Source organism: Amblyomma americanum, chromosome 9, assembly GCF_052857255.1.
Source record: "Amblyomma americanum isolate KBUSLIRL-KWMA chromosome 9, ASM5285725v1, whole genome shotgun sequence".
Taxonomy (NCBI): Eukaryota; Metazoa; Arthropoda; class Arachnida; order Ixodida; family Ixodidae; genus Amblyomma; species Amblyomma americanum.
Genome location: NC_135505.1, coordinates 151574282 through 151862639, shown reverse-complemented (window position 1 = coordinate 151862639; position 288358 = coordinate 151574282). Strand labels below are relative to the sequence as shown.

The 288358-nt window shown below is 47.0% G+C and overlaps 1 protein-coding gene across 1 annotated transcript; it reads left to right on the top strand.

The window, feature by feature from the left end:
• The first annotated feature begins 78613 nt into the window (after positions 1 to 78613).
• Positions 78614 to 237557, top strand: LOC144103790 (QRFP-like peptide receptor). The gene is given in 6 exon segments (XM_077636443.1): positions 78614 to 78652; positions 78655 to 79046; positions 210638 to 210847; positions 219405 to 219555; positions 233874 to 234161; positions 236429 to 237557. Coding segments are annotated over 6 exon segments (1257 nt in total). The 3' UTR covers positions 236606 to 237557.
• Positions 237558 to 288358: the final 50801 nt, after the last annotated feature.

Genomic DNA, 288358 nt, shown 5'->3' with positions numbered 1-288358 from the left:
GCCGTCGAGGCCGGCGTCGCCGTTTCGGCAGCTGACGGTTGCGATCGCATAGGCCTAAAGTGTTAGCTCTGAATTCGAGCAACTCGCATGCAGCACTAATTCCTGAGCAATGAATCGTTCTGTCCTTTAACATCTAGTCGAGCTGTAGTGACGAAGGCCGAACAGCACATATATGCACACCAACGACCGCGCGGTTCTGCCGCCGTCATGCGAGAAAGGCTGTGTCCGAAGTTGTCCGAGCGAGAAATTGGTGCTCTTCAAGGAAAGAAAACAGCGTACTTAACCAAATATACAAACTTCCACAAAGCTCTCAAACGTTTACCACCAACAAAATGCTCGAAGCAAAGCCAAGAGTTGTCCGTGGAGCTCGTAGCGGATCACAACGGCGTACTGTTTTCCCTGCTTACGACTTGACAACACTCGGAACATGTTGCATTCCGTTGCATTGAAGTTGCTGCAGTTTGAGGGAGCGCACAACACCTCTTTTTCAGTGATGTGAGCGTTAGTATTAAGGTAAGAAATGTCGAAACCGTACGTCTGCAAGAAATGCTCACGCGAACGGAAGCGCAGGAACGACACAGAATTCCAAATTAACTTGACAAAAATTAGCCATTACGCAATATCCGCCGTATTTTGGACACCTACTTACGGGGTGCGTACAAGCGTCCCTGTTAATCTGCCCGCGAAAGATTAATTCCAGTTAGCAGTAATAAGAAAGAAGCTAATAGCAGAATTCAACGCAAGCAACACTTACGGTGGCGAATTTTCTTCTATAAAAATTCTTTTATTTGCTGTAATAAAACAAAACTGAAGGCAAAATTAAAGCAAGCATTATTTTCTTTGGCGCATTTGATGTGAAACAATGCTTACCTTTGCAACTCTTAATAGAGGGCACGTGCAAACTTACAACTTCTTGCTATGTGCTAATCTGTGTTTGTTTGTCCATATGTTATACATAGTGAAAAACAAGAGAAATGACATGACCAAATGTCTGAAGCCCCCCCTACTAACAGCAGGAGTACAAATGTCTCCCGTAATCTACCTGCTTAACGGTATTTTATGTTGAAGTAATAAAAAATAGCTAATAGCAAAATTAAGCACAAACTTTTTTTTACGATGGCGCTGTTATTGTAGAAAAATACTACCTTTGCAACTCTTAACAGAGGGCAGGTGCAACCACACAACTTCTTGTTATGGGCAAACTTGTTCTTAGTTCTCCATATATTATACATACTTTTGTACAAGAGAGATGACAAGCCAACTTGCTTGAAGCAGTCTACTTGCGGAAGTTTTATTTCAAGTTCCAATAATAAAGAACAAACTAATAGCAAAACTAAACGCAACCGCTACTTAACTTGGCTGATCTGATTAAAAAAATACTTTAGTGGTGCTCAACCTGAACGAGCAGCAAGGTATGTTGGGTGTTCCGACTTCTTGGTCGTTGGGCGAGGTGCGCTTTGTACGGCACTCTGCCTTGAATTGCGGCGCTGCGAAGCTTGAATTCTGATTTTGCTGTGTTAATATGCGCGAATGAAGTCGTAAAAAAGGTCAGCATGCTCTACGTGCATTAATATATCCGTGTTCTACGTTCAGTATTCGAATGAAGGGCGAAAAAGCGACGAGGCTGTAATAACATGAATTCATAACTACTTCTTCGAGCGCCGCCAGCGTGTATATAATAATTGGTTTTTAAGGAAAGGAAATGGCGCAGTATCTGTCTCATATATCGTTGGACACCTGAACCGCGCCGTAAGGGAAGGGATAAAGGAGGGAGTGAAAGAATAGAGGAAGAAGAGGTGCCGTTGTGGAGGGCTCCGGAATAATTTCGACCACCTGCGGATCTTTAACGTGCACTGACATCGCACAGCACACGGGCGCCTTAGCGTTTTTCCTCCATAAAAACGCAGCAACCGCGGTCGGGTTCCTTCGTTTTTATGGAGGAAAAACGCTAAGGCGCCCGTGTGCTGTGCGATGTCAGTGCACGTTAAAGATCATGTTGACAACTTGAGGTGACACCAGGGATCGCTCTTAGGACCGTTCCTGTTCTTAATTTATATGAATGACATGTCACTAAATATCTCTTACAGTGTACGTCTGTTTGCATATTATTATTATTATTATTATTATTATTATTATTATTATTATTATTATTATTATTATTATTATTATTATTATTATTATTATTATTATTATTATTATTATTAGACTGCATATTGTATAGAAAAATTAAATGTGCTTGTGACGGTGTTCTGCTAGCTCCAAACTGACATATCCATCCTTGGCGAACAAAATGGAAAATGTATTTCAATACGGAAAACTGTGTTCATCTTTGTTTTTCACGAAAAAGATCAGAATTCACACTCAGTATTATATAAATAATGTGTTGCTGAGCCAGAGATGTACGTACATGCACATAATTGGGCGTTATAGTGTCGAACGACTGTTCACGGAATACACATGTGGATTACGTGATTACCAAAGCTGGTAGGGCACTGAATTTCATTCAGCGAAATCTACGATGTTCACAGACAAATCTCAAGAAAACCGCTTTTCTGTCCTGTATTCGTCCCATTATGGACTGCGCCTGTATTGTATGGGACCCTGCAGAGCAATTATTAATTGACAAATTGGAAAAAAATTCACAACAGCTAGGGCAGCAAGATTCGTCTCGGGCAGGTACGAACGCAGCGATAGTTGTAGAGAAATTAAATATGTTTTGACGTGGGAAAGTTGTGCTACTTCTAAACGGGATGGCCATTCTTGTAAAATTCGCGAGTACCGTACCAGGGCGAACTTGTCGGTGAATTCATTTTTTGTTTAAACGTTGCAGCAGTGGAATCGACTTTAGGAGGCTCAAGTGTGCTCTGTAAACGATCGAAGATGTGTTTTTGCCAATCTGTGACCCCCTGCTATAGCGCCCTCGGGCAAGCGGGGTAATTCTTGAATAAGCATACAAGTGCGAACTTTCCGGCGTGCGTCGTCTGTTCGCACAGAAGTTTAGGGAGTGGTTTAGCACGCTTCAGTCACTCGCTGCAACTGTTACAGCGCGGCTGCTACATTTTTCTCTAACATATATTAGAGTAAAAATTTCCTAGAGGTCTCGCGCTATTCGGAGCTGAATATTTGATGTACCAGGCCACAGCTTAACATTACGTGCGACCACTTCTTGTAGCAGATTGGCAGCGAAGAGAGCTTATATCATTCAAATCCTTGGAGGAATTTCGGTACCTTTACAACACCTGTTTCGCCGGTTCAATGGGAAGAGTGCTCGGCGACTGAGCCGACGACTCGGGTTGAATACCGTTGCCGCGCGTTCCCATGAAGGCGAAAGGCACGAGTGTGTTACGTGAAATGCAAGATTCTTAGGTGGTCGAAATTAATCGACAGTCCTTCGCTGGGGCGACCCTCACAGACAAGGTATCGCTTCGGGACGTGCCCCATTTTTTACAATTTTTGCACTTTTTCTGGTGTTTGCAAAGCTTTCATGCGCAATGCATCGGAGCTGCACGGGTTCCTTGCCGCGCGGCGTATCGTGAGCTGCCTTCGCCTGCAGACGACCACGACATGAATACAGACGACCAGTTACGGTTTCGATATTCGAAAGCTTTGTTCTTCCTTCGATATCGCTTTTTATCTGTTTTAAACAGCGAGTATGTTTCCGAAAATGTGCCTTACATTGCACCAGAAACTTAAAAAGTGAAATATTGCCCACTGATACTGCTAAATAAAAGCCACCGCTTTCAGTTTTGAAATCTGAAAGCGCTTAGTAGGCTTCTATTGATAATGCTGTTTAATCTCTATTTCGAGCTTCTGGCCATACCGTTTACGTTTAATAATTCTACAGTGCAATCAATGCTTTAAAAAGTGTAATGGCCGACCAGACTGCGCTGAAATCGGGCGACCTGGTTCGGTTTCGATGTCTGAAAGCTTAGTTCGCCATTCGATGTCGCTTTTTTCAACTATTCTATAATTTTAACTTCTTAATTTTCATTTTAAACAGCAAATGTGTCTCTAAACAGCTTACATTACAAAAAAGCTTGAAAAGTGTTATATAACCCTCCGTTACTGCTAAATGAAAGCCAAAAACTTTCGTTTTTGAAATCTGAAACCGTTTTTTCGCTCCTTTTGAGAATTCTCGTAAATATCTATATCAAGATTCTGGTTAGTCACAACTTTTGCGTTTCTAGAAAGTGGCGTTATTTGTTTAATAATTTTACAGTGCAATCAATGCTTTAAAAAGTCTATTTGGCTACTAAAGGGCGCTGATATCAGACAGCCAGGTTCGGTTTCGATATCTGGAAGCTTTGTTCCCACTACGATGTCGCTTTTTTTATCTTTTTCAAAGTTCTAACTACTAAATCTTTGTTAAAAACTGGAAGTATGCTTTTTAGCAGCTTACATTGCACCGAAGCCTTTAAAAGTTATATATAACCCTCTGTTACTGCTAAATGAAAGCCAACACTTTCGGTTTTGAAATCTGAAAGCGTTTTTTGGCCCCTTTTGATAAAGATGCTTCATGCCTATACTGAGCTTCTGGTTCGCGGCAAATTTTACGGTTTTAGAAACGGGCGTTATGTTTTTAATAAGTGTACGGTGGAATCAATGCTTTAAAAAGTGTATTTGGCTACCAGAAGGCGCTGAAATCAGACAACCAGGTTCGGTTTCGATATCTGGAAGCTTTGTTGACCATACGATGTCGCTTTTTTATCCTTTTGAAAGTTTTAACTTATAAGTATGTGAACAACTTACAATGAACCTAAATATTTGAAAGTGATATATAACTCTGTGTTATTGTTAATGAAAGCCAACACTTTCGGTTTTGAAATATGAAAGCGTTTTGTGGGCTCCTTTTAATAAAGCTGCTTCATGTGTATAATAGGCTTCAAGTTAGTCGCATTTTTATTTTTCAGAAACTGGCTTTATTTTTTTAATTATTGTACAGTGCAATCAATGCTTTATAAAGTGTACTGAGCTATCAGACGGCGCTTTAATTCGACGACCAGGTTCGGTTTCGATATCTGGAAGCTTTGCTCACTGTTCGATGTTGCTTTTTCATCTTTTTCAAAGTTTTACTTCTAATTCTTTGGTTTAAACAACACGTATGTTTCTGAACAGCTTACAATGCACCAAAACTATTTAAAGTGATATATCACCTTCAGTTACTGCTAAATGAAACCCAACACCTACGGTTTAGCAGCCTGAAAGCGTCCTTTGGCTCCTTTTGATAATTGTGTTAAACTTCAATATCAAGATTCTGATTAGTCGCATCGTTTGCAGTTTTAGAAACTGGTGTTATATATTTAACAATTATACAGCTAGTATACAGCGCAATTAATGCTTTAAAACGTACATTTGGCTACCAGAAGGCGCTGAAACCAGACAACCAGGTTCGGTTTCGATATCTGGAAGCTTTGTTCACCGTACGATGTCGCTTTTTTCATCTTTTACAAAGCTTTAACTGCTAAATCTCTGTTCTAAAATGCAAATATGTTTATGAACAGCTTGAATTGCACTGAAGTCTTTAGAAGCGATATATAACCCTCTGCTATTGCCTGACGAAAGCCAACACTTTCGGTTTTGAAATTCGAAGGCGTTTTTTGGCTCCTTTTGATAAAGCTGCTTCGTGTCTATATTAAACTTCTGGTTCGTCGCAATTTTTACGTTTTTAGAAACTGGCTTTATCTTTTTAATAATTCTACAGTGCAATCAATGCCTTACATTGTGTGTAAAGTTTTAATTTCTAGATCTTTGTTCCAAACTACAGGTATGTTTCTGAACAGCTTATTACGCACCAAAGCTTTTAAAAGTAATATATAACCCTCTGCTATTGCTAATGAAAGCCAACACTTTCGGTTTTGAAATCTGAAAGCGTTTTTTGGCACCTTTTGATAAAGCTGCTTCATGTCTATATTGAGCTTCTGGTTTGTCGCAACTTTGACGGTTTTAGAAACTGGCGTTATCTTTTTAATAATTCTACAGTGCAATCAATGCTTTAAAAAGTGTATTTGGCTACCAGACGGCGCTGATATCAGACAACCAGGTTCGGTTTCGATATCTGGAAGCTTTGTTCACCGTACGATGTCGCCTTTTTCTTCCTTTTCAAAGATTTAACTTCTAAATCTTTGTCCTAAACTGCAATTATGTTTCCGAACAGCTTACAACGCACTAAAACTTTTTAAATTGATATATAACCCTCTGGTATTGCTAAATGAAAGCCAACACTTTCGGTTTTGAAATCCGAACGCGTTTTTTGGCTCCTTTTGATAAAGCTGCTTCGTGTCTCCATTGAGCTTCTGATTCGTCACAAAGTTTACGGTTTTAGAAACTGGTTTTAGCGTTTTAATAATTGGACCATGCAGACAATTCTTTAAAAAGTGTATTTGGCTACCAGAAAGCGCTGATATCAGACAACCACGTTCGGTTTCGATATCTGGAAGCTTTGTTCACCGTAAGATGTCGTTTTTTTCATCCTTTTCAAAGTTTTAACTCCTAAATCTCTTTTATAAACAGCAAATATGTTTCTGAACAGCTTACAATGCACCGAATTCTTTAAAAACGATATAAAGCCCTCTGCTGTTGCTAAATTTAAGCCAACACTTTCGGTTCTGATATCCGAAAGCGTTTTCTGGCTCCTTTTGATAAAGCTGCTACGTGTCTCCACTGAGCTTCTGGTTCGTCACAAAATTTACGGTTTTAGAAACTGGCTTTAGCGTTTTAATAATTGGACCGTGCAAACAATTCTTTAAAAAGTGTATTTGGCTACCAGACAGCGCTAAAATCAGACAACCAGGTTCGGTTTCGATATCTGGAAGCTTTGTTCACCGTACGATGTCGCCTTTTTCTTCCTTTTCAAAGTTTTAACTTCTGAATCTTTGTCCTAAACTGCAAGTATGTTTCTGCACAGCTTAAATTGCACCGAAGCCTTTAAAAGCGATATATAACCCTCTGCTATTGCTTAATGAAAGCCAACACTTTCGGTATTGAAATCCAAGAGCGTTTTTTTGGCTCCTCTTGATAAAGCTGCTTGGTGTCTATATTAGGCTTCTGGTTCGTCGCAACTTTTACGGTTTTAGAAACTGGCGCTAGCGTTTTATTAATTGGACCGTGCAAACAATGCTTTAAAATGTATTTTATGCTACCAGAAGGTGCTGAAATCAGACGACTAGGTTCGGTTTCGATATCTAGAAGCTTTGTTCGCCGTTCGATGTCACTTTTTCATATTTTTCAAAAATTTAACCTGTGCAATAATGCTACGCAAGGATGCATTGCAGTGAGAGGCAGTGCCGAACTGTCGAGCCCTGAAGTGCAGTCGCCAGCAGTGAACGTCGCTGAACGGATGGCCTTTGCGCGCATGATGAGTTGATGACACAATAGCTGTTCGCGCGCCCGAGCAACAAACTCTAGGAATGTGTCGGCCTTCTCGACGAGACATCCGTGTGCACTGGCGCACTATCTGATCACAGCGGTGTCAGCAAGAGAGCGTAAACGTCTGCCAGGAAAGGTACATTGTGACGCCTCCAGTAACATTGAGGCAAGGAAAACGAAAGGCTAGCGGTGACAGCTTGTATAGCATCATTCTCATTAATTTTCCATGCAGGCTGAAATTGACTTTAAAGCAAGCAAATTAGTATGTGCAGCACACAATCTTTCCCTTAAGTTTGGAAGACAAATTGCGTGAAAGCTTAAAGGAATACTATAATTACCGGGCTTAAGGATTACTATAAAGAACATAAAGGTGATTTCGCTACTCAAACTCAAAATTTCATAGCAGTGTTACAGCATCAGTTACACAGCTAGCAGTCACGTGGAAATGACCGCAGGAGGGCGAACTTTTTTTTTCTGTTATTATTTCTGTAAGGCCACGCGGAAAACAAAAATGATGCGACTCTTTTACGTTTTTTTTACAGGTGTGCTGTTCCTGCCGGTGAAGGTACCAGCACACACGAAGTGTGTGTGGGATCCATCCATGACCCATTTCTGTGGAATATCTCTTCATATTCCTGTTCTGCCCGCATGTAAATCGTCAAACTGGTGAGCATGTACTTATAGTGTGTTGTGGCAGTCATGAAGGGTTAACGTGTTTACCTGGTGTAGGATTGCATGCAGCTAGTGATATCTGATTGCATTTATACATAGTTAACTGAGCAAGGAAGGACAGTGTAAATAGAACTGCATATCAAAATAATGTAAATGAATCATGTCTATAGTTTTGAGATGACAACAGAGATAGGTGTGGGGGACAGGCAGTGTTGGTCTGTGGATTTGGATTTCTCTTACTGACCACAGTGTCACGGGAGCCCCATTTTGATCAGTGCAAAATGCAAAAGCATGCATATACTAAAAAACTGTAGGTAGTCACAAACAATTCAACTTGTGCCCTTCCCTGCAACATATGGCAAGAAAGAAACATCCTATCCACTTTACTTACTCTGCCTGCGGCACTACTATTTTGGAAGTCGAAAAATACAAATATTTAGGTGTTTTAATAAATACACAGCTTAACTGGAGCAACCATGTTGATTACATCTGTTCATCTAGGTTATAAAAACTTGGACTTTTGAAACACAAGCTCAAGGGAGCACCCAGTCACGTTAAGCTATTAGCCTATAACTCTCTTATTCGGCCCAACTTGAGTATGCGGCTATTTTGTGGGACCCTTACACCAAAATAGATATAGCAAAAATAGAAAATGAACCAAGGAGGGTTGTGCGATTCATTTACAACAAATTCAAGAGAACTAATTCCCCATCTGCTTTAATGGCGGCCAACGAAATTAAACCTCTTCATATAAGACGGAAAGTTGCTCGACTAATATTTCCTCATTCACTCATCTAGGGAAAGTTTGGAATTTCTTCTTCACCATATATTACACCTTCAACCACACGGAAAACCCGTCACCAACATACCCATGCCCAAACACCATATTTCGAGAAAACAAACTAGCTTAAATACTCATACTTTCCGAGCGCAATAAATGAGTGGAATGCACTGCTTGGAGAGATTGGCTCAAGATAGAGTTTTGAAAGGACTCTTAGCAATGAATTTTGATCTGGAATGTATTTCCTTTGACTTGTTTCGATCATTTGTGTCATGTGTCGAGCATTTTTTCTATGTACTAAATTTATGCCGTTTGTAAATATGCCTTGTTATCTGCCCTTCCTGCTTGGACCACATGAGGTCTGCAGTGTTATGTAAATAAAAAAAATATTTTTTAGTGGTTTTGTTTACCGAGTATTATAAAAAGGCTCTGATATGAAATTATTTGTGGCATTGGTTTGAAAGTCTGCAATCAAGTACCTGTAGGTATTACGGAAACAGTTCATTTTGGTACTAATCATTGGTTTTGCACTCAGCATATTTTACAATCATACGTGAAACTAGACTGCAGTTGAACTTGCAGCTTCAACAATTTCACATATTTGGAGACCCAATGTCTAGCTTGTTCCAAGATCTTAATGTACAACATTAACTTGCAGGTGATGGTGTGCGTCAAATGCAGATGTGGCGGGCCGTCTCACCATGGGATCCCGTGCCTGAAAGCCCCGATTCCAGATTCATCTTTGCTCACGTCTCGGCTGGACTGGTTACCTAGCTGGGTGGCCGCACCAGGCTCCTGAATGATGGAAACAGTGTCTGCATAGATTTCAAGTGCTGCATGGCATGGTGAAGAGTTCTCTTTGAAGATCAGCACAGCTTGCATTGTGTAACAGAACGCATTCATCCACACTCAGCTGCAGGATCGTGACACCGCCGGCGAGTGGTTATAATAACAGGAGCATCAACATCTACAACAAGGAGGAGGACACAGCACCATTTGGGTTCTACCTGATAGACAGGAAGTGCATGATCAGCTGCGTGTGCGAATTGCACTCACTGTCGCGGTTTTAACATGTAGCTCTCTATCAAGTTCACATTTTCTCTCTGTTTAACAGCATACTGCGAAGCAGCTGGTGAAGTCTTCTTCAATTTGGTGCTCTTCTATAAGGACTACCATATATTTGGCTTTCAATTATTAGTGGTATGCATGACCACAGAGGCTAGTTTCAAGGTGAAAGCCTTTAAGGCTCATGTCTCGCCAGCGGGGATATTCGCAGGAAAGTGTCACACTATAGCTATCGATCAATCGTGGTTGAGGTGTAAACCGAGATTTCTAGTTGTGAGAGCTACTGTGTCCTTCCCTCAAAAATCTTTCCTTTCCTCAAAACACATGCTTTCGCATGCATTCCTCCACGTAAGCAGGCAAGTGTCTTCACAGTTAAATAGTAAATAGTTAATTAGCAACAGTAGTGCTTAATGCCTGCGCTTCAGCCTTCTGCACATGTGTGTGACGTCATTGAATGGTGCCACCATCGTTCGAGAAAAGCGCTTCCTCTTGCCAGACACCTCCTGAATGCCGACCTGGAAGGGTGCCACCCAAACGCTCTCCTGTGTCTCTTAGCAAGCAAGCGTGCTAATTGCGAAAGTGTTATGAAGCAAACAATTGTGTAGTCTTTAATCAACATCTTCACCCTACATCAGAGACGCAAGCAGCGACACCGTGCTAAAAGGTTTCGCCTCACCACAATTTAGGTCACAAAGTGCACCCCTGATTTTGTCTCGGGTGCTGCAGTTTTTTCTTGCTTCAGGAAGTGTCCCAAGTGCTTTCCGTCTACCGTCCGCCAACCTGCTGACTGTGTGCTTCAACACATGCTTTGGTGATATTGAAGAAATGCCGTTGCTTGTAGTGCCTCCTTACGTGTTCTGCTTGCACACAATGCACATTTTATTTGGTGCTTCAGTGAAAGACAGGAAGGCACCAAATGTTTTCCTCCTAGCGTCATAGTGTTGACTGGACATCCTTTCACCAGTGCTTTTCTGTTTGCTTTGGTGTTTGTGGAGAGGCAGCGGTTTACATGCTCAACATGCATGGTCGCTGCGTATGCAGTCATTTACAGCATGTCTTCAGGGTGCCACACATCTTGTGTGGCACTGCTTGTGTGGTAAGATTGCAATATGCTTTGCTTAATGGCATTTGGTTGCGTCTGTGTGCTTGCTTTGGACTGCCGCTTTCACATGCTGCATGTGGCTCTACAGCAGTGAACTGTTTTTCTTGAGGGAAAAGTCAGCCGATTGCTTCATGGTCATTATCTTCGAGATGAAAATGCAAGGCTTGGGCAGAGTTTTGTCAGGCTGCCCGTTGGCATCTTCTGAAATTTGTACCCCTGACGAAAATCTACAAATTGTGCATTAATTCAGTTGAAGGTAACTTGAAGTATCTAATGGGCATCTGGACGTAATTTCAATAATAAAGCTACACATGGCATTTTGCAGCTGGTAGGGTGTGATCAAGTTCAGTAATCCAGCTGGAAATTTACAGTAATAGTAAAAGTAGTCAACTCTGTTATTGATCTTTCTAGGTTACTCAGGTGGTATTCCCAGGTCCAGGATCTTTTTCGCTATTCGGGGTTCGGGGTCCTTGATAATTTTGTGTGCTGGGCTATCAACCTCCCAGTCAAACTGTGTTAGATGCCATTTTCATTGACTCAGCCATTTGCACTTTGCTTCATGTAAATCGGTGATGTTGTTCGGTGGCTTTAAAAAAAATCCCAGACAACCTATTTATCCTCTACACCCTTCGTGTGACTGGACCATCAGTGTACGTGCTTCCACTTTTTTGTTTAGCAAAGGCGACTGCTGGGTACTCCTCTCTGCAAATTAAGCAACAATAATGTGCGTGAACACCACTGTTGAACGTTTATGGAAGGCGGGTCTGTCCAAAAAAATTTCTTATCTTTGTACACGAGGCTTAATGTTCAATACGTAATGTTGCAATAGGTAATGATTTGCAATTAGGCTGCATAATGAATTCTAGGATTCATGAGGGAGAGTAATGAAAATATATTATTTTGGCAATGCAGGCTTCCACTAACTTTTTACTGTCATGTAAAACACACCTTACTCAGACAAGTTGCAACACCTATAAAGCATAGGAACTTGTCTCGCTCCCCAATATAGTAGGAGGACACTTAAGCTCAGCATTTGAGGGCAGTACGTGACAGTGTTAATGGCTCCCTGCAGTTGTTTCTCTTCTCATACACGGTCACTGTTCTTCATTCATGTTTGCACATGTATCACAATTATCTCAACACAGGTTCCACATTCTTGTCTTTGAACTCTTGCACACTGCAGTTTGCCTACGTAATATTACTGTAACTGGTTTCTCACTCATTGGCACATCTCTAGTTCACTGCACTAATTAGATTATTAAGCTTCAAATGAAGCCAACAGCACCCTCCCTCCCCCTTTGTACCTCAGTACAGTCAATGTGCCTGCATGGTCTAGTTGGTGGAGTGTGCCTGGCTGGTGACCCAAGGGCCTTGAAGCCAGACTGAAATTTAATCAGATTTTTTGTCTGCAAAATCTTTTACTTTATAAGGTGAAGTAGTTTTCAGACATGCACTGACATACGATTTAAATTACAAATCCTGTTTTCAGTGACTTTTATTCCGGAGATGCACGCATCTTTTCAGGATGGCAATCATTTTGTGATGGGGAAGAGCCATAAAATGTGGTTGTTGTTCGTCCGTGGGGTCACCCACCCACCATGGAGCCCAACAAGGGGACGGGACAGGAACGTGGAAGCAAGTCCTGCCCACGCCAGCTGTACACCGCCGCTTTAACCCAACCTGAAGTAACTCAGGGTAGTAGTTACTCACACAGGGTTAACCCTCGCCGCCAGGAAGAAGAAAAAGTAATTGAGAGGAGAAGACAGGAGAGTTGTGAGAAAAAAGATAAGAAAGTGAAAGATAGAGGGGAGGACAGGAAAAGGTGGCTGGCCGATTTCCCCCAGTCAGGTCAGGTCGGAGGTGCCGTCTACAGGAAGCTGGGGCCAAAGTGGTGTGTTGCCTCCGGCGAGGGGCCTTAAGGGTCCAAACGCTCGGCCTCGGCTCAACCACCAGGATCCCCTTTCCGCCGGACACGGCGATGCCACGCAAGGCTAGGCATAGGTGCTCGGGTCCGTGGTGATGCACTGTTCAACAACATCCCTTTGCGGGGATGACCCTGCGGATGCTCGGGAACCCGTGGTGTCGCCACTCACCAATGCCTGCAAGCTGCAGACGCCCCTCTGCGGGGACGATAATGCATGTGTATGTGCACATTAAGATAACTTGCATGAAGCAAATAAAGCAAGTGTCTTGCGCACTGCATGAAGCTGTAATGTGGCACCACCCTCCACCTCTGTATTCGTCCCGTTCCCCCAAGGTTGAGTAGCATATGTGAAGACTTTTTCCAGGTCACCACTTCACCTTTCCAAACATTAAACCTTTCTCTCTGACGTGGAATGTTGCTGCATTAAAAGGAGCTGCCTGTTGCTGCTGCAGGTGCATAGCGGTTGCCTTACAGCAAAGGAATCACTGGGCTCTGCAAACATATTTTATTCACCTTGTGCATTGTGGTGTTAACTTTCATCAGATGTCCAGTCATCAGCATCAGCCTGACTGCACCCACTACTGGGCAAAGGCCTCTCCCATGGCTCTCCAATTATACCTGGCCTTTGCCAGTTGCGCCCACAGCAGCCACCTTTCCTCGGCCGATATATCACCGGCCACGTGGGCCAACGCGTGGTGATTCTGCATCAAAGTTGAGCAGAGCTTTCAGTTGAATAGCGCCGCAGAGTGTGCACAGGCACAGAGCTGCTCGCTGTCGCCTTCACTTCTTCCCCGAGCAGGGTCCATTTTAATTCTGGCGCGATTGCATGCTTCGTAGAGCTTTTCCCCATATATGTTCTTAGCGAAGGTCCGTGAATGGACAAAGGTAAACATTTTTCATGTGAGTTGTTTTCTTTATTACACTTTTTTCATGCGACGAAAATAAGTTACAAAGGAGTTTGGTCGAAGAAGAAACACCAGCCAATGCACGGACAGATGTCCCCAATGGTTGGCACCTCAGCTGTTGATGCATGTGTACAGAAATGTGGAAATATAAAACATAAGCATTGTATGCCGAGTGTTCAAGGTAAGGTAGGTAAGTAATAACACAAGCAGCTAGGCAGAAGATTAGCTTGCCTTGTATTTTTCTTGATGAAAACCCCAAGTGAAAACAAAGCATCAAAGCCTGCCACACAACTTTGCTACAGGCACCACAACATAAGCAAAGTCAGGCACAAAGACAGAACAGAAAGCAGACTGCAGCCAAAAGCAGAACTAATTCTTCACATAGGCAGCTTTACTGTTAAACTGCAAGGTGAGAAAGTTCATCGGCTGCTAATTGGAAACTCTTCTTGTCATGTGGGTAGTAACGTGATATAACCTTTGTCATGCAAGAACTCTTGTAGGCACAAGTTACACAGCACAGCAAGCTATGATTTTAATGCACAAGATCTGAGTGACAAATAGTGAATTAAAATAAATAGCATAGCAGAGCAAAAAAACCATGCTTCGGCTTTTCCAGCACACACAGAGGCTTGATACGACTTGTTTTCAGCATTTTCTACAAGTTCCTTTGACTAAGTCTTGTGCAATGTTGAACAAAAGGTATTCCTGTCCTGTTTTAGTTTCGGCGTGAACACTGCGGCATAGCTTGTAATTTAACTGACATTGGTAAACCGTCCCCAAGACACTGGTGATGCCAAAAAATTTGGAATGTCTGTGAACAAAATGTTTTCCTTGGCTTTTTGAAACTAGCAATTTTATAGCATGCTTATTACTCTTTATCCTTACAGTTAATTGACCGAACAACAACCAGAGGTGGACTCTGCCGTCCTTGCAGCATTTCGCACCTCTTGAAATCATCAACGTCCCTATCAATAAGTCAACCATTCAGTGCAATATTCCTATAAGCATGCATGCATCACATGTAAGCTATAGACACAGACATTTATCTACTTCACATGTATGTTCAGCACCTATGCAGTTTTCAAATGCTGCTTTGCTGCACAGCGGCAGTTCAGTATTACAACATTTATCTCGCATGTCAATTCTCCTACATGCTGTACAATGAAAGGTGAAAAACAGCTAGACTATGTTCACTGCTATATAAATTTATTTTAAGGTCGGTTACCCTGAAGTGAATAACTTACTGCCTCACGGTATGGAAATAATGTGGTGAACAATTCTTATCACTTTGTAAAGTGATCAGCTTGTCTGTCACCCTACCTCTCTGCACAAAGGAAGCGGAGAAACATAACTGCAACATACAGGTCCACACAGACGGGTAAGTTTAACGTAACAACTCGCTTATAATTTCTCCACACCTGCTGTGTGCACATGTTGGGAAATATGTTCTCATAAAGCGATTCATAAATCCTAAATGTGCTCTTGGGATGGGACCCCGCGGTGCCGTCGAGGCCGGCGTCGCCGTTTCGGCAGCTGACGGTTGCGATCGCATAGGCCTAAAGTGTTAGCTCTGAATTCGAGCAACTCGCATGCAGCACTAATTCCTGAGCAATGAATCGTTCTGTCCTTTAACATCTAGTCGAGCTGTAGTGACGGAGGCCGAACAGCACATATATGCACACCAACGACCGCGCGGTTCTGCCGCCGTCATGCGAGAAAGGCTGTGTCCGAAGTTGTCCGAGCGAGAAATTGGTGCTCTTCAAGGAAAGAAAACAGCGTACTTAACCAAATATACAAACTTCCACAAAGCTCTCAAACGTTTACCACCAATAAAATGCTCGAAGCAAAGCCAAGAGTTGTCCGTGGAGCTCGTAGCGGATCACAACGGCGTACTGTTTTCCCTGCTTACGACTTCAGAACACTCGGAACATGTTGCATTCCGTTGCATTGAAGTTGCTGCAGTTTGAGGGAGCGCACAACACCTCTTTTTCAGTGATGTGAGCATTAGTATTAACGTAAGAAATGTCGAAACCGTACGTCTGCAAGAAATGCTCACGCGAACGGAAGCGCAGGAACGACACAGAATTCCAAATTCACGTGACAAAACTTAGCCATTACGCAATATCCGCCGTATTTTGGACACCTACTTACGGGGTGCGTACAAGCGTCCCTGTTAATCTGCCCGCGAAAGCTTAATTCCAGTTAGCAGTAATAAGAAAGAAGCTAATAGCAGAATTCAACGCAAGTAACACTTACGTTGGCGAATTTTCTTCTATAAAGATACTTTTATTTGCTGTAATAAAACAAAACTAAAGGCAAAATTAAAAGCAAGCATTATTTTCGTTGGCGCATTTGATGTGAAACAATGCTTACCTTTGCAACTGTTAATAGAGGACACGTGCAAACTTACAACTTCTTACTATGTGCTACTTTGTATTTGTTTGTCCATATGTTTTACATAGTTATATGCAAGAGGGATGACATGACCAAATGTCTGAAGCCCCCCCTACTAACAGCAGGAGTACAAATGTCTCCCGTAATCTACCTGCTTAACGGTATTTTATGTTGAAGTAATAAAAAATAGCTAATAGCAAAATTAAACACAAACTTTTTTTACGATGGCGCAGTTATTGTAGAAAAATACTACCTCTGCAACTCTTAACAGAGGGCAGGTGCAACCACACAACTTCTTGTTATGGGCAAACTTGTTTTTAGTTCTCCACTTGTTATACATACTTTTATACAAGAGAGATGATATGCCAACTTGCTTGAAGCCGTCTACTTGCGAAAGTTTTATTTCAAGTTCCAATAATAAAGAACAAACTAATAGCAAAACTAAACGCAACCGCTACTTAACTTGGCTGATCTGATTAAAAAAAAATACTTTAGTGGTGCTCAACCTGAACGAGCAGCAAGGTATGTTGGGTGTTCCGACTTTTTGGTCGTTGGGCGAGGTGCGCTTTGTACGGCACTCTGCCTTGAATTGCGGCGCTGCGAAGCTTGAATTCGGATTTTGCTGTGTTAATATGCGCGAATGAAGTCGTAAAAAGGTCAGCATGCTCTACGTGCATTAATATATCCGTGTTCTACGTTCAGTATTCGAATGAAGGGCGAAAAAGCGACGAGGCTGTAATAACATGAATTCATAACTACTTCTTCGAGCGCCGCCAGCGTGTATATAATAATTGGTTTTTAAGGAAAGGAAATGGCGCAGTATCTGTCTCATATATCGTTGGACACCTGAACCGCGCCGTAAGGGAAGAGATAAAGGAGGGAGTGAAAGAATAGAGGAAGAAGAGGTGCCGTTGTGGAGGGCTCCGGAATAATTTCGACCACCTGCGGATCTTTAACGTGCACTGACATCGCACAGCACAAGGGCGCCTTAGCGTTTTTCCTCCATAAAAACGCAGCCGCCGTGGTCGGGTTCCTGCCCTTTTATGGAAGAAAAACGCTAAGGCGCCCGTGTGCTGTGCGATGTCAGTGCACGTTAAAGATCATGTTGACAACTTGAAGTGACACCTGGGATCGCTCATAGGACCGTTCCTGTTCTTAATTTATGTAAATGACATGTCACTCAATATCTCTTACAGTGTACGTCTGTTTGCATATTATTATTATTATTACTGTTATTATTATTATTATTATTATTATTATTATTAGACTGCATATTATATAGAAAAATTAAATGTGCTTGTGACGGTGTTCAGCTAGCTCCAAACTGACATATCCATCCTTGGCGAACAAAATGGAAAATGTATTTCAATACGGAAAACTGTGTTCATCTTTGTTTTTCACGAAAAAGATCAGAATTCACACTCAGTATTACATAAATAATGTGTTGCTTAGCCAGAGATGTACGTACATGCACATAATTGGGCGTTATAGTGTCGAACGACTGTTCACGGAATACACATGTGGATTACGTGATTACCAAAGCTGGTAGGGCACTGAATTTCATTCAGCGAAATCTACGATGTTCACAGACAAATCTCAAGAAAACCGCTTGTCTGTCCTGTATTCGTCCCATTATGGACTGCGCCTGTATTGTATGGGACCCTGCAGAGCAATTTTTAATTGACAAATTGGAAAAAAATTCACAACAGCTAGGGCAGCAAGATTCGTCTCGGGCAGGTACGAACGCAGCGATAGTTGTAGAGAAATTAAATATGTTTTGACGTGGGAAAGTCGTGCTACTTCTAAACGGGATGGCCATTCTTGTAAAATTCGCGAGTACCGTGCCAGGGCGAACTTGTCGGTGAATTCATTTTTTGTTTAAACGGTGCAGCAGTGGAATCGACTTTAGGAGGCTCAAGTGTGCTCTGTAAACGATCGAAGATGTGTTTTTCCAATCTGTGACCCCCTGCTATAGCGCTCTCGGGCAAGCGGCGTAATTCTTGAATAAGGATACAAGTGCGAACTTTCCGGCGTGCGTCGTCTGTTAGCACAGAAGTTTAGGGAGTGGTTTAGCACGCTTCAGTCACTCGCTGCAATTGTTACAGCGCGGCTGCTACATTTTTCTCTAACATATACTAGAGTAAAAATTTCCTAGAGGTCTCGCGCTATTCGGAGCTGAATATTTGATGTACCAGGCCACAGCTTAACATTACGTGCGACCACTTCTTGTAGCAGATTGGCAGCGAAGAGAGCTTATATCATTCAAATCCTTGGAGGAATTTCGGTACCTTTACAACACCTGTTTCGCCGGTTCAATGGGAAGAGCGCTCGGCGACTGAGCCGACGACTCGGGTTGAATACCGTTGCCGCGCGTTCCCATGAAGGCGAAAGGCACGAGTGTGTTACGTGAAATGCAAGATTCTTAGGTGGTCGAAATTAATCGACAGTCCTTCGCTGGGGCGTCCCTCACAGACAACGTATCGCTTCGGGACGTGCCCCATTTTTTACAATTTTTGCACTTTTTCTGGTGTTTGCAAAGCTTTCATGCGCAATGCATCGGAGCTGCACGGGTTCCTTGCCGCGCGGTGTATCGTAAGCTGCCTTCGCCTGCAGACGACCACGACATGAAATCAGACGACCAGTTACGGTTTCGATATTCGAAAGCTGTGTTCTTCCTTCGATATCGCTTTTTTATCTGTTTTAAACAGCGAATATGTTTCCGAAAATGTGCCTTACATTGCACCAGAAACTTAAAAAGTGAAATATTGCCCACTGACACTGCTAAATAAAAGCCACCCTTTCAGTTTTGAAATCTGAAAGCGCTTAGTAGGCTTCTATTGATAATGCTGTTTAATCTCTATTTCGAGCTTCTGGCCATACCGTTTAATAATTCTACAGTGCAATCAATGCTTTAAAAAGTGTATTGGGCGACCAGACTGCGCTGAAATCGGGCGACCTGATTCGATGTCTGAAAGCTTAGTTCGCCATTCGATGTCGCTTTTTTCAACTTTTCTATAATTTTAACTTCTTAACTTTCATTTTAAACAGCAAATGTGTCTCTAAACAGCTTATATTACAAAAAAGCTTAAAAAGTGTTATATAACCCTCCGTTACTGCTAAATGAAAGCCAAAAACTTTCGTTTTTGAAATCTGAAACCGTTTTTTGGCGCCTTTTGAGAATTCTCGTAAATATCTATATCAAGATTCTGGTTAGTCACACCTTTTGCGTTTCTAGAAAGTGGCGTTATTTGTTTAATAATTTTACAGTGCAATCAATGCTTTAAAAAGTCTATTTGGCTACTAAAGGGCGCTGATATCAAACAGCCAGGTTCGGTTTCGATATCTGGAAGCTTTGTTTCCACTACGATGTCGCTTTTTTATCTTTTTCAAAGTTCTAACTACTAAATCTTTGTTAAAAACTAGAAGTATGCTATTTAGCAGCTTACATTGCACCGATGCCTTTAAAAGTTATATATAACCCTCTGTTACTGCTAAATGAAAGCCAACACTCTCGGTTTTGAAATCTGAAAGCGTTTTTTGGCCCCTTTTGATAAAGATGCTTCATGTCTATACTGAGCTTCTGGTTCGTGGCAAATTTTACGGTTTTAGAAACGGGCGTTATGTTTTTAATAAGTGTACGGTGCAATCAATGCTTTAAAAAGTGTATTTGGCTACCAGAAGGCGCTGAAATCAGACAACCAGGTTCGGTTTCGATATCTGGAAGCTTTGTTCACCGTACGATGTCGCTTTTTTATCCTTTTGAAAGTTTTAACTTCTAATTCTTTGCTCTAAACTGCAAGTATGTGAACAACTTACAATGAACCTAAATATTTGAAAGTGATATATAACTCTGTTATTGTTAATGAAAGCCAACACTTTCGGTTTTGAAATATGAAAGCGTTTTGTGGGCTCCTTTTAATAAAGCTGCTTCATGTGTATAACAGGCTTCAAGTTAGTCGCATTTTTTTATTTTTCAGAAACTGGCTTTATCTTTTAAATTATTGTACAGTGCAATCAATGCTTTATAAAGTGTATTGAGCTACCAGACGGCGCTTGAATTCGACGACCAGGTTCGGTTTCGATATCTGGAAGCTTTGCTCACTGTTCGATGTTGCTTTTTCATCTTTTTCAAAGTTTTACTTCTAATTCTTTGGTTTAAACAACACGTATGTTTCTGGACAGCTTACAATGCACAAAAACTTTTTAAACTGATATATCACCTTCAGTTACTGCTAAATGATACCCAACACCTACGGTTTAGCAGCCTGAAAGCGTCCTTTGGCTCCTTTTGATAAGTGTGTTAAACTTCAATATCAAGATTCTGTTTAGTCGCATCGTTTGCAGTTTTAGAAACTGGTGTTATATATTTAACAATTATACCGCTAGTATACAGCGCAATTAAAGCTTTATAACGTATATTTGGCTACCAGAAGACGCTGAAATCAGACAACCAGGTTCGGTTTCGATACCTGGAAGCTTTGTTCACCGTACGATTTTGCTTTTTTCATCTTTTACAAAGCTTTAACTGCTAAATGTTTGTTCTAAAATGCAAATATATTTATGAACAGCTTGAATTGCACTGAAGTCTTTAGAAGCGATATATAATCCTCTGCTATTGCCTAACGAAATCCAACACTTTCGGTATTGAAATTCGAAGGCGTTTTTTGGCTCCTTTTGATAAAGCTGCTTCGTGTCTATATTAAACTTCTGGTTCGTCGCAATTTTTACGTTTTTAGAAACTGGCTTTATCTTTTTAATAATTCTACAGTGCAATCAATGCCTTACATTGTGTGTAAAGTTTTAAATTCTAGATCTTTTTTCCAAACTAAAAGTATGTTTCTGAACAGCTTATTATGCACCAAAGCTTTTAAAAGTAATATATAACCCTCTGCTATTGCTAATGAAAGCCAACACTTTCGGTTTTGAAATCTGAAATGGTTTTTTTGGCACCTTTTGATAAAGCTGCTTCATGTCTATATTGAGCTTCTGGTTCGGCGCAACTTTTACGGTTTTAGAAACTGGCGTTATCTTTTTAATAATTCTACAGTGCAATCAATGCTTTAAAAAGTGTATTTGGCTACCAGACGGCGCTGATATAAGACAACCAGGTTCGGTTTCGATATCTGGAAGCTTTGTTCACCGTAGGATGTCGCCTTTTTCTTCCTTTTCAAAGATTTAACTTCTGAATCTTTGTGCTAAACTGCAAGTATGTTTTTGAACAGCTTACAACGCACCAAAACTTTTTAAAGTGATATATAACCCTCTGTTATTGCTAAATGAAAGCCAACACTTTCGGTTTTGAAATCCGAATGCGTTTTTTGGCTCCTTTTGATAAAGCTGCTTCGTGTCTCCATTGAGCTTCTGATTCTTCACAAAATTTACGGTTTTAGAAACTCGTTTTAGCGTTTTAATAATTGGACTGTGGAAACAATTCTTTAAAAAGGGTGTTTGGCTACCAGAAAGCGCTGATATCAGACAACCACGTTCGGTTTCGATATCTGGAAGCTTTGTTCACCGTAAGATGTTGTTTTTTTCATCCTTTTCAAAGTTTTAACTCCTAAATCTCTTTTATAAACAGCAAATAGGTTTCTGAACAGCTTACAATGCACCGCATCCTTTAAAAACGATATAAAACACTCTGCTATTGCTAATTTTAAGCCAACACTTTCGGTTCTGAAATCCGAAAGCGTTTTCTGGCTCCTTTTGATAAAGCTGCTACGTGTCTCCACTGAGCTTCTGGTTCGTCACAAAATTTACGGTTTTAGAAACTGGCTTTAGCGTTTTAATAATTGGACCGTGCAAACAATTCTTTAAAAAGTGTAATTGGCTACCAGACGGCGCTAAAATCAGACAACCAGGTTCGGTTTCGATATCTGGAAGCTTTGTTCACCGTACGATGTCGCCTTTTTCTTCCTTTTCAAAGTTTTAACTTCTGAATCTTTGTCCTAAACTGCAAGTATGTTTCTGCACAGCTTAATTTGCACCGAAGCCTTTAAAAGCGATATATAACCCTCTGCTATTGCTTAATGAAAGCCAACACTTTCGGTATTGAAATCCAAGAGCGTTTTTTTGGCTCCTCTTGATAAAGCTGCTTGGTGTCTATATTAGGCTTCTGGTTCGTCGCAACTTTTACGGTTTCAGAAACTGGCGCTAGCGTTTTATTAATTGGACCGTGCTAACAATGCTTTAAAATGTATTTTATGCTACCAGAAGGCGCTGAAATCAGACGACTAGGTTCGGTTTCGATATCTAGAAGCTTTGTTCGCCGTTCGATGTCACTTTTTCATATTTTTCAAAAATTTAACCTGTGCAATGATGCTAAGCAAGGATGCATTGCGGTGAGAGGCAGTGCCGAACTGTCGAGCCCTGAAGTGCAGTCGCCAGCAGTGAACGTCGCTGAACGGATGGGCTTTGCGCGCATGACGAGTGGATGAAACGATAGCTGTTCGCGCGCCCGACCAACAAACTCTAGGAATGTGTCGGCCTTCTCGACGAGACATCCGTGTGCACTGGCGCACTATCTGATCACAGCGGTGTCAGCAAGAGAGCGTAAACGTCTGCCGGGAAAGGTACATTGTGACGCCTCCAGTAACATTGAGGTAAGGAAAACGAAAGGCTAGCGGTGACAGCTTGTATAGCATCATTCTCATTAATTTTCCATGCAGGCTGAAATCGACTTTAAAGCAAGCAAATTAGTATGTGCAGCACACAATCTTTCCTTTAAGTTTGGAAGACAAATTGCGTGAAAGCTTAAAGGAATACTATAATTACCGTGCTTAAGGATTACTAATGAAGAACATAAAGGTGATTTCGCTACTAAAACTCAAAATTTCATAGGAGTGTTACAGCATCAGTTACACAGCTAGCAGTCACGTGGAAATGACCGCAGGAGGGCGATTTTTTTTCTGTTATTATTTCTGTAAGGCCACGCGGAAAACAAAAATGATGCGACTCTTTTAAGTTTTTTTTACAGCTGTGCTGTTCCTGCCGGTGAAGGTACCAGCACACACGAAGTGTGTGTGGGATCCATCCATGACCCATTTCTGTGGAATATCTCTTCATATTCCTGTTCTGCCCGCATGTAAATCGTCAAACTGGTGAGCATGTGCTTATAGTGTGTTATGGCAGTCATGAAGGGTTAACGTGTTTACCTGGAGTAGGATTGCATGCAGCTAGTGATATCTGATTGCATTTATACATAGTTAACTGAGCAAGGAAGGACAGTGTAAATAGAACTGCATATCAAAATAATGTAAATGAATCATGTCTATAGTTTTGAGATGACAACAGAGATAGGTGTGGGGGACAGGCAGTGTTGGTCTGTGGATTTGGATTTCTCTTACTGACCACAGTGTCACGGGAGCCCCATTTTGATCAGTGCAAAATGCAAAAGCATGCATATACTAAAAAACTGTAGGTAGTCACAAACAATTCAACTTGTGCCCTTCCCTGCAACATATGGCAAGAAAAAAACATCCTATCCACTTTACTTATTCTGCTTGCGGCACTACTATTTTGGAAGTCGAAAAATACAAATATTTAGGTGTTTTAATAAATACACAGCTTAACTGGAGCGACCATGTTGATTACATCTGTTCATCTAGGATATAAAAACTTGGACTTTTGAAACACAAGCTCAAGGGAGCACCCAGTCACGTTAAGCTATTAGCCTATAACTCTCTTATTCGGCCCAGCTTGAGTATGCGGCTATTTTGTGGGACCCTTACACCAAAATAGATATAGCAAAAATAGAAAATGAACCAAGGAGGGTTGTGCGATTCACTTACAACAAATTCAAGAGAACTAATTCCCCATCTGCTTTAATGGCGGCCAACGAAATTAAACCTCTTCATATAAGACGGAAAATTGCTCGACTAATATTTCCTCATTCACTCATCTAGGGAAAGTTTGGAATTTCTTCTTCACCGTATATTACACCTTCAACCACACGGAAAACCCGTCACCAACATACCCATGCCCAAACACCATATTTCGAGAAAACAAACTAGCTTAAATACTCATACTTTCTGAGCGCAATAAATGAGTGGAATGCACTGCTTGGAGAGATTGGCTCAAGATAGAGTTTTGAAAGGACTCTTAGCAATGAATTTTGATCTGGAATGTATTTCCTTTGACTTGTTTCGATCATTTGTGTCATGTGTCGAGCCTTTTTTCTATGTACTAAATTTATGCCGTTTGTAAATATGCCTTGTGATCTGCCCTTCCTGCTTGGACCACATGAGGTCTGCAGTGTTATGTAAATAAAAAAAATATTTTTTAGTGGTTTTGTTTACCGAGTATTATAAAAAGGCTCTGATATGAAATTATTTGTGGCATTGGTTTGAAAGTCTGCAATCAAGTACCTGTAGGTATTACAGAAACAGTTCATTTTGGTACTAATCATTGGTTTTGCACTCAGCATATTTTACAATCATACGTGAAACTAGACTGCAGTTGAACTTGCAGCTTCAACAATTTCACATATTTGGAGACCCAATGTCTAGCTTGTTCCAAGATCTTAATGTACAACATTAACTTGCAGGTGATGGTGTGCGTCAAATGCAGATGTGGCGGGCCGTCTCACCATGGGATCCCGTGCCTGAAAGCCCCGATTCCAGATTCATCTTTGCTCACGTCTCGGCTGGACTGGTTACCTAGCTGGGTGGCCACACCAGGCTCCTGAATGATGGAAACAGTGTCTGCAAAGATTTCAAGTGCTGCATGGCATGGTGAAGAGTTCTCTTTGAAGATCAGCACAGCTTGCATTGTGTAACAGAACGCATTCATCCACACTCAGCTGCAGGATCGTGACACCGCCGGCGAGTGGTTATAATAACAGGAGCATCAACATCTACAACAAGGAGGAGGACACAGCACCATTTGGGTTCTACTTGATAGACAGGAAGTGCATGATCAGCTGCGTGTGCGAATTGCACTCACTGTCGCGGTTTTAACATGTAGCTCTCTATCAAGTTCACATTTTCTCTCTGTTTAACAGCATACTGCGAAGTAGCTGGTGAAGTCTTCTTCAATTTGGTGCTCTTCTATAAGGACTACCATATATTTGGCTTTCAATTATTAGTGGTATGCATGACCACAGAGGCTAGTTTCAAGGTGAAAGCCTTTAAGGCTCATGTCTCGCCAGCGGGGATATTCGCAGGAAAGTGTCACACTATAGCTATCGATCAATCGTGGTTGAGGTGTAAACCGAGATTTCTAGTTGTGAGAGCTACTGTGTCCTTCCCTCAAAAATCTTTCCTTTCCTCAAAACACATGCTTTCGCATGCATTCCTCCACGTAAGCAGGCAAGTGTCTTCACAGTTAAATAGTTAATTAGCAACAGTAGTGCTTAATGCCTGCGCTTCAGCCTTCAGCACACGCGTGTGACGTCATTGAGTGAAGCCACCATCGTTCGAGAGAAGCGCTTCCTCTTGCCAGACACCTCCTGAATGCCGACCTGGAAGGGTGCTGCCCAAACGCTCTCCTGTGTCTCTTAGCAAGCAAGCGTGCTAATTGCGAAAGTGTTATGAAGCAAACAATTGTGTAGTCTTTAATCAACATCTTCACCCTACATCAGCGACGCAAGCAGCGACACCGTGCTAAAAGGTTTCGCCTCACCACAATTTAGGTCACAAAGTGCACCCCTGATTTTGTCTCGGGTGCTGCAGTTTTTTCTTGCTTCAGGAAGTGTCCCAAGTGCTTTCCGTCTACCGTCTGCCAACCTGCTGACTGTGTGCTTCAACACATGCTTTGGTGATATTGAAGAAATGCCATTGCTTGTAGTGCCTCCTTACGTGTTCTGCTTGCACACAATGCACATTTTATTTTGTGCTTCAGTGAAAGACAGGAAGGCACCAAAATGTTTTCCTTCTAGCGTCATAGTGTTGACTGGACATCCTTTCACCAGTGCTTTTCTGTTTGCTGTGGTGTTTGTGGAGAGCCAGCGGTTTACATGCTCAGCATGCATGGTCGCTGCGTCTGCAGTCATTTACAGCATGTCTTCAGGGCGCAACACATCTTGTGTGGCACTGCTTGTGTGGTAAGATTGCAATATGCTTTGCTTAATGGCATTTGGTTGCGTCTGTGTGCTTGCTTTGGACTGCCGCTTTCACATGCTGCATGTGGCTCTACAGCAGTGAACTGTTTTTCTTGAGGGAAAAGCCAGGCGATTGCTTCATGGTCATTATCTTCGAGATGAAAATGCAAGGCTTGGGCAGAGTTTTGTCAGGCTGCCCGTTGGCATCTTCTGAAATTTGTACCCCTGACGAAAATCTACAAATTGTGCATTAATTCAGTTGAAGGTAACTTGAAGTATGTAATGGGCATCTGGACGTAATTTCAATAATAAAGCTACACATGGCATTTTGCAGCTGGAAGGGTGTGATCAAGTTCAGTAATCCAGCTGGAAATTTACAGTAATAGTAAAAGTAGTCAACTCTGTTATTGATCTTTCTAGGTTACTCAGGTGGTATTCCCAGGTCCAGGATCTTTTTCGCTATTCGGGGTTCGGGGTCCTTGATAATTTTGTGTGCTGGGCTATCAACCTCCCAGTCAAACTGTGTTAGATGCCATTTTCATTGACTCAGCCATTTGCACTTTGCTTCATGTAAATCGGGGATGTTGTTCGGTGGCTTTAAAAAAAATCCCAGACAACCTATTTATCCTCTACACCCTTCGTGTGACTGGACCATCAGTGTACGTGCTTCCACTTTTTTGTTTAGCAAAGGCGACTGCTGGGTACTCCTCTCTGCAAATTAAGCAACAATAATGTGCGTGAACACCACTGTTGAACGTTTATGGAAGGCGGGTCTGTCCAATAAAATTTCTTATCTTTGTACACGAGGCTTAATGTTCAATACGTAATGTTGGAATAGGTAATGATTTGCAATTAGGCTGCATAATGAATTCTAGGATTCATGAGGGAGAGTAATGAAAATATATTATTTTGGCAATGCAGGCTTCCACTAACTTTTTACTGTCATGTAAAACACACCTTACTCAGACAAGTTGCAACACTTATAAAGTATAGGAACTTGTCTCGCTCCCCAATATAGTAGGAGGACACTTAAGCTCAGCATTTGAGGGCAGTACGTGACAGTGTTAATGGCTCCCTGCAGTTGTTTCTCTTCACAAACACGGTCACTGTTCTTCATTCATGTTTGCACATGTATCACAATTATCTCAACACAGGTTCCACATTCTTGTCTTTGAACTCTTGCACACTGCAGTTTGCCTACGTAATATTACTGTAACTGGTTTCTCACTCATTGGCACATCTCTAGTTCACTGCACTAATTAGATTATTAAGCTTCAAATGAAGCCAACAGCACCCTCCCTCCCCCTTTGTACCTCAGTACAGTCAATGTGCCTGCATGGTCTAGTTGGTGGAGTGTGCCTGGCTGGTGACCCAAGGGCCTTGAAGCCAGACTGAAATTTAATCAGATCTTTTGTCTGCAACTTTATAAGGTGAAGTAGTTTCAGACATGCGCTGACATACGATTTAAATTACAAATCCTGTTTTCAGTGACTTTTATTCCGGAGATGCACGCATGGTGCAGTTTTCTGACACGTTGCCAGCTGGGTAACGCAGTGTGTTCTGTTGGATGGCAGACTTAATGATGCCATGTTGTAAACCTCTCCTTGACAGTGGTGTGTGCAGGCTTTCCATACCTTTCTTTTCTGGTTGTACATATCGCCCAATAGCATCCTAACACTAATTATGATGCCATCACATGCCGCACAGATATTACCTGGCAGTAATCTCAAAGAAAAAAATTTTCCTGACAGTCCAAAACAAAATAGCAGCCTATTTGTACGTGACTTGGTTTGGTTTCATACTTCTGCTCGAATTGCAAGAGAAAATAGCCTGCAAAGCTGTACAAGAAACTGTACAGGAAGCCTAAATTTTATGCACAAGCACTTTCAATGACTCCAAGTTCATCATTTTGCAACCTGTTCTACCACTAAATTCGTGCAGAATACTTTCCGTTCATGCCTCTTGGAAACTAAGAGTCAGACTTCCTCGCCACGTTTCAAATTGCCTTAATCGTGCTGAAAATACAATTTACCCTCCATGTGCACACACCACTGTGCACCCTAAGTGTTCCATTTTTTTTTTCTTTCACGTAATCAAAGACTGTAATAGCCTTCTTGCCAATGCAGTTCACCACGGTAATCTTGCACACTTTGAGTGCTTACTTGAACAAATAAGGTTTGCAAAAATAGCTGTCGCTGCCTGTGTCAGGGGGGTGGATTGCTCTGCCGCTGTTTCACTTGGTGAGGCCTGGGCACGCGTTGAAAACCGGTGTAGTGCACCAACCCATCGCACCGCATCGGCGATGTTTGTATTAGGAGCTAGGAAAAATTTGCTGGCTGTGACGCGTCGCTTTGCTTCCTTGAATGTTATATTTTCATTTGTTTTGAGTGTTATTATTTCCTTTTCTACTTTCCACTGTGAGGATGATCTTGAGTAGGCTGGGTGATCCTTGCCGCAGTTTGCACAGTGTGGAGGAGCAGTGCATTTATCAGAGATGTGATCGTTTGAAGAGCATTTTGCACATTTTTCTTGACCACGGCAGCTCTGTGAGCCATGGCCAAATCGTTGGCACCTGAACCAGCGGTGGGGGTTAGGGATGTATGTTCGGACTGATATCTTTGTGTAGCCTACGTCTATTGAGTCGAGAAGTGTGCAGGAAGCAAAGGTGAGAACTTGATGCTTAGTGGGGATTTCCTTGTTTTCTTTTCGGATTTTTATTCTGTGGACATTTGTTACATGCCCTTCTACTATTTCTTCCTCTGTCAGGTAGATGAGGTAATCTAGCAGAACTTTTTGCTGGGCTAGTTGGTCCATTCTGACAATAGTGAAAACAGCGCTAAAGAAGAAGCCAGAAGGCGAAACGAGGAAGTGACAGGAAAGAGCGCTGACTGACAACTGAATTTATTGAGCGAAACTCGCGCAATATATAGGAAGGCAGTGGCAAAGATAGTCAGATGCAGTCAACGTCACATGATGCAAAGAGCCAAAAAGCGATAAAAAACAAAACAAGGTGATAAAGCCAACAGTGAACTGAATCTCGAAAGGGGTGGTAACAAAAAGGAAACTACACTCAATGACTATACACAGTTAATGTCACATGGTGTAAAGAGCCATAAAAGCGATAAAACCACAACAGGGTGAAAAGGCTAAAAGTCCGCAGAAACTCAAAGGGATGGTAACAAAAACTACATGTTGACTTAAACAGTTAATGTCACAAGGTGTAAAGAGCCATAAAAACCGATAAAACATCCATAGCAGATAATAAGGGTAAAACCGATAAAAACTGAAGAAATGGAATTGTGGAAAGAATAAAAATTGACAGAATGTAGCAACGTAAGGCTAAAAAATTCACAGACCGTAACAAAAAAACGATGCAACAGTGACACTCAACGATTGAAACATGCGTAGTTAACAATAAAAATTTTAGCAATGTTGTTCCAAAAAGGCAAGTTCACTTCCGTACAAGGATTTAGACGCGTCACTGACACATTCCAAGCCCTTTTTTTTTATAAAGAAAGCTTCCTTCAATTCCCGGGCTACACTGTCTCTACTCCTATCAAGAACTACAGTTTCGCGTAAACGAGGCATGCATTTACACTCCTTGCAATGAAGCGCTAGATTAGAGCCAGTGCCTTTTTCAAGTCAGCGCTCATGTTCCCTTAAACGTTCGTTAAAGCACCTTCCAGTTTGTCCAATATAAACTTTGTCGTATGTAAGCGGTATCTGGTAAATCACCCCTACCCTACACCTGACGAACATGTTGGCATGCTTTACGCCACAGGTTTGCTGTCTCGGCTTTTCGTTATTTATACTGTGACACAATGTAGCTAGCTTGCAAGGGGCAGAAAAGACTACGGGAATCTCATATTTATTCGCAACCTTTTTCAAATTATGTGCTACCCGGTGGGAATACGTGATAACGGCTGGCCTCACCCTCCTATTGCTTTCCTGAGTAACTTTCTTCTCCTTGCCTTTAACTTTTTGAAGCAGAGTTTCAGTCACTGCCGAAATCACAGTCTGCGGAAAACCTGCCTGCAGTAACCGTGCGGTCTGCAGTTGGAAGCTCTCTTGCATGCAATGCTCGCATGATTTTGTTAGTGCAGATCTTAATCCGGATGTGGCTATGGCTCGTTTAACTGTTTTTGAGTGAGCTGACTCGTAGGACAACAGCTCTTGTTGACTTCGAGGCTTGTACATCCAACAGTATCTATATCGTACCAAGGATAGTTCCAAGTCCAAAAACTGTAACTTGTTGTTCTGAGGAAATTCACAAGTGAATTCCAAACCATGGCTCAGTTCATTAAATGTATCTAGAATTTCATTTACAGTGGCTCTATAAGCTGGTGCGTCTTGCTTGGCTAACACAACTAAAAAATCGTCGACATATCTGAAAACCTTTAAAACTTTGCTCTTGTCGAACCTATCGTCCAGATTTTTGTCAACTGCTGCGAGAAAAATATTACTTAACACTGACGCTACACAGGACCCTATACAAATTCCTTTCTTCTCTATGTACACCTGATTGTCAAACTCGACCACAGTAGCACTAAGGTAGAATTCCAACAAAAAAAGAAAACTCTCCATTGAGATACCCGCTGAATTTTGAAACAACACACCTTTCTTTTCAATGCAAGACTGAACAGCTGAGAACAACTCTTTGTGTGGAATGGAATAGAAAAGGTCCTTGGAATCTACCGAAAACATGTTTCCAATGCCTTTGCAGGATTGAAAGAAAGCTATAATTTCCGTCGAGTTCTTCGTACCGAAGGGATCATCAACGACAAGCGAGTTTAAATGCCTTAACAGGCTTAATGCCCTAACATGGCTCTTTACACCTTGTGACAATAACTGTTTAAGTCAACATGTAGTTTTTGTTACCATCCCTTTGAGTTTCTGCGGACATTTAGCCTTTTCACCCTGTTGTGGTTTTATCGCTTTTATGCCTCTTTACACCATGTGACATTAACTGTGTATAGTCATTGAGTGTAGTTTCCTTTTTGTTACCACCCCTTTCGAGATTCAGTTCACTGTTGGCTTTAACACATTGTTTTGTTTTTTATCGCTTTTTGGCTCTTTGCATCATGTGACGTTGACTGCCTCTGACTATCTTTGCCACTGCCTTCCTATATATTGCGCGAGTTTCGCTCAATAAATTCAGTTGTCAGTCAGCGCTCTTTCCTGTCACTTCCTCGTTTCGCCTTCTGGCTTCTTCTTTAGCGCTGTTTTCACTATTGTTAGATGAGGTCATTGTCTGATATTACGCCACGCACAGTATTAAGCGACCTGTGGGGTGTTACAGTGACTAGCGTTTCTCCAAACGCGGTTATGTTTGAGAGTTTGGGCAGTTGGACTTTATCGCGTATCTCAAGTAATAGGTCACCACTGGCTAACTTCGTCGCCTTGTAGCCAGGGCCCAAAGTTTCTGTGACTGTCTTTTCAACGAGAAAACGAGAAATCATTTGAGCTGTTTTTTCTTTTGATTCGCTGTGTACTATGTGGAAAATTGGCAAGAGGTTCTTTCTTTTTGCTCAGAAATTGTGATGCCACGTCTTCGGTCCGCTTTTATTATTTTGAGGATGGCAATCATTTTGTGATGGGGAGGAGCCATAAAATGTGGTTGTTGTTCGTCCGCGGGGTCACCCACCCACCATGGAGCTCAACAAGGGGACGGGACAGGAACTTGGAAGCAAGTCCTGCCCACGCCAGCTGTACACCGCCGCTTTAACCCAATCTGAAGTAACTCAGGGTAGTAGTTACTCACACAGGGTTAACCCTCGCCGCCAGGAAGAAGAAAAAGTAATTAAGAGAGGAGAAGACAGGAGAGTTGTGAGAAAAAAGATAAGAAAGTGAAAGATAGAGAGGAGGACAGGAAAAGGTGACTGGCCGATTTCCCCCAGTCAGGTCAGGTCGGAGGTGCCGTCTACAGGAAGCTGGGGCCAAAGTGGTGTGTTGCTTCCGCCGAGGGGCCTTAAGGGTCCAAACGCTCGGCCACGGCTCAACCACCAGGATCCCCTTTTCGCCGGACACGGCGATGCCACGCAAGGCTAGGCGTAGGTGCTCGGGTCCGTGGTGATGCACTGTTCACCATCATCCCCTTGCGGGGATGACCCTGCGGATGCTCGGAAACCCGTAGTGTCGCCACTCACCAACGCCTGCAAGCTTCAGACGCCCCCTGCAGGGACAACAATACATGTGTTTGTGCACATTAAGATAACTTGCATGAAGCAAATAAAGCAAGTGTCTTGCGCACTGCATGAAGCTGTTTGTAATGTGGCATCACCCTTCACTGCCCACCTCTGTATTCGTCCCGTTCCCCCAAGGTTGAGTAGCATATGTGAAGACTTTTTCCAGGTCACCACTTCACCTTTCCAAACATTAAACCTTTCTCTTTTACGTGGAATGTTGCTGCATTAAAAGGAGCTGCCTGTTGCTGCTGCAGGTGCATAGCGGTTGCCTTACAGCAAAGGAATCACTGGGCTCTGCAAACATATTTTTTTCACCTTGTGCATTGTGGTGTCAGCTTTCATCAGATGACCAGTCATCAGCATCAGCCTGACTGCACCCACTGCTGGGCAAAGGCCTCTCCCATGGCTCTCCAATTATACCTGTCCTTTGCCAGCTGCACCCACAGCAGCCGCCTTTCCTCGGCCGATATACTATCACCGGCCACGTGGGCCAACGCGTGGTGATTCTGCATCAAAGTTGAGCAGATCTTTCAGTTGAATAGCGCCGCAGAGTGGTGCATAGGCACACAGCTGCTCGCTATCGCCTTCACTTCTTCCCTGAGCAGGGTCCATTTTAATTCTGGCGCGATTGCATGCTTCGTAGAGCTCTTCCCCATATATGTTCTTAGCGAACGTCCGTGAATGGACAAAGGTACAAATTTTTCATGTGAGTTGTTTTCTTTATTACACTTTTTTCATGCGACGAAAATAAGTTACAAAGGAGTTTGGTCGAAGAAGAAACACCAGCCAATGCACGGACAGATGTCCCCAATGGTTGGCACCTCAGCTGTTGATGCATGTGTACAGAAATGTGGAAATATAAAACATAAGCACTGTATGCCGAGTGTTCAAGGTAAGGTAGGTAAGTAATAACACAAGCAGCTAGGCAGAAGATTAGCTTGCCTTGTATTTTTCTTGATGAAAACCCCAAGTGAAAACAAAGCATCAAAGCTTGCCACACAACTTTGCTAAGGCACCACAACATAAGCAAAGTCAGGCACAAAGACAGAACAGAAAGCAGACTGCAGCCAAAAGCAGAACTAACTCTTCACATAGGCAGCTTTACTGTTGAACTGCAAGGTGAGAAAGTTCATCGGCAGCTAATTGGAAACTCTTCTTGTCATGTGGGTAGTAACGTGATATAACCTTTGTGATGCAAGAACTCTTGTAGGCACAAGTTACACAGCACAGCATGCTATGATTTTAATGCACAAGATCTGAGTGACAAATAGTGAATTATAATAAATAGCATAGCAGAGTGCAAAAAAACCATGCTTCGGCTTTTCCAGCACACACAGAGGCTTGATCCGACTTGTTTTCAGCATTTTCTACAAGTTCCTTTGACTAAGTCTTGTGCAATGTTGAACAAGAGGTATTCCCGTCGTGTATCAGTTTCGGCGTGAACACTGCGGCATAGCTTGTACGTTAACTGACATTGGTAAACAGTCCCTAAGACACTGGTGATGCCAAAAATCTGGAATGTCTGTGAACACAATGTGTTCCTTGGCTTTTTGAAACTAGCAATTTTATAGCATGCTTATTACTCTTTATCCTTACAGTTAACTGACCGAACGACCACCAGAGGTGGACTCTGCCGTCCTTGCAGCATTTCGCACTTCTTGAAATCATCAACGTCCCTATCAATAAGTCAACCATTCAGTGAAATATTCCTATATGCAAGCATGCATGCTTCACATGTAAGCTATAGACACAGACATTTATCTACTTCACATGTATGTTCAGCACCTACACAGTTTTCAAATGCTGCTTTGCTGCACAGCGGCAGTTCAGTATTACAACATTTATCTCGCATGTCAATTCTCCTACATGCTGTACAATGAAAGGTGAAAAACAGCTAGACTATGTTGACTGCTATATAAATTTTTTTAAGGTCGGTTATCCTGAAGTGAAGCTTTTCATAACTTACTGCCTCACGGTATGGAAATAATGTGGTGAACAATTCTTATCACTTTTGTAAAGTGATCAGCTTGTCTGTCACCCTACCTCTCTGCACAAAGGAAGCGGAGAAACATAACTGCAATATACAGGTCCACACAGACGGGTAACTTTAACGTAACAACTCGCTTATAATTTCTCCACACCTGCTGTGTGCTCATGTTGGGAAATATGTTCTCATAAAGCGATTCATAAATCCTAAATGTGCTCGTGGGATGGGACCCCGCGGTGCCGTCGAGGCCGGCGTCGCCGTTTCGGCAGCTGACGGTTGCGATCGCATAGGCCTAAAGTGTTAGCTCTGAATTCGAGCAACTCGCATGCAGCACTAATTCCTGAGCAATGAATCGTTCTGTCCTTTAACATCTAGTCGAGCTGTAGTGACGGAGGCCGAACAGCACATATATGCACACCAACGACCGCGCGGTTCTGCCGCCGTCATGCGAGAAAGGCTGTGTCCGAAGTTGTCCGAGCGAGAAATTGGTGCTCTTCAAGGAAAGAAAACAGCGTACTTAACCAAATATACAAACTTCCACAAAGCTCTCAAACGTTTACCACCAACAAAATGCTCGAAGCAAAGCCAAGAGTTGTCCGTGGAGCTCGTAGCGGATCACAACGGCGTACTGTTTTCCCGGTTTACGACTTCAGAACACTCGGAACATGTTGCATTCCGTTGCATTGAAGTTGCTGCAGTTTGAGGGAGCGCACAACACCTCTTTTTCGGTGATGTGAGCGTTAGTATTAGGGTAAGAAATGTCGAAACCGTACGTCTGCAAGAAATGCTCACGCGAACGGAAGCGCAGGAACGACACAGAATTCCAAATTCACGTGAGAAATCTTAGCCATGACGCAATATCCGCCGTATTTTGGACACCTACTTACGGGGTGCGTACAAGCGTCCCTGTTAATCTGCCCGCGAAAGATTAATTCCAGTTAGCAGTAATAAGAAAGACGCTAATAGCAGAATTCAACGCAAGCAACACTTACGTTGGCGAATTTTCTTCTGTAAAGATACTTTTATTTGCTGTAATAAAACAAAACTAAAGGCAAAATTAAAAGCAAGCATTATTTTCGTTGGCGCATTTGATGTGAAACAATGCTTACCTTTGCAACTGTTAATAGAGGACACGTGCAAACTTACAACTTCTTGCTATTTGCTAATTTGTAATTGTTTGTCCATATGTTATACATAGTTATATGGAAGAGGGATGACATGACCAAATGTCTGAAGCCCCCCCTACTAACAGCAGGAGTACAAATGTCTCCCGTAATCTACCTGCTTAACTGTATTTTATGTTGAAGTAATAAAAAATAGCTAATAGCAAAATTAAACACAAACTTTTTTTACGATAGCGCAGTTATTGTAGAAAAATACTACCTCTGCAACTCTTAACAGAGGGCAGGTGCAACCACACAACTTCTTGTTATGGGCAAACTTGTTCTTAGTTCTCCACTTGTTATACATACTTTTATACAAGAGAGATGATATGCCAACTTGCTTGAAGCCGTCTACTTGCGAAAGTTTTATTTCAAGTTCCAATAATAAAGAACAAACTAATAGCAAAACTAAACGCAACCGCTACTTAACTTGGCTGATCTGATTAAAAAAAAAGTACTTTAGTGGTGCTCAACCTGAACGAGCAGCAAGGTATGTTGGGTGTTCCGACTTCTTGGTCGTTGGGCGAGGTGCGCTTTGTACGGCACTCTGCCTTGAATTGCGGCGCTGCGAAGCTTGAATTCGGATTTTGCTGTGTTAATATACTACTGATCCGGAGTTCCCGGGTTCGAACCCGACCGCGGCGGCTGCGTTTTTATGGAGGAAAAACGCTAAGGCGCCCATGTGCTGTGCGATGTCAGTGCACGTTAAAGATCCCCAGGTGGTCGAAATTATTCCGGAGCCCTCCACTACGGCACCTCTTCTTCCTTTCTTCTTTCAGTTCCTCCTTTATCCCTTCCCTTACGGCGCGGTTCAGGTGTCCAACGATATATGAGACAGATACTGCGCCATTTCCTTTCCCCAAAAAACCAATTATATTATTATGTTAATATGCGCGAATGAAGTCGTAAAAAAGGTCAGCATGCTCTACGTGCATTAATATATATGTGTTCTACGTTCAGTATTCGAATGAAGGGCGAAAAAGCGACGAAGCTGTAATAACATGAATTCATAATTACTTCTTCGAGCGCCGCCAGCGTGTAGTCATGTTGACAACTGGAAGTGACATCAGGGATCGCTCTTAGGACCGCTCCCAGTCACTCAATATCTCTTCAAGTGTACGTCTGTTTGCTGATTATTATTATTATTATTATTATTATTATTATATGACTGCACATTCTATAGAAAAATTAAATATGCTTGCGATGGTGTTCAGCTCCAAACTGACTTAACCCTTATCCATCCTTGGCGAACAAAATGGAAAATGTATTTCAATACGGAAAACTGTGTTCATCTTTGTTTTTCACGAAAAAGATCAGAATTCACACTCAGTATTACATAAATAATGTGTTGCTTAGCCAGAGATGTACGTACATGCAAATAACTGGGTGTTATAGTGTCGAACGACTGTTCACGGTATACACATGTGGATTACATGATTACAAAAGCTGGTAGGGCACTGAATTTCATTCAGCGAAATTTCTACGATGTTCACAGACAAATCTCAAGAAAACCGCTTTTCTGTCCTGTGTTCGTCCCATTATGGACTGCGCCTGTATTGTATGGGGCCCTGCACAGCAATTATTAATTGACAAATTGGAAAAAAAAAAATCACAACAGCTAGGGCAGCAAGATTCGTCTCGGGCATGTACGAACGCAGAGGTAGTTGTACAGAAATGAAAAATGTTTTGTCGTGGAAAAGTCGTGCTGCTTCTAAACGGCATGGCCATTCTTGTAAATTTCGCGAGTACCGTGCCAGGGCGAACTTGTCGGCGAATTCATTTTTTGTTTAAACGGTGCAACAATGGAATCGACTTTAGGAGACTCAAGTGTGCTCTGTAAACGAACGAAGATGTGTTTTTCCAATCTGTGACCCCCTGCTATAGCGCTCTCGGGCAAGCGGCGTAATTCTTGAATAAGGATACAAGTGCGAACTTTCCGGCGTGCGTCGTCTGTTAGCACAGAAGTTTAGGGAGTGGTTTAGCACGCTTCAGTCACTCGCTGCAATTGTTACAGCGCGGCTGCTACATTTTTCTCTAACATATATTAGAGTAAAAATTTCCTATAGGTCTCGCGCTATTCGGAGCTGAATATTTGATGTACCAGGCCACAGCTTAACATTACGTGCTACCACTTCTTGTAGCAGATTGGCAGCGAAGAGAGCTTATATCATTCAAATCCTTGGAGGAATTTCGGTACCTTTACAACACCTGTTTCGCCGGTTCAATGGGAAGAGCGCTCGGCGACTGAGCCGACGACTCGGGTTGAATACCGTTGCCGCGCGTTCCCATGAAGGCGAAAGGCACCAGTGTGTTACGTGAAATGTCAGATTCTTAGGTGGTCGAAATTAATCGACAGTCCTTCGCTGCGGCGTCCCTCACAGACAACGTATCGCTTCGGGACGTGCCCCATTTCTTACAAATTTTGCACTTTTTCTGGTGTTTGCAAAGCTTTCATGCGCAATGCATCGGAGCTGCACGGGTTCCTTGCCGCGCGGTGTATCGTGAGCTGCCTTCGCCTGCAGACGACCACGACATGAAATCAGACGACCAGTTACGGTTTCGATATTCGAAAGCTTTGTTCTTCGTTCGATATCGCTTTTTTATCTGTTTTAAACAGCGAGTATGTTTCCGAAAATGTGCCTTACATTGCACCAGAAGCCTAAAAAGTGAAATATTGCCCACTGATACTGCTAATTAAAAGCTAACGCTTTCAGTTTTGAAATCTGAAAGCGCTTAGTAGGCTTCTATTGATAATTTTGTTTAATCTCTATTTCGAGCTTCTTGTTGGTCACAGCTTTTCGTTTTTATAAACTGGCCATATCGCTTTAATAATTCTACAGTGCAATCAATGCTTTAAAAAGTGTATTTGGCTACCAGACTGCGCTGAAATCGGACGACCAGGTTCGGTTTCGATATCTGGAAGCTTTGTCCTCTGTTCGATGTTGTTTTTTCACCTTTTTTAAAGTTTTACTTCTAATTTCTTGGTTTAAACAACAAGTATGTTTCTGAGCACCTTAAATTGCACCGATATTTTGAAAAGTGATATATCACCCTCAGTAACTGTTTAATGAAAGCCAACGCTTACGGTTTTGCAGCCTGAAAGCGTCTTTTGGCTCCTTTTGATAATGCTGTTAAACTTTGTTATCAAAATTCTGGTTGATTGCGTTTTTTACATTTTTAAAAACTGGCAATATATATTTAACAATTTTACAGCGCAATCAATGCTTTAAAAAGTATATTTGGATACCAGAAGGCGCCGATATCAGACAACCAGGTTCGGTTTCGATATCTGGAAGCTTTGTTCTCCGTACGATGTCGCTTTTTTCATCCTTTTCAAAGTTTTAACTTCTGAATCTTTCTTCTAAAATACAAATATGTTTCTGAACAGTTTAAATTGCACCGAAGCCTTTAAAAGCGATATATAACCCTCTGTTATTGCTTAATGAAAGCCAACACTTTCGGTTTTGAATTTTTGGTTTTGGTTTTTGGGGGGAAAGGAAATGGCGCAGTATCTGTCTCATATATTCGTTGGACACCTGAACCGCGCCGTAAGGGAAGGGATAAAGGAGGGAGTGAAAGAAGAAAGGAAGAAGAGGTGCCGTAGTGGAGGGCTCCGGAATAATTTTGACCACCTGGGGATCTTTAACGTGCACTGACATTGCACAGTACACGGGCGCCTTAGCGTTTTTCCTCCATAAAAACGCAGCCGCCGCGGTCGGGTTCGAACCCGGGAACTCCGGATCAGTAGTCGAGCGCCCCAACCACTGAGCCACCGCGGCGGGGCAGGTTTTGAAATCCTAAATCATTTTTTTTGTATCGAAACCGATATCGAAACCGAACTTGGGTGTCTGATTTCAGCGCCTTTTGGTGGCCAATTACACATTGTAAGGCATTGATTGCACTGTAGAATTATTAAAAAGTTAACGCCGGTTTCTAAAAACGTGAAAGTTGAGACGAACTAGAAGTTTAATATAGACACAAAGCAGCTTTATCAAAGGGAACCAAGAAATAATTTCGGATTTCTGATTTCGGTTTTGAAATCCGAAATGATTTTTTGGTTCCTTTTGTTAAAGCTGCTTTGTGTCTATATTAAACATCTGGTTCGTCGCAACTTTTACCTTTTTAGAAACTGGCGTTATCTTTTTAATAATTCTACTGTGCAATCAATGCCTTACAATGTGTAATTGGCCACCAGAAGGCGCTGAAATCAGACAACCAAGTTCAGTTTCGATATCTTGAAGATTTGTTCACCGTACGTTGTCGCTTTTTTCATTTTTTTCAAAGTTTTCATTTATAGATCGTTGTTCTAAACTAGAAGTATGTTTCTTAACAGGTTAGATTGCATCAAAACCTTTAAAAGTAATATATAACCCACTGCTATTGCTAAATGAAAGCCAGCTTTTTCGGTTTTGAAATCTAAAAGCGTTTTTTGGCACCTTTCGATAAAGCTGCTTCATGTCTATATTGAGCTTCTGGTTCGTCGCAACTTCTACGGTTTTAGAAACTGGCGTTATCTATTTAATAATTCTACAGTGCAATCAATGCCTTACAATGTGTAATTGGCCACCAGACGGCGCTGAAATCAGACAACCAGGTTCGGTTTCGGTCGGTCAGTCAGTCAGTCAGTCAGTCGGTCAGTCAGTCAGTCAGTCAGTCAGTCAGTCAGTCAGTCAGTCAGACAGTCAGTCAATTTTTCGCATAAGAAAATACAGCGAAAAAAAGGTGACTGCAGAAAAAGCCGCTTTGTTGCTGCTTGGCTAAGCTCCAGTCACCCATCACCCATCAGCAGTGACGAACGATGCTCTTACATGAAAATATACAAGCGTAAAGAGAAGAAAAAAGAGAAACATACAACATCAAAAAATACTGGAACTACAAAAACAAATAAAAAAAAAACAAACACGGGAAATTACATCACTGCAGTGTGCCAGTGGCAGCAGTATACAAAATTTATATGCACAGTTCGGTGATACGTTTAAGGGATAGTTTTTCAATGTCAATTTGGGATGCATCCGAATAGTGATTTAATATTGTTGGTAAACTATGTTGAGTCATCGTTTTACCGCAATTAGTTCGTGATGATGGAACTAGCCAAGGTGATTGATGACGAAAGCAGTAGTTACCCAAAGGTTTTTTAGTTGCGCTAAATCGAAAAATACATCCAAAGTACCTTTAATTGCCCCTTTGTATTTGCAAGTAATTTATGCACGTATACATGTCTTGCACCTTAATGATCTTATGTTTATGAAAAAAAATTAGCAGTGGCTTAGCTTGGCTATGCCAGGATATACGTAGCGTGAGCTGCGCTGAGCCGCTGAGCAGTAACTTCGCTCTCCTCTCCGTGGCTACACCACACTGGCAAACACCGCGCTATATGTATACCTCCACTGATAGTCTGCGTATGCGCACAAAATGAGAGGCGTTATCAAGCGGCTCCGGCGCAGCGTCAGAATTAATTGTATCAGGACCGACGTTACGCTAATTCCTGCGCCCTGGGCTCCTGTTGCTTTTTATTATAATTTGTTTGTCTCACATTACCCGCCGCGGCGGCTCAGTGGTTAGCGCGCTCGGCTGCTGATCCGGAGTTCCCGGGTTCGAACCCGACCGCGGCGGCTTCTTTCCGCCTCCATTGAAACGCAAAGGTGCCCGTATGATGTGCGATGTCAGTGCACGTTAAAGATCCCCAGGTGGTAGAAATTATTCCGGAGCCCTCCACTACGGCTCTTCATTCTCTCTTTCTTCCTTTCACGCCCTCCTTTATCCCTTTCCTTGCGCCGCGGTTCGGGTGTCCACCGATATATGTGAGGTAGACACTGCGCCATTTCATGTCCCCAAAATGCTCGCGCATGCGCAGCACGGCTCTCCAGGAATTACGTGAAACAGCTCAACCTCGGTCGGTGTAGCTCACTCTACAAAATGGTGCTGCGTGTTCCGAGAATGACACTGCACGGAGGGCTCGTTTCTGGAGAACGGAAATTTTCTGCATATTCATTACAGTGGTGTTGCCCCATACTATAACAAAATAACACAGGTGGGAATGCAAAAGAGCATAATAAATCACGCGTTATATGTCATTTGGAAGGGAATGGCGGCACCGGTTTATTATTCCCACAGCCCTGCTTAATTTTGATGAAAGGTAGTTGACATGATCATTCCATGACACATGCTTTGAAAAAATCACCCCAAATGATTTGACACATTTTTCGGTTGTGACTACATACGGTCCCATAACAAAGGTCTTCGGAACATCAATTGATGAGCCGCGAGCACGAAATAGTATGCATTTCGTTTTCGATTAGTTCAGAATCAGCGAATTGTTTTTACACCAAACTTGCAGTTCACAGCAGAAAGCCGGCGCTTTTGTTTCAATTTCCGCCATGTCCTTCCCAGAGAAAACAAACGGTACAGTCGTCCGCGTAAATAACCAACTCGCATTCATCGCCTAGTTCTACAATATCATTTATGTAGTATAGAACCAAAATGGGCGCAAGGATACTTCCTTGCGGAGCCCCTGATTCTATACGTCTGAGCCGCGATTTGCGGTTACTGTGTCAGTGAATTGTAATCGGCCTGATGATAAGAGTGCATCAGTTTTTGAGCAGTTCCTCTAAACCCACATATTTCAAGTTTATCTAGCAAAATTGTACGATCATTTACGCACTCGAAGGCCTTACTAAAATCTAGATATAGTCCAAAAACTAATAATTTATCTTCAAAGTTCTTTAATATCATTTTTGCGCCAATAACGCTGTTTCTGTTGTACGGTTCTTTCTAAAGCTACATTGGTACCTGGTTATGAGTTCAAGTTTTTGGGAAAAGTGGTCGATGCGTATTTTGATCACCATAATTATCAAAGCCCTTAGAGCAAACCGGTAGTATGGAAACTGGCCGGTAGTTGCCAAAAATGTTTTTGTCACCATGTTTGTGGATTGCGATTACCCTTGCGATTTGCATATCATTAGGAAAATACCTGTGGAAAGTGAGCAGTTGTAGATGTGGGTTAGTGCAGGGGCAATTATATCAATGACGCATTTAATCGGTCTTATTTGAATGTCGTTAGCATCGAGGCTGTGACTGTTTTTAAGGGCTTGAAAAAGGGAAGCAACTTCAGGGGTGCATGTAGGCTGGAAAAAATAGACTGTAGTAAAGGTGAAATGCACCATGCCGCTTCAGGAGAAGGATTAGAGCTGCCTATTTTGATGAAGAAGTCATTGAATTTATCTGTAAGGCTAGCGCCAGTGACTTCTGCACCATTCAAAACAATGCAGGTATTGTTGCTAATTGCCTTTTCCCTATTTAGAGCCTTTTTAGATTTTTCCACATCTTATCACTTTTGTGATGGCAGCAAGGCTCAAATATTTGTTGTCATTTTCTCTTTAATTTTTTTATGGGCTTATTTAATTTTTTCAAAAAGGCTTTGTACTCGCGCAACTTCTGCTCATCACGAGAGAGCATGAAAGTTTGATACATCTTATTTTTCGCACGAATGAGTTTAGGAGGTCCCTGGTAATCCACGGTTTACGCGAGTTTTTATGTACACGATGTGTTTTTATCGGGAAAGATGCGTAACAGTGTTTTTTAAAGATGTTTAAAAACGCATCATATGATTCATTGGCGTTCTTAAGGGATAATATTACGCTCCAGTCTTCAGATGAAATGTTTTGTCTGAAAGTTTCCATCGCGTGATAAGATATTTCCCGGTGCGTGACTTCAGGCATATGACAAATGCTGTTTCGAGGGTAGAATGATAGGTAAATGGTCACTGATGTCAGAGCTAAGGACGTTAGTTATGATGCAATCATCGGATGTATTTGTAATAAACATGTCAATCAAGGAACATGTCGCGGGTGTAACACGAGTGGGAGCTGCTATACAGTTGCGATAGTTATTGCACTCTAAATTCATTGTCAGCTCTCTAGCAACGTTTGAAGTTTTCAAAATGTCAGTATTTAGACCACCGCAGATAGTTAGTACATATCCATTCATATTTGCAAAAGACAGTACGACCTCTAAGAGATTTAGAAAAGCTGCCACATTTCCGTGGGGAGGGGGGGGGGGGGGGGGGCTGTACAGAACAGCAAGCATATTCTTTCCCTTCAGGATGCACACTTCGTAATCGATAATAACTGATCTATATTCAGATACGATATTAAAACCGGTATCTAAAGCGTGCACAGCAACCCCGCCTCCTCTACTGCCTTTTCTCTTCAGGAAGAAATAATTGTAGTCGGGTAACACTAAATGTTCTGAATCATCACTATCTCAGGTCTCCGTGAACATCAGTATAGTCGAACTTTGTGCCACATGACTCCAACAGGAGCAGTATGTCATCCAATTTTGGTCGGACAGGTGTGGCGTTTGGCTGAAATATTTTGAACCAGTTAACGGCTTGGTTATTTTGAATTGTTTTTGGAGATATTCTGGAAGAATCGCCATGACTCTGCAACGAGAGCTTATACGAAAGCTTACGAAGAAAGATCAGAGACGTCATTGGTAGCGCATATCTTGTCGAGGTCGCTCTCATGTTTGATTGAAATCAGCGCTGACGTTTCATTGTGACGGGCAAAGATTTGTCCATTTCTTACCCACACAAATCGCCAGCTGTGCTCACGCTTGCGGGCAATGGCTGTTCCTAGAAGCTTCTTGAGGTAAGGACATAGGTGTTCATTTACATATATGGGCAGCTCGTTTTGGGAACCAGAATGTTCCTCATCTGAAGTCCCGTTGCGCAGGCCGAGAGTGGCATTTGTGATTTTTTTGCTTTTTTGCCTTTTCCAGGATCTTGTCACGCTTTTCTCGTCTTTGGAACTGGACGACAATGTTTGAGCTGTTTTTGTACTTCGTCGCTACCCTGTGGCATGCGTCAATGTCAGTGCGGGTAATTGTCTCTCCTATCGCGTCACCAATTTTTTTCAAGATTTCAGGAATGCTTTCGTTTGGGTCCTGCAGCACACCTTTAATTTCTAAATTCCTGTTCCGTGTGTATTGCCCCGATTTCACTTAGACGGTTTGGGAATCATTTAACTCCTTTTCGAGGGCCTGCAGTTCCCGCCTCAGCATTTCATTTTCCTTCTTCAGTGCGCTGTAGTCTGTTACAGTATTTCCAAGCAGTTTGCTTCATCAAGCCCCTTACTACAAAAGTCGAGGCTTGCCTTGATCTCTTCAAGCTCAGTGCGCAAGGTGCGTTCATCTGAGCGGAAGTTTCTTTCCATTGTTTCTCTTTGCGACTTCAACTCTGCTTTCAGTTCATCTCTCAATTCGTTAAAAAGCTTGGCGATTTCCTTTGCCATATTATGTAGGTGAAAAAAAAAAACGTTATTGAGAAACTAAGCACTCAGCAGTCACTAAAAACTCTCTAGGCAAAAAAGTCACTCATGCATGGGCAGCAGTCACGGCGATAGCAACAGCAACGCGTGAAAGCTTCTCATAAAGAACAGCGCGAAAAGATAAGGACGGCGACTGCACACACAAGTGATGACCAACAGCTGTTCCTGCTTATTACGGAGCGGATAGAAGACGCTGGCTGAGACAAAACAGAGGAAAAAAAAAAGGCTCTTTCCGTGTCTACACGCAACGAAAGGAGACAAAAGAAAAACAATAAGCTGAAGAATTGCTGAAAAATTGGAGGACGCTTAAGCTTCGCCCTTGACAGTGGAACACCATAGCGTGTGGCAGCGCTGCCAGGGAGTCCAAGGAACGCCATCGTCCGTTCGGCCCGACGCCTTGCCCGTTGGAAACACCTTTGAACGCATTTTACATTTTCCCCAATTGTTTCAATTAATTAATTGATCAATTACACACTCTATGTCATTAAGCATTGACTGTTTTATTATGAGAATTTTGACACCTTTCAACCATCCTTTTCCAATTTTTCATATCTTAATTTCTACATATGATTAATTAGTCAATTAATTACATTTATTTCATTAACACGTAATCGCCTCTCACACATCAATCAATCCTCAATCACGGGAGCCACAAATTGCCATGATACGATTTTTTTTTTTTTACGCAGTCACAGATTATTCCCGACACGCGACTATGGCTACGCCGACGGCTTTTTGACCGAACGAGGTGGATACGCTGTCGCGTAATGCTACAAGATGACAATATGTTGGAAAACAAGCCAAAGTTCGCTGGCAGTGAAAAACCTTTCTTTTTGCAATTGGTAGCAGCTGCCAATGATGTCAGCCCTCCGAAGACGAAGAAGCAATGACGCTCGCGTTGTGCTGTCACTGCCCTGGTTCGTTATTTGGTTGAGTTACACTGCGAGCCATCTAGGCTGTCTCGGGACATAGATACAGGGTTTGCTAAAAGTTCCCAGTCTCATTTTGAGCAGTATATGCGGTCACTTAACGCACCTATGAAGGCGCTAAGGTTTTCAGAGGTGAGGGCGAGACTCTGACTATACGGGACCTTGCGGCCTGATGATTTTTGAACATCCCTGAGTAGGGGGCCAACTTCTGCCACTCGGTCCTCTGCGAAGAACACGCTCAAGCTCAAGCTACGGAGCTCTGTAAGTTGGTAAGCTTGCTTCATGGTAGGCGCCATTAAAAACAGAAACCGATAGCGTGAAATGATCACCCACGAGTTGCAGGGTGGTTTCGGGCTCGGACGGAGCTCAAAGCACTGCCCCTTTCTAAGCCCATTCCAGCATGAAAATTACTCGCTGGTGGCGGTCACCCCATCTCTGAAAGTTTAAACATTGCCGATCTCCTATATAGCACTCAAGGAAAAATACACCGCTTTTATATGCTTACGACTGAGTACATCAAATCAATGCTGACTGCTAATATGGCGTTTAAAACGCAACACTCGATGTTTCAGCCAACGTGTGCCAATATTTAAAAAAAAAATGCAATGCTCGATCACGATCTTCCCAGTTATCTGTCAAGCTCAAGGTTTATTTTACATGCAGGCTACACTACCATCTTTAGCTCTGATACTGCATCACACGCCTCATTTCTAAACTTAACTTTGACCTTGAAAATGCCCTTCGGTTGCGCAACAACAACATTCTTCACATTGCTGAAAAGGGAACAGCGCAAACACAGGACGAAGAGAGGAACGTACGACACAGGCGCTGACTTACAACTGATGTTAATTCGAAAGGTGCAAACACATATAAGTAGTCTCGCGGCAAACTGTCAGCTGAGTCAACATCAGGGGCGGTGTAAAAGGCCGGATAAAAGCGATAAAATTTTAAAAGTTATAAAATTTCTAACAAGAAACGATGCCTGTGGGAAGGGTGACATGAGAGAAAGCAAACAAGATGCAGGTGAAGGATGGATGATGGAACATGCGGTCAGGTAAAAACGGGAACGGGGCTAACACTTGGTGTAAAATGATTAAGAACTTAAAAAGCGAGATAAAATCCCTTGTCTAGATAGGCAGTCTCCTTAGACGTCAGGTTGATGGATGGACTGCTGACACACGTGTTGCCCCGGTTTTGAATTAAGTTAGCTCCATGTATCTCACGTGTGCGCTTTTCGTGGTATCTTTTAAAGATCTTTGTCTTGTCCAGGGCTGGCACGCAGGAGCATTTCTTGCAGTGAATGGGCAAGTTGCTGACTGTGCCGGTCTTGAGTGAAGTCGAGTGTTCCATCATACGCTCATTGATACATCTTCCTGTTTGTCCAATGTAAGACGCCCCGCACGATAGCGGTATCTCGTACACAGCGGAGGTTACACATGGTTTTAAAAATGGCGTCCTGTGCTTAAGCTTGCACGCGCTTTTTGGCAGATCTTCTTGGTTGACTCGTCTGCACAGGCCTCCTAGTTTGTTGGGCGCCGAAAAAGTCAAGCGTATTCCGTGCTTCCCGGCTATTTTCTTAAGTCTGTGGCGTGGTTCGTGTACATAGGGAATTACCGTTGTTCTTGACCGATCCGGGCTGCTGTTGGCGCGATGAGAATGGCGAAGCTCTCGAAGTAGTTTTTCTGCCAAGCTAGCGAGGAGCGAGAGTGGGAACCCCGCGTCTGTCAACCGTACGACTTGCGCCTGGAAACTGGTCGGGATGCAGTGAAAGCAATATCTTTGCAGTGCGTTCCTTAGCGCTGATGTGGCAATGCTGCGCTTCACAAGTTTCGAGTGCGCTGACGAAAAGGGCAGGAGGCTGTTCATTGAGCGTGGCGCGTATCTCCAGCAGATGTGATCTGGAGTTATGTTGAGGATCATTTAAGGAACCTGAGTTCATTGTTTTCCGGAAATTCTGAAGTTAAAGCGAGACCTTGCCGTTTTGATTTAAAGAGGCCTATGATGCCTTCCGATGTTGCGAGCTTGTTGGCGGCGTTCGGTTTGAATAAGATCAGGTAATCATCCACGTATCGCATTATCGTGACTGCCCCGTAGTTGTTAAGATTAGGGAGTAATCTCCTGTCAAATTTGGCCAGCAACAGGTCGCTAAGCACAGGTGCTAAGCAAGACCCTATGCACACGCCATCCTTTTGCTTATAAAGGTCCCCATCAAAGCATACTGCAGAAGATTGAAGGTAGAGCCGGAGCAGGTCGAGGAACATGCTGGCACTGATGCCACAGCTGTTTTGAAAGCGAGAAGTTCCGTGTTCTTCTATAGCTTCGCTGACGGTTGCTAGAAGAGTCGGTTGCGGCAGAGAGTAGTAAAGGTATTTGATGTCTATGGAGAAAACGTCCAAACCTTCAGGGCGTTCCTGCTGCAGGTAGCGCGATACCTCTTCGGGGTTTCTGATGAGGAATGGGTCACCAATTGCTAGTGCCAACAGCGATTTCTGTAAATAGGTGCTTACCATTTGCTGCCAGGTGCCTCGCTCGGAGACGATTACACGGAAAGGAGAAGCTTCTTTGTGGGTTTTTGCAGTGAAGAAGGAATTCCAAGTCAGCCCTTTGCAATTCTTTATATTTGATGCCAACTTTTCCAAGACTGCTTTCCAGCACAGTGCTTCAGCTTCCGATTTTTCCTTATTTAGGGCTCTTCCTATGACCTGTTCAAAATTCTCTCCTGGTGGCTGTTTGGCCTTTTGGGAGTACGACTCATTGGCTGCGACGGTGAATCCGCCTTCTTTGTCGGGTAGAAGTAGCTTTGACTCATTTTTTCGCAGTACAGGTACACCCTTGGTGGTGTCAATTGCTCAGCCCGTGCATGGCTTTTTGAGCAGCGCACCGACGCCTAGGTGTGTGACGGCATTGATGTCCTCTGCTTTGGCTTTTGAGGCTGTAGTGCGGCCGATGCCAAGGAGCTCAGTTTTTGCCAACTGTGTCGAGACGCAGAACTTTGGTCCGAGGCTGAGCACATTCCTAACGTGGTTAGGAACGACGGGGTTTCCTAATGTTCGAACTTCTTGAGTACGGGCTGGTGGGCGCACCTTCCTTGGGATCCCAGTTAGCATCTGCCTCCAAATGAACTCCGAAGTCTGGTCCGCCGTCTTGAGCTCTTGAATGTAACGGTGCTCGTAGTGACCGGGGCTCAACGATAGGCACAAGCAGAGTCTTATCAGAACTTGGCGGAATAGCATTGTGGAGGCCCTCGGCACTAGTACGACGGAAGACTGCCTGAGTAAGACATCTCAAAAAAGAACTCCATGTTCTTCGCTTTTGTTGTCCCTGGTTTCTTTGCTATTCCGCTAAGTTCTGATATGATTCTGCTTGTGCCTGTCCTTGATGCAATATACCCCTATGCGCGCTCCTTTGTCCCACACGTGTTGCTCTGTGTATTGTGCGCTCTTTCTGCTTCTTAAGGTGGTGTACCGCTTCAAGTTCGCGCTCGTGTGCGTGGACGCGTTTTTCCCTCCCGTCCTGCGTTAATCTGCACAAAGCTCGGTACCTGAATATGTCACTTCTCATCAGCGAAAGTTAGCCTCGATTACATCTATCACTACTGCTAGTTAAAACATTTTACAATCTAACACTTCTATGATCTGTGGCGATCAGCTAGATAACCATCTGAAGTATGTCATATGCTAAAGCACGTCCTTACTTTAGCTTTAGCACATTGATCGCGTTGCCTCCCTGGTCTGTTCAGTCACATCACGTACGGGTTAGCATACTGGGGAAATGCGCACTGCTCTCACCTGGCAACGCAAGTAATTCAGAACATAAGAATTATTACATCCAGCCCGTGTATTGGCAATTTCAGATCTCTACTGTATGTGAATATTATCCCAGCAGGTATAGAGCTCATGAAATTTCAGTCGGGTGTTTTCTCCTACAAACTCATCCACAACCAGTTATCATTCAGACTCGCCAATTCTGACAATACAAGATGTGCTTCTAACAACCGTTTACTTCTGCCAAAGGTTCGTACTATGGTAAGCAGACTGTTCAGTTTCCATGAATATCATCATGCAACATCTTACTCCAAATATAAAAAAAATTCACGCATATTACTTGATTTTAAAGCGACACTAAAACAACACCTAAAAACCGTGAGTTTACCATTAGATTATGTTAATTTATTACAGCTTGTGTTCAATGTGTCGAACCGTATGTATTATGTTTCAGTTAGGCGTCACCTTTCGTTCCTGAAATCCTGCACATTGTTTTAGTCATTCCGAGGCTATTATGCACTAGAAGCCCTTTCAGCCGTCAACTATGGGACCTCCTTCTGCATATCAGGCTGAGTTCATCCTCTTGGACATCGCAGACCCCGCTTCTGAACTGCCCTTCTGCCCTGCTTTTGCTACCGAGGACACATTACTTAATTTGCTGCTTATTTGCCCTGGGCTTCGGGAGCCACGCGAGCGACACCTCGGCATTCAGGGTTACCACCCAGGCGACCACAGGACACTCGACCCATGGGCTTTGTTGGCATTCATAGCCGACACCGGCCGCCACATGTACCACCTCGATGGAAAGGAACGCGAACAACCCGGCGCCAACACGCCCCGCTGTTGGAATTTATTTTCATCGCGATTTTAGCTGTGTGGTACGAAAAAGACATTAGAGTCGTCCTAGAATGTATCATGGACGAGTCTAGGGTATTTTTGCTGTCACCGAAGTAAAAGCGCGGCGAAAATAAATTGAAACAGCGGTGCGTGTGTGCGCCGGGTTGTTCGCGTTTCTTTCCATCGAGGTGGTACATATAACCCTGTTATGCCCATGGGCATGTTTGCGCAATTAAAAGAAGAAACTAAGTGACTAAGAAAATTCTGATTCTGAGTATGTAGAGGGACAGGCAGCCGTCATGATTAGGTCAGCGCATTTCCAAAAATTCTCTTAATATCCTAATTAACAAAGCTAAATTACCTAAATTTTTAATCACCAACTAAGTAACCCTCTCAGTTACATAAGAGTTATTTAGAGGGCTGAGAAATTTCCATTTCACTTGTTTTCTTCAAAGCGACTTTACCGCAGCTGCATTTTTTGAGCCTCGAATAAAGTCCGCGAGAGGTGTGAGAAGTGTCATGTGACTATGAGCACATGAATTTACAATAAATGATCACAAAAAGTGGCAGTGAACGAAAAGCCAGAGGTAGGGTGGTGGCATGGTCACGCGGGTTCAGTGTACCACGATTTTATCAAATGAAATGCCAGCGTTCATCGCTGAACCACCTAGAGTTGCGACCGGCGGCCTTTCATTCATTGTGGCGTTACATAACCGTGAGTGTGCTAACATCGCCACGTGGGAGAGCATAATCGAGTGATAAAACGAGTCACACTTAAGTTTCTTCGATGAAGCTATTTAAATGGGTAGTTTTCAACTTGCTCGGCAACATTTGCGCTAGCGGTAAGTATAAAAAGCAAGGTAATTTATCTCAGGTGCTCTAAAAATATATGGGCAAGACGACTGCTTATAAGCCAAGAAGTACTTTGATTTGGGCTAGTTGGTTCATATCTTGAAAGAAGTTAGGACGGCGCTAAAACGACAAAGACAAAGAGGCCCCGTCCTGTTGTGTTCGTGCCTCTTTGTCTTTGTCGTTTTAGCGCCGTCCTAACTTCTTATAAGCCAGCTGTAGTCGAACCTTGGTAGACCACGTTGTTTTTTAAAGCTTGGCACAAATTAGCTGAAACACCCTGATTTATAAGGACGTACATCTCTCTCCCAATGTTTTCAGAAAGCACCATGCACAGGCACAGTACGCAATTTGAAGACCGATACATGACGACGCTGTTAGTTTGTTCTCAACGTGAGCAGTGAATAACTGACACAAATTTGTAAAAAGGTGCCTAAAAGCTTCGTGATCAGGAGTGGCTAACTTCATCTGCATAAGATGCAAATGAAAGAAGGAAATGTGAGCGCAATGGTGGCTGAACGCAACGCTGTGGCAGTCACTAAATAAATCTCTCGGCCTGCCGCAAAGAAAGCCACGTCCCAGGGCGCCGCCGAACGACGGCGGTGGAAAAGGTTGACGGCGCACCTCCGCTGAGGCGGACGCAGTGTGTGTTGAACCGTCTCCGCGCACGCGTCTTACACAGCGCCATGGCTCTATGTGAGTCAAAAGGTGCCGATCGCATTACCCCTGTTTATCACAACTGACTCTGAAGTTAAAGAGGGCTGTCTCACAAACTATGCGCCTGTCCTTTTCACACGGAGATCCTTCTTCAACTTCTTCTTTGCCTCAGTAAACCGACCGACCGAATCAATCAATCAATCAATCAATCAATCAATCAATCAATCAATCAATCAATCAATCAATCAATCAATCAATCAATCAATCAATCAATCAATCAATCAATCAATCAATCAATCAATCAATCAATCAATCACTTTCCTACCTGCTGTTAAACCAATAAATTGATCGACCGATCGATCAGACAACCAATCAATCAGTGGTTGTATGCAAAGTAGCCGGAGCCTGAGCAGCGGTTAAATAGCTTCACCTACGGCACGTAATTTCCAGAGGTACGCTATAGCTTTTGTTCGTGTCCAACACTTAGGCGCCGTGTTTAGGAGATGCCTGGCAACCTCAGTTTTGCTCACGTCAGTTTGAGGAGATTTGGTACCTGAGAGGAAATGAGGCTGCTTCGCTCCTCGAGAAATCACCGATTCCTCGTTTCGCTCGCCAGCTTCCTGGGCATGCGTGCCGCTAGTTAGCAGTGGTAGCGAGGCGCAATGATTGGTGCAGACAGGCGACGCTGATTACGGCAAGAAATGCGGCGAGAACGAAGCCAATGTCATTACAGACATGTTAACGCTACAGGTCGATATTGCGCCTGTCTTGGCTCCAAATCGAATTACTTGTTGGAACTGACGCAGAGCGGCGCCTAGAATGGGGCGCTGCCAAGACGGCTGGGACAAAGCATCTGGTTTGGTGCAAACCGTTAGCCTCCTTTTTTCTTATCGAACGCGTAGGCACGGTGGCGTGGGTTTTTGTGGGTCAGTATTTAGGGCGTCTTTAGCGGTCGGTCAAAAAAGAAACAGGCCGGCAAACGCACTATACAGCCACGAGGTTTTGTCTCTACGCCTAAACATCGCATTGTAGACGGGGTATTGGGTCATGCCGTGTTTTCAAAGAAATTTAGGACAGAAAATGAGGGCATAAATTGCGACATAAATATCCGAAAACGTTGCACAAGAACATAATAATAGTGTCGGCAGAACAGGCAAATAGCATCATAGTTAAATGAACAATGCCACACAGAAAAAAGGGGAACATATTGGTCGCCAAATGTGGCAACCCTTATAGAAATAGCTGTTGCGTTTCAAATTCAAATTCAATTTATTTATACTTGAAATCACAAAAAGAAGTGTCCAAAATTGTGCGGACCCGTAGCCGTAGGCTAGTCATGGGTCCGAAAAATTAAATACAATTATCAGACACTCCTGTACAATACACCTCTAACTTGGTACAGCGGGGAGAGAGATATATACGCGGATGCAAATGTAGAAATAAAAAGACATCACAAGGAACAATCGCATAATATGAACAAAAACATGGTCATGTTAAAAAAGATCGAATGCACACAGCAGGTTGAGTAAGCGCAAGCTTACAGTATAAGCATGTGAAGAAATAAATAAATATAAAGAAAATAAAGAGCTATTGACTATGCATAACTGGGCCTATTGAGAACAAACTGATTCCGAAGCGACAATTTCTATCGAGTTTTCATACGAAATTGGCCCCCGCATTTCAACCGACGTCCAGTTGACCGTTCTCGGGCCAGTTGGTTATTACGGATAGAGGGGAGAGCTAACATATGCCACACCACATGGAAAGGGCGCTTGTGGTTACCTCTGTATTTTGTGTAATGTTCGAGCTCACCTGCATCCGTAGATTTCGATAAGAAGATAGTTTTTTTGAAACAGTATAGACTACGATAGACCTCAATAAGCGGTTAATTCACAACTCAATACTCTTCCTGAAGGGTAGCGCTTTTATGCCGAAAGAAATAATTTTAATCAGGGGCTCGAACAGCATGCTTGCGAAGAGTGCCCCACCGATTCACTCTGCTTAGGAGAAAGATGAACGTGTGGCAGAAAATGCGGGCTTTTCAATCAGTTTCTTTATCTGGGAGGATTCTGGTGAGGTTCACGCTTCCAACGACACAGATTGACAGAGCGCAACGAAACGAGGAAGAGAAGAAGACACACAGGACGGGCGCTGCATCTGGGCTTTCGGCTCCGCTTCACCTGGCAAGCTTTCTAGTCCCGTGTTACCGTAACGCCACCAAGCCCTCCTGAAATGATTGCGACCATCTGCTGGGCAGATCTCAGTACCCTTCGACGATGCCTGCTTTCCCTCTGCAAGTTCCCTTTAGCTCTGCTCAGAGTTCAAACAGAGCGCAGCTGGAAGCGCTTATCATCAGATCTCGAAGGCTGGCGAGTGCCAACGCGTTTTCAAGCTTCAGCTCAACTTTAACAAGACGAGCCTCAAGAACGCGAGAATCGACGTGCTGGAGCTCTTTAATGACACGAAGCCATAAAGGAGCGGATCGCTTTGGACGAAATGGCAGATCGATGAAGCAGGATCGTTGCCTCACAGCCGCCGCCGGCTGTTGCCTTCGCTGGTTGGTAACGACTCTCACGCTATTAGCCTCGCCACTGGTGGTGCAAGAGGCGACAGCACTGATCGCGAAGTCGGACGAATCAAGAAAGGAATGCAGTATGTAAACTGCAGCTGCGTTTTTGGGGCAAACAGAGTACTGTCAGTAAACACACTTACACCAAAAGCATGTACAAAGACTTCGTTAAGTGCACGATGCAGCAAAATGCTTAGTGTTTCCAACGGGAGTGGTGTGGCGCCTAAAGTAGCGTATCGTTTACGTGGCCTGCTATAAGACAGTTGAGGGGTCGTAGGCAGTCAGAGGCATCTTTACACACTCATCTATACGAGTTGCGATAACAAGTTGTGCAAGCAACACGCTCAACTTGCAGGGAAGCGTTCAACTCAGCCATTATCGGCTGCACGTTGCCGAAACGGAGCCTAGACAACGTCTTAAGGAGGGCGACTACAGGAGGGGCCCTGTTCATCTCTCAGCGAAGCATTGGTGATCAGCAAAGCCTAGGCCATTCGCACGATACGAACAGATCAGTCGAATCATGGAAATGTGGCACCATTTGGGCTGCGCGTAAGCGAGCGATACCATTATGATATTTCCACATAAACACTGCCCTGGCCGCGGCTCGTCGGGACGCTTTTGAATTACTCTGCAGTAGAAACTGAACTGTGGCTATAGCCTTCCGTATAATCGCATCGCGCATAAAAGCGAAATTTTCAATAAAATATTCTTCCTCATCATCAGCCTAATTACGCCCACTGCAGGGCAAATGCCTCTCGCATATTTCTGCAAATAACTCTCTCCTGTGCCAGCTGCGACCACCTTAACTCAGCAAGCTTCCTAATCTCATCCACTCACCCGAATCTCTACCGACCCCTGATACGTTTGCCTTCTCTTGCGATCCAGACCGTTACTCTTAAAGACCATCGGTTACCTTGCCTTCGCATTACACGCCCCGCCCAAGCCCATTTGGTTTTGATCAATTAGCTTGCGTTTGTTCCCTGTGCTCTCTTCCTTTCTCGTAACGTTACACCTATTGCTGTTTTTTTCCTCTATTGCTCACTCCGCTGTTCTCAATTTACATTCAGTTAGCGTCCACATTTCTTCTCCATAGGTATACTTTCCCCTTCAGTGATAACGATAAACTGTCATTAATGATCTAAGAGCGCCTGTCAAGTGCATTTTGCTCCGTTCTTACTCTTCCGGTTATTTTGCTCTCGTGGTCCCGATATGCGGTCACTGCCTGCTATAAGTATATGAATTCCCTGACAACTTCCAATGCTTCGCTGCCTATCGTAAACTGCTGTTGTCTTCCCATGTTGTTGATATTAATTTTCAGAGCCACGATTCCTGCTTTCCCCGTCCAGGTCCTAAATCATACTCTGAAATTTGTTCTCTGAGTTCTTAGCAAGGCAATGCCAGTAAATGGGCGATTACTTTTTGTTCACTTTTGTCCCAATAGAATTCCAAGAATGCCTCCTGAAAATTAACGCCTCATGTAAAGAATTCATAAAAGAATGCTGATTTACAAATATTATGCAGGTAGAAATATCTTAATTTGCGAAATCTTAGTTCGCTTTCTCAACAGCGCTGCAAAATAATGCAGTCAGAGAAAAAGAGAAAGGCCGAGATTTAATCGTCCTCCTCCGTTTTCATACCTTCGCATTTCTGCGCTCTCATTCCAAACAATGGCAGTGTTGAAAGGCAGCGGCTGAATAAAGCATCCTTTGGAACATACGGGGCCTTGGTAATGTATTGGATGAGATTCAGTAGTACTACAGCGCAATGAAGTTCCCAACTGGTCGCCTTTACTGGCACTCTTCGGAGTACTGCACTGCCACTATACGGTCACGCGGCGCTGACCAGAGCAGCAGGCCGAAAGACGAAGGGCTCGCTTGTGCCCCGCAAAGCAAAGAAAACAATTGGGCGCCGGCGATATGCAGCAGCCTGTGAATTTGGCGGCCATCGGGCGGAGAATACTCGCCACTCTCGGCTGAAAACCATTCCAAGATGGCTGAGAATTTTTGAGGTGACTAACCCACACGTCGCACAAAGCGCCGCCGCGAATGATCACGATAGTTCTGTTCGCGTCACTCGCTGATCATGTGGCCTTTTTTATACCCGCTCCTCGTTTCCACACACATACTCGACAGATCTGAGCAGAACTTTGTTCTTTGTTTTCGTGAAAGTAAAGAAAAAAAAATCAACTTGCTGCCGTACAAAAAACGTGGTCTCACTCACTCTTTATGACCTTTCTCCATATGCTCTGTGCTACCGGTGCTTACAGAAACACGCAAATATCTTAGGACGCATATTTAGTTAAACAAATATAGGCTGCAGAGTACTTACTCGAATACCAGCGAAAGCACGAGACAGCAAAAGAAGAACACAGGACAGCGTTGTCCTGTGTTCTTCTTTTCCTGGTATCTCGTGCTTTCGTCGGTGAAGTTATGTCTGAAATACCCCAACTAGCCCACATGGTTACCTTGTTTCAAGAATACTTCTATGTGCGGTGATTCCCATCTTAGCGTTTTTTACAGGGATAGCTAGTTCCCGGAAGCCCCCATGAATTCAAAACATTGAGAACGCCTCTTGGATATACTAAGGAGATAGCAAGTGTGTGTGTGTGATCTCGTTTCTAATGTCCTCACCTTTTTTGCAGTTCTACATTCATTTTTTAAATGAATTCTTTCGTTATTGCTCATAAACCTTTTGGCACATTCCCACAACCAATGCCTATGCGCTGTCCCACGGGGTGACCCCGCACGTGCGCTGAGCGAGAAATACACTGCGGGAAGAGGAAACTGCACTTACTGCCGGTCAATTTTGACGAGCTTGATTGGGCCGCCGTTCGAAAAAAAAAAGCAGTGCAGTGTGGTCCTCGGTGAGCGTGCCCAAGTATTCGCCTCATAGCTCGAGGGATTAAGAATAAACGGCAGTAACAGAAAAAGCAAATAATAAAATGCGCTCGAGCACTAACGAGTAGTTGAAAGATGTGAGGCTAAATGTGAGGAAATATGAACACGCGGCGGCAATCGAAAGTGGTTATTTGATTTGATTTGATTTATTTTTTAGTTTTGACAGTACACAGACTCCCAATCGAAGGAGAGCAAGCTAAAGGCGCCTAGAAACGCCTGAAAGAGGCCTGCCCTCCTCATGTAAAATAAAACAAAGTGGCACTTGGCAATGGTACAAAATTTCCATAAGTAACACTAAGTACAATGCAGCGGACATAGTGGCTACACAACGATGATATCAGTCATGCATAATACTAAGCACTACGCAACTGACCTGGTTAGGCCGAAAAGACACCACAGTTATCTATGACAGAAATATTCGTGAACAGTTTTCCTATATCTGGCCTCGGACATATTTTGTAGCGACAACTCAGTTAAGCAAGGGTAGATGTTTAATGTGTGAGGAATTACGTGCGTTAGCTTTTGGAACCCGTAGCTTGTACGAGATGTGGATGCATGGTATTGAGAGTACCTAAAACTGTACAATCAAATGCTGGGAACTTGGCCCATAATTTGCTTTTACTATCCGCTAGGCACACGTCGTCATTGACACGAGCGAAAGGACAGAAAATGTGGAAACCTCTATGAAAAATGTGCTACTGGCCGAAAGCAATGGACCAGATCTACGTCGGCGCAGACAAATAGAAGGGAAAACAGGCAGCACACACGCTTGCAAAACCAACTTGCCGAACTGGACGGGTGTCCTCGGAACGCCGCTTGGCCGACGACATTTACCTGACCACGGCCCAGAGCGATTCGCCGAAGGAAGCGCGGGCGATAAACTAGGGACTTGGCGTATTGGCCGCTTGTCTCAGAGCGTGGTTAGCCGAGGAGGCAGCCATTAGAAAGCTGCGACCGGGGCGGCGCAACCGTCCAATACCTCAGACCCAATACATCGGCAATTTACGGCATTTCTACACTATACACGAATGGCTGCGATGCCAGGTAGGACGGTTGTAAACAGCAGTATACGGGCAGACGAGCCGCTGCCAGTCTTTTAGTTGTTGGTGACAGAGGCCTGTATTGGCTTCGCGACGGGCCTGCCTCCAGGCTCTCAAATGGGCTTCTCACGCCGAGTTGGTGACCGGAAGGAAAAAAGAGAACAAAGGAATTGCGGGAACAGACAAATAAGGAGTGAAGCTGCAGTGTGTGAAATTCGCGGCCGGGGGAAATGGTTACTGGGAACTTGGGGCGACTGTGAAACGAGTTACACTGCCACCCAAGTTCCCCGAAAATATTTTCAGCAGCCGCCAGCCGCAAGGGTATCAGGAGGACACCCCGCAAACCGCTTTCCCAGAAGCGAAAACACTTTTGAAAGAAAACCTAATTGGCCCAATTTTTACAACGAAGAAAGTTTGTGAAATGCGTGCGTGAAAATTAACCTAGTTTGTTTGCTGACAACCGCGATCACGGATGCTCAATTCTGCGTGCACGGGGGATTCCTTGCAAGGCCGCACTGCGGTTTAAGTTCTTAGAAGTGTTCAGTCCTGCATTGCACTCCGTATAACGCTCAATAAAAGCTGCACTAACGTCATGTATTGTTCTTTTCGTACGCAAGGCTCACCATTTCATTCAAAGATCGTGTTTCACAACACATTCCTAAAAACAAATTTAGTCGAAACCTCTTCTAGGATAGACGCAAGCGGCCTGCTGTGAGGTAACGCTCTGAGAAAGGTTACCATCGGGACGAAACAACCCGAAATTTCAACGCTCGCCTTTTACTTTAGCAGTTGATGGAGTGATTTCGAATTTCCGTATTGGCGTAATATATGTTCATCTCCGAACATGTGTGCGCAGCTTCATAATTTTAGGATATCAAGAAATCAGCCGTGGTCGATAGTTTTTTTTTATTATGAGTAACATTACTTTCTCAACAAACCGGAGTGTTTTCTACGCCTGCAATGCAGGGGCCAGAAAAAGAGATAGGCTAGAAGCTTAAATATTTTGTGCCACCTTTCCAACGCCGGTTAATTAGAGGCTAACCCTGTATTTCACCTCGCATCAAGTGCATACGTATTGTCATGAGATCAATAAATAGCCAGTTCTACGTGACAAGGAATATCAGGTCTCCGCAGTATAACGCAAATCGCGTTTTCTAACATTTCTCAAATAAAAGCCAAAGCCTAAGCTGCCAAAGATGCTCAAAACAGGCTTTACGGCGACTCTCCAGAAAGGCTAATCCTAACCTCGAGCGCTAGTCGCCACCGAGCTGCGAGACAGATAGACCCGATTCTCAGCAGCGGTGTCGCAAGCATCCTCAGCCTCACACTCAGCGTCTTGACAAAAGGAAAGAATGCGATGACAGCGACGCCGAATCGCTTGGGAGGAGACGCAAGCTCGTCGTCACGATTGCTCTTCTCTCTCCGCTGACCCGTGTTGGGCAGCTATTTTTGAGCGCGGGGTCTGAGTGCCGCAGTCAGATGAACGACGCAAAAGCGGAAGGAATTCCTGTCCGAAGTTCCCGTAATGCGGGGAATGCGGAACACGCCGACGCTGGCAAATGGAAGGAATGCGGCGGCTGGAGCGCGGAGGGTTAAGGACGTCGTTTATTTCCACCTGCCTTTGCAGATTCTGGGAAGAGAACAAGCGGCGCTCTAAACAACATCACCCAAGTTTTATTTTTATCGGCGGCTTCTTTCAGCGCCCAATAACGGTCGCGGACGGGCGCTTTGTCGCCCTCGTTAATTTGACGCAGGGATGCGCGACATGAAAGCAGAAAGCACTGTTGGTGTAAATTGGATAGAGAGATAGAAAGAGAGCTATATCTTTGGACACAAACTGAGAGAACAGGAAAAAAAAAATGATTTCACCTGTAACGAATAAATTCAATGCGATCAAGGCGGAAAGCTGGGCAAATTGGTGTGTCATCATAAATTAAAAGGCTAGCCCCTATAACTAGGACACAGACGTAAAAGAAGACAGGACGAGCGCTAAACATCAACTGAGGTTTTACTGCGACAGAAAGGTACATGAATGCACTTCGGTGGTGCATTCGCACACTGGGTTGTAACAATACATGCACAATCTAATCAAATGTGGCCAACTGTTCCTTAGGTACATTTTTTCTTCTTTGGACAAGGCACGTGATGTCGTGCTCACACAGTTATACCCTTCCCTGTTAACGTGATATGCCTCTCAAATCTCACGGCCTAACCTTGTGCCTCCTCTACCAAGCACACACGTGGCATCAAACGCCGCCACGCACCCGCACCGCTTACACTGCTGGGCCAAATGGCCGCCCCCCGCCAATGAATCTACCAGCATGCGGTGCTCTCGTAGCCGTACTGCCGCACGTAGCATCTACCACACGAGAGAGGCATGCGGTGTACGACGCCAGCAGTGCAAGGTACAAACTTGCATTCGTGTTTTACGGTGCAGACCGGTTTTTTCTTGTTCCTCCTGGAGCTATGTTTGTTCTTTGGCACGGGGCACATCTGTTGGTCATACCAGCCAAGCACAAAAAAGGAAATTTTAGCGTATAATTCGGCTCACTCAAAATTGGTCAAGTGGGGCATTGCAAAAAATTGCTTGCGTGGTGCTCTCGAGTAGTCATGCCAGCATAAAATTGAGATCAGTTTGCAGACGCAAGTGCGCCAGTTGCAGAACGCCGGTTTCCCTAAGGATACTGTGACGGCTGTGGCGCAATGCCTCCTGAAAGAAATCAGGGCAGGTGGCCGCCCAGGAGTGGCAGCCGAAAAAAGTTGCAGAAGGCTGAGCCGTACAGCTATACCTTTACGCGCACCAGTTATCGCACCGGCTGAGAAAAGTTGGAGAGAAGTGCGGTGAGGACGTGTTGTTCACTGCCCCCGAAAAGCTTGTGCGCATGTGCAAAGCCGTCAATGAAAAAAAAAAAAAAACCGGTCTGCACCGCGAAGCACGAATGCAAGTTCGTATCTTGCACTGCCAGCGTCGTATACCGCATGCCTCTCTCCTGCGGTAGATGCTACGTGGGGCAGTCTGGGACGCTGCCTAAACAAACGGCTACGAGAGCACCGCACGCTGGTAAATTCATTGGCGGGGGGCGGCCATTTGGCCAAGCATTGTAAGCAGTGCGGGTGCGTGCCGGCGTTTGATGCCACGTGTGTGCTTGGTAGGGAAGGCACAAGGTTATGCCGTGATATTTGTGAGGTCTATCACATTAACAGGGAAGGTGATAACTGTGTAAGCACGACTTCACTTGCCTCGTCCAAAAAAGAAAAAAAAAATGTGCCTAAGGAACAGTCTGCCAAAATTTGATTAGATTGTGCATGTATTGTTACAACCCAGTGTATGCATGTACCACCGAAGTGCATTCATGTACCTTTTTGTCGCAGTAAAACCTGAGTTGATGTTTAGCGCTCTTCTTGTCTTCTTATACGTCTCTGTCCTAGTTATATGGGCTAACCTTTTAATCTATGAACTAATAAATTATTAGGTCAGTCCATCCTTATCAGCGACTCCAGAATTATTATCAGCACCACCAACACCAACATTCCCCACCCCTCTTCATCACCAGATTTATCAACATGATTGAATATTTCTCTTATCTATGTAAGAATTAAAGGTCCTGTTTAGGTTTCGTTTGGTTTATGGGGGTTTAACGTCCCAAAGCGACTCAGGCTAAGCGACTCCACTTTATGATAGGAGTGATGTTATACAACGAAATGCGAAAGAAAAGAACAGACCACAGTGCACCGTGGTGCAATATGCGGATAATGAAGCGAACCCACTTGCTATTGCAAGCATGATGTACCAAGGACGAAAGGCTTTTCCGACATTCAGCAACGCGTTCTTGCAAGTCGTTCGAGTTTCACGATGTTAACAAGAAAAAAAAAAAGGCCCTTGAAACGATGCTTCGGATATTTTCGTGCTTTGCTGGGCGTAATATTTGAGGGTCTTTTTTTTGTCGAACTCTGCTATTGTCCTTTTGTCGCATGCTTTCTTAATGAGACCTATATTGGAGCACACGGTCGATTTAAAAAAACAATCAGAGGGATTTCAAGTGACATTACGTGTTGGAAGTCCGCTAGCAACTGAAGCTGTTGATGCCGAACGTGGCTAATGAAGGCTCCTCTCCTTGACCACCACCTGGCAACTGGGAATCATGTTACGCCACTTTTATTCCCGATAGGCTTCTACTATGCTCTCGCATTAAACGCACGCCTTGTCTGCAGTTTTTGTTACGAGCATCTGCCTTTTCCACCTGCGATGCCTGGCCTACTCGTACATGTTGTCGTATTTCATTTATTTAATTATTTTGTACCACCGTCCAAAGGGCCAGTGAACCCTTTTGCGGCTTCTGCCTTCGCAACCCACGCAGGACTGCCTCACCGTCCGTCGACCAACCACCGGCCTCTCTCCTCCCTGACCTCACCTGAAAGCTGAGACCCTGCGCCACTCCGTCTCACGACCACCGTTGGTGCTGTGAACACTGCACTCGAAGCGTCTTTGCCCCCGGCCCTCATCCGACTACCCCTGCCACATCAGTGACTCTCGTGCTGCTCTCTCGCAACTCCTTCATCCGGATCGCAGTGCAACGTGTGTACAGTGGCTCCACCACAGACTGTGTACGCTCAGTGCGCGCGGCTGTGATATTTTGCTGCAGTGGGTCCCATCCCATGTGGGAGTGCCAGGAAACGAAGCTGCTGACCGACTTGCCAAGACACTCCACTCCAAACCAGCAGCTCCAGTTTGTGAGGCTATCTCGGCCTTTGACGCAGCGCGTCACACACTGCGCTGCAGGGTCGCTCTTTGCCACCCAGACCCCCGCGTCGCATCCGGCAAGCTCCCAAGGCCTGTCCCGTACCTTGCCTTCGGACGCGCGGCATACTCTCTACTCCTGCGCATCAGGATTGGTTGTGTCTTCACGGCAGACCGACGCCACCGCCTCATGGGAGAGGCCGGCACAAACTATATTGACTGCGGAGACACAGAAAACGTTGAGCACTTGCTCTGTGAATGCCCCGCTAATGCTAACGTGCGCTCCACAGCCGAATACAGCAAGCTCGGCCTGCCGTCTGCCACTGCCGGCGACCTAGTCTTCCCTGAGGCATCGCCGCACAAAAGGAAAACTGCCCTGTCCGTTCCCGACTCCTTCGTCGATGAGGCAGGCCTTCGCAGGCGCATCTAGTGTCATCCCAGTGCTTTGTGCTGCGTGCTGTGAACACAAACCTTCTGTGCATTGTGCCCAAGTGTGCTGAATTTTCACCAACGCTCGCTACATTGTGTGTGAAGCAGAATCCTTTCCAGAGACTCTTTCGTGTCTCCACTTCCCCTTCTCCTGCACTCAAAAGCATATTGTGTTCAATAAGTGCATGGGCGTCTTCTGACTCACACCAGTGCGCGCTTCGCAATGTGTGCCCACCCGCAGTTTCTCGTGCCAGTGTATCGCACTCTTCGTGCCGCATTGTGCCGTGCTCTTGCCGTCGTTTCCGCCTCCGGACCCGTCCTCTATTCTATCTCTTTAACTCCCCTCCCCTAACCCTGTGCAGTGCAGCGAAGGTGTTCTCGAAGAGACAGTTCCACGCCCTGCACACAATTTTTCACCAACATCAAGAACCACTTATCTGCCACATCAGTGTTGACCTGAAACCATGACAATCGACCGTGGGCCCAAATTCGACTGCGCCCTGATTGCTCACGTAAACCGCATTCTCGGCGCCAGCCATTGCCGCACCACTGCGTACCGCCCTAGCTACCTGTCGCAATTGCGCCACCTGGGCTGCTGCTGTGCTACTTGGTTTAAGGGCCATCCTCTGAGCACACCTACAGCGTTGTGCAGCAGAGTTGGTGTACGGTACTTCTCTCCATCTCCCCGGAGACTTCCTCCCATCAGCGCCGCAGCAAGAGTGTCTCGCGGACTGTGTTAAAAACCTCTGGTCTATTCTGCCTTGCCCTTCCCGCCTCAACACCATCTTCGCTCACTTCCGCACATGTTTGCGCTCGCCGCGACGATGTCCGGCCACCGCGGCCTACGACGGGCCATTCCGTGTCCTTCGTCCCATTCTGATGCTTACCGCGGCCTACGACGGACCATTCCGTGTCCTTCGCCCCATTCTGATGCTTCGGAATGGTCGTGAGAAAGACAGTCAGTGTGCACCGCCTACAGCCGGCGCACCTAAAGAGCGCGATTGAGTGCCTCGCCTGACGTCGGCGACCCCCCGTCTCAGACTCTCCGTTTCCCTTCCAGCGCTGCCGCACCTCAGTTCGACTTCCAAGTCTAGGCGGGTTGGGGGACGTTGCTGCGGCGGTGCGACTCCAGAACGGCTAAGGACATCCACGGAAACTGCGGCGGCCCTCCCCTCCCCCTTCATCCCCCCCCCCCCCCCCCCTGGTCCCCAAGAGTGATGCCCTAAGGGCCAATATACGTCGGGACCAGTATACCCCTCCCCCACTTCATAACAGCCACCACCACCAGGCTGTAGCGCCCTCCTCTGGCTGCGCCTAGAGCACGGCCAACGCGCGGCCGCACGAAGAAGCAGTTAAAGGCGACGCCTGGCTGTGGAGCCACGGCTGGCAGTTCTGTTCTGGCCCAGATCTAAGTCACCAGCTGTCTCGTTCCTTCGCTCCTCAGACATAAGCCTGCAATATGATACGGCCGATCATATGCAGATCCAAGCATATCAAATGAACAGGTAACAGATCCAAGGACAACAAGTAAAAGGAACGACTGAAAAAGAAAGCACGCAAAATTCCTATGCGTTGTCAGTCATTTTGTCGGTGAATTCGATCGCCATATATTGTATGCGGGAAAAAGGAAAGTTTATATGTGCCAGCTCGAACAACGAAGGAGTTAGAGAACATGGCGTCCTTCGTGAAATGTTCATTTACCCGTACCTTGTTCGTACGTTGTACGTATCATGATCTAACCAATAATTTTAAACTAGAGAGGAGAACTTTCCCTCCTTCGCACAAAAGCCTGACTAAAGAACAATAGGTTACGTGGCGTCGTCTACAGACGAGATCGATATGCACCCCATCACTCCTCGCGCACATTTATCCTGATCAATACAAGCCGAACTGTAAGCACTGCGGCCAACGAGTCAACTACGATCATATCGTATGGGTTTGCAATATAGAGCCACTTCCGGGTGACCTAGTTACCGACCCTTTTCTCGAGCGGTGGGAGACCGTGCTGGCTAGCTCTGACCCCAGAACGCTAGTTCTGGCGGTGGAGTGGGCAGACAAAGTCGCCCAGGGCTGTGTGCTCTCGACCGCTTAGCACCTAGCTCTTTCCGACGAATAAAATGTTTTACGATAAAAGCGGGTAAGTGAACCGGGATTATGGTGACGTGCTAGGCGTGTAATAAAAATGTTACGCACGGTGGAGGATGAAACGCCAATGTTATTTGTTGGCATTATTTTCACTACTGTTCATCTGCAATGCAGGCACAAACAAAAGGAAAGGGAACAGCGAAAATAACAAGCTGGCACCTGCCACCTGGAAGGCACAGTCCCTAGCTGGCCCTTAATGGGAAGAGCAGGAAAGGAAGGAAGAAAAATGAATAGAAAGGTGGGAGGGGTGAGAAATGCAGAACGGGGCAAGCGCCAAAAGATATGCCTTGAAATCAGTGTGTGATTATATTCACGAATATATAATTGCATCAAGTAGATTTATCTGTTAGAATGAGAATTCACTGCTTTTTCTTTTCCGTTTTCTTTTCTATTGGTAATACAAATGCGATTTTAGGACACAAAATTATCCAATTACCACTCCTTGCCTATGAGTGCGTTTGTATCCGCAATGCACCCTGGCCAATCCCCCGCCGTTGGTATGCGCCGTTAAGCCTGGGATTATCGTCATCACCAAAACACAGGCCAGTGCGCATTTGCAACGCACACTCCACACGGCAGCACTCGCACGCAGCATGGCACAAATAGGGCCCAGTTACCTCATGTATTCTATTTACTAATACAAAGCCAATCAAGAGAAAAACGCCACGAGAGAGAACAGCAGGACACGCATTCTGGCGACCAGAACACACCTTAAAGAGGAAGACGATGCACGTAAAAAACAGCAGTCACCAGCATATTTTAACGAAATTTTCAATATTATTTTTATTCTTACAATTATCATTATCATTTAACCACTCGGCTATAAACATCAGACTCGATCTCCTGCGTGCGTTATGCATTTCCCGTTTCATTTCGTTGTCCCTTTTTGTTTACTTCTTCCTTCCTTAGCATTCATTTATTTTCGTCCAGGAAATATTTACCTGAAGAACTCTCTGTGCCCCCCAATGAATTTTCGTCCAGGAAATATTTACCTGAAGAGCTCTCTGTGCCCCCCAAATCTTGGCCGATCCTCCTATGTGAGCATGGGCCATTGTATGAGAGTAACAACAGCGTCACCATTCGAATCCCTCGCAAAGCATTCGTGCAACAGTGTTTTTTTGAGGAAAGGAAATGGCGCAGCAACTGCCTCACACATCTCGATGGACACCCGAACTGCGCCGTAAGGGAAAGAAGAAAGAGAAAAAGAGGCGCCGTAGTAAAGGTCTCCGGAATAATTTCGACCACCTGGGGATCTTTAACATGCACTGACATCGCGCAGCACACAGGCGCCTTTTGCGCTTCGCCTCCATCGAAACGCAGTCGCCTGGGCCGGGTTCGAACCCGGGAACACCGGTTCATCAGCCGAGCGTCCTAACCACTGAGCCACCGCGGCAGGCGTTACCAACACTGTGGGTGGCCACGAGTTTAGGCCGGCTTCAGCAGCTTGCGCAGGAGAAGGAGATGAAGAGGAAAGGAGAAGCGCGGTATGCTACTTACTCCTGCTTTAACTCTGGAACCACGCAGTGCCGGAAGGAAGTAGTTCAAACACGTGCCGCGAATTTTCGCTCCTTAGGAGGCGAAAATTGCTAGTGCGGAGAGGCGGCGGAATCTGGAGAGATATAGCATAGCGGAGGCGCACTAGCGTAGACGTTCACCGGAATAATGTCTCACTCGGTGGACACGTCAACCGGGAGGGAAGGGATGAAAAAGGAAATTAACGAAGCAGAAGGAAAAGAGGCTCCGTAGTGGAGAGCTTTGGATTATTTTCGACCTCCTAAAGTTGGCCTCAATTATTCCGGGGCCCTCCACTCGGGTGTAGTAACAAAGGGGATGGCTCGGAGAAGGAAGGAAGGAAGGAAGGAAAACTTTTATTGAGCTCTGGAGAGTAGGTGAGCAATTTGGCGGAGTCAGGTGTGTCGTCCGTCTTCTTAGCAAAGGTCGTCTGCCCCTAGTCCAGGGCTCCGCTGGATGCCGCTGCCAGCTGTGTTCGCCGGATCAGCCCAAGTTGGACGTCCTGACGGTCGCTGGAGAGCATTCCTTCCCATTGCTCCGCACTCGGGTTTGGTATTTTTGGTGCCACCTCTATTTTCTGGCAGGCCCACGTTATGTGATAGAGCGTGGGTGTTTCATGGCACCATGGGCATTTGTCTGTGTATTGTGTGGGTTGTATTTTGTTGAGTGTATTTAGATTCGGGTATGAGCCCGTCTGTAGCAGCCTCCAGGCGACGGCGTCTTCCCTGGAGAGAGATTTATGTGGTGGGGGTACCGTTTCCTGCAGCCCTTGTAGTGGTTTAAGATTGCCGAGCAATCTCTAGGGACAGGTTCGGCTTCCTCGAGGTCGCTTGTGGAGGGAGCTCGGTAGAAAGTGTACCCTCGAGCTACCCTGTCGACCGCTTGGTTGCCTTCCACTCCCGCGTGTCCCGGCGTCCATACCATCGTATGTTTTATTGGTTCTTCTTCTGTGCTTTGTTTGGGTCGGTCCCCAGAGCGTAGTATGCGGAGCGCTTTGTGACCTATTCTGCCTAACATGAAGTTTCGGCATGCCGTTTGAGAGTCGGTTAGTATTGCTAAGGATCGCTTAGTCCGGTAGCCCTCCGCTGCCGCTAGAACGACGGCCACTTCTTCAGTCTCGACTACCGTGCAGTCCCGTAGCGACGCGCTGATGATTTCCCGCATGTCCGAGTTTATCACAGCCGCTACCGCGTTGGGGTTGTTTTGTCCCGTCCTTCTGGGGTATGTGGCTGCGTCCACATACACCGTTGTTGTCTGGCGGGCTAGTGATTTTTGGATGTACTCGGCTCTCGTCTTTCTGCGTTCTTCGTGGAGGTTGGGGTCCATGTTCTTGGGGATGGAGGTCACTCTAATTGTGCCTCGTATGCCGTCCGGGATAGTCGCGGTTCGCTGGATTTCTTGTATTTGTTCGTTGCATCCCAATTTCCGCAGAAGCTCCCTGCCAGACGGAGTCTGCTGTAGTCTCCGCAACTGGGCGACGTGTTGTGCCTCTCTCAGTTCTTCAAAGTTGTTATGAAGTCCTAGTGCTAAAAGCTTCTCTGTGGATGTGCATTGCGGTAGATGGAGTGCTGTTTTGTATGCTTTGCGTATAATCGCATCAATCTGTTGGATTTCGCTTTTGTTTGGGTTGTAGTATGGAAGACTCTAGGTGACTCGGCTGATCACCAGGCTTCTGACCAGCTTTAGCGTGTCTTCTCGCATGCCCGAGCGTTTATGGGAGACGCGCGTGATCATGCGGGCAACCTGTAGGGTGGAAGCTTTGAGTAGAGCAAGTGCATGTGTACACCGTTGGTTTGATTGTATCCACATGCCCAAGATTCTTATGAGTGTTTTCTTTTGTATGGGTTTTCCCTCTAGGTAGACGTTGAGCCTAAGCTCGTCGCTGTTCGGGACTGTGCGGTTTTGTTTCCCTCTCCAGACTCTGAGCAGTTCTGATTTTTCGGTGGAGCATGCTAGCCATCTCGCTTTTACGTAGTTCTCTACGCAGGTCGCGGCCTCCTGTAGTCTTTCTTCCTTTTCTTTTAGTGACCCCGTATTTGTCCAGATGGTGATGTCGTCGGCATACATGGCATGGTGTATTCCTTCGACTTCCTTAAGTTGTTTTGCAAGGCTGATCATTGCAAAGATAAAAGCGTAGGTGAGATGACCGAGCCCTGGGGAGTTCCCTTGTTAGGGGTGTGGAACTTCTCCGAGCGGAGTTCTCCCAGCCCTATCGTCGCTGTTCTATCTGAGAGGAAAGCTTTGACATAACCGAAGACCCTCCTGCCGCAGTTCAGATTGTCCAGGCCTGTCAGGATGGCTTCTTGGCTTACGTTGTCAAAAGCTCCTTTGATATCCAGTGCCATTATTACGTTCTCTTGGTCCCTAGGGACGTTACTTAGAACTCCTTCTTTGATTTGTAGAAGTACGTCTTGGGTCGACAGCTTCGCCCTGAATCCGAACATACTGTAGGGATAGAGTTCGTGATCCTCCATGTATTGTTGTAGCCTTAATGTTACCACTCTCTCGTACAGCTTGCCGATGCACGATGTGAGGGAGATGGGTCTTAGGTTTTCGATTTGTAGCTTTTTACCCGGTTTTGGAATCATAACCACCTCTGCATTGCTTCCAATCCTCGGGAACGGTCTCCGCTGCCCAGTGCTTGTTGAGGAAATCGGTTAATTCTGCGACTAGCTCGTCACTGAGGTTGCGGATGAGTGCGTTGTTGATTTTGTCCGCACCCGCTGCCGTATTCCTAGTTGTGCTTCGAATTGCTGCATAGACTTCTCGTGTAATGGGTCTATCTAGGTTTGGATTTTCTTTCCCCCGATAATCTCTTGCATAGGTTCTCGGGTTTGTGTCCCCGAAGCACTTGATGCGCACTTTGTCCAGGAGTTCCTCATCGGTTCCTTCGAACTGGTGGATTAATCGGTATATTGCTTTATTGTTTTCTGCTTTGGTTTTGGTCGGATCGATGAGCGCATTTAGGATATGCCATGTCCTAGCTGTGCTCAGAGTTCCGTTGAGGGAGTCACTGAATTGCTGCCAGTTCGTTTTCGCCAACTGTACTGCGTACTCCTCTGCTTTCGTTGTAATTTCTGCTATTTTAAGTTTGAAGCGTAAATTGCTGGGCTAGTTGGTTCATAATGTTGTCAGGGTGGAACCAGCGGAACACAGACGCAGGACAAGAAAAGGAGGTACACACACCACACCGCTGGACTTGCAACTGATTTATTTCGAAGAAAACCACCACATTTAAAGGATTCCCTGCGCAAGCGCACACTCTGGATGAAGGGAACAACTGTATTAAGATAAAAGAAAGTTATATTCTTTATCCGTGATAAAAACCGAGGGATCGCTGACACACTTTTCCTTGTTTTTCCTGATTAGAAACGCTTCAAGAATTTCACGCTCTCGTCTTGTTCTCCCCCGACCGATAATGCTCGTGCGGTGAAGCAAAGGAGAACATCCCTCGCATACCTTAACATGCAAGGCTAAATTGCTGCCAGTGGCTGAATTGAACGTTGTTCGGTGCTGCCTCAGACGTTCATTGATGCACCCTCCGGTTTGCCCGATGTAGGTTTTCCCACAGGACAATGGGATGCAATATACCACCCCTACTTCACACGAAGTGAACCTCGTCTGGTGCTTGGTTTTACAGGTCCCCTTTTTCTGCGGACCACCAGACATACGGGCGCACAAACCAGATAGTTTCCGGGGGGCAGAAAAAACCGCAGTGACACCGAATTTTTGTGCCACTTTTTTAGACCATGCGATGTCTTGTGGCAGTAAGGAAGCACTTCAATCTTCTTCCTGTTCTCTTGCGATGGACTAGCAGACTTAGCCGACAGTTTCTTCATCTTATTCCCCAGTGATTCAGCCACTGCAAGCAAAACCGACGAGGGAAACCCAGAATCTGACAACCGCGCGACCTGCTCGGCCAGACTTTGCTGCATGACATGTGGGCAACTTTTCTTGAGAGCGTTCGAAAAACACAAATTTGCGATGCTGCGCTTCACCAGCTTCGAATGCGCCGATTCATATGGCAAAGGCGACTTTTTAGTCCTGGGCGAATATTTCCAACACACGTGCCCATCGAGTAAAAAAGTCAATTCTAAATCAAGGAACCTAATGGTCTTGTCAGATGGAATCTCTTTGGTAAAAGCCAAGTTGTTAGAGCATGCGCTAAAAACATTTAAAAGCTGGTCTGCCACAAGAGTGAGCTTGTCGGTTTCGTTTAATTTTAAAATGACAAGAAAATCTTCCACATATCTGAAAACCCTAATAACACGTGTGTCTTGAATGGAATCCTGTAGAATCGAGTCAATTTTTGCTAAAAACATTTCGCACAGAAATGGCGCTACACACGAGCCAATGCAGATACCTCGGTTTTGCACCACGTACTTGCTGTCACATTGAACAATTGTCGAATTTAAATACACCTTCAACAGCTCAAGGAAAGATTCCAGAGATATGCCACACTTGTTCTGGAAGGAAATTGTCCCCGTTTTTTCAATTAATTCGCGTACAGCACAAAAGAGTTCATCATGCGGAACAGAGTAAAACAAGTCCTCAATGTCCAAAGAGAAGGCTGCATTGGCACCGGGAAAACCGGAACAGAGGCACTCCACCAGGTTCAGTGAGCTCTTCACCCTAAAGGGATCAGTCGGCACCAGACCATCGAGGGAAACCTTGAGGTAGTTGGAGACCACTTTTTGCCAGGAGCCTTCTTCTGTAACGATGGCCCTGAACGGATAACCAGGCTTATGAGTTTTAGCGCTGAAGAACACCCGCAGGACGTCTTGATCACTCTTCCGAACTTCTTCTTCAAGGCGACGCAAATTCAGCCGATTTAAAGGCTAAGGCTCTGGCATTGGGGCTATTAAATCGGCTGAATTTGCGTCGCCTTGAAGAAGAAGTTCGGAAGAGTGATCAAGACGTCCTGCGGGTGTTCTTCAGCGCTAAGACTCATAAGCCTGGTTATCCGTTCAGGGCCATCGTTACAGAAGAAGGCTCCTGGCAAAAAGTGGTCTCCAACTACCTCAAGGTTTCCTTCGATGGTCTGGTGCCGACGGATCCCTTTAGGGTGAAGAGCTCACTGAACCTGGTGGAGTGCCTCTGTTCCGGTTTTCCCGGTGCCAATGCAGCCTTCTCTTTGGACATTGAGGACTTGTTTTACTCTGTTCCGCATGATGAACTCTTTTGTGCTGTACGCGAATTAATTGAAAAAACGGGGACAATTTCCTTCCAGAACAAGTGTGGCATATCTCTGGAATCTTTCCTTGAGCTGTTGAAGGTGTATTTAAATTCGACAATTGTTCAATATGACAGCAAGTACGTGGTGCAAAACCGAGGTATCTGCATTGGCTCGTGTGTAGCGCCATTTCTGTGCGAAATGTTTTTAGCAAAAATTGACTCGATTCTACAGGATTCCATTCAAGACACACGTGTTATTAGGGTTTTCAGATATGTGGAAGATTTTCTTGTCATTTTAAAATTAAACGAAACCGACAAGCTCACTCTTGTGGCAGACCAGCTTTTAAATGTTTTTAGCGCATGCTCTAACAACTTGGCTTTTACCAAAGAGATTCCATCTGACAAGACCATTAGGTTCCTTGATTTAGAATTGACTTTTTTACCCGATGGGCACGTGTGTTGGAAATATTCGCCCAGGACTAAAAAGTCGCCTTTGCCATATGAATCGGCGCATTCGAAGCTGGTGAAGCGCAGCATCGCAAATTTGTGTTTTTCGAACGCTCTCAAGAAAAGTTGCCCACATGTCATGCAGCAAAGTCTGGCCGAGCAGGTCGCGCGGTTGTCAGATTCTGGGTTTCCCTCGTCGGTTTTGCTTGCAGTGGCTGAATCACTGGGGAATAAGATGAAGAAACTGTCGGCTAAGTCTGCTAGTCCATCGCAAGAGAACAGGAAGAAGATTGAAGTGCTTCCTTACTGCCACAAGACATCGCATGGTCTAAAAAAAGTGGCACAAAAATTCGGTGTCACTGCGGTTTTTTCTGCCCCCCGGAAACTATCTGGTTTGTGCGCCCGTATGTCTGGTGGTCCGCAGAAAAAGGGGACCTGTAAAACCAAGCACCAGACGAGGTTCACTTCGTGTGAAGTAGGGGTGGTATATTGCATCCCATTGTCCTGTGGGAAAACCTACATCGGGCAAACCGGAGGGTGCATCAATGAACGTCTGAGGCAGCACCGAACAACGTTCAATTCAGGCACTGGCAGCAATTTAGCCTTGCATGTTAAGGTATGCGAGGGATGTTCTCCTTTGCTTCACCGCACGAGCATTATCGGTCGGGGGAGAACAAGACAAGAGCGTGAAATTCTTGAAGCGTTTCTAATCAGGAAAAACAAGGAAAAGTGTGTCAGCGATCCCTCGGTTTTTATCACGGATAAAGAATATAACTTTCTTTTATCTTAATACAGTTGTTCCCTTCATCCAGAGTGTGCGCTTGCGCAGGGAATCCTTTAAATGTGGTGGTTTTCTTCGAAATAAATCAGTTGCAAGTCCAGCGGTGTGGTGTGTGTACCTCCTTTTCTTGTCCTGCGTCTGTGTTCCGCTGGTTCCACCCTGACAACTTTAAGTTTGAACTTCCTGTTATGTTTCTGTTTCTTCCACCTCTTGATTAGACCACATCTGGCTACCCATAGCCTAAGGAGCCTGGCGTCTACTTCGGGTGTCTGTGTTGTTCTCTTGATCTCTTTGGAGTGCTCATTTTGCCTTTGCTTGAGTATGTTTCCCCATTCTTCTATCGACTGAATCCCTCCTTTGATGAGGTGTTCGTCGCATGCTTCTCTAAAGGCGTTCCAGTCTGTGATTTTAACAGTGCCTAGTTGCCGCTTTAGTCGGTCGGAGGCCACTTGGGTTTTCATTATATAGTGGTCACTCCCCAGATTTTCCATCAGGTTTCCCCATTGCGCCTGTCCCGGACCCTTAATGAAGGTGAGGTCCGGGCAGGTGTCGCTACTGACACTGTTGCCTATTCTGGTCGGAGTCTCTGGGTCTGTGAGTAAATTGTAGCCTGCAGTTTCTGCCGCTTCCGCTAATGTCTTTCCTTTAACATTGAAATTCTTGTATCCCCAGCTTTTATCCCGGGCATTAAAATCGCCTAAGACGACTAGCGTGTAGCCCTTTGCCAGTTTGCTGGCGCCTTGAAAAAGCTCTTGGAATTTCGCTTTCCTCTGTTTTGGCGGGCTGTAGGTATTAACGATGAAAATGCTGCCCCTTTTCCTCTGTTTCTGTGGAATAATTTCTATGATCACATGCTCTATGTCCGTTTCAGCTATCCTGTCGTGGCTTATGGCTATGATCGCTTTGTTGACTAGGATTGCCGTCCTTCCTTTTTCCTGGGTTTCGTAGCCCGTGTATCCTCCTAGGGTTGGGGTGATGCCCGTTTCCTGAAGCACTATGATGTCGGGTGGCGTTTGCTGTGTGTGAATGTACTGTTGAAGTAGGTATTGCTTCCTCCTATAGCCTCTGCAGTTCCATTGCCAAATTTATAGGTTTTCTTGTTTGCTTAAGGTTTTGTTGGCCATGTTTAAGGTTCCGTGTTGGTTGTTGTCGTGTTGGTGAGGGCCGCCAGCGCGGGTCGGTGATATGCCTTCTCTCTAATATTCTCAGTGAATTTTTGCTTGCGGACTGAGCTCCGTATCTCTATAATTTGCAGCTGCATCTGTTGCATCATCTGCAGCATCGTCTGCTGCATTTCAGCTTTGAAGTTGTTGAAATCCTCATTGCCTGCTTAAGGCGAGGGTGGCGGTTGGAATTGCTCGGGTTGCGGCTGCCGAGGGCTGTTTGGTCTCTGTTCCCTAACTGCCTTCGTGAGCTCGGCTACCTGGTGTTCTAGCTCGCTCTGTCTGACACGGGCGAGCTCTAGTTCGCGTCTTAGGGCTGTGATAACTTTGTTCGCGTCCTCCTGCTGCTTGGGCGCGTTATTGTTGTTTGTATTTGTGTTCTGTTTAGCTTCCCCACCCGAGTGCGAAGCAAACCAAGGATTTCCTGCTCCCCAGCTCACCTTGACTCCGGTGTTCCTTGCGGGTTTCTTCTGCTTTTGCTGCTGTTGTTGCTGGCCAACCAGAGGCACCAGGGGCGGGAAGGACCGTGAACGGCCCCTCGACCGGCTCCGTGACGCCCGGGATCTCGAACGGCTCCGCGAGGTCTCCCCCTCAGAGCTGAACCAACGCGGATTCTTTCCGCGGTCGTCCTGACTGCGTCGTCTGCCGTCGTGGCTGCCGCCGCCGCCTCCGCTGCCGCCGTGGTTGTTGCGCAGTTCTCTAGTCTTCTTTAGTTTGTCCTTGCACTCCTTGGCTCCGGTGACGTGGCTGCCGCCGCAGATCAAGCATTTGGGTGTGCATTGGTAGCCCTCCGCCGGATGTTGCGTGCCGCATTGCTTGCACGCCTTGGCTTCCGGATTCGGGCACACGTCTGACCGATGGCCTTGTTGACAGCAGATGTAGCATACCTGCCGCGTGGGGCGATACGGGTAGCACCACATCTCGCCTCCATAATAGATGACTTGCTTCGGGACTATGGGACCGTCGAAGGTGATGACGGCCGACTTGGATTGTCCTAGCATTCGAGCGCTGTGGATTTTAACTCCTTGAGTGCGCACTCGTAGGTTGGCTTTCAATTCTTCCAGCGATGTCCCGGGGTCCACTCCGTGTATCACATTGCGGCGAGTGTCTTCCGGGGCTGCCACGTAAGCATTTACTTCGTATGAGCTTTCCCCCAAAGTGAGACTGCAAATGCGTCTCACGTGTTGGGCGGCCATCTCGCTTGCCGTGCTCGCTATTATGATGTTGGAACCGGTGCGAAGCCTGATGATCAGATCTTCTCCTTTACATTCGTGGTTGCATGCTACCGCTACGGCGCGGGCTACTTGATGAGCCTGGAGCGACTTGACTGCAAGTCCCTTCGGTCGCAGAATGATCTTGAAATCGTCTTTGGGGAGTGGTGGCAGCCTCGGCCTAGGCCGCCGAGGTGAAAGTTTCCTTCTCGATGCCATGCTGGCTTTAATTGGATCGTGACTTGTGGTTTACGGCTTGTGAGTGCGCCGTCACTCGCTATCTTGGCAAAGAAGACGGGTTTCCCGCCTAAGTATTACCTGAAAGGACTTGGCGAACATCGCCGCGAAAGCGAGCGACGTTTATTACCCGAACATTCAGGGCGGCGCTCCCGTCAAAGCTCCAGTGTGTGAGCCTGATGTTCGAGGCGGCGGTGCTGAGAAGACGAGACAACTCGGATGAGGAAGTGCACGCATACGTAGCCGCTGGACGCAAGGGAGAGGCGAACCATGACGGCGCCACACGGGGGTTTGAGCATCAGTTCATCGTCCACCCGTTCGACTTTGCGCGTCTGGTCAGTGATATGACTCACTAAGATGCTGCCATTTCGACGGCAGCTGCAACCTTAATCACTCCATTCATCGGCAACATCTTTGGGAGGCGGGGCTTGTTATTAATTATTCATGTCACATACCCTCAAGTGACGAGACATCAGAGAACGGCCACAACTGCCGCAAAGAATATAATATGCACAAATGCCAGGTCACACAATGCCAACACAAAGGAAAAAAAATGTTAATGTGTTAAAATAAAGGTGCAGCGTATTTATTCCCCCAGACCACTAAAAACAATGTAACCAAGCAAGGCCTTGCACATCGGCCGTTTAATCAATCATATATGCCAAAGCAAAAGAACAAGTGGCACTCTAAAGAATATCGTCCGTCAGCGCCCGTGCAAATAACAGTCGGGGGCATCGGACAATATTTACGCCATTTAAAAATGCTTTTTTATCCCTTAAAACTCCTCCTTTTCGTCCTGAATCCATTCAAAAAGCGGCAGTGAGCACTATCACAACGGCTGTAACCAACGTGTCCCTGAAGAGAAGGAGCCAGCAGCGAGAGCATTGGCCCTTTGTAGAGCAGCCGTGGCGAAGAGCGCAACAGGCTGCCTTCATCAATCATCCGTCCTCGTCTTGTGCCTGACACCTTCTCCTTGGCGGCTGGGAACGCTCGTTAGGCGCGGTCTTCCCCAATACCGCGAGGGAAAACAGGGAAAGCATTTGCTTAAGCCTGCCTCTCCTAGATGGCGGCACCTGCCTAGGCGCTGCGGAAATATCGGCGCCTACATTGCTCAAAGGGGACGAAGCGAAGCAGTGATGTTGGTAAAGTGCGCTGCCCATGATTATAAACAGAGCGCAGCTTAAAACAGACAAGTGTGCGTCTGCACTCGTCTTTGTGCTTGTCCGTTTTAAGCTGCGCTCTATATTTTTAATCGGGGATTACCAACTAGCCCGCACCCTTACCCTAGCGCTAAGACAGTCTAGTGTCTGCCTCACCTCTCCCCTTCGTCGAAGCGTTTCAAGCAGCTTAGGCCACCTCAGAAACATACGAAAAAACAACGCAGAAACCACGAAGAAAATGGCACTTGTTGCGCCTTTAATATAAGGCGCAAGTCGACGTATATGCGGCTGCACTATCTGCGTATGCAGGCAATCAATCAAATTATTCACTTTACAAACCATTCAAGTTATATTCGTCATGGCTCGTTGTGATGCTTAAGATGATAGCTCCAACAAACTAGGTTATATAATTTCGAGTTCAGTATGTTTTCTGCTAACGCTGTAAATAACATGACGCACGGTGTCAGATTCTGCGGGACTATAACTACCGAGGAGGCATGTAACGAGGCAAGGGGTAGTCACTATGAAATAGTTTTGCGCAGGGATCCCTTTTCGGAACTTGCAACATCCCGCATCAGTCACACTTTAATTCACCGCGTCATTAATAATGCCGTATGCTGGTTTCGGGGTTGGTGAACACGTTCAGTTAGCACGATGGAAAAATTCCTATTCGCACTGTGTTGACAGCCAGGACCTAGACTATCGAAAACGAGCGCGCCGATGAAATGAAAGCGACAGAATCGAGGGGAAAACTTCCTTTTTCAACAGGTGAATGGGGGAGCGGTCGGCGCGCCAGGAGAAAGGGGAATGAACTGCACGCAAGGCAGCATTCTCTCGCCCTCGCAAGGAGAGCCTGTGGATAGGGAGAAAAGGGAGAGCCGGGTGCGTGAGAGGGAAACGAAGGCGGGACTCCGTCGCACCCAAACTTTTGCCCTCTGCTTCTTCGGGCGGGGAGAGAAGAAGGAAGGAAGGAGTCGCTCGACGGGCGCGCGCCCAGTTTCCTCCGGGAATCGGCGGAGCGCGGGAGGTCGCTGACGCTTTTCCCCAAGTTCCGCGCCAGGACGAGAAAAAGCGCGCAGTTCTGTGCCGTGCTTGGTCTTTGCTTTGCGTGTCCCGATGCCTCCTTCGCCGGCCGGCGACTGCGGGGGGAACGCGTCCGTCGTCGTCGATGAGGTCATCGCGTCTCTGTCTCCCTCGCTCCCCAGAGGGTGGAACGCCACGGGTGGTCCGGAGCAGCCAGACCCTCTGCTAGTCTACCCGGGAGTGCCGTACCCCGACCTGACGCAGCTGCCGGGGGTGTGCAGCGTGTTTGTCCTGCTCTACCTGGTGGTGATGGTGCTATCGCTCGTGGGGAACTCGATGGTGTGCTACACGGTGCTCTCGGACCGCAAGATGCACACGGCGGTCAACTACTACATGGTGAACCTCGCCGCGTGTGACTTGGCCGTCGGCGCGTTCGTGCTGCCCGTCAAACTGATGGAGCTGGCCGGACCGGCGTCCTGGTCCCTCATGACCGACTGGCTGTGCACGGCTCTCCTCTACTCGCAGACGGTGGTGGTGTTCGCCTCGGTTCTCACGCTGGTCGCCACCTGCCTCGAAAGGTAACACAAGCCGGTCTCTGGTCACTGAAATCTCCACACGGGGCAGAGCTCAAGGCGCGGTTTTCTGGCGGGCCAGTCGGTGCTTCTCGTTCGTGATTAAACTGCGCGAAAGATGGGCGGACAGAGACAAGAAACACGCACACACACAGAGCGCTCTGTGTGTGTTTCCTGCCTCTGTCCCCGTTCTTTTGCGCAGTTTAATCACGAACAGGGATAGCTCGTTGTAAGCTCGGCTATTGGTGATCAGAACTCAAAAGGGGTCGAGAATTTGTCAGAATCTAGGGGCGACTTTTAAATATGCAATCTTGAAGAGACGGGAGCGTCATGTTGAGTGAACCGGTAGTTGAAATTAAGCACGTATGAAGAAAAATGATTCTGCACTAATATGAGTCCACGGTGTGAGTATGAACGCGCCGACCCGGAGCGCACAACATAGCCGCATTTTTTGCAAGGCGGACAGAGGATGACCGATTAAAAACTCACTTTGGTCGGCGCTCTGTAAGCCCATTTGAACTAAGACGCAAATAGAAACAATTAGAAAGGCTGAACAAACCTCCTCTTAGATCTGGCAAAATCAGTCGGCGAATCGCACGAATAAAGAAATGCTTTCATCGGTACCAACTTTCAACCCATTAACAAAGGGAGCATACTGGCGGGTCATTACCGCGGAAGGAGTTGTTAAAAGAATCAAACGGCTAATTAACGTCCTTGCTAGCATTTTATTAAGAGATATTAATAAATCTTCGAGGCAGGGGATCAAGGCAATTGCAACACTTAGCAATATTGCGACGTAGTACACAGAACATCGAGATAGATAACTGGTGAATTTAACTACATTTGAGTGATTTCTTATCAACCATGGGTGAGTCAATAAATCGTCTACATGTCAACGAATAATAAAAGATAATGAATTATTAAATCACCCAGTCAGGCACTGGTACTATAAGCAAGAAACTGGTGATTTAGGTCATCTTCTATAGATGGCATCAATCCGTCTTCGAGCCAGACATATAAACTAAAACACCAGCGAACTAAGGCACCCGTAAACCCCTTAGACAATAATGCTAATAAATTTTTAATTTGATGGCAGTGGTGTTTTCCCGAAGATATACCGAACGACGATGTCTGAGCAATGCTTCTTTGTGGTAAATCCGTAAGAGCATTAAATTCTGCGACCACACAGCCGCACTGCGGAGGCCCTGTGTGCCGCCGCCCCGCGCGAGTGCGGCTGCCTCCTGCAGCTCGTATTACTCCCACAGAGCGGGAGAAAAGCAATATGATTGGCAGATATTAACTCACACTAATTCGAATCCCCTCTTCTAGAAAAATGCATGCAAAGAGTAGAAAGAAGAGGACCCTGAAGTAGAAGCTTACCGTAGTCCCCCAGGTACCAGAAATCCGCGCTTTCGCTCTGATTGAATGTTGTAAACACTCTGTCTAGTTTTTTTTGTATATACTTGCAGAAACCAATCCCTACACAATTAGAATGAATGTATAATGGTACATACCCCGTACTCCTACTAGATGAGGCAAATAGATGCTGAGACGTCGTATTCTCCACATGTTAAACCGGGACATCACAGATTCACCACACTGACCTCGTATAGCATACAGTTTATCACACAGCGTAACATTATTTCATTTGACGCTTGCATTTCGCTTTTTTGTTTGTTTAAAATTTATTGCCAAATTTTCTTTGGAACCATGCCTTTAAATTTTCTGCTCGCACTTTTTAAATGTCTGCGACTGCGCGTTGTTGTGTTATTTTGACATTAGTAAAGAACGACGTATTTGATGCGTGCGTTACCGTTGCCTCGTAAAGGGGCACAGTCCCCGTCAAGCCACTCACTGGCTTCTTGACTGCGCCCCCCAGCATCCGCGATGTTAATACAATGATTCCATTTGAGCTCGGCGCAGGGGGGATCAGAAATCTGCAAGAAACTTTACAGGCGGTGGTTAATACTGGTTTAACTAAACTGCCGGAGGAAAAGCATATGCGTATGAACAAAACGACGTGTACTGCGCATGACTGTTTCGCTCTTGTAGCCACATGCCATATTACACATGCTATTTGTGGTCGCCAATTTAATGGCCTGAATCGCGGTATTAAACCGGGTGCTTAAGCGTCACGTTTTGCATTGAATGGAGGTAAAAGTCCGCAAATGTTCAGGGCAAAAACGAAAAGAAAAAGAAATGAAAGCTTTAAGGGGGGGGGGGGGGGGCAAAATTTTCGAAACTGTTAACAGTCGTCCAGGCAAAGCCGCAAAAGACTGAAAATAAGCAGTGAAACAAAGAAATAAGTAAGCAAATTTTAACGGACATAAACGTTAGACGATGCTGAAGAAGGGATCTGAAAGAATACCTGCCAAAAATTTAGGTTGTCACCGCAAAATAAACCAGTAACCGCAGGCCAGTTTCAGTGCGCCCGAGGCTTCGAATAAATGACCGCTGAACAACGCGCCACCATAAGGTGCTGGAAAAAAAATCGCTGAAATACGAATATGTAAGATGAAGTACCTTTAAGAAAAGGCGGGCTACCATGAAACGAGACGTTGTAGTGTTTTTTACGCTACCAGCAAATGAAGGCTGAGTGGCGTTTGGAGACTATACTGCTACTTATTAGTTTAAAGGGGTAACATTTGACGAGAAAATTGGTGCAGGAAACTTACAAAGTAGTTCAGTTAACGTGTGCTCCTTTGCGGGACCAAGAAATAATGAGAGAGTGGCGCGGAAAGACTATTACTAAACAAGCAGAAATAAGCCAGAATAAATTTCAGAATTGGAAAGAGTCGAGGCAGTAGTTAGAGAAAAAGAAAATTTTGACAATGGATTCCAGGAACCACTTTGGGAGTTATAAGATCACTGACAGTTACACCCCCCCCCCCCCCCCCCCCCCCCATGTAATACCCTCCCAGCCATGGCCTTTAGGGGTGACGCAAATAAATAAATAGGCAGCTCCTAAATATCTATTAGGAACAGTTTTTCTTTTTTGGTGAGCTTACAAATTTGTGAGCACCAGTCATCTTGCAGTGCAGAAGATTATTACAAACTCCATTCTTTATTTATTTTTTCTGACTGAAGCAGCGGCAGATCTCTCAAGTAATTTGCCAGTGAGAACATCTTTGTTGTGCTTTCCTTTTTGTTACTCAAAAAGTTATGCAGTAATTTCCTTCTACATGGCTTCTCGTCCCGGCGTCAGACTGGTTGACGCGACAAACTTACTTCAAATCGCGCGCTTGCACACGCGATGTATTCACGCAAGCGGAGCACACGAGTACCGTTTAAACTTCAAGCGTTGCTTTCGGTTAATCCTGGGATTAAAAGCGTCGAACACGTGATGTTGCCGTTAACCAGACTTTGAAGGTTCATTACCAAATGTGTGAGTGAGTGAGTTCTGAACGGTCAGCTCATAATAACTCTTATGAGCGCCGTGCAGTTAGTACGTAACAATGTGGAGTATAGACCCCGTTGCAATTTTTGACAGTCCGCAAAAAGCGAGACTCTTCCATTTCCCCTGTTAATAATAATAATAATAATTTTGTGCTCCGGATTCCTTTAGCTCGAAACGGTAGTCAAAGGGTTGCAGACGTCGCACGATAGCCGCGTAATCTTCGATTCCGCCAGTGCTACGCCTGCGACCGACGTCGCGCGCACTCGTGACTGATGGTATACACTGTGTCGCGCGACATTGCGATTTCACGACGGTGTGACGTCACTTCGTTTTACTGCGGAAGCAGTGCCAGCGTTTGTACGTCGCCTCGGAGAGTGGAACCTCCAGAAGCACCAGCCAGCGGACCCTCCTCGCTTAAAGGGGCTCTGAAACACCCTCTGAGGAGGAGAGTACACAAACGGGCTCAATCACTGCATTCTCTGAGCCACTTGTACATGCGCCAGAGAACCCACAATCGCCAGCGAAACTTGGCGAGTCCTTTCCCGCGATTTTTCACGCTCCTCGAGCCCTGCTCCGTCGCAGCGTAGTCCTGTTACGAGACGGCTATTGGGTAGACTGTTCAGGCGCCACGAAGCTACCATGGCTGCGGCCAGTCAGGAAGCTCCGCCCACTCCGTCCTTCGCAGCCGGTGGAGGAGCGCCGAATTTTGAGCGTGTAAGAACTGACGAGAGGGGAGAGGGAAATGCGCGAAAGACGCTAAAGTTCAAATTTCGACCACAGATAACTCAGCTTTTACAATATGCATTTAAAAAAATGCTTGGCGGAAGATGTTCGTGAGGCGGCGTCTTTAATGTCCCACGAATAGCACGCCTTTATTCAGAGTCTGCCCGCCTTACCCCTCCGCCACTGTCTCCCACAATCATTCCTCCACAAGGCCCAGCGGAACGAAAAAGGGACGGCAGCCAGCTGCCCTCACCCTCCCTTGACCCTCAAGAAAAAGTGCAGCCTCGACTTGAAGAAAAACATCAAAGTAATCCTCGAGAGTAAATCCACTCGCTTTCGCAGACTTGTCACGCCAGATATCTGATCGTCGTCTGGCAGCTCTTTTCGGCGCAGTCGACGCTCAGTCGAGGACAATGCTCGACGGCCATGCTTGGCGAGTATTTTGTTGTTATATTTGTTGTTATATATTGTATTTTGTTACACCTAATCACCCACCCACGCGCAGTCGTACTGCTGCAAAGGAAAGCTATACAGCCTCCATACGGTTGCACTTGGGTGAATGCTCAAGAGTAATTACTCCCTTACTACAAATATACTCAACCATTATGGATTCCCCTCAACATCGGACAAAATGCATTTTGTTCTTGAAACAACGTCTCACCCTACAGTATGACGCGACCTTTGCTCCATTTCTCGACCGGTTAAACCTCCACGGGCATTGGCATATACCGCATTTTCCGGACTATAGTCCGCGGGCTATGCGTGTTTAAACGCTGAAATTTCGCGTGGTGTGGACTATCTGTGTGGACTGTATACATGATTTATTTTGTTACGCTCGTCTGTCGGAAACGCAAGAGACTAGCGCTGCTGTAAAAGTAAAAAATAAATGGTAGCCCGACTGCGCCTCCAAAAGTTTACCGTCAGCGTCGATTGCAAGCGAATGCTGCTAGCAGCACAGAATGTCTGAATTTGCATGCTTGGGTTGGGAAGCACATGCGGTGAACCGCGACGAATGCAAATAAATCAGTAAATGCGGGAACGCACAAAACCACAAATAACGCCAGGGGCGGTGCCGTCCATATTGAAGAAGGGTTGCGATCAGGCTTCTACGGGGTCTAGTAAGAGGCACATAGTTTTATTGCTTGACAATAAAATTTTTGTTTACCGATGGTAATCTTCTTGCGGACTATCTAAGAAAACCTTTTTTCGGAAAAAAAATTTGCCTGTGGATTGCACACCCGGTACGGACTATCTAAGCAAAAACTTTATTTTAAGCCAAATTTTGCACCAGGCGCGGACTAAAGTCCGGAACACACGATAGTTCTCTCTGCGTAGAGGCTACGAAGACGTGACTTCGACAAAGCGCACTTTTCTTTAGCGCCGTGCGAGGAACATGTCTAATTGAAAAGTTTCTGGCCGTTAATTTCCGGTGCGTATACTTACTATCCATCACAGCGTTTCTCGTAAGTGCTGACATTGCTTGCCACGTCTGCCAAGATGATGGACGCCCGTGTGCCAGGGTTATGAGGGAATAACTCTGAAGTGTATGTGACTTCGCTGAAGGTTATCGATGACCGGCAAGCACAGTGTACAAATACGCAGACACACAAAGAGGACTCCTGTGAAGACTCTTTGTGCTCAGACATCGCAGGAGACAGCCTTTATCTCGAGCTTTTTCGCTGCAGCTAGGACAGCCTTCTGGCAGGAGTGACCGGCGTTCGTTATGTCTACTATCCCTCTAGGAGTGCTCAGCGCCAACGTGGCGTGGCTTTTTGGAAGGCCTGAACAACTGAGCTACGCCGAGGCGCTGTTCTCGAAAGGAAGTAGGTCAGCACATGAATAGCAGAAGGAGGTGATCGAAGAGCACGTTTTATACTCGTGGAGGAAGAGAGAAACGTTAGGTACGGGAAGAGTTAGCCTTGCAAAGGGCGCCGACTACAGCTCTGATGCTGCATCGATCGCCTGTAACGTCCGCCTTGAGTATTCTGACACTTTTACACGTTACACTATTGAATCGAGAGAGTACAGCACGGGTTAGTCCAATTGCAGCGATAAGTTTTAGCAGAACACCAGACAAAAAAAGAAATGACACAGCATTCCCATACCCACAGCAACGGCGAAGCACAGCACAGGCCTGGGGGAGTGGGGGGGGGGGGGGCACTGAAGGGCGGAGCGTAGGTGTTAATTCCACCAAATAGTTGGGCAGCAGACGGTGCACGTCATCCCCTGGCGCGTTGCTATTTTCGCGGTTGCTCCACTATGGTGCAACTGGCGCCAACAAGGCTCTCCTACGAAGCCGCTGCAATCAATTAGCACAGTCGAGCCCACGCGTAACGAACCTGGCGGTCACGCGGACTGCGTTCGTTGCATCCGACGTTAGCAGCGAAAGGGCTCCTCATTCAACAGTCAGAAGTACCAAGTGCGACGAAAGTGGCGTGTATTTCTGACTAAAGTTCGTTATGCGCGCAGGCTTCTTCAAAGGAGACCATATTATGGCTCTTTCCAAGCCATTGGTCGTACATTATGTTCCTCGCCGAGGCCCCAAGTTAGGCGGCTTTAAGAACACGATGAAGTTAATCGTGCTTAATAAGCTCACGTCTACCAGCGCCACGTCGGCGCATCAGATTCCAGGCAGTGGTTCGCGTACGGTAGCGTATGACTTTGCAGTGATAATCCGCACCAGCTAAGTCATCTCAGACGAAATCAGGTCTGGCCACCAGCGCATTAACAAGGCGTTGCTACAATTCCACGTGCTCCTAGCCACGCGGATGCTCCACAGTGTTCTCAGTCGCTCCTTGGGTCATAAAGCATGCAAACAACTGCCCATGCACTCCGCTGTCCACATGGCCTTATCCATTTCTACAGCAGCATCCGAACCGGAGCATCGCCATGTGGTGCGTGAACTGCTGCTATCAGCGTGAGCTGGACCGATGATAGGACATCTTGAGCGCGTGAATGGCGCCCATGTCCGGCGGCTCTGCTCTTGCACCTGGAATTTGGTGACCAGAGGAACGTTGTGACTACAGCCACACAAGTCAACACCGGGTGCGTTGAAAAGCTACCGAGCACGAGTTCGAGCTCTTATGTGTTTCGCCAAGCCATGGTCGGTTTTTTGCAGATGTAGTTTGTATTTTGTTTACATTTTTGTTTTAGCAAATTCAAATGTTGAACACGTACCGCACTGTGCGTTTTCATATATGCGTAGTCATAGTCGCCCGCTCTTGCCCTAGCGCTTCATTGCGCCGTAGAATGCATGAATAAATTCATAAATCCAACAAGCCACTCGGCGAGCAGTATCCGTCACATCCTTGGAATGTATGCCTGGTTTCACGCTCGTCGCATGAGAACAAAAACACGCGTTACCCAGGGGGTTGTGTTCGGGCTGTAGCGTACGAAAACATGGCTGCCAAAGCAGCGCAGAGCGCCAATGAAGAAGGGCCGCCGCCGACGCTCCTCGTGCACAGCAGGACGTGAGCGCGAAAGCTTGCCTCGTCTTTCACCAGTGCAGGCGTCGCCTTTCGAGGCATGTGTTTTCGACCGCAGCATCTGGTAAAACTGCCGTTTTGTCAGCGGCAATGGATAGCTATAGGCGGGCAGCCGTACGGCAAGCATACGGCGACGTGAGAATGCGGTTGCCTCGGCGATGTGGCCCAACAAATTCTGGCTATTTAGACGAGTTCCGTGCGCTAGAGGGAAGGGAAAAGAGCTGCTCGTCATGGCATGTATGGCGGAAGCCAACAGCCACCGAAGCAAGCAGCATAGGAGAATTTTGTTTGTAGTTTTTCATCAAAGAGAGACTAATAAAAGCAGAGGAAAAACAACCGCATGCCGCCGGTGGGATCCGACACCACGACCTCCGAATTTCGCGTCCGGTGCTCTATCAAGTGAGCCACGGCGACGGCTGCTTGGACAGCAGATTGGACGAGGGCCTCGGTTCTGGCAGTCTTGACGCCGTAGGTAGCATAAGAGGGCTCTCGCACAGCTTCCGCCCTCCCCGTTTGATCGCGTTCCGACGTGGCGCTAATACAGGGCGTACTACGTCCGCCGCGATGGACGACGGTGGCGCTGGTGAAAACTCTCAAGGTTCACTTACACTACACATAAATAGCCCCGAAAGCAGAAGATTGGACAGCCGCCGCCGCAGCTCAGGTGGTATAGAGCACCGGATGCGAAATTCGGAGGTCGTGGGTTCGGATCCCACCTTTTATTAATCTACTACTGATGAAAAAACTAAAAATTACAAGAAAAAGATCCGCTATGCTCCTTGGTTTCGGGGGCTGTTGGCTTCCGTCATGTGTGCACTGGAGTGGCTGCTCTGCCAGCAGGCGTTCCGAAGGCGTATATATTTTGCTGCGATGCAGCAAAAATTTGTTGGGCCACAGCGCCGAGGGTAACTGCATTTTCGGAATTCTAGAAACTGCAACGGATATTGCTCACGGTGGGATACACGCCTCCCAGTAAATAAGCAGACTAACAGTAATGGTTGTGGAAGGGGGTTTGTACACAAATAAGTCAGGGGAAAGAGTTCACGGCGGGCGACACAAAACGACGAGCAGGACAGCGAGCAGCGCCGACGGCCAGTCGTTGTTGTTGTTGTTAGCCTATCAAAAGATGGCACATACCCACACTGGGGGATCGGCCAATAATCGGGTGGCTGTTCACCTGAACGCAGTTAATAAAAAGGAAAAGCACGTGCGAGCGCAACACCGGTGAATTCTTCCTCATGAACAGAAAAGGACGGCCAGTCAAAAAAACAAACAAAACCAAGCGATCTCGTGCAGCGCGGCGAAACTTCGTCTTTCACCGGCGCCTCGTCTTCATCGGCGCTTGGTCAATGATCTGCCTATGCGGCACCAGGCCCGGCCTTCATGGTTCGCTACAGTTGCAAAGTTAACCATTCAGTATTAGTTCACCAGCCTACTAGTTAGCACGTCTTAGCTCTGTTCTGATGCGCGGTACCACTGACAATGCTATGCCATAAAAAACGCTTTTCCGACTCAAAAGGCCTATTTTTAAAAATTGCACAGCATCTTGGGTGAACCACCTGGTATAATTTAATTGTTGAATAGAAAAGAGAACTTAAAATAACGCAACTTAATAAGAAGCCAACTTTTCTATCGCAAAGTGCAGCTGCAGTTTAAACAGCACAGCAGAGAAGTGAACGAAACCGAAACGGAGATAAAGCGCCCAGGAAGCCCACGACGTCATCACACCTACGTCGCCGGTTTAAATAGAAGGGGCGGTGAAAAAATCATCGAATCTTAACTGAGTGCTTGTCGCCAACGAAAACGTCCTTTACTGCCGAACAAGTGTCAACAGTCATGAAAGGCCCAGCTATCGCATATAATAGCATGACTCGTTAGTGTTTTTAGTAGGAAGATGATGATGAGTTTTTATGGCGCTAGGGCATCGGTGACCAAAAGAGCGTCATGGCCCCAGGCGTTTTCGTCTAATCACGGTAGGGTCAAGGACCTCCGTGTCTACAGGGGCACAAGACAGCGCTTTGTTGTGTACCTGCGTGCGTCCTTCTTCTATGTCCCGTTCGTCGCGATGTAGCCATGGAATATAGCCACCAACTCGCCCAGCAGCTTACCTTGTCAGACACCTATTTCCCAAGTATTTCACCTACAATGAAGCTGGGCACCATGCCAGGGGAAAGTTTGTATGCATTGTATAAACTGGCGGCACTGCATGGGGATCGAACACTGCACCTCCCGCACGAGAGGCGGATGCACAAACCACGTGGTCACCGCTGTGGCAGCGTTGCCCTCAGAGTGCCTCCTGGACGCCCCTGCTGCCATTTCGTGCAACGCCATGAAGGATGCAACGGCAAAGGGAACGGCCACTCACCTGAATAGGTTTCCAAATGAGGCACCGGGATAGCGCTTTGCCAAAATGCGAATTTTCTATGACATCGACGCAGCCTGCCACGGGAGATCACGTTCAAGGTGCGCAGAGCTGATAAGAGAAACAAGCCTGCATAATTTTGCTGACAATGTTTGCATACTGAGCTGATTGCTAACCACGCGTGGCTTAGTAAACGCGCTCCATTCCTCACTATCTTGTGTACAGGCGCTCCCGAGTCGTGCTTAGGAGGCAAAGAGGAAAAAAAAATGCGAGGAGTGTTTACAAGCCACTCTCTGGGGCTTCCAATCGAGGGTGCACGCTTAAGTTCGTGTGCGTTGCTTTGCTTATGCTTATTATTAGTTGATTTAACCTCCAGCGTAGAAAAGAGAGCAGAGCGAGGCAACCCTGATAAGGGAAAACTGTGGCCGTTCAAAGCTGCGTTGACTGAATACATTGTTCCTTCAAAATCTGAAGGCTTCAGCGCCGCTTTTTACCTTGTTTGCTAACTGTCGCGAAAATGCGCGAAGCGCTGAAGGAATACTTTGGCTGCATGAAGAGCAAGTAGGTTTGATGAACAATGCTCGCCTCCGGGATAGTTTGTCATTAGTTCTGAAAACGACGGAACTAGAGCAGCGCAAGAAGAGAAACACAGGAGAGTGTACGAGACCTGTGATAACTTTTACATGTTTATTCTAATTAACTACAAGCCTTCCCTTTCGTTTAAGTCGCATAGTGGGGCGCTTAGCACTCCTGTAGCTCAAAGTCTCTAGACAGATGCACAGGTGCGAAAGCGCCCGGTTATAGCACTGCAAAGCAGACTCCAGATCTGTGTCCTGGGGTCCTTTGTCGCGCCCTGTATTTTTGCCTTCACGGTTTTTATTAACCCTCCACGAACCAAATGATGAAATGATTCGCGTTCTACATATATCTTAGAAAATTATTAATGCGAAAGCATTAGAAAGGTGCGTTGCTGGGCATGTTGGTTAAGAATCATTTTGAGAAGCACAGCTGCTGCAGCTGTGCGTCCTCTCTTCCGTTGTCTGCCAGCGCTGTGCTTCGCAGAATGAAAGCATTAGATGGCTCGTCGACACGAAATCCTGGCGTCACCCCCGCCAAAATAATGATGCTCGATTAGCGTAGTTGGGCCAAAGGCGAATTAGGTGCGCGGGCAGTTCGGTTTCCACTTCTGTTCCGCTGTTCAGATCTAGTGTTCACGGACTTCAGATCTAGTGTTCACGGACGGCAGTTGTTCGGGCAGCGACAATGGGTTAACGTCTATATATATGCGAATTGGTCATTCTCTCCATTCATAGGTATACCTGCGAGATTTCCTACCACTCCTGGCGCAGTGGTCGAGCGATGCGACGCTGCTCTTCTCTATGGCAGGTGAAGCCATCGGCGAGACCCAGGGTGCTCTTCCCGGGCAGCCTCTGACGATTAATTGAGCTGCCGCCTGACACAACTAGCCCTGGTATATATACATATACATGCACACGCACCACCCGGTGGACAGGTGAGCAGCATGCAAGAAAACTGGCTTCAGACAGAAAAACACACTACGGCTAAATGCGGGGAATGGCCACTACCAGGGCTAGTGCACTGAACTGGGCGGCGTTACAAAACTCGCGGTTGGTCAAAACGGTGTGACGCCATCAAAGGCGGGAAAATACGAAATATTTTCCAGTGATAGGTTTGGTTTGTGTGGGTTTAGCGTCCCAAAGCGACTAAAGGCTGTGAGGGCCATCGTAATGGAGGGCTCCGGATAATTTCAACTACCCGGGTTTCTTTAACATGCACTGTCATCGCAAGGTACACGGGCCTCTAGCATTTCACCTCCTTCGAAATGCGACTGCCGCGGAGGGATCGAACCCGCGTCTTTCGGGTCAGCCACCGAGCGCCATAACCACTGAGCCACCGCGACGGCGCCAGCCAGTAAAAGTCAGTACAAGTACTTACAACTGTACCAACTACAAACGAATAAAATTGGAATAGAATTAGAATAGAATTTCAAAGCTTTGGCAATGCTTGCACGTAAGTTCCTTAAGTGCCACTGGTAATTTTAATATTTACTATATCTCGTGGTTTGAGCTTAAAGTTTATTAGCATGAATACTTAAATATTCTCTGCACTCATCCCTTGCTACCTAACAGTCAGCACTGCTCTACTACTACTGCAACTAATAAATGAGAGTTAGCAGATGCTTGGTTGTTTTTAAACAACTGACCCATATTAAGAGCGCTGCATTCACGCAGCCTAAAAATCGCCGCAGATTTGGTAATGATGAATTCTTCTTTGTTTATTATAATGTAATGTAATGCAGTCAATTAACCCATAAATCAATATTAATAAAGTGCCCAGGAACAACCTCTTGGTCTTGGTACTGGCGCACTAATAACAGCAAAATGAAGCAAATGCAGAAAGTTTAAAAGTTACAACTATATACAGCAAGAAGAAAGGACAGGCACCGGGACATACTTTTAAAAAGTTCCGCATACTACAGCGAGTGTACATAGGAACATGATATATACGAGAAGCGGCAACGAATAGCATCATAACTGCAAAGCAACATTGGTGGAAAATATACATGAGGGTTTAAACCGAGTGTAGAGTTCAAGATAAATGCGTAGTAGTTCAGGGTAGCATAAAACAAAGAATTAGGAGACGCTTAAGCTCCGGCTTAAGGATATGCCCCGATAGCGTAATGGGTTGATTCCCCATATACGCAGAAGGTCATTCTCTACTTGGATCCCTGGGAGTCCTGATACCGCTCCTGGCACAGCGGTGCAGCGTTAAGCGATGCGCCACTGCCCTGCAATGGCAGGTGCTCCCACCTGTGGGTCTAGTGCGGCCCAGGTTGCTTTTCTCGAGCAAATAATCATTAATTTATTTGCCACCTGCCACGGTGGGCAGGTTGTGATGACGCCACGAGGTCACGTGATTGAGGTGGCCCCCTAGGTTGCTCCCTGGGGACCACCTGCCAGAGCCACGCCCGTGATTTGTCGCTCACAACGCCGACGCCAGATTTTCTGGGCAACGGGGCCTTCAAAGCTATCGCGTGAATACAAGGTATCGAGGAAATATATAATACAGGACTTAAACGCAGTTTTACTGAAATAACTGCCGTGCGGCGATTTTTCTTGTCGTCGGACGCGAGGAGACCGAGTACGGGTTTCTAGCACGGCGCCTCGAGGAATGTGCGATCGTCGCTTGCCGAGTACGTCAACAGAAGACATGCAGTGATCAGTGAAATATGCCCGGATGTTCGGAATGTGCACTATGTTTTTAGAATGCGTGCGATTTCGTTTCTGGCGACGCTTCGCCCGTCATGGAAACCTATAAGTTCTTGTGAGCTTGAATAATATACACTCTAAACAGGAATGACGCGAATAAAAGGGAGCAGGCTGCCCGCTAGCCCTTTTAGAGACTTCGGAGTAGACTTCGATTATTAATCACGCGGAATGCTTATACTCCTGGCAACGGAGGTATGTTCGCATTGCGACACACTGTAACCGGATGCAGTTAGCAATGGGTTTTAAACGCGGCACCGGAGGTCCTGAGGTAAGCAAAAGAAGGGCGTCGGAACCTCGGTTAAAATCTTCGTAACTTCCCATGTTTTGAAGAGAGCATTTGTTTTTTTGCCTAGCCGTAAGTATTCGGCATTTTTAGTGATGCGAATCTACCCCAGGGCTTGGACCCTGCCCCTTAGAGTGTGCTAGAGAACAGCTTTTGTGTTTGGAGTGTAGCAGGTTGTGGCCAAGCACTACACCGCGGTGGCCGAATCCTGTTTTGGTGAGAGAGTCCGTTTCGGCTCTGCTAACCGCGGCCAGGCCGCATACCTCAGGCCTCGTCATTCAATTCAATCGACACTCGTTTTTTTTTTTAACCAGGCGGAGAACTGTAAAGGGACCCAAATTCGAACCATAGTCCCTCCTCTGCCTACGGCATAGCCGAATACAAAAACAATATAATATAATACAGTATAATATAGTGCAATAGCAGCTGGCAGAGGACAAATAAATGGAGATATGGGAGAGGCCTTTGTCTAGCAATGGGCGTAGTTAGGCTGATGATGATGATGATGAATTTTGTCACCGATAAACGGTCGAAGCACAGACCAGGTTTAACTGGACTTGTTGGGCGAGACAGACAGCAGTGCGCTCGAGCGAGGAAGATGACAATCCTGTAGCCCCCTAGAATGCGCAAGGCATGTCAAGTCCCAGCTAAAACAGTTCGGCCGCAGTAAGGCGCCACTGGATGGATTGGTACTGTGGCATTACTCCCCCTCTCTGAAGGGCAACAACTCGGTGCCGTAACAACGAGAAGCACGAAGACAAGAGACGGCGCATGTGTCTGGCAGCTGGTGTAGACACGCCTGAAGCGCTAGCGGGCGTGGTACGGCTTCATCCGTGCGATATGAACAACTTCGGAGGTCGGCAGTCTAGAGGAGCGAACTGTTCCCTGGGGGAGAACTTCATAGTTCACCTCACTGAGTTGGCGGAGTACCTCGTAGGGGCCAAAATATCGGCGCAGAAGCTTTTCGGAGCGCCCACGCATGCGTATTGGGCTCCAAGCCCAGACTTGTTCGCCGGGCTGGTAACTAACAGCTCGGTGGCGGAGGTTATAGCGGCGAGCGTCGAGGGCTTGCTGGTGCCGGATGCGCTGTCGGGCGAGTTGGCGGGCGGCCTCGGCGTGACGAACGAATTGGGCAGCACCCACAACAGATGAGGTACGACTAGTCGGAAGCAACATGGCGTCCAGCATGGTTGTGGCTTCGCGACCGTGCACTAAACGAAATGGAGTGAAGCGCGTCGTTTCTTGTAGAGCAGTATTATAGGCAAATGTGACGTAAGGGAGTATGGCGTCCCAGTTCCGGTGGTCGGCGTCAACATACATGGAAATCATGTCGGCGATCGTCTTGTTGAGCCGTACGGTGAGTCCGTTCGTTTGAGGGTGGTAAGGGGTTGTTTTGCGGTCCTCGTAGTCAGAGTACATGGGACGCTACTCAGCGGCTCCACCAAATGTCACCGATAAACGGTCGAAGCACAGACCGGATTTAACTAGACTTGCTGGGCGAGAAAGACAGCAGGGCGCTCGAGCGAGGAAGATGGCAAACCTCTAGCGCCTAGAATGCGCAAGGCATGGCAAGTCCTAGCTAAAACAGTTCGGCCGCGGTATGGCGCCACTGAATGGATTGTTACTGTGGCAATATAGTGCATTATAATTCGCATTATAACGTATTATATTACCGTAATCTGAACGAAAGGAGAGCCTGGCTTGCACTTTTCCCGCTGATCCGGAAGCCGGGACATCACGGGTCCACGCCATCTTCGAATAGGGTCGCGCTCAGCAGCCTAGGGAATGAGCAACGGCGCCAGATATCCCTTGTGAACTGTGGTGAATTACAAGGAGGCATGCTTCTGGAAAAGAATACATTTCCTTCGAATTACGAATCACCTCGTAGAGAGTTACGCAAAAGAAAACGATACACGTTATGCTCGAAGAGGCACCTTTGATATGCGGTGCCTTTTCAGAAAGCCTGGACTGTCTGAGCAGTTCATGAATAAATTCACACCCATCTAGGAGCGATATCTGACGCAGTGGTAGTGTAAGTTTAAAATGTCGTTTTCGGAACCGTCCTTGCTTCAATTTTAAAAGCACCGCCACAACGCTTCACTGAGCAAGACCTGGTTTCTTGTTAGTTTTTATCGACTGTACCAACTTTCTGTCTCGAAAAAAGACGGTTCTGTCAAGAAGACATCTCAGCAGCGCCGTTTCGTCATGTGCGCACGTGCTGAAGACCCGTTTCTTAAGCGAAGAGGTCAGTCCCATGCTCCGCGAAGCGTGTTGCGGACGCTCTGGCGGCAACGCGCCTCGCATTTCGCCGCTGCGGTTTCTGCGTAACTCTGGCAACGAAAACGAGAGCAATGTGTCGGGTCGAGTTGACGTCACAAGCTGTCCAGGGAGAATTATTCCAACACGATCGTATTACGCGGCGACCGTGGAGAGCGGCCGTTTGATGAACTTTAATCTTCCAATGATTTGTATTTTTCAGCAGCCTTTTTCGGCGAGCAAACTGCCACGGTGGGCAGTTTGCTCATATCTTTTGGACAGGTTGCGATGATGCCGCAAGGTCACGTGACCAAGGTGGCCCGGCTGCCTCCTAGGTTGCTCTCTGGGCGTCACCTGCCAGAGTCATGCTCCTGCTTTTTCGCTCACAGCACCGACGCCAGATTTCACGGGTAAAGGGCCTTTAACGCTGTCGCGTTTAACAACATAATTTTATGACAAGTGTTCTCTAATTGTTGAAAAGAGGCGCCAGTCACTTGTGCCGTTTTCAACAGATGCCGGCAACCATTCAAATGTCAAGTATTACCTCGATAAAGTTGATAGCTAGATGAGATGGGCCTTGGTGCAGCCGCCGCATTACTCATAAGCTGTCCAACTCACTGGGTCAGCATTTATTAACAATAAAGCGAGTTTGCCAGACACGAGTAGGCACGCTCGCTCTAAACGCTGCACCACGCATGTCTGCTGCTTGCAAAAGCGTCAACTTTTCCACATAACTTGGATGCTTAGGAGAACAATATGGGGACGTATACGCGAAACCCTGGGTCCCGTAGAAAGCCGGTATGCAGTAACTCCAACCACCTTTACGGCCACCCTTAGCCCACCGATTAGCATTCGCGGACGGTCTCTCAGGTTTACGTTGCGCAAGTGTTTTGCTGCCAACTTTCACTGCGTACTTCTAACGGGAGCGCATGGTGTACGTACGTTAGTGCGTCCTGGATTAGGTGAGCACTTATAAAGTAACGTGAGAATCGTTAGCAACCACCTGCCTCAACCCCCTGATGTACGACTCAACTCTGACATATTTGCAGAGACTACAGCCGTCGTGCGCTTAATTTTTTGCACGATGCACCCTATTTTCACGGATAACAGCCGATCAGTTCACCCAGAGCTTTCTGCAAAGAAAGAGGAAACATCTCATTCGCCTGTTGCATCCGAGTAAAGAGCGCCTGCTTCCTTTCTTCATTTTCATTTGCTTCCTTCAAGGTTTGAGAGTATGGCGAATCCAGCAGTACTCAAGATGGCTGCAGCGGTTGCTTTAGGACGGCAAAAATTGATTCTGAAAAGTGACGTTTGGCAGAAGTCACAGAACTGTGCCCATTGACAACTGAGGTGACTTCAATTTTCTGCATTTCAAAATGTTTACGGTGCCAGCGTGCCGGTGTCCCCTTGTTCTCAGCAGCTCCAGACACCGAACTTCTGTTCAGTTTCATGCGATTCAACTCGATCGTGGCGTAATTCCAGACGTGTAAGCCTAGGCGTCTTTAGCGCAGAAACTGGTTTGATCGCGGGATATGAACTGCCGCAGGCTAGAAAAGGTGGAGTAACATAAATTTAAAAGCTGGCATTCTTGAATTGCTTGATAAGACAGATATCGGCCGCGGGAATTACATTTCTCGGTCTCTTACTAAAAAATTAAAGTTTCGAAAGCAACACATTTTGTTCGTTTGTGCAGGAGAATGCGGAAAGATTTCGATAAAAAAAGTGAACGAAAGGTGCTAGCGTAAATGTGTTAATGCCATTTGTTTATCAGCCGTCAAAGCAACCTCAATGACAATTATGAATATTTGGTTGATTGATTTATTGACCTAATTGATTCCAATATCGAGATAGTTAACCTCATAGAAGTCTGTGAAAGTAAAATCAACACAAGTGAGTTCATATTCAAGTTACATTCAAGTTCATATTCAGAACCGTTACAGTATGCGGCACATCATCCATATAGCGAAGGAATTTTGGGGTGCTTGAAAGTCTGTATGTTCACACAAGACTTGTTAGAAAGTAGAATAAAACAGAAACATACAAGCTACTGGAAGATGTCTACATAGATTCCTCGCATGGTTCGTTTTCTGTTTCCGAAGTTCCTTGGGCCGTAGCTCTCAGTCGCACCTGTAACGCCCGTAATCTACAATGGTTAGATACTTTCATTCGGCGCTAGTTGATTAGCAAACATCTTCAAGCTGGCTGCTCGATGGTACTTCATCGAACGACTTTATGCAGTGCACGTCGTCGAATATACAAAGCTTAGCTAGTCACACCTGCAGTAAGTAAAAGCTCTCGCTTGCTACGAGCGACACTCGTCGCGGTTCTGACGGCGTCGCTTTAGCGCCGACTGCCGCAGGCCGTGCCCCTTGAACTAAGGAAGCGAGATTGACACAGAGTGTGATCGCCTTGGTTCGGCATACACATCCCCACGGGCATCGATCTGACATTTCAAGTGTAAAAGCCTAAACAACGTCCCCGATCTGTTTCTTGTTTCCAATACCTTGCTCAGTGCTTCTTTTTTCGGCCCTGTATCTCTTCTTCATTGTCTTCTCGTTAGACGTCCCGTCAAAATACGCCACATGAGCGGAATAAAAGTAAATGTTTAGGTTTATAATATCGCTGAGATGCGCTGAAAGCGCGACGAACTTCGTAATGACATTTTGCGAAATTGCATGCACTGCTCTAATTTCCTTTGGAAAATACTTATGCTCTAAAACGTCTTACTAACGCACTGAGAAATTGTACTAACAGGCACATGAGAGGTCAACAGATCTTTCACGTCCAGAGTATGAGGATTAAAGGCCACTCCATTGGTCTTGACGTGCACTGAATAAATAAATAAATAAATAAATAAATAAATAAATAAATAAATAAATAAATAAATAAATAAATAAATTTCGCCCCATTAAAATGCAAATGACTCGCAGAGAATCGAACCCGCAAAAATCGCTCTCGGCCTCAGGAACGCCATGTCCGCTGCTAAACTATTGCAAAGGGGCATCGCAATGCCATCGCCCGTGATTTTAACAGCCCTGGCCATTACGCAATCGGATATGCTCTGCTGGTTCTCTCCAGTCAATGGAGCCCCCGGTGGGCAGGTGTAAACCTGCCCACCCGGCCACGAATGAACTCAGTATGCTACCTATACGAACTTAGTATATTATGTCGGATATAACAAACCTTAGTATGCCACATCCGGCATAACGACCTTTCGTGTGCTAACCTCGCATATACCGAAGGAGTATGCCCCCTCGGATACAAGGAAATGTCGCGTGTAAACCACACGCGTGTGTTGGATCACACAAGACGATATCAAGTATGCCACCTCGAATATAACGAATCTAAGCGTGTCAATCTTAGCGGGCCAACCTCGGACGTAACGAACGTCTGGCTGCTAACACATTCAGACCACCCACCGAGGATCGCCGTAAGAGTTTTTTTTTTTCTCTATTTCCCTCCGTAGAGTAGGAGGGGTAGCAAACGTATACTTGGGAGCTAGATGCAGTAGACGTGTAGGTTTTACAAGACATTCCTGCAAAAATTACTAGCTTTTAAATGTATATGAAAATCGCGAATCCGAACGGAAATCGTCGTTCAAGGCGTAACAAAATTGTAATAAAACTGGAAAAAACGAAACGATGCTTCCGTTGGAAAGGCTTTGCCGTTTTCCTTACATCATGCTGACGCCAATCGTGTTAAGTAATGGCCCACGAGATAAGTCACTTTCAGATGAGGGCAGTTAGAAGAACGTCTTGCTGGGCAAGTTGAAAACTGTACATATTTTTGTTTACAGGCGCAAAAACAGACACAACACAAGGCAGAAAGAAGGGACGGAACGCCACTCACAACTGATTTGTTCGAAGGCAACACGGACATATATACATACCATCTTACACGCAAGGAATACTATCATTTTCAAAGTTGATATGATAGCGAACGAGTGAAGAAGTCGTTCTCAGCCTTATACAAAGACATGGACGTGTCGCTGACGCACATGCTTCCTTTCTTTTCAATGAAAAAACCTTCTATTAATTCCCTGGCTTTTGTATCTTTGCTTTTTGATAGAAATCGAGCACCGGAAAAACATGGCTCACAAGTGCGTGACGGGCAGGACCTTATGTGCTTAGGCATATTTGGGCCATCTTTATCTTGCTCAACGTTTCTTTCGTGTTCCCTGATCCGCTCGTTAACGCAGCGCCCAGTCTGCCTATGTGGGAGCGGCCGCACTAGAGGGGAATTTCATCGACAACACCTTCGGCGCACTTCATGAACGATCGCCCATGTTTGGTGCCACACCCTCTCTCTTCTTTTCGGTCTCTTTCAATACGAGAGGAAAGGCTTCCGAGCTTTTCTGGGGCTGAAAAAAACAAGCGGCACACCATGCCTGCTCGCGACCTTCTTCAAGTTGTGGGCTAACTTGTGCACGTAGGGCACCACCACAGGTCGCACCACCTTTCCTCGAGGGACATCTTGCCCAGCTCTCACAGCCCTTCTCTTCATCTTCTGTAGCTGGTTTTCAGCGACCGCCGTTACGAGCGAACCAGGGAACCCAGCTGAAGACAGCCTGGCCAATTGGTTTTGAAAACTTGGTTGCATCTTTTGAGAGCATGATTTTATGAGGGCGGATTCGAGACAAAGTGAAGCAATCCCCCTTTTAAGCAGTTAGCTCTAATGACAGGAGTGCCGCGCTCGGTGAGTGGTGACGTGTTAATTGTGACTCGCAAATGTTTTTCCGACGTCACATAACAGACGCGCAAACGGGCACACGAAGTCCGCTGTCCTTTGGGCTATTCATGAGAACTGTTCGAAATGGAAAGAATGCCTATACAAGGACTGCATGGCGTAGGCTCTCTGTTTCTTAAACAAAATTAGTGGCAGCATAAAGAGTACAGTGCCAGGGAATACAAATATGGACACCTTTTTTGGTGTTGTCACGTATGCCAACTGTGTCGTCGTTCATTTCGCCTGCGCGCAGATTCCCTACGCAACGGCATGAGGTATTGATGGCAGTCTTTGATAGCGAACACTTCAAAGAAAGGCACTCTGCGTGTCGCAATGGTATCCAGAAACTGAGCCCTTCTCTTTCGTGGCATAGCAGAGCAGTCGATGCGCTGCCACTTGCAACGACAGGCGTGTCATTAGGACGTCGGGCCAACACGCCGCGCCGAGGGGACGCTGTCGGCGCTACGTGTCCACGCATTCTTTCGTGCTCTTCGCAGGCCAGACTGAAATGCAGCTCGAGCGCTTCGGAACACTCTACTGCAGCTGGCACGAAACGCTTACAGACCCCCCTAACGGCTTTTGTGCCGTTAGAAAATGAAAAGATAGTTCCCAATACGCTTGCTACTAAAGCAGCATACGAGCTATACGTCTTACGTAGTTAGAGAATCAATTACTGGCTAACGGGACAACTTGAGAGGGACTCTGTGCACAACTCCGTCTCATCTTTGTTCTCATGGAAAGACGGTTCTGCGGCTACTTCTGGTTATGCTTACATTTGTTCGGCAGAAAAACACGGATTTTGTAGTCGAAAAAAATCTCCAGCCACTCGATTATAACTCATGACGCCGAGACTAAAAGGACTTCGCTATCACCGTTTGCGAGTGAATAGCACCAGGGATTCACGATTAAAAAAAAAAAAACTGTCTCGAAGTCTCCGCACTTTGCTTCAGAAAACGATCAGTGGTGCAGGCACCGCTACTTCATCTTTTTATAAAACCTTTTCTAGCTTGAAAGGGCTTCGTTTTCAAATAAAGTAATCCGTTCTTCAAATGTGTGTTCAGAGTCACTTTAATGAAGACTTTGCCAAATGTCTCAGGTACAAGACCTGGCTGCCAGATCTGATTACTGTTATATAATTAGAACAGCTCAGTCAGCACTGCTCCTGCGCCGCAGGTACCGCAGTGAGTGGTTCACCTACCGATAGATGATACGTGATGAAAAGCGCACAAGAAGGCGGGGTTCTTACGAGTGTCGGGCCTGCACGACAGGCAGTGACTTTGCCGAGGCCGTTTGCCTTCTCTTATCACTCCATTTTCTCCCTCACCTTTCTATCCCCTCATCTCTATACCCCGAGTGCAGAGTAGCAAACCGGTTTCATCCACCGGTTAACCTCTTCTCCTTCTGCGTCTGCATGCAGAGAAGAAACCCAACATTCTTGGTTCTTCATTACTCGGAGTGCCCATGGCCCGGAATTAACTGGGCTCAAAAAAGAGCCCGAATCAGCAGCGCAGAGTTCCCCGAAAAGAAATAGGTACTGTATCGCGACCTTAAAGAAAGTTGATCGCATGCAGTGACACTGCAATTCTTTTTTAAGGAAGGCAGGCGGCAGAGTAAGTGGGTGCAAAGTGCGAGAAAAAGACTCAGCAAGGTTGGGGGAAATACAGCAAGCATAACAACAGCCCTAGCGTGCTCGAAACAGCCGTGTCGTTCCAGCTCAAAGAACCTCTCGTCTGAAAGAAGCCAAGTTTTTTTACAGTTCTTCAGTCACACCTGGATATAGCTTAGTGATAGTTACCAGGAGCAGTGATTTATGTTCGCTTATAGCGAACTAACGCAAGTTGATTATTTGCTCTAAAACGAACACTTTCAAGCTTCACATCTCATCAACCACGTCTACCAGAACACGCGTGTACTGCAGTCCGGTTTTTACGCATGAAGTGCCGGAATTTTATTCACAGGCTACGGGAGATTCGCGCACAGAAAAAGTAGTTTGTTGTTACTTAGGAATTTACCAAAAATGCAACAATGGTGATGATTTAATGTATTTTCAAACTTTCATCCAAGCAATTTTCATTATTTTTACTATTGCTATTGGCTCAAGTTACTAATTTTTGTTTCTTACTCAAGGGTATATATTGGTTTAGATTAGGTGCTGGCTGTCGTCCACTCGTATGCATTGGTGTTATACGCGTAAATATTTGCGCGGAATGTACTGATACACGAGTAATTTGTTTCGACCACAAAAGAAGACTTGTTCGCAATGCGCCGCTTTTAGAACGAGGTAATGCGTTGAAAGAGAATCTAATGCCCGAGGGCACCTGGACTCATTATTTTCGCGCCCCTATTGACTGGACCCGCATTGCATGCTTGTCGCAGTCCTCGCATTTCATAATTAGTTGGGCTGCAATAAAGGTGCTTCTAAAGCGGGCACATCTCCCTATACTCGAACCCACGACAGCATGAATCTCACTACCGCAGGAGGAATTAAATACTTCGCAAAACTGCGAGCTAACACACCGGCACCCGGTACAGGATATGATGTGTACAAGGACATGCGCTTTCCGATTACCCCCATCAAAAAGCACTTCGTAACTCAGAAATTAGCACTGGATTTCCCAAAAATGTCCCTGATTACAGAGGGGCTGCGTGGAGCTCTACCTCATCTGGGGGGGCCGATCACTTGCGCATAAAAATAAAAAAAGGTGGGCAAAGAAGCCATTCAAGAGACTGCGCAATACTTTGACACGTAACTGCTGCCAGCGGTACGACGCGGGCTGCCGGTATAGGCTCGCTCGCAGTGTTGTTTCTTTTTAGAAAATGTACTTTGCGAAAGCCTTGGGAGACGCAGCACTTCTAAAATTGATTAATTTTTCTTTGGGATTTCAGCGCCTCTTGTACTCGTTTACAGGCCACTTACAGCAAGTTTAAACTGCTGACCAGGACAGCAAAGAAATTAACAGAAATTGATCCATTGTTGCATTGGGCATGAGAATGTGGCAGATAAACCTTTGCTCGAAAATTTTCCCGCCATCCCACCCTTATTTTTTTGTGTTACACACCGAACGAGTATTTTTAAAATAAATTTCTGTTGCCTACTTTGAACCTGAGCTATCTGCTGGTGTGACGCATAATAGAGCTGCGGGATTACATCAGGGGAATTGCTGGCGCCAAACTATGGGCGTGCAATACTCGGAGAATTATTGAGCTTTCAATTATCGCCCGCCAAGTTATCCGTTTTCTCCCGTAACGGTTCAGCTGTCCATCGAAAGGCAGTTGTGGCGCCTTTCCCTCACTTATTGCGACGGCGGAGGACTTTGTTTAAGTTGAGATCTCCAGCAAGGCGCTTTGGCTTGTGACTGGGTTATACTACATTAAAAAATAGACGATTTAGTGGCTAGTGATGCAGCAGATCGTAATGTGCTACTTAATGGTATGTTGCATTTTTGTTGCACTCTTGCCTGAAGCAAAAAATAAGAAACGAGAGACACAGCAACTGTGTACTACACTGAACCATAAAGTCATACTAAGTACTTCTATGTTACTTTATTCCACCTACGTTACATGTAAAATACCTATACTACTTATAGTTCAGCAGTTTGAGGTACAGTTAGCTCCAATTTTAAAGGGAACTCATGATTAGCAGTGAGCCAAATATTACTTCATCACTATGAGATTCCTCAATAACTATAACCTTTTCCTTTGATCTAAATTGTTTTGCTCTCGACGGATATACGACGTTTTCCCTTTCACTTTAGGAATATTAACAGAGTTTGTTCTCGTGCGCAAACTGATTGCTCCCTTTCGTACAGCAGCAGCATGACTGCAAGACAAAGCCATCTTGCATATCCCTCCAATTAACCCTGTCTCCTGCCAGCTGAGGACAACTTATCTGCGCAAAATTCCTAATCTCTTCCGCCCACCAAACTTTCTGTAGACTGCTGCTACGCTTGCCTTCACACCTGCACATTACTGCTGCGTAAACTGGACAGCTCTATTTCAGTGGGCCATTTTTGTTTACTTTCTATTAATGCTATTTGTGCGTTTGATCCATATCTCTCAGGCTGTCTGTTCAATTTTATGAGCCTATTCCCTTTGTAACGCACTGTTCTAAGGCTTGAACAGAACTAAACAATATCAACAATAATAAATATTTTTATTTCCTTTGAAAAGGAGGAGTACGGGACTAAAATATTGAACAGCTTTGCGAGATGCCGACACCTTACGACTCTGCAAAGCAGGAAGATGACGGCCAGATGCAAGAAAATTGAAAATAAACGAACAGAGTGTCGAGTAAAGTAGAATAAAGGTAAACAGAACGGTTAACAAACAAAAATAGCAATAGAATTAATCAACAACAAGAGCAGCAGTGGTCAACCAGAACGCGGATGGAAGTGGAAGGTTCTACTAGTCCTGCAAATACGCAAGGTGGCGAAAGCGTTTAATGAGATGATTTTGGTTACAAGAAGGATCAAAATATTCTGGGTTTAAGTTTAGCAGTGAAGGTAGCGCGTAAGACAAAGATTTTTCATCATGTGATGTTCTATGGGTGGGCACGAACCACATTTCTTCGTGCCTGGTGTGAAGACCGCTGGCAGGGTGAACTGTATCATCGATACAAAATTTAGCGTAAGTTTTATAACACAACATCGACCTATAATTGAACAAGGAAAACACTGGAAGGATAACAGATTCACAAAAAGTGGTTTTGTGGAGTAAGACTAATGTACATCAGCTATGTAACGCGCGGCTCTTTTATGTAGCAAATGTAGCTTTCGTAAAATCTGTTACATCAGTTGTGCCCCACCCGCCGCGGTGGCTCAGTGGTTAGGGCGCTCGACTACTGATCCGGAGTTCCCGGGTTCGAACCCGACCGCGGCGGCTGCGTTTTTATGGAGGCAAAACGCTAAGGCGCCCGTGTGCTGTGCGATGTCAGTGCACGTTAAAGATCCCCAGGTGGTCGAAATTATTCCGGAGCCCTCCACTACGGCACCTCTCTCTTCGTTTCTTATTTCACTCCCTCCTTTAGCCCTTCACTTACGGCGTGGTTCAGGTGTTCAACGATAAATGAGACAGATACTGCGCCAATTCCTTTCCCCCCCAAAACCAATTATTATTATTAATTATTGTGCCCCAGGCAGTACTGTATAAGAGATAGCACTAAACTATTTTAGCATAACCTTCACCTTAGTAGGGAGAATGCCTCGCGAACGTGCGAAGATACGAATGGCACATCACAGACATGAATTGGAGGCAGCCTGCATGCTCACTGCAGGTGAGGTACTTTTCGATCGAAAGGCGCTCGCCTCTTCTTTTCGAAGTACCTTGAAGCTCAGTAGTTCGCTCAACAGCTTCGTTTTCTGCCGAATATCTGCGTCCGTCCTTTCCGTCGTCGTCGCTCCTGTTATTGTCCAGAGCTGAGGCAATTACGCGGGCAAATATTTCTTCTTTGAAATACGCGTTTTCGGTCCACAAGCGCTGTTACCTGCTTTTTCTTTCTCCTTGCAGCCGACAGGAGGAGCCCTCTAACTCCATTAGCTGCGACGGAGGTTTGGAAGCAGAGAGTTTTATACCGGCTGTACAGCCCCTGAAAGAACACCTCGAAGCACTCCACTTTTGACATTAGAAGCTAACTTCATTTATAATCGGCTCTGTCCATTCGCGGAGAACCTTTTCTCGAATCTCTCCTTTCGGGGACGGCCAGCATTAGGCCTGTGTGCTCGCCGACTGTACGTACTTGTCAGGGTTTTTCCGCACGTTCAATAAGCTTGGTCGACGCAGTTGGTAAGAAACGTGCCGAATGCGAACAGGTAAAAAGCAAGATAAAACTTGTATTCACGGGATAATGAAAAAGAAAACGGCATTCGATTTTCTTTCTGTGCAGGGTAGAACATTCACAGGGCCCGCTACCTTCGTCTCCCACTGGAATCGTTTTTAAAGACGTCAGAAGAGAGCGGCAAACCTGCGCGGAGAGGAGAGAGGCACTTATCTGACTGGCTAATAATAATAATAATTGGTTTTCGGGGAAAGGAAATGGCGCAGTATCTGTCTCATATATCGTTGGACACCTGAACCGCGCCGTAAGAGAAGTGATAGAGGGAGTGAAAGAAGAAAGGAAGAGAGAGGTGCCGTAGTGGAGGGCTCCGGAATAATTTCGACCACCTGGGGATCTTTAACGTGCACTGACATCGCACAGCATACGGGCGCCTTAGCGTTTTTCCTCCATAAAAACGCAGCCGCCGCGGTCGGGTTCGAACCCGGGAACTCCGGATCAGTAGTCGAGCGCCCTAACCACTGAGCCACCGCGGCGGGGCCTGACTGGCTCCCATTGGCCGAGGCACTGAACTGAGATATGTCGACACTCCTGGCACTGCGCACACGATCGCGACGACGGTAATAACTAGGCCGATCACAGTTTGCAACATCTGCACTGATAAGGAAGATGACGACCACAATTTACAGGGTGTGCTGATACGTAACACCACGGCCTCAGTTCCAGGTGAGGACCACTGCGTCGCTTTTGCGCCCAGGTTGCAGTTGTGTGCCGTTCCGACATTACCTGCCACTTAAACACCTGCCCGTTTGGCCGATGTACACACTCCCGCACTTAACGAATCTCATACGTATATAACACACATGGCAAATTCCGTAAAAGGATCGACGTGTTTCTTTGCGCACGGCTTCTTCTTTGCTTTGGCCAGCAAGGTACAGACCTTCGCAAGTGTGCAAGGGGCCGAGGAGACAGCGTTAGCGCCACTTCGCTTCCAACCTTCTTTAAGCTTATGAAGGCACGGAAGAACAGCTAGCGGCTTCTTCCTTGTTTCCTCTGGCTTGTTACCCTTCTTGCCTTCAGCTTCTGACGCAGGGTTTCCGAAACGCTACACAGCAGGTCTGGAGTCCAGCCTGCGCTCTACAGACATTCGATCAGTGCTGCAACACTGCTCTGCTCATTATGCAGGCAACTTTTTGTCAGCACTGCTTGGTCAACGGAAGACACAATACCACGCTTAATCAGAGTGCGCGCTATCTAAGTGCAGCAGTCCTTTCTTCGAACGAGGGTGGTATGTCCAACAGGGCTTTTCGGGTTTAAAAGCGATTAAAAATTCTAGAAACAGAACAGAAATGCCTTTCGGAGGCTCCCACGTAAAGGTCAGCCCTCCGGAATGCGTAGAGGAAAGGATGCCAACATCGGTTATGGTCCGGTCGAGGGAGTCAGTAAAGCTGCTTTTGAGGATAACAAGGAAATATTCCACATACCGAAATATGGACGAGACTTCTGTCCCCGGAAGATTTTCGCGAATACGCTTGCCTACTGCGGCAATGTAGATGTCACATAGAACTGGGGCGACTGAAGACACTGTGCAGATGTCACTGCACTGTACTCCTATGCACTCAAGGTATAGTTCCAGTAAACGGAGGAAGTTTCTGCCAGTGGCACCTGAGGTGCTCTGAAATCGTAGCTCGCCCGAGTGTTGGATGGCGTCACGCACAGGTCTGAGAACGGGCCGCCGTGAGGGACAGAGTAAAAGAGATCTTCAATTGTGAATCCGATGGGTTGCGTCCTTCGAACCTTCACTTTGTTGCTGAACTTCTTCCGACGAGCCCCTTACGAGAAAGGGTCGTCCACACTCGGGCTGTCGAGGTGATCACACTGCAGGAAGACGGCGACATCAGCTGGCCACGGAGCGGGCACCAGCGTCTCTTCTATTTTACTGACTGACAAAGAATATCGCCTCCTAGAAAGTTGTGAACTTTCACACAGATTTTGCGTTCATGTAGTGACTTTGCCTTGCCGTTATTCCTTTATTTGCTCGTTCTGGTTGAAACTGCCTCGTGTTCGTTGTTGTTATGACTGCGCAGTTCTGACTCAGCTTACGCTCAGTTCTGTTATCCTTGTTGGGAATGTTCTTGATTCTGTTATCTTTTACCTTTATTTATTTATTTGAAATACCTTCAGGGCCAAATGCCTTACAGAGGGGAGTGGCCAGTGAAGAAAAGTGCATTTATAAATGGCTCCTAGTTACACAACGTTAGCCAAAAATTGTTTACAAAATGTGTTATATTTCTAAATTGTATAATCTTAGCCAAGGCACTGAAAAACGCGAAAGATCAACGATAGAAGTCAACAATCCAGGAAGTGTCTTCAAGTGAAGTACAGCCGACGAAAGACGGGAAGTTTTCATGTGGTAAAAAGCGACGCCAACTTTTTGAGCGTGATGAATGCGAGGAAAGATATACAGGGGAGAAATAAGGAGGCCATCATGCAGAAGAGGATTATAAAAGATTTTGTGAGGTAAACACAGACGAGAAAATTTACGATGGGATGAAAGTTATGTAACATCCAACGAGTTTTTCATTGAGGTTACGCTAGCCATGCGATTATAATTACTGAGAATGAATCGGGCGGAGTTATTTCGAACGAGTTCAAGGGAATAAATCAAGTTTTCTCTGCTTGGGTCTCAGATGGATGCGTATTCCAGCTTTAGTTTTAGTGACACAGGGGCAGTGAAGAAGTTACGGCGCGGTTATCTTAGCATGCGGTTAGCACTGCTAACTAGTTTACGAATATGTAATGTCCAGTTGAGAGTAGAAGTGGCATGAACACCAAGGTAACAATATGAAGGGACATATTCCAGGGTCTTGTTACGAAGAAAGTACGAGATGGAATTAGTGGAGGTGCGAGAGACGTACACGCGCATTACCTTGCATTTAGAAATGTTTGGTTGCGTTAACCAGCGGTGACATCAGTTAGAAATTGTATTTAATATCATTTTGCAGTATGATGGCATCATTCAGGTTGTTAATTTCACGGAAAGCAACACAATCATGAGTGAATAAATGAATATTAGAGGACACGTATTGGGTTGAGTCATTAATAGAGATAAGGAATAACAGGGGTCCTAAAACAGCCTTGTGGCACACCGGCATATAGTGGGGGAGTCGAAACCATCAACTGAGATGAACTGCGATCGGTTAAAGAGAGAATGTTGTTATCTAGGTTTAACTTGCTTAGTTTAGAAAGGAGGAGCTTACGCCAGACTTTTTCGAAGGCTTCAGAAAAGTCGAGGAAAACGCAATATGCTCTGCATGGATCGACGGCCAAGAATAATATGAAGTTCATCGGGGAATGACGCAAGCTGTGTTTCGCAGGAAAGATTTTTGACAAAGCCGTGTTGCGCACGTGTAAAAAAAGACTTAGTTTCAAGAAAATTTGCAATGCTTGTGTAAAGTGCGTGTTCAAGAACTTTGCAGGGGATGCTACGTAATGATGTAGGGCAATAACTGCAGGGGATTTTTTAGATCCTGATTTATGAAATGCAACTACCTTGCCTTACTTTATGATGCGTATTTTGTTCCTGTGAACTTTTCCTTTTGACTTTAAATTTCGTCCTCGACACAGCTCTGACTCGCGCTTTTGCTTCTGCCCGTTTTCACTGTTTTCTAGTTATCTACTGGTCTCGGTTTGAGCTCACCGGGTCTGCTGCGTGTTGAATTTTTGCTGAAGTCGTGCCAAACGTTTGGTAAGGCTATTGATGGATGGCCTTTTGATACGAAGATTTATTTGCCTTCTGTGCTGTTAATGTTTTTCTGGTGCCGCCTGACTCGCAATTAAAAAGCTACTCGTCGCTCTCGAAACATTGCTGGTAGCAGTTCGGCTCCTGCCCTCGTGGCGTCTGTGTTCGTCCTCGTCTGCTTCCTCTAGCCATGAGCGAGAAATGTTCTCTTAATATGCTGGATTAATAGCTTTTTAGGCGATATCACTGCATTTTCCAAATCCTTTTGACTAATATACATTTTTTTAACGTTTACATATTTTGATCTTAAAACCTGTGCGAAATCCGCCGGTGCGTTCTCTGCAGGCGGGCTGTGCAGTAAGGCTGACTATATATGTAGGTGATAGAGCTCCATAATTATGCAGCTATTAAGCACGAAATGCCTTTAGCTTCCGTCGTTGGTGACCTTGGCGCCAGAAAAGAGGAGAGCACTGAGCCGAACCTAAAAGGACGGAAGGACTGACAGAAAAAGCTGGAAAAAGGCAGAAAAAAAAGCGACAGCTGGCCCTCCGAATGTGACCCGGAGAACACCGCCTCCCAGTTCTTAAGTTTTTGGTTTATTGATTCTTGGTATAACTGGGTTTTTCTGGCATGCCCATACCATACGGCATAAGTCAGCCACTTCACCGCAGAAGGCGTAGTACGAATTCTACGAATTTGTAATCACATAGCTGAATTTGGCAGCATTTATATAAGTATTCGTTTGCAATTTCATTAAAATGACCCCTTGCTCCCTGTTGATTTTTGTGCGGTTCGGCGTATACTTTCCTCGTTAATATCAAATGTTGGAGTAAATCCGTGTAGCTGAACAGTGGCTCAGAATAATTATATTCGTGAGAATGTTGGGGAACCGGGGGCGATTGCACGTGGGCAGCGGCGTGAGCGCCCTCGTTTCCAACATGCCCAGAATATCCTGCAAGTATATATGACTGTGGATTTAAAGTCTGCATCCTCTTTAGTTCTGAGTATTCCGCTTGAGTGTTTACCAACCTTCTGCTTGTATAGTTACGACACGCAGTCTGGGAGTCCGTAATTGCACACGAGACCTTCCTGGAAACCATCGCCAAATCTGTCGCCGCTTCCCCCAGCCCGGGCGATTCTCTGGCATCGAATTGATGCCCCATTAACTTATTTTCCTTGCGCATCCGTGCATGCTATCGCTGACATCCCGTTGACCAGTTCTGCCGCGTACACGTTAATTTTACCTTCCATCGCCCTTAATGTTCTTCTGATGGCGTTCGCCCTAGACTTCCTTCTTTTATTGTGATATTCAGGGTTCATATTTCTCGGAATGGGCTGCATCTCCATCTTGCTTCGAAGCTGATCTCCCAAGCCCTCTCTGTCTTAGGCAGATCAAATGCATGGGAGCCCTAGTCTATCGAGTACGTCTCTTCCTGTCCTGCTTCCTGACAGCCGTATCCTCTCCGGTATCGAATGGCCTTCAGTAATTCCACATACAGTAGTGTGAATGCCCATGTGTAGTAATATTTCTGTTCCTGCGCTGAGCGGGATACCGAGCGCTCTCTTATATACTTTGCGTATTATGACGTCCAGCTTGTTCTCACTTTTTGCATATTTCAGATAAGGTGCTGTGCAAGCTATCCTGCTCGCAATAAAATCCTGTATTAACTTTATGGTTTCGTTTTCTTTAAATGCATGCTTGTAATATGATACCCTACTAATAATTCTCGCCACTTGCTCAGTTTCTTGCAATCGCCTAATCACTTCCATGTTGTTGCCCTTGGCGTCTCTTAACTGACCCAAGATTTTCGCAAGTGGCGCAATTTAAAGTTGCGCTTCCCCCACAAATACTACAAAAATGTCAGAGTCTCCTTTCTCCCGAAATATTAGTAACTTCGATTTGCTGGGCATGCATTGGAGTCCACAGCGTATTGTTGAACGGTATCCGCCGCACATTGTAGTCTTTCCTGCATGCTCCCAACTGACCCCCCGGAGGTCCAAATGGTAATCTCGAATTAGCGAAGCTTTCAGTTCACCCCCCCCCGCCCCCCCCCCCCCCCCCCCCCCCGGTGCCTAGGTGCTGCGCTGCCACAGCGCATGCGTCGACAGCAGCGTCTTCTTGGGTGGCAAAACACAGCGTGTGGCGCGTAGGAAACTAAGCTCTGCACTGCGGCCCGAGAGACGTCCTCGTGGCACTTGATGAGCGAGGCGACAGACAGCGCCGTGCGGGTTGCCGCCATTGCGTAATGCACGCGCCGACGGCACAGGCTCCTTGGCGCCATCCATCAGCGCTGCTAGAGTCGCCATGCATAAAAGCTGGCAAAACAAGGCAAGCGCGCTGTCGCTCGCGAAGAAAAGCTGAGGAAGAGGCTTACATAGGACGCTACCAACGACTCAAGTACGGATATTCATGAGCCGTTCTAGAATACGCTATGCCTTTCTTAAGGTGCATTCCGTGCTTATATGTACTCTCGACGGGACAGCCTGTGATTGTATTCTGCTAAAGCTTCAGTAATTCATATTTTAAGTTTTAATTTTAGGAGGCCGTCAATATTGAAGATGAGCCCAGTTTTTAAATTTTATTGATCGGCAATGTGGTTCGAAATATCAAACGTCAAAGTTGTGGTTTTTAAAGCTCGTCGAGTTAGCTTTCCCCAAATTGAATATTTTTAAAATAGTGCCACTGCTCGTAGTATCGTCGCGTAATCACTTTCACTGCTTCTACGTCATAAGATACACAAAATGCGGCTGCATTTACGGCATTAGAAATTCGAGCGACAACACTTTATAAACCTGCGACAGAGGGAAGTCAATAAGAATGCTTATTTTTGACCGACGTCGCGGACCACATCGCCGACAAAAAAAATTAAAAACCAGACTCACCTTCCACGTTGACGACCTTCAATTTCGCAAAATAATTTTAAAATAAAAATACATGGTTATTAGCTAATTTTAGGTAATTAATCGTGCACTTATAGAGCTCTATCACGTACATAATGTCCTCATCGCTGTAAAATCCGCCGGCACCTGACCGCACATATGTATCTCTCATAGTTTTTAAAATAATAATCTGTTCGCGTTAAAAGAAATCACCCCGCATATAAATGGTCGGACGAAGGTTTTGTAAAAATACCCACCTCCCCCCAAAAAAGTAAAAAATAAAAAAGGATTACTAAAAGTGAATTCCCAATTCCGCGGCGGTCACAACAATATATATCTTTACGCGCATGGGGCAGTTTTATTATTCCCTGCACAATGTTTTCTACAGCTACGGTGAAGCGAATTCCCGTGCCTTGCAAGCGCAATTCCGCGAGACTTTAGTCGCTGAAACGGCGTCCATACTCTAGCAATATTCTTTTACGGGCGATCTCTCGCGCTGCGATCGAAGGAACTATACTTTAGATCTAATGTCAAGAAAAAAGTTTCCCCAGCAGTGTGATCAATACGCGACAAGAAACGGACGGTATTCGTGGGTTGGCCCCGTTTATTCCCTGGCAAAGTTTGGAAGTGTCGTAGTCACGCTGATAATAGTTTCCGCTGGTTGCACGAAGTACATCAACCTCCGAGGGAGAGCTTTGATCCCAAAACTATAGGTTTTACAACTTGCGGCTCGCGGTGTCGTAATTCACATTCTTTTTTTCTAGCGTTGCTCTCTGGCACTGCCAGCTACGTCTAATTCGCGCAGGACATTGCACATGTCGAATTTAGCGCTACTTCCTCGCACAGTGTATATTATCAGGCAGCCTCACGCAGGCCAGAATTTTATGCGGTACCGAAACCGAAACTTGCATGTGGTCGCGAATCAATTTCCAAACTATGCTATTGCAGCCCCGGCGTACCCGCTTTCTAGTCGGATTATCTGTCGCATTCGTGCACCGCTCAAAAGCGCGGTTGGTAGGTCGTCACAGATATTATAAAGTCGGGAAAAACTGAACGATTTGTCGGACTGCCTCCTCGCGTGCCCGCGTGCTTTGCAGCAGCGAGCAGTGAACCTGAGAAACTACGAAATTCGAAAGTCTAGTCTGTGACCTCCCTGCAGAACCGGTCAGGTCGGCGCGCACAATTCACTCTTGCCGACTGCATCCACGCAGATTGCTTGCGGGCATCTGCGAGAGGCGGTCGCAAGTGGCCCGCATCGATTATTCGGTTTTTCTTTGACTTTTATTCGCAAGTTCGGTAGGCAACGAGAAAGTGAATAAGATACATTGTAAAATAAGAAATGAACTTGTTGAGTTGCTAGAAATATAGCTACTTAGCGACTTCTGTAGGCAATCAGTCAATCATTGGATCAGTCGTGCGATCTGTTAGACACTCAGCCGGTTCGCTAGCCGCATATAAAATTTGGGCACGCTCGGAATGAACCTTCTGCTCACACCGGATGACTTTGTTTGAATATCCATGACTTGATATTACTGGAAGCCTGCTTTACGCCGTAGTAAATTGTCTTATAATTTGTAAACAAATCAGTAATCAGTAAAAATTAATAATCAGTAGTTCCGATGTTGTTCTCACCGTTCGCATTTGTACAGGCGCTGGTGATCGGGCTTGACCTGCTCGCGCCTGCTTCATCCACAGGGCTCTTCATGATGGATGCATCAACTCGGACTGCCGCCACTGCAATGGATCATTGCGTCGTATCCCCGCCTTCACGGCCACTTCTGGACACGGAGGTCGGCAACGCAGAATTTTGTCGGCTGATCATCCCAGTGAAAAGGGCGGCCACATCTTCGACCCGTCGGACCACGCAGTTGCAATGTTGATCTCACCGTTTCATTTGCACAGGTTATCAAGAGTCGTATACCTTCCATGACAGCAATGTCTGCCTTAGCGGAGTCGTGGCCACCCGATTGTTGCAAGCGTTTTCGTTCAATTGCGTTGTACCTGCGGCGTCTTTGCGGTTGGGTGGTGATATCGAGGGGAACCTCCGTCCGACGAACAATGCGCAAGAGGACAAGCTTGACGCAGTGTGCGATGCAATCCAGCGTCTCGAGGCAAATACCGCAAGCCTTCTGGATTCCATCAATAAAGTTCCAGAGCCGCGTATCACTCTTATAAGTGATTTAGACACCCACCAAACGCGTCGATGACCTTTAATCTACATTTTTGCTTACGTCTTGTATGCAGCTTCCAGAAACTTGCAATAACGCTGTTTACAAACTCCCAAGAAAAAAAAAAGACGACCTCGAAAACCGTTAACGAAGGTGGAATGCATTGATTTTTCGCACTGAAGACACAAGCTGTTCAGAAATGCGGAAAAGTACCAATGCTGTAGCTCGCGAATATAGTAAAAATAAACTAGGTCTTTCAGTCGAGTCCATTGTGAGGGCTCACCGCTTGGGCCTCTTCCCAACTGATAAATATCGGCGAATAAAAGAGAAATTCTACAATGAAAAAGAAATGGAGACTCTGATAAGCAATGACAGCAAGCTGAAGGGGACCCCTTTCAGGATAGCATGGGACTATTCGGCTGCTGTGCGCGACAAGCGTCGAAAACTCTGGTAGTTCTCGAAGTCGATAACAAACGAGGGTGATCGTCTCGCTTTGTCTCCACCAAGCCTTTTGTGAATGGCGTCCGGGACACGGATGGCAACTGCGCAGTTTGCTTGCACACGTCTGGATAAGGTGCACCACGAGTTGAAGATCGAGCCGCGGGAAGTGTCGAAGAATGACCGAATCTTCAGCCTGCCGTAGCACAATCGACTAACCCTTCTTCGCCTCGCTTGATAAGCATAGTAGAGATAACACTATGTTTCCTCTATACAAATACCAGAAGCATGCTCTCGAAAGCCGCCCCTATTTCCTCGCTCATCGACTGATGAGCTCACGGAAACGTGGCTTTAGAGACAACGTTCTCGACATTTTTTTGACTGAGGCGACGTTCGATATGTTTCGCTGCGACAGAACGAATCAGGGAGGCGGTGGTGTTCTCTTGGAAATAAGAAGAGAATTATCCTGTATACCCATCATAATTACTGCATTTATTGAGTGTCTATGGGTGTTGTTAAAAGGTGCTGACATGACATGCTTACTGGTGTTTTTTATCGGGTATGGACAGTGTTCCCGCTAAAGAGTCATTTCGCATTCTGAGTGAAGTGGGTGACCGATTTCCAAACTGTTAATAACTGGCGCCTTTAATCACCCACCAGACTATCTGTCGAGGCGAGTGAAAGAGAATCTCAGTCATGCTTATGTCTCGGTGCGAAAACACCACTGCAGAGGTACCAACAGAGCAAGAATCTCGTCTTGTGCACCGTGTCCTCTGAGGAGTTGCGCCAGCTAGGGCACGTGACCTTGTGGCGCAATCGCTATCTGCCCACCGGATTACGGGCAAACTGACCACCGGGGCAGGTGGCAGCTCAATTATTGATTCCCTGCGAGGGATTGCTCGCGAAGAGAAACATCGGCGGCTGTGATAGAAATATGTCCACCTGCCAGTGCAGTGGTGCATCGCAAAAGCGCTGCGACACTGCGCTGCTACTGGAATGAGAATTCGCCGGCACCTATGAACGTTAAGCTAAGAATGAGCAATTCTGGATACATGGGCGTCAACCCACTAAAGCTACCGCGTCATACCACTAAGGCGGGACCCGCCGCGGTGGCTCAGTAGTTACGGCGCACGGGTGCTGACCCGAAAGACGCGGGTTCGATCACGGCCACGGCGGCGGAATTTCTATGGAGGCGAAATTCTAGAGACCCGGGTACTGTGAGATGTCAGTGCACGTTTAAGAATTCTAGGTGGTCGAAATTTCCGGAGCTCTCCACTACGGCATCCCTCATAGACTGAGTCGCTTGGGGACGTTAAACCCTAATAACCCAAACTAAACCAAACCATTAAAGCGGATATTATGTGTCCCCTTATATTGAAGAATGAACACATCCGTTTCACTTTTGTCATTATCTCAACTAAATGCGCAACCCACACGGAGCACTGCCGCACGCTCCAATAGTCTCATCTGATCTTTACTAATATTCCTGACATTTACGCCAACTTCAGTCATTTAGAGGAGCTCTCCGATCATGATGTCGTCACTGGAAACATGGTTTGTGCACATAAAATTAATAAAATGATTAAAAAAAATTACATGCTATAGCAGAGCTGACTTCGTTGGAATGAACACTCAATTATCTCTTTTTGCATAGCAGATATTAAACAACGCGTTCTCGTCTGCATTCAGCCGCCAGGACGTCCCAAACATGGATTCACTTTCCGCTATCACCATGCCGCAGATAATTGTTAGCGAGTCTGGTATCGTATCACTTCTTAGTAATCGTAGGTATCATCTGCGTCTGATCACGTTGGTTTCAACCAGTTGCTTCGCACCATCGGGGGCAAAAGTAACAGACCATCCCCCTCCAGGTTCCGACCCGTGCCACTGTGTGTGGGGGCGCCACGTGTTCTTCAAAACACTACTGGTGTCGAGACGTGCGCAGTGGGCCCGTTCCGAAACCAGATGTGTTTTGTCAGGTGGCGCCCCCACGCAGAGTGGCACGGGCCGGAACCTGGAAGGGGAGGGTCTGTTACTTTTGCCCCCGATGGAGCATCACAAAGCATTTCGGGAATCTCATGTTCTCTTATTTTCGAATCATTGCCATCAAGCCAAAGTCCTAGTGATTGGCGCGCTGTCAACGTCATCCCAATTTTCAAATTCGGCTATCACTCATCACCACTTAACTACCAGCCCATTTCGTTAACTAGTACTCTCTGCAAAGTACTAGAACATGTTGTAGAATCGCAAATCACAACCAACTTAGAAGAACACGACAATCTTCAAATATCACCACGGTTTCCTGAAGGGATATTCGCGCGATAGGAAGCTAGCTGGATTTACTAATGACGTGATTTCATGAATTGATGCTGGCAGCCAAAGCTGGCAACCATCTTCTTAGACTTTTCGAAAGCTTCTGATAGAAGATATATCATACCCAATTCGCAAATATTAATAACTCAACTCCTCTTTTATTGCAGTTACGTCCGGCGTTCCACAAGGGAGCGTGCATGGTCCTTTGCTTTTCCAGTCTATTTCAATGATTAGCATAGCTGTATATCCTCCGAGGATTGCGTTATTTGCCGTAAAATTACCACTAGCAGTGACCATCAAGCGCTGCAATCAGACCTTAACGCATTAAATGTGTAGTTTTTAGGCTATCAAATGACCTTAAATTTTACTAAAACTACGGGCATGTAATTTACACACCCCTCAACCCGTATTCAAACCTCATACTTTGTTGATAACAATGTTGTAATTGTTTGCTACCACGTACAAATATCTAGGAGTGAAATTTCAATAGAATCGAACATATGTCGTCATCCACCTCAACTTTACTCTTGCATCTGCTAACCGCCCATTCGGAACAAACAGACAATAGCAAGCGCCTTCACACTAAAAAAAAAAAAACTCGAGTACACCACAATGCAAAAAAACAGCGCGAACAAACGGGGACTAGACGAAGAATACACAGTCTAGTCCCCGTTTGTTCGCGCTGTTTTTTTGCATTATGTATCACCAACTCGCCCGCTTATCTATCCTGTTGAGTACACCACATTAATCATACTTCGATATGAATGTGCCATCTGGCACCGAGCCAAGACTACATCGTACGTAACATTGAATCCCTGCAAAGCCGTGCTACACGCTTTATTTTTTCAGGCCATTCCCCGTACTCTAATATGATGTCTTTAAAAAATCGTGCCGAACTGGATTCCCTATCACTACGACGTAAACACGCTCGTCTATCGCTCTTTCATAAACTTTATGATCACGACTTCTTTCAGCATGGCACCATGTTTCATTTCCCTCGCCGAGATCACCCTTGCAAAGACAAACGGCTAGCGTGTCACTCAGCTCATTACGCGCAGTGATTTATACCCAGAGACATAGTCGACTGTAATAACCTACCATATGTTAACCCCGTTTGATTTCAACAAATTCTGCGTAATTTTATCAGTATGGTATGGGTTAGTTTTGTTTTATGTTCCACTAATACCTTTGACGTCCTTCTGATTTTATATTTCAATTTTGCTCTTTTTGTGTGCATTTTAGTATTTTGAATCCCAGGTGTTTGAATTTCACGATTTCTTCCCATTTTATTCAATATTGGCTCTTCGATATCGGATATCGAAGGAAGCGTAAAACTCCCCGTGTCAGAGTCACGAATGTCACGTGGGCTGCTCTTTTGCACACATATTCCTCTATTAAGCGACATCGAACGTCCATTTTTTGTACGGCAGAACGGAGTGCACCAATATGATCAATTGCGAAATGCATATGTTGAAAAGGTGCCAGCGGCACCCTTTCGCTAATTAACAACTGGGTGCGTAACAACTTCTTAAGGTTAAATACTAATAAGTCTGAGGCAGTTATATTTCATACACGTAACGCGAATATTTAACTTTCTCCCCTCTTGCTCAACGATAATGTGCTTAAAGTTGTAGCTTGTTATAAGAATTTAGGAGTTTACTTCTCGGAAAACATGTCATGGCATAAACACATTGAACATCGGTCCGGTAAAATATCTTGCACCATTGGTCTTATACGTCGGTATTGGCCGACTTTCCCAACATCCGTTAATACAATCCTTTTCTTCTCCACTTCTGTATTGTTCATTAATTGTTATTTCTTTCTGTCTGCGGTTGCCATGTAATGGTTTCCTGGGCCTTCGTCGAGCTGTTCGTAGAGATTTTAGCCCAGGTGACCACCCAGGTACTTGCTGGAGAATAAAATCTGATTTGATTTGATTTTTCAACACCTCGTTCGTATCTTTTATCAACTACGGCATTCTTTTGTGGTAAACTACAGCAACTGAAAGCATATACAAGTTGTTCGTCTTGCAAAAGCGTGCCATACGAATTATAAGCAATGTACCCTACCAACATCCTACAGGTGGTTTATTCAAGAAAATTAAATATTACTCGCGTGGGCTCACTATATGGTTTGAAATTATGCAAATGTTAAGGCTAAACGTAAAAGAAAAAAAATCCGAACCCTGGCTGAACTAGCCGAGTTAGAAAGAAACGTAGTTTCATTGCCCACACGTCATCCTGAATTCTTAAGCGTTACCAAATGTCGTACTAATTATGAAAAACAGATGCTAATTCACTCTGCCTATTACCATAAATCAGCTCTTATGAAACGACATCGATGTTACGAGATTGTCTGCGACGAAGTTGCGCCATATCTTTATTTAAATGCGCGTGCGTTTTCCACTTGTACCAATTTTGTTAACTGGTCATCTGTGTCTTTGGAAGTACGATATTTGTTTCATGTTTGTTTTTCTTTTTGTTCGTGTATACTCCAAACATCAACTGATGATGAATAAAGATGAAAGGAAGGAAGAAAGGAAGATAGAGATAGACAGAAATAAATAAATAAATAAATAAATAAATAAATAAATAAATAAATAAATAAATAAATAAATAAATATCCACTCAGTACTGAGCAGCCTCTATAGAACTGCCGCGTTATAAATGGACTGAATGCATGCATATCACATGACGATATAAGCAAGGAAGTATTTCCTTATTAGCAACCACCCGATGAGTGTCATACGGGTGCACTTCTTTTAATAACACCTTTTTTTTTTCAAATGTGCTCCAAATCGGGGATTCACCTAAAAACACGGGGCAAGTGATTGGAGACCCGTGCTCCACACTATTATGACGCCTCTGGCGGGCGATCTCCACAGTGTTATTACAACACAGAAAGTGCATTAACCAATTCATAATAATTAAGTGCGTAACCAAAAATTTAGAGGTATAGTTGAGTGAGTGAATGTATGGCCGAGGGTCTCCGTCAAGGGAACTACACGAAGAGCTCTTATTGAAATGGCGATTCAATGTTTTGTTTCTAATGGGAGTAGTCCGTTGTACCTCGGAGACGTTGTCGTTGCGGGGGACGTTCCAGTCTGCGGCTGCACGTGTAAAAGTCAATATGAGCGTGTTGACAACTTGGTACACTCTGGGGACGAACAAAGTTAACAGGCACACGCATAAGCACTAGGTGCAGTCGTTGGCTCGTTCGTTGTGTATGACATTGTCACAGCGAAGTGCCTCTAAATGGCTCAGCCTGCAGGGTCAGCCCGCTGTGCGTAGGCGGCTATTCGGTTGGGCTTCGCTCGGTTTTCTTCAAGGCCGCCGTGCATACTCGAATGTGTTCTCCTTGCTCCTTGCCTCTCATCGACGCATCATTTTACTGTTCGTAACTCGCTGCGCTGTTTTTAGTATAATTTCAGCCCTTTCATCTAGCCTCCTAGTTTCAATGGTTCACAGGGAAACACTGGCAGGATGACGTCAAACAAGAAGGCCGCGAAACAAAGCGCACAACGCGCTTTAACGCATCTCCGCGAACTGGGAAAATGGGTGCCCTTGTCGCGGCATGATCCGCCTGGGAAACCAGCCAGCTGCTCACCGTGGCGCTGACCTCCGCTGGTGGTCGTTTCTCGCAGCGGACTGTTCTCCACGCCCGTCAGAAAAAGTGCGAGACCCGCGCTTCTCGGAGAGCGGGGGTTCGTGCACCTCGTCGCAACTTCCAGCGCCGAATATCGCGCTTCCCGCGGCGAACTCCCCTTCATTGCATACACACGCAACCGCACTTCACGGAGAACGGTGCATTACAGCCAATTGTAAATCAAGATTAAAATATTTCTCGGACATTAATGGGTAATACCGTTAGAAGAAAGCGTAAACACAGTTGTCTGCGAATTAAATGACACGCATATCAATTCCGTTAGCATGCACACCTGGCATATCTCCTCCCTTGTTCTCGTTTCTAAACAAGGCTAAGAATTTTAAAGCTTGGTTCACCATTCAACCTGACAACGCGCACTGTATACGAACAAAAGCCTCTCCCATGCCTCATCTCTTCCGCACTGTTCCAGCTGCGGCCACCTGGACTTCCGCCGTCCGCTGCTACGCTTCCCTCCCTTTCCTCCCCCGCTCTCGCCGGGGCCGGTGGCATTCGGTGACAGGCTGACCTGTCAGGTGGCGCGTTACGCTGCCTGGCTACCCTCCGGCATCCTCCCCTGGCAGCCAGGAGGCGTTCCACTCCGCTACTGGCACAACCGGCCACGCCGACGACGGCGGGGAACGCAGCAGCAGCCACCTGAGAGTTGCGCTTTGAAATGAAGTAACCCGACAATTAAGCAGCTTCACTGACTCTAGTTCGACGAATCGCACAGCCGGCAGAAGTATATGCCGACGCGCACTTGACTAGTTCTTTTCTCTCGACAGAAGCGTCGGTGCCGACGCGGTGGCTAAGTGGTCACAGTGCTCGCCTGCTGATCCGAAAGACGCGGGCTCGATCCCGGCGGTCGAATTTCGATGGAGGCGAAATTCTAGAGGCCCCTGTACTGTGCGATGTCAGTGCACGTTAAAGAACCCCACGTGATCCAAATTTCCGGAGCCCTTCACTGCGGCCTCCCTTACACAGCCTGAGTCGCTTTGGGACGTTAAACCCGCACTAACCATGAACCAGAAGCGTCGGTCAAAAGCAGCCTACTTCGCAAGTGTGCAAGTGGCGGAGATGTGAATGCGCAACGAAATTGCGCGAAGTTCGCTTGGCTGTCCACTTGAGCAGCCCGACACGTGCAAACTGTGCAATGCTCGTCTTCGCCTTGGTCGAAACTCGTTGCTTTCATTCGTGGTGATGCGGGTTCAGAACGAAACACAGCAGCGTGCTTCGGAAACCAGGAAAGCCATTAGTTCACGAGGGTGTTGTTGGGCGCTAGTTGGTTTAACACAGGATGAATAGAGGAACGTGCAACACAGGCGCTGTGATAGCGTGCCCTGCTCACAACCCAAATGGTAGCTGCTCAATTCCCCTCGGCCACTTTTTTTTTTTGTCAGTGAAACTGCTTTTCCAATTCGGTGCCGTTTCGACCAATTAGTGTTCTCTAGTCTCGAGACGACGGGTTGTCCGCCGAATGGGACTTTTGACGCTATGCCGCGCTAATTACTCCCCAGTTTCCCGGCATTCTGCATCACGTTACTTGCAATGTTTACTTAGATATGCATTTTGCCACGCATGTATTTTCCTAAATATGGGTCATATGACGTTGTGCGCATGTTCATGAAGGCATAGACGCGCGTAGCGCACAGAATTGAGCAACGCCTTAGAGAAAATGCCGTTAGACCTACGGCTGCAAAATATTTTGCGCACATTCGAGAAGGCACTTGGTTTTGTGAAATATCTCTTGATTAATCATGACTAACAAAACATTTGCTGAGTTCTAAAGAGGAAGGAATGACCTTACTGAGAAGACCATTCACATGGTTGTAATCGTGAAATAAGTGAAAGGACCTGACCGTAGCGAAAACAACGAACTTCTGTTCAGTTACATGTATGAACAGCACTTCGTGTTTTTCTTTTTTCTTTGCGGGGGGCATTAAACTAAACTAACTGAAGACGAGGAAGCATTTTGAGCGCGTGCTTCAGAACTCCGCTCCTGATTACCCAGCGAATGCGCGACATGTAGCGACCGTCAAGTAAGGCTGCGAAAGAGGCGTCGTATATCTCCACTTACAGAGAAGGAACGAACACAGCCAGAAAGAAAGTTTGTCTTGATGCAGCTCGTAAAAGGAACGTCAATTGCGCAAGTACCCGACTTCTGGAAGACAAATCAACAAACACGGCCCTTCTTTGAGGACAACTTACTGCACAGAAAGAAAACCACCTCCAGGGCGATTCCAGAGGCGAGAAGAGGTTTGCTTGTAGCAGTGACTCAACGCACGGCATTGCTGCTGCTGCGCGTTTGTGAGGTGGGCGAAACCTCACCGGAAGGTTAGTCGAAAGGTAGGGCCGTACTACTTTTGCTTTCACTTTGAATAACTGAGGCTTGCTTACCTTAACGTGCATCACCGTCGCATCATAAGTGGAAGGCAGCCCTGAAAATGAAAATAAATAAGATAAGAACCAAAGGACACTTTTAGAGAAGTCCATTAAATGGAGGAAAAAATATAAACGAAGTACAGCCGGAAGATTGCAGCGGTGTGGTTGAGGGAACCAGGCCCGTTATGTGTTCTTGTGGCCGCAGTTTTGTACGTGGTTCTAAGCAGTCCATTGATTTCTTCGCTTCACTGTGCAAGTGAAGTTTATTGCTCAGTTAGATGACTGTTCTGCTTGAAGTGACATGCATAATATTGTGCGATTTTTTTTTCGCCTGCGATGGCCTGGTTTATACTAGAGTGAAATACCACGGGAACCAACCTGACGAGAGTTCTAAGATGTATTTGCTGTGGTAATGGCTATAATGGTACGCAGCATCTGTTTTGACGATCAGGACTAAATATCCAGCATTTAAAGCGTTCTTGAAGACGGTTGTTTCACAATAACGCTGACTCCTCCACCTATTACTTGCATCGTACACTTGATAAGAAGCAGCAATTTTCAGCTCAGTTTTGGCTTTTGATTTTGTGCACTGGAAAACCAGAAGTCATGGCGCTACTTCAACAGACATTGTTGCCGTCTGGATGCAACTGCGACAAAGGCGGGTGCGAAATGTTATGCGTTCGGCTACAGTCCAGGCCGCGCAAGCGACCTGCGCAGCCGTTCCAGCCTGAACCAGGTAAGGCATTCCGCAGTTTCTCTAAAGTCTGGCACTGCAAAGGTTCGCAGCCTGCCTGGTCGTTTCGAAATTGCGGTGCCCGCAGTTTCACGCACGAAAACTGCTGTGCGCCTACGGAAATGATGCACTCTGATCAGAAAGCAGCACTTGCATGCAATCCAAACTGCTCGCTGAACTTCAAACATTGCAGCCTGCTGAAATTCTTCCGACTAAAATTCATTTGTGTTACACAATGTTTTTTTTTTGGTGAAGAATTTGGCGCTAAAGTACTGCAGTATTAAAAAAATATTACTACGCAAAAATGTGGAATGCGACGCAAGAACATAATTTAAACAGCAGAAAAGGTAGTGTCGGAAAAATAAAAAAAAAAGGTTCACCTATGATTAAAAGCATCGCTTAGCCCGTTTCATTGAAGGCCTCCGTCCGGAGAATATACGCAGTAGAAAATAAACAGAAAACACGTGTTTGCTGTAGACAGGAAGAAATAACAGGTATTGAACGATAGAGAGCATTTTATGACAACAGCACCAGCAGCAGTAGCAAAAACATGATTAGCAACAATAACAACAAAGAGAGCGACAACAACGATGACAAAAATATCCACAATTTATTGCGTTTAATAAAAACACATCAATATTATATAGGGCTGCCAAAGCCCGCTGCGATTTGTCATTAATTGAAATAGAAACACTAATAACCAAACACCCTTTATGATAATCATTATTGTTGGGCTCATAATACATATGTTATTACTAATAATAGACCTCAACTCTCCGCCGTTCTCTATAGAGGCGAAGTGTGGTGACCTCGATCGCGTTAGGCCTTTTGCGCGCAGAGAAATTGCCTCTGAAGATTTTCTCGTCCAAGGGAACCACAAAAATCAGGGAGAAAAGTGGTAATTTAAAACTCTCGAAATAAAACAGATAAAAAATTCGACCTGCAACGCAGCAGCTGGCATAAAGCATGGCGCTGAGTAATGCAGCCGCTTTATTGGAAACATTTGTCCCTTCCAGGAGAGGAGAAGAGCTTTTGTCTTGCGCGGCTCTTTGAAATGTGCCGCCTTGTCGTCGCATGCTAGGCGAGTCCCTTCCGCCGGCGGTTCTGCAGCGAAAGCGAACTAAGCATTTTGAAGCGGAAGCGAGCACGCGCTGAAGCGCTTCCATTTGCTCGAGCTCAGAATAATCGCGTGCTCGACATGCCTCCTGGAGGATCAATCTGATTAGTTCCCAGTGCATTACAGCCAACGCCTTTTTGTTTGTAAAGTTTTGTAAAGAATTTGCCCGAAATAACTTTTGGTCCTTGTTGCTTTTTTCTTCGCTTTCTACAAGGAAAGAATAATTATGAGTGAATGTACGTGAGCACCGCCTTATGGTTATAAAGGAAACGAGTGCGTCATTTTAAAAAGTTTTAACATGAAGAAAAAGTCCTCCAGCACGAACTTGTGTGCTTATATTCAGAAGAGTATTAGGCCTTTCTTTCAGGGGTCATATATTTCGAGGCATTTCTGAGAGTTTATGTACCTCATTTTTTCTAGAATATATGAAGCATGTGGTAGGCGCATGTGTGTATGAGGAGTCATTTTGTGACCTCTGTGTACGTACGAGGGCGAGTCAGATGAAAGTGAGCCAACCCACCCCGGGCTAAAATGATTCGGTCCATCATCTGCGAGGCATGCGCGCAGCACACAGCCATCTCTCATTTGCGAAAGTGACGCGCAGGTTTGAGGACAGAAGCGTTCTTTAATGCCCTCATACACTGGGCTGAACACGGTTGCGTGACATGCTCCAGAAGTTGAGCAGCGTGGTTTCCCGAGGTTTTTGACAGCTCAAGGCGCTTCCCGGCGAGAACTTAGTCGCCGTATGGCTGCCGTGTATACGGTGAACGTTGCATTTCATTGGCCTCTGCCAAGCGTAGTACTCGTTCAGAGAAAAACATGCAAGTCGCAGAGACGATCTAAGACCGGGCCAAGATCGCCCACAACGCGACTGCAAAGCTCGATGAGCTGATCAGACAAGAACCCAGGGCAAGCCTCGATGAACTGGCAGGGCGTGCGAACATCAGTCGCAGTTCGGTTGTTCGCACCGCAATTCATGCATCCATCTCGGTTGTGTGCGCAATGGGTGTCCTCTTAGATTGTGAACGACCGCAAGCAGACGAAGGACGCTGCCTCGACCCATATCTGATCTTGTCTGCGTGCATTTGTGACCGGGGACAAATCACGGTGTGCCTCTACTACGAGCCTCAAACAGCTTACAGTGGAAACATTCCAGTTCGCCACCCGCAAAGAAACCAAAAGGAGAACAGCTGGTCAAGGGAGCCTGATTCGTGTCGGACGATGACGTGAAAGAGTAAGTCGCAGACTTTTTGAAGCACAATTGACCCAAGGAGTTTCACAGGACGGGAATCACGCGACTCCTTAGTCGATGGGACAGATGTCTGAATGCTCATGGAGACTACTTTCAAATAAAGCACCCCGTTTGTCATACGTCGCAATGGCTCACTTTCATTTGACTCGCCCTCGTAGTTTGTGCATTTGGATCTAGGAGGGCGTATATGTACTGACGACTCGATCAGTTCGCCCATAAGGTGCTGTTAGTGCGTGTGATCTTGGACTTAAGAACTAGGTATGATTGACGCATCTGAACATTTAATAGCTGCATTATTCTTAGGTGTGTTGCGAAGATTCCGCGTGGAAGTTTATTTGTGCGGAAGTACTCATCAGCTGTTACCACGGTTTTGCTGCACTAAACATTTATTGCATTTCCTTATTGCATAAGGGAGCCGATATCTCCCACCGTCTTCGGAAGGACAGAGTAACATCCTGGTCAGGGGATCAAACCTGGAACTGTTGCCCACACTGGGCAGTCGCTGTACTAACTCAACTACCCAGAATCACTGAATATGGCAGTTGTGAGGCACGTTCCGTAAATAGCATCAGATATGAATAATGTTACATAAATGTGCAAAATGAAATTTGCGAGTCAACTAGATAGGCAACGATTACCATTGTTTCGTTTATGTGCGTGTGCGTGCGTCCGTTTGTTAGTTTAAACCAATGCGATTGCCGAGCACGCGCCCGAAAAAACGCATGATATCGCCTGGGACAACGCCGCAATTCTTTCCAAAGAGCGGAACCTGACGGCACGGCTTTTGCTTGAGTCATCATTCATCCAGACGACACCTGATACTATGAACCGGAAGGAAGGGACGATGCCACCCGTGTTCATACAGTCATTACGTCATATTCTGGGTATTTAAGTTTCGACCACTGCCATTTTAGCCTCATTGTGAACAAGGAACCCGTACGGGTTCCGAAACGTCAATTTGTTATTACTTTGACTTGGTCAGTGACTGTAATCTTTTGCTTCTACTAATGCCTGACCAGACGAGCTTTCGTCGAACCCTTGACTATAACTGCTTATCCACTGGTCCGAAACGCCCACCTCTAAATGAAGATAAAATCTTTGGTTCAAACAGCCCCGGCCAGTCTTTAAACAAGAAAGACCAGTTTAAGAGGGAAAAACAATGCAGAAACACGGCACAAAACGATGTTCTTTCTCGTCCAGTGTTCCTGCGCTGTTTTTCTTTTCTCAAGTACGATGTCTCCGCCTTAGAGACCAGTTTACTTTTTTGGTCGAAGGCAGTACCGGAAAGGAGGAAGAAGACACGAACAACAAACCTCCAACTGTTTGAACTTCAGAGAGACCAACGTTTTTGGGCTGTCACGGCTAGTTTGCCGCGTCCTAAGAGCTCTTAATGCACCACAACGTAGCCAGAAGATTAAGGGCTGCAAACATCAGTTCTGCTTGAAATACTCATGTAAACTATTTCGAAATGACATTCATCAGACTTCGACATCCAGAGGACAATTACGATGCCTTATACAATGGAGTTACCCTTCACTAGTGATTTTTTTTTTAAGAACGCTGAGGAGCTGCCAAAGTCCATTTCTTCCTCTAATCAGTCGCTGCTACGGGCTTGGCGCATGCGCATGCTAAAGCAGTGCCGATGCCTTAAAAAGCAGCGCAGAACTGACATTCGAGATTTACTGCGCCAAACGCAAGATGATTATGACGTCGTACGTAGCCAAGTTGGAGCTCCAAGAGGGCTCCCCTCGAAGAAGCCAGCCAATAGACTACGAGTAATTTATAGCTCGTGACAAATCCTGTTCTTCCGTGATTGCCTGAGTCCACCCGCTGCAGGCTCGTTCAGAAACGTCGAGTGATTTTATGGCCCGGAAAGGGCGGATATTTAGGTGGCCTGCCTGTTCGCTAAAGGTTGTCGGAAAATCAAATTTGACATCTTGCCTCGTTGCTCTTTACACGTCGAGCTAGGGCATAATTTCTTTGCTTATTATTGCATTTCCTGGTAACTCTGCCATGTTGAAAATATGAATCCTGCTACTACTTTACGCAGTTACGTTTTATTTATGTATACTTTCGTTTGCAAAGAATGGCAAACACCACGGCCAAACACACATTGAAATTTATTGCCCTGGAAAGGCAATGAACTGCTCCCTTCCGCTCGTGGTGTTATTCAGATAACTATTTAGGATTTTGCTGTTTTGCTCATTTTTATGCAAGGCGTAGCGAAACACCAAGAGTCGTTGACACCAGAAAAAAATTCTTAAGGCGAGCGTTTGTGTGTCTTTGTTCACGGGTCATTTCATGAACACAAGTTTTTATGTCGGGCTCAGCACACGCATGACAAGGAGTTAATGGTTATGGTTATCCGGCTAATAACTAAAAGTGTTTTAATTATTTTTAGTTATTTATGATATCGTTCCCCTTGCGAGGCACCGCGATACCTCACTGGCTATGGTACTTGGCTACTGACCCGAAAGACACGGGATCGATCCCGGCCGTGGCGGTCGCATTTTGTTGGCGGCGAAATGTTAGAAGCGCGTGCACTGTGCGATGTCAGGGCACCTAACGAAAACCATGTGGTCGGAATTATTCGCAGTCCTCCATTACAGAGTCCCTCAAAGGGTTAGTCGCCTTGGGACGTTAAACATTATAAAACAAACCAAATGAAACTTCACCTTGCAACAAAATCTTGAAAGCTGTCCAGAACAGATGTTATTGTAGTTTAAAAAACTTGATGAATGACAGTTCACATGGACCTATTCAATTATCAGCTTTGCGCTTTATTTTGCTGCCCTGTGAAGATAATCGGCCTAAGCCTTTGCTTCAGAAGGGTGTCTGTCAACAGAAGCGGTTCCGTGAGGGACAATCATGTGTGTCACATGGAACCAAAACGCTCGGGTATAAAATAAAATCCTCACGAATCCTTCAAATTCAGCTCCCCCCCCCCCCCTTTTTTTTTTAGTATGAGTTATGCGCTGAATACCATCCGAGGTAATTTGTCAGCCTTCACATCTATAGCTTACTCCACGTATTGTAGCGACTGCTACACAGCGCCATGGTTGCCCACACAGCGATATTTGTGTACGGTGGAGAAGATCCCTGAGATGAAGTGGCTTGCTCGACTTCCGCTGCTGTAGCCGATGTTTTTTTAGACACGATGCTGGACTTCTCGACGGCGCACAGCCTACCACGTCCCTTTGGTCCCGCTGATGATCTCCGTGCCTTTGATCCGCATAGAGCACGGAATCTGTGGATATCGTCCCCGAAGCGAAACCTATTTCAACCGCTTATGTCGGTAGAGGGGGACACTAGGAAGCATTCTGTAAGTGAATGCATTTAAAAAAATCTCAATCGATGCCGTTTCAATATATGTAGCCTAAGTGGTCGGCTTACAGCTTGAAATATGCGCAGCTCCTGTATATACTTTATCCAGATTTATTGTCGGAATCACCCGCACCCTTGGGCAGTTCCTCCCGACGTCAGAATTGTGGATCGGTTCCTCTTCGAAGATTTTCGTCTGACTTAAAGCTTAATCGAACTAAAGTTGGATGGGGCACCCACTTAATCTTCCAGCTCCCAGATTCCAAGATGAAGGCAACCGAGAGCCTGCTCTCTCGTATTTTTTAATTCATTGTTATGGGGAAGCGTACTACCATTGAGAAAATAAAATAGCTGTATTCTTTACGCGAAGTGTTCTTGAAGAACGCAGGACTCCTTAGAAGCTGCTTTCTCACAACGCTTGTGTGATGAAAATATTGATTGAGCAGAGAACGCTAGGAGGGGCTCGGTTTCAGTGACCATTGGCTTCATTCATACGGAAATACTGATCGTTTTTGGAGATAATGCGTTTCAGCTTAGTGAGTTAATTAGAGCATTATTGAAGGAAAATAAAGGCTGATCATAGACATTTAAATTTTCATATCGAAAGCCGTTCGCTCAGATATTTATGTTACACAGGCCTCAGCAACTGCAGGGGATGTGGTGGTAAACATAGGATAAATACAATGAAGCAAAATTTGTTCATGGTTGCTTGGTAGGTGCTGTTTACGTGGTCAGTATGATAGGCGAATGGTTTACCTCGGGTATAAAAGACGGACCCTCACGTACGCACATACATACACAAACACACAAACAGGGAAAGAGGCAGCAGAGACGGGCGAAATGGCTCAGTACTCTGCCATTATCGTTAGGGCGTTGAAACAGCTTTCCAGTCACGTGCATTTTTGCGTTTGCTTTTTGCGTTGTTATATTTTCCTGCTTGGACTGTGCCAAAATTGTCGCTGACTTTGATCGTAAAAATCCCTCTTGTCCATGTGTGCCTCTACGCTTCCTCCACAAACAGGGTGAAAAAAAAAGCCTCACTACTCTCGACGCGAGCTCCACTTCTTTTATCTGCCTTTCAGAAACATCTCATATGGCTCTTATGAAACCACCAGATGAGTTTAGTGACGGCAAATTCGAAATGTGCTTTAGGCAAAAGCTTCATTTTCTTCGCACATCCTTCTTGAATGAGGCGGTTTCCCCGCATCTCGCTGGGTGCTCTGCTCACATGGCAAAGAGAAAAAAAATGGGGGACAAAGACGAGTGTTAAAGAACAAAACTAGCCTAATGCGCCACTGCATGTCAACTGCCACAAGCCATCCCCGTAGGCGACTGAAAGAGAAACAATCGATTTGGAAAGGTTGACGGGCGGTCGGCAGAAATTGCTAGAAACGAGTGAAAGAGTGGGCGGCAGTCAGAACACTTGCAGGCTCTCGGTGCTTCTCGAAGAGCTCTATCCTCGAAGGGCACTCACAGCCTTGCGTGCCACTTGTCACTGGGGCGTAATGAAACAGCGGTCTTCTCTGCTAGCCCAGCAGTTAACTATTAATCATTTTCTGATGATTTACATTTTAACTCGTGTTCTGCGGTAGGAAGGAACGACTGGTCTTTAGAGCTCGAACAGAGACAGGGCTGCACAACAGTGGTGGAATAAGCGGCCTGTATATGCTTATGTTGAATGGTACGATTAGGTCATACACGCCTTATACAGGTTTGTCTGTAGTAACACTATACCGAAGGACAGGGAAGAACGGACAATCAACTGTTCCTGGAGCAAATAAAAACCTTGCATGAAACTCCTGTAATGTTTTACAGAAAAGGAAACATCGAATAACCGAGGGTAAAGGTCAACATTACAGCAGCAGATAGTAGGCCAGGTTTCAAGCTTACTTAACCATTGAAAAACTTGCGCACGAACGACATCAATCCACCGCAAGTTTGAGAATAAAGGATCGTTCGCGCTTTGCGATCAGTCAATCAAATATTTATAGAAAGCATTCAGATATTACACGCACAGAAAAAAATCTCTCGCTGGAGCTTGATTGTGCTCCTGCACCTCCGCACAAGATTTAAGGTATTGTTAAACGTCACGTATTGGTAACAACAAAACGAGTAGCAGGTTATATCAGTTTGGTAGAAGAATCCTGTTTCGTTGAGTGGTTGAAGTGCCAAAAATTCTTAGATGTTTGTGAACACGTACTATAAAGATTAAATAAAGGATAAGAATTAAAGTTAACTGTTTAATAAGGTAATCCCTGATAGAGTCCGGACCACCTTAGACTTCAATCAAACAAATGATCACGCAGGTTATCGCAAAAGATTCTCGACAATATACCATATTCACACGATCACCAAGGTGATAGAGAAACGCGCAGAGTATAACCAACCCTATATATAGCCTTCATTGACTACGAGAATCATTTGACTCAGTGGAACCACCAGCAGTCATGCAGGCACTGCGGAATCGGTGTAGACCAGCCTTATGAGAAAAAAACTAAGAACTCTCTAACAACTGCACAGCTACTATAGTCCTCCATAAAGTCAGCAATGAATCTCCAATAAGGAAGGGTGTCAGGCAGGGAGACACGATCTTACCAATGATATGCAATGCTTTTATAAAGGAGGTGTTCCGAGGCCTGGATTGGGAACAGTTGGGGATAAGAGCTAATGGAGTATACCTTAGTAATCTGGGATTCAGGGATGACATTGCCTTGCTAAGTGACTAAGAAGATGAATTGCAAAACATGATCAATGAGTTATACAGGCAGAGCATAGTGGTTGGTCTAAATTAACCTGCATAAAAACAAAGTAATGCTCAATAGTCTCACAAGGAAACAGCAGTTCACAATTGGCATCGAGGAGCTGGAAGTGGTAAGGGAATTCGTCTAATTAGGGCAGGTAGTGACAGCTGATCCGGATCATCAGAAGGAAGTAACTAGAAGGATAAGAATGGGGTGGAGCGCATATGGCAGGGTCTCTCAGATCATGAATGGCAGTTTACTAAAATCCCTCAAGAGAAAAGTGTACAACACCTGTATCATACCGGTACTCACCTACGGGGCAGAAACGTGGAGGCTAACGAAAAGGGCGGCAGCTTAAGTTAAGGAGAACGCAGCAAGCTACGGAAAGAAAAATTATAGGTGTAACGTTCAGAGACCGGAAGCGGGCCGAGTGAGTGAGGGAACAAACGCGGGTTAATGACATTCTATTCGAAATGAAAAGGAAGAAATGGGCTTGGGCAGGGCATGCAATGCGAAGGCAAGATGCCCGCTGGTCCTTGAGGGTAACGGAGTGGATCCCAAGAGAAGGCCAGAGTAGCAGGGCGCGAAAGAAAGTTAGGCGGGCGGATGAGATTAAGAAGTTTGCTGAGATACGGTGGCCGCAGCTGGCAAAGGACAGCTTTAATTAGGGAGACTTGAGCGAAGCCTCTGCGCTGCAGTGGGCATTGGCAGGCTAATGATGATTGTGATGAGTTACAAACATGGCCTATAAAGTACGCTGAACGGACTCCAGAAGGCGATGGGAATTGTATAATAAATAAATAAATAAATAAATAAATAAATAAATAAATAAATAAATAAATAAATAAATAAATAAATAAATAAATAAATCACGCTATCGGTCAATGAATGAATATATGAAGGAATAAATCAATCAACCGAATACTTTTGCTGTTTAACACTGCTGCTGTTGTGACATCAGGTCAAGCAGTTAGCGAGAAAATAAGCATCGTCTACTGTGACGTCACATGGAAGGCTGACTATCAGAAAAAGGCAGGGGATTGGAAAATAATTGTTAGAAAAAAGCGAGAGTTTTTCGCGTTTTTTTGGCTTGCACTGGGAAATACCTTTCACGCATGTTTCGCAACAGGTGGCCGAAGCGTATTCTTTAATCCTCTTTGCTGACATACCGTTTCTGCGCTGTTTTGCCGTTGGGACAGTTGAAAAACGCTTGTCCCCAGAAAGTGGGTTGCGAAGACAAAGTGCGTTTTATGGCCGCGGGGTCCAAAAAGTGGGCTTGGGAGCGAAACAAGGAAGTGCTAGAAGACAGTTTTCATGTCCCAGTGGGAAGTAAGTAGAACGCGAAGGAGTGGGAAGAAAAGAAGGAAAGAAAAAGTTGTGAGAAAAGAGAGGAAAAGAAATGTTGCCAGGTCCCCTTGGGGACAGCAGGAGGCGAGCCACCAGGCACCTCTGACACGCAGGCTCGTGCACAATACATGCAGCGCCATTTACCCTCGGGTGAAAGATTGAGTAACAGGAAATTTGTGGAAAGAGATTTTCTGAGGGGCGAGGACCCCAAGTTTTGTTCGACGTTGCCCGGCGTGAAATTGCCCCCGAGAGCTCTTACTTCACACCTCTGCAAAGTGCAAAGGGCGCCTCCAGTGGGATGGGCAGCAAGGTCAACAGAGCACTTCGAAACAGGACTCCCGGAGACTGCGTTGCGCAAAGGCTCAGATTCTGTGGGAGATTTTTCAACTGAGGTCTCTCCATGCTAATAAAAAGAAAACACGGCCCGAAACAGGCAGATCGGTACAAGGGGCATCTGCTGAGCGGGAGCCCTTGCGACGGCCCGTCCATCGCCTCAAGAGGCTCTTTGTCCTCGCATATTAAAAACGAGCTCTGATTCGCGCCGTCTTCTGGCTGTGGAGAGAAAAGTCAGCCGCGCGGAGAAGTGCTTTGGCGCATGCGAAAACACACGTGTGTCGATACTGGATTGCACAAAACTCGGCGGGACGGGACTGCGCGGCATGCCTACAAAAGAAGCGCTCATTGTCTCCGCGAACTACAGGCGACAGGCGTTTTGGCATGTGCCGGCGGCTGAGTGGAGAGATTGTAAAAGCTTAGCCAAAATGTGCTGGCATATTAATTTTGTCTATTAGTTTACACGCACGCACGCACGCACGCACGCACGCACGCACGCACACACACACACACACACACACACACACACACACACACACACACACACACGCACGCACGCACACACGCACACACACACACACACACACACACACACACACACACACACACACACACACACACACACACACACACACACACACACACACACACACACACACACACACACACACACACACACACACACACACGCACGCACGCACGCACGCACGCACGCACGCGCGCGCGACCATAGTACGGACATCTAATTCATCACATATGCGTGTGTGTGTGTGTGTGTCCACATTTTATTTTCTATCACTTGTCCTAGAGTACATCAGGGTGGCTGAGACAGGAAAAGAAACCGAATAACTTCACTCTTTCTTTTCGCTCCTTATCTGTGTACCCACTGGAAATCATCAAAGGATGGCCTTCGTTTTCGTATAAATGACCACGTGAAGCTCTTCAGTGTTCTCAGGTAGCGATCTTCATTGTCGTATGTTGTTGCCTTTTCTTCTTCTGATCAACATTTGGCTGCTGTGAAAACGCCGGCAGCTAACTTCCACCCTCCCACTTTAAATAAACGAAAAAAATATTAGTAGTCTGTTTCGTAACGAGACAGTTCGGAGCCTTTTTATCCCACTGCGCTGGAGCTGAGTGAGGTGAATACGAGCACTCGTTTTACCATTTTTTTTTCGTTGCACGTGGACTGGTTGCAGGATGAACCCTTAAGGAATGTCACTGCAGGAGGCTTCGCTCAACGACCGGCCTACAAGGCAAACCTCCGCTGACGCAGGAGTGCCAAACCCATTTGCTGCGATCACTGCATTTAAAGAGGGCTCGTTGCAACCTCAATGCGGCAACATTGCAAAGAAGGTGAATATATATATCTGTTGTCGGCAATTTAAACTGTTTGCAATGAGGTGCTTTGACTGTTTCTTGTTATTCCTGTTTCCTTTAACTGCATATTAGCTTTCGTCGAGCAGTTAACACCGTGACTTTAGGAAAGGCGACAGTCTGGTGCTGAGTAATTACCCCTTGGGGATTGTTGCCATAATCAACTGTGATAAGAGGTCCTTCACGTTCGTGCCCAATATTTTCTTATTCAGTTTAGAAGTGTTATATTCCTTTAAATACCCGGTATCAATGCCGTCTACAGGAAAAAGCATGTGGTTGTTGAATAAAAAACAAAAGAAACGAAGAGCTTCAATAAACCCACTCACACTACCGTATTTTTTTTTCTATCGCTCCTATTTCATCTTGGAATCGGCAACCACGTGGAACTGATTAAATAAGATGTCATTAATAGAAAGGAGAGGGTTCTGATTCATCAAAAAGGATCTGTCGCCGAAAGTACCTCTTGGCAGTGCAGCTTCGATGATGCAAAATAAAAATAAAATACTAAAGAGTGCAGCACGAAGGAAAACGAAAAAAATTTCGCGGAGTCCAACCGTATACCTGCCGGACACACACAAATTGCCAAGTGTGCCTGGTAGAGAAAGAAAACAAAACAAAACGCAGAGATGATCACAGAGATGCACAAACAACTGTGCGAAGTAAATCCCTCTTCATGTGCCCCACGGCTCCCGTTGGATGAGCACCGCAAGCCTTGTCGTACGTCACAAGATCACGAGCCTGCACGAATCGCAGCAGTAGGTTCGGTTCACGGTGAGTAGCCACCCTACATTGTTATTCTGGTCCAGAGATGGCGCTCTGCACAATGCCATAGATAGCTGAGCCCACCCAACTTCAGGCCCGGACCAACTGCGTTCATTTGTCTCACTAGGACCGGTCACAGTCGACCACGCGCGAAAGCGTCGTGGGAAGCTTCGGCAGGCTGATATTCCGGGCCAGGGCGAGTAAAGCAGGCAAATGATTGAGCGAGCGAGGGGATTAAAGAGAGGCAGGAAGGGCTGTCGTCGTCCCGTTGTAATGGAACCGTCCAAGCGGGCCCATTCGAAGATAAACGAAAAATTCGGCTCGCCGAACCCGATAATCCAGCGTGTAACTCAAGGACAGCGCCGGGAAAGGGCTTCTCCTTCTCGGAACAGTAAGCTTCATCTGCGCGATCGCTGCCGACTGCTAATGCCGGGCTGGCCGGAGGAGGCGCACTGAATGCCGCACCCTGTTGCGTCTTCTGTCCGGGAGCGAGGCAAAGAGAGCGCGGGCAGCCAGGCGATAGGCTCACACTCACAGGAATAAAAACCAACAGCTGAGTGACGTCAAAGAAGAGCAGACAGAACTCCAGATGCTCGAAGGCAATCGAAAATAGGCGACTGGATGGCAACATTCGCCCTTGCGCGACAGAGCGCTTTCTTTCTTACTTTTTTCATTGGCCATCCAAGTTTCTTAGCCAGCGCTTACCCGATGGGATGGGAATGGCCAGCATGGACATCGACAGCAGTCTTACAACAACAACAAAAAATTACAGCAGATTTAGCTTACTTGACAGAATGTGAATTATGTGCGCTAGCATGTCGCCTTTCATTTCGCATTCGGTTCGGGTTTCAAGGTCAGGTTTCAGGCAGTGATCGACGAAATCGGTGATTGGTGACCTTAGTTATAGCGCACTGCAAAATTCTGGGACCGCTTAATTAACGCACATTAAGGGAGTACTGCGATAGCGCTGCGTGCTGGATCCACTGCGCACGGATGGAAGTTGACGAAGACGACGACATTTAAAAGCACAGCGCGAGAGAGTGGCAGTTACACACGAGGGACGATGGTTGCGGCGACAGCTCAGAGCTCTCGTGAACTGCGGCCATCGAAGCTGACCTGGTTGCGCCGCCGCGGATTCGAAACCAAGGCGCGGCGCAGTCGCGGCTGTATTTATTAATGCGAGACCATTACTTGGCTCGTGCGAAAAACCCGCTGTCATGGAACCTCGCGGACGAAACGCGTCACGCAAATGACGTCATCGACCCTCCTCGCCAGGCACCTCAAAGCGCGATCGAGGTGTCCACTGACCCAGGGAGCCAGCTGAGCCCTTTTCCTTTCCTCACCATCAGCAGACTTCCGCTCATTTCGAGGAATGGAAAGGCGCATAACTGCCGCAATTCGTAGATTAGGCGGTGAAAAACCATATCAATTTTCATTTTCACCGCCTAATCGAAGTACGATTGAAGTGTCCACTAAGCCAGTGAGTCAGGTACACTTGCTCTGACATTTACACAACATAAGAATTGCTTCGGTGCCCCCATAGTGTTTTTATTTTGACAGGTCCAAGTGGCTTTAGGCACTCAGACAACGGGTTTTGTTCGAGAACGAAAGCCTTACTGATAGCGCACTTAAAAGGAAACAACGCAGAACAATATATTACTCACTAAAAGGAAGGTGACTCGCTCTTAGGCAAGAACAAATAAACTCGAAACGGGTGTAGCGGAACTCGCTGACAACCATGTATCACAAATTTCCCTGAAGTTTCCCTTTTCCTAAGAGCAAGGGCGCTAGAAAAGCAGAGCCGACACATTCAAAACACAAGCCGAGTGTGATAGCCAAATCTTTCGCAGGAGATTACGACCCGTGAGTGGAGGCTCTTCGAGGCCAAAAATTGAACTACTTATATGTGTATGACCCTCATGACTTCCCTTGCACAGCTGCCACAGCTATTCGGGTCGCATTACGTTGATCCTCCTGAAGTTCTATCGTTAATTTTTTATTAATTCCGCCGACGTCTGGCTCACAGCTGCGCCGTCAACAAACACTGCACATGGCTTAGCCGCTAACCAAAGGGTAGAGTAGGCGTGAGCCATTAGTTTCGTACAGTCGCATCTCATAGACTAGCGATGAGGGGTACCCGCAAGGCTTAGTCGATGGGTCTTTCACTGCTCCTGCATTCTTCTGCCACCCCCTCCCCTCCTCTGCTATTATTTGCACATTTCCTTTTTGGACTCCTTTGCAGTGCATCAAGAGATGCACAGCGAAGATGGCGCAGTGACCCCTCCACGCCAAAGCGACGCACACACTAGACTCTTTGTGCCTGCGTGTTGCGTACGCAAGCCTTTTTTTTTCGGCTGATGAAGCGAGTCGGATTTAGGGGCTTTGGTCGCCACATTGAGTCCGAGAGCGGCGTTGCGGGAGGAATATCCCACGCCCCCATTAAGCAACGCGTGGGCTGCTCGGCACAGGGAAGCTGGTCGCGGAACAGGCCTTCGCATTGCTTGGAACATTCCGTGTGTTTTCTTTTTTTATCTCGCACATGTCTCGTCTCAGAAGTGAGTCCCAAAGAACCGAACGAAGAAGGAGTAGCGCCAGCAACAAAAGCACTGTGCATTCCACTTGCCGATTGCCACTGGCCCTACTGACCTCGTTTTCTTTTGGTTCGGGCGGAACTGCTGCTTTACTCATCCGAGCAGGTTCTTTCCTGACTGCGAGATTACGGCGCTGTGACGCACGTCTGCCACGCACGTTTTGACAGTGTTTGGTGAATAAAGCACAGGTAGAAAGAGCAATAACGGTTCTCTTCGTTGCTTACTATTTGGCCAAAGCCCGCCTGAAGACGTCAAAAGATTGTTATTGGCGGAATTAAGCGGGATACCGGCTACAGGCCATCCTACGAGGAAAGAAACTCTAAGGGAAAAACCTGTTAAATAATGAAGTGTTTTTGAAGTTGAAGATAGAGGCATAATATTATACGGCTAAGGCCATCAAAACAACACTATAAGCTATGAGACATGCCACAGTTGAGCAATCGATAATTTCAACCAACCGGGTTCTTTTGACTTCCAGTGACATTTCAGTGCCAGGACGTTTTTACAGAGCGAAAGCATTAATGTCATAAATGGTTTTCCAGGCGTAACATGTTAATGACCATCTACACCACCCTGCAAAAGGAAGGGGGGTGGGATGGAAGCTGAGAGGAAAAGGGAGAGAGGAAAAAATGCAACGCTATGATATAATCCCGCGACGCTGAAGAGACGACGAAGAGGCGAAAAAAACGTGGAAGAAGATCGTGGTCGGATCGCTGCCGAATCCTACCCTTAAATTTTTATTTGCACAGGTCTGGGTTGGCGCTTTACCCCGTCTGCGTATTCTGTGGTGAACATGAAACCATAGACGATTTTTTGTTGTTTTGTTGCCGCTTTATTATGAGGAGACGACGTTTGGCCAGCAAATGCTTGCACATACATACTCTGCCCACTCTGTTAAACTATTTTCGTTAAAATGAAGTTGAAAATGTAAATAAGAAAACAATACATTCATTCTTTCTCTCGCAAAGGTAATTTTTTTCTGGTTTTCCTGTAGTGTGTTCCTCCTGTGCCTTTTTGGATATTTTGCGGGTTTGTTGCTATGTACAATTGCTGTTATTCGCTGATCATGTTTGTCATTCATATTGTTCCTTACCCTTAAACAACAAAAAGATTGAACTATGCGTAGTAAGAGCTACAATGTCTGTAAATGCACTGGGATGTACTGCCTAAATTGTAAGTGCACCAAATATTATAGCCGACACCTCGCTGTTTTGCCATGTAATGGGGCCCGAGCGCCGTCAAGTGAATTAACGCTCACTTTTTGTCGCGGGTTCCTCATTTCTCACTGAAATGGAAATATACTTCAAACCTGCACACTCAGTATGAGAGACCTAATGCAGGCGTGCACATCACACCAAGCCTTCACAACCCATGATTGAACGCAATCACAGCATGATTAGAGAACTGCGTAGTTATGTTCGCTTGTAACGATATCGCCTACGGCCATGCAGGCCGCAGGGATGGCGTCGCAGTCGGGCTGCCAAGGCGGGAGAGCTGGATTTATTTGACGGTGCGCATAGAGCCTCCTTGTTGGCAGGTGCAACATGACTGGTTACACATGCGCAGACTCAGAAGCCAAAGGAGAAACTCCCGAACTTTCAAGTGCTAGTCGGAAGAAAACGTTTCTCTGGGCAGCTAATTTACAGCACTTGGTGCAAAGCTCTAGGATTGGAAGCTTATCGCTGGCGTGAATGGAGGAAAAAAGCGATTGCGGGGCTGCAGAGCTTTGCTACTTGCTACATAGGCCACACAATATTCTTTGCATAAAAGTACTTCAGCACACTAGTCTGCGAAGACGACATTGAAAAGTGCTGGGCATGTAAGGGGGGAAAGGCGCTGACATTATCATTCATTGACCTTGTAATATACTGTTAATATATTATGGCAAATATCTAAACCAGAAGAAAACGATTGTTTGTAGACGCGAGAATCGTTGTCGTGCCACTCAGTAAATACGCTGTGAACATGTACGCCTTTCTATCGTTGCACATGCACCCTTCAACTTGCTGCAGTACGATAGAAGATAAAAAAGCAGACTTATGAATAAACTTCAGCAATATTTGTTGTTGGGCTAGTTGTTTAGAATCCATTCTAGGAGCGCACTAAGGACGAGGCACAAGAAGAAGGAGTATGACGGGAAGACGCGCTGAACTATCAGCTTTTATTTTGCTAGACGAGGCGGACCAGTATTTAAGAAATGCCCTATCAGGCCACGAGACCACGAAAAAAAACAAATAAAAATCACACGAAAGATGACATAAGAACTTCAGGTACGAAGAAGCGAGGGCAAGGTCTCACGTGACTAAGAAGGAAAATACACAATCAGAAGAAGGCAGAAATAGCTTGGCTTTTGGGGGTTTAACGTCCCAAAGCGACTCTGGCTATGAGGGACGCCGTAGTGAAGGGCTCCGCAAATTTCGGCCACCGGGGGTTCTTTAACGAGGGCTGATATCGCACATGCACGGGCCTCTTGAATTTCGCCTCCATCGAAATTCGACCGCCGCGGCCGGGATCGAATGCGCGTCTTTCCGGTTAGCAGCCGAGCGTCATAACCACTGCGCCACTGCGGCAGCTACAAGGCAAAAATAGTTGTACTTCTTGTTCTTGTGCCTCGTTCTTAGTGCGCTGCTAACATGAATGGTTATGAATAAAGCGACTAGAAGATTAAATAGAAAATTAACGACAGATCGCGAGCACCCAACATTTGCCTTCGTGCGTGACGACTTAAGGAGGACTGCTGTGAAAGCGGAGGTTTGCCCTACCATCGGCTAAACCACGCTGAGATATGTAGCTCGCTAGTATTCTTTGCTAGCCTCGGATACTGATCCGGAGTTCCCGGGTTCGAACCCGACCACGGCGGCTGCGTTTCGATGGAGGTAAAACGCTAATGCGCCCGTGTGCTGTGCGATGTCAGTGCACGTTGAAGATCCCCAGGTGGTCAAAATTATTCCGGAGCCCTCCACTACGGCACCTCTTTCTTCCTTTCCTCTTTCATTCTCTCCTTTATTCCTTCCCTACGGCCCAGTTCAGGTGTCCACCGATATGCGAGACAGATACCGCGCCACTCCCTTGCCCCCGAAACAAATTTTCAATTTTCATAGTTCTTGTTTACTGTCACTTGCTTCTAAAAGGAAAATAGCCGCGGAGGAGAACAAAAAACAAGGATGAAAGCGTGGCGAACTTGCAAAGCGGCATTGTCTGGTAGCTAGCGCAGAAAGAGAACACGCAGCTCGTCTTGGTCAACGAGGAGTAAGGTGTAATAAGCGCTTCATTTGCGCTGTCGAATAAAATGGCATTCTCTCTGAAAGAAGGATCCGCAGAAAAGCGATCTGTGTTTCGAACAAGAAGCACTTCCGTCAATTTTCTTCCGAGTATGCCTGAGTCTGCGCCACGCTGCCAGCTACAAGTTGATTAAGAGCACCAGAAATCTCATCAACAAATCGGTCAACAAGTCCAGCTTTTGCAAGTCATGCCAGTGCCTTACCAGACGACTCGAAGGCGCTAAACAACGTGTAGTCAGTACTTGCACAAACACACCAGTGAATTCGTAGGATGGCATTCTCCTCCACCCACTCCTTTTGCCGGCCCCGGGTGCCCTCCGTTAGTCCGGGTTGTGCGCTAACAAATCGACCTCCCGGAAGGCGAAATAGGGCACGGCGCTGGGTTCGAGATGTTCTGATGCGGAAGTTTCCAGGCGGAAGTGCGAGGGAGCTTCGCTTGGGTCGATTCTTTAGCACATCTCTTATGGCAGCTCTGTACCCGTCTGACAGGAAATATGCACGAGCCCCACGGCACCATCCCTCCCGTCCGGCTCAGTCGAAGAGTCACTGGCGGACAACAATTCGTAACATGAAAGAGCAGGGCTGTCCGTGTGCATGAAAGAAGTGGTTCAAGAGTTTTAGAGCGAAAGCACCCATTCGGTGTACAGAGCCCAGCAAAATTGTCTCTTCCGGAGGTTCAGAGCCTAGGAAAATCAAATAAATGTCCATGAGTTGAACCGGCGGCTGCGCGAACAGATCAGCTTCAAAGGCCGCCGCGTGATACCACTAGGCTGTTGTCAGCGCCGAACATCCCTTGTTACACTGAAAGAAATAAGGCGCTACAAAACACACGAGACGAGACAAGACGACAATGCAGGCGCCTGTATCGTCGCCCTGTCTCGTCTCGTGTGTCTAGTAGCGCCTCATTTCTTCAAGTGTAACATGCATATCCAACTATCCCAGCAACAAACGTTACTGAACACGCCTAGGGCTGCCGACGTCGTGGACCGTAGGAACATGAACCTTTGAGGTCGCGCTGGGGCACAGGGGCCTGTGTTCCCCAAATACCTCTGTCAAAATAAAGGCTTTTAGCACCACGATCACCACCACCTCGTGTTAAACTGCACCGCATTCTCGTGCTGCGCATTGCAGAGCGTCGTCTTCATCAACCTCCATCGCCTCCCCCCCGCGGCACTGTCCGCTCACCGTCGTCTTTTACGCAGCACAAATCCGTGCTTTCGCACCGAGTCAAGTGTAGTAAACATTATCTGTGGATTTTTACCTAAGAATAACGAGTATTTCATTAATATTACTCCTGGAAGGACCTCATCCTTCCGCAAGACCCGACAATGCAGTAACGTGGTGCCTTGTTGCAGGCATTTGACTGCTCACCGGCCTTCTTAAATTAATGGAACGCTACTATATTGAGCAAACTTAATTTCTGTTTTAGCAGTAATGTCGCGATGCTTGAGCACCATAATCTCTCAATCAAGCACCCCATATCACGGCATCACACTATCAGCACGCATAGCTCACCGCACAAGCCATCCACTTCAGGATGCGCGCCCGCCATCGCAGGCTTCTGCGATTTCTGCTTTTCTTTTTGTTTTCGAGCAGCTACAGGCGGAACGGCCTGCCCTATGCCATCGTCCCCAGCGCTTCATCATGTGCTTTCAAAGATTGTGTAAGTGATCATCTTCAATGCTAAATAGTCATTGCCGTTTCTTCTTCTATGCTAAACTGTAATGTCACCCTTTGTGTACCATCCCCTTTAATGCAGGCCTTTAAGGAATAAAACTGAACCGAACTTAACCCCTGAGCCACCGCGGCGGGTGAATACGTTGCTCTGTGACACTCTGACAGCTGTTCACAATTCTTGCCCCTGTTGTGCGCGTTTCTATAGTCAGCCCTCGTTATGCCTCTAAGCGGAACACCAATCTGGCACGGCTTCATACAGCAAATGGCACGTCGTAACTGGCGAAGCACTTCCCAGTGGAACGGACAGAAATCGCTGCTCTGGCAAGTTGTCTAATCGGGAATGCATGCTGCGAGGAAATGACGCTGAGCTTGGTGTACTCTTCTAATCCCTCTTTCATTGGTATGTCAGGGCTTACTGACACTAGGACGTACAACTTTATGTCCTGTTCCCTCCTTATCTTTCCTCCGGTTGCCGATGTATGCACAATCCCCCCCCTTCAAGGCCGAGAAAGAGAAGGTAAGCAACGAAAAAGAGAGAGAAATCTGCTAAGCGGTTCGCCCTCTTTCAAAGCATATAAGAAACACCGACAGAGCGCCACACCCAAACTCCTATCTGTATACCAGCGCCGTTTGTCAAGCACGGCCCTCATCACTTTCGACGGCCCTACTCTTCCGAAGTTTGTCATCTACCACAGCAGCGAATACCGGTGCCACCCGTACAGGCCAACAAGGCAGGTATGCTACACCTGCGGCCAACAGGGGCATCGCATGGACGTCTGCCCAAACCCGAACGCCAAGGTCTGCAGACAATGCGGACTTCGGAACCCAACGACGGACCACCAGTGTACACCCAAGTGCCTAGTGTGTGACGGCGACCACATCACGGGCACGAGGGACTGCAAACAACGACTCAAATCAGCGAGCGAGCTGCGGTGGGGCCCCCTGCAGCAGCAACGCAAGAGCCGGGACCGCAGCCGCAGAAGAAGGCCGCGGTGGTTCCGAGACGAGAGCCAGGAATCCGGGCGCAGCGGCAGCCGCGGACGCAGCCGCAACCGGAGCCGGAGTCGAGGATCCGAGCGGGACGAGTCCTTCCCGCCCCTGGGACAACAGCAACAGAAGCAGAAGCAAGGACAAGAGCAACAGAAGAAAAAGAAGACCGGCGGTGTCAAGGTGAGCTGGGGAGACGGCCCTCCCAAAACGCTCTTTGCTCCGCACTCAAACACAAACACACAATCCACTCGCGAGAAACAGTTAATGGAAGAGAACAAAGCCCTCAGACAGGAACTAGGCCAACTCAGAAAGCAGCTGAGCGAGGTCCTTAAAGAACTCCGTGAAATCAGGACAGGGCAGACACAGCCCAAAACTCAGACCCCACCACCCCCAATGGTGGAAGCAACACAGCCACAAGATGGGAAGCTCGAGGCTCTCATAATGAACATGCAGAAACAGACGCAAGAGCAGATGCAATTTATGCAGCAGAAATTTGCCCTTCTAGAGCAAAACGTTAGAACACACATTAAGAATCAGAACGCGCAGAGAACGACTAACGACGCTAGAGAACGCCTATATAACGAACGCAGGTTCGGCGCAGAAACCCTCAACTCCAACCCTAGTACACCATCATGGCAGAACGCCTCCAACAATTAGATATATGGCAATGGAACTGCAGGGGGTACAGGCAAAAACAAGGCCTCCTGCAGCAGTACATTTATGCCAAAGGAACCCCGCCAGACGTTATTATATTACAGGAAGCCAACTGCACACCTTCGCTGAGGGGCTATACGTGTCAGGAAGCTCGCCGTACGGCGACCCTCGTAAGCAAGAAATTGGTAGCCACAGCACACGACGAAATAACGGACACTCGGATCGACCACACGATCACAGAGATTATACCTAAAAAGAAAGCACAATCCAAGAGCACCTTTATTATCAACCTATACAGCCCGCCTAAGCAGAAGGATGGGGACTTTAGCAGGCTTTTTACAGAGGCTAGAAAACTAGCGGGCAACAACACCCTAATAATAGCAGGCGATTTCAACGCCAAGCACCCAAAATGGGGTTACAGCAAAGACGATAAAAAAGGAAGAACAATCAGCGACGCTGCAGAGCAAACGGATTGCGATCTCCTAACTGACGAAACCCAACCAACCAGACAGGGTAACAGCGTCAGCCCAGACACTTGCCCCGACCTGACTTTTGTGAGGGGCGCCAGACAGGTCGAGTGGGAAAACCTACTCGAAAACCTAGGAAGCGACCACTATATACTGAAAACCAGCATCACAGCCGAAGACACAAAACGAAAAATAGGCAAGACCCGTCTCGTCGACTGGGACGCCTTCAGGGCCCACTGTAGACAGATGCAAGGAGGCGACATTGTATCTGTGGGGGAGTGGAGCCAACAGCTCAAGGAGGTCCAGGAACTCTACACCAAAGAAGTGGACCGAACCGAACACGCCCCGGAGGTGGATAAGCGACTCCTCAAGCTATGGGAGGCGAGACGCGGACTCACCGCACGGTGGAAAAGACAAAAGCTGAACAGGAAGCTCAAGACCAAGATAGCTGAAATCACCAAGCAGGCGGAGGAGTACGCGACGCAGCTGGCCAGACAAGGATGGCAGCAGTTTAGCAACGCGCTGAACGGCACCCTGAGCACGGCCAGAACGTGGCAGATCCTCAAGTCCCTCATGGACCCAAGCAAAAACAAGTCGGAGAGCGGCAAAGCAATACGAAGGCTGGTGCACCAATACACCGGTACAGATAAACAACTACTGGACGAGGTCCGGGTCAAATGCTACGGCAACGACCAGGTCGAGTGTTACAAAGAGGAATATCAAGGCGAAGAGAACCCCGTCATGGACAGGCCCATAACCAGGGAAGAGGTGGTCGATGCGATCAGGTCGGCAACAAGAAACACGGCAGCAGGAGCAGACAGAATCCGCAATTCACTGATCAGAAACTTAAGCGACGGAGCTATTGACCAGCTCACCGCGTACCTCAATAAACTATGGCAGGAAGGAACAGTACCCGCCGAATGGAAACACGCGGTCGTGGTGATGATTCCGAAGCCCGGTAAAAAACTACAAGTGGAAAACCTCAGGCCGATATCCCTCACATCGTGCCTAGGCAAGATGTACGAACGAATAATAACGAAGAGAATTCAGTCACACCTGGAGAGAAACCAACTCTACCCTGATAGCATGTACGGGTTTCGAGCCCACCTGTCCACGCAAGACGTACTCCTCCAGCTAAAGGAGGAAGTACTTGAAAAAATGCCGAGAAGCGGAGAAAACGTTGTCATGGCCCTCGACATCAAAGGAGCCTTTGACAACGTAAGCCACGCCGCCATCATGGAAGGCATAAACGACACGAACTGCGGAAGGCGAGCCCATAACTACATCAGGGCCTTCCTAAGCAACCGAACAGCGACCGTAGGGCTAGCCGAGCTGCGAAGTGACGTCTTCGCCACACCCTGCAAAGGAACACCCCAAGGCTCAGTCATATCGCCGGTGCTCTTCAACATGTCAATGCTAAGACTGGCAAGAAAGCTCAAAGAGATCCCGGGTATCAAACACGCCATGTACGCAGACGACATAACCGTGTGGATCACCCAAGGATCGCTAGGAGAAAAACAAGACCGACTACAGGAAGCCGCAACCTGCGTAGAAGACTACGTGAAGGAGAGGGGCCTGAAATGCTCGACCGAAAAATCGGAGCTCATCAGAATAGGGAGACACCCTACCCAAGCCCCGCTGGACGTCGTCCTCGAGGGACAACCGATCCCGGAGAAAAACATAATCCGCATTCTGGGCATGTGGCTACAGAGTAGCCGCAAATGCAGCCACACCATCACCCTGCTCAGGAAAGCCACGGAACAAGTAGGAAGAATGATCAGCCGAGTATCCCAAAGAAGATACGGAATGAAGGAAGACGACACCCTAAGACTCGTAAACAGCCTAATCGTCAGCAGGGTCACATACTCGCTGCCCTACCACGCAACAACAAAAGCGGAAAGAGAGCAAGCCGACTGTATACTAAGGAAGGCCTACAAGATCGCTCTGCACCTACCCAGGAACACGTCAAATGAAAAATTACTCCAGCTCGGAGTCAGCAACACCTTTGACGAGCTAGCAGAGGCTCAAATGGGTGCGCAATTGACGAGGCTCAGGGGCTCCCCCACAGGAAGGGCGCTCCTAAAAAGGCTAGGTCGGAACGCAAGTGGTCTGGCTGACAGATACACAGAAGTTCCAGACGACCTCAGAAGAACTTTCAACGTGGGACCCTTACCTAAAAATATGGATCCCAACCTACACGAAGAAAGGCGGAGAGCCAGGGCCGAACAGATAAACAGAAGGCTAGGCCAATCCGAAAGCACACTATACACCGACGCTTCTATGTACGCAAGAGCAGAGAAACGCACAGCCGCGGTAGCGGTGGTCAACGGTACAGGGGAAACTATCACCTGCGCTTCAGTAGGGGTGTCAGGGATAGCAGAGGCCGAAGAAATTGCCGTCGCGCTAGCGATAGCCGAAGGCTACAGAAAAGGTCGCTCCCTAAATATCCTAACGGACTCGAAAGAAACATGCAGAAACTATACGAAGGGCAATATCAGCGGCACTGCCCTCAGAATAATCAGCGAGGCGGCAGCCTCAGCTGAAAGAATACCCATACAACATATAATCTGGGTGCCAGCCCACGCAGGCGTAGCAGGAAACGAAAGGGCGGACAGTCTAGCTCGAGGGCTCACTTACCGAGCAGGCTTATCGATCGTCTCGGAGTCACGGCTACTCATATGCGAGGGGGGCTACACAGAGACCCTACAACTATATAGGGGAATCAGAAAGAGATATCCATCACCACACAAAGCACTAAATAGGGAAGAGGCTGTAGGATGGCGTAGGCTACAGACGAACACCTTCCCTAACCTACACACATACAACAAGATATCACCAACGCAATTCAGACCAGACTGCCCCTGGTGCGGCAGTACGCCCACACTCTATCACATCACCTGGGAATGCAAGAGAAACATAGCATTCCACAATCAACAAACACCGAGTGCGGAGCAATGGGAGAGCTGTCTCTTCAGCAGCGAGCTTGAGGTCCAGAGGGCCTTGGTAAAGCACGCAACTGAAGCGGCACAACTCAGTGGAGCCCTGGACTGAGGGCCCACTCTTGCTTGAAGACTCAAGTCGCCAGCACCCAAGCAAGACGACCAGGAAGTCTTCATCCCCGCGAACCTCTTGGAAAGAAATAAAAGTTTTCTCTCTCTCTCTTGTCGACATGGGTGCACTCTATGAGTGTACGCTATGAGCCACCACTCCCTGTCGATTCCCAGCGGGTGGTGGCTAACTCAACTGCCCACCTGCGCCTCGGTCAGACCAGTCACGTTTTCTTTCTACTGGAGTTGAGTATTTCAGCCTTATAGCCTTTTGCTACAGCTTACCCGTTTTCCGCAAGCGTAATTCTGTACATGCCGTACATAACATACACCCCAAGCGTGAGCACTAATCACGTCGTATTGGATTAGAGAAAGAAACGCGAGAGAAAGGCAGGCACGCGACCTCAGAGTGTCCTTGCGCGGCAGGAACGTGAACAGGAGGAGCTCAGTAAACCCGTCGGCTGGCAAACGAGGCAGACACGCCTCCTCCGAGTGCTTTCCCCTGCGAGGGACACGCGTCTGCCTCTTCGTCCGCCCTCCGCGCGTTTGTCGTTCACGGTCCCCTCTTGTTTTTCCCTCGGAAGGAACTCTCGTCTCCGCCCTGTCTGCGAAAGCTGCCAGGCAGAAAAGGAGGCCGACAGGGCGCAGCACAAAGGAAACCGCCGCGCGAAACGGTGCGATGCACAGCCGCTTTCTTTCCGAATAAATACGTAGTGCCGGAAACAGGCAGGCACGGGGGGTGCCAGGAATGGAGTAATCCTGCGGAGGAAGAGTGCACGGGGGCAAGGCATAACCGTGGGCTGAGGGACAAATAACAAGCATGGCAGCTTTCACAGCAGGAAACAAAGAACACAAAAAGTGAAGGCACTCGCATTACACAAACGGCCTTAGCGCGAAGGTAGCGGAATCGGGTCTTCGAATTAGTCGCGCCAGAAGAATAGGGAAGATTCGCCCACATCGAATTAGCACGAAAAAAAGGAGGAAGACGGTAAAAATGAAAATTCCGGGAAAATTGAAGGCGGTAGCGGAAACATCTGTTGTCTTTGGTGAGAAAATAGCGGAAGCCTAAAATACTCTCAAGGAAAACTTTAAAGGAATAAAGAGGTCCAAAATTGGAAAGAGAGGAGACAGGTGGAGAGAACACGGTTTACCTTGCGTGTCCGCGGTTCCAATGAAAAAAAAAATGCTCCAGTGCTGCAGTGCTTGTGCACTGAAAAGTTAGCACAGATGCATTGTGAATTCATTCAAATTATCTGTAATGCCTCGACTGAAGTAGTCAGATGTTCTCCAGTTCTTCAGAGCAACTGGTTGGTTCATACATTAAGTGCGTTGATGTGGTGTGGCTATTTTTGAAGATGTTTAAGCTTGTGTCGCTCAAGGTCAAAAGTACTTTGCGAATACGCATCTCTCGTCTGAATATCCACCGCAATAGTCGCATTCGATCCCCCATGTGAGCTCTTGCATGCAGAGATTATATGTTTCGGTTAATATTGCTACGGTTGTGCTTGTGCTTGGAACGCTCGTGCTTGGTGCGCTCGCGCTTGGAACGCGAAGAGGACGAAGTGCGTTTCTGCGGCTGGGCTTCGCGGGCCCGGTTGTTCGGCTGCGTGGCTGTAAGCTGTTTCCCTGTAAATATATTTTTCCCTTTTGGTGTGCACATCTTCACGTTACATTATTGGTGGAGGTGCTGGGTAAAGCCACAGCAAGCACGGAACTCCGCAGCGGTCGTCAGCTCGCCGGCTCTTCAACCATGACCAGCGAAGGGGCCGCTCCGTCGGCGTCCGCCAACCCGGCGTTCATCATTGCCCATCCGAGAGATCCTGGGACCTTCAACGGAACGGACGGCGTCGACGTGGAGGACTGGCTCGCAATGTACGAGCGCGTGAGCACACACAACAGGTGGGACCCGACCCTAAAGTTGGCCAACGTCATCTTCTACCTGACGGGCACTGCCAGGGTATGGTTCGAGACCCACGAGGATGAACTCACCAGCTGGGATCTCTGCAAGCGCAAGCTTTGTGACCTGTTTGGTAAGCCATTCGGGCGTCAGCTCGCTGCGAAGAAGGAGCTCGCATGCCGTGCACAAACGTCCACAGAGTCCTATGTATCATACATTCAGGACATATTAGCTCTCTGCATGAAAGTCGACGCCACTATGTCAGAGTGCGACAAAGTAGGTCACGTGCTCAAAGGCATCGCAGATGACGCCTTTAACCTTCTTGTATACAAGGACTGCGGAACGGTTGACGCAATCATCAAGGAATGCCGCCGGTTCGAACAAGCGAAGAGCCGCCGAATTTCTCCGCAGTTCACGCGGTTGCCGAATACCACTGCGACGTCGTCCTGTGTAGACTCGACTCCACCGAGCCGTCTGCCGACATCTGAGAGCCTGACACGACTTGTGCGCCAAGAAGTAGAGGCAATGTCCCCCGTTGCGTTTCATCCACCCGCAACAGACAGTACTCCAGCAGTATCCCTTATACAGGCTGTCGTTCGCAAAGAATTTGCCAATCTTGGGATTCAACCTGTTTGCTCAGTTAGTGCCCCATATGCTCGCCGCATGTCCCCGGAGCTCGGTTCTGAACGTGCATACTACCCTCGACGCAGCCGCAATCCAGATGAATGGAGAACACCTGATGACAGGCCCATCTGCTTTAACTGCTCCCGAGTTGGCCACATATCTCGACACTGCCGAAGCCGTCCGTCCTCGACCTACAGCCGCTACCCGCCGGGTTCTGCATATTCCCGCCGCTCTCCCTCGCCCTCGGAAACGACCTCTTCTGGCCACCACGCTCAGACCCCGCTTACCAACCGTTCGTCGTCACCTCAGCGCCGTCGATCTCTATCGCCCCGACCTCGCCGCCCTTCGTCGCCGGCCCCATATGCCCGCTCCCGGTCGGAAAACTGATGGCTGCAGCGTCTGGGGGTGATGCTGCTCTGACGACCCGACCAGAAAACCCTCCTTTAACTCTTCATGCTCATCGGAACATCCTTAACGTCGACGTGGACGGGGTCCCTGTTACCGCTCTGATCGACACTGGAGCGCACGTCTCAGTCATGAATGCTCGTCTTCGCCGTCGCCTAAGGAAAGGGCTCACTCCTTCCCCCTCAACTGTGGTCCGTGTTGCAGATGGCGGTATGTCTATTGTCGTCGGAATGTGTACTGCTCGTGTTTCAATAGCCGGCCGCCATACTTCTGTGCTCTTCACTGTCCTCGAACACTGCCCTCATGACATCATTCTCGGCCTTGACTTTCTCACCGACCATTCCGCCCTTATAGATTGCGCCACAAGCATCGTTCAACTCGCTCTACCTGTTCCTTCAGAGCCACCGGATCCAATTGTTCACCGACTGTGCACCGCCGACTTTGTCCGCCTGGACCCCGATGCCGCCACTTATGTCCGTTTCTCCTCTGTCCCGCCAGTTCCCGATGGTGACTACATCATTACTCCGGTTCCTGATGTGCCCTTTACACGCAGTGTTGCCCTTGCGCATACAGTTGTCACCATGTCGGCAAATCAAGCGTCCCTTCCGGTTCTCAACTTTGCCTCTTACGTTCAGCCGCTCCCACAAGGTATGTCGCTCGCCACGCTGTGCCCTGCTGCCGAATGCGTCGTATCGGCGGTGAGAAGCGTCCCACCCTCGTCGAACTGCCGCGACTCTGACGTCCCACCACCTGATGAATATGCAAAAATGATTGCTGCTGACTTCTTACCAGGGCAAGCTCACGACCTTCGGTATCTTCTGTCGTCTTTTCGCGACATCTTTGACTTCGATGACCGCCCTTTGGCTCGAACATCTGTGGTCACGCATCGCATCAACACCAGTGACGCAGCTCCTATTCACAGACGACCCTACAGAGTGTCCAGTACAGAACGCACCATCATACAGCAAGAGGTGGACAAGATGCTCAGTAAAGACATCATAGAGCCCTCGTCGAGCCCTTGGGCCTCACCAGTTGTTCTGGTTAAAAAGAAGGACGGCAGCCGGCGCTTTTGCGTTGATTACCGGCACCTAAACAACATAACAAAAAAAGACGTCTATCCACTCCCAAGAATAGACGATGCTTTGGACTGCCTTCACGGAGCCAAATTTTTCTCTTCAATTGACCTTCGGTCCGGGTATTGGCAAATCTCTGTTGATGACAATGACCGCGAAAAGACGGCATTCGTCACACCGGACGGCTTATATCAGTTTAAAGTTATGCCATTCGGTCTCTGTAATGCGCCAGCTACCTTCGAAAGAATGATGGACTCCTTGCTTCGCGGCTTTAAATGGTCCACATGTCTATGTTACCTCGACGATGTTGTGGTTTTTTCGCCCACGTTTACCACGCACCTCGAAAGACTGGCGAGCATTCTTTCTGTCTTCCGTAGAGCCGGGCTACAGCTCAATTCGTCGAAATGTCAATTCGGTCGCCGCCAACTCACCATTCTCGGACATCTAGTCGACGCTTCTGGTGTCCGCCCGGATCCTGTTAAAGTTAAAGCCGTCAAGGACTTCCCTATTCCCCAGTCGTCTACGGATGTGCGCAGCTTCGTCGGCCTCTGCTCGTACTTCCGCCGTTTCATCAAAAATTTTGCCGGCACCGCTCGCCCCCTGACCGACCTTCTAAAGAAAGACACCCCTTTTACCTGCGGCCCTGCCCAAGAGGAGGCCTTTTCTTCGCTAGTCGACTTACTCACCTCCCCACCTATTCTGGCCCATTTTGATCCGTCGGCTCCGACTGAAGTTCGCACAGACGCCTGCGGTTATGGGATTGGCGCCGTGCTAGCCCAACGTCACCAAGGGCAAGAACGCGTTATTGCATATGCCAGCCGCCTCCTTTCTACAGCTGAGCGAAATTACTCAATTACAGAGCGCGAGTGTCTAGCTCTTGTTTGGGCTGTAGCTAAGTTCCGACCGTACCTGTTTGGCCGTCCATTCTCCGTAGTGACCGATCACCACGCCCTTTGTTGGCTGTCTTCACTGAAAGACCCCACAGGCCGGCTCGGACGTTGGACGTTGCGCCTCCAAGAGTATTCTTACACTGTTCATTACAAGTTAGGGCGTCTCCATCAAGACGCCGACTGCCTGTCTCGGCACCCTGTAGAGCCGCCTGATCCTGGAGACAACGACCTCGGCCCGTGCCTCTTCGCTATCTCCGATCTGGTTAACATCGCGGACGAGCAGCGACAAGACTCTTCCTTGCGTATTCTCATTGATCGCCTCAACTGTGCCAGCCGAGATCCTTCATTGCAACTGTTCGTCATTCAGGATGGCGTCCTATACCGCCGCAACCTTCGTCCTGACGGACCTCCGCTCCTGCTAGTCGTTCCCCACCGTCTCCGTTCATCTGTCCTAGCGGAACTACACGACCTACCGACCGCAGGCCACCTCGGCGTCTCCCGCACATACGATCGGGTCCGACGCCGCTTCTTTTGGCCTGGTCTGTACCGCTCTGTTCGGCGTTACGTTGCCTCCTGCGACCTCTGTCAACGCAGGAAGGGACCATCAACGTTGCCTGCTGGCCTTCTCCAGCCTATTGACGTACCTCTCGAACCATTCTACCGTGTTGGACTCGACCTTCTCGGACCTTTTCCGACGTCCTGCTCCGGCAACCGTTGGATTGCTGTCGCGACCGACTATGCGACCCGGTACGCTATCACGCGTGCGTTACCAACAAGTTGCGCAACCGATGTCGCCGACTTCCTATTGCAGAACGTAATCCTTCACCACGGCGCTCCACACCAATTGCTGACGGACCGCGACCGCTACTTTTTGTCCCGAGTAGTTGACGATATCCTCCGGTCCTGTGGCACGCAGCATAAGCTCACTACAGCTTACCATCCCCAGACGAACGGGCTTACCGAGCGCCTCAACAGGACTCTGACCGATATGCTATCCATGTATGTCTCGCCCGACCACCGCGATTGGGACGTTGCCTTGCCTTATGTAACATTTGCTTATAATTCGTCGCGGCATGATACCACCGGCTATTCTCCTTTCTACCTTCTGTTTGGTCGGCATCCTGCGCTGCCATTGGATACATTACTACCGAGTTCTACTGCCTCGACCACAGAGTATGCACGTGACGCCATCTCCCGAGCAACTATGGCCCGTGAAATCGCCCGAGACCGGCTCACCGCATCTCAGACCTACCAGAAGTCAGTTTACGACCGCCGGCATCGCCCAGTACACTATCCGCCGGGCTCACTCGTCCTCCTTTGGTCTCCTTCTCGCCGTGTAGGTCTCTCTGAGAAACTTCTACGTCAGTACAGTGGCCCTTATCGAGTTCTCCGTCAGGTGACCGACGTGACCTACGAGATTACACCTCTTCATGCTCCGACGTCGTCCACTAGCCCTTTGACTGACGTCGTTCATGTAGTCCGTCTCAAACCGTACCACACGCCTGCTACATCATCCACTTAGCACCGGGACGGTGCTTTTGCCGCCGGGAGTTATGCTACGGTTGTGCTTGTGCTTGGAACGCTCGTGCTTGGTGCGCTCGCGCTTGGAACGCGAAGAGGACGAAGTGCGTTTCTGCGGCTGGGCTTCGCGTGCCCGGTTGTTCGGCTGCGTGGCTGTAAGCTGTTTCCCTGTAAATATATTTTTCCCTTTTGGTGTGCACATCTTCACGTTACAATATTTTGCAGATGTGTTAATGATGCGCATTTTAGACGAGAGTGCTTGCGGGATTGCAAATGAAGAAAGAATTGCATTTGTGACGTGCTCTAAAAAAATTGTTCAAATTCTGTTACAGAAGAATCTGAAAAAACAAGGGCAAAAGAGTTCAGCTCGCCAGTGCACGTGTTCAGAAAGCCGAAAGAAGCTGGGCGCGACTGGTGACGGTTACTGCGAGTTGGGAAGTGCTGTTCCAGTGGAGCGATAAGTTCGGGTGCAAATGTACTGCCGCAAGATTTATTCTGACGTACCAGCCAGCTTGTTTTGTCTAACCTGGATACAAATGGGTGTAGAGGCCATTGCGGTTTTTTCAGGTCTGATACCGTTTTAGTCGCCAAGCAGTGCAATTCGCTGCAGTTTTTAGTTGCGTTTGATAGTGAAAAATAGAGCCGAAATTCGAACCTGACCGCACAGTAAAGTTTTTATGTAATGGCTAAAGTGAATAATATTAATAAGAGGAGTCCAACCATGCTTGCTTGGGTTCATTTGTGCGCAGAAGAGGCATGATACGCACATGCTCGTGTTCTTCCCGCAGCAGTTGCTTGTGCGACCAATCGCACTGATCTCCGCAGAAAGTGTATCAAGCTGAGGAGCATCTTTTACTACCAACGGCACAATGTCTTAGTCGTCGGCAAAATATTGATGTCTGAAGTTATACTGCGCGCACTCACAAGAATGCCTGCATTGCGTCCACGAGTGGTGCGCGCCGAATGTAAGCTGTTCCCAGCATGGAAGGTGGGCTTCTCGTATGGTCGCCACACGTCAGAATTGCCCTTGGCAAGGAGTGAAACACGGCACTCCTGATCTCATGAACCCATGATCCACGATCGCATTTGTAAAACAACTTGACGTGACCTTCGCGAACACTCCGTGGCAGTATACTCTACGGTAATCTTTGTCAAACAAGCGTGGCGGTACGAAGTGCTTGGATCGCATAAATGCAGCGTTGCACAGCCTTCAGCTAACTTTTCTCTCTCGTGAAGAAAGAAACGTTTTGAACACTGCTGCCCTTGCAGCCTATTTATTAGAAGAATAAGCGCAGAAACGAGGCACCCCGCCGCCAATTCGATTCCGCGTGCCTCAACACTTTTTTGCTCCAAAGCATAGACAAAAGAAAACAAAGAAGTAACCAAGTATTTCTTCAGAAAGATTTTGCAGTGGCAGAGTCTGCTTGCTTCACCGACGGCGGCATGCATACCCAGATTTAGCGAAATGGCACCTGTACTGAGCCCGGCTAAGCTTGTTAGTACGATCCGATTTGTTAGCAGGTCCCTTTTCAGACCACGCATGAGCCTGCAAAGAATAGCGTGGTAAACTGTGAAGTGTTGACCGAACCTTCTGCACAGCTGTGCGTCATCAGTTCAGTTTTTCTCTCCCTCGAAAGCCCAAGAGGTCTTCAAGGCATGAGAAAATTAGCGCGTTGAAGCAGGCTGGCATTAAAAGGAAATCCAGTTGCTGACATCGGTAGGAACCTTGCATAGACAATTACTAATCACCCATTTTTTTTATCGCCATCTGCCAACCGTCCTCCTCTTCTCCTCGTCACCTTCACCTTCTCTCCCTCCACTTGTACGCGGGAGAGGAGGAAGATGGCGGATAAAGAATGGCTCAACTCGTATGAATGACTAAGGTGGATGAAGCAAAAATGAATTAAAAAAAAGCCATCGGAATATATGCAGCACTGGAACAGAATCAAGGGTCGCCAACAGAACAGGGGAATGCGTCACATTTCGTCCACGTGAATCCATTCCATCGCACCTAAATTTTTAAATTTCTAATCAGAGCTATGAGCGGAAGTATGTGAGGGCAATTTCTCTTTCTCTAGACGTTCCTTTAAAAAATTAGCACTATTTGCGGTCGTTACTTTTTGAGTGGTATTAGTTTTCACAACAAAAATAAAAGAGTTGAATATTTTAACAGTGCAGGAGCTGTACTTCCGTGCAGTTAGTTATTGGGCTAGTTGGTATTCTTGATTTAAGTGTAGGAGCCAGAAGCAATGGAAGGCTGAATTAGAACTTCTATCCCAAGATTTCATTTTTGGACAATAGAGGCCTTAAAGGAAACAGCGAATGCGAACCATTATGAATTTGTCACCTTTGCGCACTGCAAAAACAACAAAAACAAGCTGCAAAAACAAGTTCCACCGTAATGGCATGACGGGATAGCTTTAGTGGGTTGATGCCCACATATGCAGAACTGGTCATTCTCTACGTAACATTCGCACATCCCTGGCAGTCCTCATACCTCACCTGGCGCAGTGGTGCAGCTGTTAAGCATAGCGCCACTGCCCTGCGATGGCAGGTGCCGCCACGGTGCGGCTTCTGCGACGGAGGTTGCTCTTCGCGGGTAACCTCTCGCGACCAATCATTATTTCAGCTGCCACGGTGAGCAGTTTGCTCACAATCCGATGGGCGGGTTGTAATGACACCTGAACGTGACGTGACATAGGTGGCCCTCGTAGGTTGCTTCTTTGGGGATTTTTCGTGAATTTTTCGCTCACGGTTGAGGAGGCCGGATTTTCTGCGACACGAGCTTCTTGACTCCGTGGCGTTAAAACGGAAGACAAAGCTTTATTCGGAGCTGCAGCAGTGCTACGTGGCTCACACTGAAAGCCAACAAGTCCTTCCGAGTGAATATATTTTACTCACGTCTTTGAGAGCAGTGCCACGCTGAACACGCCGTAGTAAGCGTGAAGAGAGGCCTCGGCCGTCAGGTTGCTACGACGGTACCCGCTGCTCTACAGTGCAGAGTCTGGAGTTAAACCCAAGAGCGCAGTCGTTGCGTAATGTAATTCACTAGACAGGCGCATGTTTACAGCGGTTTAGTGGTGCCGTCTGGATCGTTAAGAGGCGACTATGCTCATTTGCTTTCGCTACGGTGGTGTAATAGTGCCACTGTTATTAGCGGTACACGTATAGTGCTTGGGTGCAAGCTACGTAGAGCGCTGTATTGACGTAACAGGATGGCGTTGCGCTCTTCGATCTACACTTGAACAACCGCATCTCCCTCGTCTCTTCATCTTCTGCTGTCTCGTAAAGCCTTACGTCTATAAGAAGGGGTGATGAAAGAACTGTGGCGTCGTACAACTTAGGCCCACAGGGTCGCCGTTCAATCGATTGGCGCGGATTACGGCTGCGTTTTGGGACTCGAAGCGTTTTGCGTACGCAGGACGTGCAACGAAAGCAAAGAAGAGTCGGGGTTCGTTTAATAAAATGTCAAAGACGATATGCTATTGACCTTGAGTGACGAGGAGTTAGACTGTCGGGGTAGCATTCGGAAATACGGCAGAGCCTCATGCAAGATAGGCGTGCAATAATTACATACGGAGCACGCATGCACTCTCACGTACTGTCGCGGCATTAATCGCTTGGAAAGATGCCCGTCAGACTAGCTCAGAAGTTGCTGACATGTGGCAACATGAGCCGAGCTCCATGACGTAGATCGCATATTAAAGGCGTCACTTCTCGACCGTTCGCTACACGAAGGGATAAGAAGGATGCGAGTAGACGCTTCTAATCGTCGCGGTGCTACTGCGTGATCCATCGAGGTGGTGCCAAAGGCTCTCGCTTAGGCGGACGAAGAAGCTTCGCAACGAATGAGAGAGCACCACAAGGCCGTGCCCACACGCGTACTCGGTGACTGTGGAGGCGACTACAGCGCCACGCGGTGCCTCCGAGACCTGCGTGGCGCGTCAACTCGCAAGCGCCCGAGAACTGCACACCTGCGGAAGCTATCGCCTTGTGCGCGCGTGCAGCTTCCACTGTGCTACGAACAACTGTGAGACGGATCTGCAGTGCAGCAGTGTTGTAACCGGCTAAAGGCACCCAACTGTGCCGGCCTTCTCAAGTGAAAGCGAACAACGGAACTGTGCACTTATTTATATATTTATTTATTTCAGAATACTGCAGGCCACTGCTTGGCCCGAGCAGGAAACAGCAACAAGCAGGCACGCATCGCATTTCGCTGCAAAGACAAAACGGAGCAGGCAGTCGCTGTATACGACATGCGCGCGGCCGACTCTTTTTGTGTGGCGAGCACAGGAACAACTCGAAAGTTCTCTTCCCTTCACTCCGACATCGCAGTCGTTAATTGCATTCGGGGCGAGCGCGTTTCTGCAACCGAATTTTCACGTGAATGCGGTAGTGGCAGCGATGCCCTGAGCGGCACAGCCGACGTATTCCTTTTTCTTGCGTCGCTTCACAGGCATAACAAATCGTGCTTCTTCACCGCCTAACACTCCGGCGCCTACTGCAGCCGTTTAGACTCGGCATTAGGCCTTCGCTTACTATCGCTGGTTGTCCTGTAGAGCCACCAGTTTCGTCTGCTTTGTTACCGGTCGTCGACGAAATGTGCGTTCTGTCGAGAACAGCGAAGCGTGTATTAGCTTAACCACCCTTAGCATTAAGCGGAAAGCTATGGCCTAAAATCTTTTCCCGCTGTTCGTTCTTACGCTAATCTTGCCTCCTCTGAAACCTAAAATTACTCTCGATGCGTGCAATGACTGTGTGGTTCTAATGGCGCGTTTGGTGCATGTTCGCTTGCTGTGCTGTACTGTTTTTTTTCTTCTGCTTTCGGAGTTGCTAACAGGAAGTCGATTTAGGGTGTGGCCTTGCGTCACCAGCTGAACTCGGCCATTGAGAAATATATCGCGCTCATTTATATAGCTCATTTATACACCACTGTGCGCAACAGTTTTCATGCGGTTTTCCCGGTTCGAACGCTGAACGTGAGGCTAAACCTTGGGGGCACTGCTGGGCATGGTGGTTTCGCAGTGTCCTGTTACCTTATCGGAACTAAATCGGAACATTTCGGTGACTTATTCCAGCACTGATTTGTAGCTAGTTTTCCACTGGCTAAGTAATTACTGCTACAGCGAATTATACGAGATGACAAGTTGCTTAGCATTTGGTCGTCCGTGCCTACGTTCTGCGAGAAATTTGATAAATAATCTCGCAATTTCGTGAACAGTGCCAGAAAACTGCTTTGTAAATTTTGAATCCGCCCACTTTGTTTCCAGCCACCACGACTGAAGCCTTTCATTTCAGGTAATTACTGTCTTACGAACGAAAGGAGAATTGCCTACGTTACTCCGTAGATGCGTTCCGTTTGCGCGTTTATGTGCTCTGAGTGGTTGCGACATGTTCTAATGAGCAAGCAGGCTTACTCAGGCTTTAAAAATAAAAAAAATTCTGTACGTAACCTTAAAAAAAAGAGTCAAGTTCAGTCTCTTGAGGATTTCTGTCACGTTATAGAATAGCTGACTGTAGACTTAGTTGGGCCCCACTTGTCAAAATATAATTTTTCTACCCGCGAAGCGGCGCTACGAGTTTTTCATCGTCATCATCATCAGCCTGACTCTGCCCTCTGCAGGGTGAAGGCCTCTCCCATGTCTCTCCAATTAACCCTGTCCTTTGCCAGCTGCATCCACCCTTTGCCTGCAAGCTTCTTAATCTCATCCGCCCACTTAACTTTCTGCCGTCCCCTGCTACTCTGGCCTTCTCTTGGAATCCACTCCGTTACCCTTAAGGACCGGCGGTTATCTTGCCTTCGCATAACATTCCCTGCCCAAGCCCATTTCTTCCTTTTCATTTCGAATAGAATGTCATTAACCCGCGTTTGTTCCCTCACCCACTCTGCCCGCTTCCGGTGTCTTAACGTTACACCTATCATTTTTCTTTCCACGGCTCGCTGCGTTGCCCTTAACTTAAGCTGAGCCCTTTTCGTTAGCCTCCACGTTTCTGCCCCGTAGGTGAGTACCGGTAAGATAAAGCTTTCTTTAGGGCTATTGGTAAACTGCTATTCATGATCTGCGATAGCCTTCCATATGCGCTCGTCCCCATTCTTATCCTTCTAGGTATTTCCCTCTCATGATCCGGATCAGTTGTCACTACCTGCCCTAAGTAAACGTATTCGCTTACCACTTCCAGCGCCTCGCTACCGTCCCGTCCGTGAGCGCTGTTTCGCCGTGCCGTTCAACATGACATGTAGCAGTATGTCTGCACTTGCCACTGGACGACGCTGTATTCTGAATCTAGTGTACGGTGAGGTAGGTGGTGGGGCTGGTGGTTATGGGGGGGGGGTCTTAGCTGCATTCTGATGCTCTGTACCGCTGACAACGCTGTGTACGTTTTAAAAATTGTAGAACATCTTAAGTGAAACATTCGGTACATGCAGCGCGGGGTCGACTGTTGTCGGACTGCCTTTACGCCATGCATGTGTGTGTCTCCCGGAACTTCGATGTACGGCCAGAGTGATAGCAGGATTCTTCTTTGACTATGCACGACGGGTTCGCAGGGTGCGGCTTCCTTGAGTAAGGCTAGAAGTTTGTCAGTGTCGTTGTCCTTTCATGGAATAAAGAAAAACTATTCTTCCATGGCCGAGTGGTCTAAAGCGGCGGCATGCGAAGTTGCCGGAATCGCGCCGCCGCTGGTTCTGCGCATATTTTGTTTTCTTCTGCATGGGCATCCCCAGACATCACGGCGTTTTCGCTAGCGACCTGTCGGGTGCTGCCACCCGAAAACAAGAAAAGAGTGAAACGCACAAAGTTTTTTATCGACGCCTTAACCGCGAGGCCCGCCGCAATTTGAGACAGCTCTTCCGCAGGCATCGAGACAAAACGCAATAGGGGAGGGCAAAGGAGAACCAATAGCAGTCGGGTCTTGCGGGCGATGCTGCGTCGTGAGTCAATCGCATTCCGCCGAGAACGAGGCGACTGGTGGCAGCCCTGATCGTTGCCATGGCGACGCTTCAGTGTGGACTGCGCCGATAAGACGCACCGGGAGGCCAAAATGGGAGCTTTTAAATCTCTGGACCCCTTCCCGCATTATCATGTTTTTACTTTTGCGCTTCTCCATCGTCCAGCTGTCAGCATACATTCACCTCTTCCTTGTCGCAGGCGACCATGCAGTACAAAACAGGAATAGAATGAAACAGAAGACAATGCCGGAAAAACGGAACAGGGCTGTAGACACTGACTGGAGGACGCCTAGTGTCGACCCGACGCCAACAAGCCACAATCGTAACGTGGTAAGCCAAGGTTAGCCGACAGTTAAGCAGGCTTGACCCATCAAACTTTGCTGAATGTGGCGAGCCGTCTGGCCTCGGATTATCTGGTGCGAAATGACAAAGGGCATTTTCCAAGAATTTAAACCCCAGCATCAGGCCAGGGGAAATTTTGTACCGGTTAGAAAACCAGTGGGTAACCGGAGACCGTAGGGATCAAACACAGCCCCTTCCGAATGCGTGGAGGATGCTTTACCACAGGACCACCGCTCTTTTTGCTTTATTGCCGGAGAAGACACATTGCGGAATAGATTACAACTAGGAAGTGAAAAAGGGCGCGCAAAGTGCTTGCGCTGACACGTCGATACTAAAGCTTTCTCCGTGTTGCCCCCACTTCGTTTCCCCGAACTTGGCATTCAGGGAATCTCATCAGCTCTCACTCGTAAGTTCTGGCGATGCGGGTTCATGAATATTTATTACTGCAGATCGATCTTTCTGCACTGCAATCTGTTGCCAGGTGCCGCCTTTGGTAAAGTGTATACTACAAATGCGTACAGCTGCTTGTCTTTATTCCTCAACAGGAGAGTGCATAATCAATGTAACTCTCCGGTGCTCATCGGTAGCGTCGAAACCTGGAGGCGAACGAAAAACCTTCGTTAAGTCAGATTACGCAGACAGGAGCGAGTTGGAGAAACGAAAATGACAGGCGCATAATTAGCAGCGTGGTTTCATGATGAAATGCGAGTTCGTTATATAATAGCTGAAAATAAATAGAAAGAAATGGACTTGGTTGGGCCATGTAACGGCGGACAAGAAATGAAAGAGCGAATAACATAAGATACAAACGTCGGATGAAATGGGCGGAGGCAAGTGGACTCCTTAACACGAGTTTATATCTGAGCCAAGCTCCCTCAAAAATACCCGTCCGTAGGTTGGCAGAAGCTACAGAGATGATTCACAGAGATGCATACAGGTTTACCATTGGCCGCCTTCGGATCTACAGCTGCTGGTATTCATAGGCCTCGACCAATCACGTCCTGATCTTTGACACGCATACAGCTAAGTGAACTTTCGTCCTCGTGGAATATCACAGCAGCAATAGCGTCCGCAGCGTTGTCCGGTTTTCGTGGCACAAAGCGAAGAAGGACAACGCTGAAGGTTTAGACCGACTCCAGCCCAAACATGAATTATCATCATCATAGCACAGCTTCCGCAGCATTTAATGGTTTTACCAAATTACGCAGAGATACTGATAAAGCTTTCGTAGCATTCACCGCCCTTCACGTGACCTCTACGTCAAGTCCTTAACGGCTGATCGAGGCTTCCTCGAGTCATATTAGTGTGAACGCCGGTTCGATTTCTTTCCCATGGCTTTCCACCAAAGGCCACTTTTTGCTCAACAACTCCTCCGCCAGTTCTCTTGACTGACAACAGCGGAAGACAGAAAGTTTCGTGCAAGTTTACCCATTCCTTTCTTCGCTTTTTTCGAACATATCGGTACCCGAACATTGCCGCGCACGATCTTTACACGACCTGCAAAGGTTTCATCAACCCGTCAGCCTTGTTCATCGGGACTGGTTCCGCTAGACGAGAAACCGAAGTTTTCTTTCTTTCGACGAATCGTGAAGTGTTTCCTCCGTCATTCCAAGGCGTCGCGCTGTTCTCACCGCCTGGCGCGCTTGCTTACATCTTTCAGTATTTGGTCGAAGAAGGTGCGGGGAAATTTGTCAAGTTTTGTTTCATAGTTCGTTTCCTTTGTGTTCGTCGTTCTTCCGTCGGGAGAGACAAGACAGAAACAGTGCAACGGGTGCATACTAGGACAGCTGCCGCCTCTGTCGTGGCAGACGATACAGCTTCCGAGCAAATAAAAGTCTACTGAAAGCCATTGTTTGCTGAAAAGATGATTAAGTCCAAATCGCCGTACTGACAGTACCGACAGCAACGCTTCGCTACCTCGTGAACATGTTGGCACGTGTTACGTCGGGTCGACCGTCCCCAAGCGACACGGTGAGGAAGGTTGTTCTTGCGGGTTCCGGAACAATTTTGACTACTTAGACCCTTTAAAGTGAGCTGACATCACAGAGGTGCGTGGCGACGAATTATGCGCCCCAGAAGCAAATGGGGCGAGGAGGTTACGAAATTTTCTGAGGTGTGCTTGGCAAGAGGACAAGGCTAGAAGCACTGGACTTGACCTGATGACAATCACCGCAATGAAGCGGCACCAGTCGGTGGACTTCAACCAACTCGCTATCAAACATGAATTGCAATGCGATGGCGTCATTGCCTTCTTTCTCTGAACGAGACTGATAATCATTCTGGTTTTTGCATCACATGAAATACCGCAACAAAGAAATCTTTTGTTTTGAACAACACTCTATACTTTCCTTAGGCGTATTTCGGGCTGCACTTCGTAGTCAAAAGCTAACTCTTAGGGTTGTTGAAAGAACAGAAGTGTTGGCCGTAATGTTGCTCCCTAGAGACAAGGGTTCTCATTACACTAACAGAAACTGAGAGGTATTGATCAAGTGCAAGTTATCAATAAGTATTTCAGGTAAGATTTCAGTGGTTCATCCCAAGGCTGAGCTGCCGGGATGGTCAACCCAGTGCAAAAGGCTGCCCCCAAAAAACAACGGCCTGAACGTGGATTCGATTCGAATCACACTAGCAAATACTGGTCTTTCTTGCAAGGCGACCGGTAACAGTTGCTGTTAAGCTTTATTTCATGGCTACTTCGACCTTTAAAGACATATCACGAGATATGACATCGAAATACCATTTTCGCGAAGTTCAGAAACAGATTTTACTGTCATAGCTATGACTGCATACTTCCTATGAAAGCTTGTGCTGCACAGACAGTTTTCGCGGCTGAAAGTGAAACAGTAACCTGCCGTCACAAGGAACTTTTTTGAGCTGTTTTCTCTGGTTAGCTGCGCAGAATAAAGAAAAGCTTGATACACAGAGTGACTGTGTCTCCCATGTCTGTTCAGTTCAGTGGGTGGAAAGAATTGGAGCAACACAATGTCTGCTGCAGCGTTTTCGAAGACGCCTGCGTCCGTAGACGTATGCGGCCTTATGACGCTAAGATTATAAATTTCAGTTCAATAATCACAGCTATACCGTTTAAAAGCGTCGTGGATAAGGCACGGCAAGAGCGGCGTTTGAACGGGAAACTATTTATCAGGGCAATCTTTTCATATAATATAAGATTTCCCTCTAGCAATCAATATATCCACAGATCACTCGAGGGCAGTCTTGTATTTTTTTTTCTATTAACGTTTTTGCGATTGTCAAAAGCGTTCTCCATTAGCTTTTTATGGCAGTCTTAACTGTTCAATGCGATCGATGGAAACACTTTAGAAGAAAGAATTACCTTCAATACCATTAACTTCCGCCATCATAGTACCTTCAATATTTCCGTAACAGTTGTCTTGCAATTTTCCAATTTCGAAAATTTTTGTCCGAGAACGTTGGACATGGTAAAATGTTCTATTCATTTCGTAGGACGTGTGGCACCAACGAGTGGTACCGGGAGGCACATTCAGGGAGGCGGCGCCATGAAGGTGCGCCTTCGATCCAACCGCGCTGCTATAAATTTATTTTTCGAAGATGATGATGTACGCTGATCACCCTGAAGGGCCCCTCGCTGCAAAGAGCCACAGGGTTGGCGTAACGTTTAAAGTAAGTAAGTAGCACGAGCGCACACAGCGCTGTGTGTGTCTCCTGTTTGTCCGTGTCCTGCTCGCGCTACTTATTTCATCACAAGGTGCACCAACGAGTCCAAGTATCCGCATTTTCGAAACGCCCTGGACTGCGACAAACTCCGACGGAAGCTCTGCTGAGACCTTTCCTCTCGGAAGTCATTGCTTTGTCTGTGAAATTTTAAACGAACAGTGCAAACAGGACTTCTTTTCTGTCTTTTCTTGAATGCGGGCGGAAAAGGGGAGGGTGCAAAACGAGCGGCAGGTTTACTCTTTTTATAGCTCTTAGCAGGAAAACAATCGCAGCGCTTCATATAACAACTTTATTTCTTTCGGAGAAACAGGTTATAATGCCGTGATACTTTAGTATTTTTATTAGTGCTAACCCTAAAACCAGAAGTGGTAACACTGTGTCAGTAAGCTACACCCCAAGGGACGGTACAAAAAAAGGACGTTAAAACGAAGCTACAAAAAACGAAAATGATTTATACACAAAACACGACTGTTACCAAATAGACCTGAAACTGGCGAAAGCAGGAACATCGAGAAGAACAACACAATGATAGATAACCAGAACGCAAACATAAGAGGTCGAGAACTAGAAGAAAGAACAGATGAAAAAACTTGAAAGAAAGGCATTGCGAGTGCAAACATACAGATATACGAAATTAAAGCGGGAAAATAAATGGAAGAGTAAGCAGTTTAATAATGAACGAGAAGCACCAACTAGCCCGCCAGAAAACCCATCAAGCGAACAGCAGAATGTTATTGCGGTTAGACTTATTTAAAATGCAAGACAAAAGAAACTTCCCTCTTTTTCGCTCAAGGCTGAAGTTAGGACGACAAGGTTTTTCGACTTCATAGTGTGACAAGACCACCCCCAAGTCCAAAAACGAACCTTGGGTCTGTTCTGTTAGGTCGAACGTTCTTATGTGCCAATGGTTACTCTCAGCTGTCACGGGGTCGAGATACCCTTTCGTTCCCTGCATCCTCATTCGATTGAGCTTTCGTGTTCAGCTACGGCGGAGTATCAGATGGGAGAAGTTCTGTGACAATGGCTCCTAAGAAAACTTGAAGGTGATCGGGACCCAAAAGTCGAAAGGGTAAGCAGTGCCAGATGCTAGTCACGTAAAAAAAAAACGGTGAACAGTCTTGTTTCATGAGCCCAACTTGTGCTTTGCGAATCCGGCGATCGCGTATCTTCACAAAGCCTGCAATCATAAATGCGAAACTTTGTCAAACCCAGTACAGCATACCAGCTTAAAAAAAAAGAAAACAGTTGTGATTAAATGGTAACAAACGTTATCTAACTGGGGCAGCAGAGCCATTCTGAAAAGCATCGGTGAAACTGACAGTTTAGGAGTGCATTCGTTAAAGTTCCGGCAGAGTTTCACGGTGCATTTAACCCGCTAGTTAAACACGCTGGACCTACGAAGAACAATGCCCATCGACAGATCGGTCTACGTGACAGTGTAATGCATGTAGATGGGGCAGAATGGTCTAGGCGCCACGAAATGTCTCTTCCGTCAGCGGCCCCGATCTTACGCGTAATTTAAGCCTGCTTCATTTCTAAGCGTCCGTGCCTTAACGACAAAGCACTAGGGCGTGTCCCGTGGCATGGGTTGCGTTTTGAAGGTGAAACACACGCGGCGCTGCTGCAGAACTTGCACCACAGTCATGGGTCGCGCCCGCCTGGATGGCTTGTCGGCACGGCCGCGTTTTATGCAGTGCGTGAAAAAAAAATCTATGCCGGCCAGACTGAACACCCAAATGTCGTTGACGCCCCATTGTGTCCGTCAATGCGCGTCAGGTCACTTGCTCATGTTACAAAAAATAAAGGAATAAAAAATGGCCGCGCCAGTATGGCGTGATTGCGCTGAACGGTGCAGGCAGACCAAACTACGAGAAAGAGGCACCGCGCATAGCATCCGGTTGGCATGCCAACGTGATAGTTCACCTATGTTACAACGCGAGAGCGTTAATTAGTACCCCCGTTTCGGAAAAAAAGCTGCCCTGCGTCGGCAGTCGCGACCGTTCGAAGCCTCGCAGCCGGACCACTCCGGTAACCTTTGTGGGTCACCTAGGTCACGTGACCTTGCAGCGTCATCACAACCTGCCCACCGGATTGTGAGCAAACTGACCACAGTGGCAGGTTGTAGTTTAAGGCTGGTCGCGAGAGGCTGCTCAGAAAGAGCAACCAGGTCTCACAAGCTCTACCGGCGACAGCACCTGCCGTCGCAAGGCAGTGCCGCATCGCTTAGCGTCTGCACCTCTGCGCCAGGCTGCTAGCGATCGATGAATGCACAGTACAGAATGACCAATTGCGGGTAAATGGGCATTAACGCATTCGGGCCACACCCTTAAGGCGGTGCTTACGTGTCCCACGCAGTTTTTTTGGTCTGCCGGTCAAGTTTCATCACTCGGCTGATTGGTGACACTCCGACGCCTGAAGTTGAAGCCGCGTCATTGGTACTTCATCTGGCCGCGTGCGTGCAATGCGTTTCCCGTGTTGTGTCCTCACCTATACATCTACACCATGGTTTAGGTGCAGGCCGATGGCTCATGACCCAGCAAGTGGAGCTCCCGTAATTAGGAACCCTTTTATCTCACACGTGGCAGCGTGAAAGACTGGGCGCCTCTAAGTGACTGCCCAAGTGCTAGACCATTAGCGCACTGCCTCTGCTAGGCTGCCATGTCGTTTCGTTAGTGGGTGTCCACAGAGACAACCCTACTGCTTGCCAGGTTCAATGACCACTGGCTACAAAGGACTCCCTCCACAGGGGTTTGGGCCAAATGGAATCCACGCGCTTCCCAAGTCAACATCGCCGACTGGAAGAGACATTCCTCGCACAATGGGTTGACTAGCGGTGGCTTCGTACTGGCGTAAGTTGGTGCAGCTTAACGCGGACGAATAAGCAATCATTCTCCCACCATTCGGGGTTTTTCAGTGCAAATCATTCGTAATATATTCTTAATTCATTATATCTTTAGAAAGTATATCTGAAAAGAATGGTTATAAGGTTGGCACGACTTTTAAGCAGTGTGGCATGAATTTCAGGGAAAGAATGTGAGATGAGAATAAGAAGGTGGAAGATGATCAGTCATTCGGTAGCCTGTTCATTTAAATGTCACGATAAGAGTAAGATAGACCACATGGGTAATGAGCCACATGATCAATGACCATAGCTCACGTGACCTACCGATCATGAGACATCGCTGCCTGATGGCGTCATTTCATGCCGACGGCTTCGAAATATCGGTGCGGGGAGATCCGGCTGTGATAGCTGAAACACTAAATACAGTTTAACAACATGTGACGGCGCGTTTCGAGGACTCCAAGACCTTTTAACGCTGAATGTCTAGGAGTGATTTGCACTGTGTGCATTCTTTTTGCTTGCTACCCTTTAGTTGCCGTTTCATATACCGTTGTGCCCTGGCATGCCGCCGAAAGCGATTCACCAATGAAAAACTTGAGAACTTATCTTCTCGTTTATAATCCACCGATTTTGGTAAAAGTTTTCCGCTCTCAGCCACTGTTGCTCGTGTTTAATTATTCCTTTTTAGCCAATTATGGCCTGACTGACGAGCTTGCAAGCTCCAGATTTAAAAGGGTTGAAAAACAAAACGAAGAATGCACCGTCAAAGTAAGGCAAGCTCGTTCCCTGTCCGTTTGTCAGCTTGCTTTTATTTCCTCGTTTTGTCCGTTTCCAAGGAAAACTCTAGGAAGAGAAAAGAGGAAAGGAAAATTAAAGACAGCAGCGATGTTTCATCCCAGTGCAAAGCTCAACCATGCGATGAACGTCACGCAATAATGAGAAATGTCCTGGAGTATAGCGAATCCTTCTACCTCCCGGTATCATTTCAAGTCGCGGCTCTTGCGGGCGCTTGTACTCCAAGCTAGGATGAGAACCGAGATCTGAGTGAGAGTGCGGTGGACGCTCACACAAGAGCACGTACTGTACATGTACTAGCAGCAAAAGAGATAAGTTTGGGCCGAAAAAATAGTAAAAATAAAGTACCCAGCCCCGACCGCCAGTTGGCACAACGCGCTTACTGTCGGCAACAGATGAATCTCCAGCAAGCAAACTGAAGTGCTTTGGAACGGAAATACAAGCCCGGTTTATTAACTTTTCCAAAGGACAGTTGTTGAGCCTTCGAAGTGAAGTATAGCCTGCGCTAGTAATAAGCCTTCCACTAATATGATCTCATTTTGTTGTTTGTGTTACAGTTGTCTCGTTCGCGCTCCGTTTCTTGCTGAGGGTACGTACACACACACACACGAGTACACAAACACATACAGAGACACTCGGGGGCCGCAGGGGAGCAAAAGATCCAGCGTGCACACCCAAGTGCACACACTCGAGAGAGGCGCTCAGTAAAAGAGAGGAGAATAACGGGGCCAGTTTGAGGAGCGGAACAAGACACGGACAAGCGCAGCCCACACGTGTCGTCTGTGTCTCTTGCTTTCAGCATGCCCACCACCCACGCACCACAGGCGTGGCGTGTTCGTCAAGTCGGTCGGTACGCGTTCGTGGCTTTCGCAAGAGCTCGCCTGCCGGCCAAAGACCTCCACGGGTCACGCCGCGGCTGACCGGCGCTGGAAGAAGGGCAGCTCATCGCGCGAGGAAATCGCCGCAGCCTTGCGTGCCCACTCACCGTGTGTCCTATCCACGAGAGCGGCTCGTGCGTGTGGGTCCCCAGCGTCTCTTGGGCTGTCTTCGCCGTCTTTCGCTCGCGTGCGTCGGTTGTCGGCCACGGTTCACGGCGGGTAGTGCAAGCTTTAATGCCAGAGCAATGGGGATGTTCTAGTCAAGCTATGCACGGTACGCGGAGAAAAGCACCAGCAGAGCTCTGCAATGTTTACGGGCCGGGACATAATAATGCGCATTACTTTCAAGGGTAACTCAACACAGTTTCTTGTTCGCAAAATCGGAACAGCAATTTGGAAGCTTTAGGATTTCTGGACCTCAAAATAAATAAAACAAGAACGTCCAGTGTCGAAATTGGAATCTCCAAGAAGTTTGAGCTTGTCAGTATTCAATCCGCCTTGGTGGCTCTGTGGTTAAGGCGCTCGACTAATGATCCGCAGTACCCGCGTTCGAACCCGACCGTGGCGGCCGCGTTTCGACGCCAAGACGCTCGTGTGCTGTGCGGTGTCAGTGCACGCTAAAAATCCCCATGGGGTCGAAATTATTTCGGAGCCCTCCACTACGGCACCTCCCTTTCTTCCTTTCTTCTTTCACTCCCTCCTTTATCCCTTCACTTACGGTGCGGTTCGGGTGTCCGCCGAGATGCGAGACAGATACTGCGCCACTTTCTTTCCTCAAAAAACCAGTTTTCCTTTGCAGTACTCAAAGCTGTAACTTGTGAGCAGGCAATTAAAATTTCATTAATTTGACGGGCTAATAATATCGGCGTTGTAATCGAGAAAATACGTTTCAAGCTTCATTAGCCGATTACTTATCTTTTATAATCACCTCATGCATCATCTCCCATTACGCATCACGATATTTTTTCCTCGTCGGCGGCCACCACTGTCACAAAGATGCAGTCTAAAATGAATTTTAAATTGGTTGCTGGGGAAATCAAAATGACGCAGTATGTCTCACATAAAGGCGGACACCTGAACGGCGCCGTAAGGGAAGGAATAAAGGAGGGAGTGAAAGAAGAAAGAGGTGCCGTAGTGGGGGGGGGGTCTCCGGAATAATTTAGACTACCTGGAGTTTTTTAACATGCACTGTCATCGCACAGTACACGGGCCTCTAGCATTTCGCCTCCTTCGAAATGCGACTGCCGCGGCGGGGATCGAACCCGCGTCTTTCGGGTCAGCAGCCGAGCGCCACAACCACTGAGCCACCGCGGCGGGCTGAACTGAACTGGGGTTCCCGTCTTCTGTGTGACTGGATGGCTTCGTGAAAAACAGGAAGCGCTTCGAGTGACCAATATCCGGCTGGCGCAAGTGATCCGGCTACCATGTTGCACCCATAGCCGCCGTGCTCTTAACTCCGCTCTTGGCCGCTGTCAGCGCAACCAGGGGAAACAACTAGCCCTGGGCAGCCAAGCGCAGGATGTACTTGGTTCCTGTTTTATGTATTCTCTTCGATAAAGTGATCCACTTTCTCTCTCTAAGCGTTTCGCTTCATTTATTAGACTTCTACACTGAACAGCCGACGCACGAGTCAATTGAAAAAGAGAGAGTGGATGGGGGGGGGGGGGGGGGGCAGAATTACAAGCCTACTGACTTCATGCGATGTTCAAGGGCTACTCGAAGCTAGTAAAGAACAGAGCAACAGTCAAGCGCAAAATCCTGATCACCTTGAGCAGCCGAACTGCGCCCACTGCAGGACAAAATATATTCTCCGTCATCTCCAGTTAACATTTTGCAGCGGCAGGTATCCCTTCTCCGCAAACTGCGTAATCGCATTGCCTGCTTCACTCTCACTCCCCAAATTGGGACACGTTTCGTTTTCTCCGGATTTTCCTCGCAGTATTACGCCTTGTGTGGTGCCGTCTCCAGAATTACAGCGCTTACTACCCTGCAATGTCGCACACTGTATAGAAACACACAAGCAGTTAGCCGAATTGTCCGGCGTTAGGTCGAACATGGCCCTGTTCCTACGCCAGCATGGTTAGCCTAGGCGCCTGGCTCCCGAAAACAAGATGTTTTTAAACAATCCTTCCAATTCTTCGCCAAATTAACAGGAAAGTTCAATAAGAGCGTATTAGCATGAGTACATGGGAAAAGTTGTGAGGTGCATGTGGGACGGAGATTACTTGAGTAGAAAGAATGGGATTTTGCGCTTGCAGGCATAAGCCATCTTGAATGTTGTGAAAACAGTGTTATTTCCGCGTTCAAATTGCCGGAATATTTGGTGAGTGACTGAAAGATGTCGAGGGGGTCATCACTGAATGTTTCGCGGAGCTACAGGCAGACAGGTAACGAAGATGGTTTGGTTTATGGGTGTTTAACGTCCCAAAGCAACTCAGGCTATGAGGGACGCCGTAGTGAAGGGCTCCGTAAATTTCGGCCACCTGGGGTTCTTGAACGTGCACTGACATCGCACAGTACACGGGCCTCTAGAATTTCGCCTCCATCGAAATTCGACCCCCGAGGCCGGGATCGAACCCGCGTCTTTCGGGCCAGCAGCCGAGCGCCATAACCACTCAGCCACCGCGGCGGCTAGGTAACGAAGAATGGACAATAAAGCGCGAATGTAAATAGGAATGGTAGCTCACACGTTGTTTCGAATTGGGCGCAACATGAGACGGTCACTAACTGTGGCAAGGAACAGCTTTAAGGAAAATGGTGTCAGCATCGAAAGCGGAATGCGGGGGCGACTGCGGGGGCGACTGCGCACAGACGTAACGCCTTCGAGAGGCACCGTAGCTACGCATCCTCCGCGGTTGGTCCGGGGGAGGAGCATTTTTTTCTCGGCAGGCACAAACGCCCAAACTTGATTTTTTTTTTAGAAAAGCGCGTCTCGAGGGGTGTTGTGTGACAAGTTGGCAGTCTGTGCTGTGCGTGGCAACAGTGCTGCTCCCCTCAGCTACCCGTGTGGTAAGGCAGTGGCGCCGTTATGCGGCACCCCGCGCGTCCCTCGCTCCCAGATGCCCCGGGTTAACACCGCGTGGCGGCCAGGCTGGTTGCGAAGTGACACGCTCTCCCCGTCTTCACAGAGACTGCACTCGGGACAGAGACGCTGTCAGACATGGCGCGGTGAGCGCCTGGTTTAGGAGTTCTAAACGCGCCAATCAAAAACTTGGCTGTCACTTTTGTGGAAAACTAGGAGCTGACAAATAGCCGATACAAGAAACTGAGAAGTCCAAGTCGCATGAACCCCTCTCTATCAACGAAGAAGTTACTCAGAATTATCCGCATAACATCTGCCTTGAACAGTATCAGAACATCTGCAGAGGATAAATCGCGACTGATTTCATACAGAATTATGAGCTCTTGCGGAGCCTATTAAACTAAAACACCGCAGAACAGTTTACTGCGAAACGAAAGTATTGATAGGAGTTTTGGTTCATCGTTACAACGATCCCTACGTGGGTTTATGAGGACTGCTTGTTAGCCATGCTTGAATAAAAAGTTAGGATCAACAGAAGAAGTTAGTCGCTTATCAGCACAGAAAACGGCACACGCTGAAAATATCCGTGCAGCGGCGATCGCCCACATTCTAACATAGCTAGCCGTCTTTGTAGCTAGAAAATGCAGCGTGAGGAGGTGAAACTATTTATTTCAAGAGCTGTTCGAGATTTGACCCTTTGATATGAGTAACAAATAACGTGCCTATATTCTTACAAAATGTGCGGCTCAAAAGCTGACCTTAGACGACGTCCAAAATTAGGCACTGTCAGCCTAGCTAACCAGTATTTATAAAGTGCGCTTTAAATGAGACACATATCCGCTAACCTTTAATCCGAATAAATATATTGGTGCTTGCTTTTAATGGAAAGCTAGCAATCACGCTTGATGCCCACGAATTCCTGAATTGCGGCACTTAAAAATTTGGTTGGTTCGCTTATCGTATTCTTAGCACCTCATTTCTTTTATCAGGCTTCTTTGGCGGTGCTCGCAATTGCTCCGTTGTAAAGCTCCTAAGAACTTCTGCGCCCCCCACGTTTGTCGCATATTTTCTTATCTCCTAGTTCAGAGGCCAATAAGACGCACCTGCAAATCAGTTCTTAACATTGTGAACATCCAAAATAGCAGCCTGTACGTGTGCAAAATAATAATAATAATTGGTTTTTGGTGGAATGGAAAATGGCGCAGTATCTGTCTCATATATCGTTCGACACCTGAACCGCGCCGTAAGGGAAGGGATAAAGGAGGGAGTGAAAGAAGAAAGGAAGAAAGAGGTGCCGTAGTGGAGGGCTCGGGAATAATTTCGACCACCTGGGGATCTTTAACGTGCACTGACATCGCACAGCACACGGGCGCCTTAGCGTTTTTCCTCCATAAAAACGCAGCCGCCGCGGTCGGGTTCGAACCCGGGAACTCCGGATCAGTAGTCGAGCGCCCTAACCACTGAGCCACCGCGGCGGGGCAGTGTGCAAAAAAGAAGAACGCGGAATGCGCTCACCGCGATTCATTTCTGTCTCGCTCACAGTGCACGTGCAGTGCGACACACAGCTGCGAACCAGAGCGCATTCGCTGCGGGCAACGTGCGCGTCCCCGTATGTCTCTGACGTTGAAGCGCGACATTCCCAGAGGGCGCCCCGAATGCTTGACCGCCTCTGGGATGGCGTCGTCGTCGGCCTCTGGCGAAACGGGATTCGGTGCGGCTTCTTTTCCTCTATCTTCGTCGCCTTTTTGCCATTTGAAAAAAAGAAAGAAGGAAACGTTGAATTCCGAATCCATTCTGCAGAACAAAGCCGCTGTGACGCCTCTCTGGAGGTTATCGCACCGTAGCCGACGGCAAGGGATTATGGGAATTTGGAAGGGCACAACGAGACGTCCTTGTTCCCCAGAAATTCGATTACGTAAGCAATGAAAGAAAAGGAAGCAAGGGGGCGGAATAAATCGCAAAATAGAATGCATGAATAGATTCGTTCAGGAAAAGCGAAAAAAAAAAGATGGAATTAGGGCAACACCGATGCGGCTTCTTTCGCCGAAGTTTCGTACTTACGCGTATTCGTCTTTATCTCTTGCCTTCTGCTTATCTTGATGTGGATGTCAGCTTCGATTGAAAAGGAAGGGTTTAAAGGCACAGAGGAAAGCACTGATAGCGGACCGACGTACGCAGAGGCGAGCTGTCTGTTCGCCGATGCCACAACAGGCCGGTATACGATTACGAATAATTGGCTCAAGAGGCTGGTCAACCTAAAACAACCCAGGAAAAAAAAACAATATGACAACCGGACAAACAGGATATGCAGTTTCGCAGAATTAACGGGCGAAAAAAAAAACAATGGCTAACTGAAATGCGAAGAATACAACCAAATGCAACGGGTTTTACTGGAATAGACAGAATGAAACATTTGAGGCAAATTTTTGCTATTTTTTTCACTGACGTGTTTTTCAATCTTTGCTGCATAGTATGGTTAAAGCGTTTACGGGCTAAAGAAAAAGTGCAAACGCGCCTGTCCTAATTTGTCGAATATATTATTTCACTTTTCGTCATGTTCGTTTTCTGCCTAATGTGTTTCTTGACCTGGGGTAGTAAATGAAGACAAAAATTCGGGAGCCGGCCCACATTGAGCTAGCCCACCTTTTCCTGTTCTCTTCACAGTGGCTCAGTGCCGCGAAGTTTGTGTCGTTCATTTGGCAACGCTGGACTCCGGCGTCACCTCTGATGTGCGACCACTTGTGGCATTTAGCTGCCCGTTAGCTCCTCTGTAAAAAAAATACATAACTATTAACATTACCTCGGCTTATTTTTCCAAAAAAGAAGACCCTATAGAGAGAACCAAGAGTGACAAACTGTTAAAGCATATCGACTGTAACCTGTCTAATGGCCCTCGACTGTGTAGTGAGCATAAACATCGACAAAATACATAGCATTCGAAGCAGCACCTGCAATTGGCGAGCGAGTTGTAAGACTTGTTCCACAAATTCGCCTTCTCGCTCAGTATGACTTGCAATGCGTCCGAAGTGAGCCAAGTGAGCTTTTCGATTCAATCAATGCGTCGTAGCACAGAGCTCAATCATCCTGTGTGCTTTGTTCTTCGCTTCGACGGCTGGATGCCTCAGTTTTCATCACCACTGGCGTCGCACTGCTTTGTGAACTGAGCTCCTGCCACATCTCGTGTGCATATCAGATGGAGAAAGGAAGTTGACAGCAAGGGGCTGGAATGAGCAAATTGGTTCCGAAATATTCATGAGCGGGAAGAGCTTTACTACACATTATATGGGATCACGAGACTGATGCGCATCGTGTTTTTCTTTTTTTAAGCAGTGGTGCGCTTTCGGCTGTTACGAAAACTGTAACCTGAGAACAAATTCCCTACCAAGATGACTCATGAAGAGAGAAAGCTGAAAAAAAAAACTCGTTAGGCACTTGTAGTTGAAACAGAACACGAAGGTAGATTAGGAAACGTGCCCCTGTACTAATAAAGTGAATTTTAAGTTTCTGAAGGGTAACTTAACTAAGAAAATGAATTTGTTGGAAACTTAACGCAATAATTAAAAAGGCGCTTTTTGCAATTGTAAAGGTGGTGTAAAGCTTGACATAATCGACGGAATTTCTGATCACAGTATACCTGTCTGCGAGTTACCACTCAATATTCTAATAACAACCCGCTCCTCCCAATCGACAGTAAGTAATTTTAATAGAGCCGACGACGCTAGTATAACAACACATCTTGCACACGAGTTTCAGATGTTTGCCGAAGCAGCATCTGAAGCAAGCTCAGATGTAAACTCCCTCTGGCTCCAGTTCAAGGAAATCATTTTTTTCTGTATATGTAGATATGTCCCCTCAAAAAACAAGCGCGTTAAAACAAAGAACCCGTGGATCACGCGAGAGGTCATTCATGCAAAACGCAAAGTGAAAAGGCTGCGTCGCTCTATTAAGTCCAAAGGTACTAACCCCGACAGAACACAAAAATTAGCCAGTGCAGTTGAAATCTTCAAGGATAAAATGATGAAATCAAAGGAATACTACTTTAGTGTTACGCTGCCTGACTTCCTTACTTATAGCCCACACAGGTTCTGGAACCACTTCCGCAATAGAAACACAGCAGGACACGAACAGACACCAGAGGAAAACAGTGCGAAGGCTAATTACTTTAATGACTTTTTTCAGTCCGTATTTACTACCGATAATGGCGTTATTCCCCAGATGGCAACCACCCGAACTTCAGATATCAGAGAAATAAACATAACTGATGACGGAATTTTCAATCTTCTCTTGAACATCGATACGAAGAAAGCCAGCGGGCCTGATAACATACCCAATGCATTTTTGAAAAGATACGCCGAATGGTGCAGCAAATATCTCGGCATAATATTCCGCAAATCACTTGCTGTGTCAAAACTACCGGATGACTGGAAGCTGGCGAAAATCATTTCGATCCATAAAGGAGGAGATATCAGTAGTGCATCAAACTTCAGGCCCATTTCACTGACTAGCACAGCATGTAAAGTTTTCGAACACATAATCTCAAAACATCTAACAAATTTTCTAGAGCATAATAAGTTGATATCACCTGACCAGCATGGTTTCCGCCGAGGGCTGTCGACTATCACTCAGTTAATCGAAGTCGTTCATGACTTGGCCCTCAGCATCGATACCTGCAGTCAAACTGATATATTACTACTAGATTTTTCCAAAGCGTTTGATTGCGTGTGCCATAACAAACTAATCGCAAAGCTGCAGTGCATGATCGGGCGGGGGGAAGTTCTGGGTTGGATCAAAGAGTTTCTATCTAACCGTTCTCAATTTGTAATCTTTCAAAATATGCCTTCTAAAATAACCGCGGTCACTTCGGGAGTTCCGCAAGGCTCCGTTCTTGGCCCACTTCTCTTCCTTATCTATATTAACGATATAACCACTCAGATTAAATGTAACATTAAGCTATTTGCAGACGACTGCATCATCTACAGGAAAATAGAAAGTCCGGAAGACCACATTGCGCTTTCCCAGTCACTTGACGCTGTGGTGGATTGGTGTGATAGATGGCAGATGACCGTCAATTCTAAAAAATCAGTGTGCATGACAGTAACCAGGAAAAAAGTATCCTCATCTTTCCCTTACAGCATTCACGGTACGCCACTCATGAAAGTCTCCCAGCATAAGTATCTTGGTGTTACACTAACCGCTGACTTTAGATGGGACGTACACATCGCTAATGTAACATCGGCAGCCTTACGAAAACTGTTTTTTTTTAGAAGATGCATCCGACTCGCACTAGCATCTACTAAACTCCTAGCATACAAAACTTTCATAAGACCTATTTTAGAGTACGCTCACACTGTTTGGTTTCCGCAAACAACCACTAACATAGCAAAACTAGAAAAAATACAAAGAAAGGCACTACGGTTCATCCATAACAAATATAAGCGTACTGACTCCCCATCGAACCTTGCAGCTATTTCAGGACTCCCGACGCTATCAATGAGAGCAAAGCACGCGCGTTTAAAATTTTTGTACCAACTGTTGCATAACGATTATAACATCAATGTGTCAAAATATATTTGCCCGTCCCAGACTCGACCGACACGACACAAACATGCGCTCACTCTAACTGATTATTCCTATCGCACAGATGCACTTAAACATTCATTTTTTCCTGTAGCCATCCGAGAATGGAACAAACTGGATGCCTCGATTACTCATGCGCCGACCTTAACAACGTTCGCTACAAGGCTCGAGGCCGGTATTGCCGCAGAGTAACGCTCTCAGTGATGCACATGGGCCTCTGGGTATTGATAATCCGTTTCACATCCGTTCTTTCTTGTCGTCTTAATCAGTGCATCACCCCTTGCGTAGTCATAGTTTGTTTTCCTGGGTTCAATTGTCCGCTATCCTTCAGTATTATTATTGTTTCCAACATATACGTATCTTGTCTTGAGCGCCAAGGTTTTTTTTTTTTTCGCTTCTACGTGCATGTTGTTCACTGTTAGCCGTGTTTGATGACTTCATATGGTAACCTTGTCTGGAGCCGATTGTACATAGTTTGTCCTCAGGTAGGCAAATGAACCACTGTTTTACCAGATTTATCTTTGCATGTGTTCTTGCCGCATTTTGAAATTTCCTTGTGTTGTGTGATGTAGTTCTTGCCTCATTGTAACTGTTGTGTATGCCCACCTGCTAGGGCCCCGTAAAGGGGCCTGCAGTATTGAAAAATAAATAAATAAATAAATAAATAAATAAATAAATAAAATCTGCTGCAATAATACTTGTCTGCAATAAGGGAGTAATTACTCACTGGCATCCACCCAAATGCAGCCATACGGCTACAGAGGAAAGCTATACAGCTTTCTCAGAAACATCGAAATTAAAGAAAAAATCGTCCTGGCCCGTGGATAAATTTTTCCTGCGAATCCAAATGGGACAATCTACACCGTCGGGGTACTTTCATACCGACACGGCTGTGGGGCTCACTTCAAGCGTGCCTGCTTGCTCTTTCCCTCCATTTCTCTTTCACTGAGAGGCTCCGTTCCATCCCACTTGCTCCGTCTGTTCTCTCCAAGAACCACACTGCATTGGAACACGAACGCCGCCTCGCTTGAATCTTCGCTAACCAGCGTCTCGACCGTGCTCTAATTCGAAAGCTCAAATGAAGGCGTGCTCATCTCAAGACTCACCGGGGCACGCGCTGCCAATTGTGACAGGATCAGGATGCACGGGGTCTCGTTGCAGAGGTGTGACTCCTTAATGATCCCTTGCCGACACCAAACGCAGCCAACACAAAAGTGCATGGAAAACTGGAGGAGTCTGTTTAGAGTCTTCAAACACACGTGTAACAATTTCGGCTGTCGAGACGTTCTAGCTCAATTAGAGACAGTGACAACAGGTCTGCAAGGATTGTGCCGAAATGCCCTCAATGTCCTTACGTGTAAATATTTGAACTGTGACCTTTCTTTTTATTTCTTATGCAATCATAACAGGAAACAAACGAAAAAGGCACTTCCCGGTCTGGAAAAGGCCCTCTAGTCACATTAAATAGGGCAGGTTTTTGCAAGTTATTTCAATCCATTTACTTTCATTATCCCTCTTACCACTGTTAAGGAAAGACATTTGAGTTCTTCAATAAGTGCTCTAATAGGAATTCACTGCACTCAGTCAAATCAGAAACGTTTGCTTTAAAATCACATGCCCAAGTTTGCTGAGTAACTTCTTTCCTTCTTGCAAGCTATAAAAAGGGAGGAAAATTTTATTTCATTTCCCTTCTTTGCATTTTATGTTGCCGAGAGAAATATTCAGAACTTTGGCAGACAAAGCATTACTCTAGAAAGGCATGTAGCTTCCTCAAGCGTGCACGGGAAAGGTTCCGATGTAAATTTACACTAGCTCTGGTTGTTTTTCTTTCATCGCTCGTCTTCGTTTTTTTATATCTTAGGGATGATAACAAAAAAGAAAGCTTTTTCCTTTTTCTTCTTGTAGATTCTTTTCCATGGGGATGATATAAATGCCTATAAATGGCAGTCAGGCATTCCGCATTATCACCAGGCCCTACTGTCGACACACCCCTGGCCTTTCATTTCCTCTCGTTGCGAGTGAGTGACTAAAGCCCCAGTCCCAGCGCCATCCACAAAGTACGCAATAATCCGTGCTCTGTTCTGCTTTAAAAAGGCACTATGCTTCAAGCGTTTTTGTTTATGTGCTTTTTATATGGGCTGTAAATTTCTCTCTTAAAATGAAGCACGGCAGTATTCGAGTGTTGGCAGTTCCATAACCCCACAAATTCTGCCTTCTTTATATTCTCGGGCTCCATTGCGATATTTTAATCTTTCTTAATCGAAATTCTCAAATCACAAATTAATTTAAACAAAAGAGAAGCATGCCCTGTCTTTCCTGCTGGCAGGCACACGTAAGGAAAAAGTCGATTACAAGGCTGGGGTATATCCCCACTCATTTCACTTCCACGCAGTGCTACGCTTGGTGGGGTGCAAAAACACCATAAAAAAATGAAACTTTGAGCGCTTGCAAGCGAAGATGAACACGAAGAAGACAACAATGTTGGCGCACGTGTTGTCATCTTCGTGTTCGTCCTCGCTTGCAAGCGCTAAATGTTGCATCATGGCATAACAACTCGCGCGAACAGCCACTTTGACTATGAAAAAGCTGTCAAAAGAGAATAAATTATAGCTTGTTATCAGACATTTAGAACCGATGCCCGTCGATATGTACCAAGAACGCAAGGACCCAAGCAGATGATCGAAAAACAGAAATTAAAAAAAAAAACTCGTGTTTCAACCGAGCGGTAGACCGGATGGCACTTAATCTCCTTTACATTTTCAGTCCTGTTCGGTATAAAGTACCGTATTATCGCTCTACGCTTGTATCGCATAATGCAACGTCTTCTTGCTGCGGTTCTTGGCGGGGGGGGGGGGGGGGGTGCTAGCGTAGCTGCTTCTTCAGACTTCTTGTGCATCCCATCTCACGAAAGCCGGCCCTACTTTCAAACTGGCGATATGTGTGAACACTCTGCAAGGTCTGCTCCTCGATAACTGCGGAGCAGCTTGAAACCAGCCGCTTCTTAAATTAACGCAAAATTTTTGCTCGTCTAGCACTCATAGGCCTAACTGTCATATAATTTCACTGTTATGGCAGGCATTTTAAAATCTGCTTCTTGTGTTCAGAGCTCAACCGCGGTTTACAAGTGGACTGAAACGTGGCCACATTTTGGCGGAATTTTCAGAAGGTTTGAGTTATGACCCTTGCTCGTAGCAAATTCTATCTTTCCTGCACTCCGTGAAAGGACATCGAACCCATACTTTGCATCTGCATACGTACTGTGCAAAACGGATGACAGAATTGGTGCATAGACCTCATCGGGGTTTGTACAAAGGAAACATTAGTGGCCAAAATGGATACTCGGGGCCTTGATTCCCTTGCTATCCCGAAATATTCCCGCTTCTTTTCACTATCTGTCCTTACCCGACGTTCAGCTCATCTGCTGTTGTTTCCACGAGAATGCCTCACGCAGAGTCAGATTACAATGACGTTATTTAAATAGGGCTTCGATGATACGTCATTTTTGGCTCAATGGCACTTTAGACAAAGTTGCCTCATCAGCCTCAACGTAACAACAAGAAGGTTAATGAGCCAGAATTGAATGAACGACATTCTTTGTTAGCTGGGTGCAATAGCCATCGACAAAGGGAAGCGCTAGCGCAAAAACGTAAAGAAAAACCTTAGTTTGGAAAAAAAAATGTATAAACATTTTCTTCCACTTAACTTTTGCCTACAGCCTTTCGAAATCGGATGTCACGTTAAGCACCTTTTGATGCCCCGTATACGTTGCGCCTCTATCTTAAGCCCATTATGCGCGATCAATAATAAGCATTGAGCAGGGAGAAAAAAAAGTTCCACGGCAATGAAAGCGAGTCTGTTCAAAGGCAGCGGTGCAATGTCCCGAAGCAGGGCGTTGCTTCTTGCCTAGGACGCGAGCGCTTTTAATGAGAGCACCTAATGCGACCTGCTTTGCTGTCGTTCAGGCAGCACGGGGACGGCTGTCTCCGATGCTTTGCTGGCATCGACCAGCCATAAGCAAGGGAAACAAAAATAGCCGAACAGAGACGATAAAAACACGGAGGAATGGTCGCTTCTCCCCTCACGGCGCCTAAGGAAGAAAAGGGGACATCGGGGATCAGGAAAGTTAGCAGCACAGTAAAAAGACAGCATTAGTTTTCTTCCTCTCCAGACGCAGAATCCACATGAAGCTGACTGAATGGATCTACCTCAGTTCATCTTGAGAAATCTTTCAAAGAAATTCATTAGCCGATATATCCGTTGGGTGCGAACTCTTCTGCTGGAGGGCCTGTGGCATCAGGATGCATCTACTGGTGTTATTCGGAAGGCGTTGATTGTGACTGTCCTGGACCAGCGCAGTGTCGGCTAATATAAGCGGGCTGTCCCGTTCAGGCGCCAGTAAAAATTGCAGACTGTCATCTACTATCCGCTACGACAGCGATGGCCAGCCTCCTTCAAGATGCAATGGGAAGACTGCACAGATTGAGAGCTCTTTCTTGATTCTTCTTCCGTTCTTAGTCGACGGAGCGATTTGCCTGGTTGTTTCCGATAACGAACAAGACTATAGCCTATTAAATAGGTGCGGGGTTCCCAGCACCTTACAACCTTCTTAGAGGGACAAGCGGCTGCTAGCCGCACGAAACAGAGCAATAACAGGTCTGTGATGCCCTTAGCTGTCCGGGGCCGCACGCGCGCTACACTGAAGGAAGCAGCGTGTCCTTATCCCTGTCTGAAAAGACTGGGTAACCCGTGGAACTTCTTTCGTGATTGGGATAGGGGCTTGCAATTGTTCCCCTTGAACGAGGAATTCCCAATAAGAGCGAGTCATAAGCTCGCGTTGATTACGTCCCTGCCCTTTGTACACACCGCCCGTCGCTACTACCGATTGAATGATTTAGTGAGGTGTTCGGACCAATGTTCGGCTGCGTCGGTCTGTTGGAAAGATGACCACCATTTAGAGCAAGAAAAAGTCGCAACTAATGCGGGGACTGCGTAAACGGGCCGCTGCCACACTTCGATTCTTGGACAAGCCTTCACCGGAGACTACCGCACTCAACTCCGGTTCCACCCCACTACTTAAGCAGCCTCCAGCCCCGGGATCCTTTCAGTGGGCACGTCAGCTGGCCGTCTGCCAGAGCCATGACCAACCTGTTCAAGTTGTGCGTGCAGCTTAGTAACGCATACCCCTCCGTCAAAAGCTGCGACCACTGTTTTGTCCGGCTGGCATGCAGCCTTTGCGCTCTTGGCCTGTACGCGAAACAAATTCTGATCTTGTAGGGGTCTTCAGGCGACAGACTCTTCAGGTGTCTTTGAAGGTATCGGCTAACAACTGCCTGCCAGGTTCCTCTCTCCGTTACGATTGCTCTAAAGGGGCATTCCAACTTATGACTCTTTGCACTAAAAAACACAGTGAGCACATGTACCTTGTTACTCATCACTTCATTCTTCATCCGCTCAAGCTTCAAATCATCTAAAAGCGCAACCGCTTTGGCCATCGCCTTCGTCGGCTTCACATCCGTAACTCGGAAGTTCTTGTTGATCGCTGTTAGTGCCTTCTCCCCGAATAGTTTCCGCGGTAGGACCACGAAGCCGCCTTCTTTGTCGGACAAAAGAACCCGAGGCCCAGAATCACAAATTGAGCCAGCCACTCTTCTCAGCAGGGAAGTGCAGTCCTACTTTTTTTTTTCTGATAGGTGTTGCTGACTGAATCAACTCCTTCCGAAAGGCAGCACCCTTTCTCTTCCCCTTCTACCTTGTCAGCGATCCTGTGAACCGAAGCCAAAAGCTCAGGCTTGCTGAGCGGTACTTCCAGGCTGAACTTAGGTCCCTTCCTGAGGACCCTTTCAGTGTCAGATGAAACAGTCGCCCCTCCAAGGTAGATAACAGGCACCTCACCTGTCTGCTTCATTGGCGCCTTAGGTAAGCTTGTCGTCGCTTGTTCCAAAGGAACTCAGTGGAGTCTCAGCCAGGTTCTGGTAGTCCTTGAATGTCCTCATGCCGGCAGAGCCTGTCCCCTTCCAAGTGAAGCACACCGACCGCAGCCAGTCCCGTAGTAGTCGAACGTTTCTCCAACATTCGCTCCTTAAAATCTTAGCCAACCTTTCTTTTCCAGTGGCCTTCGGAGCAGCCCAGGAAGCCGAACAGTCCCACAACGCTGGGCGGACAGACCTGTTTCCTTAGGCAAAAGCCCAACAAAGCGGTTGCGCTTTTAGATGATTTGAAGCTTGAGCGGATGAAGAATGAAGTGATGAGTAACAAGGTACATGTGCTCACTGTGTTTTTTAGTGCAAAGAGTCATAAGTTGGAATGCCCCTTTAGAGCAATCGTAACGGAGAGAGGAACCTGGCAGGCAGTTGTTAGCCAAATTCTGATCTAATTGCTACTGTTTAGCGGTGATGTTCAATCCAATCCTGGACTCACTGATAACAGTTGCTGAGGGAATTTCTTAACAGCGAAAACATACAGAACCCGTGGAGCGCATATGCCAGGTTTTCTCAGATCATGAATGGCAGTTTACCAATATCCCTCACGAGAAATGTTTACAACAGCTGTATCTTACCGGTTCTCACCTATGGGGCAGAAACGTGGAGCGTAATGAAAAGCGTTCAGCTTAAGTTAAGGACAACGCAGCGAGCCATGGAAAGGAAAATGATAGCTGCAACCTTAAGAGGCCGGAAGCGGGCAGAGTAGGTGAGGGAGAAAACGTGGGTTAATGACATCCTGGCTGAAATCAAGAGGAAGAAATGGGCTTGGGCAGGGAATGTAATGTGAAGGCAAGATAACCGCTGGTCCTTAAAGGTAACGGAGTGGATTCCAAGAGAAGGCAAGCGTTGCAGGGGGAGGCAGAAGGTTAGGTGGGCGGATGAGATTAAGAAGTTTGCAGGCAAAGGGTGTATGCAGCTGGTAAAGGACAGGGTTAATTGGAGAGACACGGGAGAGGTCTATGCCCTGTAGTGAGTGTAGTCACGCTTATGATGATTGGTGATGAGGATGATGACATCGCACAGTACACGGGTCTATAGCATTTCGCCTTCTTCGAAATGCGACCGCCGCGGCCGGGATCGAATCCGCGTCTCTGGGGTGAGCAGCCGAGTGTCTTAACCCCTGAGCCACCAAGGCGCAACACTCTTCTGGGACAGGTGTTGCTCTTCCCGAGCTCCCGTAAGGCTCATGCGCCGCGCCACTTCGGGCAGGTGGCAACTGCATGGAAATCACCAACCGTGGGAAGTTTCCTCATAATCCGGTGGATAAATAGCTACCTACCATGATGGGTAGGTTGTGATGACGTTAGAATGTCGCGTGACCTCTCTAGACGAAGCAGAAAATTTCGAAGGGGATTTCAAATCTGCGGTGCTTTCTGATTCATCGCTTGCGGTCATGTGGCCCTGATGACATCATCAGAGAATTGACCAATCAAGGAATGTCGTTACGTAGAAGTAGGAACTTGCCTAACTGTAGCTGAAATGCTATCGTATCGAAAATAAGCCTGTTTCGGTGAATGTTTAAAATAAACGAAATTGAATTACCTGAGAAGGCAGATAATAGAAAGGCGGAGCTACGAGTGAAGCTCACCTTTATCCTGCACATACGCAGTAGCCGCGTTGTACATCTTCGTGCTTCTCAATTTCGCAGCTTCAAATTAGGCGCGAATATTGCAGCGAGGTATTGCATCGAAATGACCGCCGCCAGTATGCTGACTCCGTGCGCACGTCAGCCAGAGCACCCGCGAAATGTTTTCCCCACCAGTAAAAAGGAAACGGTTAGTATGCACCCACAATCAAGATGCCACAAGTAGGGAAAAGCCGCGTTATAATAATAAATTGGTTTTTGTGGTAAGGAAATGGCGTAGTATCTGTCTCACATATCTCGGCATACACCTGAACTGCGCCGTAAGGGAAGGAATAAAGGAGGGACCGAGCGAAGAAAGGAAGAAAGAGGTGCCGTAGTGGAGGTCTCCGGTATAATTTCGACCACCTGGGAATCTTTAACGTGCACTGACATCGCCCAGCACACGGGCGCCTTTGCGTTTCGCCGCCATCAAAACGCAGCCGCCGTGGTCGGGTTCGAACCCGGGAACTCCGGATCAGTAGCCGAGCGCCCTAACCACTGAGCCACCGCGGCGGGTATTCCACGAAGGCCCATTACAAAGCTTCGGTTTTAAGGTGGAGCGCCATCGCACCCCAGACGACAGAGTGCCTGCCGATACAGGGCCTGCCGTCAGGGCATCTTTATAAGGGGCGCAAGAGTAAAGGAGGTGTCTGATTTCATCATCATCATCCTCATCATCATTATTACTACGCCCACTGCAGGGCAAATTCCTCTCCCATGTGTTTCCATTTAACCCTGTCCTTTGCCAGCTGCATTCACCCTTTGCCTGCAAACTTCTTAATCTCATCTACCCAACTAACCTTCTGCCGCCCCCTGCTACGCTTACTTTCTCTTGGAATCCACTCCGTTGCCCTTAAGGACCACCGGTTATCTTGCTTTCGCATTACATGCCCGGTCCAAGCCCATTTCTTCCTCTTGAATTCGACTAGGGTGTCATAAACACGCGTTTGTTCCCTCACCCATACTGCCCGCTTCCGGTCTCTTAACGTTGCACCCATCATATTTCTTTCTGCGTCGTCCTTAACTTAAGCTGATCCCTTTTCGTTAGCCTCCACGTTTCGGCCCCGTAGGTGAGCACCGGTAAGATACAGCTGTTGTACACTTTTCTCTTGATGGATATCCGAGAGAGCCTGTCATATGCGCTCCAGCCCATCCTTACCCTTCTAGTTACTTCCCTCTCACGATCCGGATGAGGTGTCACTACCTGATCTCACTCGCCGACTAATGCGCCGGGTATTACTTGCGTCGTTCTGATCAAGGTTGGAGGCAATCCGCCATAGAATTTCTAAATATTATTTACAGGGGGAGCTGGCGCCACGGTCCATGCCAGTTTATTAAAGGGCACTTCATCCACCGTGGTACTGTTGGCAAGGCAGCATGGTGTACTTGGCTTGGCCCTGATACATAACTTCGACTGCAGAAATACAAATTTTCGCATAACATACATAGCAAAGAAGCGTTGCTTCACCATCAATGTGTCATATAATAGAATATGCGTACTGTACTTTGCAATAAAAGATCAGAAAGGCAGCTAGGCACCAACAATCACCGAATTTGCCCATGGCAATAGAGGGCTTTCTCTTCATGCCGCCAAATATAGCTAACCGTCGAAAATAATAAGGCACACTTTTTAGAGCGAATGTTCTGTTATTGGGGCTTAAAATACTACGCTTTAGAAGCTTCTGTTCTCGTATTGTGAGTAATAGAAACTTTGTGAAACAATAGAAATTTTGTAGTCTGCTATTGCGGGACGCGCCGCATTTCCATGCATAGGCTATGTTCGTGCCATGAGAAACTTGCCCGAGCCCTCGCTGTTTTATGCGAAACTAGCACGCACGCACTAAGTGCCGGCTCTCGGCATGTCCTGGCGCTGCGCTTACATATTTTGCCTAGAAAAACACGAATTAGGAAGCGAAGCCTGCCTCAGCTGCCGGCGGCCATGACATGTGAGAAAGAGGTCGGTGGAGTGTTTTTAACTCTTCCTGTTGTTGACTTGTGGGGGACGATTACACATTATGCAGAAGAGTGTCAAGTCATCACATTTCGTCAAGCGACGATCATGACGGCGGCTTGCTGAGCGAAATGATCGCTTCTTCAAATTGCCAAAACACATCCTTGTTGGTACGGCACGGCACCTTCGTTGCGTGCGCGTGAGAGAGAGAAACTGAAAGAGGGAGCAGGCTGGCTCAAAGTGAGTCCAGCAGCCGTGTCGGCGTGAATGAGTACCACGACGGTGCAGATTACCGCATTTGTTCGCTGCGTAGCGCAGTCACCATACTACAGGCCTGACGTTTACGTGGAGTTTTCTTATGAGAAATATCCCAGTCTTGCAATCACAGTAGCCCACCGTGGAACAGCTTCGCAATGACGCCCTTATAGAATGCCTAAACACGTTTCGGATGCTCCTGCAGCGGCTGTACTGCCAGATGAGAGCCGGCAATGAGCGTTCGATTGAAAAGAAAAAAAGATTGGAGGAGTCGGTGAGCGTGGGAAGGCGACCTCGGTTTTCGACAAACCAACGGCGAATCCAATTAACAGCCACGCAGCAAGCCAGGGGGCGCAGGAGACGAGAGAGGGCTCCCCCAAGCGGATCACGGCTTGCCGAACCGCAATTAAGCTGACGAGATCGGCTCTCACTAGTGCGTTGCATATTTTATGGCTTCAGGATAAGTGCTTTCTTTTTTCTGCATTGTTGTCGCTGCCTCCACTCTCGCCTTTGTTCTGTTTGCTCCCTTTGACCCCCCAGCCGCAGCGAAACTCTGTAAGGCCAAAGGGCGCTGCTAATCGAGCGACGCACTCTACGTGACGTGGTCTGCCCGCTGTTCGCGCCGAGGTGACACCTGTCAGGCACCTGTCGACCGCGTTGGCTGGCGTCGCCTGAGGGAAAACAATAAAGACGACAGGACTGCTCGTCATGCTGAACCTCTGTTAGCCCCCCTCCGCCGTTCTCCTGCTCCCTCACACGCGCATCTTGCCTCGCTAAAACCGGGCACCATGACCAAAGCTATAGCTGGCTCCATCAGAGGAAGTAACCATGGTAGTAACAGTGGAGTTGTTTAACTTGAACTCCCCCTCCCCAGTACACGGGCCCCTAGCATTTCCATTTTGAAACAGCGCAACAAAGACGGGACGTGGAAACTGAGGTGTAAAGACAAACATGCGCTGTTTGTCTTTACACCTCAGTTTCCACGTCCCGTCTTTGTTGCGCTGTTTCAAAATGGATACGCACCAACTTGCCCAAATTTCTGCTTTCCCCTAGCATTTCGCCTCCATGGAAAGGCGATCGCCACGGACGGGATCGAACCCGCGTCTTTCGGGTCAGCATCCGAGTACCACACGCAGCGAGCCACCGCGGCGGCTTATAAAGAAATACACCACTCGCCAGACACGATGGGATGCGACAAGTCTGCGTTACCAGCGTTGATAGTAGAATTCGCGTTTGCGTTCACCGCCTTCACATTGCGTCTTTGAGTTTGATTTCACTCTCGCTTTTTCGTTCCGATGCAGCGTTTTTTAAGGTAGGCGGAGGCGTTCTGGCGGTTTGAGGTTCGTATGCCGGAGATGCATTTTTTTGGCGCGGTGGTAGGCCCACCCACAGGAGGGTGCTCCCGGGGTAGGCACCTTCGGGCCGGGAGTGTGCTCGGAAGGTGTCCCGATTCCCTCCAATTTTATAGGGGTGCCGGTGCGGTACAGGTCCAACACACGCACACGTGTCACGGCTTTTCGCCAAATGAAGCTGCACTGCTAACGCAGTGAATGCATATTGTCTCTGTGCAGTGCACATATTTTGTGGCAATGAAAAGAAAGCTCCGAAACGTCTGGGGCGGCGGTAACATTTTCCGGAACAGCCGGCTAGGAGACAGGCAATACATGCGTGGTATTAGTCGTCGCTGCACATCTGCAGGGAAGGAGAGGACGAGAGTCGTTAACCGCATTTGTCTCGGGACAAGTCCTGTGGCAGTTTGCTGCTGTGCCTGCCTCGTCCGAGTAGCGTCAGGAACACAATCACTGCGAATCGGCCTCTGGCTCAGCAACAGCGATGGAGGCTGTTGCGCCACATGGAGCTTGTGTCACGGAATAGTCGCCACGGAAATGCGTGGTGCACGCAAATTGCCCCATTGCGCGAGCGGGCTCTGCGACTAAGTGAATAGGATTGTCCCCATTAGAGCGGCCTTTCGCGGACAGTTCCGTCCGACGGTCTCATGGACATGCTTGCCTGATTAGTTTTTTGCGCTTCGCGCCGTGATTGTCCAACATCGCGCAGACCTGCGACAGTTCTGACGCGCCGATTTTCGTTTTTTTCTAGCGACAGGTTTCTAGCGACAGGATTTCACAGAGCAGTGACGTCATTCACTAATCTCAGTAACCTGAGTAAGCAATGCGTTTTTTTACTTAATGTCGCTACGGGTGAATTTGCCGCTGAAAATAACAGTCATAGTAAAGAGAGAAACAATAATCAATTGCTTTTCAGCCAGGCTGTGTTCCTGTTTCGCCCTGTCCGAGCTTTGCATTAGCAAAGACGGAAAGCTGTGTGGGACCAGGCAACGTTTGCGACACCCTTTCTTTTATTCTTTTAAAGCGATATCGCTATTAAAAAATTGGGGGACTCTTCTTCTTTAAGGGCAGGACGCGACAGCGTGTTGCAGCGTTGCCAGGTGTCCACGGAACGCCATCGTTCGTTTGGCGCGACGCCTTGCTGGTTGGACAATTTAAGGGAAGGAAACATATATTAGAGGACATCCGAACTGCGCCATAAGGCAAGAAAAATGGAAATAAAATTGGTTTTATGGAAAGGAAATGACGCCTGTATCACATATCTTAACAGACACCCAAACCACACCGTTAAGGAAAATGAAATGAAAAATTAGAGTACGCTTAAGCCTCGCCTTTAAGAGTGGAACGCGACAGCGTGTTGCAGCACTGCAACGGAGTCCACGGAACACCATCGCCCGCTCGGCGCGAGGACTTAGACAAATCGCTCTGCTATGTACGGTGAAACGGACGCGCGGAGCGGCAAACCACGTAGAAGCTGTGCCAGGCGCCTAGCCGAAACGCGCGGTACTCAAGTTGCAGTCGTCGTTCGTCGGCACATTGTTTTCGACAAACACGATGCCACGAACGCCAGCATAGCTTCCGCGCCGAACGAACGGGCAGCAAGCCGCAAGCTTCGTGGTGAACGCGCTTTGGATGTGCGCTGCGTTGTTCGCCGCTCACCGCGTGATTCCTGCGTTCCCGCACGGCCCCACTGCGCCCGAACCAGGCGTACATTGCGAGGAGAAGGAGGAGGGGAAAGGATAAATTTTTCGCTGACGGCAAACGCCACCGACGCCGACGACACCGGCTTTTCTGCGACAAGGGGCCCTTAATGCTATTTCGTTAAAACACCCTACTAAGACAACACCGTATTCAATAGACGCGCCTTGGTTCATTCCAAACCATGGAGCTGGCGTCGTTTACCCGCCGCTTTGGCTCAATGGTTAGGGCTCTCGGCTACTGATCCGGAGTTCCCGGGTTCGAACCGGACAACGGTGGCTGTGTTTCGATGGAGGCGGAACGCTAAGGCGCCCGTGTGCTGTACGATGTCAGTGCACCAAGATCCCCAGGTGGTGGAAACTATTCCAGAGCCCTCCACTACGGCACCTCTTTTTTCCTTTCTTCTTTCACTCCCTCCTTTATCCTTTCCTTTAGGGCGCGGTTCAGGCGTCCGCCGATATGCGAGACAGATACTGCACCATTTCCTTACCCCAAAAAACAAGTACCCGGGTTCGAACCCGACCGCGGCGGCTGCGTTTTTATAGAGGCAGAACGCTAAGGCGCCCGTATGCACGTTAAAGATCCCCAGGTGGTCGAAATTATTCCGGAGCCGTCCACTAGGTCACCTCTTTCTTCCTTTCTTCTTTCACCCCCTCCTTTATCCCTTCTCTTACGGTGCGGTTCAGGTGTCCAACGATTTATGAGACAGACACTGCGCCATTTCCTTTCTTCCAAAACCAATTATTATTATTAATTTTTTTTTCAGCTGGCGGGCGGAGTGGTTAGCGCGCTCGTCTCGCTCTCCGGAGGTCCTTCTTCGATTTCCCAACTCGGCCAATTTCCTGCTCGGTTTTATTTATTAATGCTTCTAGGATTTTTCGCCCTCGGCCAACTACGACACCGGCTTTCCTGCGACAGGGGTCCTTAACGCTCTCGTGTTAAAAACTTCCTCCGTTTTGCATGGCGATGTCTTCGGCACAGTTTGTCGTAGCCTAAACCTCTCGCTTTTTTCCGTTCGATATAATAATAATAATAATAATAATAATAATAATAATAATAATAATAATAATAATAATAATAATAATAATAATAATAATAATAATAATAATAATAATAATAGCCTATATTTCCGTCAACGTGATGAGGGAGGTTGGGGGAAAAAAGCCGGACAGATTGAGTGGTTCCCGCCTCCCCCATACAAAATACATAATTTATTGAAAATACTATATAGATAAGCTACTAACTGGGCTCTCTTGAGAATGTTAGCTGTGCAGACAAGTCACAGAGGTGGGCGTGGCCAAAGTAGGCACTGGAGTGCCCGCATAGTGGCTGTCGCTGTCATTTTTCACCGGAAGAGAGAAAGCGGCGTGGGTGGGTGAGGTCTGTTGTTAACATTAAAAAAAAAATAAGAACGGCGGCGTATTTTTTTTAAGGTTATGCTTATATTGTCACGATGGCGTTGGCGTAGAGTCAGCAACGGCGTTGAGCGACCGAGAGCCAGTAGCGGCGTAGCCCTGGACGAGAGCGCTTCCTCAACACTTCGTTCTCTTCTTGATCGGCGCGTTCGTCTTCCCGAGCGCTGGCGTCAATATCACATACTTCAAGTTAGTGGAGAAATCTTGCTGATTATTACGAGGGCGCTGAAAGAATTTAATGAATTTCATCACCAGTATTGCACCGATATTTGCCACTCTGCCGGCAATTGCAATAGCTACTAGTGGTGGAAGGCTTCTTGTAGCCACCAAGGCGCTTTTGCACTATGCCTACTGTCTGTTTTTGTATTAAGATTCGAGCTCAGAAGATGCTGGCATACTTTATCAGAGTCTTCGTGGGCACTCGAATTCCCCGTTGCCTAACCTAATCTCCAATTACTCGTGCCACCGTTCTGAAGATAAAGCGCCACTTGGTTCCTTCTACAGCGGGAACTGTTACGAGCGCCACCGGCACGGCGTGGCTGCAGTCGATCCGCGATCGCGTGACCACCTCCTACGCGATGGCATAAAACGAAATGGAGCCTGCCAAACCCGAGCCTGGAATCTTGCGATCCGCGCATTCAGACGCTTTGTCTGTTGCGCACCGCAGAGACTAACAGAGAGGGCTGTCACTGGTGCGTCCCTGCGGTTGCAGCGGTGCCCGTCCCGTCCATATGCTTTTTTTCGTGTCTTTTTTTTCTGCGCCGTTTTTTTACGTTCAGGATGAGCGAACCAGTCCAGACCAACCTTTTGTTAAAACTCCGAGGACACGTGTGGTTCCGTGGAACCCTCTGTGCCGGGAAATCTTGCGATGAATTTAGTTTCTCGGTAGTTTTAAATATTAGTAAATTCTTGCGTTCCGGAACAAAGCATGTCGTTTATTAGCCTGCCGACTGTGATGGCTGGGGAGCACCATATCCACAAAAAGTCATGTTCACAATGAAAACTTGCGCTCAAGACAGCAAAAAGCTTCCGAAAACGGCCGCACTTTCGCGAGAAGCTTCGGCGAAAGCGGGAAGGTTCTTTCCATCGAAGGAGCCGACAGTCGCCTCGACTCCGCGCCGAGTTGGAACGTTTGAGCCGAGCAAAGAAAACAATGTCCCTTGTTCCCTGCGTTAACCCCAAAGGGGGCGAGGGGGGGGGGGCAGTTAATCGCACAGTGTCCCCAAATAGCGTCGATGACGTCGGCAGAGAAGGGGGGCCCGAGGCGCTTTTCCTCGCAGCTGGCGGCGGATCGATGGCAATCGATGGGGCCTGTCAACATCGCGGCACCTCAGAATCTGCTGCCACGCTTGGAGCACATCAGACAACATTTGTGTGCTTCTCGAAGGTGTCGCCACTTTTTAGACGTCACGCAAGTGTGTAATTCTGGAGAGAGCACTTGCTGATGCTTCTTTCCCACAAGGTGCAGATCCGACAATGGCGGCAAGGTGGCGTTGTTTCTGTTGAGGGTGACTTCTAAGACAGTACCTTCACACTGTTTGAAACCACTTAACTTATTTATTTGCTGCTGAGATAGCGCGTTCCTGCATGTTTCCTTCAGCGCTCCTTTCAGAGCTGCGGCTTTGTTTTATCCAGCCCGAAAATATGCCGGGAGGGTGCTAGCTTTCATTTAAGAGCACTTCAAGTGTGTCGCTAATCTCGTCTTCCTATCACAAAGGTGGTGCGCGGTCGGCACGACAGGCGAGCGGGCAATGCTGAAAAACATGTTATGGTTAGAAGAATTTGTGTCAGTACGACAGAGGGATGTCAAAAAGAGCCTGCGCTGTAAAGGCAACAAAATGTATACTGTCTTTTTTTTTTCACCTTAGATGTCGCGTGGGTTCAGGATCAAGGCTATTTTCCCTAGCGCAACTCTAATAACCTAGCTGGGAAATATTTTGACACTCAAAATCGGACACAAATGTCCGGCTTGGTGTCGCAGTGCTGCCGAATAAGTGCATTCTAGAAGTGTAATGGAACCGGAAGAAAAATATATGCGCATTGTGTCTGCATTAGGCGCCCCTCGTAACATTGCTGTTAAGATGGTGCGTTAATTTCCTTCTCAAAGTAATGAGAAAGGGAAGGAATGACTCTGCCTAAGCAGGGATACGATAATGTCACGAATAACCGTGAGAGGACTGATAATCAGGCTAGGTAATGTGTTGTGGTTCATGCGAATGAACAGAGCAACGAACTCGACGAACAAATGCTTAGGCAAACCTGGGTGAGACACGAAGGCTGTGTTAACTCCTGTTCATCCTGTTCGCTGTGACCTTCATTTGTCTCGGGTAATGAGCCCATTTTACGTAGAGCGGCTTCAAAACTTGATAGCTCGCGTTTTTGTTGTGACACTCACATTTTCCTCCTGTTTTCCTAGTTTCATAAACATACACTCAAAGTGGAGAAGAGCTCGAGCACCAACTTTGATGCATAGTCTCTTCTGCGGTGTCTTAGACGTATGTGCTCCGAAAATATTTGTCAGGTTGACGACACCAGCTAAGGAATAAATAAATTGATCTTATTTACGAGTAAAGAGCACAACAGAAATACATATATTTTGCACAGCAGGAACATGTAATTCTGCATAATGTCTGTGCGTAAAATTCTGCCAGAGCATGCAGTGATCGGCCGCTTCGTCTCGCCAATTCCAGAGCCCTTTCATGACATAGTATAGCGCCGATTGCAATCCCCGACCGAGTGACCGCCAGCTCCCAATGTGAAGGACGGTCTCATGCGTTCTCTTCGACGGCGACGGCTGTCATGGATTCGCTGTCTCCAATTTTTTTGCGTACTTGGCTACTGCAGGAAATGCATAATTAATATGGGGCACGAAGTTTTTCGTGCCTGGCTGCAATAGCGGCTGCGCGACCTGCAAGGGGCGGGCCCTTCAGCGCTCCTGCAGAGACGGAACACGTGTGGCAGCGTGGCGAAAGCCGCCTCTCCGTACCAACCGCGTTCTCGTGACTACGGCTGCGAAAATCGTTTCGACAGTGGTCACGTTGGCCGAAGCAGTTTTTCGAAAGCGCATGCAGCACACCGTGACGAGTGGCTCCTCAACTTCGATGAAATGTTGCGGCATCGCATTCCATGCGCTGAGGGCAAAGTGGATTTAGTAGGGCATCTTCTAAATTTCTGCCTCTCAATGACGATCCGACAACTCAGCAAACAAAAGAGATCTGTCAGCAGCAAGTCGCGCATTTCGGGAAAGCTCGCGACGCTGGCAGCTGATCAAAGCGCCAAATGTGAAAGACGATCTCGGTTAAAACGGGCCGACCTTCCAATGATCGAATGAGAGGCCATCTCCCGCGGTGGCTTCGAGTTTCTTGCAGAACGCGGTAACTTAAAGGGAACAGAGGACGCCGAGAGCGTGTGCTCCTTGATAACTGACAGGGCAGTGCCACAGTATGCGTCGGCCAAAGAAAGCAAACACATGAGTGCTGCTGGTGGTGTTTGTGTGTTTCGCTTCTGGCTTTAGTTTAGCGTTAAGCACTCAAGTAGACGGATACCGGTTTCCTTAAACGAAATCATTGGCCTTCCTATAATGGTTGACACCACTTTTCTCAACTTAAGATTAATAAATAGCGACTACAAAGCTTCCTCTGGTCAGTACATCGCGCATCCAACTTAGAAATCTACTACTACACCTTTCAGTTTGTGCCGTAACAAGAGACACGCGACAGCTGGAGCAGAGCACAGCTTGAACACCTTGGCAGCTGTGTAGGCTTTCATTTGGTGCTCTCGCACCCCTCGCAGTGCATGTGGCGCAGTGTCACTCGCAGTAACCGTGTTTCTCCTAAACTTCAAGGTTACAATCGAATTCAACTGCGCGCTGAGAAGGCAGCTGCTAGCATCATTCATTAAGCGGTCACTTATTGGCTCTCAAGTCGAACTGCAGCCTTTAACGTGAGCACAGCTATAAAGGGACGTCCCTCCAACCAAGAGGAGATGTTTCAAGAAGGTGAACGTCATATATTTATTTATTTATTCATTAGAGTACCCTCAGGGCCCGCAGGGCGTTATAGAGGAAGTGGGTGAAAAAAAACACAGTAAAAAGTACAGGCAAAAGGAAAAAAAGGCTAAAATCATTATGCAGACGCTTGTTCGATGACATACTTAGTGATAAGTGGATTGAATGATGACGCGTCTTCAATGCAGGCGATATGTGGTGGACGGTGGTTCCACTCAGATAGACTTCAGTAAGAAAGAATTAAACAGCACATTCGTTTTACAAGTTGGAATGGCAACTTTATGAGGATGATCAACACGTGATGACACGTATGATGGTGTAGAAGAAAAAAAATCCTGTTTTAGTGTCTCATTATGAAAGAAACCGCTGCGGAAAAGACTAAGGCGTGAAATATTTCTACGAACTGCGAGATAAGTCAGACCAAGTTTAGATTTCATTAAAGAAACACTAGCCGTGCGAGAATAATCGGAAAGGATGAAGCGAGCTGACCGATTCTGAACAGGTTCTATAGCACCGATTAAAGTGAGTTGTGCGGGGTCCCATATTGACGATGCGTATTCTAGCTTTAGCCGTAATAGTGTTTGATATAAAAGTAACTTCATATGGGATGGAGCCTGAGAGAAGTTTCTGTGTATGTAACCAAGAGCACGGTTTGTACTGCTAATAACATATTCTATGTGTATGCGCCAGGATAAGTTGTTAGTGATGTGAACACCCAGATATTTGTAAGATAAAACGTTCTGTAATGAAATTCCATTGTAATCGAACGTTTTAGACGGGTTAGAATTGGAGTGAGATGGACATAATTTTGTGTCAGCGACGGTCTGTGGTTCTCAATCCATCAAAGTGCAAAATTAAGACGTTATCAAGATCGGACTGAAGGCGGGAACTGTCCTTAAAGTTATGTATTGCACGAAAAAGAACGCAGTCATCATCAAAAAGCTTAAGGGAGGAGTTAATGTCAATCGGAAGGTTATTAATGTATATCAAAATCAAATGCATCGAAGCATTGTTTATCCCCGTTTTATTTCTCGTAGACTTGAAACTGTCTCGCGTATATACAGCCCAGAGCCGCCGCCAAAGGGAACATTGCCAGCGAGAAACTAATAAATCAACAAATGGCCCCACGAGTCAGTTTCGCACTTTCCTTTTTTGGGGAGCAATAACAGCCTAAAGAAACACCTGACTATCTCACCATTGAGCTCTTCAGGCTATCGGGCCATGTAAGCCGTCGTCAGGCGGCACCAAAGAGTGAGCTTGCACACTCAATTCTTGCAAAAGACGCTCGCCGATCAGTTTCTGAAGTTGCGGCGCTTTTCTCATTTCAGGCGTTGGATTTTGTTTTGGTCCTCGAAGCAACAAGCATTCCCAAGAATGGCGCCAGAGTGATGTCACTGCAAAGTTTCGGACGTTATATGGAGTCTTTGCAGAGGGCAAGCCGCAAACCAATTCCTGCACTTCTTTTTTGCAAACACTGCAAGAACCACAGGAATGATGAAAATGATTGTGCATTTCTGCGACATTATGGCTCGCCAGATAAGTAAACGCTAGCACTCGTACTTAAGCTGCGTTTAGCACAGCTCAACGGCCGCAAAGATGAGCAAAACATGAGACGTAGGATAGAGATGGCAAAGTGGCAGCCTAAAAGCATGGCACATGTATTGTTCTCACGGCGGAGCCGCGTGCCTGCCTTGCGCTATGACCGTCGCTGTCCGCCTAGCCCAGCCCCTCAGCCTTACCGCTGAAGCCAAACTGCTTTGTGCCTAAGATTTCCTTTCGAGGAGTGCTTTGGGTAAGCAATGGGGGGTTAGTGTTAGAGTGCACGCAATATATGCTGTAATGATTTATCGGCTAAAAGATCGCATGCTCCATACACGGGTATTCGGTTTTGGGAGCGCCTGTGGACGATTGTTAAAGACAACGTCGGAGCGGTAATGAAAGAGAGGTCACATGGCCACCTATTATCGCTGGCATCAAAACCTGCTGCAGTTATGGTTTGGGAGCAGTTTGAAGATGGACAGCCTCCGGACGGACATGGCATCCTTTCGCGTATCTGGTGTTTTTCAACTCACATGCATCTGCTGTCTGAAAGCAGTTAAAAACGACGCTGGTACATTAACCAAAATCCATTCGTACGAATGGCCAAAAGCCATTCGTACGAGTTGCGTGCAGCACACGCGAAGCCCCCAAGGTGGTGAAGTACTGCGTCCCTTGCTTAGCTGCCGAGGAAGGTGTTGTGCACCATGTAGGAGCGATAATGTATTCGAGAGCTGAACGTTATGCTGTGTAGGCTTGCGGACAGCAGTGAAAAAGGCCCCTTCGTAGCAGTGGGTAACTACAACTCGAAAAAGAGTAATAGCACGATGTAAAACGACCATCTGCAGGCAAAAGCGCCGTGGTTTGGTATGAAGCCTTCTGGAAGATAGTTCTTTTTTAGGGCCAAGTGACCCTGCGTCCTTAATTTAGCGGGACAAACCTAACTTGGCACAAATCCCCAAGCGCAGTCAAAGATCCGAAGCAATCGTAACAAGGACAGCCGCACCGAACCCTAAACGCGACAGCCATGAGCTGCAGCTAGTGTGTGAAACCTGGAGCATGAAGTGTGACGAAACAAGCTCAAAGCTTGGCAAACCAACCAAGCACCGTGCTTGAGATGCCCGGACCTCCCTGCATCGTGTCTGCGGGATTTTCCTGTTCCTGACCAGAAACGGCGCTAACCGATGAGAAACATACTGCCTATGCATATACAATCCTGCTCTCGTAAATATGAATTTACGTCCTTCCAACGGTAAACCCGTAGGCCAGTGCAGTTATTCACGTGGCTGCGGGTCCGAAATCAAAATGCCACTAAGAAGAGAAAGTAATACCAACGCGTTGCAAGAGCAGCTGCATGCACAAGTACCCTCGCGCAGTCTCCTTTTTGCGCGCGTTGAAGAGGGGGAGACTACGTCGGCCACGTCGTTGGTTATTGCTATGCAACGAAGTTTGAAGTGGTTTCTCTTTCCGCTGTATCTTTCTACTCTCCTTTTCTTCGGTGACTGCAGTATAGGTATCCGCGTTATTTGTCCCTGGTTTGAACGCCAATATGGGGCGTGGTGAAAGCTATATCTGCATCAAAGACGCACTCTTTCACACGAGCCACCACCCAGAGTGGGGACCAGGGGTGCCATGAAAGTAAGATTAGGGAAACGCGAGTAGTGGCGGGCAAAGGCTTGAAGGGCTGGCTGGCGCGTGCCTGTCTCAAGGACCCGAATCCCCAATTGCATGCGGTTTGCCAAGCGGGAGGCAAAGTTTCACCCATTGTACAGGAGAAGAAGGATAGTTATAAGCAACGAAAGGTCATATAACATACACTCATATAAATTTTCGTTTTCATGAATATTTTTTTTTGTTGGTAGGAGGTGAAAGGCTCTTCTCAGTACTGAAAGGAGACCGCCGGCGGCCGTATTCTTTGAGGCGTGTCAGGGCTCGACTGGCTCGGACAGGAGAAGCCGTTCGAGCGAGAATATGAGCCCCGATGGTGAGAGAGGGACCGAAATCAATCATGGGGAAAGAGACAAAGGCGGCTGACGTGCCCGAAAGAGAGCGCTGGCCGGGCATCGAATCTGCTTGTCTTGAAGGCGCGTGCATTTGCAGGGCCCGTAGCTTTAGCAGCGACGCTGGGATAGTTCGCGGTATTATTCAGTAGGGAATAAAGGCGTCTAGTTGTTGCGCTGAGGAAGACTGAATGCGGAACGAAAACTGGCCGGTTCCGGTGAAATGTGCCGCACGCAATTTTCTCGCTCACTTTGCGGGAAACAGCCGGGAAGGTTTTCTACGCTCTGCGAGGTCGACATCAGGACCTCTGAGCCCGAGGCTAAAAGTACAACGCGGGTTTTCGTTTGAGGCGGTTAAAAATCTTCTACACTCTTTCACTGTTTTCATATTCGGTAGAACACTGAAGTCCGTGGGTGACGTTGATTCAGTAAAGGTTTCCATTTTTTCTTTCCGTCTTGGCTTCAATTAAATAAATTTCGGCGTAAATAAAGCGCTTTCTTTGATGGATGGATTACACGTGTCTTTTTTTTTACCGAAAGGGTTTATTTACAGCCATGATCCATTATAGCTAAAAAAACTGGCGACGAATTGCCGCCCTGTAACGACCTTTTATTTTTGTCTTCGCCACTTCGATTCCAGAACAATTTCGAGCTTCCGTAAAGGCCTTCGCGTGTTATTTTTATAACAGGAACATATATTCAGGGGGTAATGTTATTTGCGAGTTCAGATACTACATATCAGTGCTCTTTTTATGTTTTAATTAGCACACTTGCTGTGGTTTCCCTCTTTCCCACCGCATCTAGAAACCTGATTTGCTTGCAGCTTCAAGGTGCCCTTGTTCTAGGCGGTTAAGAAGTCGAATGAAACTAACCGCTACATTGCACTGGCTCTGAATTACACCTAATCTTTTTCTTCAAGGATAATCTAGGCGTTGGAGCGAGTCTATAGTGCCCTACATTAATACCGGTTATGGAGTTCGTTGCAGACAGCCGCATCTGCTTCTTCTGATGCTGTCGTATGCCACTCTCCTTTACTGACACCTTCTTAAACCTGTGTTCATGCCTCGTTCAAGCAAGCATTGGCCGCAGCTTATCTCAGCCTCTATGTTAGTGTAGTGCACGTAACTGAACATGGACATAAATAACTGATGTAGCACAAAGTGGGCTATGAAACTGGGACCATACTGGGTCCGACGTGCGCTCTGCAACGGGTCCCACACGGGCCCCTAGGGGGCGAATACCTCGATGGGTTCCATCTGGGACCGATGTAGGCAACCCACGCGGGGCTGCCCACTTAGCCCCTCTCTTGGTCCTATTTTGGACATATGAGGGCCGGCCCCGAGGACGAATATTTGTGCATTATATGGGTCATCCCTAGAACTCCGACATAAGACAGTTTCGACAGGGGAAGCCATAGCATTTGGGCTTGCCCACATGTTCCCGACAGGGATCCGACGTGGTTTCCAGCCTCAGTTGCTCTCTTTTGACTATCATCGCCTTACATAATGCACCAGTGTTTCACATGTTAGCCCGATCTGAGCAGCCGGCCTCAAATTTTCTCGCATCTACTGGGGCAATATGTGGGCAGTGAGGGTTTCCCACTCTTGTGCCATGTGGTCAGAAAAAGTTTGACTCTGACGACGGGAAAGAGCACAAACGAGGAGCAAGAATGACGAAAGTGCAGAACACCGAAAAGTTCCCACGTGAGGCCATGTTGGGCAAAGCGGAGGCACCTCATACCTGTGTCCTGAATTATAATGAACACTGGAGAGTCGCAGTGCATCTTGGTAAGGGGGTACAGGTATTATTGCGCATGGTCTGGTCATTTTGCGCAGTTTACCAGAGTGCTAGAGCCAAAACATGTTATTTTTTTAATCTTGCGAATATGCTAACAATTATTACAGAAATAATCCATAAAACCATGTTATAATACAAAATACCGAACTGAAAGAATGCATGTGGAGATGTGGAGTTGCCCTCTTCCCTACAGGGGGTCGACGTAGGTATTAGAAGGGTTGTTCCAGCCACACTTGCCCATGTGGGACTCATAAGGGCTCCACATTGTGTGCTGCTTATGAAACAAAGCTTCTTGTTCCTCACACTGCATGACACGCCTTTTACAAGTCGCGAAACTCTTGTAGCAGTGTTGCTGTAACGCTTCGCTCAACATCGGCCCAGCTTCCACGACACGCCTCCAAAAGGGTGCGATCTATAAAGCCCCGACACCATTGTTCACTATGCCTACGGCAGGCTCTTTTCTACACCGCCTGATTTCATGAGGGCTATAAGATATCACGATGCTCGGGATAAACAAAAACACAGTGCTTTGGAAAGTTCCACGGGCTCTTTTCTTTTGTTTGCGGAGTTCGCTATTCTTGGAGGTGATTGGTTTCATGGTGCTGAACGTTTTTATTTCTCTGTGTAATACGGACCCTGTCACGCGGTGATCATCTTGCCACTCCTGAACGACACCTTGCAAAGCGTTTCCTTGCGTTCTTCTTTTTTTTTTGCAGCATGTTTGCTTAGGTCTTGCGTGTTACATTACGTGTCTTGGGCAAAAGAGAGGGACATACTAGTCGCCTGTTCGCTTACCTGATTTTCTGCCGCTCCACCGCGGTGGCTCAGTGGTTATGGCGCTAGGCTGCTGACCCGAAAGACGCGGGTTCCATCCCGAACGCGGCGGTCAAATTTCGGCTCAGGTGAAACGATAGAGGTCCGCGGTCTGTGTCTGTGTGATGTCAGTGCACGTTAAAGATCCCCAGGTGGTCGGAATTTCACCTTCACTACGGCGTCCCTCACAGCCTGAGCCGCTTAGGAACGCTAAACCCCCACATACCCTCATAAACCCTAAACCGTAAGCTCCCTGCTATGCTTGCCTTCTGTTGAAACCAACCCTGTTACCCTAAAGGACCTCCGGTAACCTTACCTTCGCATTACATGCTCGGCCCATGCCCACTTGTTATTCTTTGTTCGAGCTAGAACATATTTAACTGGCATTGTTTCCTTGGTTGATTTTGTTGTCTTCCTGTTTCTGAACGTTGTGTTAGAATATGATAGATAAGTGACAAGCGAACATATGTATAATACGCTTAAACAGGACATGTACCTTGCCGGAAAGTCAGACTTAAAAGGTTTGCTTTGTAGCTTCTGCAGCATATTTCAAAATTCTTTCTATTGAATGAAAGGTGCCAACAAATAGTTTCTTCCCGTCAGGACTAACTTTAGCGCCAAAATTTGAATAATGACGATAATTGTGCACAGTCAAAATAAGAACGTTACTAGGACAATGTTTTTAATGATGTGAAACGCCCTGCATAAATCCTTCATGATTTCAATACTCCAAACGTAGGCGGAACTTGGATAGTGACAATTGTCTGAGGCCCTCGATTACAAGCATTTCTTGAGAGACTCTATTCAACAAAACAAAAAACCCGCTTTAACTTTTTCAACAATCTCAGTACTCGTGTAAGAGGCGCAATTCGGGTAATAATAATAACTCGCAGGTCCTGGGCAACTTAGCTAACGCAAGACCAAAACCACCAGCACTACGGAGAAGGCCTCCTGGCACGCCGTCACCAGTGCTTTACTGTTTGCGAGATGACAGCGCAAAGAAACGACATATCGGTGCTGTTTCAGCTCTGTCTTTCATTTACATAACTGGGCGGCTGAAGCCGACCCTTAGAGTGCTGCTCGAGAACCGCAGAGCACTCGTGGTGGTGGCGTGGAAAAACCAGCTGAGAACAAGGAGACGGCTAAGGAAGCCCTTCAGTTTCGCAACGCCGGTGTGTTCTTCATGTTCAAGACTTCGCAGGGGTGGCCGTATTTTTTTTCATTTGTTTTTCTTCGCGCCATCTGAACCTAGCGAGCTGTGTGGCCGTCGAATGACAGGGCCGCAACGACGACAAATGAGCATTCCGATGTTGCAGACGCGGCTCAGGCAACTTCGAAGCTATTGAAGGCCCTCGCTTTGCCGACGCCGTTACTATTTTATCCTAGCGGAGAGCAGTGTGTGTATAGTGATCTAAACAAAGGGTTTTTGTTATTGAAGCAGCGCTGCAGTACTCTTCAGTGCAGCAAGACATGAACCACCGTGTGCATTTCTTTATCTACGGTAATTATTTGCATCGTCTTGGATGCATGTACTACCTCGATGGTAAGAAACGCGAACAACCGGGCGCCAACACGCTCCGCTGTTTCAATTTATTTTCACCGCGCTTTTACTTGGGTGATAGCAAAAAGACCCTAGACTCGTCCATGATACATTCTAGGACGACTGCAACGTCTTTTTCGTACCACCCAGGTAAAAGCGGCGATGAAAATAAATTCCAACAGCGGAGCGTGTTGGCACCGGGTTGTTCGCTATTCTTTCCATCGAGGTGGTCCTTTCTTCATACTCACCGTATGAAAGTGTGTCATTATTGAAGCAAACTATCAGTATTCCCGACCTTATCACTCGACGCAAGTTCTCTCGTTTATCGCTTTTTCATTCCTTGTACTACGATGGCTCCCCGTTCACAGCTGATCGCATCGCCCCTGCCCATCATGTTTCATCCCGGTCTGATCATTCCCACAAAGTGCAACCCATCTTCGCACGAACACTGAAATATCAAACATCACCCTTACTATTATCTATGGCAGAGTGGAACTCGTTACCGGCCGACATAGTTTCTGAAACTGAGTTATCACATTTCCAAACAAAACTTTCATCGCACCTTGGCCTACAAAATTCACCGTGATATTTTCAGTATTGTTGAAGCATTAAATCTTATACGCTCAACCTATGTATCTTTCAGCGACTGCAGTGATGTGTACTTGCAATTTGTATATATAGTTATTCTTTGTATTTGTTAACTACTGTTTGCCAATAATCTGTACTGTGTTGTTTTCATGCCCTCCCCCCTATGTAATGCCCACTTGGGCCTTTAGGGTATTTAAATAAATAAATAAATAAATAAATAAATAAATAAATAAATAAATAAATAAATAAATAAATAAATAAATAAATAAGCGGGGACGATGCGCTCACGTTTCCTCGTGCTAGCGTCAAAATCAATGCACATCTGTGCATCCGTCGCAATAAACAAGTATCCGGATTTGCAAACCAGGGTCTTTTGATGCGTCGATATGATGCCATTTAATTCTTGCGCCGCTTAAAAATGAAGACTTTGTGGCCGCATTCTGTGCGTAGTTTAGCGCGAGACGAATTTTTATTTGTGGCGCTCAAGTACCACATGTGCTGTTTGCGAGTAATGATGCCGTGTCTGCGCATGTCAGTGGAGGCCTCTTTTGTACGTGCTATCATTATAGCCTTCCTGTGCCATTATCTGGCAAGGCCTGCACCGGGCCCAGTCAGCTCGGCCCGTCTCCACTATTTGTCTTGCGGCCGCCGCAATTTCGTCACTGTGGGACAGCGCTATGAGCTGCATCCTTGATGCACGCTCGGGACACTGAAATCATGCAGGGCGACTTGGAAATATACGCGCTCTTCAGGCATGCGTAAAAGTGCAGTTTGTCAGCGTTAAGCAAAATATATTTCTCGAGACGGTGCATTTCCGTGGACGTAGATAAATGTTTTTCTGCCGCTGGTCCAGCGTTCTAATCTTGGTGAACTTTCTCCGCGCTCTATCCGACTGGTCTTTTTTATGCTTTTAGAAACATGCAGCATCATCTCATGGCGCACGTTTGATTAAATGCATACGAGGCAGACTATATATTTAAATAAACAATGCATATAAAGCCATGGTGAAGCGCCAGAAGCTTGGAGCTATTTGGACTATGGGAATTATGCTGATTTAGAAAGGCGACCAACTTGGAAGGCTGTAATCTCAAACTTCCAACGACACTAAGGCTGCAGAACTTACGCCTGTTTTTAAAGCATAGTAAAATTCCCTCTAATGTAAGTTAATACGAGGGCACTGTTTGCGTCGCCTAAGCGGAAACCACGAACTTATGATACTTGTCATCTCTGTGTAAGAGTCGCGAGTTCGCGGTCTCGCTGGAGACTTCCCCACATCGCTGTAAACCGTGATTGGTTAACCAATGCATCTATATGTCTTCGGTAATTGGCTGATACCAGCGATCGCCTCCTGCGTGTTGCACGTTTTTAGCGCGACAGGGCGCAGGCCAATGGTGCGCGCATACAGTTGTTTCCACCGGGCGAAAGATGAGGGAGCTGCGCGTAGCATGGTATGGCGACATGGGTTGAAAAATGAGGCCCAGCTGATTTCTTGGGCAACGCCGGGGATTCCGAATGAGGACACAGTATCTTTTGCTCTCTCCCTCCCTCGTTTTTTTCTCGTTTGGAAGTTCTTTGTTCCGCAGCTTTTCGGCGAAGAATATTGATTGAGTTGTCGGTCGTGGCCTTGAACACGCTCCCTGCCCACTGAATGTTTGGGGCTTTGCAGTGGAACGTACACACGAACGGCTCGTCATTTTGGTGCAGTCTGTTTCGGAATGGCGTCGATTATGCAGAGAGGAGGGGCCTAGTTAAGTGAAATACGCAAAGGGAAAGGAGAACTCTGGCTACGACAAGATGGCGCAAATGAGTAGATGACCACACTAGAAATGAATTTCCAACAGCGCGACGTATAAGAAAGAAATGACTCGTTGATTCACTGATCCACGGATCTTTGCTCTCTTTCACTGAATGACTCCCTCTTTTGCTGACTCACTGAGCAATTAGCCATGTGGGACAATTAGGCGGCAGGAGTCATGTGCGAAGTTGAACTCAGTTTAGACTAGTAGGTGCGCAAAATGAATGTGTGCTTGGTTGGATAGGTAATCAGAATTTGTTTAGTGTACGTGCAGGTAATATCAAACTGACTGATGAAGAGCTGGATAACTGGATGGAACACATCCAAGGAACAAGCGCCAACTTCTAAGTTTAGATGAAGAAAAACTCATAGGATGGCTACGAGTGTGTAACGCAATGTTCAGCGATAGCTGTTTAGGCGTCTAATTTTGGGGACATATCCCTGGCGCACTGGTGTAGTAGTCACGTAATGCACCCCTGCCCTGGCAGGCGGCTGTTCCAAACAGAGCCACCCGTAGGCTTTTGCGATCCAGGTGGACGGTGGCATAAGGTCACGTGACATTAAGGTCGCGTGACATAAAGCGTACATGAACGCACCCACCGGTTACGCCGACGGCGACTAGAAAGCCAGGGACGGGCGCCCAACAGCTATCGCTGGAAAATATCAACATATCAATTAAGATGCGGAATCGTAAGAACAGAGCACTCATACACAAACAAGTATGAACGAGACTTCAAAAGTTGAAGTTGAAAGTTGAAGTTGAGAGCATATAAAACAGGAAGAGTACACTCAGCTTGATACAGCGCTACTGGCGGCGGCAAATAAGCGTTTCTTTGTTATCCGACCAGGAGAAAAGATCTGACTGCCCGCAAAAGAACCTTTATAATGCTTGTAAAATGCCGGCTTGGTTCTAATGCCGGAAAAAGCTCCTGAACCTCCAGCGCCTTTGTATTGCTCTAATTAGAGAAAATGAACTGATAGATAGTATTGACGCAAATAGACGTACCTAATTATATTGTAAACTTGGAAGCGCAAAAAACCGGACGACGGACAGAGTCGGTCAGAGAAAGCATTGAAGGCTCGGGGGCTGTGGCCTTCCAGAACTCAGCTGCAATTTCGGTAGATAATTTTTTAAGATTACTAGAATACTACTTGCAGGTAACTTTTATCTCTCATGACAACCAGTTTTTTCTGCAGCGTAAAGGTATCTGTATAGGCTCGTGTGTAGCTCCGATTTTATGTGACATATTTTTATCTTCAATTGACCGCCTTCTTGCACAGACTTTTCAAGGGGGGCCAGTTTTTAAAGTATTTAGATATGTTGATGACTTTTTAATTATTTTAAGACCACGGAACTCTACATCCCTTGACCATATTGTTTCATTGGTTTTAAATACTTTTAATCGACTTGGGAAAGGTTTAGTTTTTACCCATGAACTACCTGAAAGTCAGGCGTTGCGTTTTTTAGACATCAAGCTTATGTTCTGCCGAGACCATATTTGCTGGATGTACTCCCCCCGAGCCAACAAAGAGCTCCTCAGCTACGACTCGGCTCATTCCAAGGTGGTTAAACGAGGTATTGCGTCGCTTTGCCTGGAGTCTGCGCTTCAAAAATCTTGCCCTCATAAAATTCAACAGAGTGTCAATGATCAGGTTGAGCGACTTCTATCTGCTGGCTTCCCTGGCCCGGTCATTTCAGCTGTTGCTGAAACCCTCCTGCAGAAGCACAAAGGCGCCCAAAAAAGGTCTGAGCCCCCTTCTTCGACGCCGGTGGTGGTCCCTTACGTACACCAACTCACGCACAACCTAAAAAAAGTGGCGGGCAGGCACCGTGTGCCTTTGGTGTTCTCAGCACCCAATAAGCTATCTAAGCTATGCCCCCGCATCATGGGTTGTGCCGGCAGGGGCTGCAACAAAAAACATGGGATCGCCTACACCAAATGTGTAATAGGAGTGGTGTACTGCATTCCCCTCTCATGTGGCGCTTCATACGTCGGCCAAACTGGCCGCTGTATTAATGACCGGCTACGGGAGCATGCCAAAAACATAGAAAACAAAGACACTAGTGCTAATATCGTGCGTCACATTGCTTCGTGCACGTGTAGGGCAAGGTTGGAGAAAACCACGGTTCTAGGCAAGAGCGGCAATGATAAGGCTAGGCTCGTTCTAGAGGCTTATTATATCCGAAAGCTGTCCGATCGTTGTGTCAGTGACACGTCTGTACACGTTTATTCATCGGAATGTGCCTTTTTAGATTCTTTTTTTGATTAACTTGTGCGCATGTCTGATGTGCGGTTTGTGTGATTGTGTGGTTTGTGTGCCTTTTCCACGCGCATGCTCGACAATTCTGTTCCTATATAACTTCTGTACCTCAGCATGAATAAACAGTTGGTAGTAGCGCTCGTGAACCTGTTTTTTGTGTTCCCTTACTCTGTCCGTCGTCCGGTTTTTTGCGCTTCCAAGTTTACAACATGCATCACCAACTAGCCCGGCAGCTTGCTCTCCTGAACTAATTATATTCGCCTTATTGGGCTGTTTCAACGTCTAAAACAATAATATACCTACACGTACAGAACGCATATTACATGAACACAAATAATGAAAACCACTACACTATAAATTAGGCGGACTGTGGCGGCCGCCAGTATCGGACCCGTTACTAGGAGTTTCATCATGAATTAAAAGACTAGCGCATATAACAGAGACACAGACAAAGAAGTAGACAGGACGAGCGCTAAGGACGAGGATTAGCGCTCGTCCTGTCTACTTCTTTGTCTGTGTCTCTGTTATATGCGCTAGTCTTTTAATTCATGATGAAACACCAACTAGCCCAGCTTTCCGCCTTCGTTACTAGGAGCACCGCTACAGCGACTACGAAAAAAAAACAGAAATAAAATTTATCGCCATTACTCCCGCTACTGCTGCCCGCGATAGAATAGTGCGGGGCGGGAGGTGTTGCCTGGAGGGCTCTACCTCCATCAGTGATTGATGTCTCCTGCATGTGTGGCAGCTAGCGCTTTGCTTACAGAAGTGCGCTGAGAAACTGGTTTCTATAGCCGCGAGGAGATTTCATGCTTGATGGAGTTGGCCCACAACAAGCGCCGACATTTGCACAATCTGTCTGTCGCGTATATATGTACCTATATACGACACGCCGGGCGTAAGAGGGTTTAGTAGCGCCCCTTTGTGCCGCAGGTATCTGGCCATCGTGCACCCTCTGGTGTCCCGCGCCCAGCAGAGCAAGGCACGGGCCAAGCGCATCCTGCTGGGGGTGTGGGCGGCCCCGTGCCTGCTGGCCTCGCCTTTCCTGCAGCCGGCCCGCGCCGAGTCGGACACGCTGTGGTCCACGTACGGCAGCATCTCCCGCCGGAGCTGCCTCATCACGCTCGAGCCCAGCTTCAGGAGGTGAGTTGCATAGCGAGACCCCGGTGTGCCACTGCCTAGGTTGTTCGTGCTCGTAACAGCTTACAATCGCGTTTGGTATAATTTGCAACATCACGACAGAGAGGTCCCAAGAAATCACGGAGTCTGCGTTTACGTCACGTTTCACGTCACTCCGTCCTATGACGTCATAAAAGGGCACCGAGTTTCAATCGGAGCGACGGGAAAAACTTTTAAGAGCGTTAGCTCTTACTCACCACGTTTAGAGATTTCGTGCGGTCGGCTACCACCATGAGATCACAGCGCCATCTGTGGCAGAAACTAGAAAACAACACATCTCGCATGAAGAATTGTAGTGCCACCTACAATAGCATTGTAGAAACAACCACCTGCCGTGTGCTAATGATGACGCATCGGTGCAATTCGGTGGATAGGGTGGAACTGTGTGAGAATGACGTCAGGGGACCAAATGGCGGCATAGTTTCGGTTCCTTGAATCCAAGATGGCAGCCATTAAAACAGGTTGTGTCCTCCCATCCCTTTCCCCACACAACCCAAAAAATATCTTAAAACAGTAGGAAAACGGTCCCGTTACGGGAGTGCTAGATGTGGATACATTCGTTCCACTATATATACTCCGACAACAAGGGGCACCCATCCGGGGACAGTTATGTATCGCATTTGGTAGGCAAATAAAGTCCTATGGGTTGTGGTATAGAAATAAAACCACAATTCAATATTAGGTAAACATTGTATACATGCAATTACTAATTGAAGCGTTACCATATCCCGCCGCAAGCCAAATTCTAGGCCCACCTTGACCCCCCCCCCCCCCCCCCCCCCAAACGAAGCAAGTTCCGTCTGGGACGTATCTTGAGGGGGTGTAACTGGACAACGGGCGCCTTATTCTTCGCTTTATTCGTCTAGTAAACCAAACAGCTAACGCTCGTTACTTCAACGTCTTCCAGACGGTGGCGGTCTTTTTCAACTTCGAATCCAAATGTCTTTAAAATAAATGCATCTTTCGCTCCTGTACAAGCGGCATCACAGCCATGAAATGCCGAGCTATCAGATTTTGCTAAGAAAAAAAATTGATAGAAATCTCCTCACTGTCCCTTTAAGGCAGAGGTAAAGTGCCCCTTCCAATTTTTTTAAAAGGCAATAGCCTTTAATGGCTCATAGTCGCGGTGACCGTCCCTCCGTTACATCGCCGATTAGGTCACGTGACCTTAAGGTCACGTGTTCCAATGAGTTGCAAGCGGCATTCGCCTTCCCGCAGTTAAGAGATATCTAAGTGACTCCAACGAATTTTTTTTTTCGATATAGACCAGCATTGCGCTTCCACTGCTTCGTAAAAGAAGCATGAACCACAACTTGTTACAAGTTGCACTGAACGTGGCTGCACTTCGCGTTGTCTACATGAAAGGAATCTGCGCCGCCGTTTTCTTGCTTTTCATTGGCAACAGACCCTGACACAGACAGTCGCATAGAGAACACTCTGGCACAAACTGCGACATTGCGCTTATTGTGCCGTGTTTTGTTGCTGTAGAGGAAGACTGAGGATTGAATAGCCTCTGAATGGAGTTCGTAAAGTTCGGTCACTAATTTGTCATATGGCTAATGTACGGCACGTGCATTTCACTGGATGTCGTTGACGCATTAAATAACGATTGCTTCTCATCCGCTTGAAATGGGACCTTTCATTTTTCATACCTGGAGCGAATGTAGGCTCTACCTGGCCTCCCGCTTTGCAGGCTACGGAACGAACGCCAGACAGAGCGTGTCCAATTTACACAAGTCGGTATGCCTACATGACGAGAATGAGTTGCGAAGGGACCGGATGGCATCGAGTCTCCTTGCGACGAGCAAGCCGGGTGAACGAAACCCCCAGCGAGTGGCGAAACCGCATCTTTCTGCTCTGGGAGACTGAACAGCCCGTTTGTCAAGCGCTGCCTCTTCAAATAGGACAGTTGTAAAGACGCCAACTAGAACCACAAGCGTAATATTACGGTACTCAGTAAGCGTAACGAGTAACTCTAGGAATCCTTGCGTTATACAGTTGACTCGAATTTCAGGATTCTGGACAGTGGAGGTAACTTCTCGGTGTCCAGCCGTTTTCTTCTCTGTTGTGTGTTGGATTTTGAAACGCGTCGTAAAATGGGGAAACAGTCGGTGGCAGTGACGCAGTTGCGTCCACTGTCTCGTCTGGGTTTCATTTGCGCCAGGACAAGCCTCATGTGTGCGAGGGATTGGCCAATAACCTCGAAAAACAAGCTTACCGTCGCCCGATTGAGGATCTACGGCTGCTGGCTTAGCGCATTAATAGGGGCTGATCGGCCCTCCACCTTCAACGGTGGCCACCACCGGGATGTTCCCGTGTGAAAACCTCCTCCGTCCTCCCTCTTGGTTCATCCCATGGAAGACATTCTCTCCCTCGTACAAGTGGAGAAAGGGATTTCTCTCCCCAGTTTGTCACCAGCTGCCAACCGCGCCAGGAGGTTGGCAGGCCATTCCTCTCGCCACCATCCTGCCCTTGCCCGTGTTGCAGTTGCGCTCATTTCTTCGCCTCTGACAGTGACGAAAAGTGCGTGGAATCTCCCCCTTCTCGATGCTTCGGAGAGCAGACTCACGTCCCTCTCTCCCTCCCTCACCATTCGCAGTAAATTGTGAAGAGGCAAGCAAAAGAAAATATTGTCACGTGGTGTTAACTGCAGCCAGGCCAGAAGGCTGACAAGCAGGATTGCATCAAAGCAGAAAACAGTTTATCGGGCGAACTGGAGCCCCGAAAAAAATTTAGCGGCGATGATGGCAGCACGTGCTTTCGACGGTCGCCAAAAATCCGAATGGCGATGGCTCTCTGCCGGGCTGACTTTAAGGTGAGGACAGATATTCGAGATAAGGCCTACGACATAAGATAACGCCTATGACATTCTCTTGCATCGCCGAAACTTACGCGCGCGGCTACAACAATTCTAGATAAATATAATCTTCTCCCGTGGCAAAACGAAGTAAGTGATCAGGCCAAGTGCCTGGAAGACTAAGCCTCTTTCCGAAAGCAAAATGTTTTCCCCCTAATGGTGCCGCTCGTTTACTTACATGGCTGACTAGCGCTTGAAAAGTAACACAGGCGATATCAGACAATGGACATCACGCCATGCTGACCCAGCTTCATTACAGAAGAGCGCGAACCGAGGTATATGTCGCGCAATTAGCGAGCTGACGTCAGCAGCTAAGCACCAAGCCAGGCATGAAAGCTTGCTGGGGCGCAGCGGTAGGGCTGTAAAAGCCATAAAAGATGATATTTTTTCATAAAGGCCATGTGGGCATTACATGGGGGGGGGGGGGGGGGGGCATCACAGAAGAAATACAAAGAACAAAATACAATAGTAATATAACGACATTTAAAGACCGTGCAGGAACACATTTTTGGCGCTCGCAAAAAAGTGAAAAGGTTACGCTTTAATCAGTATGGAAGGCGTTTCGTAATATCTTCCTGCTTAAAAAACAGAAAAAAAGGCTGCGAGTTCAGGATGAATTTGCTTATGTTCGAGTCTAGAGAGGCGCTTGTGAAGTCACATGAATGAGTGCTAGACAGTTTCTTTTTGTGCTAGCGAAAGGGGATTGTTTTTATTGGGGGGAGGGGGGGATACATTCGTCTGTCACGGGAAAACCACTGACGGCAGGATGAACGTTCTTCAGCGCCCACTGTTGTGATTGGGGCTTCTACTTTTATTCATTGCTTTCATCCGCAAGCGCAATTATGCAAAGTCCTCCCTTCCTTACTTCACGCATTTTGTTTTTAACTCAGATCTCCTTATTCCTTGCCCTTTATTTTTTCCCCGGTGATTCTCCCCGAGTGCAGGGTACAAAACCGGCGCCTACTTTGGGTCAACTTTCCTGCCTTTCCTTTTATTCCTCTCTATCGCTCGATGGTTGGCAGCGCTTTATGTAGAAGTAATCTTTACAGACTTTAAAACAACAATAAAGTCAGAAAATTTATCTCATAGAAAGGGTGCTTGTGAACTCTAGAATTATATAGTCTCCCTTGGCTGAGGCTTTGCAGTGTGTACTGCATCGAATTCCTGCACTTCTGGATTTCCTTCTGCTCTAAAGAGAAAAATGGACAAAGCCTACATGCAATTAAGCCGAAAATGCGCTTTGCACACAAAATAGCCAATTTCATGTGTATTTTCTACTAAATTTAAGAATGACTTATAAATATTGTAAGCGAATCAAGAAACCAATTATAAAACAAAAGGAATCGCTGGTCACACATAATTACGGAGTAATCAATAAATTAAAACTCAAATTTCGTTTGCTTTCATATATCTCTCTGCTGTACTTTGCGCTTAGTGCATAAACATTAAATATAGAGAACTGATTGCAGTTTTCCTTTCTTTTTCCTAGGGTACCTGGTGGACTCTGTTCATTGTCAGTGTCTCTCCACCACGTATAGAATAAACCACTTTCATTAAGGGTCAATAACATCGGGTGTTTGAGCGAAAACCGTCACTTTATTCTAAGAATAAGTTTTTTGTAGCATAAAGGTGGCTTCTGTGGCATAGCAGCACCGTTGCTGGGGGTCATGAGAAAACAGATTAATGATGCCAGCTAATAAGATAGCGAAGTAATTGCGGACAACTGTATTTTCAACTCTTACAGTTGGCCGCCTCGTTGTACTCTGTTAGTTGTAAGCGGCTAATAGTAATAGGGAGACACGATCTCGCCAGTGCTGTTCATCGCCAGTTTACAGGAGGTGTTCCGAGGCCTGGATTGGGAACAATTGGAGATATGAGTTAATGGCGAATACCAAATCTGCGATTCGCTCATGAAATTGCCTTGCTAAATCGCTCAGGAGGTTAACTACAAAGCATGGCCAAAGAGTTAAACAAGCAGAGCAGAACGGTGGGTCTAAAAATATACATAAAGAAAACCAAAGTAATTTTCAACAGTCTCGCAAGAGAACAGCAGTTCGCATTTGGCAGGTAGGTGCTGGAAGGGCTAAGAGAATATGTCTACTTGGGGCAGGTAGTGACCGCTGATCCGGATCATGAGAGTGAAATAACTAGAAGGATAAGAATGGTGTGGAGCGCATATGGCAGGTTCTCTCAGATCATAAATGGCAGTTTACCAGTACCCCTCAAGAGAAAAGTATACAAGAGCTGCATTTTACCGGTGCTCACCTACGGGGCAGAAATGTGGAGGCTAACGAAAAGGGTTCCGCTTAAGTTAAGGACAACGCAGCGAGCTACGGAAGGAAAAGTGATAGGTGTAACGTTAAGAGACCGGAAGCGGGCAGAGTGGGTGAGGGAGAAAACGCGGCTCAATGACACCTATAGTCGAAATCAAGAGGAAGAAATGGGCTTGGACAGGGCATGTAATACGAAGGCAAGACATCCGCTGGTCCTCAAGGGTAACGGAGTGGATTCCAAGAGAAAGTAAGCGTAGCAGGGGCCGGCAGAAGGTTAGGTGGGTGGATGAGTTCAAGAATTTTGCAGGCAAAGGGTGGATGCAGCTGGCAAAGGGCAGGGTTAATTAGAGAGACATGGGAGAGGACTTTGCCCTGCAGTGGGCGTAGCCACGCTGATGATAGTGAAAAGATGACTCGATTTCTATACGAGCCGGTCAGGGCGAACAAATGCGCCCTATATGGCAGTTATGGTTCACATTCACAAACTTGAAATTGAGCCCGCTCCCGACGCCTAGGCCGCAATTACAGTCTACTTAATGGGTTATTTGGAGCATGAAACGTCTACACGGAGACCACGCGCGATGTAGCACTTGAAAGTAATCCGGGTGTAGGATATCCACTGTTCGTTACACAAACTTTGCACTCTTGAACGAAATCTGTCTCCAAGCATAAGGAATGGTATAATCCAGAGTTTGACAGAATGCCGTCTGGCGAGGGGCGAACATTCCTGCTTGATTCCCTGCTGAGCCGTGAACTGAACTTCAACGTTGCTGCGGCCCCTAACCTCGCAAGAATGATCTCTGCGGTCAAACAAGCTGTTCGACAGGTTGAGTCCAGTCGACGAGAGGAGGCACGTCCCCGTGCCATTGGAGCCCTTGAAAAACTATCGCAGACGAAAACAGGGTGCCTATCGCTGCCAGAAAAGAAAGCCATCAAACAGTTGCAGACGAACAGCGAAATCACAATCTTACCCGCCGACAAAGGCAACGCCACCGTCGTTTTGGACCGTTCCGATTACATCGCGAAGATGTCCGCACTTCTTGAGAATGCAGACACCTACATGAAACTCAACCGCGATCCAACGAAGAAAATTGAATCGGAACTGCAGAAGGTGGTGACTGAAATGTTCAAGTACGTGCCACCTGAGAAGAAACACTTGTACAACAAGCTTCTTTGCCACAACGGCTCAGCTCCCGCAATCTACGGAGTTCCAAAAGTGCATAAGCCAGGTGTACCACTGCGACCAATCGCAGACTACAGGCGTTCACCGCTGTACCAACTGTCCCGTCATCTGCACGAAGTCCTTCGACCGCGAGCGGGAAAAACGACGACCTACGTTAAAAACTCTGGCCACTTTGTGGAAAAACTAAAGCAGACGTCGATTGCAGATGAGGACGTCATGGTTTCATTTGATGGGGAATCTATGTTCACGTGCGTCCGTGTGGACTTCGCAGTACAGTGCTGCAAGGAAACGCTTCCCGTAGACAGCTCATTGCCTTCAAGGACTCCGCTCGACGTGGACGAGCTATGCCGTATCTTGCGGTTTTGCCTCGACAACACGTATTTTGTTTTCAACGGAACTTTCTACAGGCAGCGCTTCGGCACAGCAATGGGAGCCTCTTTCTCCGATGTCTGCGCCAACGTCGCATTAGAAGCCATTGAGAGAACAGCCATTTCCACGTTCCAACCGGCACCAAAGTTGTTCCTACGCTATGTGGACGACTGTTTCAGCATTATGCATCACGAAGATGTGCAGCATTTCCTACTTCATCTAAATTCAATTCAGCCATCAGTACAATTTACCGTGGAAAAAAAAGAAGCCAACGGAAAAATGCCTTCTCTCGATGTCCTCGTACAGGGAAAAACAACCGTGCTTGAAACCTCAATATATCGAAAACCGACGCACACCGGGAAATACCTTAACTTTCAGTCCGCACATCCGATTGGTCACAAGCGGTCAGTCGCCAAATCGCTTTTTAATCGTGCTTTCCCCCTATGCTCGAACTGAGAAAAAAGCTGCTGCAAAATCGACAAAGTGAAGCAAGACTTGAACAACAATGGATATCATCAACAGCTAATGAAAAGCCAAGAGCACTCCGCTCACGCCTCCCGTCATGGCCAAGAGCAGAAAAACGCAGAAGCCAAACGAGCGAGCATTCCTTATGCTTATGGTGTAAGCGAAGCACTTTCATGCATTTTCAAAGATTTTCAAAGGCTATGACGTGCGCATTTCTCATTTGCCTACCAGCAAGTAAAAACAGCAGATGGTCCGGGTAAAAGATCGTCTAGATCTCTCAAGGTACCCGGGCGTGGTACACAAGATACCGTGTAAATTATGTGACGCCGCTCACATTGGCGAAACCGGAAAGTTCAGACGCAGGCTCAAAGAGCATCAGAATGATGTCACGAACGGCCGCTCCACATCTAATGCTTTGGCGGAACACTGCGTATCAACAGGACACGCCATCGATTGGGACGAAGCATCAGTCATTGCCACAGAGAAAAACTTATCATCGCACCTTCTTTTACAATATTTTCATATACATAACACGAAGCATGCTCTTAATAAGGACACGTGGAAATCTTCCAGAGATCTACAATCGGACATTACGGAATTTTAACCGTACTTAAGCCACCGTCGCTCCATGCGGCGATCAAGAGCCCGCCCGTGCGGGCCCCGAAACGTCGTTTTTCCGTTTCGTCGAAACTTTTGGCGAGTGTACGTTTATTTCCACAATAAGGAATGGGTCGTTGGTGGCAGCACTTTGTGTCAGGCTGGGTTATTGGAAGTCAGCCGGGGAGGAATTTGTGCTGTGGGGGACGTAGTTGAGCTGATGATGGTGGTCGAACTGCTCTCTGGGGAGCAAATGGCTGCTACCTCTTCACCTTTTTAACGCCCAGTGTGGTGAATGCGCAACCTAACGTTTACATGAAGCTTTCTCATTACTAAAGGAAATTTTAATAACGGTGATGATTCCAAGGGCCCTATATGAGGACGCAAAGTTTGATCAGGTACTGCTCATATATCACAAGTGTAGCTTTGAAATGACATTTAATATTTCTACCATGCCAGGGGCGACATTGCAATAGTATCTGTTATTTAACAGCTTAATTTCTTCCATACGGTCACTTATCTGCTCATATTCTGCGGCCGCAGATGTGGTCGCCGGAATAAACAGGATTAGAAGCAGTCAGCCGCCAAGAGCTGCCCCCCATCTTGCGATCAGTTCATTGGGAAGATGTAAATAAATGATTTCACTTTCCTTCTTTCGGTTAAGGCCAGCCTAATTCTGAAGAGAGAGTGAAGAGGGTGGAGGTTCTAGCCGCGGAACACTTGTAATGCTGTTGAGGAGTTGTTTCCCTAGTGTACTAACTCCCACTCTGCGTGCAGGGGCTACTACGCGAGCCTGTTCGTGCTCATGTACTTGCTGCCTCTGGCGTTCATCGCCTGGACGTGTGGCCGCATCGCCCGCTGCCTGCTGCGGGGCATAGCACTCACCAGGCAAGGGAGTCTGCGCCGCCAGGAGGCCAACCGGAGAAAAGTGAGCCACTTCTGTACTCTGCGCTTCCGAGAATCCGGCAACGGAAAACTTGCCCGATATATCGCGAAACGCACTTGCACGTGCGGCAGCCACTGACGGAGGTGCGGGCCGGAGAAAGCTCTTGCTCGGATGTTTGCAAAACTTGTGTTGTCATCTTTCGAGTATTACTTCTTTTATTCATACTCTCAACACAAATGGCATTACAAGAGTGGATGATCAAAATGTGGGATAGAAAAGCAATGAAAAAAAAAGATTGAAACCAACTGAAACGTTCTTACGAAGATGGTTCGCCACTTATGCAGAAAATGACACTGGCAGAGAATTCAACTTGAACATGAAACAAACACTGTGCAGTTAATCTCAAAATTATCCAAGTGACTGTGTTGTGACAACGAACTTCGGCAGCATGTTATATTGGTTAATGGTCGCCAGGAGAATAAAATGAGGCTTAAGCAACCCTTTAGGACAGTCGTCGTTGAGATACGCACACTCAGGTCAGTATGGTCAAAGTCGTATTGCTTCCGCCTAGTCGGGAGGCCTCACAGTTAAACGATGTCCGTGCGTGATTGCACAATCAGGCGCCGCGTTGTTCCCCCACTGTGAAGATGTGCTGCGGATAAGGCTAAGAAAGAAGTGGCGAACAGTCGTCTGCCGAGGATTTCTTGGCAGCAACATCTCAGGTCATCTCTGGGGTGGAACCATAAAACCGACGGTTAAATTCGTCGCTCCAAAGCTGGTGGAGGTCCTGGCGCAGCCCTTCACTGGTCAGTAGAAGTTGCCCATATAGCCTTAAATCGAAAGAATGCATTCGTAACCTTAAATTCAGGTTTGGAATACGCTGGGTTTGTTTCTTTGACGAAACGCCGTCCTTGCTAAATAGTTGCGGCACCAATTCAAATGAAGCTACAGACAAAGCTATTTCAGCATTCTACGAATGGTGCCTGTGCTTCGACTTCCATCGGGCAAAGAAGTTGAAAAATTCGCGCCAATATTTTTGTTTTTGGTTAATTTTGCTCGTGCTAGGATTCCTTCTCTTTAGTTGCTTCTTTCTTTTCTTGCTTTCTTGAATTCTTTCTTTCTATATTTTTTGTTCTCTTCTTTGTTTTCTAGTCTCTTCTTCTCTCTTGAGACTTCAAATTTGCATGATTAAAGAATTAAGTTGGGCTAGTTGGTGCTCTTGATCCACAGACTGCGACATATTACTAGCGTTGAAATACAAAGGACAAAGAGCAGGAACACACAGGACAGACGCTAGACTTCAACTCAGTCTAGCGTGAGTTGAAGTCTAGCGTTTGTCCTGTGTGTTTCTGCTCTTTGTCCTTTGCATTTAAACGCTAGTAATATGTCGCAATCTGCGGATTAAATTTGCTTCTCGCTTCGGCTGTGAATTCAAACAAAAGACGAGTCCCTAATGCCAGACTAGACAACCTTAGGCCACACGTTTGTATTCTGGAATGTCTCCTGATTCACCCAATCAGAACCCCTGCAGGCTGGTGTTCAACAGGGCTGGTGTTACGTATCTGCTCTTTTGATTGAAGCACATTATTAGCAGAGCGCATTCCTGAGAGTTAACAACTACATTTGTGCTCATGGCCGTGTTTCATGTATAGTTGTGTAGTTTTTTTTTCTTGATGACAATTTTTTACCGCAGCGGTGCCTTAGTGGTTTGAGACTTGGTTTGACTGGAGTGAAATGCATGGAAGACAGGTCTTCGACCACACCTTGTGTAGACTAAAACACCTTTTGCCAGAGTGTTCAAAGTTGCCCTTGGTTGATTACAATTCATCATTTTAATGATAAGTCATGATCTGGACTGAATTGTGGAATGCGATTGCGTTTTGAAACTACCGCTGAGCACTGAGCATTTTGCATCCCGGTTCCACAAGTTGAGATTCATGATAAAGCTTACCAACTTGAGTTATTTACTGTATCATCAAAGTCAGGCAGAGAAGTAAATGAACCCGCGCATTTCGGGTCAGCAGCTGAGCACCATGACTACTAAGGCCCCGCGGCGGTAAATTACGCATTTAACACCGGCCGCCAGTTGAGAAAGCCGCCTCGTCAAAAGCTGCCTTGTTGCTCTAACACCCGCCGCGGTGGCTCAGTGGTTAGGGCGCTCGACTACTGATCCGGAGTTCCCGGGTTCGAACCCGACCGCAGCGGCTGCGTTTTTATGGAGGAAAAACGCTAAGGCGCCCGTGTGCTGTGCGATGTCAGCGCACGTTAAAGATCCCCAGGTGGTCGAAATTATTCCGGAGCCCTCCACTACGGCACCTCTTCTTCCTTTCTTCTTTCACTCCCTCCTTTATCCCTTCCCTTACGGCGCGGTTCAGGTGTCCAACGATATATGAGACAGATACGGCGCCATTTTCCTTTCCCCCCCAAAAACCAATTATTATTATTATTGCTCTAACAGGTTTTTGTCCCGGAGAAGAAATAATTTATTTTCATTACTTGACTTCCAGCCGACTGTCAACGATTTATCAAACATCAAAGCAGGAAACGTAATTGGTTAGGATTCAAAACTATTACGAGGCCGGACGCCTTAGGGCGGGCGCACTTGGAGATGCGTGAAAAGTTGCCCTGCAGGTTAGGCGCGTGGGAGGCACATAAGATCCATGCACGAACTTGGCCTCATTAAATCTTATTACAACATAACGAAAGCACAGTTAAGTGCGATGAAAGAGCGGCTTCTCGTAAAAAAAGATATGCCGCCTCCTGTCTAAGAACTAATCAGGAATTATGCGTACATTACTCTGATATTTACCACAGTGTAATCATTCCGTACGTACATGCAGATTTATAGAATTTTGAGGGTACTTCATTGCGAAAGGGAGCGAAAACAGCTTCTACCACAATTTTTTTTCTGGTTTTTGGAAAAGAACCGTCTTTGAAGCATATACCCCCTCACCCCACCCCCCCCCCCCCCCCCCCCGAAAAAAAAAATAATACTCATGGATACGTCTTACACTGTCCATGATAAAGGATGGGCATGAGGATAATATACGCTGATTATCACAAGGTGGTTCGTTTACAATAGTAATCGTAACCATATCGCCGTCTTCATATTTTCAATTAATCCAATTCCAGTCATGATTATCGGAGTTGAGTCCACCGCGTTCCAAAGGCCTCTGCGATTGGCGTCACATTATCCTTGTTTAAGCGAAGCCGCAGCCACGTGATTGTATGTTAATTTTAGTATCGTCGCTCCATCTTAGTGTCTGCCTTCCTCGATTACATTTTTCTCTTCGCACAGGGCAACTGTTTTTTCTTTAGCCCAATCTAATCCCTGTCCTCTCTGACATTCCAAAGGACACTGGTTGTTATTTATGCGTTTTGAAGATCAGTCAACTGCTTATATTACAACCATAGCCTTAAGCCAGACCCCAAGAGGTTTCGTGATTCTTGTGGTGTGCATGAAAAGGCTCGATAACATAGGAGGTCAAATAATCAACTGTCATTGTTCACGTTACCGTAGAGCCACAAGCCTTTATTAAGCACCACAGAAACGACCACGCATTAGCCTCACCCACCAAGACGCCCGCTTAAAAGCTGACACTGAATTTAGTAGAGCATAACGTGAGCGCACCCTTTACATCATTTAGTTGGAGCTTCATAGCAGTCGGGCGGCAAGCGAAATTGGTAAGCTTGCGGGGTTAGGATGACTGATGCTAACTGGAAATAAATGCTACAGCCTGTTGTCCTGTAGTGGACGTAGTTAGCTGGAGATGATGATTGCGAAAAAACTCCTCAATTTCAGCCTTATCTTGCTTACCCGATCGATGAATTTTCTTTCAGGAGTGCTCGCAAGCGCCACGCACTTTTACAAATTACGAATAGCAACAACGCATCGGCCTTTGTCGTGTGCAGGAGTGAGTGAGTGAAAACTTTTATTGATCCATTCAAGAGATTCGCGGATTCGAAAGCTCCGTCGTCTTCGTTCTTGGCGCTGGCGATCGGAGTCTTCTCTTCAGCATGGGTGGGGCCCCTATTCCAGGGCTCCACTGAGCCGTGCTGCACCGCCCGCGTGCCTCACTAAGGCCCGTTGGGCCGTGAGCTCGCTGCTGGTGAGACGGCTCTCCCATTGCTCCGCACTCGGGTGTTCGTGTTTGTGGAATGCTTTGTTGCGTTCGCACTCCCAAGTAATGTGATAAAGTGTGGGTGTGGCTCCGCACCACGGGCAGGTGGCCCTGTATTGTGATGGGAAAATTTTGTTGAGTATGCGTAGGTTGGAGAAGGTGTTTGTCTGTAGTCTACGCCAGATGGTGGCCTCCTCCTTTGTCCGAGCTTTCTTTGTGTGGAGGTAGATATTTGATTCTGATCCCCCTGTGTAACTTTAAAAGTCGTGCGTAACCCCCCCCCACCCCCCCCCCCCCCCCCCCGGCTTGCAGATGGAATTCCGGGGCGTTAGACTGTCCTGCTCGGATTGCTTCGCCCCGAGCTAGGCTGTCTGCCCTTTCGTTTCCCTCTACCCCCGCGCTGGGATCCAAATCAGATTGTGTCTGGGTTTGTTTAACTCGGTAGGGGCTACCCCGCTGCAGAATGTCACGAATGTTTATTTTGAAGCAAAAAGCTTCACTACGCCAGCTTTTCGAGCCGTCAGCGGGGACGCAAGTTTGACCTTGAATGAAGGTAGAGGTCAAGGTGGCCGCAAGTTTCACCTTGAATGTAGGTAGAGGTCAAGCCATGAGCATAACTGGTGGTAGTCAGGTTCGACACATGACGTCAGCTACAGCAGCGACACCAGCGGCTGTTACACCATCTCGACTTTGACATTGACATTTGACCTCCGACTAAGCTGGAAAGCATCTGCCGGCATCGCATGCGCAGGTCATGAAAGTAGGTTAACTGTGCCGCGTTCGCCGATGCTCGTCGCGATATGCTTGCGGCCTATAGGGCGCTGGGCATACTACCAGACTCCATCAAGACGCTATTGTGGCCGCAGGGCAGTGCGCGCACTCGTGAGCGAACTTTGGTGAGCCTCTGTGCATTCCTCGAACACACGGGCTTGACGTCCCGTCTGTTCTCCGTCAGGTAGTTACACGCAGTGACCGAACGCTCCGCGAGTTCTACCATGAACGATTAATAACTGGACGCCCCACTCCAGTTGTAGCCAGCACAGTGCTGTGCGCGTATGTTTTAATTCCTCCAACATAAACTAATCACGCGCACAACCTGGACACATTTCTTATTGTGTAAATAGTTAGTAAATATATTACTTCTCCCCTATCCTCTCTTCCTGTCCCCTCACCTCTTTCCTATCATTTCTCCATTTGCCTGCTATCCTTCATTTCCGCTGCCCCAGCTCAGGTGCTTCAGTATCGATGGCAGATGCCGGGGCTAGCAAAAATCTTTTCCTTCCTTTTTACTATTATTTTAATAAAAACCACTACCACCACCATAAAACGCTGGTGCACTTTGATGCGTTCAGCGGAACGGCAGGTGTGATCGATGCGAACCCTGCTATGGAGACCGACACCCGAACCGCGCCCGTAAGTGAAGGAAAATGGAAAGAAAATTGGTTTTAAGGAAAGGATATAACGCTCGTCTCACATATCTCAGTGTACACCCGAAACGCGCCCGTAAGAGAGGGAAAATGAAATAAAGTTGGTTTTAAGGAAGAGAAATGACGACTGTCTTACATATCTGGGTGGACACCCGAACCGCGCCCTAAGGGAAAGAAAGCGAAATGAAAGTTGGTTTTAGGAAAAGGAAATGACGCCTGTCTCACATTGTGCCATTTCCTTTTCCTAAAAAACCAATGAAAACCGCCAGTCGCTCGACCACAAACGTAGCCAGGGAGATGCAGCTTTTCGCTTTCGACCAGAGTTAACCAGAGCTATATAAACCACCAGCATTTTCTGAGCCGCAGTCAGCGATGTCTTTTTCTTCTGTTCTTCACTTGCTATAGGATATTTCTGGAGACGTCAAAATGTCATTTAATATGTGCTGCGTGCTTCATCACTTTGAGAGGTGCGTGATGATGTTATGCATTCTTCCACTTTGAACAATATTTTCTTGAATTGCTTATCTCCAGGTGCGAATTCTGCACGCGTGTTCCCCCTGCGGTGTTTTATTTCTCCCTTGGACCACACTTGGGCTTAGAAGGCACTTCTTTATTCAGATGTGTACAATTGTGTACAGATGTGTACAGATGTGTACAAATAAGCGAATTGGGTTCCTTGAGTCCTGGATATTACTATATAAAAGGAAAAATGTTTGTTTAATAATAATAATAATAATTGGTTTTTGGTGGAAAGGAAATGGCGCAGTATCTGTCTCATATATCGTTGGACACCTGAACCGCGCCGTAAGGGAAGGGATAAAGGAGGGAGTGAAAGAAGAGAGGAACAAATAGGTCCGTAGTGGAGGGCTCCGGAATAATTTCGACCACCTGGGGATCTTTAATGTGCGCTGATATCGCACAGCACACGGGCGCCTTAGCGTTTTTCCTCCATAAAAACGCAGCCGCCGCGGTCGGGTTTGAACCCGGAAACTCCGGGCCGAAATGACAAATGGTGTCAGACAGGGCCAAGCACAATGTTAAAAAAACTCTTTGTAACACCGGATTTTAATCGTGCACCGTACTTATAGATCATATAACACCACCCCCTCCTCGTTCCCGTTCTTCCATAATCACCGTTTTCGGCGCAGCCCAGTCAAGTAAATGGCGGCTGTTCTGGGACTGCAGTATAGCCATAAACGAATTGTAATAAATGCTGCGTCGCACGCAATTAGTCCTTGATGATTCGTTTTCTTTTTTTAATTTGCAAAGTATAAACGCCCTTGACATTCATAGTACCCGAAGTGATGTCTAGCGTCGATGGACGAGCCATGTGGTGTGCTGCCGCAACCACCCGCGCATGCTTTTGCAATACTTATTAACAAAACGAAAAAGCAATGTGTCAGCTCTGCAAGCAGCTGAAGAGAGTATATTGGCGCTGATAGGTGCAGAATGCTCCTTAGCGCTACCTGCAGTGCTTTTTAACTCCAATGCTTATGAGTGAAACATATCTCTAATAACAGACGTGCACCAAGTAAGAGAGAAAAGCTGTCTCTTCCTTCTTTTATTTCTTGACCGTATACCACCAGGCCCCACAGGAAATATAAAAAGATGCGGTTATAAAAATGCCCCCTCCCCCCCACCCCCACCCCCCCAAAAAAAAAATTGAAGAAAAGAGACCGGGGCAACAAAGCCGCTGCGGTGGCTCAGTGGTTGTGGCGCTCGGCTACTGATCCGGAGTACCCGGGTTCGAACCCGGCCGCGGGGGTCGAATTTTGATGGAGGCGAAATTCTAGGGGCCCGTGTACTGCGCGTTGTCAGTGCATATTAAGAGCTCCAGGTGGTCGAAATTATTCGGAGCCCTCCACTAGGGCGTTCCTGATAGCATCAGTCGCTTTGGGGACTGGGCGCGGGCAACACATAATTACAAGTATGATCGCTGAGTATATAACGTTGGCGTAAGAGTCCCGCAACGGGTTACAATATTTGATTCAAGCTATATGACAGAAACGACGATTCACTCTCGTGAGGTCTCTGGTCAAAATGACTCGAGAAAACGCACGGCGCCCAAGTCCTGAGAACAAGTTAAATGCGTAATTTTGTGCGAGGTGTGAACGGTTCAAAGGAGTATAGCTCTCATAAAAGCACCGAGATATTTTGCAACTGGCGAAATTTCGAAGGAATTTCATCCCGATAACAAGCAGACGAAGCGTGAACGTTTTCTTATACGAGTATATAGTTATGTTCTTCAACGTTAAGTTACGTACATCATGCCTCAGCGCAACGGGATTGCGTATGTTAACAAACTCACGAATTTCTTTTTTACGCTGGTGTATTTATAGGTGACAATTTGTGGCTCTTGGACACATTACACTTATAGCTCACATTTAATACACACAGGAATTTGTTTTAGTCTATGTGTCTAAAATATTAGCGGTAGTGTGTTTCCCTTAGACGTTAACCCGCTCGCCGAACAACATATCTCGCTCGTAGATAAGCAGTGTTTCCATATGCTTAAATAACAAATAGTTTTGGCACCTTGGCTCTCAACAAACGACGAAAAGATAGAATATTGCACAAATGAGGATCTCATGTTGAAAATAGTTTTAAAACAGGGGCTCCAAAAACGAGTTGCCCTTGAAAAATGTTGCGTCTCATAGCTTAGCATGAGTCGAACGCCAACCACGGTGGCTAAAAGTTGAGCTAAGTTAATCACCTGCTAATTACTGAACTCACTTAGCACAGGAGAACATAGTGGTGCCCGTCGAATCTAGAATCTTTGACCTCATCACGAATTCGCCCTCGCTCGCTTGTTTGCTGTGTTGGGAAGACAGAAGAGAGAAGAATCGGGCCCTCGGTCTCACTTTAGTTTGCAACTTAAGACGCGATGACAACGCAACATCACGCCTCTTTGCGAGAGAGTCAAAGATGTTGTCGAAGCCGAACACAGAAGCCGTAAAAATCGCGCAAAGCGGGACAGTCAATTCATATACCTATTCACTGGTTTATTCACCCGAATTTGCCGTTTAAAAATGTCTTCTGTTTGAGAAGAAGCAAAATTTCAAACGGGCACTTTGCCCATGCGAAAAGACCGATTCCGAGGGCTCTTAGGTATGCCGGTTTTTAATATCGCCGCCTCACAAACTGCGATTGAATGTAAGCTTGGAAATGACAGAAATGTGGACCTTACATTTTTGAATAACTTTTGCAGCATGGTTCCGTTGCCCAGTGTCGTCGAATGTCTTTTTTTACTACTCCATAAAACCTCCCTGTTATCCAACCAAAGCAAAGGCGAATAAATTTGTGCCGGGTCGTAAATCTTTTATCCGGATCATACACGCTCATTCAGCAATATATACAACCTTACGACGCTTCTGTTGAAAGAAAGCAAAGTTTTCGTTCATGCAAGAAACTAACCATAAAAGGGGGAGTTTTTCTTCTAGAAAACAGCTTTCGTGAAAAGAAAGCCAGGCCTACCTGCATCAGCCTTCTGAAATGTCTTAACGGTGCCGATATTTCCGTTTGTTTTTTCTTCGATGTGGCATTTACGACTAGACTATACATATTTTATACTGAGAGTTCCTTTGAACATGCAGGAAATGTAGAGCCGCAAATGCTGCATTAATGCATGCAAAAATGGGGCATTTCCCCGGAGAGGCGAGGCATCTTCCATTCTATTCCTGCGTGATAAGTACCGTAGACCACTGCTTCAATAAATGCGGAGTGAACAAATAGTATGCGTAAGTTTGAAGTTACATGAGTCGGAAGGCGGCGCTCAAAATTTAACATTCAACACAAGCGACGTGCACAAAAGCGACTTGTCAGAAGTTGGAGAACGTAAAACGCAAGTGACAAAGCAATGTAACCGAAAAAATGGAACCGTCAGAAAAATAGGCAAGGGCACACTATTCTCGGGCACACTATTCTTTTGGTTAACTGCGTACTGAAGTTGAACGAAACGGAAAATTCGGAATTTTATATTGCTCCTTTCGTATATCCTTGACATGCATGTTTCCATAGGCACTTTATTCATTGGCAGATTCCAGTCGTGCAATGGCGCGGAAAAAAAGGAAGTTAATTATTATTTTCATCGAGGTATAAACAGCAATTGATGAAGTAAAAGATCACTTTTCTTTTTCTGGTTGATGCAACAAATTAAAATGAAGCAGATGGAGCGAGCTATAAACAAAGGGCTGCAATATAAACCAAGAAGTTTGCTGCTGGACGTGTAAGCAAGGAGTGCGATACACCTCCTTTTTGATTCCCTCTTAAATCACCGCAGTTAGCTGCACGCGCAATGATCGAGAAACAAACACTCATCAGTGATTGCCCTGTTGTGCCGCTTGCTGTGCGTTTACTTTGTTGCCTCTTCTCACCAAGCATGCGTGCGACGCATCACCGGCGTTTAGGCAGACGTAATCAAACGAACACTTCTTGTGCGCCCTGCAACGTATCGCTTCCATCTTGCCGTTCCTCGCCTAATGACCGCAAGCAGCTTGGACGCAAAACTAGGCAGGCGCGAACAAGTGGCACATCGTCCTCTTTTTCAAAAAACAGAACGAACTTCACAGGTTATACGAAAGTGAAGCCGTCTGCTCGGACTCCACAGAATATCATGAATGTCCTTAGCCAAACACACATCTGGTCACTGGTTCTAGTAGGCGGTTTTATTCCGACATGCAAAGGACGACACCGTTAGTTTCGCCAAGTATTTTTCTTTCTCCACGCTTCTATCACCGCTTTGCGCCAAATGAGCGGGCAGTTGCGGACATGTCAGTAAATAGTTTTCGGACAGCTTCTTCTTGCACCTGCTTATCGCAGTTTGCATTGAATGTTAGGGACGTAGCAAGGATGATAACGAGATATATAAAAGCCTTTTCGAAAACAACTTTGTTTTATCACTGACATACCGCCATTATAAATATCGGATGATATGAGTCCGGAACGACTGAGACATTTCCGACTGGGTGCTCATTATACCTGGTCGGTGCATACCACCGATTTTCAGTGCCTATTGCAAACAAAAAAGGTTAACTGGGGCAAAGTGCCTAAAGCTTACGAGAGAGCACTAGAAGTATTTTGAGAGGGAGAAAAAAAGCGTTTGTGCTTGAGCGCTTCTGTCGTGGAAAGGATGAGCTTTAACCCAGGGTATTAGAGCCGGATATATGCTTAGCGATGCGTAACTCGGCATCCCCTAACAACACCCAGCTTAATAACGCGTGATAGATTCGCCGCCTAGGCACTTTCCTACTTGCCTGCTGGCTGTGTCCAGTGAATGTCCCATACTTGCTTCTTCGCCGAGCCTTACTTTGAGACGACCAAGCACGCCAGGCCTGAACGGTGCGTCAATATTTCCTTATCGATCGTGCCTCAACATCCCGGTGCTTTAATAAGCCTTTTGCCCAGCTCACTGGAGCACGAACACAGAGCGGTGGGCCGAAATGATGTCGTGCACTCCTTGGAAATTTTTTTCGACGGCTTCAGCGTAGAGGTTGTGACATCTAAGCTCTGTACGAGCTGCGCTATTTCCTCCTCTCCCCAACACCCTTCTCTCCTCCTTTGTAAAACTCTCTGCTCGCTGAGTTCAAGACTGTCATCCATCGACGACGGGACTGAGCGCGTGAAGGGGCGGGCTGTAGGCACTGAAAAGTGGTGGCCGCCCCGAAGGCACCGACCTACTGCAGCCTCCCTCCCCAATTCCGCGCAACCCCGCAAGTTAGATCGTGGCAGAGAATCCTGACTGGTATTCACGCCTTAGTCGCCCACAGCCACGCGAACACTTTACACGTTTTAAAGCCACGCAGCAGAGTGGGAACCTCGGCGCTGGCTTAGAGAATTCGCGAACCAGTGAACACCTCGTTTTCGCGCACCGCAGACAAACTTGTTCTGGCTTTTTTCATTTAGCTGCAAAGAGTTTGGTTCTAGCATACTAGTTTAAGTTTAGAAAAAGGAAAGAATAGAAGGTGCGCTTGTGACTCATAGTGCACGAAGAGGTGTTAATGATAACCGGAGAACCCGGTAATGCATGCGTGGTATAGGCTACTCCGAACAGCCACCATAACGATGGTGGGGCACACATCGACACGAGCGACACCCGCACACATATAGATTGCCGATTTCATTACACGCAACGAGGACCTCGTATTGATCCGCACCTGCAGAAGAAATGCACAGCCTTGTGCGAAGTAGAGCGATCGACGAGCCGCTGATACGCGTGTGCATAATTACGGTGAGAAGGTGCACTCGAGAGGCCTACGGTTAGCCAGGGGCGTGTTTCAACTTCGGGGGTTCAGTGAATTCGGCCTCACTCACTCCCTGCAGCGCAGGCTGTTCCCATGTAATCACGCGTTCCCGTTGCGGGCGTGCCCGGGAGGCCTGTCGTCGCGTTAGCGGCTGGGCTTCGATGCAGGGCGGCGGGATTAGTAACGTGCAATCTGGGCAGCGATGAGTGCTGAGACAAAGCCTTGGCCGTGCGGTGCAAACACGTATAGGGATTGTTTCGATAAAGCCTGCTATTGTCGCGGGATGCACACCAGCGCTTAGTTAGTGCAAACGTTCTCGGTGCACTTTGGCAGCTAGCTTACGATGGCAACTTTGATGCTGACAAGCCCGTTACTTTGTAACGGCTGAAACGTACGAAGCGCAGTATTTAACCCCAGAAATTTCTTTTGTAATCCTATAGGCGTGTACACGTCACACTGTGCCTATGCTGTTTTCTTGGAAATGTTCAAGATCTATTACAGACTTTTTGCAGTAGTATTACTGCAACGCACGTGCTCTATGCTCCTGCACATTCAGCGATGCGCTCATCAAACAGCTACTGAATAGACTGGCAATCTTTGACTCAACTGCACGCCACTTTAATGGCAGTGCGGTTGATGATCTCGTATTGCTTTATTGAACCATCCATGAGGCGAATAGCGAACCATTGTCTTTATTCTGAACATCTATGGTACGCCTCAAGGCTGAATGGTCTTGCACGGTATGAATGGTAGCACACCGGGTTGCTTGGAAGTGCGGAGTCTTTATACCGGGCGTTCCATCTCATAAGTTCTGCAATTATGTGTTTTTTTAGTTAGAAGAAAGCATTTGTCGTCTTAGCATTGTCAGTGACGGAGGGCATCAGAATACAACTGCTTACTGTAGGCTCGGTAACTAATATTGAAAAGTTGACATTTTAAGTATTCCTGCCAGTCTCCTTATTTTAGTAAGCGGTGTGCACACAACCGTAAACAATAGTCATATCAGTTTTTACATTTCCGAAAACTCCGTTACCATCAGCGCTGTGTTCTGACAAATTTTGCCTATTTCGACGAGTTACATGTTCTGAAGGGATCGCTTTGCCTGCAAACTCCTCGAAAGTATTTTGGCGCGATGTAGGCAAAATTTGTTGGGCCGCAGCAGAAAGGGTAACTGCGTTTTCTAAATTCTAAAAACTATGAATATTATTTACAGTGGGCTACACACTCTCAATAAATAAGGAGGCTAACAGTAATAGCAAAAAGGCAGCTATTCAATATTAGTTAACCGGCCTACAAGTTAGCACGTCTTTGCTGCATTCTTATGCGCTACACCGCTTACAACGCAGAAATAAGGGCTCATCTAACTCAAAGAGGCTATTCTTAAAAATTGCAGAACATCTTAGGTATATTGCCGACTAGAATCATCCGAATATCCATCAGCAGTCACCGTAAAAATCTTGGGGAATTTGAAAACAGGAAGAAAAATAATGCTTCGCTCGCACCACTGATGCGTGACGGGCTAGTCCAGTGTACAATGGTATTTGGTGCATAGCTAATTGACGGAAGCCAGAGCGCGAGAAAACGAAAACTAGAAGAAAGAAGTCACGCGTCCTGTCTTGTGTGTTCTTTCTTGTCTTCGTTCTTTCGCGCGGTGATTTCCGTAAATTAGATGCTAACGTCCGGAGGTAGAGCAGTCTATAATCCTCCGCCTCCCCCTGTTAAAAAACAAGTGCTCTCAACGAAAAAGAAATGTGTTTAGCGACATAAAAAAAGACTCGGACTTTTCTCCTTCGTGGAGTCTCTTCTGAACCAGCTATTAATCGATCATCCGTCCGCTGCATGTTCACGCGTCAAGAAATTGCCACGAAAGTGACTCAAGCGCTTGACTACGGCGATTGCGATTGAAGAGGCAGTGTACTTTTCATACGCCAGCCACCCTATCCCACCAAATTCCCAAATCCCAACTGCCCACGCCACTGCCTACCTCCAATGGCTACGTTCACTTCCGCTTGGAATCCCTCTGTCAATCTAAGGGACCATTGTTTATATTTCTGACGCTTTACATCTCCACCGAGGTCCTTTATTCCTGCTGATTTCAACTAGAATATCCCTAATTAGGAAATGAAAACGCTACGGTGAACACTAATGGACACGAACCGAGCACTGTGGGTTGGGGACCAAACACGAGTTAGTGACATCCTAGCGTGACTAAAGAAGGCCGAGTGGACAAGAGGGGAATTGCGATGCAGACAGATGAGCGGTGGTCCTGCAGGGTTGCGGAGTGTATTCCAAGGAAAGGAAAGCGTAGCCGGAGACGGCAGAGATCGTCAGGCGGGAATCGGGCGACCGCACTGGCCCAAGAGAGGGCAATGGCGACGATCCTGAACTCGACTCTCTTTTCTGGCCCGCTGTCATCTTTTCCGTCTCTTGACGTTTCAATTCTCGTAAATTGCGCTGCGCGGCACTGCGTACAAGTTTAGTCTTTTACATTAATCTAAAGCTCTGAGCTGCGCAGGCAAGAGCCCTTTGGGGGGATGAGTGGCGGCAAAATCGTCTTCTCCTCCCCCGCGCAGGTGGCCAAGATGGTGATGGTGGTGGCGGCCGCGTTCGCCCTCTCCTGGACGCCGTACTTCCTGGTGTCCATGGTGACGCAGTTCGGAACCAACTACCTGGAGAAGCAGAACTACTTCTTCACCATGCTCAGCATCAACCTGTTCGCGTTCCTCAACTCGTGCGTCAACCCGTTCATCTACGCGGCGATGAGCAGGCGCTTCCGCGGTGGCTTCCGGCGCATCCTCTTCCCCGTCGCCTGCGTCGGAAGCTGCCGCTCGGGAACTGGCTGGCCGCCCGCCGCAAGGCCAGTGAGCTGCTCCCTTTACACTCTCCGCCAAGCGAACACTTCAATGGCTCTCACTGGTTTAGGACGAATGACGTAAGCGAGAATGGAAGAGAGAGAACAACTTCATTAGCCGCTTGAAGGTTGGGAGCTACGGCAGGTGGGCCGAGTTTAGCCCCCAGGCGGGGGCGACGTCTTGAGCCCAGGGGACGAGGGCCAGCTGTGTCTTCTTCTCTGGTCTCACAAGAATTTGGATCCAACCCTCCGCGGAGGGAGCTGGCAGCACTGTTTGTGGGGGCGGGTTACCCTCGCATCCCCAGAGGATGTGTGCCTGAGTGGCAAACACTCCAGGGTCACAGTTAGGACCGACGGGGTCGTATTCCCCGCCAGTGATGAGGTATAATCTAGAATGACTGAGAACTGAATTGGTCTGCAGTCTGCAAAGCATGGTGGCGTGCGCTCGGTCGAGGTCGAGGTGGGGAGGCGGGTACACGCGTCTTGTCTCCTTGTAGAAGTTGGTGATTTCCGCAGAGGATAGGGATATCTCGGCGAGAGCATCCGGGTTCGACCGGTCGGCTGCGCGGTTGGTTAGGGCTCGGGCAAAACGGTCGACCCCTTCATTCTCAGAGTTCCCCGCTTGCACACTGAGCTTACAGTGCGTAGGTGTTTGCAGCGCACACGAAACACGGACGGACAGAAAAAGGGAACGAAACACAGCGCTAACTTTCAACTGAGCTTTATTGGAAAAATAAGCGACTTTTATACAAAAATTTTTAACATGTGACTCAGAAGATGTCAAAACGTCCTACTACATGTGCCATCTAAAATCACTGATACTCTAGATAAAAACCCTGAAAAACACGAATGGAAAACACTGAAAGAGACGTGCCGCCTAAACCACCTAAAGGGTGTCATGATCAATAACGGTGAAGAAACAACAGCATGAAAAACCAACTAACCCAAGAAAAGACGATTCTTACAGTGCGGCCGAGAGTGCAGCCGCGGAGGATGTGTGCGGCAGGTGGGCAAATTGAGTTGAAATTTCGGCCTGCCAGGTATCATTGCGGAAAATGCGCGTTCACTTCCTGACGAGGTAAAAAAGCAATATGACTGACGTCTGCTCCTTGGAGCCATCTTAAAACGGGTAGAACGCATTATCTAATACAGAAGGCTACACGCTCGTTTCGATGCGATCAATACACCCTTAGGGGTTCCGATATGCCATTTCCTTCAGACATAATTTGCTATGTCACGGCAATTTTTCGTGTACTATTAATTTGTTGACTTCTAGGGTTGTTTATACGTTATTTATTTCACACGCTCCGTGTTCCGTTTGAAATTTAGCAAGAGCACGCAATACATCTAAGAATAAATCACAATGCATTGTAGCATATTAAAAACTAAACTTAGTGCACAAATATAGTTGCACGCAGGTTAAACATGCTAGGAGCTGCACCCGCTTTGAGGGAAAGAGGAAAAAGGGAACGATGCAAGGAAGAAAGAATTCAGAGAATAACAAAAAATGAAGTATGATTTAGGATTGTTAGGACAAAGGCGAATTGGGTACACTACTCCGTCACATTTCATGGAGTCGGCCACTTATACTTAGCTGCTCAGAACCCCCTGACTCGTGTTTAAGAGCGCCAAACAGCATCAAGAACGAAGCTCTGAGGTTCGTGCTATTTCTTTCTGCGATTCTCTTCAACGCGTGGTCCAGCAAGCGAGTAGTCCAAAATAGACGCCCATGTATCTAGAAGGCGTTGTTTGTTTTAGTTAGTTGGTGAATGTCATGGTAATATCAAATGAAGGGGCGCATACGCGCAAACTACGCAGATAAATACATACTATATACATGCATGCATACAAAGATACGTACGCATATACATATAAGAACTTTATTGATCTGGAGCACGGAATGCCAGTCACGATGACAGGCGGTCACGCTAATAAAGAGATTGTTTACAACGCTCTGTGTTCAATGAACGCTCGCAATTCAACTGAATTGGATAACTATTTTACATGTGGTAGGCTTGAAGCCGTAGGTAGGGGTGATGGCATAGGGATATTAGATTAGGGAGGACCAAGTTTTTTTTTTCCTGGTACTTGGCGTACGAGCGCCACGCTCTGCCTCATGGCCTATAGGGCCACGCATGTAATACGGTTACCGAAAACGGGGTACTCATTCTGTCGAGATGAGTGGCGTTTCAGTGAGCATGGGTTACAGTGCTCGTGCGTCGAACCGCCCCGCTCTCTCTTCTATACTCTCTCCCTCTCCCCCGGCGCTCCTCGCAGGCCTGTGGTTCCCGCCTGTTCATCGTCGTTCCGGCTTCGCCTCCATCGGCTGGCGAACGGCACCAGCCTGCTGTCGACGGCGTCCAGTGGGTCGCAGAGCGACACTCTGGCTCACTCGGCGCCGGGGGCACACCACCCCCAGCACCGCGTGGCGCTGCGGACCGTGAAGCCGGTTAGGCTTAGCACCAAGGTCGCCAGGCCATCCGCGGAGAGCGGGCCCTTCTCGCTCGCAGCTGCTGTAACAGCCAAGGAGAAGGCCGACGGGGACGCCGACCAGCATCGCCGGGCGTTGAGCGACTCGGCGCTGACCAGGCACAATGGGTGCGCCATCCAGAACGGAAGCCTACCCGCCTCCAGACAGCTGGCAGTTGATGGCGAAGCTACGGAGAAACGAAGAAGCACCGCCGAGTGACCTGCTGTTGTCAGTGAGGTTGAATGCTACTCAGTGAAGGCCTCGCATGAGTCTGGCTTAGACAGTGTTATTCCGAGATGAACAGGCAAGCCCCCAGACCACTGGACTTCGTTCGGCCAACGATGAGAATCCAGTAAGACACGTTGCAGAGCAAATCAGAATACGAGACCAGTTGGCTACCAACTCACGGGAGTGCTTGCTTTGCTCTGTGCGACCGAGACCGATGACCTCGCCTTCAGATCGGTTGGCGCCGACCGAAGAGGGACGAAAACACTCTGCTGACTGAGGCACAGTGCAATGCAAGGGATCCTGTCACTTACTAAGGACCTCGCCGCTGTGGACACGACTGTGTCCTCCGGCGATCCGTTGGCTAAGAATTGCGGGCACTGCGACCCTCAACCAAGTGCGGAAAGAAATCTCAGTACCTTTCATTTCGACAAGCTTGAAGAGCCGGCGCAGAACCCTAGTGTTGACCTTGACAATAAGAAGTTATCCCTCATATTTATCGGCGTGATACTGGACGACAAGATGAGTAACTCCCTCGGAAAGAAACACTGCAGTGGCTCAGCACTGAAGTGCTCGCTAAGTGCTTCAGGAATGGTTGGTTTATGGGTTTTACGTCCCAAAGCGACTCAGGCTATGAGGGACGCCGTAGTAAAGGGCTCCGGAAATTTCGACCACCTGGGGTTCTTCAACGTGCACTGACATCGCACAGCACATGGGCCTCTAGAATTTCGCCGGCATCGAAATTCGACCACCGCGACCGGGATAGAATCCGCGTCTTTCGGGCCAGCAGCCGAGCGCCATCACCACTCAGCCACCGCGGCGGCTTCTTCAGGAATCATTCCGAAAACGCGATAAAGGTGCGCTGCCTTTCTCAAGTTCTTCGCTGAACGGCCCCCAAACACTTAACGCAGTGATAATAGACAGGCGATAGAGCTAAGGCTACGATCCGGTAACGTGTTGTTAAATGCCCTGTTAAGCCCTTGAGAAGCATGCCATGGTGCTTTGCCTTTGGATTTATTGATGGACCCCTGGCCAATTCACAACAGTACCGGAAAAACGATCGGTAAAGCGATCTGTGACAAAGGTGAACGCAAAAAAAGGATGAGAATAGCAAGGACTTGGGCGCACGTGCGTATCCTCGGCTGTCTCGGAGCCTCGATTCGTCACAGGCCGCTGCATGGAGATTCGCTCGACACTCGGGTGCTACCGTTCAAGAAATGGCCCAGTGCACGTCGGCTGTATAAAAGAAATCGAATACGTCGCTGGGGAAGTTTTTTTTTTTTTTTGTAACGCGGGCAACAAAGAAACCCAGACTGGCTGTGTTATTTCTCGTGTATCTGAAATTTTACGAACATATTTGTGATGTAGCCAATGCGTTCCGTAGTGCTGAATCATATATATAGTTAAACATCGTTGAGATCGCGCCGTTGCAGGCAATCCATGATTGTACGGAAAATCATTCACCCGGCATTTACGGGTAGCCCTTTGGTTGGGCATCGCTCACAGAGTCTTTTTGGCCGAATGTGTAGCTGTGCAGATACTTTTTGGCGGCGAATTGCTGAAAAAGCAAATGGCATGGCAGGTTAATTGTCTACAGCTTGCCCGGTAAATACAGGGCGGCCAGTAAAAACCACGTCACAGAAGAGAAGTGAATGTGTTAAGGTTGTTTTGCCCTGAAAAAGTCGAGCTGTTTCCAGCTTTGTAATTTCCACGGAGAAGCCAATGCGAAAGGACTGAGTAAAAAGAACTGCAGCCGCTGGTTAAACCTGGTTCAGGAGTGATAATGGCACTGTATTCAGCGTAAGTAGCAGTGCAAAATCGTCATTAATGACCGGGAAACTTGTGAATTAATGTCCCGGTAATGAATGTCGTTCAGAAACTTGAATTCGAGCACTGAACCTATCGACCCAAGTGTCGTTTTGCAAAACGCGGCTTTAAAAAATCTTTGGATATATATTGTTGAACGCAGCTGCATCTTCAGTTGCAGCAGAATCCCAGAAAAGTGACGCCATCTTGCTTTTGCTGGAAATTTGTGTTAAGAGTGGTGCCGCTTGTTGGAGAGGCAAGCACACACTTGGAGTGTGCGAAGTCCTTCTTTTGAGTGTACAGGAGTGTGTGCCACGCATGCTCGTGCCTGACAGTCGTTGGGCACGGTGCGTCTGTTCCAAAGGAGGCCGAAACTTGCAGCATACAGTTATGAGCAGTAATGCTCGAATCCACTCAAAACAGAGATCATTTTATGTGCTCTTGCTGCGAGCTCTGCCAGCTCAACAGTGTTGGCGGTGAACAGTCATTTCCCCGATGCTATCAATGCCAAAAGAAAGTGACCGTCCACAATATGGTGAAAAATGCCGAGGGAAATCTGCGCACTCGCATCAGTCCCAATCGATGGTTCCCCAAGCTCGTTCAACGGTGCTGCGTTTGTCACGAGATCACTGCTGTGACAGTGTTCGCGCAGTGGCTGGCTCACTTGCAGTCAGAAGTGAAGCAGACAGCGTGTGTGCAGAAGAAAGACGGATGACAATGTGTGGTGATGCCCGAAACGCTTCCTCAATGTACGTAAACAGCCCAAAGATGATGGGACAATCCGGGTAACATTTGCGTGCTCGTGAGTCATTCATTCCCTGTGCACTTTTAACCACTATGTACGTATGTATAGTGTTCCACCCTCGAAAATGACTGTCATAATCGCTGTGCTACAAACATGATTACATAAGCATCAAATATTCCCCAATATGTCACGCTCAGGAGTTAGAACATACCATAAAATTATGGGCAGCACTGGCCTCCTAACTATCACGTTTGAAATCTACTTGGAGCGGGTTAAAACAGGAGCGTTTTATTTTCCGTCCAGTCTTTGTTCCTAGAGAGTTGCATTTTCGCTTCACAGGAAGCGTTAATGCTTTATTTTCACGATTACTTCATAACTTTTTTTAACCTGAAATGTCTTGCTTCAAAAAACAATCTTGTAAATAGCAACAACCACCATACAGACCTGCACGACAAGAAGACTTGCATGATGTAATAGAAATGTAAAAATAAGAAGGAATAATAAGAGGTAAAAGTTGTTGAAAGGTCGGGGTATGAAATGTGGGCGAGATTTTGCAGGAGACGTGTTTTGTGAACATGGCTATTATAAAGCGACGACAAGTCCAGCTGTGTGGTAATGTGTGACAAAGTGCATCGATCACTTATACAGGAGAAAATGATTGCACGAAAAACCGATACATTGAGATCATGAGAAAAGGGAACGCCTTAGACGGAAGGCCCGTGTTATAGTTGTTGGCCTGAAATATTTGTTGTTGGATGGTCTGAAGACGCGATATTGCTCATAAAAAACAGAAAACAGGGTGATTTACAGGAAGAGAACTCCCTACTGCGTGGTAAATTTTCTGTGTGTTATTCAGTATTGAAGCCTCGTGTATTTACATAATAAAGCATCAAGGTGTTCCGTACAGTTTCTTACGCACTCACTTCTGTTTGCCGCTCTTTACGAAGAAGTTATTTTTCTCCGCTGGAAAAAAAAAATCAAACATGGTGTTTTTTCTCGCTTTACTAGCGTCGTTAGTTGTACTAAAACGCAGCTACTAGAATGCCTGAAGGAAAAACCGCATACCATTGAGATTATGTCAAACCTGCACACCATGACGTCCCAGTTTAGCTTCGCCAGTAAGCGAATAAGCTGTATTAGAGTTGCGAAAATGCGGTTCGAGTTTAATTGTAATCACGGCTCAAAGCTGTTTACTCACAGGAAATCAAACCTGGAATTCACCCAGAAAGTCGTTTCCCCCTATATGCACCATTTAAAATATTATCTTTGGAGTACTATAATTGAAAGGTGACAAACGCTACTTCTTGTTATATAAAGAAAATGTAGAATTCAGATATACCGGAATAATGACACTGTAGAAGATGTTGCTTCCAAAAGAGCCGCAGGCGAAACTGGTTTATTCCAGCCGCTGCGCGGCTCTTCCTTGATCACTTCTTCAGCTCATAGCACGCAGCGCTAAGGCGCCACAACAGGACCTCCTGCTCAGGACACTGAGTCGTCCCAGCGAGCAGTCTTCCGGAGAGGTGGAAGAGGGGAATGTCTTGTGGGGAGAAAGCGGCAGGTGAAGTGAGAGGGCAGCTGACGAAGGAAGCGCGGTGTTGTCGACGTGGGTCGAGGGAGACGTTGACGTGCAGCGTGTCAGTTTTGTCGCCCCGCGCGACGACGAGACGGGGTCCAGTAGAGGGCGCCTGAAGCGGACGGCGGGCACAACCCACGGGTAAGGAAACGTTGGGGCTGCCTCGTAAATCGCGGTGGATAAAGGCCGGCTTGCACTGGCCAGCGCGAGTCGGAGGGGCGGAGATACGGGAGAGGAGAGTGGCGAAAGGTATCCAAGGAGAAGGACAAACGACGCTCTTGGCAGGCGGGCACACGAAACCGGCCGGTAGACGCAAAGATGTGCCATAGACGAGATGAGAAGGGGCACATCCGAGGTCTTGCTCGTATATATGAAGGCCTGAAAGGACGACTGGCAATGAAGTGGAAAAGTGCTCCGGAAGATTGTAAGCCATAAGCGATGCCTTCAGCTGACGGTGCAGCCTCTCAACCAAACCGTTGGCTTGCGGACGGTAAGCTGTAGTTTTGAGGTGGGCGATGTCGAGAAGCTGGGCGGCGATAAGTGCGGACTCGAATTGGCGGCCTCTGCCGGTGATGATCTCCCGCTGGCACGTCGAAACGGGCGATCCACGTGGAAATGGCCGTTTCCGCAGTTATGTCCGGTATAGGGGGTGGCTTCCGGCCAGGGCGTAAAACGTGGTGAGTATATAACGGTGACCGTGCGACGATGGTAACGCTCCAAACAGGTCGATGTGAAAACTGCAAAAAGGGAGTCTGGAGGCTGGAGAGGTCGTAGTGTGACGATAAATCTTGCACTGCTGACGGGCAACAAGGCATGCCAGAGCCCAGTTGCGAACGCCGGCGTTGAGGCCAGGCCATGTGTGTGTGTGTGTGCTCTCCTGTTGTCCTGTCACTTGATCTGCGCCATTATTCCGTTAAACCATACAAAGCGCTCCGCAACGATACGCTGAAAGGCACGGATACCAGGATCAGAAAGGCAGTGAAGATCGTTGAAAAGCGTGCGCCGTAAAGGCAAATGTATATATAAGGGCGTGCGCGTCCAGTGGCGGGGTTCATATCGCGAACAATGTCGACACCAGGATCGGTACAATGTACAGGGCGTAGGTGCAAGGATAATGAATGCGATGAGCAAAGTGAAAGACGTTTCGGAAAGCACTGCTTGGAAATCGGATCGGAAATCATTGCTCGACTTGGTCAGTGATAGCAAAACAGATTTTTGAGGCGAAAACCCTAAATGGTTCATACTTGTGTCCACGACCTTGTCCGGTCTCAGGTCATCTCCGGTCTCAAGTCATGTCACACCGATGACTAGATTAACTGTATAAGAAAAATCCTTATCATAAGATGAATGATCGAACCGCGTCCGCCGAAGCAGCGACGCTGGCTTGAGCAAAAGACATCGGAAGTCCACATGAAATCCCAGCAATGTCATCACGTGTTTATCTCAATGTGGTGGCAGTATTGGCGAATAAATTCACCAATATCTTCAGCAAACATTCCCCGTACTGTGTTCTGGGTGGTGTCATAGCATTTCCCATTGCACATAGCTTACACGTTTTATTCAAGTTGGAGGCTAGCTTGCGACAGTGGTTCGGACGAATGACATGTGCACCTTCAGTTGCATGCTTTAAGGCGCGGTTCAGGCGTCCACCGAGATGTCGAGATCTGGGAGCTACTACGTCCTTTCCTTTCAACCTTTACTTTCCTCAAGACACATGCTTCCGAACTCCTCCACGTAAGCAGACTAATGCACCTGCGCTTCAGCCTACTGCGCTTGCGTGGGACGTCACGGAGTGCGCCACCACCGTTCGAGAGGGGCGCTCCCCGGGCATTCTTGCCAGACACCTGCTGAACGCTGATCAGGAAGGATGCCGCCTAAACGCTCTCCCGCGTCTCAAGCAACCAAGCGTGCGTGCTAATGAACGAAAGCAACACCGCGCTGAAGGCTTTCACATCACCGCGCTTTAGGTCAACAAAGTGCACCCCCCCCCCTCCCCTGAATTTTTTTTCACTTCTATGCCTGACCAGACGAATTTTCATCGAATCCTTCCTATTCTCCAGCTTCCGCGCCAACCAAGAAGTCAGCCACTCCATGCAGTGGCGATCCTCAATTTTCGAGTAGTTTCAACCTTGATTTGTGCTGCGGAGCTCGGCAGAATTGCGTTCAAAGCAACGAACGGAACACTTTTACTCTTGCAGCCGCCCACAAAGAAGGAGCACCTGGAGCGTCTCAAAAGAAACTCGGTAAGTGCAGAAACCCAGTGGTGGTTGTTCGGTCATATTGTAGTCTGACACGAGAGCCACACATAGGGCGTTCACCCTGGAAGGAAGAGGACGGCTACTGTGGAGGGTGTGGTGAGAGCGTGGGAAGGCACGACCGGTTGCCCCGGAAATCACCCGGAGGGTAGTTACCCTGGAAGGAGGAAGATTACCTTGCAAGGAGGAGGACACGGCGATAGCGGAAGAAGGTGCAACCGGTGGGTGGTTATCATGGGAACCGTCCCAATGTGGTTACCCTGGAAGAAGGAAAGTGTGGCCAGAACATAAGAATGCGCCACCGGTGGGTGATTCGATGGGAACCACCCCAGGTGTGTTTACCCTAAAAGGAGGAGGAGGGATGACAGGAAAGTGAGGGGCATGAGGTATCTTCTCTGGTATAAGGTAAAGCGTTACCGCTTAAGGAAGAGGATATGACGAGAGCGGAGTAATGTAGCACGGTCCAACTGCTACAGCCGCCGCGAAACGCGCTGTCCGAGTAGAGGGTCTTTGGTGGCACCGCTTGCCTTGAACGGCGTACAGTAGAGGTGAGTAGTTGACAAGTGAGTACCTCTGGAAAACCAAAAAGCGCGCTCTAGAACTATACAGATATTCTGTGCCTCAGCATATCGTAAAATGTTAATACCTTTATAGCTGTCGTTGAATCTCGCATTACAGAGTACTAACCATCCAGTCATTTCTTTCTCAGTTGCTCCGCACTAGTTTGCTTCCGTTAAAACACAGCTGCGCTTGTTGCGGCACCCACTTCTTCCTTTCGAACACTCCGTCTTTTTACATGAGGTTGGTTCGGGCAGCAGTTGCGGATGCATACAAAGAGCGTGCCTGCAGGAACAACCTTGTTTCGCCTAACATCTGTCTCCCTTTTTAGTTGCTGCTGTTACAAGGAACCGTACGCGGCTCTGTCTCAGGAGCACACAGCGGCTGACTTGAAAGTGCACAGCATAAAGTGAAGGTTTACTTGAACGCCTCGGCGGTGGCAGAGGCGGCGTGCGTTTGCAGGCTTTCTCGGCATCCACTGAGCGCGGGCGAAGCTTTTAATTTGAAGTTCTCCTCGAATCCGCCGAGCATTGCGCAGCAGCGTGTTTGTTTTGGACCGAAACAGTTAAGAATAGTGTTTAGCTCTCTCAGCCGGTGCTGCGCAGCTACCTTTTAAGCGGAGACGGCATTTTTTTTGGAAGGGGGGGGGGGGGGGGGACTTGCAGCGACGCCAAAGTTTATCTGGTGATGTAGAAAATTCTAACCGCTCCTAACGATTGCAGTTTGCTTTTTTAGTTTCGTGTCTCATCTATGTAGGTGTGCGTAGTGTGCGACAGAGCGTTGCGAGCTGTTGTTCCATGTTGGTGCGCGAAAGTCTTCGATCGCACAAACTTTTTTTACCATGGAGGGATAAACGTGCATGTCTTCTTGAAGATTCCAGGCAGCATTCGAAAGTAGAAATTAATGTGCTCAGAGGGCATGGCTCGATGACCTTACATTTCAACAATGAAAAAAAAACATCAAAAGGAACAGATAACTAGCTAAAAGAGGACAAACAGACAGAAAAACTTTATTGAGCAAGTGAGTTTTAGACCCAGCTGGGTCCCTGGGCCACCGCGCGGTCCTGCATTGCATCAAGTAGGTCATGCCGGGACATGACGTCGGTAGCCCGAGTCACCGCAGCAAGCTGTGATGTCGGGTCTGCAGACATGAGCAGGACCTCCCAGTTTTCCCAGCTCGAGATGGCGTGCTGTCCCCGCGGGCGAGGGTCAGCAGGGCAGCCGAAAAGGATATGGGAGAGTGTGGCGTGGGGGTCACCACATAGGGAGCATGCAGGGGATGTGCCGCAATAGTGGGATAAAAGCTGAACACAGTGTTCCTGAGTACAAAAACAACCCTAGAGTGTACGGATGATGAAGATTTGGATAAGAATGAAAAAATAATTCCAAAGTCGTGATGGATATTGTTTTGTTTTACGATGAACAGAAAGCTGGTTTAACGTCCCAAAGCAACTCGGGCTATGAGGGACGCCGTAGTGAAGGGCTACAGAAATTTCGACCACATGGGGTTCTTTAGCATGCACTGGCATCGGACAGCACACGGGCCTCTAGAATTTCGCCTTTATCGAAATTCCACCTTCGCCGCCAGGATCGAACCCGCGTCTTTCAGGTCAGCAGCCGAGCGCCGCAACCACTGAGCCACCGTGGCGGCTCGTGATCCATGGATATTGCCAGAGGAGAATATAAGTTCACAGACATAAGAATTGATGAAATGCAGCCAGATGTAGCCAGAACAGATGAATACAGCCCGAAGATATGTGCCATACAATGTGGACACTAATAATAGTTTTGGTGGCAAACAGCGCAAGGACGCGGACAGAGCGGAAGAAAATACAGGACAAGCGCTGACTCACAACTGAAATTTATTTAAGGAAAGCAGTACATTTTATAGACAACGTGGCCAACTTATCAGCTAGTACATAGACAAAACCCAAGTTTCTACGTGGCATCGAGGTATGCAACCTCACTGTCATATAATGAAATAGATGGCTTACTGACACATAACCTTGTTTTTTTCTTCAAGGTTATGTGTCAGTAAGCCATCTATTTCATTATATGACAGTGCGGTTGCATACCTCGATGCCACGTAGAAACTTGGGTTTTGTCTATGTACTAGCTGATAAGTTGGCCACGTTGTCTATAAAATGTACTGCTTTCCTTAAATAAATTTCAGTTGTGAGTCAGCGCTTGTCCTGTATTTTCTTCCGCTCTGTCCGCGTCCTTGCACTGTTTGCCACCAATATGTACCACCAACTCGCCCGTTTGGCTATTGTACTAATAATAGGTTAATTGAATTTCTGAAATGCAGGGTAATAATAATAATTGGCTTTGGGGTAAAGGAAATGGCGCAGTATCTGTCTCATATATCGTTGGAAACCTGAACCGCGCCGTAAGGGAAGGCATAAAGGAGCGAGTGAACGAAGAAAGGAAGAAAAAGGTGCCCGTAGTCCAGGGCTCCGGAATAATTACGACCATCAGGGGATCTTTAACGTCCACTGACATCGCACAGCACACGGGCGCCTTAGCGTTTTGCCTCCATAAAAACGCAGCTGCCGCGGTCGGGTTCGAACCCGGGAACTCCGGATCAGTAGCGGAGCGCCCTAACCAATGAGCCACCGCGGCGGGTCTATATGACAGCTAAGAAATGTGCCTTCAAGATAAAGGACGGCCTTGTGGAGTTCACACGCTCACAAACTCGATTTCCTGCATTCAATTTGCCCTCATCTGAAGTGAAGCCTTCTACATCGCACAGCACACGAGCGCCTGAGCGTTTTTCCTCCATAAAAACGCTAAGGCGCTCCTGTGCTGTGCAATGCCAGGCCACGTTAAACATCCCCAGGTAGTCGAAATTATACCGGAGCCCACCACTACGGCACCTCTTTCTTCCTTTCTGCTTTCAGTTCCTCTTTTATTCCTTCCCTTACGGCGCGGTTCAGGTGTCCGGCTATATATGAGACAGATACTGTGCCATTTCCTTTCCCCAAAAACCACGGTGTTGAAACGAATAAATTTCCTGGAACCGCTGCGAAAGAGTACTTTTCAGTACTTTGATGCCCATGCGCAGAGGTCCTTAGATGACAGGCTTACCTAGGTGAGTCGTTAATAATGGCTAGCAGCGGTGGTCAATAGCCCGGTTTTGCGAACTGCCTATATCTTTTTGGTAAGGGGAGAAAGAGAGAGCGATGCCAGAAAAGGTAGGTACGGAATACGGGAATTTGCTGCGATGCGCAGCAAGTCTTTGTATTGGACTGACATGACCTGGCAACACGAGTCTCTTCGCGATTGGAGGAAATCACGCCCTCGATTGCTATGCTGTACTTACTGGGCTTTTACGGAAGCGCTGGATTGAAATCCTGCAGGTATTCGAGGATGCGGTTCCGCCATCGCTGCTTTCAGTGCGGCGTTAACACGATGAATGGCTTTGCACAGAGACGCTTTGGATCCGACTTTGCACCGCTCAGTTTCATTCAAGCTTACTCTCCTTAGCAGCAGCCAATTGACTCAATCTTCGAGAGAGCATACGCTTGCACACCAGATGTGCACCCGCAGTTCTCTGAAACGATAACCAACACATCCCTGGCCCCCCGCAGAATAGCAGGAAGAGCTCGTCGTCATGCTGTTGAAGCGTGAATAGGGCGTTTGAATGACGGCGAGCGCAGTGCATTTAGCAATAACGAAAGGTAACGAGAAGAATCCAGGCATCGCAGCGAGTGAAAATCCAATCCAATCCAGCTCGTAAACTGTGTCCAGATTGTCTATAGCAAATATCCGGGTGTCGAACCGGAATTTTTGCCTGGTTTCGATTCAGGTTATGCTCCTGAGCGACGTCCCGTTCCGGCTTGAACCATCTCGAAGCGGTTCAGACGAGTTCAAACGAGGTCAGGACCAAAAAGTCATGAAATATGATAGGCTCCTAATCTACCTCATTATGACATTGATATACAAAATAAAAAATGGACAATTTGCTGCATGCAAGATGTTTCCAGTTTACCCACTTTAAATTGCTGTGCGTGGCAAAATGTCTAGGTATTTACGGAAAGAGCCACACAATCAAATGAACCCAAAATAATGCAAATCAGCTATGCACAGCCTAGAATTCAGCTGATGAGGGACTTCAGACGAAAATCTATTGGATTATGCTTATACAAAATCCTCGAGCTTCAGCAGTTTCCGAGACCTTGACACGCGAGTAATAGATCCCCCCTGCGTCATTCGGGAATTTCTCCAATGCAGAGCACTCACGTGGATGGCACTCTTCCGGGCTAGCAGGTGTGATTCCATTCATAGCACTAGCTTGAACATTGGGTCGTTGGAAGACACATTGCTGAAAAGAAAAAAAAGGAGCGGAATATATTCACAGTGGGCAGCAATAAGGGGGAGGAGGGAGACAGTGCTACGCGCATGACAAATAGGGAAGCAACAAAGAAAGAGCGTGGATAAGGTCACCTCGACTGGTGTCAACGGGAGCACGGAAACGAGCGATAAACAGAAAAGCCCGAAGAAAGGCGACAAGCTCCGCCTGAACCAAACTGCCAAATAAGAAATGAAGCGGCTGATCAGTGACCGCCTCGCCGGTCCCAATGTAGAACACGGGGCGCAGTCAAGTCAAGGTTTCGCAGAACAAAAACTTTATAGAGCAGACAGGTGGCAGAGAGCACGCATCAGAACACGTTTGGAGAGCAAGATCAGACGTAGGGTATAATGCACAGAGAGAAATCTTACAATGACAATTAACTAACACAAATGATTTGTACTGTACAGGTTGATCGTGGGCGCCAAGCGGCCTCCTCTGTTTGACGTGCTGCGTCTGTTCGTTACTTTGCCCCAAGGCAGGGCGCGCACAAACACAGCTTCCAGCGCGTAATAGAAGCTCCTCCACCATTCCGCTGGCGCGCGTGTGGTCAGTGTTTAAGAGAGGAGCGAACTTGGAGCATATACTAATTTTGCTCGGGCCACCACTTGATAGAGAAATCGGAAGCGAACCTCTGAAAACGCGCAAAGTTACGAGCTCGCCGTCGGCCATTAGAGGATCTTTGTCCGTTTTGATGTGTGCGATCCTATCGTTCGCCTTCGCTTACGCAGCGTCGTTGCGGTGATATCGTAAGAGAATTGAAACTATATTAAACGGATTACTGCTACGCCCCGAGCGGGCGCTATTTCGTTGGCACCACACCGGCTTCCTAAATGTGCGCCAATTTTTCTGAAAACCAGCCAAGACTCCCCCTGAGCTGTGTGAGTGTCAGAGGCCCACTGTGCAAGGCGGTAGCATGAACTGACTGCTTTTATGACTCTTTGGCCCCGTTCATTTCTTCTTTGATTGGTTTAAGCCTGGTGATGCCCTGCAGGTACAGGCTACTTCTCATTCCACTTTATTTTTGACGTTGCTTTTCGTACTTTACGCGGGAATGAGCCTAAGACTGGGGCCGCGAGGTATGCCTCGGCAACGGCTGAGGCGTAGCTTCCTGACGCAAAGCGTGTTGTTGCAAACCGTAAAATAAAGCACTGTATCCACTCAGCGGCCTCCTCCGTGTTAGATAAAGTTCGGTGTTGTCGCGGTTATTCCCGGCAGATTGCGTAACAGGTGCGGAATTGCGTCGCTCTTTCGTCATACGCTCGGAGATGCATGAGATCGCTTTCAACGAGCCGGTGATGTGTAAACTGCGCCCTTCTGAGTCGGGCTTTGTTTCGCCTGCGTTTTCAGGAACACAGCGGCAGCCACGTCGTAATCACGCCCTTCACAGTGCGTAGTAGAAGTACGCCCAGCGGGCGCGCTTTTCCCCGGAGTTCCCAATATCGCGCTTGCACAAAGGATCTCGGCGGTGCGGGGCGGGTGGAGTGTTTACGGAGCTTCGACCGCAGTGCTCGTGCTACGTACCTCAAGCTGGCTAAGAGGAGCCTACTCAAAGCCTCTGTTGCAGATGCGCCTCTCGAGCCTCTTGTACCCTCGGCAAGCAGCAGACGAAACACCCGAGCGCGCCTCTTCCTGCTCCGAGGACCACGCAAATGGAAAACGCTGGGTAAGCCACGCGTGGACACGGGATTTGTTTTGAAGAAAAAATAATGCTTCGTATACGAGCGCGAACGCCTTACGAAGGCCTGGAGTAGCGCTTTATTGCAGTCGGCAATAGAAATTCAAGGGTCTCGGCATTGTTTGCTTTCCTCTGGTTATGAAAAAAAAAGCGAAATAAGATATAAACTCGCCTTCCTTGCTGACAACGTCCGGCGCAAAAGCGACACTACAGGAAAATACTCCTGTTGAAGTGTACTGAAAGAATATTGCCTCGAGTTTGCACATATTCCATTTTCTGTCGAAAGCCCATTTTCGGTTAGCCAGAAAGTTGCAAAAACTTATTGGCTGGCGGTTTAGCATTGTTAAGCACGAAATATTGCGCGAAAGCATGATTTTTTAAGGTAGACACCATCGCCTAGTCGCTCAAAGCGCGACTAATGTGTTCAGTGATCTAGTGAGCCAGTTATGCGCATTTCCTTTCCTCAAAATCAACGGAGTTTGCAACGTTGACTACGCCAACGCCAATTCTCCCCCTCCTTTCGCATATCCATATATACCCAATGAAATTGATGGGTCACGACCGTAGCTTCACCACAATGCTTCGCCACAGTGTTGTCAACGCGTATTGCTCCAGTGCCGCGTTTCTGCCACAACGTTGCCAACGCCAATCGCCACGTAGCTCAAAGCACGAATGAGGTGTCCAGCGACCCAGGGGGACCGTTGTGCGTGTTCCTTTCCTTTCGTAGGAGGAGGAAAAACTTTATATTTGATATTAAAATGTGTTATTAGCGGTCGCGGGCTGTCTTCTTCTTCCGATGAGTTATTGCAGCACGTCTTAACAGGGTTGGGGCCCCTGGTCCAGGGCTCCACTGAGGTATGCCGCCAGGTAGGCTCTCCGCACCAATCCGCCCTGGACGGCCGGGTCCTCGCTGGAGGGCATCCCCTCCCACTGTTCCGCACTCGGGTTTTTGTTTATTGCAGCTAGATCCTTGTTTTTCTGACACACCCACGTTATGTGCATTAACATGGGTTTTTCTCCACACTACGGACATTTGCTGCTGTATTGCGTGGGGTAGATTTTACGTAAGGTATTTAGATTGGGGAAAGTCCCCGTTTGCAGCAGCCTCCAGCCTACTGCATCTTGTTGGTGTAGGGTGTTATGGGGTGGCGGATATTTGAGTCGCGTTCCCCTGTGATAGTTTAGAATGTCTGAGTAGCTCAGGGATACCGGGTCTGCTGCTGGGTTGTCGAGGTCAGTTTGAGTGGAGGCTCGGTTTGTGTGCTCTCGAGCAATCCTATCTGCCTCTACGTTCCCGGCCATCCCGGTGTGTCCTGGTACCCACATGATTACGTGTTGCAGTTGTTGTTCCTCGGTTTGCGGCATTTTGGCCGATTTAAGGATATGTAGAGCTTTCCGTCCTATTTTGACATTCATGTAATTTCGGCATGCTGCTTGCGAGTCTTAATATTGTTAGAGACCTTCGGATACGGTAGCCCTCCGCCGCCGCCAGGGCGATGGCAGCCTCTTCGGCTTCCTGGGCCGCACAGTATTTGAATGATGCGCTGGCTATTTCCCTGTGTGCAGACTTTATTGCCGTTGCTACCATTCTGTTTCTGATTTCTCGAGAATCTCTCGGGTACGCAGCCGCGTCTGTGTACAGTGTGTTTTCTTTTTCGACTAGGATTTGTTGAACGTATTTTGCCCTAGCTTCCCTGCGTCCTTTATGCAGGTTTGGATCCATGTTTTTCGGTATCGGGGCTATCCTGAGTGTGTTGCGATATTCGTCAGGTATCCGCTCTGTTCTTGTTTCTTGCAGCGCACCTTCGTAGCCACACCTATTTAGGAGCGCTATCCCAGCTTTGGTTTGTTTTAGCCTTTGTAGCTGCGCCGCAAGTTGGGCTTCTCTCAGCTCTTCAAAGGTGTTATGCAAACCCAGGGCAAGGAGTTTCTCTGTTGAGGTTGCTTGGGGTAGATGAAGCGCTAACTTATATGCTTTCCTTATTATTGTGTCTGCCTGAAGTATTTCTCCCTTAGTGCAGTTGTAGTATGCGAGGCTGTATGTTATTCTGCTTACTACGAGGCTTCTGACAAGTGTTGAAGTGTCATTTTCCCGCAGGCCGTGCCTCTTTCTGGAGACCCTGGTTATCATGCGCGACACTTGCGTCGCCGCGGCTTTGATTAATTTTAGGGTGTGTGTGCATCTTTGGTTCGATTGGATCCACATTCCCAGTATTCTAATGATCGTTTTTTCTGGAATCGGTTGTCCTTCTAGATAGACGTTTATCCTGAGTTCCTCCTCCTCCGGTACTGTGTGATTTTGTCTGCTTCTCCAGATTCTTAAGAGCTCTGATTTTTTCTGTTGAGCAGGCAAGGCCTCTATCTCTGACATAGTTCTCTACGCATGTGGCTGCTTCCTGTAACTTTCCCTCTTTCTCACCGAGCGAGCCCTTCGTGACCCACACTGTGATGTCGTCGGCATATAGTGCGTGTCGTACGCCTTCTACATTTTCCAACTGTTTTGCTAAGCCAATCATCGAGATGTTGAAGAGGATTGGGGATATTACTGATCCCTGCGGCGTTCCTTTATTGGGCGTGTGGAAACGCTCAGAGCGAATTTCACCCAGTCCTATCGTTGCTGTGCGGTTTGTTAGAAATGCCTTGACATACCCGTATATTTTCTTGCCGCAATCCAAGTTGCTGAGGCCTGTTAGTATTGCCTTATGGCTGACGTTGTCGAACGCCCCTTTAATGTCTAGCGCCATGATTACGTGCTCTACTCGTCTCGGGACGTCGGTTAAAACCTCGTCTCTAATTTGGAGTAGTACGTCTTGTGTTGATAACTTGCTTCTAAAGCCAAACATGCTATGTGGGTATAGCTCGTTGTCTTCCATATGGTCTTGTAGGCGTCTCGTTATCCTTTCATATAGTTTGCCAAGGCACGATGTAAGGGATATCGGTCTAAGATTTTTGACCTGCAACTTTTTCCCTGGTTTTGGGATCATTACTATCTCCGCGTGTTTCCAGTCATCCGGGACAGCATAATTGTCCCATAGCTTATTTCGGTATTCTGTTACTTCCTCGACCATCCCGCCGCTTAGGTTGCGGATGATTGCGTTATTGATTTTGTCTGCTCCCGCAGCCGTGTTTCTGGTCGAGCTTCTTATGGCCGCGTAGAGTTCCTCCCTTGTTATTGGCCTGTCTAACTCAAGATTTTCTTGTCCTTGGTAATGCCCCGTGTAGGCTGCTGGGTTGTCGTCTCCGAAACATTTATACTTGACTTGTTTTATGAGCTCCGAGTCCGGTCCCTGGAACTGATGGACCAGTCTATGTATGGCCTTGTTTTCGCTTTTCGTTTTCGTTGGGTCCAGGAGAGCTTTCAGTATGCGCCATGTTTTGGCTGTACTCAGTGTTCCGCTAAGGGAATTGCTGAACTGCTGCCACTTTGTTCTAGCCAACTGTTCCGCGTAGGCCTCCGCTTTCTTTGCTATTTCTGCTATTTTGATTTTGAGTTTCCTATTGCACCTCTGTCTTTTCCACCGTTTGGTTAGGCCTCTGCGTGCTTCCCATAATTTGAGGAGCCTGGAGTCTACCTCGGGTGTCTGCTCGGTTCTGTCTATTTCTTTGGTGTATTTGCGTTGCTTCTCTTTGAGCACGCTCCCCCATGCCTCAATTGAGTCTATGCTCTCGCGCTGGCTCTCTTTGCATGCCTCTCTGAACGCGTTCCAGTCCGTAATTTTCGTGGTTCCAATTCGGCGTCGAAGTTTTGCCGATGTGATTTGCGTGCGAATAATGTAGTGATCGCTCCCTAAATTTTCAAAGAGGTTTTCCCATGTCGCCCGTCCTGTTCTTTTGACGTAGGTTAAGTCTGGGCAGGTGTCCATGCTGACGCTGTTCCTTTCGTAACTGTGTCGTAACTCTTCACGTACGCCTGCGGATTTTGCCGGGTAGGAGGTCAAAAGTGCTTTTTGGGAACAGATGGAATTTGATGTAAACGACTACGTGCAATGCACAGCGCGAGAGTGTGTTGCAGCTTAACACACGAGGCGTGATAGGTTGCGGCGATTGCTCAGTGCCCTCGTGCAGTGGCCAGCGAAGCTGATCTACTCGCGTCGCCGCGGGTTCAAAATCCAGTCGCGGCAATGCTTACTCTTTTTCTGCAGGTATCTCGGCTTTTTTTGGATTGCTATTGAAGGAGTGCTTTCGCACCAATACGACAGACGCACGCCTTTTAGTTTAAAACGCAAGTTTGAGATTTGAGGATGACAGCGAAAACCTGTTCCAGTCGTCTTTTTTTCTCCTCGTTCTCGTATCCGCTGAGCAGAGTCCGTTACACACGTGTATCGCTTGTGCCAGTTTTTGTATAGAGTAGACAGTGCGCCAATTTTATTGCTCCAGTGAGTTGGAAACTACCGCAATACATTGTTCATCTGTCTTTTATTGGGCATTTGCACTTGGAAAACGCGTTAAAATCATTGCTTACGCATGTACACCACTCTCGAGCTTCAAAAGTGTTGAGTTGGTCCTTGATTGCTGTAGACGCTGCTTCTGGCAATTTCTTTTGTTGCACCTGTGGTCCCTTTGATCCACGTGTGCTCTTGAAAGCGTTGGTTCCTGGACTAAATCACGCGTGAATGGAGCTATGGTGCCGGTTTGGAACCGAAGTGCACCTGGTCACGGAAGTCGCATTGGCAATTCCGCGCTGCATCGTGCTTTGAGAGAACGCGAAATCCGCGATGCCTGCGCCCTACGTTGCAGAATGGTGGGGGGGGGGGGGGGGGGGGCTGCGAAAGAAATCAGTCGTCACATTTTAGTTTTAAAAATCTGTCGCCATACTTTCCGTCGAACAAACTGGCGCCCACCCGTGAAAGAACGATTTTGTCTGCGTCTCTGCTGGAATGCGTTGCAGTCAGAACGCCTTGCAGCTCTATAGGATTTAACCATTTTTGGCCCCTCCAGAGCGCAGGTATTCGGTTACTCTCGCCGCCTCTTCACGTCCGACTTGTCTTCTGCCGCACGTTCTTTTAGTTAACCGGGCTGAGCTAAAGGAGGAGTTTATTTTCCCGGACGCCTGTTTCCCAAATGCACCTGGGAAGGGCAGCACCACTCAGCGCTATACGCAGCAGCCCCTTCAAAGTTGTGGTGGGCAGTATGTAGGAGCAAACATTTCCGATCGCTGCGAATGATGCGTCCTTATAAGCTGTGAGAGCAGTGTTCCCCGGAGCCATACGAACGCCGACGCTGACTTGGCCCAAGCGAGCTGTTAAGCGTTCCTTCGCGCCTTCCCGACAAACCCAAGTTCGCTTTGATCTTCTGCGCTGCGCTCGGAAGGCACCGTAAGGGTGCGCTGTCCATTGGCCCACATTTTGCTCCACTCACCGCTGGCTTCACCTATGCGGGGTGTGTTCGTGCGGAACTTCCGATTTTAACGGCTGGCACCGGGGAAAAAGGAAAGAACGCGTAATTAGGAACCGCAAGCTGCAGGCGTTCAAGCTGGCATCAGAAAAACAACGATGGAACCAGATTGATGACGTCGCTTCGCACGACGCACTCATTACGTCGAGCCACTTTTCAATTAACAGACAGGCACTGACAACTTTCTGGTGACATCACCGACTGTCAAAGAGAAAGCACTAAGAAGAATTTAGAAAACTAGGCAGCGCAATCGATGGAAGCGTTGAGCAGCGCCGAAGACACGCTTTGGTTCCGCTCCGTTTCTGCCGTGCACTCGTTTCGCCGATTGGTCAACGCGCCAAACTTGTCGTCGCTTGTGGCGTTGACCTACTTCGTTCGCGAACCCTCTCTGACTCTCTTCTTGCAGTGACAATCTAGTGGTGCGTGCTGACATCGGGACTTTCTCTTTTTGCGCAAATAGCTAGCACGACAGACTCCGTCGCAAACGGAGTGGCGTCAGATGTAAACAAAAACTGCGGTGCAAGAGTCCAGGCGGTATTTTTTGCGTAGACGCTGTCGAGCGCTTATTGAGCCGGAGATAGTGACGACAACGCCACGAGTGTTTTCCTCGTTTCTCCACCAGCTTTCCAGCGATCCCAAGTGGGAGTAGCGAAGCTGCAAAATGAGGGCGGAAAAAGCTCCAGGGCTTCTTTTTCGTAAAATAGGAAACTGGGAGCGGCTGGGACTGTCAGTGGGTCCGCTCTCTTGGCATGTCTTGACTAATCGGGAAAAACACTCACTTGACGGGGCAGCAGCATGATCGTTGGGCAACACCAGTGTCATCTTCTTCCATCCACATATTCCTCTCTCACCCATTCCGTCGTCGTCCCTCGAAGTGAGAGCGCCACAGGGTTGGTCCTCGGTTCATTCCTTATCTGCTTCTTTCCTAGTTTGGGCAAATGTAAGCGATTTATGGCCGGACGACAGCAGCTTCTTCGTGTGTTTGAACAGAATTTTGATCTGACTCAGAGCTGCTTCTTGGAACGCAAGGAAGGACGAGCGGCTGGGATGACGGGGCCGACAACAAGTTTTGTCGTGGCGTGTGCACAATGGTTTTTTAAAGTCACCCCCGCCCTTTCACCCCTCCCCCATTATTTCTCTGCCGACCTCGCTTGCGTTGTGAAATGTATTTGTCGGAACAATGATGTCGCGTTTGTATTTCCAGCCGAGAAATGTTTACACGACAGCGGCGAAAGTGCGTTGACCGTGACGACTATGGAATGAGTATTTACTTGTATTCCCCGCCATTCCCGGAACATGGAACGTTTGACGATATTTTGCAAATAAATGAAAGCCATCGGAAAGGTTTTGGTTTTGTAATGGGTACAAGGTTTCCCCCTGTCTAGTACTCGGCTCTTCTGGGGTGAAGTGCTTGGGAAAGGGTCTTGGACCAAATCTTTGCCTCGTGTTTCATCTGTAAATACGTCGGGTTCTCGTCGCTCTGGCATCCTTATCAGCCGAATTCTGTCTACAACAAGACCTTAAGGTTCTTCCTCAGTTTATCTCCAGCTACTGCTGTCTCCGGAAACCGTGGCCGTTCAAGGAACGCCTCGCCGGCCAACATCCTGACTTGCAAACACCTGATTTAGGCGAGCAGAAGCTCTCTTCCAGGAATCAACGAGGTGCTCTTATAGTTTCGCAGGCGCAAGCACTTATTTATGTTGTGAGCAGTTTGCATGACTTCCATCTTTAATAATGAACATTCCTCACCCCCTCTCGTCTTGGATTCTCTCGAGAACGCTTCATCCATTTCTATGGCTTAAGACACGTGCTGCAATGGTTTGCAGTTTCTCGTGTGGCTCTGGTAGACTGTTTATATACACAACACCAAGCGCACCTAGTATGCTTTCTTTTATTTATTTTAGTGCTCTAGCACTTATATAGCGGCCATTCTCCGAATTTAGCTGTTGTGCGTTTGTCTGCCTGTCTGAAGCCGGTTTTGTGGCAAGCTGTTCACCACTCGGAGGGCAGCCTGGCCACCATGACAGGCTGCTCGGGAAGAGAAACCCTGATTGCAACCCAAGCTAAGCAACACAAGCAAACCCACCGAAGTCTCGCCGACGGCAACACCTTCCTCAGAAGGGCAGCGGCGCATCGCTCGACCACTGCACCAGGAGTGGTAGGAAGACTTCCTGGAGTCCATGAATGTCGAGGATGGTTGACCAGTTCCTCATATACCGGGTGTCGCCGCTATCTTGAGCCAAGGGCTGAAAATAAATTATTAGAGGCAGGCGAGTGAAGCCAGTTTCATATCGGTGACAGCTACCTTGCGCACCACAGGCAATTTTTTGTTTCGAAAGTAATTAACAGTTTATGAAAGTATAATTATCGAAATTAATAAATATTGACTTCAGACAACGAATGGCATTTGAAGAGTTTTCAAGCACTTTCAGAAACCCCCATTCGAACATTTACGATAAGGAAATCCTCACGTGCGTCTTTTTTTCCCAGCTCCGAAGCCGGCGAAATACAAAATCAGCCACGTGACTAACGCACTTGCGCACCACGATCGTGCTGCTCTCAAACGCGGTTTGAGCAAACGACATCGCCCGCAGCCTTGACTCGACGGCCCCGCAGCAGCGGCAGGCCGATATGTTGGCAATGATTTCTGGTCAGTGTCAGCCAGTGGCACACATGACGGTGCGAGTTGCCGCCGCCAACATATCAGCCTGACGGTGCTCCGGGTCCGTCGTGTCAAGGCTGGAGAGATTTCGTTCGCTCAAACCACGCGTGAGAGAGGCACAATTGTGGCGCGCAAGTGCGTTAGTCACGTGGTTGATTTTGTATTTCGCCGGCTTCGGAGCTGGGAAAAAAAGACGCACGTGAGGATTTCCTTATCGTAAAAGGTGGAATGGGGGTTTCTGAAGGTGTTCGACAACTCTTAAAACGCTATTTGTTGTCTAAAGTCAATATTTATTATTTAGATAATTACACTTTATTAAACTATTAAGTATTTGCGAAACCAAAAATTGCATGTGGCGCGCAAGATGGCTGTCACCAATATACAACTGGTTTCACTCGCGTGCCTCTTATAATTGATTTTTCAGCCCTTGGCTCAAGTTAGCTGGGACACCCGGTATGGACGTTAGCCCATCCGCAACTGCCGTCCGTGAGCACTGGATCTGAACAACGAGACCGAAGGGAAAACCGAACTGCCCGCGCACCTAATTCGCATTTGGCCTAACTGTGCAAGTCGAGCATCATTGTTTCTAACACCTTTTAAATCGCCGTGCCGTGCCGAGCCGTCCCGTGCCGAGCCGTACCATACCATACCATAACCATGCTACACCATAACCATCAAATAGAGCTTTTCATACCGTACCATACCAATTAACGAATTCACTGAGCGAGTTAGGGAGTTAAGTAGCAATGTGTCCACTCAGTGAAAACAAGTTTATTAACAAGGCACACAGGGCTCACAATATAAACGCCCTCCGCGCCCGACCACACGTGCCGGTTTTACGGCGGAGGCCACGTAGAAGCCCAGAAGCGTTTGCGGTCAGGCAGGACGGAGAAAGACTCCTGATAAAGGGCTGAATCGTGTCGCCTGCGCATCGGGGACCTTGGTGACCGTCGGGGCGTGCACCAAACGATGACTTACTTCCCACTGTCGGCCCTGCTGTGACGTTTTATGTCCCCTTCGGCAGCGCCATCTCCTGTCTCGGCGCCCCAATGGAAAACAAGGTGCGTGAGGACGGAACTACACGACTGAACGCCCAAGTCTCCTACACATGCCGCGAAACAAGCGGCTTCGCGGTTCTGGTTTTACAACTCCACGTGGGCGACAAACCGCGACAACAGGAAAAAAAAAAGATATTTCGTGTCCAGAGTTATAGGTACTCCGGATGAGGCCGCTAACATTGAGGAGAAACATTTCAGGTCTTTTATTACTCACACGCGTGTAGCAACTGTGTGGAACCGTGCTGAGGTTCGACCTCAACATTTGAATATGAGCGCATGGATATTAGTGCAATATGTTTAGGGGACTCCCCGCAGGTTTGTAATAAGAGAGAAATTGCTCCCTATCAACAGATCAGGAAGAAGCGGAATACGAAGGAGCTCGAGCAGTGCTTTAGAAAACAATGCGATTTCAGGAAGCCGGCTGCGAAATTTTCCCAGAATTACGAGCACTTCGGCCCCTGGTGTTTAGATGCTAGGCCAGCTGAGAATTGAAGCCGCAACGTTGTGCAGAGTATGAAGACACTTGTGGGGATCCCCTTTACCCCTCGGCCACCCGAGGCACCCCCCCCCCCCCCCTCTCTCTCTCTCTCTCGTGGCCTACCGCGACCCTCCCCTGCCGGAGAGAGAGTGCGTGGTTTGGTAAGGAAAGGAAAAACCGTCTGGCACACGCAACTGTTCACCGAGCTAAGCGGCACCACCACACTGCGCCAGGCTGCGGGGGAGACAGGGATTGAAAGAAGGGAAAGTGGAGGCGGAGATGACAGAGACACAGAGCACCGCTGCACGCGGATGACCGTGGAGAAGGGATTAGGAGGTGGAGAAGTGAGGGTCGGTGGATGGAAAGTTCTCAGAAAATGAGTCTGAAAGGAGGAAGGGAAGGAAAACTGCGGCGGGAGGAGTGGAAAGACCTGACATACTGGTCTGACGCGGCCGGTCTGAACGGCAGCCGAACGGTGGTACGGACGGAAACCAGTCTCCCGGAAAATTTAAAATAAGAAGAAAATCAAAATAAATAGTCCTAAATAGCCCTGCGCCAGTGCCTGCACAGCATATGCTTGACGAAAGATATCCATACACTCCGCCGGTGCGGTAAACAACATGTTGCATTCAAGAACAGGGCTTAGTCGGGCTGGTTGGTGCATGCTCATGGGAACCGATTGAACAGCGCTGACAGACAGGATGGAGGAGAAGAACACGGTCTGTTAGCGCTATCAGCCGTTAGCGCTAACAGACAGGAAGAACTGTCTGTTAGAGCTGTTCAGTCGGTTTCCATCGATATGCTATGTTGGAGTGACCTACAGACGTAGCGAGTAACTGTCCGCAATGATTACACAGCTGTTTAGTTCCACGAGAGCTCTACTAAAGCGGCCCCAGCCAAAGATCTTGTGTGAAGCCTCGGAGTAACTCGGGTAAGCACAAGCAATTTCGGAAGAGTGTCGCGCTAACTGTAGCCAATGGGATAGTGACCTTGGCCAAACCTAGCATAGCAACAGCCCATGCAGAAATAAATATCGCCGCGACTGGGCTTCGAACCCGCCGTGGCGCGAACAGATCAGCTTCAGTGGCCACTGCACGAGAGCCCTATGCTCTCGCTGCAGCCGATCACGCCTCGTGATAAACTGAAGTACACACACGCGCAGTGCATTGGACATCGTCGTCTTTTTCAAGTTTCTTCTGCGGCGCGAACAGGCCAGATGAGTGCCGACCAGAGCTTTACCTGAGTCTAATGTTGTCGCCAGACGTGCCGACCGGGACTCAGCAAAGCAAAACCATGAGCCAACCAGCCTAAACACATGTCTTCGCACGTAGAGCTACTTGGTTTAACTGTGTTAAAACCGTACCAATTTCTTTTTTCACGTGTCCCATTCAGTGGATAGCAGCTGCGGGTGAGCATTTACAACTCACTCGCAGTATCCCAGCGGTACGTTGTGTTAGGCATAGCTGGTGCAGATATTTGTCTATGTTTGTTCTTTGCATATACTGGCATTTTTTTTTTCTCATAGTGCATTCGGAACCAACTTATTCCTAATTACGGCTGGAAATTCCATTGGCGCATTATTTCCAGTCGGTAGATTATCTCCAGAGGAAAGAGGTATTGCGCGTCCATCTTTCTGAACGCATCATAGTTTTTTGAGGTAACTAATTGCCGCATATTGCGACAAGAAGCTGGCGGCCGTTGCCCAGTGGAGGGCAATTTATCCAAACAGAGCCTGGATTGCTCTTCGGACCAACATCAGCTCGAGTGGCGTCTCCTGGCAGTAGTCACACGCATGTTTTGTCCAGCACTGCTGGTAAGTGTCCGCCATTGGACTGACTTCGGCGATAAGCACTAATCGATAAGCACTAATAGATAAGCACTAAGGCGGCCTCGCTACATAAAACCGAGTACCAATGAAATGGGTCGATCAGCTCTTTGCGCACTGCAGTTGGGAAGCGAACAGCAAGGTTAATTATTCGCGGCTCTCTGCTAAAGTCAGCTTCATTTGCCCTGCATTCGATTTGCGTCGTTTGTTGCATACAGCGTCCATACCAACGGGAACAAAAAATTACGGGGGCGCTTAATCACCATTATGCGGTGACAATGCTTTATAATTTAGTCTTCTTGTTCGAAGTGTTAAGGTTGCCCGGCTTAGCGCATTAATCAGTGAAAGCAGATTGGCGTAGGCTGATTGGCCCTCATACGAAACAGTTTCGATAAGACTAGGTTCAGCGCTCTTTCCTATCCGCCTCTTCCTTTCTTAATGTACTCGCGCTGCTGAAAATGCGATCCAACACCAACTATCCCGACAGCTTGTGTTGTTCATTTACTGTTGCGAGTAAGTATTGATTCCCTACTTCACTCTGGATGTGTTGACGTTTCTTCCACAGAAACGGACACATTTATGGCGGAGCAAATTTAACTGAAAGCTTCCACAGTCACTAGATCCAAACTCACGACGTTCAAAGCGAAAAAGCCCCTTTCTGAACCGCATCACAGCGTAACCTATGGCCCCAGTCCAGGATTCTTGAACCTCAGTTGTGATAGTGAGTCAACTGTGCGCTGTTATGGAAGGTGATGTTCTATTCCTCCCTATGTGTACAGCAAGATCTTTCTCTCAAATTTTATCCATTGCTCGCATCGAGTAGTTAACACCACCATAGAAAGCCAACGGGGCACGTTTATGACGATAGCAAAAACGTTAATAGCGAAACAATTCGAGTATAAAGAGAGGAGGCCAGAGGATATGTCGATTGCTATAGTGGAATCTTAAGAGATGCGGAAAATTTGCGCTCATAGACAACTTCCCGTTGAAAAATGCGCTTGTCCACAAATTCTGGCTGTTTGTGGTATCAGAGCCTGAAAATGTTTGTCGATGCATGCATCTGACTTTCGAAATCTGCCTGTGATGACCCGTGTGTTTCATTATGTGGTCTGTTCTAGTTCATAAAGGCTACGTTTTTATTGAGCGCGGTCGCTTTGTGATTAGAACGCGGTACCCTATCGATGCCAGCAAACTTCAGTCTGCCTTCGGTGTCCGTGTAATGACACTCTGATGAACCGAGTCAACAAACTCCTCAGCTACAGCGTCTCTCAAAGTCCAAGGGCAGCTCCTGGAAGGTAAATCCCCATACCATAGGGTATTATGTACTCTAGCATATGATGTCTTCAACTTATAACAGAAAGTCGGTCCAAGAGGTACCAGGCTCCACGCGCACCTGTCTGGAGGTCATTGAGAAACGAAAACTGCAATCATTTTCCAGGAAGCGGCATGCGATAACGGTTTCGCTGTTGCTTTAACACCCACGAACCGGGTGGCAAAGCGAGACGGATCGGCTCGAAAAGGGGACGTTGAAGAGGGACGCTACAAGCGGTGCACGCGCAATATACTGTCATGTGGGAACTAATCAGCTTGTTAGGCAAGCGCTTCGTCGACTCTTCTGATGCACGTGCTAAGACCACGTGTTTGATGCTCTCCGACAATTTCATCTGCAACTGAGGGCGATTTGCCACGCGAGACAATCACACTATTCTCTCATACTTCACTCTACGTTCTTTTCTATGCATGCTACGCGTTCCTGCACTTGGAATACACTCCCGCACATTGAGCGGCTATTAACTGTCTGCTCTGCGTGTTATGCAGCCTGTCTATGTCCATTCCTTCTGCCTATAGGTAGATGTATTAAGCGGGTGCATTCATGCGGCCAGTGGTTGGTGCGGTAAAGTTATTGTTGTCGCTCATGACGAAAAGGAAAAAGCTTCAGCTTTACTTACAAGGGCAAGTCATGAGTCCGAAAGGCAGCTTTTCTTCGCAGGCCTGTCTTGTACCTGCGCATTCATGGAAAATAAATTTTTGATTTAATTTCAAGTTCTATGAGAAGAAATAACCACGTGAAAGCAACTTGTTTTTTCACACGTGCCCCCGTGAGCTTTAAGTCCACGTGGTACGAGGTGCGCGTGGCAGTACACGTGGACGTGTGATCTCTAAGACTACGTGGCACAGGGCGCGCAGCAAGCGTACAGTACCAATGCCCACGTGGCTCCTGAGCACCATGTGGGCACTACTCTCGTGGTAGAGGAGTCCGGTAGATTTACTTGCGCAACTTGATCAGCGCTCCAGTGATGAGCGATCGGTTCAAATTGACTGTTTTGTTAAGTCATAAAGTCACTCCAGGGCTTGGAGATGCCAGATTATCAACCACGCTTGCTCACGCACTTCGCGGCATAACAGTCGTGGCTGCACTGAGATGCCCGCCCGAATGACAACAAAGGGCAGCCGCGTCTTTATAAGTGCCTTCACTTCACGCACAGCCACATGCAGAGTGCGGGACATACGTGACCGCGCAGGGAGCAGGAAAGGTCATCCATGTTGCCCGGGTGAGCCTCGAAGAATAGAATCACAAAAAGTCGAGGAAGCAGTAACGGAAGAATAATGTAACGACGGCAGAATGCATGTGCTTGTATGATCAGTCGTATACGAACGAGGTTCTGTTGCAGCTCCGAACAGCCTTGCGCGCGTATGTCTGCAAATGTTTGCTCGCATTTAGGAGACGCACTTTTCACCACAGTCTTTTTCACCGTAATGCTTTGCGGGTCATCTGAGCCATGTCAGCCAATCGAATAAACCTCTTACAGAAAGAAATCAGAGTAATATTTTTTAGGCGTTGAACAGCATTGGAAAGAACTTAGTCGGAGTGCACTCTATATACATTCAGCTCCACTTTCGCTTCGTCGTCACTCTACGGCGCGTTCACTCGCTGCTTTTCAGTACACGCCGAGCTGGAACTTTTTATGTCCTCCTACGAAAAACTGGGCAGTCCACTTAGTGGCGCAGCCCGTCCGGGTTTCCGCCATTAGTGCGGCGCCGTTGTTTCTGTGGTGACCAGCTTTTGCTGTTAAACACTTAGGCACAGCGTCGGCAGAAAGCGTCATTGCACTTTTTGATCATTCGCTCAGAGAAAGAGAGATTCGCAGAGACCACGCGAATGGGCAAGTTAGCGCAACTGAAGCAGCGCAGTCATGGAAAGCTCGGAATCTTTTACTCGTCCAGCTTGCCCGTGCGAAAAATTTCTCGCTGCTTTAAACCTCCCATTGCACCCGAACAAAATATTTTACTTATACGTGGGCCTGTATTTTCCACGTAGCTCTCGTTCACTGATGCTTTCGTGACGGAGACTTGGCAAACCTGCCCATTGCAGCCGGAACATTGAAAGATGCATATCTTCGTCTTGACGTCTCCATTCGCTTGCGTATCCGGTGTTCTGAATCCACAAATACCCCTGCTTCTGCGGATGCATAGCGGTTGTCTTCAATAGAAAAAAAAACGGTTTATACAATCACACACATTGTTATGGGATTTTACGAGACCATTGGAGGAGTGAGTGGGTATTGCTTTTTCAGAGCAACCATCCACATAAATACCCTAGATAAATGGCAAAGCAGAGAAAACAACCCAGGAAGACTACAAGGGAAGCTACAAGGGCCAAGCATCGGTGGCGTCCTGATATACAACCTTTGTCCGCAAAGTTTTGAGACTGATTAATTTTCTTCTCTAGATATGATTCTCCAAAACAAATGTTGGGGCGTGTGTGTAGCGCCATCTTTTCGGGTTAACCAAAGCTACTTATGTTAATTGCTATAGCAGCCTCTAGATGGCACTACATGTAGAAAAATACGTTGTCACTAGTCGTTTGCGCATTCTGCTGGGAGTGAATGTGAGGAGACGGACGTCCACCTCGAACAGCGTGTAAACATAAAATTCTATGTGAAGCTTGGAAAGGCAGCCACACAGACGTATGAGCTCCTTCGTGCCACTTACGGCAACGAGAAATTATCGCGGGCGCGAGTTTTCCAAAGGTTAGTTTCGGGGAGAACGTCGGTGGAAGACGACACAAGGGAGGGGCGCCCTTCAACCTTAGGGAATGAAAACAACGTGGCTCGGATAAGAAAAATCGTACAGCAAGACCACATCATTACACTCCGCATATCATCAGATGCTCTCAACATTACTAAGACAACATGTCACCAAATTTTGCGTGAGAACTTGGGGAAACGAAAGCTGAATGCCAGACTTGTGCCGCACTCCCTCACACAGGAACAGAAGGACACGCGGGCATCAGTGAGCGCTGATGTGCTCTCAGAGGCAGAGAAGGATGCTGCATTCGTCGACAACATCATTGCTGAAGACGAAACATGGTGTTTTCAATACGATCATCAAAAAAAGAGGCAGTGCGCCGAATAGCGGTCCACAAGCTCTCCGGCGTCGAAAAAGGGGCGGCCCCAGAAGACCAAAACAAAGACGATGCTGATAGTTTTTTTTCGGTGACAGAGGCGTCATACAGCACGAATTAGTCCCACAAGGGCACACGGTGAATCAGGAGTTTTATATCCACATGCTCCAACACATGCGTGATGCACTGCGACGCCATCGCCCTGGCTTACGGGCACCTGGAGGGCACCCGGAAGTGGGATGCTTCCGTTGCCTTCTTTTTCAGCACTGAATCTAATCGAGGCTTCACCTGTTCAGGTGACCCTGGAAGCGTCATATTCGCCTCTTGTCGAGGATGCAGAAGCAATCGTCGACGTACCTCAAAAACACCATGTCGAGGTTGGAATGTGTGCAGACATTTTTTCTCAATTGCTTCCGTCACCAAATTTGCTGTTGCAACGGAGACTGATGCACCCATACGGTTTGTTCTTCATCCAGCTGATGCAAAATCATTACGTCGAATAATTTAAGCTACTTAAGCTGCAGCTTACCCGGCCTGTTCTTCATTGTGAACTGGAACCCGTGTGGGTTCCGAAACGTCAACTAACGTTTTTAACTTGGTCAGGGACCCAAGATTCATTTCATTGTGCCACTGCCTGACTAGACGTCCAGCGTTGTCCTTCTCCTGGAGTGCCGTAGTTTCGCTGGTGAAGTTACTAGCCTACATGGTTACCGTGTTACCAGACGGCATTCCGTCAACCATGGATTATATTAACTTGAAACAAAGTGTTCAGATTAGCGCCGTACCATTGGCGTTGAACGTGGTATGTCCGGCTATATCACAACTGCTTCCTGGGAAGCACGCTGGCACATTGCTCATACGAACCCTTAGCGTGTCGCGCTTCCGTGGAACAGAGAGACGCTCAAGGTAGGAATCGTTTACTCGTACCGGTCAGCCGGCTTACATTGAATGGCCGGGTGAGGGGAAGAAGATTTGAAGGAATGCGTGAGCGACATACGCTTTTAGCGTTTGTGAAGTGCAATAAGTTGGCAAGTTTACAACACAGGAGAACAGGTTAGCTCAATCTTGTTAGCTAAAGTGCAGCAACAACTGACCCCTTGCCGCACTTCACTCATAAGGGCATCCAGGAATAACGATTTTATGGCGTACCAATACCCTACATTTCTCTTCCTTTCTGAAGCTAAGTCAGTTCATTGCTGGATGCCGGCTACTTTTGGCGCGGAGTGAGAGCATCAGGAAAATCAGAACACACAATTGCAGTCAAGCGTACTACGAGGCCAAATACTGGCGCTGCGCATATTGTTTTCTGGCTATCTGTCGATGAAATCGGGCAACAAGCATAGAAGCTCTCTGGTCGATAAAGAGCAGCGCTGGAGTACGAAGGGTTATATTTAATCTCGAAGTCATCGTGCTTGCATTATCGACCACATTTTCTTTTTCTTCAAAAGGGATTTGCCGACGGTGCGCTGAACGAATCAACTTTCACGCTTTCGAAAAATTGAGATCGCGTTAAAGATTCAACCTGCGCGTCAATATTTCCTTTTGTCTTTGCGAGTGGATGCCTTTCTTGAATGCGCAGATTTATTGTTGCATAAATTGTATAAATCCTTGCGAGGGCGATAGTAATCTCTCTCTACCAAGAAGGCGATAAATTCTTTTTTGTTTCTTTTGGCAAGAACAAACACAGTGCATCCTTTCGGCTAAGCTCCAAGACGGCTTTAAAAAAACTATATGCTGAGCGAGTCAATCTTATCTGCTTTGTTCTTGCACAAGTAAAGACATTTTTGTTCAGGACCAGCATGTTTCCTCTCCCTCTGACGCTGAGTGCGTTTCCTTTCTCGTTCGTATTTGTGAACTTCTTCATTTCTTGGCTTTTCATTTTGCTTGAGATCGTGTGCGGGGTCGTGCGTGCTTTCCCGGCAAAAAGTTCTTGCTACGGGAAGGACTTCTCCGAGCCAGCGTAAGGCTGCCCGTGAAAAGGTCATGCATTTTATTAAAACCCGTTTCTGCCCTCGGCCTTACCTTCCGCAGGCGAGAGAGTGCTCTTCACGTATGTTGCGGACCAGTGACGCTGATCTTTGCGTTCCGAAGGAAAAAATAACCTCCATATTGTAAGACGGAGTCGACTCATTGTCGCCGTGTCTAACGGGATCTACATCCGTGAGTGCTGGAGCCACTCTTTTTTTCTGGCCTGGGAAGAGAAACGCAAATCGATGAGTGCACGCCCGCCTGGCTACCATTTAGGTGTGCTGCATCCCTTGAGAGGCCGTCCGATTAAATTAAGGCCAGTTTTGCACATTCGTAAACCGTGTGCGTGGAATTGCGCATCATTCATCCACGAAGTCAGTCGTATTCTCAGTTCGGTCGGAGACATCTATGTCCTGTCTACTCGTGGCTCCTTGTGCCTGATCATTCGATATTTTGGTGGCATTTCATTCTTGTTTAATTTTTAAAAATTATTCTGCAAGCAGCGTGGAAGGAGTATTTCTGTTTCGAGTATCTGAGGAGTATTCGAGTTTTCTTCCCTATTATTTTTCGCTCATTTTGACTTTTCTCACAGCACTTCACGGCATTTCGGAAAACGTGTTATAGCGTTCTCTGACATCCAGATTGACGACAAACCTTTCTGAGTCTGGAGCAGATCTCTGGCACCATTCTGCGTTCCTCGCTGTCCTTGAAGGAAAGCCCGTTATACTTAGTGGCGCGGGCAGGGAGACTTTATTCTTTCTTTCTTTTCAGGGTCCCACATTGACTTTTGTCCTTGAAGGAAGTTGAATTTTCGAAGCACCGAGAGCCATGGTCCACGTGCACCTTTGGTGCCGTGTGTGTGTCTGGCCATTAGTCTCGCTGCCTTATACATAGGGGCCTTTCTGAAATTAAGTCTAGTTGACGTGAAGCATTTGCCACCTGCTTCTTTTTATTGGGCCCATGTTCCTTCGCGCAAGTAATTATGTCTCGCTGCTGAAAATTGTATGCGCAGTTTGATTTAATCTACATAAGTACTTCGAATGGAAGCATCCTAACTTTGCCTGGTCGCGTAAAAAAAAAAAGAGGAAAGGATGGGACAAATGCAATGCAAAACACATTTCTTCAGAGGCGCTTATCAAGAAATATGTGAAAAAGCATCACACATTCCCAGAAGATACGAAAAATACCAAGTATGCAAAAATTCTAAATTTTGGTCACATTATTGCATTTACATAATTATAGAAATATTTGGAAACAGTACTACTAAATTTATTCCCTGACAGCGCAGCGTGCGTTTTTATTAAAAAAATATTCTATTACTTCGCTGCGCTCAGTGCGAACGCCTACGAATAAGTCGTGTGTAGTTACGCAAAGCCCGTTTTTTGTCTCGTGGTTTCTAACACTGGCATAACGCTCTTTCTACAAAGGTAATAACTAACCGGACATGTTTCCCTCAAGGCTGTTGCTGTAGCAGATGCTGTACATAGTTGCTGTACATAGTTGCTTCTTCAACTACGATTTTGCGCTTTCATTCTCTGGTTTAGTTCTGAGAAAAATTATTTTCAGTCTCAGCGCACACAGACTGTAGTTTTTTTTTTTTTTGTCAGCTTCTGGCTTCACAATAGACGAGCACGACGCTGTGTCTAGGATTTCAGAATTTTCAGGCCCTCACTAAACACTATATAACCCCGTGCTATTTCACCTGTCTATTAAAAAGACGGAACGGCTACGTATTGTTAACGGAGCATTGTCCCTTGGTGACCATTTTGCATCAGTAACTTTCAAATCTTCAGGTATTGCTCATACCTTTACGTTTCGTATAATGGAAATAACCACTTATCATACTTTGACCATCGGAATAGATGGCTCGATAAAAATATTTTCGAGGTTAATAGCCCGGGTTGCCTCCCAGATGTGCCTTTGCGCAGACCAAATCTTTGTTTTGAAACCAATATTTATTAACTATTAAAAAAACTTTTGTCTCTTCCCTTAGAGATATAGAAGGGTGGGTTACAGAGCGCTTCAATACAATAAGTTGAGTAACATAATTAGGCAGGACTTTCCAAAATCGATTAGTCGGTATTGGAAGGAAAGAACCACTTACGTCACTCGATAATTCAACAGTCTGTCGAAAAAAATCAAACTTAAAACTATGTTAGGATGGAATGATAGGAAATATATGTTTAATGGGCCAATTCGCCCGGTAGCAGGAGTCATGAGCGAGATAGGCGCTGGTATGCTAGTAGACGTGCGTACGATTTCGCGCGGTATGAATAGACGGTCACAGGTGCTTCAATACAATGGCTCCACGATCGTTATGCCTACGATCGTTATCCCTGTAAATAAATGTAAAATCCTTGGTTTCAACCTATTCTGATTTGGAGATATCGTTTACGAGATGGAATTACCACACAACCGGTCTAATTAGTGATTTCCAAGCTGCTAACTTGCCATATTTTGTGACGTCCTTTAATGTGCATCATAGGCAACCAAATGCACCTGGCGGAATCTATGCTATGCATTCAGAGCAATGCAGTATCGTCTTCAGCACCCACCGGCTCTCTCCAGTGTGCCCTCGTTCCTGAGCCGACGCCGTAAATGCAGCCGGGGCCTCAGCAACGTGTTCAGTCCCCGGCTGCCTCAACACCGAACGAACCAGCAGCTTTTAGTTTAGTTCTTTCGGGTGCCCAAAGGCCACAGCTGAGCTGAATTTAATTTTTTTTTTCACGTAGCAAATCATTTTACTGAGCATGTCTGCAGGCGGTCACTATAAAGTGGTTTTGAAGGAGAAAACGCATGTAGTGGCAACAGCGCATGTTCTAGCTTGTATACATATGGGCTGTGCATATTGTACTTCGCCTTTAACCGATATTCTTGAAATACGCCCCATATATCGTTCTACCCCGTCCGACTTGATTCCTCCAAAGGCGCAGAACGGGTACTGCCGTATGCTATTGTAAGTAACGTCGTTGTTTCTGCTTTCTGCACGTTCGACGCATGTATCATGTTTGGGGACCGGCATGATGTGCCCAGAAATCGAGGCAGGCCGAATCTACTCGGTGAACTTCCCGGTCGACCGGTGTGCGCACCCCGGCCGAACAGTGTCGGTTAGTCCGAGTGCCGTTCGTGAGGGCCTGAAAGGGAGACCCCGCACGCAGAAGGCAAATGTGGAGAGTACACTGGTGTAGTTTAGCTGTTTAAAATATGCGATTCACCAAGGATGTTTTGTTTCATCACCTCGCATAGCAAAACTTCTCAGGAAATTTGGGAAGCACCCACGGCTGAAGAATTGTATTGTAGTGTAAAGAATTTCAGCAGAAACAAGACAGTTGTATGCTATCGAGTGTTAATCCCTTTACTCCGAAGAGAAAATTCATAGGTATGGCAGATGTTTCTATAAGTACAGGTCAGTTTCTACAACAGGGTCCAAATGTGGCAGGTGTGCCCTATCTACTTGTACCCAGTTTTGGCTAGTATCCAATAAGAAAGCTCATTTGTCTTCCAGAAAAACGTTTTATACACACTTTCAATGCTCATATATACGATACCACATGTGCAGCGACACATATTCACGCTGCATGCTGTTTTTCTTCCAGGCAAAATGACCACTGCCAACTGCTCCAACTTGCCAGCTAAGTATTTTCGTGCATCACAATTCAAAATTTCAATGATTCGCTTGCTGTAGACGATCAATGTCTTTCAGGTGACGCACAAAGCCTGCCAACTGCTCCAACTTGCCAGCTAAGTATTTTCGTGCATCACAATTCAAAATTTCAATGATTCGCTTGCTGTAGATGATCAATGTGTTTCAGGTGACGCACCAAGCCCTGGGAAGCTCTGGTGAGGTCCGCCAGGGACACCACCTGATTGTGATGGCTAGTCGCTGCCTCGACACAACATTTAAGCTTGTGCTAGCGCTGGTTCACATTTGCAAAAGGTGCAGCGCATAAGGAGACAAGGGGTGGAGACAAGTGTCGCCACGCACAGGACTGTGCGTGATAACAACTCCCTCCTTTTTCGTCTGAAGTGCTGGACCTTTGCAAATATGCGTCTACACAATTCGTTCACTGATTTACAAGTTTGTCTCACATGTTCTTAATCTACCGAAGTAATGAACTTACTGAATTAAATATGACCTCTTTCTTGTATAACTTAGATGCACTTTCAAGAAAAAGTGCTGTCAGTGCGCAAATGAACACTAGCTTTCAGATCGGCACAGCACAGGGCACATTAGCGGCGACTTAAATCATATCCAATAGCATTTTCGAGGTGATGCTACAAGCCCTCCTCACGTCACAATGCGGGAGGACCACTTGACATGCTTATACGTAAGTTTGCAGAAGTTTTGCCCTTAGCTTTCTTTTTTGGACCTTTCAATTACGTTCATTTCATTTACTTTCATCTCGAGGTTAAAGGCTCCCGGGCGAAAATGCTGTTTTACGACGCCTCGAAAAGTGCCTGGGGGACCATACAAGGGAGCAGTGGTCACAGTATAAATTGCAGTGCGAGTTCACATCTTAAAACAAAATTTTAAGCAAATCAAGGATACAATATTTTAACAAAACAGTCGCTATTCATAAAAATTTCAAGTAATTAACGCTCTGCCAGAGTTAACAGTGAAGATGGGAAAACATTGCAGATTTTCTCGCGGATTTCATGCTTGTCGATATGACTGTAATCACAATGAGAATATGGGTGTTGTACGTATATAGGTAGTTCATCATCATAATCATCATCAGCCTGACTACGCCCACTGCAGGGCAAAGGCATCTCCCATGTCTCTCCAATTAGCCCTGTCCTTTGCCGGCTGCGGCCACCGTATTCCCGCAAACTTCCTAATCTCATCCGCTCACCGCCTAACTTTCTGCCGCCACCTGCTACGCTTGCCTGCTCTTGGAATCTACTCCGTTACTCTTACGGACCAGCGATTACTTTGCCTTCGCATTACATGCCCTGCCCAAGCCCATTTCTTCTTTATTTCGGCTAGGATGTCATTAACCCGTGTCTGTTCTCTCACCCACTCTGGCCGCTTCCGGTCTCTTAACCTTACAGCTATCATTTTTCTTTCCATAGCTGGCTGTGTTGTCTTTAACTTGAACTGAACCCTTTCCGTTAGCCTCCACGTTTCTGCCAAGTAGGTGAGTACCGGTAAGATACCGCTGTTGTATACTTTCCTCTTGAGGGTTTTTGGTAAGCTGCCATTCATGATCTGAAGAACCTGCCATATGCACTCCACCTCATTCTTATTCTTTTAGTTATTTTCCACATCAGCGGTGACCACCTACACTATGTAGACGTATTCCCTTACCACTTCCAGCACCTCGCTACCAACTGTGAATCGCTGTTCTCTTGCTAGACTGTTCAACATTACTTTGGTTTTCTGCATGATAATTTTTAGACCCACCTTTCTGCTTTCCCTGTCTAACGCATTGATCATGCTTTGCAGTTCATCGGCAAAACATTGTAATCAGCGAATCGCAGATTTCTTAGGTATTCTCTATTAACTCTTATTACCAACTGTTCCCAATTCAGTGCTCGGAACACCTCCTGTAAACAAGTGGTGAATAGCATTGGCAAGATTGTGTCTCCCTGCCTGATGCCCTTCCTTATTAGGAGGGTTACAACATACTGTCGCAATTCCTTTTCATTGCGGATCTGAAATATATTTCCTTCATTTCGTAATCTTCGAGAAGAAACAAAATCAGCTATAGGGAGGATTGACATAGACACAGCGGTGCGTCGGTATGGTACATACTACTTGTCACAACTGCGAATGCAAGCGTCGCTTTTTTGTTTGTTTAAATTTTCGGAACACTTCAAAAACGTTTAAAGCGTCTTGCATAAAGAAAACATGTCTTAGGAGAAATTCTGGATAATGTTTTGCTTTTATTATTTTACACTTGAGAAACAAATGTCAGATGGTAGTACGATACATTAGCAATACTACGAAGAGCGTTTCTCTGTAGAAGAAAAATTGCGTTAATAGTACTGATCGTTGTTATTCCCCAAAGAAGCGAGCAACAATTTAAATTTGATGGAAATATTGCGTTCTAAATTTGCACTTTTATTTCTTCAGAGAAATGATACCGACATCTGCCAAGTGCTCCTGCAGCCGACAGTAGTGATTTGCGCAATGAATCAATATGATGCAAATGTCATAGCCGAAAATGTCACTCAAAGAACCCTACGCTGAAAAAAAAACCGCACGTTTGATTTCTTGCAAGGAATGTTTTCGAGATTCATTATTTCTTCACCTGCCAGAGTGATAACCCGGAGACAGTGGAGGAGAAGAGGATAAGGAGGAGGAAAGGCAGGGTGGTTAACAGGAAGAATAACCAGTTTGCTACCCTGCACGGGGGAAACATGTGAGGGGATAAAAAGATTAAGGAGAAAAGAGAGTAGCAGGAAACTGAAGTTGCTATGCAAAGTCACAGCGTTCAGTAAAGTCACAGCCTATCGTGCAGGCCAGAAGTACTCAAGAAGCGGAGCAGTGCCGTGGAAGCCTTCACCGCCGACGATCCGGAAACTGTGGGTTCTCTAGCAAAGAGTATATGTCCTGAGTGAGCATTTTCAATAATGCTTATCCGAAACGCCCACTCACTATTCTGTATCGGTCATCACAAGGTACTGGAATTTTTCCTGAAATGTAGCGTAAATTGTAGGTTTCACAAACTACTTGCATGAATGGAATATGTGATTGGAAGCACAACAGGTCAAAGGTTTAATTTGTCTGGCATCGCGTATCATTCACAATGCTCACGTTTAACTTTTGCAAATGCCAAGCATAATCAGTTTTTAAGTGGGACTTTAAACCACACAAATGCGATTAAGAGCACTGCAGGATGTCGAAACATGCCGCGCATATTTATGTTGCCATTTATTCAGTTATCTTTGCAGGTGCCGACGATGTTAGGAGTGCTCCTTCCCAGCCTGGATTGTTTAGAATGCACCAAGTTAGGAGAAGCCTATTGGATGCTAGTGGCCTGAAACTCTGAATCTCCTCTACCCTTTGGTTTCACTGTAAGAGCAACTTGTTTGTTACAGTGAGGCAGTGTCTTTTAGCTGTCAAAACTGTTGAAAGCTGCCAGGTCCTCAACCCCATTTGCTAGTGACATTAACGTTGAGTTCTACTGGCACTGCCCATTTCACTCAATACATTAAGTGAACAAGGATTCTTATCTGCTGATATGCATCGGGTTTAGAGCAATTTATTACCTCCATTTGGTTGCACGCACGTCAGGTTGCTTCACTGCAGTGTTCCCAAGAATTCCCGATGTACATTAGGGGCGCAAATAAGGTGTTTCAATAGTGAACATTTATTTTTCACAGAAAAAAGGTTAGTACTGCGCGAATGAGACACGAAAGGAGAACAGAAACAAGCACGACAACACAGGCGCAGACTTCCAACTGTTTATTCGAGACCGAAAGGCAAACGCTATATAAGGGATGAATCTAGGCGCATAACCATTACTGTCATTCACACAAGATATGATTAAAATCTAGACCCCATTGATCTTATTGTTACGTTGCAGCAGGGCCGATAAACCACCACAGAGTACTCAGTCAGCATGATGTACAGTCAGGCAACGTAACAATTTGATCAATGTGGTCTCGAATAAACAGTTGGAAGCTGCGCCTGTGTTGTCGTGTTCGTTCCTGTTCTCCGGTCGTGTCTCATTCGCGCAGTACTAACCTTTTTTCTGCAATGAACCAACTAGCCCGCAAGAACGTTCTACTTATTTTTCACTTTTATCCATCATGCTGCCCCTGGTGTGTATAAGAACATAATACAGGGAAAGGGCAAAGTTTTAGATAGTTGCTTGGGCTGTCAGCTTTTTCCTGCAGGAACACAGACGGCCCGACTTGAGACGGTGACCCGCACAAGGGTCAAAAAAAGTTTTTCTCTACCTGTGGAGGAAATCTTGGGGAGGCAATTGCAAACGGTAGTGTTTTCAAACTCTCAACAGCACAGTAAATGGCATTCAGAAGTCTATAATCCTAGATGTAAGCACTACGATAGCATTGCAGATCTGGTCCACATGGTCTGCACCTGCCCTTTATATAACGACCCGAATAGAAATGTACAATCCCGGGAGACTTTATTGCTCAACCACGAAGCAGAACAACGCAAAGTCATAGGCCTCGCCCTGACCGCCGCCGAGTCCCAAGGGATTCCGGCCGACGGATGGGGGTTTAGGATATAGCCGTTACCCCCGTCATTTTTGACGGGTGAAAATTAGTTTTTTCTCTCTCCCTTCTCTATCTCTCTCCAGAGCAGCTGGACGAGGCAATGAGTGTAAGTTCACTTTCCTTCTGGATTCAGAATTTATAGTTACAAAGTGCGGAGATGCTTGCCTCGACTTGACAAACGGCAGCTCTGGTAGACGTTCAGTCAAGCTCTGCGATGCACCTTTATTCAAGAACCTAAAGCTGGTCCTAATAAGACTTGCCTAGAGAATTAGGCAGCACTTCATACGCAGGCCTAAGACGTGCGCAGTCTTCTGTTAACTACACACCGCCTGCCAGAAGAGAACCCACAAAAGTGCACAGATGTGCAATTATTAGGTATGCATAAGCGTACACTTCAAGGCACCATTGCAAAATATTGGCACTATGGATATAATTTGGCAGGGTGCAGTTTCATTGAAACTGTTAATTTGCACTTCTTTGCAGCGCAAAGAATGGCCTTTTTTCCTCTATAGAACAGTTTTTTTTTAAAATTATACAGAGCATTACAAAATATGTGCTATTTCTCAACATTGAAAAAAAAAAAGCCTTGCAAGTCGCCAAAAACAGCGGTTACCTCTTAACTGCATGACGTCCATGTGATACAATAGACAGGGGTATGGTGAATGGTTTGTTCTTATCTAAACTTAAATATAAAAATGTAAGGACACAAATGGCATGCGCAATCGCTAGTCAATGACTGATGAATAGCACATTTTTGGATTTGTATTTACTACGTTTGTAATTTAACCTGATGACATTCATAATGATCAGCCGGACTACACCCACTGCAGGGCAAATGCCTCTCCCATATCTCCCCAATTAACCTTGTCGTTTGCCAACTGCGGGCCCGTATCCCTCGAAACTTCTTAATCTCGTCCGCCCATCTAACTTTCTGCTGTCCCCTGCTACGCCTGCATTCTCTTGGAATCCACTTCGCTGCCCTTTAATAATCAGCGGCTATCTTGCCTTCACATTAGATGCCCTGACCAAACATTTTTTACTCTTGATTTTGATGGGGATTTCATTAACTCTCGTTTGTTGATGGCATTAGCTTTCTTTAAATTATGCTTAATCACAAAGTGAAAAAAGGAGAGAAAACCTTAGGGTGCTCGGCAACGTTTCTAGAAAAAGATTTGTCCTAGTCTGGGCCCAGGCGAAGACAAGTCCTCTTGTCGAAACGTTGGCAAGCATCCCGATGTTTTCCCTTCCTTGTACACTTCGTAATTATCAAGCGTACATTCAGAGCGCAAAGACGAACACAGACACGAGGGGAGACACCACAAAGGCGTGGTGTCTGTTGTGTCCCCTCGTGTCCGTGTTCGTCTTTGCGCTCTGAATGTAAGCATGAAATACCAACTCGCCCAGCAACTGATTTTAAGTAATTATCAAGAACTATCTGATTAGCGTCACTCTACCATGAACTTTAAATTATGCTTATTTTTCCAGGAACTGCCCCTTTCCGCAGGGGCATGAAGCGAAAGATACACCATCTTCCGCACGGGTTGCGTCAAAGTGGCGGTCTGACGCCATAAGGCTCTGTCGAGATGATAAAAGCAAAATAGGTTTGGTTTATGAGGGTTTAACGTCCCAAAGCGACTCAGGCTATGAGGGACGCCGTAGTGAAGGGCTCCGGAAATTTCGACCACCTGGGGTTCTTTAACGTTCACTGACATCGCACAGTACACGGGCCTCTAGAATTTCGCCTCCATCGAAATTCGACCGCCGCGGCCGGGATCGAACCCACGTCTTTTGGGCCAGCAGCGTAGCGCCATAACCAGTCAGCCACCGTGGCGGCCGATAAAAGCAAAATAGACTCCCAAGAAAGGTTACCAAGAGGGATACCCTGAAAGCATTAATGTCGTGCTCCACAGTTCTTCCAGCTACTGACTGGTGAGGTTGTGCTCCTGTTTCGCAAAACGAAGGGGAGGAGGTAGTCACAGGAGATGAAGGAATTTGCTCTGATCACTACCTTTCATAGCCCAGTGCCTACCAGAACATTTCAAAACTGCTGGCTTGGCCAACCCCTAGGGCCCTCTGATGTTGGCTGCCTGAGGTGACAATGACGCCTAAAGTTATTCATGGCGACTCAGGCGTTCCCGGTCTGGTGCCATGACATGAAGGTGTGCCGCGCTGTCGGTAAAGAAGACAATTCAACCAGGCGTGCCGGATGCTTTTGTCGGGAGACTCTTTTACAGAGAGACTACACAGCGTGCCCAAGTGCGGTGCTTCACACGGTATCGATTCTGCACTGCCCACGGGACCGGGGGCACGTGCATGAAGGTCACATTTCGGTGAGGCGGTGGTCATCTCGGGAGAGATGAATGACTGTCGGTCTTCCTGTTTACGCGGTCGGCGCCTTCCCGTCGTGCTTCGATTGGGCAGCGAGCAGCACGTGGGTCGATAGGCGCCACGTCGGCTCGGAACGGATCGTAATCTGATCAAACAATCTGTGGTGGTAATGGACGACCCGCATTTTCGTGCTCCTGACACTGATAGGAATCAACAAGAATTAATTCAACTAAAAAAATGCACCCACTCGTTACAAAATTTGCTTTTCTAAGGGTGCGGGGTGCTTAAAAAAAAAGCTAGAATTGCAGAAGAGTGCCTGTCCACTGTGCACAATCATCGCGTGCCCTTTTCACTGCTGGCTCTGGATTTGGTTTGTCTTAACATTCATTTCATCGGGGCATTATCTTTGGCCGTCATCAATATGTATCTGAGTCTTAAACAACTTGACAATCTTTGGCGCCTGCACTCCTCGCTGAACATCAAATTAACTAGCGAACATCCTGCTCTGTGTGAAGCACCGTCGCTTAACGCGATGCCGCATATGGCATAAAATTCCGCTACTCTTATTAATCATTTATTTATTGTGATATGTGCCCACTAACATCCATGGCCATCTTACGGTGCTGCACAGAGAGCAAAAAAAGAGAAAAGAACAATAAAAATAATAAAGCACGAGTAACAAAAAAGCAGTTAAAACGGCGCAGATGACCACAGTGACAACGAATGATAGAAACAGTGAAAAGGCGTTAGCGTCCCAGTGAGCACAGCAGGATTTGCTTGAAAGATTTAAAATCTTGATGGAGTGTATGAGGAGTGTATGAGGATTACGAAGTTTGCAGGCAAAGGGTGGATGCAGCTGGCAAAAGACAGGGTTAATTGGAGAGACATGGGAGAGGCCTTTGCCCTGCAGTGGGCATAGTCAGGCTTATGGTGATGATGATGAGGGCCACATGGTACCTTGGCATTGTATATACACATCATTTAATACAATGGGACTTAATTTGAACGTGGACACGTCAAACATACGGCTTTGTCGCACAAAGGGTATAGGCGCTCGAAGCTTGATTGACTGATGCTAGGTGCACACAGCCAATGTGCCCATGTAAACACTTGAAAAGAGAGAGAAGGTGCTAAGACTGCTGCCTAGTCTCCAAGTCGCTTAGTCCCGGGGCGCTCAGGGCCGCCCTGGAATCGGCTTGGGGAGCAGATAAGAAGACCGAACGACATATGACATTCCTTACAAACCTTTTCTGCACATTTTCGAGTTCGTGCTAAGAGATGCGGCAGATCGGATTATATAGAACCGAAAGAGACACAAGTCTCGGCGCGGCGAGGCTCCAGTACAGGGCAACGTGGCATGCAGTACTGCGTAGGTCCATGGATACACGGCCGCCATGCCAAGCACGCGCAGACTTCCTGTTGACCTCCGGAATGTGAGGCGAAAAACGCAAATTAGCATCTAAGTGGCCAACTAAGTGGCGAACAACACACACCCTCGTAATGACCTGAGTGTTGAGAGCGTGAGAAAACTCAATGGGGTAGGTCTTGCGCGTAAACAATATCATGACAGTCTTTTCTGCTTTCGAGTTCAACTTAATTCACAAATGCCACTCGTGCACACAGTTCACATCCTCTTGGATTAAGCTACAGTCACGAGAGGAGGGAATTAAGGGAAATATCTTTAGTTCATCATTGTATCTGGACATCTGAGAATGAACGTCATTGACGTCGTAAACTTAACTGATGAAGATACTGGATAGCAGAGGTGATAATCTGGAACCTCGTTGAAGGGATGCGTCGTTCCAGTCACGAACTTCGCGCCCAGAGCAAAATTTTCCGCACATAGCCGCCAACATGTGCTACTTGCACTGGAATAGAGAAGTTTATATATATATATATATATATATATATATATATATATATATATATATATATATATATATATATATATATATATATATATATATATATATATATATATATATATATATATATATATATATATATATATATATATATATATATATATATATATTTCGGCACTGTTTTAGACGTTTCCGAGGCAAAGGTGTGAGCTTTTTCCTGTAGGTGCTCCATTCCACAGATGAAAGTCCTTCTGGCAGAACAAATGGCACTGGTCTTCCGCACATACGAGATGCCAAATTCATTTGCGCCGCTCGCCTTTAGTCGTAGCGCCTCTGACAAACACGTGTCAACTTTAATGCCAAGGCTTCCGGTGATCCTTTCCTGCTCGCGAATGCATGGCGTTAAAGCGCTGCACTCGCAAGCTCGAGCACAAATCTTAACCCCGCAGCAGAAATCACGGCACAACTTCTGCTCAAGTGATGGATCGCAGTAGCACACGGAAGCCTACATCCGGAAGTTGGGACGGAAGCTGCAGACACGAGGCTGCGAAACCTTCGGCACAGCCTGGCGCCGAGAAAGAAGGTCCTTTTAGCTATGAACAACTGCGCACATCTTTACCCTTGGATCAAGTAATGCGAGTTTCTTCATCCGATTACTTGCTCCCTTTGTTTGTTCGTATCTCTTCGCGTTTGCTTCTTTCATTGCTTGTTTACTATCGCACGGATGACACTGTGCCCAGTGCGTCTGTAGAGCGAAGGATGGGGCGTCACCCGCGGCGTTTTCTGTTTGCTCTGCTTCGCTTCAATGCGCTGCGCGCCTGCTGTCATTCAGGGACCCAACCGGAGCATGGTGTTGTCTCTAGCCTTCGCCAGGAAAGTTGCTCCCTGTAGTCCCTGGCAAAATCCCTCACGACTTACGTCGGTATAACAGGCCGAGCAACTCTTCCGGTATCACACAGAAAGCGAAAGGCTCCTTTCAAAAGGGAATGATCTTCACGCTCTGCAAGCGCTTCCTTTCGGCGCGCTCTAAGTCCGGCGTGACGGTCTAGCTCACTGCGCCGCCCTTCTCTCTCTCTCGCCCCCCCCCCCCCCCCCACCTCTCCTTTAGCGTCTTTGACAAAGCACTAGGAAGATATTGGCAAAGAAGAGACGACGCCGCTGGATTTCGCCTCCTTTCATGAAGTGCATACGAATCTGCAGTGGAAGGTTCTTTTCGCACGCATCGCACCTGGCCCGCAGGATTCCCTCTAATACATGTGGCAATGTCCCTAAATGTGGAGAGGACATTTGTCTCTCTCTCTCTCCACTGTACCCCTGCCAACCGTGGCACGTGGCGCTGCGGACGCCGACGACAATGACGCCGAACTGAAGAACGATCGCCTAGAGCAGTTAAACTTCACGTGTGCGTCTGTTTAGACAGGCTGGTTACAACGCGTAAGCAGTTACAATGGTGGGACGCAATCACAAATGTGTGCCTTTCAAAATTAGGACTGTATAAACTGAACAAAAGCACCATGTAGCACTTCCTTAGTTAAAAGCTATAATATAACAAAGTATTATGCAGGCGCATAAACGGAGAGTAAAGACGAAAAAAAAAGCATTGCAGGGCAATGACATCATTTCAAGCTCACCTTGTCATTTAGCAATGCAAAGATTGTATGTACTGTTAAGCATTTTGGGAGCCAGAACTCGAAGCATTCCGCTTGAACTTCAACTTGAACCTACGTGTGAATTTGGTAACACGAACCACCTTCCGTTCGTTCCATGCATGCTGCTGCTGATGATGATGACTATGGGTTTTTATGCGCAAGGGCATCTACGGCTAAAGAGCGTCATGTCACAAGCTAATGTTCATTTCTCAAGGTGCGGTCAAAGACCCATTTCCTAAGCATTTCACCCTAAAGAAGCCGAGCACCAGACCAGGTGAAAGCTTGTACCCATTGTATCACCGGTGGGTACCCGGCGGCACTGGAGTTCTAACCCCGGACCTTCCACATGCGAGGCGGATGCTCAACCACTTGACTACTGTTGCGCTTGTTCCACGCATGCCTTGGCTCGACTGTTTCGAGGATTATGATGATGAATGGAGTACCTCAAGGATGTATTTTAAGCACAACACTTTTTGCTGTAAAAATGAAATCTATTAGCAAAATAATCTCAAAGTACAAAATGAATTCTGTCTAAGTTGACCATCTTCAGATTGCTTGTACATTCCTCAACATATGTACATGCGAAAGACAAGTATAGCTAATAACAAAAAAAAATGGTAGAATGGGCAGACAGAAACGGTTTCCAGTTCTCTCCCCAGAAAACAGCAGCCTTATTCTTTCACTCAAACCAGGCTTACAGACAGACCCCATATTACACCTAAACGAAACCGAGCTACCATTAAAAAATGAATACAAATTTCTAGGCGTAATTTTTGATAAGAAACTCATTTTCCTTCCTCACATAAATGCGCTGAAAGAGAAAGCGTCGCAGCCTTTGAACATACCGAAAGTCCTTGCACGCAATTACTGTGGTTCTGATCGGGTTCTGAATTTTATCGCTCTGCAGTACGTTCCGTTTAAGACAACGGTAGAATAGCGTATGGTTCAGCAACGCCGTCATGCTTGAAACGACTGAACCCAGCACGCAATTTAGGCTTGCGTCTTTCAACTGTTGCTTACAGGACCTCGCCCATCAAGCTGTCTGTAGATAGAAATTAATAAATACCACCTGCAGAGAGAAGAACAATGATTACATGCTCATATATTCTCAAAATTTGTTCCATGCCAAAACACATTTGTTACTCAATAGTTACGAAGTACCCACCTCGAACACCGTTTACCAACAAACCTGAGGCAATCAGACCATTCTCCGGTTTGAAGAGAAATGCCAAAAAAAATAGGCGTAATGGACACATTGTCCAATATCGCCTGCAAACCTGATCCGCTTCTGCCTTGGTACTGCCTGCCCTCTGTGTGCGACTTCACATTAAAGCAATTTCAGAAGAAAGAAACGTCGCATGAACATATATTAAAGGAATATTTAGCACTAAACGACAAACACGGAGAATACACGGCATTTTATACCGATGGATCAAAATCAGCACGCTACGTCGGAAGTGCTGTGGTACAAAACAAATGAGAAAAAAAAAACAGCGCGGCTACCTCGGTGCGCATCCATTTTCACTGCTCAGTGTTGAGTAGTCTTTGTAGCATTTTTATTTTATTTTAGTATTTGCAGTATTTGTAACATTGAGAACCGTATCATTCACACTGTTTCTCTGAGCATACTTACCTCACTTCGCCATTACACCACTAAGTGGTGACATCGTACACATCACAAGAAGAGCCCTAATACAGCCCCATCAGAATCGCTGGCGGTGAGGCAGCTCGAAATTAAGAAACAAAGGAAGTGGACATTTCCTACAACGATGGCATGAACTTGGTACAATGTAGGCTCAGAGATAAATGGCCGCCTGAATGAAATGTTGAAGGAAAAAATTAGCTACACCTTATAAAACCCAACGCAGAAGAATGGAAGCCATGCTCACACCAAGAACCCTTAATCGAAGTCCTTTTATGCAATCTTCGAATTTGGCACACACCTATTACACACAACTTCCTACTGACAAAGGAAGACAAACCTTTGTGAGAAAAATGCGGAGATGAACTTACTGTAAATCAAATCTTATTTCTCCTGCACAAAACTTAATCAATGAGAAATAAATATTTTACTTGATTTTACAAAAACCACATTCTTTTTAATTCAACAGTGATTTTAGGTGAAGATGCGTGTGTTGCTATGCCATATGTTTTTAGCTGTTTAAGGAAAGCCATGCAGTATCCTTCAGAAACATAGTTTCTTACCCTGTGCTTCGCTACATGCAGTGATGCACATCAGCCACTTTCGCAATCTTGATATGGAGGCTGAGACGCTTATCTGAGCTTTTTCGGGAGTCTCGAGATCCATGCACAGCCAAGGATGGTCGCGGAGGTTACCCGACTTCTAAAGCTTCTACAAAACAGCCATTCTAAAATTTTTGTCCTTCAAGTAAGTAGAACCAAATAAATTTAGGCCCGTTTTCCCACCATCGTTTTAAATTTGTTTTGTAAAGTTCTGCACAGAACAATTTTTCTATACCTTGAGCTTGGCGCATGACAGCCTCAGATGCTTATGCGCCATTAAACCTGATCACGCAACACAACAGCTCTCCACCGCACTGACCTGAATGGCGACGACGAATGTTCAAGATCAGTGGCAGCAGCACCAACAAATATCTCTAACACTAAAAGCACACGTGTGCAGCTAAAATCGTTCAAGGTGATGTAGTAGCCTCTCGCGTGGAAAACGAAATGATGAGGCCCTGCACTCAAGGCTTCGAACAAGGAACATAAAAAATGGAGCGTTACAGTGTCGGCGGACGTGGAAGAGCCTATCTAGTCTAGCGCACGAGTCCTCTTGGCATAGAGTAAGCCGCATTACTAATGCAAATAGTCTTTCTGCTCAATGTTCGCGTCTATTCGGATAAGCGACTGACTAGTGCTTGACCAAAGGGAAAGATGAAAATAGCACCAGCGACGTCGAGCAAAGGTCATTGCTTCTCGGTGACCTGGCTTCACAAGGGAACAGCCCAAGTCGAAACATGCGCCGTGCACATAGAGTACCGGCGTGCCTTGCCCTGAAGCTAACATGCACGAAAGCGCGATGTGGCTTACGGCGGGGTTATAGACACAATCAAAGCAGGTGAGTTTAGAACGACCTTGCATATAGATGAAAACGTTTCGCTTTAATCAGGGGAAAGGCGTTTCTTAATATCCAGTCCCCTCTAAAAAAGCTAAGAAGGAAAGGCCAACAGTTCAAAATGAGTTCCATCTTCCAGTTATATAGCAGCGCTCCTATTACCGCGGCAGCCTTCGTCGCTAAGCGATTTTTTTTGTCCAAGCGACGGATTAATTGAAGAGGCAATCATTTTGCTTGCCACGGTTGAGCTACGCGCAGCACATGATGATTCTTCAGCGCATACGGTTGTAACGTTTTCTGCCTTTATTCACTGCTGTCGTTTATCGAACGAATCATGCACAGACCTCACTTTCCACTCTGTGTGCCGCTCGCCTCTATTCTTCCCCCATCAATATTCCTTCAAGGCTGGGAAGAAAACAGGTGCCATCGTGTGATCAGCCACCCGTCCTCGTTCCGCTTTTCGGGTTTGGTGGCGCCGCATATAGAAATAATCGCTATCAGATTTCATTACGAAGTATTTATAATCCTTTCTCTGATTAAAGGAGACATTCTTGAATTCAATGACCGAGCTCTCGTCTGTAACTGCAAAGTCCGATTTTTGTGAACCGAAGTCTTCGTTAGCCGAAGCACAGGAGAAAGGATGCTACGAGATATCTGCGCTACTACGTTTCAATGTACTCTGCCATTTACCCCTGTGCTGAGAAGTGAAGAAACGACAACGGTGGCTATTTCGAACTCCAGTGCATTGTGCCTTGCGCGAAGCCTTTAAAATTGAGTGCAGATTATGTCTTTCCGCTCTTTTCGGCACCCACCTGGTGTGTTCTAGTTAATAATTCATCAGCACAGCCTTGCCAACCGCCTCGAAATAAATTAGCTTCATTGTAACCAACAACATTTTCAGGGCTGCCTGCGTACCTCTTTCTCTGATACTTTGTATTTGTTTTTCTGCTTCCACCGTGTATAAACACTTCATGTTAGAGTAGAACCCGGGATACTTTTGTGGCGCCGGCCAAGATTACTTCTGACCTTTACGTTTCACTCTGCAATATTTGGATGTTTTTACAGCACGCAGAGACGAAGAGGTTGTCGTCGCTCAGCTCCATTTCTTTCCACGCACCCTCGCCACTCCAACAGAGGACGACAACAGCAATGTCGCCCAGCCTCATGTGTGCGCCAGTGCTGCCACTAGGTGAAGCCAAAACTAAAATCCACTGTGCAATATTCTAAACACATAAAGTAAAATGAAAACAAAAGAACATTACACTACTGTTGATAAGCCGAATGCCGTAGCGGTTAATTGGAAAACAGACCACCCACCATTAGGACACCGGACACCGCCTTATCTGTTTTAAGAGGCTCATTGTAGTGCACCTCGGTATTGCCAACAAGTTTAGAAAAACATGAACACATTTATGCCGACTGCGCTGGATTGGTGCTGTTTAGTTTAGTGTGCGGTTGGTTGTGAGGAATACAATTAAAAAGCAATTTGGAAAAAAGTGCTACCCTTAATTCAATGGTTGCAGTATCTGACAGCCTTCGAAACGCAGGCCGATCGAGAGCACCATGCGCATCATTTATTGTTGGCGTGCAATGATTCATGTAAGCGCGAAAAAGATGAAATTTTATACGGAGATGATTCTTTTATGATTCGTTAAAAGAGTGTTCGACTTCTTTCAGAGTTGGTAGGTTGGCTCATTGGCTTACGGGGTTTAACGTCCCGAAGCGACTCAGGCTGTGAGGACGCCGTAATGAAGGGCTCAGGAAAAATTCGACCACCTGGGGTTCTTTAACATGCACTGACATCGAAACATGGCCTTTAACGTGGCCTCTATCGAAATGCGACCGCCGTGGCCCAGATACCAATGCGCTTAAAATATCTTCCCTTAGAATTTCGGTTTTCGAGAGAGGAGGAACATGCGGAGTGCGTGGTCGTTTTAAGCGGGCCTCAAAACGCAACCCCGGGAAGGGATAAGAGGAGCAGATTGAATGACAAGTTTGCTGTGCAAACAACGCATACGTGGCCCGCGATACAGGCCCTCACCAGCCTTTTAAGGAGCGCAGGTTAAGACCTCTCCTTAAGCCCTGCCTTTTAAGGGTCAATTTTGAGAGATAAAACCAGATCGTGGATGCTGCTGTGTAAGAGCCGACATGATGTCCTGCCAAACGTTTCTGCTCCGGCGAAGCGCGGACAGCAATCACGGCACGTGGGTAAGTTTATAACATTCTTACTTGAGGCCATTCACGATGCGGAAGTGGCTGAGGGCCTGTAAAATAACCCACGCGCGAGTGACGTCAAAGCAGTGTTTATTTGATCGGGAGTTCCTAGCCACACGATCAGATTACTTACAGTCGTCGAGCAAGGCCGTGTAACGGCGCTGTTGTCGTCTGAAACGTATTGGGAGGCACTGGGGGCGCTCGAGGGAGCCAACACTTCACTCTCAATGCGGAAGCTGCGCGAGTCGGTTTGCATTCGCGGCAAATAGAGCGTCAAGGACAGCGGTCGTGTCTCCTTTTCCCGGTGGCTTACTTCGTTCATTCGACCAGTGCAATGGTCGGCACAGAACGGTCAATTAACGAAGAGATAAGGCATGACCCCAGTTATCTTACACGAATTTTGACAGACAGAGCGAAAGAACGCGCCCTGGAAAGCAGTCGTGTACCACATGGAATTCACTTCAAATTTGGCACACTCCCAATGCGTCGGCCACAATGATAAGCTACCTAATAGATCTGTCGGAACAAAAAATATCTACACTGCGGCTTCGGACAATGCCGTACTTCTTACTGCAACGGGAATGCGTTAGGAATAGTCGATCGTCACCCTCTTCCCGCTTAGAACTGACGAGGATTGTTTGCAGCATAGCCTCGCATGCGTACTAAACGATAATTGCCTCCGTCACTCTGACTTACTTGGCTCAGCCTATGATTTCTCTCATTCTCTATAAGGATGCCATAAATTGCTCGATTAACTGATTTTATTGTTGCATGCGAAAGCAAGGCTCTGGATGTGCAGAAGCTTCCTAGATTAGATTACTTCAATAACCTCGAATTCTCAAATACAAAACCATTTCAACTTCCCTTTAAGGATGCGTAGCCCGGAATCCGGTTCGCACCCCCAACTTAACGCGTGACGGATTCGCCGCGTTGTGCGGTACGGACCTGTCGCGTTCACAACAGCTGCAGTGCACTTCTGTCGCTTCTTTATGCATCGAACCTTAATTTCTGACGACCAGGCACCACACGCCTGAATGGTGCTGCCGTATTTCCAACAGAATCGCGCTGAAGGCCCAGGCGCTTTAGTAAGCCTGGTGCCCCGCTCAGTCGAGCACGAATAAAACGAGCGGGGTCAAGATGGTGTCGCCCAATCCCTGGAATTTCTTTAGACCGTTCCAGTATAGAGGCGACACCTACACTCTGCTCAACCTGTGCTGCAGCCTTTCTCTCCGCAACGCCCTCTCCGCTTTCGTACCAGAGATTCCTCGAAGCTTGTAGAACTCTCGATTCGCTGAGCAGGAGACTTTCATCCGTCTGCACCAAGATTGCCTGCGCGAAAGGTTGAGCCGGAGACGTTGAAAAGTAGTGACCAACGTAGACACCTCAAGGCGCCGCCTTACGAAAGCGTTACTCAGCAGGCGATGAAATT